At 33.8% G+C, this 288358-nt stretch overlaps 1 non-coding gene across 1 annotated transcript; it reads right to left on the bottom strand.

Moving 5' to 3' along the window:
• Positions 1 to 193736: 193736 nt before the first annotated feature.
• Positions 193737 to 193899, bottom strand: LOC149421530 (U1 spliceosomal RNA). The gene has a single exon (XR_016302557.1). It is a non-coding gene; the product is annotated as a U1 spliceosomal RNA (small nuclear RNA).
• Positions 193900 to 288358: the final 94459 nt, after the last annotated feature.

Raw genomic sequence — 288358 nt, 5'->3', positions numbered from 1 at the left:
TAACCGTGGGCGGCTTATTCCCACTGGCTTGGGTTAGTAGGGACTGTCACGTGGAGAAGTTTGACAAGAAATTTTCCTACCGCAATAGGTTTATCACGTAATGAGGGGCGATAGTAGATTATTTTTAAGAGAAAACTAGCAGAGATCCGTGAAGAATCACTAGATAGTTTGATTTCTTGAAAAATTAGTTCCAAACTAAAAGATGAAACATAAATTCAAAGTAATTTGAGTTCAATGAATCGCACAGACAACCGAAATTTTTGATGTCGACTGCTCAGAAAATTTATTTATTTATATCCCAAAAGGGCGTTCACTTGTTTGATATAAATATAATAATATTATTAATAAAGCGAAATGGAACTAAATGATTTGCTTAATAAACAATAAGATTGAGTAATAAGGCAGTAAAATTCTACGTTAATATTTATTGAAGAGTGGTATTTGAATTTTATATAAGCTTTATTGAATCTCTGTATTGTATGAATGAAAAACTAATAACCTATGGAAAAAGGCGTTAGATAATTGGAAGAATCTCTTGTTTTCTATTATATCTCTGCAGTTTTTTATACCAAAGAATGTGATGTATCTAGGGTTGAAAAAAAACCCTCGTTTTTTCGAAAATGATTTTTTATGTTTTTTTTGGGTTTTATCGTTTTATTCGGGCTTAAGGCGATGCGAAGCGAATTAATACAAAATGAAGCAATTACACTTGAGTTGGTTTGATCGCCCGCCTTTTTTAGTTTGGGAAAAATAAAAAATAAGTACAATATCCTATTGAAGATCCTCATTTATTATATGGTTTTATTATAATAGCCACCTCACTTTTATGTGTGTGTACGAGGCGTATCCAGAAAGTAAGTGTACTGAGGCTGTCACGACCGAATGAATTTTATTTTTGACATGTTGGCTACACTTACGTGTAGCCTGACTCTTCCCCTCCACAACGAGACCGGTCCAAGGTCAGTCCGTTGAGAAGTGTCGACGCGACAACACGTTTCGTGAAAAATGTCAATCCAATCTCCCGCCAAGTGCAAAATACGCGGCGTCATCCGTTATCTCGTTTGGAAGGGAAAACCTCCGTTTGAGGTTTATAATTTGGTGAAAACTGCATATGGTGATAAAGCTATGAATCGTACGAGTATGTACAAGTGGTATCGCGAGTTTAAAAATGGTTCTCACCTCTTCACCCTCCGCCAAAAAGTTCAAAACCACAATTTCAGCCAAGAAAATGATGGCATCCATGTTTTGGGACTGTCAAGGCATAATTTTGATTGAATATCTGCCTCAAGGGGAGACCATCAACTCTGCAAGATACTGTGAGACCCTAAAAAAATTGCGGAAGGCGATTCAAAACAAGAGGAGAGGCATGCTGACAAAGGGAGTCAGCCTGCTGCACGACAATGCCAGACAACACTCGGCCAACGCAACGAAGGAACTGCTTGCTTCGTTTAAATGGGATGTCCTAAACCACCCCGCGCATTGCCCTGACCTAGCACCTTCAGATTTTTATCTCTTTACCTTCCTAAAGCTGTACATGGATGGAAAAAGGTTTTCAACCGACGAGGAGGTAAAGGGGGAGGTGGAAAAGTGGACGAAGGGGTTGGCGGGAAACTACTTCAAGGAAGGCAACAAAAACTTGATACCCCGCTTCACCACCTGCATTGAGAGGAATGGCGACTATGTCGAAAAATAGCTTACATATGTACTACGGTAACTATGTAATTTTTATGTTTCAATAAAAAAAATTATAACCTACAAAAAATCAGTATACTTACTTTCTGGATACGCCTCGTACATCTAGTACTTAACTGATTAGACATTTAGTATTCAAATAAAATATTAAAAAAAAAAAAATTATTTTACTTGGTGAGTACCTAGCTACTATGTTTTTTTCTAAATCAACCCGTAAAAAGAAAAAGTTTTTCTATAATACACCTGTTTTCAATTTTCGACCTAGTTGCGCCATCTCTTGAGCCGGTTAGAAGCTAATTTCCAAGATATGTCTTTTGTTTGGTTTGACTGAGGATTGAACCTTCCTCTCCAGAAACTAGAGTTAACCATGATAAAAGCCCACCCAAATCCGATAGGGTATGACTGACATTTATTTCGTACATTAAGCGCTGTAATGTTATCCAATTTCAAATGTCCGCAAGTGTAAAACAAAAGTGAAATTCAAATAGATATATTTAAAAATTGGAATACTTTTCATATCCAGACAAGCAGCAGAGTATATTTATATATTTATTCCATGAGTATATTTTAGAATTTTTTTATTTCTATATTTGAAATGTGCGTACATATTATGGTTTACATTCTATCTCTGCCAGGCGATTTTTCACGTGTAACAACTAGTAATGCACAGTAATAATTTACTTAGCACTTACTGCATATTTACACATAGCAATATATCTCCCGCCAGTGTCATCTCGTATTTCCTATCCCATTTAATTATCGGGTACATTCTGCTGCAGCCGGGTTACACAATAATATATCACAAAGTTAGACTAGCAAGTGTTCCATGATGCGATGCAAATAATACATAGATAGGTACTCTTGGAGTAGGTACAGCAAACAGCGTGCATGCACGGAGTCCATTACGCAAATTATTATTGGGAACGAGAAGCGCGGCAAGGTTTATTGAATAAAAGGATCAGAGTCGAACTATTTATAAAAGACAAAATAAATATTACCTAGAATATTTCGCTGTACATATTTTACAGTACCTACCTACATTAAACTTGAGAGAGCATCTTTTTACTGTCTTGTGCAATTTAATGGTAGCACGTTCCCCAATGAAGACTCCATTGATATGCTTGGAGTAAGTACATCTGACCGGCTCAAGATTCGGTACTAGTAAATTTGGCTTTCAAGAAACAGGGGGTCTTGTATAGGGCTGGCAGATTCTTCAATATCTATAATCCGGGCCTCTTCAAGACCGGCATTAATAAATCTCTTCCAACAGCCCCTACCTTAACCCGCCTCTCAACGCTGCCCAAATGTGTAGCGAAGCGAAATAGTTACCCGTAGTCTTTGCACTTCATAAAAAGGCGTGTTCATATAAGGTGTCACATAAATAAATCTGAATCGAGATGTCGGCATAACTCAAAATGGCAAAAAATATATTCTCACAACATTCTAGAGCGGTAGGTAAATATTCTCAGTATTACCCTAGATTATTTATAAACCGCATTTACAGAATTAAAAGTTAAATATGTAACGCATTTTAATATGATAGCAGATACGAATCCGCTACCGGGTTTCTCCCAATTTAGTCAAGTTACCTGATAGTAGAGTTTTGCCCCTTTGTATGTACAACAGCAATTATTAGAATGTGCGCAAAAATATACTTGTCACATGGGTACCTATTGATTTTTCTTTCGAAATAAAAACATTTGCGAATGTACTTATGTTATATAACTTGGTTCACTTGAAATTCAATGGACGAATTAAAATTAATTTCTACTATGTCTGTTTTCCAACGGGTCGGTAAGCAATTGACATAAATCGGGTGCTGCAAGACCCTGCGCAGAAAATTAAGCTAAGTTAAGCTAAATTATTATTATTATTTTTTTTGTTTAAAGTCAGAGGTGGTTTACTTCCATTCCCCGCGAGCTTTTAGGCCATAGGCCCATTGTACTGTCTCCTATTTTACCTCATTCCCTTGCCAGTAACCCGGTCCCTTTTATGAAGTTCACCAGGGCTGTCATTGGATATGTGGCGATGTCTTCTGGTTCCACACTGTGTCTTCCCAGGTATCTGAGCCTTATTCCCAGCAGAGCGGGACATTGGCACCATAGGTGAATTGGAGTCTCTTCCTCCTCTTCACATTTCCTAAAGATGTTGGTGTTTTCCACTCCCAACAGTTGCATGTGTCTCCTGAGATGGCAGTGTCCCGTTAATAGTCCTACCAGTTCCCTCAGTGAGTTTCTGTCCATATCGAGTAGTTGCCTGGTTCGGTTAGGGTCCGGTCCGTTTATGAGTACTTTAGATTGCCTCATTCCGGGTGCCTTCTTCCATTCCTTCCAGTGTTGGGATTTGACCCCCGTCTTGATATGTAGTTTGTAAGCTAAATTAAGTAAGGTAACGGTCTGTAGCGCATTTCAGTGTGGAACTTTTCTGCGCAGTGTCTTACAGCATTAGGTTTATGCCGATTGCTTACCGAAATTATGCATTTTGACAGCAATTTTTAACAAAATCTATTTGTGAGCTCTTAAATTTTATTTACATGTAATACACAATTCGAGATACATGTTTTGTTCATAGCACAGCTCTGCTCTAATTTTCGAAAGGAATCGATTACAAAAATAGCTAGTTCCTTGGAAAAAGAATATCGGACGATCCAGTGGCAGCAATGCACCGGGCCAAAAAAAACGTGACAGGAATATCATCCTACATGAAGTTGGGTTCATAAGTTAGATTTCTTTCCAATACATGTTTTTGACATTTTCAATTTTGGTTTGGTCAGATGTTTTTCTTTTTTGATTTTGCTGTTCGATGTTTGTAAATTTTTAATGTTGAGATATTTTTGATCCTGGAAAACTTTATTTTTATGTACATCTAAATCTTCTGGAAAGTTGGTCGGAATATAGGTAGCTGAAAAATCGGTCGTGGAAAAAAAGACACCTTTTTAATAGGGTAAAGTTTGGAAATTTGAAAATTTGAAAATTTTTTTTTTTTTCATTTACATTTCTTAAACTTTAGCTAGGAAAATTTTAATCAAAACATTTATCTTTTTGAGATTATGTGAAGTTTGGAATTTTTCGTACTGGGAAATTTATATTTTTCTGAAAGAAATTCTTCTCGGAAAAAATGCTAATTGCAAAAATAGGTCGGAAAATTCATTGGAAAATTAGTCAATTTAATTAGGGAATTTAAGTATATTTTTTTAGCAGCATATATTAATTTTTTGAAAACCATTTCGGGTAAATTGAAAAATTATGTAAAAGTTTTTAAAACTGAGAAATTCCAAGTATTAGTATTCCAAGAATCATTGGAATAACTTATTTTAATAACTTCTGAAGTTATACCCATATATATGTAATATATCATTGAAGAAGAAGATAATTTAGTATTAATTAATTAATCTAAACGAAACATGAAACAGAAAAAAAGGTGACGCTCTCTTCTGGGAATCGAACCCAGGATTTCTGTCTTACCGGGACAACGCCTCTAACCACTCGGCCATTGTGGGACATAATTATTTTATGTCATTTTTGTTGATCTCAAAATTCAAATATACAACATTATATTGCTACTAATTTTTTCCCATATTTTTTGCAGCTATCTTTTTCTAAGAATTGGCTATCAACCTAGATAGTGTTTTATAAAAAACTCATCCACATCAATACATTGTTATTTTTAATTCATTTTTTTGGAGACCCGTGAAAAATCAAGCTATATATTCCGTGTTCCATGCTCATACCGCAAAACTTGAGGTGATAATTCAAGAAAACTTAAATATTATTGTTGCGGCGTGAATGGACTGTAATTGCGATATTTTGTGAATTTGTTTGATTTGACTTACCAATATCTCCAAGCTGTCGGCACCTTCCACTTTGCTCTGCGGTAATCACCGGTGGGGTAATTGTTAGTATTGGAAGAGAGGTCAGGAAAGGGAATGGTGATTAGTGAGCAATTATAATTATTTAAGATTTGAAATGTGAGTGTGGCCACTTTGTTATCCAAACACGAACATTGCTCGCAAAAGTAAAACTACTATTTCACTGAACAATTCTTAAAAACAATTTTATTATATTTTTTATACTTTGTTTAAAACCTTTATCACATTTTTTCATAGATTATCATTGAAATGATAATCTAAGATAATGATATGTGCGAAACCACCCCAAAGTTTCGCGGTATGACCGTGGAACACGGTGTATAACGGGTTTTGTATTATTGTGAAATTTTTTAAACTGAAAGAATTTACACACAATATTTGACAATAAGGCCGTGGTAAGAAACTTTCTTTTGCACAATAGCACAAGCACAATACAGGATTGACCCTTAAAAATTGATTTGCGAAAGCAAATAATGCAATGGATGATGAGAAGTAGGAGGGTGCTGCCAAAAAATGAATTTCCGAGGATGCTTGTGCGCTTTAGAATAAAAAAAACTCTAAGACACTTTAAATTTGGCAGCCAGGTTCAGAGCATTGGGAGTATTTCGCAGAAAGAGTTCTGCGGAAAATTCCGTACATCAAAGAAGACAACTCTGAAGCGAGTGGCATATAGACCAACCGTGGACAGCCTTCACATCTCTACTGGAGAAGACGCTAAATCTACTAAAAATTACGAATTTTGTAAAAGTTCTCAAAAATATAAATAAAAGAAATACCAATGTTAGATAAATAATGTCAACCTGTGTTGATGTCAACCGGTCGGTGGCCGAGTTGACATCTTGCTTGGGTCCCACTCAGGCGTGGTGTGTTCAATTCCTCGGCTGGCTAAGTCCTCCATCACAACTCAAACAACATTTTCAGCTTACTGTGGTGGTAGTAGGAGATTTTCAAATATTGTCAGGTTATTCGTAACCCGGGAATGTTTGTCTTTCTTTAAATTTTTTTTTTTTAATTATTGTAATGAATAATAAAACAATTTTCTTGTTGACGCAACTGTGTTAACATATGTTATGTTCTTCCACCCAATTACCTGTCCCTATTTGAAAGTGTGGAGTATATAAATACCTACATGAGTGATATTGCAACAATTTATCATACATGTCCAGTCTGTTAAGAAAACCGGTGCAGAACACACGTCACGTGTTCCTTTAGTGTGTTTTAATTCGAGTCCATTACGGAGTCGTGTGCTGTGATAACCAACAGTGTCCCTCAATGCTATAATGTCGATCTAAAATACCAAGTCAGAATCATTTTCCAATTTTAACTGTTAACCACAGCTACCCTAATAGTTGTGTCAAACATTAATTACAGTCTACAATAAACTACAAACTAATTCGCATACAACATTTGCGACTATATGTAGGCAGGTATCTATTTTATTAAATTATTATAAGCAATAATTAGTCGTCTGTAATATCAATACAAATTGAAAATATCTCTATAAGTAAAAATAAATGCCGCCGGCGAAAATTGAACCCGCGCCTTCTGATTTCCGTTCAGACCCTCTGGACCACTGACCTTATAATAATTTATTATACTTTGTGCTATGCATAAAAACCTTGTCTTATAAACATTAGTTTATTATTAAAAAAAACTATCTATTTTATTGCTTGTCTGAGCAATCAGTTCCAATTTTGAAAATTATATTTAAATTCAAATCAAATCCGTGTTCACAACCGAAATTAGTATTTTTGTTTTCCTCAGCGCCTAAATGAAACAACGAGTTATCTCTTCCAGTACAAACCAGTTACCTAACTCTTTCATTATCCAACTGACAACTAGACACGTCTGGATGATGAAGATACATCACGGTGATGAAGTGATGACGCACTGAGATCGCAACATCATCACTTGATGCGCGAGATGATGTCAAGGTCTCACTGGGGAAGTGAGGAGGAGGAGCGAGGGGGGGGGGAGTGATAACAAGATTAACAATGCATATACGTTAGAAGAAGAAATACTGCTCGTATAAGATAAGTGTAACGGGGAGAGATTGAAGGCCATCAACTTTTCGTCACAAATGTTTTTTTATCTATAACAATAATTATTAACATTAGAAATCCGCTGTGGAAAATTATGTTTGATAGCTCAAGTAAAACTCTACAAGCCACATTTTTTTGAAAAATTACTTTATATTTAATTGGCGGTGATTATTTTTTAATTAGTTGTTTCATATGGAACAGTTTCAAAGTACAACATGGTAAAGTAAATTTTGTTGATAAGTCGTATATTTTTTGAGGTTGTTTTGAGGAAACCATAGAAGAAATTACACACAAACCTCAAATTTATAATAACTTTAAATAGAATTACAATATATTACATGAAAAATTAGATACACAATTATTCATTTTCTTTCATAATGGTGATATTAATTTTTTTTTCCAACCACTGCTTTACTAAAGCTATACATTTGAAATTTACCACACATACACTATACAACAAGGGAAATCTTACGCATTGAGCAAAATAATTTTATATCTCTCGAAAAAAGAAGTTATGTTCGATTTAAGTCAAAAAACTTGAAAAATTATCAAATCTTTTTGTTTAAATTATTCATAACACACAGATGAAAGCAAGGAAGCATCGTAACAAGTGGTGTAAAGTCTAATATCGAATTCATTTCGGGTGTGAGAATGAAAAAATAACAAAAAGGTTCAAAGTTTCACCAAAAGAACTGGATTTGAGTGACACAGCTGCCCAAATCATACCTACTTCAACGCAGGTCATTAATGATTTACTTCATTACTGGCGCCTTTCGGACTGAGATAAGATAAATTTAATTTATTACATAATCCAAATATTATATTACATTCATTTATATTTCGGTTGTACATTACCATAGGACCGTTGCAGAGCTGAACACTCGTTTTTATTCAGTCGGTTTTTTTAATACATTTCATAGGAGTGTCCTCTGTTCGCACTCAGAATATGTAATTAGATGAAATGTCACAATTTTGATTTCTTGGTTAGGGATTTTGTGTTATCTTATTTAGGTGTTTCAAGGATACTCAAAGAGCAGTAGAAGAGGCGAAAAGAAGAATGAATATGTATATAGAAGAGGCAGGAAGACCATAAAGGTTGGTAAAAATTAAAAAGTTACGGAAAGAGCCATGAAGAAATGAGATGAACCAAAAAGGGGAAAGAAGATGCAAGAAACTGAGGCAAGAAAATCCATGGAGAGATAAGAAGGGTAAAAAAAAACTAGAAGAGCCAAGAAGAAACAAGACTGGCTAATAATGGACGAGAAGTTACAAGAAGAGGCAAGAAGATACAAGACTAGGCAAAAAGGGGCGAGAACTTGCAAGAAGACGTAAGAAGAGACTAGAAAAAACTACACTATACAAGAAGAGACAAGACAAGCCTAAAAAGGTCGAGAAGATATAATAAGACGCTTGAAGAATCAAAAAGAAAATAGAAGAGATACGATACGAAGAAATAACAAGAGGCATGAAGAGCCAAGATAAAAAAAGAAAAGACAAAAAGAAACAATAAGAGCCAAAAATATATAAATGAACCAGGAAGAGCCAAAAAGAGTCAAAAACGGGTAAGAACAGGCAAGAAGAAGGAAGAAATAAAGAAGAAGAAAAAAATAACGGTAAGTTAACTCCATTATTCATGCCCATTCTAAATTCTAATATCAGTTTATTAGATTTCTTGTATACAGTTTGATTAAACGATAACTTCTTTACAATCCTCAGATCACGTGTTCCAAGTCCTAAAAAATCAGTGTACCCTGGCGTACTGGGACAAGAGTTCTCCTGGCTGGGGTGGTATAATATTATTGTATCGTAAATAACGGATTTTTTTCTTGATACCCACAAAGGATGGCTTAAAATTGACACGATGGTAAAGGTTGGCTCATACAGACACTTTTCGAAAAAAAAACGTACAGTTGGAGTCCGGAAGGAACGATGTCTTTTCCTAAAACTTGTGTTTGCACATACGAGTAAAATTAAAGTAGATAAAATTTGGTTTTTTAACAGTAAAAATGTGGTAATCAATGGTGAATGGTAGAAAAGTAGGCCGCACGAGGAAGACATGGCGCAATCAAGTGAAACAAATACATACCTTTAATAAAACCTTTTCAATTCTTAACAATAATATTAGGTATTTCCACCTTAACTACACAGTTTTAATTCGGAATAATTATAACAAATAATTATAAGCAATAATTAATCATCCAAAATACTAATACAAATTGAAAATATCTCCTGAGTAAAAATAAATGCCGCCAACGGGAATTGAACCCGTGCCTTTTGATGTCCGGTCAGGTGCTCTGTATCCACTGAGCTATGTCGGCTTATTTCCAACCCGCCAAATGATTCAATATGTACTAGTACCTCAATCAACCATTACTGCTTATTATATTTTTTCACCTGAAGGAAATCTGTCTTTCAGAAGGAAAGCAAATGTGTTGAATTCAAAAGCTACATGAAGCCAGCGTAGTAAAAGCTTTGTATTTGGGAAATTTAGTGGCAAACTGCACCGCTTTACCCACCTAAATAAATCAAGACAAAAACTTCATTTTCGTAATGTTTAAGATAAGTCCGGAATTGTATAGATGTTACCCCTCGCCCAGGATATCCGTAGATAAGTCGGAAATTGAATTCGTAATTGTGTCAAAAGTTTTCGTAGGACCCAAATGTCAGGGCGATAATTTTATTAATGGACACAGTAAATTCTGCCGGGGATAAGATAGCGGATGACAGATGTTGATACTGCTAACTTTATTAATTAAATTACTTCGGTCCTCATTCATCCCGATGTTAGTATTATCTCTATAGGAATGAATATTTCCCAATATCGCAATTCAGTAAATTAGTTGCTTAAACTGCGAGACATAAGTTTACAAGTCTACTTAGACTCTATCTTATTAGAACAAAATATTAAATAATAATAAAAATACGAAATTTCAACAATAACAATATTACGCTTAAGTTCGCCTGAAGGATTTGTGTAGCGTTTTATATTTTGGATTCGAATAGGCGCGCAAGGTAAAATTACATAAAAGGAATGTAAACGAGGGAAAACAATTTTTTGTATTAAAATAATAACTAACCTATTTAAATTAATTATAACAATATTAATAATTATAGCTGATGTTCTACAAAGATGTCGTGAAAAGGATTTGAGTGAAAACTGTCAAGAAATAGATATTTTAGAAGGGAAAAATTACAAACCTAGTACAAGACTTTGAAGACAAACTAACCTAACCTAGTACAAAACTTGGTTAGGGAAAGGTAGGAACTGTATCAATGACATTCCATTAGGAACTATGCATATTATCATTTGAAAACCAAACAAGGGGTTTAATGAAAAAATACCATCTTTTTGATTATTCTATATGTTTGATTTTTACGTTTCACAGTTTTGTCATGATAATCATTATTTTCTTCTTGGCAGGCATTCAATTTATGTATACAAAAAATTTATTATTCTCGACATAAAATGCAGGTAGAGGGATTATTTACCCTATCGCGGCATCAACATCCCATAACGATGTCGTAAAGTTTCGACCTTAGCTGGTGTCACGATCAATCAAAAGTTGAGCAAGACCCACTTCCTGCGTCCTGTGACCCTCTGACCAGTGACCACGGCCACTTCCCGCCGCTAATGGTTCACTCGCTTCCTAATGGACCTCCGTGACCCTCACTCCTTATGGATTAGTACGCCTTATGAAAGGACCATGAGCACTTTCCAGGGACTTGGCCATTATGTAACGCCGGTAAACTAAAACATGAAGAAATTTGTAGATTATTATGTGAAGGCTACATCGATTTATAAAAATGTATACTGACAACTACCATGTACAAACGTGCCACACAACGCGCGACCACGCTTTCAACTAGCACATACATAATTCAGCAATCAAAGGGGTATAAAAGATTAAAGGTAATAAAGAGTATGATTTATAATTTGAATAATTTGAAAGTATGTTGCCTGTTGCATGCTGATGATGCGGTGCTGATTGCTAATAGTATAGATGATTTACAGTCTATCGTGTCTAGGATGAACGAAGTATACATGAAGAATGAGTTAATGATGAATGTAAGTATGTCTAAAGTAATGGTGTTTGAAAGAGAGAGTACGAAAACAGTGTGCAATATAATTTTGAATGAGGAATACTTGGAGCAGGTGGATGAGTTCGTGTATTTAGGAAGTATGTTTACGAGAGATGGGAAGACTGACAGAGATATTGAAAGAAGGGTAAATGCAGGTAATTCCGTTAATGGAGGACTGAACGCCGTTGACGCTAACAAAAAATTGTCCAAAGAAGCGAAGTTAGCAGTCCACAACGGAGTGCTGGTACCTACCTTGATGTATGAAAGAGAGGCATGGAACTGGCAAAGGAAGTATGAAAGTAGATTAAATGCTGTTGAAATGAGATCCCTGAGGCGTATGTGTGGTAAAACCATGTTTGATCGTGTGAGGAATGTGGAGATCCGTAAAGAGTGCAAGGCTGATGTAAGCGTAATGAATAAGATTAAGAAAGGGACGCTTAGATGGTTTGGGCATGTAGAGCGAATGACCGAAGATAGGAGTGTAAGGAGGATATATGATGCAAATTCGAATGGTAGCAGAAGTCGAGGACGCCCGAGGAAGACATGGCACGATCAAGTGAATCAGATACTAGAGTCGGGCCATGTCAAGAATCGGAATAATAGAAGAGTATGTATGAGACGATGTATGAATGTGAATGAGGCAAGAAGTGTGTGCCTAGACCGAGTTGTCTGGCGGTCTGTCCTCTCTGCCTACCCCTGCGGGAAAACGGCATGATGGTTAGTTAGTTAGGAAGTTAGTTAGTTAGTTAGTTAGTAAGTTAGTTAGTTAGTTAAGAGTATGAAATAAATTTTGACTACAGTACTGAACTCGGACCTTCCCGTCAATGTATTATTTATATTTGTATTGGTTTTAAATGTAAACACATATTGCCTATGTACTAATAAAATCCTTGTATGTGTTATATTTAAAAATAGATAATAATAATATTTGGATGATTTGCATATCGCCGTTATTGTGCAAAATCACCTCAAGGGTGTACCTACATTAATTACATATTTTCGTCATGTTAATTTAATTTTCTTTATATTTTCTTCTAATATAAATCTATCTGGTAATTTGCCAAATATCTTCAATGACTTTTGAACTCTGATTTTTTTTTCAAAGTGGAGTCTTATTTGGACGTGTGCATGTGCTGCAGGTTTTTAATTTTCCAACGTTCAAGTATTTATTCTTACTCGCCAGTTGGTAGCAGCTCACGTGCGTAACGCGACTTTTCGTAAAGCTTTAAGACGGTGGTAGACGTCTTCAGTTGAAAGATATTATTTTTATTTTCTATCATTAGATTATCAATAAAAGAAGAAAACATATTTTAACAGTAAATGCTTGGCAGAATAGATTGTTTTAATTATCAGAAAAATTGGTTTATAATAAAAAAAAATTAAATATATTTTAATTCCAATTTTAAAAAAGGCAATTAAAATAATTTCTGTTAAAATATTGTATGTACTATACCGCTTTGCAAAGATTTCTAATTTTCGAAATGACACTGAAATTCAAACAAATATCAGTTCTACAGTGCATTAAACCGGAGTTACGCACAGCAATGATAAAATCATATAAATTAATCGTCATAATGTGGGTGGTCAAACCACAGTTTCATAATGGCCCCGAACGCCGAAATAGCTGTCACAATAATAATAAGTAACAGACTTAAGACTGGTTGTTTCGGAGAATTTGAACAATTCATCAAATTTCAACGTTCATTTTCGGGTTCTGTGAAAGTCCTATTCAATTTCTGTTATTATATCATTATAGGCTAGTTGCTTTACAGAACTGAAATAAAACAGAACTTGAAAAAAATCTTTAAATAACAAAATTTGAAAAATTGTTCACAATCTCTGAAATGACACGTCCTTAAATATTTAGAAAATTAATGTAATTCTCTGAATCCAAAATATTAAACTATAAATATTTAAAAAAAAAAAAATTTTTCGTGTTTGTTATTTTCTACCTTCTTCAACTTTCTTCAACCCAACAACATCCCGCGTGTTATTTTTGTTTATTTTTTTAAATTATTTTTGTACTTTAGATTAATCATCCATTTACAAGGTTTCTTATTTTAACATTTATTTATTTATTAATTTTTGGGAAATCGACAGTTTACATTTAATTAGTTTGTACATAAGTATTATATAGCCAAAATAAAACCAATTATGGATTTCCTCCTTGTGACTTTACTTTTACTGAGACAGCATTATATGGAATAAGTAAATTAAATTTGTAAGAAAAGAATATGGATTAAAAAAAAATTATACTAAACAAAATATTTTATAAAACGAAAAATTTACAAAACAATACATTTATCAGCACATTTATAGCCATGGAGAGAGCTTGTAGATATAAATCAAATCATAATAGAGATATAAACAATAGACATAAACATTATTCATAAACCAGAGAAATATTTTTTTATGGACCTCTTGTATTTGGTAACTTCGCAACTGAAAATATCATCATTGGATAATACGTTATTGTAATTAATGCAAAGTCTGTTCAGGCAAGAATTCTGCTTAGAGTTAGTTTTGCATTGATCAACCCTGAACAGGACACAAGAGCATGTTGAACGCGCAGTTACAACACGCTTGGGGAGATGTATGGTGTACAAAAGGTGGTTATTTATTAATTTAAGGAACAATTAAAATCATTCAAATGCACCATTCCGTGTGTCACTAGAACTACTGTTATGCCATGTGGTATCTTGAACAAGTCATGGTAACGACGATGGCTGAAGTTTTCAGGCACGTACAATTTTCGTGCCTGGTTTCTAGGCTAAATCTATTGGTTGCCTCGTATATGTCCATATATGAACCTCAGGTGATTTACAGTTGAGTTTGAGGAAAATAACAACATTTAAAACTCTTTCCAGGGTGTTAGATGCTCTGAATATTTCCGTAAAAAGACAACCATTCAGAACCGAAAAGTTTCATGGAATGACAAAAGGTATATTTAGTGACAAGAGTTGAATTGCCAGGAACTTGAAACATTCTCGAGACGGCCGGCATAGTCCAGTGGTAACGCATTGGACTGCCATTCCGAAGGTCGCGGGTTCGAACCCGGCGTGCGCAAATAAATTTTATTTGATTAATTTGTGTTATTTCACAATTAATTAATTTAAATAATATATAGTATATTTGCGGCACGTTCCAGAGTGGAAGATACTACCAGTATCGCCCTGGTGTAAGACCACCATTCAGAATTGAAACGTTGCTCCAAATGGCTTTAGCCGTGTTTAGTGACTAGATCTGAATAGCCAGGTACTTCCCCACCTTCCTCTTTACCTTCCCCACTTACCTTCAGCCTCACAACATCCCCCAATTGGGGATGCCATAGTCTCACTGGCTCCAGACGGGAGCAGTTGGGACTCTTGTGAGGTATTCAAAATAAAAAAAAATAAAAAAAATCTCTTCCCAATGTTCTTCTTCTTACTTTCAGCCTTGCAATATACCTCAATTGGTAATGCAATGCTCACACTGGCTCTGGGTAAATGTATACACACACGTAAAAAAACAATCGACCAAATTAATTTATTTCCAGTACGACCCGATTTCGAATATTATTATATTCAAGGATTCCTGTAGAGTTAAAATTAATTATCCTATAAACTGTAATACCATTCCCGTAAGTACGTCGATCTCGAAAATGGGTAATTCTCCAGGTGATTACCCTATAAAATTACCTGATTTATGGCAAATTTCAGGGAGTAACGAGCGTAAAATGATTTTCTATATTCTTTACCTCTACACCAAAACTCAACGGACCAAACGTCTCATTCAATCCATAATTTATAAACTTCAATTTATACGCAAATAACGTAATATAGTCCATTTAAGGTAAACATAGATTAACCCAGTAATTAAGATGAGGGCTTCAAATTACGAAACAGAAATATTAATGTTTTGTATACCGTTTTTAATCTTCAGCATACCAAGATGCAAAAAAAAACTTGGGTTTGCGTGAGGGGTGACTCTGTTACCACACGCATTTTATCACTTTGTTGCCATCTATTTATACATTTTATTGTAAATTATTCTTACAACTTACACATTTAGTGAGTTTTGCTAAAATAGAAATCATAAAACAGTATATTTTATAAGAATTACTTCATTGATCAAAAAAACGTGGCCTCCAGCAAAATAACTGTTTTAATATTGTACTTTGGTTTTTAAATGTGAAACATCCGTTAGCGCGCAAAAGGGAGTAAAACCGATTTTTGCCTAGCAAAATTCTTTGCGGAGTAGGCCGATCCTTTGCGGGGTAGTCCGATTTTCTGCGGGGTAGGCCGATTCTCTGCAGGGTAGGCCGATCATCTGTGGGTAGGCCGATTCTCTGCGGGATTGGCTAATTCTCTGCGGGGTATGCCGATTTTTGTGTGGCTTGATAGAACGACGATTCATTTGGCCAGTTTTGTAACTCGTCGGCTCGAGTATCAGACGAGTATCTTTATGACGAGAGTTGACAATTGAAAACCAAAAAAAAAACATCTGAGAGATCATCTGCTATCACAACACATGATGACCATTTTAATAATTTCAACAGCTTCCCTGCCATACTACCTAACCAGCAAACAGTCTTATCGCGGTCGTTAATTTGATTCACTTTTGTTTGTTCTCGTCTCTTGTGTGTTTTACATTAACATCGTTTTGGATATATAAGTAGAAGGTATGTACTTAATTATAATATAATTGGTTTTAATATTATAATCGATATGTTAATATTTAAAGTCACATTTTTTTCAATGCTGGCAATGGCCTAAGACTTTTAATTAGTGGCTGTATAGTTGTTGGTCTAAGTCTTCTTCTTCTTTCGAATAGTGGGGGGGGGGGTCAGAGGGGGACATCTAGGTCTTCGAGCCAGTCTATGGCCTCAGGCGTCGCCATGTGGACCTCAAAAATCCCGCCGGGGAGTGAATGGAGCGGGCATTTGTTAACCACATGTTTGGTGGTCTGCACCGCACCACATTCACACATCGCCGACTCTTTAAGGCCCCATCTATGCATCATGTGGGCACAGCGGCTATGGGAGCACCTTAACCTATTGATGGCGGACCAGGTTTTGCGAGGCAATGAGAACCCAGGCTGTCTCTCGGTGGGGTTCTATATGAGATGTTCATTTCCCACGTTGGCCGTTTGCCACTCAAGTTTCCAGCTCTCTTCTGGGGTGAGAGATAATCGGAGGAGCCTCTCTCTTTGCGGGACGGGACTTCAAGCTGCATTCCGGGTGGGAGACGACATCTTTCGTTTGTCTTAGTACTAGTGGAACATTATTTTTTTTTTCATAAAATCATTTAAAAAAACACTTTTATGTGTTTATTAGTGAAAAAAATATAAAATCATGCCTCTAAAACTCACCCCATAGGTTTGGCTAACTTTCGACGTAAAATACTTCACAGTGCGCCGCCATGCCTCAGCTCGCTCCTCATTTTTTGTATATCTTCGATTTTAATAATAAAATAATTATTCTGTTTTCAAAAGTATAAAGATTAGTTTGCCTTCATTTTCACTTCCTTCATTATTAAATTATTCCGATGTTTCCCATCTCCGTCCAGTGACGGCTATTTTTATTATTTTAATGGTAGATTATAGGCTTTGCAGGGATGAAAAAAATATCGAAAATATTAATTCTGTACCTATTTAAAGTGAAAACTAGGTGGATCTTTTGGCTCTAAACCAAAATAAGCAATTCATATGCTTCTATATTATTTTTTTTAGGAAAAATATATATTAAATGATATGGTAAATGTGTATATTAACAGCCAATCGCTCGAGTGGTTAAGAACGATTCTATGCATTTTATGTCGTGAAAATGATATATCGCAATCTGTCCCCCTGCCTACAAGAATTACTTTTGAGACTTGAATCATCACACTCTTGCTTCAAATAAAAATTTATTTGAAGTTGCCCGATCTTAATACTATAAAAATTAACACTGTTTAATAAAAAAAATTCGCTGACCCCACATTTTTTTTCAATTTCTTTAAGTTATTAATTTTTTAATGTTAAGTATTGAGAGTAATAGGATAAAACTTTTTCCCTGTCAATTTTATACACCATTTACACATATTGCTAAACAAGTGTCAGAACTCCAAAAACAAAAACAATTAATTAACATAAAAGTTGATATAATTCTCGTGTTATTCTTTTGTTAAAGGTCGACCGGTCGGTAGCTGAGTTGACATCGCGTTTGGATCCCACCCAGGCGTAGTGTGTTCAATTTCTCGGCTGGCTAAGTCCTCCATCACAACACAAGCAATAGTTTCCGCTTACTGTGGTGGTAATAGGAGATTTTCAAATATTGTCAGGTTATTCGTAACCCGGGAATGTTTGTCTTTCTTTAAAAAAAAAATAAAAAAGTTAAAAACATTTTTTCTTAAAAATAATGGTTTAAAGTGGATTATAATAGATAGTAGATTATCACGTTTCCATTTTTATTACTGGTACAAATATATATATATATATTTTTTTTTAATTAATTTTTCTTTTAATCACTAATTGTATTATTTGTTTGCATTTTTATATTACTTTTGTTCTGCAACAATCATTTCGGGACTAGAACAAATGAACCTGTTTATTGCCTACTTACACTTGGAAACCAATTTACCTAAAGTATCAACATATTTAAAATAGTTTATTCGAAATTATATTTTTGGCGTAGCATATTTTAACACACTTTTTATTTATTTATCTTAATGCAAAAAAATGTTACTCTCTTTTCTTTCCTACTTTCTTTGTTATGTATTATGCACTTATATATCATGAACCTGTATTATATTATTTTTACGCAATCTGCAATTTGATTTTTTTTTACTAACATCCTAATAAAGGTATGATAAATTGTTGTCTGGCTTGCAAAGTGTTTGTTCGCATTAAAAATGTTTTATTTTTTCCCACTCGGTCAGCTGTTATTTTAAGATTTGAAATGTGATGGTGACCGCTTTGTTATCTAAACACGAGCATTACTCGCAAAAGTACGTAAGGCTATGATTACACTGGACAATTTTTATTACAATTCCTTAATTATTTTTGCGATATGAGCGTGAAACACGGGGTATTATATATTTATACATACTTACTTATTTTAACCTATATACCGTGTATTATGATTATTATTTAGTGTTTTGTTTGTTATTATCTAAATCATAAAACTTTTATTTGTACTAAAATGTAAAAATCACGTTAAAACTAATCAGGGCTTCGATAATCTTCGGTTTGATAATATGAAAAATTCAGCTTGCGTATGTTTGAGCTCTCAAAACTGAAAATTTAAAAGTATGTTCTTATTAGTGCCAAAAGTGTTTAGAAAGTGGTACAAATGGTATAAAAAGTAGAGGAATACTTAACTCAATATCTCTGCACTGGAATGAGATACGGAGTACAATGAAAGTTGATGTAATGTAGTTTTTTTAACAGGAACATTGTGGTATACAGTAGTGAATGGTGGAGACATCCAAGAAACATTGGCAATAGCAAAGCAATGCGGGGTCCACTAGTAAATATATATTTTTAAATCTAGTATAATTGAAAGAAATGGGAAAATTTAAATAACAAAAACCGTCGGAAACACAGACATATGAATATATAGACTAGAAATTAAAGATGAAGGGTAAAATCAACTGTTGAAGAACGAAGGGGGTAAAACTGATTGTGATTCGTCAATAAATCAAACTGACAGTATATAGGCATCTCGCATTATAATATCACCATTTAGTTCTTAAAAGTAAAATCTGCTTTTGAATGAATAGACATTTTTACATGGGAGCGCAAATTACTCGCCACGTTATGAACAAATTTGCGAAGTCCAAATTCGGCAAAATATTTCTTCTATTTTCAGAGTCGAATATTTCGTTTACGTATTTAGTTAAGACACTTTTATAAATGTTCATAATTTACTTCGCAGCAACCAACCAGCTTTGTGTTTCGCGTCCAGACGTATCTCGATGTGATAGTATATGTTTCTACAACTGATCCATATTATACGATGTGAATATGCTTAAAATAGAGTAAAATAATGCTTATATATGGAATTTAAAATGACAATTGGGTTTATTCTCTTTTTCACATCTATTTTTACAAGTTTTCATACCACAAGCCACCATTTTGCCGTGTTATTTCGTATAATGAACCGATGATGCCTCGACCATAGTTCGCACAAGAATGATGACGTCACGTTTTCTAAATTCATGGGAGGCCATACGCGAGCACAGCCGGCTCCAATGGAACCGGTATGGGGAGTGGGGAATAATACGCTTTTAATCACTTCTTCTTCTTCTTTCGTATGGTGGGGGGTCAGAGGGGGAGATCTAGATCTGCGAGCCATTTTAGGGCCTCAGGCGTCGCCATGTGGACCTCATCAATCCCGCCGGGGAATGAATGGAGCGGGCATTCGTTGACCACATGTTCGGGCACAGCGGCTATGGGAGCACCTTAGCCTATTGATGGCGGTCCAGGTTTTGCGTCACCAGGTCTTTTAATCACTTATGGCAGGTCTACTAATATTCATATGTCTATGGTCGGAAAAAATATTTTTATAGGATTATAGCAAAGGAATACATGATTAAAATGCTTGTATTGTTGGTTGTATGAAGGACGCGTCAGCATGTTTAAGTGAATGGATTGCAAATTCCTTCATGAGTGATCTTCAAGTTCCAGATAGGCGGGGATGATTAATGACAGACTCCGGGTGCGGAGACGAGCCAGGGCGGGGGCAGGTTGGGCGGCGGCAAGACGGGGAAGGGCGGGGGCTGGGGGTGGAGCGCCCTTGAACTATTCTCGCCCAAATCCGGGGAGGGTAAAGTAAAACGGCAGACCGCTGAATCCAACCAAGGTCGATCGATATTAATTTACGGCCTGAAAGGATCGTCGTGATTCGACATTTCTATTAAAAGTTATTCGATGTCGTTATATTATTAGAGAGGCGTTACGAACCAACATTATGTTATATTTTACTATGAAAAGATAATTGGGCAGCTGACGGAGTTTTCTATCTCACTATATTGGATACGATTTTAAAATCAATAATCAAAGACTATTTTGATCAATTTGAACTTTGAATATGTCATTTGTTTTAAAATAAACATGTCTGATCTATTTATATAACCTAAATGAACTGTCCATAACCAATACGATTGTGGCATCCTCGCTAGAGGTGTATTGTGAGAATGATGGATACTGGTAAGATGAAGGTCGCGAAATACCTCGCTATTCAGATCTAGTCACAAAAAATCTTCAATTAAAGTAGTTAAAAACTAATTGAGGCGTTAATTGGTTGAGTTTACATAGGTACATTTGTTTATCACTTTCCTGTTCTGATTCAAAGCGATGGCCGTTTTAACCCGTCTATCTAATTTACTGTGCCAAAATGCCACGGGAAACTTGTATTCCTGTCATCTCATTCTACACGGCAACACGGAGAAGCCCGTGACGTACCAACATTTGTTAAGGTGGTTCAAATCAGTTTTAGGATAATAAAAATAAAATTACAAGACAATGCTTATAACAAATTAAGGATAAGAAATTCATTGATTAATGAGCATTAATTTTGCCGCTCCTTAAAAGTACCGCCCGCGTGTGTTGCACTCCCTGCATGCCTGCTTACGGCGGACCTGACTATGGAAAAAGGAAGTCCCTGTACTTTATGGATTTGAAACCTATGTGTTTGGTAAGAGCGTTTTTCAGCAGACTGAAAATTTCCCCGATGATAGCTAACCTCCGATAGGCTAGTTAATCAGAAGAAAAAGGAGTAAAACTAATAAAGCAGCTATTGATCTTTGAAGCGTTCATATGTTAAGATAATAATGAAGAAAAGAATTACACAAGAAAGATTATTTTCAAAAAGAGTGATGAAATCTAAAACAGAAGAAATTAATTCCAAGTAGGAAGACAGATAGTTAAACTACAGCAATGTAAAATAATAAACATGAAATCAAAATTTGTTTATACATAAACGAATTGGGTAGTTTTATATATTTTTACACGTCAAATTTGTTTTTTTTTTCTTCGCAAATTCCTTTATAATATGATATTATTACTCTCGGATTTCTAAAGACTTGCCGTGTTTCTCGTAAAGTTTTGAAATGAAAAACATGTTTTCGTGTCTGAAAAAGACTACAAAAATGAAATTCTGACAAAGAGATGTAATAAAAATTCTCTAGACATTAAAATACACTTATGAAAATAATGTTTTTTTTTACAAAACGAACGATTAATTTAATGTTATCTTTTCTCATAACATAACATTTTATAAAAATTCGTAAGACGAAATAAGGTATTTGTTAATGTCAAAATAATGAAAGCAGTTCTTTTGTAAATTTGGGAAATATTTTCGTATTTCGGGCCGAGTGACTAAGTACCTTCTTTCGTTTTATTTCACGGCCCATTTACGTAATGGATAATACAATTCCACGTGTTTTCTGAAAAACTGAAAAGATTTTACTTCTCGAATATCAGAACAAAAAAACGGGTTCCAGCCATTGATATATTATTTTAGTCAATGGTTCCAGCATTCAATTAAAGTAATTTGCCTTTATATATAAATAACTTGAATCTTGTTGAAAAAGCAAATTATAAAAGCGATGTTTGAAAATTTGATAACTATGATGTTAAAAAATGAGTGTTTTGGCAATTTTTGAGAATATTTTCGAATCGTCGTTTAGAAGAATTGTGCCCTTTAGAAATACTTCTTTTGTCATATGTCATTGCAATACCCAGATTTGTTGATTATGGCCATTCTAAGCGAAAGGCAAAAATATCCGTGTGCTTATATTTCTATCTTTAGTTTGAGAACAAACCTTTCATCCCCCTATTTAAAGTCAATTGTTTTGTACCTTTAAAATCTCCAAATATCGCAAAATTACTGTAGCGTATTGCTATGTTATTTGAAGAATATTTCATTCATAGGGTCAAAGGATTCCCATACCAAAATAGAATTGATCATGAAATTCTGAGAAATCTAGAAAAAGCCTTCATTGGACGACCTCCCCGGCCCGATGTCGGCCGTCGACTGAAAGGCAGATAGAAACTACTGGCGTAACTTGACCTACATCCCGCGACGCTTGCGCAGTAGAAAGAGGTTCGATTTGAAATTCCAGAAGCTTCCCAAAGCTTTCTGTTCTATTTATGTACTCTTTTATTAGTTTTCTAGGTGTCTTTTCGGGTAGTTGCTGAGTTAAGTGGATTTGATGTTCAAAGTTAGGCAATGACAACAACATAATGAATACTTTTACAGTATCAGGTTGTTGACTGTCTCTGATTGATTGTCTTGTACACTTTCGTTCAATTTTTGTAAGCCATTTTTTCTTCTTTATTCCCATAGCGGATTTTGATGAATTTTGAGAGAATTCTTAATATTACTTAATATTATTATAAGAATATTTTCGATTCATTTTGCTGAAACATCAACGTCTCAACTTCTATTAAAAGATTATTCTCAGCCCGTTTCAGCTTCAAATCAAATTGTGACCTTCCGTCGGGTATTGCATCATAGCCGTTGTCTTGGCGGTTGATCAAAATTTGATCAAACACTCATACGGGCCGAATAACGACTCTTAACGGAGACATTTCAAATGTGAAGAAAAATTCAAAACTGTGCTAAGCGTCGAGTTAATTGTTAATCAAACAAAGACTTGTAAGTTTTCGTAATTAGGCACCCTTTTCCTTTTTTTTCTTTAAAATTCGACAAATCAAGTTGAAAACAAATACATTGGCCTTCCCGCGAGGGTCGCAAAGTTATCTTACCATATTAGAAACTTTGAGAAACTTTAGAAAAAATAACGTCAGACATTTATTCAATAGCAGATGTAAGTTACGCGACATGAACTTGACGCTTTGTTGGGGTGTGGCAAAGATTCAAAAATATTATCGCAAACAAGCATACTCTACGATGTTCCGAGCAAACATTCATTATACAAATGGCAAACATACATTACATCGGAATCGCAGTTAAATGATTTCATTCTATTAACAACGTCTTTATGAATGCTTAAAGCTGATGTATGCAAGTTACTTGACATGATCTTGAAGGTTTGTTGAGGTGTGGTAAGAGTTTAACAAGATCATCAAAAAATTTTACTAAACTATTATGCGGTTGGCAAACACACGTTACGTTGGAAACATAATGATGGATTCACGACGTATTCATGAATGATTTTAATAGCTTATTACGTAAGTTACGCGACATGAACGAAAAGCTGTGTTGTAAGAATTCAACAACATTTTTCTTAATTTTTATGCGGTTGGCAAACATACTTTACGTCGGAAACATAATGTTCGATATTCTATTACGTATTTATGTTTGCCTTCAAATAACATTTCACATATGTACGTGAGTTACTTGCGGTTTGAATAAATTTGAGGTTTTGTTAATGTGTGGAAAGAGTAAAACATTCTTTACTATCAGTTTTTACTGAAATCTTTTTGAACAAAGACAAAATATAATGGTAAAAATTGACGGCCTCCGTGGTCGAATGAAAGATAGCTTTACTAAAGAAACTAGCAAGCTGACTGTCGCGGGTTCTATCCCGGCGTGCGCAAGTAAATTTTATTTGATTAATTTGTGTTATTTCACAATTTGCTCCTTTAAAATAATGTATATTATATTTATTTAAAACACGCGCTAGTGGGCTTTTCTTTAAAAAATACAAGCATTTTGTATCAGAGTAAACACTTAAAAATTAATCAATAAAAAAGAATGTAAACAAAATGGCAAAATGAATCCTCAAGCATATAATTGAGTTTAAAAGATTCAACAAAACAAAATAGTAGAAGCGGAGAAGTTATATGGGTACATAGATCTATTTGTGTCTACTAACATTTAAACTGATTAGTTTTCAAATGAAATATATCACCCAGATCAGAATATTTGTTTCCGAGATCGTGAAGTCTCGGAATCGGAGCATTTTGGTAAGCTTGGGGTACAGATAGTTAATAATAGTAAAAACTGAACTGCTTGCAGAACTTCATAACCAGAATTGTTTATATAATTTAATAATATTATTAAATGGATTTTATTTTAAAATGTAAAAAATACAGAGTTACACAAACTAAACACGATAACGATAAGTAATACAAAAAGCGTTATTTTATAGGTTCAGCCAATCACCTAATAATGATGATCAATGATAATTATTATGTAAAGTTAATAAATAAACATTATAAGCTTTCCGTTTCGTAAAAGTTCTAAATTGTAAGTCATTGGACTATCATTGGGGTGAATAAATAGATTTATGTTTGTCAAATGTCCATATATTTTAATTTTATTATTTATTAACTCCTTTTTACAGCTTTCACATGTAATAAATCACATAATCAATACATATTAAAAACTTATACTATTAATTTATATGATTAATACATATAATAAAAAAAAACTAAAATGAAAGACGGTTATTGTACTATGAATCTGAGATGTTTTGTCATAAAAAATAAATAAATATAATACAACACACTTCCACGCCTGTATTTTTCTCTTTTATTCTCATTCATTTATTTGTATTTTCAAAGGTTATTTTATTTTTCTATTTATCTTTTTTTATTTATCCTTTCATTTATATCTCTGAATCCATGTAAATTATCATTACTTAAATTATATTAAACTCCCGCAACCCCGGAACAGGCTCAGCCTTGTGAGGTGGATTTTACAAAAATAAAAGTGTTTATCATTTTATTAGTAAGTAAATAATTTGAAATATATATTTATATTACTATTTTAAAGATAGAACATGATGGTCTACAGTCCGCACAGCAGAATACGAACATATTGCAGGGTAAAGGATCTTTGAAATGTTCACGACCTTAGTACGTAAAGTTCAGAGTTGGGATCCGATGTAAACGGAACCTAATGTAAACATGAGATATTTTCAACGTGTTTTTATTTTCTTTCTCGCTGCTATGCAACTTGTTATAGTAAAGAAGATTCTTTGTATTTCTATGTAAATTTCCCTTCCTCGTTTTCATAGTTTTTCGTACGTCAGCGTCTTGTTCGCTATGTAAATTTGAAGATTGTTTGTTTATTCGTACTGAGGAAGAATCATTGTTAAAATAAGCAAGGTATAAGTCCCTACTGCAAACTGTGGGTATCATCGTCAAGGATTTTTTTTAAATATTTACTTTATTTTTGGAGACGATGTAGCAGGTTGCCCCAAGAATGTATGGATATTATTAATATTATAGGGTATTTAGTGATACCGTGCACCGTGAAGGAGGGGTTCTCTCATCACTTGAGCAAAGATAAAGCCGATATAAAAAAATGAGAAAAAAACATACCTATTTTTTAAAAATGTAAATACCGCATGATATTGTATGTAACCAGTGAGGCTATGGCATCCCCAATTGAGGTATGTTCTGTCTAAAGACTAAGGTTTGGAAGTAATAAACAAATCTGAACATAAATCATAGAGATAACTTCAAAAGTACTTTTTTTCTCTTTTTAAAAGCGATTGAATATTTTCACATCTTATTGCTATAATTTACTGTAACCATGTAATTTATTTTGTGTTTCTGGGTGACGCATTTCTACCCAAGGCCTGGGATATCTTTGGCGTCCACCCACACACCGAATAATCGTGTTTTGTACTAATTATTTACATTAATTGCGTATTAATTAGATGGCTAAATTATAGTCTTGAGAGCTGCCGCAAGATGAAACAAGTCTCAAATGAGAAAAAAAAAATAGTAATTTGATACATTAAAAAATGTTGACTTCTCCACCTTCTGCCTAATTTTGACTGAAAACATCAATTAATTTAATAAGTAAGCTAATTTATTTGATCACTTTTGTAGCAGTATAAAAATTAGGTACCTAGATTTGTGCAAATAAAATCTCGTTAATTATTTTTTTTCTTCACACGTAAAAGAAGAAATCTTTTACTGTTGAAAGATAAAAATGTCATGTAATTACTATTGGAGGATTTAGGCATAGAAAACATGTCCTAATTGTACCTAGTTTTTCTGTCTTCTTTGGTTTTTTCCGTATGTCTCCAGAATGTCTCCATTTTCATATGTCTCCAGAATAAAAAACATATTAATAGTAGTAAACATAACTGTAACAAAGGAAACTTACAAATAAACGTCGTTTTAAAGTCGATGTAAAAATAAATAAAAGTTCGAACGTAATTCTAAGGTATACAAAACTACTTATGACTTTATTTATTAACTTAATTAAAAGGACAAATGACTTAATTTATTTTTTTGGAATAATTTTATTAAGTAATACCTCAAATTTTAATATTTAATTATTGAAGACAGTATAAGCAATTTCTAAACGAAAATCTGAAACAGAAAAGGATACGGTCACATCTAGGACTCGAACCCAGAACCCTTGCCTTGCCGGGGCACCGCTCTACCAAAATGTACGGTGAAAAAAATGAAGACAATGTTAGTAGTTCTTATTCGAAGTATGATACAGTTAAATGTGACCGAAGAAGATATGGTCCCACTAGCTCAATGGTAGAGCGGTGCCCCGGCAAGGCAAGGGTCCTGTTTTAGAGTCCTAGATGTGACCGTATCCTTTTCTGATTTTTCTGTTTCAGATTTACATTTAGAAATTGCTTATATTGTCTTCAATAATTAAAGACTTAATTTAATTTTATAAAGGAATTTCACTATTTCCTCTAACGTACACCACACTTTAACTACTATATAAATGGCATAGGTAAGATCTCATCTTGAATTTGCATCTGTCATATGGAATCCTCAATATCAAACTTATGTTAACCGAAATGAAAATATTAAAAGAAAAATTGAAACACCTGTTGTATTGCTTTGAAAATCATCAACGTAACCGTTACACTCTTTACAAACGAAGTAAAATTTTGACGTACTGATTCTTTATAAGATCGTGAACAACCTTATTTAATCACCAGCTCTATTAGAAAAGATTGCATTTCGTCGCCCTTAATGCAGTATAAGATCGAATACCTTATTTTACATACAACAATTCAAATCAAAATACGCCCAAAACTATTTACTAAGACGTGTCTGCAAAACCTACAATTCCCTAAGAGATACTGATATTTTCCGCTGTACCCTTAAAAATATTAAAATCAAATAATCTTACAATGTACTTAAACCAAAAAAATTATTTTTTATTATTCGCATATTATTTTTTATTATTTTCATAATTAAATATCTATTTTCTTCCTAACCTGTGACCAAAAAAAATGATTGTAAATGGAATTTTGTTGGTTTATTTTATACTCGACATCTTAAATACAAATTTAATTCACATGTATAACTGTATTTTTTTAAATATACTAAAAAAGGTAATAAACCTGATTCCTTATTTAAATTGGCTTACAAAAAAGCTTAGATGTTATATGCAAACAATGTTAAAAATGTTTTCAGAGTATTTTAAATCTACAAATTTATATATATATATATATTTTATATGACAGAATTTAAAAAAAACTTATTACTAGAATGGGTACCTAAATAAATACCTTACAATAAATATTACACTTTAATTATTTTGTTTATTTAATTTCAGAGAGATTTTTTTTAAATACCGGTGCTTATGTCTAATTTTTTCCTATCTAATATCGTGTGGAAGGTAATTACATAAATTGCTAATAATAATAATAATAATAATAATTGGATGACTTGTATAGCGCCGTTTTTGTGCAAAATCACCTCAAGGGCGCTGTCCTCGTAGCTAATGGATTGCTTGCTTGAAATGAATGTTATCACTTTGTGTGTATTGTGTGTGTGTGCGATTGTGACATTATAATTAATTCTGTGTTTGAATGTACTTATGAGTTTATTTTTTATGTTTTTTTATAAAAGATATCTTACATTCGATATTATTTTTTTGAAAATAGTTTTGTTTCAAGTATTAAATAAAAAAGATAACCAATTTTTTTCACATAAAAATTTAAATAAATCCACCGAATATATGAAATACGTCAGTTTTCTATCAAAAATAAGAACTAATAAGAAATAAAAGAAAAGCAGTGCTTTTCAAAACATTTTAAATACAATGAATAAGAGAAAACTGCTCCAATTAATTTACTAACCAATGGATTTAATACTGTTATCTCTATTTACTATTTGGTGCATCATCAAGTTGAAAAGTGTTCCACATTAGGGGAGGGTTTATCCGCTCCCCTAATCCGAGGCTGACTCGACGCCTTAAATAAGGGAACATTTCATCTCGGGGCGGATAATATATCTTCATACTTAAGGGTCTTAGGGCCAATCTGTAGAAGGATCGTAGGAGCCAAGTGAGGAAGCTAAGAAGCTAAAAGTGGCAGTTTCCCGGAGCTATTTTGAGACCCTAATATTATCTGCATTCTGATGCGTTTGCAAGACGAACTTTAAGGAATGTATTTGAATACTGAAGTCACCGAGTTGGTACAGCAATGTTTGATAAAAAAAAACACACTTTCACGGGTGTACAATACGATGATTTTAAATTCCGGAATTTTCTTCCCAATATATGTACTCGACCCGGTTTTGTCTGAGATTACAACAATATATTTTAATGAAATTTTAGTATTTTTTTACATAAGCTATACAAGGAGGCCTTGAGGAAAATAATTTATCTTAGGGCCTATTCTATTTTCAGGGATGATGTGTATTGGGTTTTTTTTAAAGGAACGCAAGGATACGAAGATCTGGGAAGGAAAAAGGCATGAGGGATGGGTAGAAATCCGGGGATCAGTGGGTCCAGGAGTGACGGACGTTTGATCCGTCTCCCACTGCTGTGCAAGTCGAAGGGTCGAGAGAGTCTTCCTGGAGAGGAGAGGAGTAGGTAAGCATACGCATTCGCCGCCAAGACCAATACAATCATCATCTGATGGACCCGGGTAAAGTCACCAAATGTAGCGAACTACTTGGGGTAACCTATGGCAGAGGTGTTGGTTATCCGATAAATGGTTCCCTAGGAGGCGGTACCTATACCCGCCACCCAATCTCCTTATTGGATTACTAAAATCTCGTTGTTTATTTTTTAAAGTTAACGTTTATAAATTTATTCTGTGGTAACTACCCTGCCTTGCAGGGGCACCATTCTACCTAAATGGAACCCTTTCCTTGTTCTTGTCCTTGTTTCTCGTTTAAAAATCTTCTTGAACTTCGTTTAGAAATCGCTAATATTGTCTTCAATAATTAAATATTAAAATTTGATACAGTTAAAAGGGGACCGAAGGGGATAGGGTTTCATTAACTTAGTGGTAGAGCGGTGCCCCGGCAAGGCAAGGGTCCTGGATTCAAATCCTAGATGTGACCGTATCCTTTTCTGATTTTTCTGTTTCAGATTTTCGTTTAGAAATCTCTTATATTGTCTTCAATAATAAAATATTAATGGTTTGATATTTAAACAAATTCTTTGACCGTTTAATTATTGTTAAAGCTTTCAAGATAATTACTTATCCACACGTTTTGAATGATTTAATTTCCATAAAAACGAAATTCGCGGTCTGGGAGGAAGATAGGGTGAGTTTTCACTACAAGATAAACAGATTCAACTTCCATCTTCTGGCGTTTGTACCAAGGCCAGTGTGTATTGGTTTAAAGTAACCCCACTAGTTTACAAAGGGACGCTTAATGGAGATAGTTTCACTATCCGCTTGATCACGTTTCAACTATAACTTTAAATGGGGCATACAAAATCACTATTGGATAGATGGCATAATAGGTGGTCACATACACTATATCGTAGCCAATAGAGGAATATCTGACCTAGTTTAAATTACTATTGATTATTTTATTACTACTGAACCATTTTTTAATTTATTATTTGATATTCGGGGTTACCACAATAATTTTGAAGCTAAATATTATTATAACATAAAATACATTAAGTTATGTATGTTTATTGTTTATTTCTCGAATCGTGGACCAGCTCATCGTTCATGAAATTTGCCCAACTTGTAATTACTACATTTATGTAATCATCAACAGCTTTGTACTCATGAGTATGGCATCTTTCAAAAATGGTCTAGGTTTTGGACATTTAAAAATTAAAACACATAAAATTAAAAGGCAATTGACTGATCTAACATGTTTTGATAAAATAATTCACGTCATTTTGATACTACATTATGTCTTAGAAATATTAAAATAAATGTTACCTATTCTCATTGTTTCGCCATGAACAAGACGCCATGGCATGTTTTAATTGAAAACATTTAAAAACAATATTGCCTATTTTAGCCTTCTAACCCAAATTTGTAGTAATAAGTGTGCTGAAGTAGACATTTTGTTAATACTAGGCCCTTTTTGGAATGCCAGCTGCGAGCCACTACGAGCGGATTGCAAGCGAACGGCGAGAAGGGGAAAGTATTTTTTGCCAGAAGCTGCATACGTTTCCGGCAAAGGGTCAATTACTACGCATGAGGTGATTCGTGACCGACTATATATTCTTCACGCTTTTTTTATAAATGTGCAAGTAATTGCTTGGCACAGGGAATATATTTTCTTAAAAACGCAGCTTGAATAACTAAACTCATATATAAAAGTAATAAGATGAAAATATGAAATACTGTGATGTCGTTCGAAAGGGTTACTTCTTTGATGGAAAGGCTCAAATTTACTAGTATACTAATAATTGATTTCATCCACTTTATTTTTCACCATTTGCAAGACGGAAGCTGTGAGGACGTATAGTCCAGTGCAATTAGCGATTCGCAATCGTAATTATTCCGGTGGTCCCAACTTTTTTATATGTTTTATAAACTGGTCTCCTGATTTTTGTTGTTTGTTTTTGGGGTGTTATGTTATCCGGTAGATCCGAAGATGTCCACATGTCCACATCTTCGGATCTACCGGATCTGCCCTGATGATGGACACTGCAACGCTGTCCGAAACGTCGGCTAAAGAAGGAGTTAGCGCAACACGGCATAACACCCCAAAAACAAACAACAAAAATGCTTTTGGCCGTGAGAATCTAAAAACTTACCTGGTCTCCTGATGTTAAATCTGAGTTTCCGACCTTGGCGCACCTGTGCTCGCTCCGCCATTTTGAAAAAACCGGCCAAAATCACGCCAAAATATAGTTTTTCCCAAATATCTCATTTCTAATGCACATTTCGGCTAAAGTAGCTTAACAAGTATAATAGAACATAAAATTACCTACAACGTTTGTAAGTCGTAAAGGTACATATATTTAAAAAAAAACAAGTTTTTTGCGCAACTAGGTTTGGTTTTTTGTAAGTACTTCGTTTCTAGTAAAATTTTTGTGAAAAATTTATTGATACTAATTTTGTAGAAAATAAAATTTCATAAAAAAATAGGTATCCCCCACCATACCGATTTGCCCTCTAGTAAATTTGTAAATGTATGTATTTAAAAATGCAAACAAAAATCTAATAACGTGATAATAAACCGTGATAGATTTTCTGTGCGTACATACGTAGATTTGTTTATACTTTATATTGGTAAAAAAAACTATATAAACACAAATATTGCACATATTTTTGAAAATTTTATGTTCTACATAATTGGTTTCAATAAAATTTTCATGAAATTCCACTGGAAGCGAGGTATTTACGAAAAGCCAAACTAGTTGCGCAAAAAACTTATTTTTTCATAAATATACGCACCTTTACGACTTTCTACTTCGGTACCTATTAGAGATAGAAGACAATTATTTTACAAACGTTGTAGGTAATTTTTGTTAAGCTGCTTTAGTCTAAATTGGTATTGGAAATGAGATATTTGGAAAAAACTATATTTTGGCGCGATTTCGGCTGGTTTTTTTCATAATGGCGGCGCCAGCATAGGTGCGCCAAGGTCGAAAACTTAGATTTTACATCAGGGGATCAGTTTATAAAACATATAAAAAAATGGGGACTACAGGAATAATTACGATCGCGACCCCCTTTTTGTGCTAATTGCACTGGCCTAGTAGCCAAATAAAGATACCTACAAACATGACGAAATACAAGGCAGTTAGGCAAAAAAAGAAGATTTTTAAATGTGTCTATTTGAATTTCACTTTTGTTCTCGAGAATAAAGAATGAATGCGAATCTTGGAAGCGAAAATTAACCCACTTCCCAACATCAGATCAAGCTGAAACTTGGCAGATATAGACTCTTTGTCGATGACAATACATTCTGTCTTGGTAGCAATCACGTACACATACGTGGAAATATACGAATTTCTCTAAAATCGAATGAAATTACAGCAGTTAATGAACCAAATAAATCTCAGTTCTACCCGATCTGCGTTTGGGGAGGTTTGGTAAAGTTGTCCAGTTCCTGGGTAGGAAAGTTTAGTCCTTAATCAAATCATAAAAAACAGGTAATGATTTTAAAGTCATTTTTAAAAAGGTATGATTTGAAATTCTCACGGCCAAAAGTATTAAAGTGATTTGATTTTGGGGTATTATGCGGTGTTGCGCTTCCTTCTTCTCTAGCCAAAGTTTCATACAGAATTGCAGTGTCCATCATTAGGGCAGATTTGTAATGATTAAACAATAAAATTTAAATAGATGTATTATAGTAACAAAACTTGGTTTTTACTGGTTGTTTTTGTTTTGTTTGTTTCTTTGGTAGTTTATTCATTAAATTGGAACCAGATGGCTGAGCACCATCTGATGTACCATATTAATTGGTACTGAACTCGTACTTTGGTCGACTGTTTATGTTTTACAATGGATTGCAATTCGCAATTAAGTGGATTGAATTGGCATCACTTCCCATTCACTGTGTTTAGACGATACTGACAATTGAATTTGGTTTACAGAATATTCCTGCAGATATTAGTGTAGGTTAGTTAATTAATTGAAAATAATATGCAGATAGTTTGATGTAATCATTTGCATTATAGTACACTGTATCCGCTGTATAAATAATATTATCATTAGGCAGACCGCTGATAGCTCCGTCGTAAACAGCTCCTCTTTATGTCGCCGCAGATCTCTACTAGCAATCCGAAGGTTTCTGGTTTGTACCATAATTTTATTTACAATAAAAGATATCAATTTTTTTTAGACCACTTTAATTTTCATTGCACTCTACCGGTTTCGGAGCACCTTTCCTTCGTCAGTTTTAATACTCTCCTGACGAAGGAAGGGTGCTTCCGAAACTGGTAGAGTGCAATTAAAATTAAAGTGGTCTAAAACAAATTTATATTTTTTATTATAGATTATGACGAGCCACAAAGTAAATTCTCATTGCAAAAATGCATAATTTTATTGATGAAATTGTGGAAATTTTAACAATTTATTGATTTTAAGTAATATTAAGTATATTTACGGCATATTCTGGAGTGGAAGGTACTACCTGGTTTAAGACCATCATTTTCAGAATTGAAACGTTTCTTGAAATGTCTTTGGTGACCAAATATGAATAGCCAGGTACAGGCCCACCTTCCTACTCCCCATCTCCTCCCCTTTCTCACTACATTCAGCCTCACAACATAAACTTATTGGGGATGCCATAGTCTCACTGACTCCAGAAATCGTTAAAAAAAAAAAAAAAAAATAAGATACAAAACATTGAACAATAAGTCTCTCTAATAAATAAAAATAATTCACATTTCAGTGTGACAGATATGCTAGTTCAAACATGTTTTGAAAATATGTACCTAAAAAAGCTTTTCAAAAATTTACTTCATTACTATGATTGATCTGCTATTTAGACGTATTCATTGAGAAAACCCATCAACAACTCAAGTAATGTGTTTGTGAAGCTGTAAGTAAATGGGTCGCCGTTTCAAAAACACATATTGATATTCTTCTCAGGCAAGGTTAAGATCACGATCTTTAAATTACCTTCCAGACTCTAATGATACTGTATACTGTTAATGGTGAGACATTATTTATGTCGAATGAGTTTTAAAAAAAAAAAAATTTAACACAATATTGCCAAGTTCAGTTGTAAGGCTGAAGATTGTTAAGGAAGGGAAGAAGATGAAGGAGAGGGAGGTGGAAAAGTACCTGACTGTTAAGATCTAATCACCAAACAAGGCTTATTCTCAATGGTGGTCTTACACCAGGGCGATACTGAGAGAATCTTCCACTCTGAAACGAGCTGCAAATATACTATATATTATTTGAAATGATTAAGTTGTGAAATAACACAAATTAATAAAAACATTGTTATTTTTGTGTTGATGTTTTAAAAATAAAACCTTCTGTTATCACTGTATTATGCAGTAAATTATGTAAATTATGTATAATGTAAAAGCCCATTAAGGCGTTTAAATTAATAAATAAAAATAAAAATACAATTTACTTACGCACACCGTGATTCAAACCCGCGACCGAGGCCTGAATGCTTTTTAAATAATCGGGTTTTGTGTCCAATTATTATTCAGCTTACCAAAAACCTACTTAGATCATCAAAAAATACATTACTACTTAATAAAATCTCTTATTACTTACGAAATCAAATAAATTATAAATCTTGTAATAATATAATATAAATGTATGTATTTCATGTTGTGTATCTCTCGGTCTTTGTCCACTTACTGCGCTTTATTAATAGACTTGGCATAGACCTACACAGAAATTTATTATGGTATGAGCTCTGTGTAACTGTCCATCGATAACACTTTGGCTTCATAAACAAAGTCACACATGGAAAATTTTTTTAACAACACGATCTCTGAAAAATTGCAAGACGAAAAACATTGCACTGAACTTTTAGAAAGAAAAAAAAAACCTTTATTTAAAATTTGTTAGTTTTTATTTATGAAGGAGGTTTTACATATGTGCTCACTTACACGAGAACAATCCAACCATCAAAACTCTGTTAATACATATAGGTATAAATACAAACATCTACTCAGACAGAGTTTGCGTAAATATTAATAAATATTTAGAAAAAAATAAAAAATAAATTAAAATACACAAACATAAATAGATTCTCACTCAAATGACAAATAATTCAATGAGAAGCAAGAGACAAAAGAGTTGCAATTAAATAGAGACAAGAGATAATCAGAAACACAAGTAATACACAATACAGGGGTCCGGGGGTAAAGTGAGCTAATTTCGGGGGGTGATTATACAAGATTTTCACTTTTCAATTTTTTCGAAATTTCAATGTTTTGATGTAGTTTTCAATTACATAAGTTGAATTTTTTGTATTTTTCAATTACATAAGTTGAATTTTTTGTATGGGAAAATAAACATTGGATTTTCGAAAAAACTTACTTCTACCGTCATCTAGAATTACCTCCTGAAGTTAACGCACTTTATCCCCAGACACCCTTTTTAATTATACAATCAGATGTTTTTTAGCAACAGTAGAACCTTTTTTCTATATCCGTCAATTATCAACGAAAATGTCTACTTCAGCACACTATTATTATTAATATTTTTATTTAATGTATTGAAGTGAAACTGCTATGGCAACTTAAACAATGGGAATTGGTAACATTTATTTCAATATTGCTAAGACATAATGTAGTATCAAAATGGCCGTAAATTATTTTTATAAACATAACATAAAAACATTTTATCAAAATTTTATGTGAATTGATCTTGAAGTATTCAAGATGTACTTAATACGGGTTATTTCGGAGAATTTGAACAATTTATCAAATTTTAACGTTCATTTTTGCGTTCTGTGAAAGTTCTGTTATTACATCATTATAGGCTAGTTGCTTTACAGAACTAAAAAACAGAACTTTAAAAAAATCTTTCACAGAACTTGAAAATTCATGTTGAAATTTTATGAATTGTTCAAATTCTCCGAAACAACCCGTCCAGAGTATTCTTTTACTTGTAATAATTGTACCGAAAAGCTAAAGGTACAAGGCCTAATCTTTCTCTTTTTCTCGTCCCTGAATTTGTTTTAGCATGTAAAATGTTGTCATTTTTGCTAAAATTATTATTTTATTAATGTTTTAGTTGCTGTTTTAATGAAGAGAATAATTCATTTAGGTACCCTAAAAGAACAGTAAATAGATGAATAAAATGAAGAGAATAATTCATTTAGGTACCCTAAGAGAACGGTAAATAGATAAATATAATGTGATGTATTTACATTACCCAACACTTTTACAACAGTGTGAGTTGAGTTTGATTGAAAATAATAAAAGTTTCATTTAGAGGTGAAATCAGATTATTATTACGAACTAACGAACACCGTTTCACTCCAGGCAGAGAGGACGGACCGCCAAACAACTGAGTCTTGGCACACACTCCTTGCCTCATTCACATTCATATATCGTCTCATACATACTCTTCTATTATTCTGACTCTTGACATGGCCCGACTCAAGTATCAGATTTACTTGATTGTGCCATCTCTTCTGCTACCTTTCACATTTGAGTCATATATTTTCCTTATGCTCCTTTTTTAGTTTATTCGTTCTATCTTAGTCATTACTTGCTTGACTGCTAGCTTCGCTTCTTTGAACAGTTTTTTTGTTAGCGCCAAATGCGTTCAGTCCTCCATTAATGAAGTTACCTACATTTTCCCTTTTTTCAATATCTCTATCAACTTCTCAACTATATTGCTACGACACGTTTTACAGTGAGTTAGGTATTTAAAATATCTAATTGGCTTATTCCCTGAAACCTCTCAAATAATGGATAAACATTGTTTGTTTTGTCAACGAAATAATTGTTCAGAAAACTCGATAAATAAATTATGACCGAAAAGAGATACTGCTCTTGAAATGTCATGAAATTTGTATTCAAATTGTGACGTGTGTCTGAAATGTGGTAAACTTCCCCGTGGATAATTTATAAAGCAAAGTAATGTTGCCAGTCGCCACAGAAACGTTTCCACGGTGCTTTATCTCGGCTTCTCTCGACTTCTGTCGGCTTTTTCTGACTTCTTCTGCTACTGCGAACAACGAACAACGAAACGGCGAACGAGGACATAAAGGAGGCGGAAGTTCGTTATTACTCCAAGGGGAGATTGGCCAGTGAACTGCGCGAACAAAGATTTTACAAGCTGAACAAAGTACCACAGGTGACATGAAAGAAGTTTTATGCATTTTGTTATTATATGATACATTTTTCTTGTGGTACCGGCTTTAAGTTGATAGTGGATAGAAAAATACATCAAAATAAACTGATCTGATTAAACGATGTTAACTTTCCTTTATGAAAATATTTCCTATGTAATACACGTGATCAAGTGGTAAGAACTTCGACTGCCAAACTGTAAGTCACACGTTCAAATCCCGGCATGCATATTTCACGGATTATTAAAATAATATAAAGTATGTTTGCGGTACGTTCCACAGGAGAAAATATTCTCAGTATCGACCTAGTGTAAGACCACCATTCAGTATATTGCTTGAAATGGTAGCTGTATTTGGTGAACATATCTGAATAGCCAGGTACATCCTCACCCTCCTATTCCCTACCTCCTTTCCACCAAACTCCCTTCAGCATCACAACATAACCCAATTGGGGATTCCATACTCTCTCTGACTTCAGGCAGTGGAACTCTTTTACGGTATTTAAATTATGAAATTTTATATAATTCAAAATAAATAAATATATGTATTACAAAACCACACTGTAAAAGGATAAAACCTAAGTAATATTATGATAAATAAAAAGAGATGGCACCACGGGATTTAACTTTCATTGTTTTGTGGGAGCAAAACATCCAGGGGCTGAGTTTTTACGGTAACTAACGTGACTAAAAGCAGTTAGGCGACGTTAAGCTCGACAGACTTTATATTGCCTTTGACTGTGGGGCAATATGAAAAACTTCAACCACAAGATTCGGGATACAATAGTTTGCTTTATTTAAGCTTTATTACATTTTTGACACTACAAATGATTGCTTGCTGAGTGAAAATTTGAATCAAATAATAAATAAAGTCCAACATTCCCGGGTTACGCATCTCACAAATTTTAAAAACTACTATTTTAAATACATTTTTTTTTTATTTTTTATTATTTTTTATTAATATAAATAGCAAAATTTGTACATTATGTAGGTTTAAAGTATAATATAAGTATATTTTTTGTATTTTTTTCACAGTCCTCCTCACTAGGGTTTCCTGTTTTTTTTTTCCTGTTTATCTCATTCACTGTACAACTTTGCTATAAACCAATCTACCTTATCTTAAGTTTTCCATCTGAGTAATTATTGTTCTGGTTGCAAGTTGCAATACGAATACGTTAAATCTTCCTTCAAAACGATTTTTCTTCTGAGTAATTATTTTTCTGGCCGCAAGTTGCAAAGGAATATGTTAAATCTTCCTTAACAAAGGTTTTTCTTCTGAGTAATTATTGTTCTTGTTGAAAGTTGCAATTCGAATATGTCAAATCTTCCTTCAAAACGATTTTTCTTCTGAGTAATTATTTTTCTGGTCGCAAGTTGCAAAGGAATATGTTAAATCTTCCTTCACAAAGATTTTCCTTCTGAGTAATTATTGTTCTAGTTGCAAGTTGCAATTCGAATATGTTAAATCTTCCTTCACAAAGATTTTCCTTCTGAGTAATTATTCTTCTGGTTGCTAGTTACAATACGCATTATGTTATATCTTCCCTCACAAAGATTTTCCTTCTCAGTAATTATTGTTCTGGTTGCTAGTTACAATACGCATATGTTATATCTTCCCTCACAAAGATTTTCTTTCTGAGTAGTTATTGTTCCGGTTGCAAGTTGCAATACGAATAAGTTAAATCTTCCTTCACAAGTAAATTAAATTCCCCGCTAAACCTCTGAGAACGTCTTGTAAATTAATAATAACAGAATATTAAAAAGTACGTCACATAAAATCCCTTCACGGTTATTAAAAACAAAATTTCTTCAGATATTGCTCTATTAAAATTCCTTTGTTCTCTTGGACAATAAAATCCCGGAGTTTTTGGGTGAATTATTCGGGACAAGGGAAGTAACAGAAGAATGTAAATATGCAGAATAAAGTAACAAGAACAATAGACTTTCTCAAGTATTCGGTGGCTTTAAGGGATTAATTTGTTGGTTTAAAGAATATATTCGGTTGTACAAAAAGCTCCTATTTAACTTCTGCTCCAGATTTTTTCAATTCGTAATGTCTTAAATGTCGAAATTTAATTAAAGCTACCACATATAATGAATTTGGTTAATTTTATGGAAAACTTTTAGTTTTGATTATCCGGCTTCACCCGAGGTTCAACACACTTTTTTCTTTTTGAAAAAAACATGATATTTTTTAGCAAATGGCCATTTTTATCAAAGTTTGTACACGTTTTTATCATTTTATTTATTGTTTTCAAGTTTAATTTGCAAAACTGTTGACAATACCTACAGGTTAATTGGTTCAAATCAGGTTTAATTTGTTTAGTTTCATAATGCCTTCAGAAGAAAAAACAGCTGTCGAGCGTATAAATAATTACACAGCAATACTTTTAAAACTATTTACAAAATATATAATTGAATAATTGAATTAATAAATAATAAAAAATAATTATTGAATAATGGAATTGCCTACATGACAGCTGACAGGCGCAAATCATCGACTTATCAACTAAAGTGGTGAAGCGAATAAAAAATAAACACAAAAAATACGAATTGTACAAAACCAATTATATAAAAAAAATCCAGTGTTCAAAAAATGAACCGTCCGAAAAAAAGACATCTGAACACAATGATGCCTCGGATTATTGGAGAAAATAGCGTCTCAATTGAGGATGCAAACGAAACCTCATCGATTGCGTCATCCAAAGGCTCGGATGATACCGAAGTAGGATATCCTATAGCGTATTTCCAACAGATGCAGACGCCACCAAGGATAGTGATGGTACCAAAAAAAATATCCAGGACGTGATTCGGCCATCTGAGCTAGGCGTTCGGGTCACGGGAATAAAAAAGATAAGAAATAAAGGTATCTTGATAAACACGGCAACCGCAGGCGAGTAACAAAAACTATTAAATGCACCCTGTTTCGACAAATCAAGCACAATTAAGGCCCGACTGCCGACCAAGCGATCTCCGAGACTAATATTTTTTGGGGTACCGCGGGACCTGACTGACGAAGAATTTTTAAGGATCGCCTTAACTGGGGTTCCCAACATTCAAGACATTGAGGTAACTATTGCGTGCTGTAAATTAAGTCACTTAGCTGGTGCTCGCACAGGAAACACTTGTCATCGTATTTATGAAATGCCAGCTATCGTGCGTAAATTACTTATTGAACAGGAGAAAGTATTTGTGAACTGGACTGTATGCCGTATCAGAGATTTTATTGGCCTTACTGTCTGCACTAAATGTCATATGATTGGACACTCATACAAATATTGCAGAGATACTAAACCTACATGTGGACACTGTGCACAAGAAAAACACACCCGTGAGTCGTGCCCAAATGCAGCCATCAAACCAGTTTGCGCGACATGCACCAGATTTGGTAAGCCTGCTGAACATTCAACCGGAGATAGGGACAACTGCCCAGCTTACATAGCTGCCCTCAAGAAGGACCTAGCTACAATAGACTATGGAGTGTAATATACAAGAACACAAGTGCCTAACTATCGATGACTATACTCCCATGAAGAACTGTCTGCGAATAATGTATATGAATGTGGTGGTAGTAGGAGATTTTCAAATATTGTCAGGTTATTCGTAACCCGGGAATGTTTGTCTTTTTTTTTTTTTAAATAAAATTAAAAAATTAAAATGAACGCCAGAAGTATACGAAACAAGTTTGACGAAATTGAGGAAAAGGTCAGAAGATTATGCGATATTGTTCATGTTCTTGTCATCACTGAAACGTGGCTTGATGTCGGAGAAGAAAAGTTCTTTTGCTTAAATGGTTTTAACAGTGCTTTTTCTTCTCGCCCAAATGAAGGAGGAGGAGGTGTGGCCATATATGTTCTGCATTCTATGAAATGCTCTATTATTGAAAATTTTTCCAACGAAAATTCATTTTTAGGTATTAGTGTTTGCAGCAGTAATAGGAAACCAGTCAACATTTATGCCATTTATCGAAAACCTAACCCAAACAACATGCACGATTTCCTAACACATTTTGAAAAAATACTGATCAAAAGCAGACAAGATACATTAATACTCGGAGATTTCAACATTGACACTTCCATAAATACACCTTCTTCTTTAAATTTTATCAACACCTTTTTAACATACAATTTCTCAATACAAAATAAATCATATCCCACGAGAGTCACTGATACAAGCAGCACTATTATAGATCACGTTATATCAAACAGACAAAACATTTTAACAACCATATCGAATATAGATGACCCGCTTAGTGACCACAATATACTAATTGTTGACTTTAAGAATAATTTAAAAAAATGGTTTAATAATAGAACTAAACCACGCTTTACTAAACCTATCATCAACAGTATGGCGGTAAAATCTTATATTGCGACTAACAAATTTGCTATCAACTCAACCAAACCTGAAGACGGTTACAAAGATTTAAATGATTATGTCAAAAATGCATATGAAGCAGGTCAAACTACACCAAACGTAAAAACAGGAAGGCGGCAACATCTAAATACACCTTGGTTTGATTCTTAACTGAATTTTCCAATCAAGGAACGAAACCAGCTTCACAAGCAGTGGAAACAAGACCCAGGTAATATTACTCTTGCAATACGTAAAAATAAACTTAGAAACATAATTACTAATTATAGGAGAAGTCTGAAAAACAAATATTACATCAATAGCTTTCAAAAAAGCCTAACTAACCCAAGAAAAACTTGGAAAACCATTAACTCAATTTTGTCTAACCGTGTACATAAACCCACCAACACAATTGAATCTCTCATCGTAAATAATTGTGAAATTAGGCAACCCCGTGAAATAGCGTTGGCTTTTAATGAGTTTTCCTGTCAGTTGGAGAAAAATTGGCAGCTGCCATTCCATCATTCCCGGATGACTGTAATACAATATATGTAGAACCAAAGGCACGACAATCCTTATATATGACAAGGACGAATAAGGATGAGGTAATAAAGGTCATCTCGAAACATAGGTCGAATGCAGCGGCAGAAATCGATGGAGTAACACCGTGCATTCTTAAAACCTGTAAAGAAGAACTAGCGGGGCATCTAACCCAACTTATCAACTTCTCCATAGGCTCGGGAATATTTCCAAACCAGTTAAAGCTAGCAAAAATTATACCAATTTTTAAAGAAGACTGCAAGAAGTGTATTTCTAACTATCGTCCAATATCGATTTTATCGGTATTTTCAAAGGTGTTGGAGTCAATTATCAAAGATAGACTAATAAAATACATATCTAGCAACGATATTCTAACACCACAGCAATATGGCTTTCGGAAAAACTCCAATACCCAATGTGCCACCTTCGATTTCATTTCTAACATTCAGCAGTACATAGACCAGGGCGAATATGTGGCAGCTATATTTATAGATCTGAAAAAAGTCTTTGATACGGTAGATCATGAAATACTTCCACAAAAAATGGAACATTTGGGAATAGTCGGGAAATCTTTAAGTTTGCTCTGAAGTTACCTAGCTGATAGATTTTGCCTTGTCGATAACGGAGGGAACCTAAGCGACGTTGGAAAAATCACATGTGGAGTGCCACAGGGCTCGATTCTTGGACCTCTACTTTTCTTACTATACATCAATGATATAACTAAATGTGGCATCTCGGAAAAACTTCAACTTTACGCTGATGATACTGTGATTTACTACCATTGTAAAAATCTGAAGGAACTTGAAGCTTTAATGAATAAAGATCTCGCAAAGCTGGCTAAATGGCTTCGATTAAACAAATTAAGCCTCAATGTTAAAAAAACCCATTACCTTACTTTCGGAAAAAAAGATAACATGGGCATGAATATCATTCTTGGAAATGAAAAGCTACAACATGTTCAAGTAACGAAATATTTGGGGTTACTCATAGACATGTTGAGAATGTAAAATCCAAAATTTCCCCAATAACCGGTGAACTTTATCGACTCCAAGGTGTGCTCCCCACATCTTTAGTGCGTGCAACATATTATGCCATGATACACTCCCACCTGAGTTATCTAGTTAGTATCTGGGGAACCATTACCAAAAAAAAAGTTCCGAAATACAAGTAATTCAAAATAGAGCCGTACGTAATATATATAATCTGCCATGGGATACACATGTCAAAGATATATACTCACAGACACAAATACTTCCTTTTACAGTCCTGCCAAAGTATAACATCACAACTGCCATTCTACAAATAATTCAACACTCCTCACACACCAACACTAAACCAGTCTTTAATTCTGACATACACCAGCACAAAACACGATCACAAAATCAAATACATTTATCGTCATCTACTTACACGACCAAATTTGGAATTAACTCCTTACAATACATTGCACATAAACAGTATAACCAGAGATGTGCAAAATGGGTACCCAAAACCATTTGAAATGCAAAATGGAAATGGGTCAAAACTTTTCCATTTGAAAATGCAAAATGCAAAATGGTTTTTAGAAAAGCATTTCAAATGCAAAATGCAAAATACCTATTTTCAAAATGCATTCAAAATGCAAAATAGTTTCTCAGGTCAAACAATCAAAATAATTATAGAATTTTTAAACAATGTTGTCATTTAATAATGGACATCAATGTAGAATAAACATATTACATGATGGTAAATCCAAAAAAATTTTTTTTTCATGTGACTACAGATTATGAAACCACAAAAAATTTGCGCAGGACTAATGTTGCCAAAGTAAAAACATAGAAACTGCTATCTAACATTTAATATTACAGCGTCATGGCCCCATGTTCAGTATTTGAATCAGTATTTTTTGTAATGGTATCACTCAATTGCCAGGGCTCCTACCAGGGAGCAACTTGACAAATGTAAATTATCTCTCATAGCGAGGTTGAGGACCGACTGATATTTGGGGCTTATGAAAAAAAGATGAGTGGAGATAGTAGGAAGAATGTTGCAAAAAGCATTTAAAATGGAAAATGCATTGAGAAAAGCATTTAAAATGCAAAATGGTTTTTAGAAAAGCATTTAAAATGCAAAATGGAAAATACCCATTTTGCATTTTGCATTTCCATTTGAAATAAAGCACATCTCTGAGTATAACGCATTAGTAATTTAAAACTTCCGGCAACTAACAAAAAAACATTGACTAAAGCTCTTAAAAGATATTTCCTTAGCAGTTTAATTAATGACTAACACAATCTTTCTCTGGTACTCCATAATAACATCTGCGTTTATTTATTTTAATGTATTTATTTTGATGTATTTTATTTATTTGCCTTTACCTTTCTAATGTTGTCTTTCCCGAAATGTGTTTTATAAACTCATTGGGAATAATACATTATTACTTTGTTATCATTTTGTAATGTATTATCTTGTAATAAAAAAATAAAAATAAATTGAATAATTGTTTTTAAACTATTTAAAAATGTCAATAATAATATTATTGAATAAATATTAATATGAGGTTTTTAAATTATTAAAAAAAATAATAATTTTTGTAATTTCCATTCCTTTCTTTTATGTTTTATTTTGAAGCTTCCAGTGCAGAAAATTTTTGACAAACTTTCATAATTGTGTACTTCACACTGACCAGAAAAAAATGGAGGGTTATAATGCGGAATCTTTTGTAAACAATTTTAATTTATCACTTAGTAAATAAAAAAAATTGTTGCTGGGGTAATTTCAGTTATCTACAAAAGAATAATTAAAAAAAACTGTATGAAAGCAATTTTTTTTATAATTTATAAACTATTCTTATGTAGAAGCCTAAAAGAGGGGGTTAAAAATAAATTAATTTGGTCGCGGAATTACACTTAAGTATTCTTTACAAAAGATTATAAAAAATGATAAAAATGCAATTTACAAGCTTTGGCTAAAATGAGAAAATAATGTAACAATTTGATTTTAAAATTGCACAGGAAATGAATATTAGTTATAGTATCAGCTCAAAGTGGAAATTACGCTGACGGTAAAAAAATAGGAGTACGCTGATCTAACGTTTCCAAACATAAAAATCCATTCACTTTTTAGGATGGGAGAGGTCCCCGTTTCCGAGTTTTTGCTGCACCAGTAAAACATTTTTTTCGCCGTTGGAGTTTTCGGTTATTTATATATAAACCCTTGAAATATTTTCTTTGATATGAGAAAATATTATGACACAGTGTTTATTTTTGACGATTATGTATGAATGGAATAAATTTAAAAAAATATATATTTATCGCCTTATTTAGTCTTATAATGACTAAAATTAAAAACTAATTAAAATGCAAATTAAAAAATTCAGTCTAAAGAAATATTGCTTCAAAATACCATCGAAAACATTGAAAAATAAAAGGTTTTGGTGAGTACCAATGTAAACATTGCTTTAAAGAATATGAGCCCTCAAGCATTTTCGTTCTAAAATAGTAGCCAGAAAGGAATGAGTGAAATATTCGGAATTAAGGAAAAAGTGGTAAAGTATTCATATTCGCCATCAAGGTATTTTTACTTTCGCATAAAAATATAACATTTTCCACATAATTTACATAAAGGCACTGCCTTCTAAAGGCTTATTCATATTTTAATATATTTTATGTAGAACAGGGACTTTTTATCAATTCTTTGAGTTCTACATGATTTTTTAATTTTTTTATTGTTCTTCGAAGTTTTTCACATCAAACTATAATTAAACAGTTTGTCAACAGGATGTATATGTTCAATTACAATATAAATACGTATACATAATATTATTACTAATTATAAATATACAGGGTTTTCAAAAAGAGGTGTTATTTTGATATTAAATCGTAAAAGATCAATGGTTTCGTTGCTTGTGAGGCACGTAGCGCTGTCTTGTTGAAAGTAAACGTTGTCCAAATCAATACCATTCAATTCCGGCCATAACAAATCATTAATAATCTCTCGATAGCGCAATCCATTCACCGTAACTGTTGCTCCAGCCACATTTTCGAAAAAGTAAGGTCCAATGACTCCGCCGGACCATAAACCGCACCAAACAGTCACACGTTGAGGATAAAAAGGCTTTTCAACAATAACTCCTGGGTTTTCCGAGCCCCAGATACGATAATTTTGCTTTTTGACGAAGCCACCGATGTGGAAATGGGCCTCATCACTCAAGATGATTTGCATTTGATTTACTCAAGTGAATTTTAATAATTTGAATGCATTGTTGAAGCGTGTATCGTTCCATTTTTTTTAATGACATAGTTTTTACTTGTCAAATGTCAAAAAATGACAGCTTCAAAAGTAACACCTACCGAAATAGCGGGCTATTGAAAATAACACCTCTTATTGGAAAATCCTGTACATAATATTGTTGCTACTAATAAGATAATCAGATTATTATTAATTTCACAAATAGTCTAAAATAAAACTAATCATCCACATGCTAATAAATAAAAACTATTGATTGATAGTGATGATTAGTATTTCTAATTATGAGTCCTGTTTTCAGCATATATCTGAATCTATTTGGGACTTTACAATTTTTTATATTATTTGGCAACATGTTGAATATTTTGGGCACGTTATTTATTTATTTATTAATTTTTGGGAAATCGACAGTTTAAATCAGTTTGTATATAAGTATTATACAGCCAAAATAAACCCATTATGGATTTGCTCCTTGTTACTTTACCTCTACTGAGACAGCATAATATGGAATAAGTAAGTTAAATTTGTAAAAAAAGGAATATGAATTAAAAATGTGTACAAAAAAAAAGATTATATAAAACGAAAAATTTACAAAACAATACATTTATAGCCATGGAGAGAGGTTGTAGATATAAATCAAATCATAATAAAGATATAAACACTAGATACATAAACATTATTAACAAATAATCAGAGAAATATTATTTTATGGACCTCTTGTATTTGGTAAGTTCGCAACTTAAAATATCAAAATTGGATAATACGCTATTGTAATTCTGCTTAGAGTTCGTTTTGCATTGATTAACCCCGTACAGGACACAAGAGCGTGTTGAACGCTCAGGTACATTGAATGGAATCTTGTTTAGCAACTCTGGGCATTGAATATTATTGTTTACTAATTTATACAGGAAATATTTATTGCTTTATTTTGGAACAAGAATGCCTTAATTATTTGTGAACCTAATGTTGTGTTCATGTTCCAATTTATTTTTATATTCAGAGTAAGATATATATGCTGAATCAATATTTTCCCATATTAAGGCCTGCACAGGAAAGATATTTAGGTTTCAATACAACAATGAAATGTTACATATTTAAGCATAGAGTTTTGTACTGATTGCAGATAATTTGAGTTAGTTTCACAAAAATGTCCTCAAGTCGTTATTCCATATAGAGTTGATTCTGCGAGTGATAGATACATGATTTTTTTTAAATATTCACAGGAGCGAAACACTTCAGTTGATATGATCTACCCACAATCCCTCTCCGTATTTTGCAAATATTGTTTATTTGAATGTCCCATTTAAAATAGCAATCAACAGTCACCCTCAAATAAACAGTTATTTGCCATTTCAATTTTATCGCATTTGCAGGGCTGCAAAATTTTTTGATGAATAAATGTAAAGTTTTGAGATATTATTTCAGGTGTAATCGAAACTTAAGCAGGTGGATCGTATGTAATATGAAACAATTATTTCTTTTACGTATGTAATAACGTCAATTTGTTTTCATCTTCACAGCAAAAAATTTCAAGTGAGATCCAACGTACTATAATAGGTACACATTAAGTCTGACGCGCACTTTAAAACTCTTCTTGAGACATCAGACCCAGAAATATAGCCGTATGGTTTTGTTTCATAATATTTTTTTATATAACCTAATCACCTAATCAAGAAAATCACCTAACACGTAAAAAATGGGTAAAAAAAGGAAAACATTCTCTACGGCTTTTAAAAAAATAAAACTTTTATAATTATTCACAAGGTAAGGAGAGGTGAGGTGAAGTGGTCCGTATTTCGTTAAATTATTCATATTATAGTTTATAAGTAAGTAACTTTTTAATTTTATTTGGTTGTAAGTGGTAACTACTAACGACTTGAAAAAGCGTGATTGTATTTTGAAATAATAATGCTCTAATATTTCTCTGACGAAACGATGTCTGTCTATGTCATAAGTAAAAATTCAAATAATGTGTACGCACTGTACGGGTATTGTTGTCAATATATTGTGTTGCGGGAAAGCAATAATCATTAGGGTGTATCGATTTTTAACTTTTTTTTGTTTTCAAATTCCAAGTTGAAATAAAGTTGCTACTAGGTACCACAACTTACCACAATTTTTTTTGGATTTTTAAAAAAATGTGTAGGTCTCCCGCACAAGGCGTAAAGTTTTAATTTTTTTCAAAAAATATAAATTTTTTTTTAAATTTAAAAAAATAAATTCATAACTTTTGTGTTAATTCCAAGTTAAAAAACAGTAATATTAGGGCATAAAAATAAGTAAGAAACGGTTTTTTTTATAAAATATGGTATTTTGGTCTCCCGCACAAGCCCTAAAGTTTGTTAATTTTGATGAAATTTTGTAATTTTGTGTACCTATATGAACCATATTTTTTTAAAGTTTAAGCCACCGGAATTAATTGTACTTTTCTTACAGAAGGCATAAAATGAGACAATATATATATATACATAATTCTTATATACATACACTAAAAATATATAGCACATATATACTATATATATATAATATGTTTTATACCTGAAAAAAGATAGTTGGACGGTGTAAATTGTATGAGAAAGGTTTTGAAAGAAACTGATGTTATTTGCTATTACTGTTGTTTATTACAAAAGTATAAAAGATTATAACATGTCATAAAATGTAGTATAAAAACTAAGTACAAAATGTTGCTGATTACTTTCCATACGACATAAGTGGCAGTTTTCTTGTTCTACTGCAAATTTACTGACTTGTTTAAGTATTCGTCCTTTCATCTTGGCTTCAAAACCTTAAATCAAAGTTATGTATAGTATTTACATAGGCCTAGTGAAAATTTTATAAATGTTATTACAGTTCCCAATGAAATTTCAATTTAATATGGAAGACAATTCTATTGCAGAAGAGTTGGCCAAACGAAACCCCGGCAACATCTCGCACGCCAGGTGGCTTACTCTGGCAAATCGAGTCCTTCGTTTGTATGTAGCCACCGATGATCCGACCCCTCAGCTAAGAAAGCTTGCAGAGTTCATGATGAAGGTCTACATACCATCATGGTTCTCAATTAAGTGCAATCCCCAAATCCCGAAACCTTCCATTCATTTTTTTAAAATGATTCTTTTCAGCAATTACTTGGTAGATGAGATAAGAAAAGTCGTCCATGCAACGTTACAGATAAATGCTTATGGCTCACCCAGAGCATGTTTTGATAGCTATGCTGTTCGATGAACGAAAACATATCAGAGCCTTGGCTTATAAGAGAATCCAGAAAGCTCGCTCAACCGTAAGGAAAGGGGTAAGGGTATTTAAACCCCCTCAGATCAATTTTGATGCCGAAGACTATATAGATATGATTGATTGGAAATCCACTTCAGTAACCGAACCCCCTCTTGTTACTGATATGAGCCTTGAAAAGTTGGAGTCAATTGCGGAAACTGGCAGAAGTGGAAGGGTTGAATTTAGAATTCCTTCTCACACTCAAGCGGTGGAACGAATTGTCAAGGAAGTCACAGAAGCTTTGAAGCGAGTATGTGGGCTAATCGAAAGAGATAGTTTTATCCGTGCCAGACTGGAAGACCGTAAAGAGTTACCTACGTTCGAGACCAAGAGCCAGTACAAAACCTCTGCAAAGGATTAGAATTTAAGTAAGTTTTTTTCGACTATTTTGTAGTTATAATGTTTCTAAATAACGTCTTTATCATACTGTCTTCCATATTAAATTGAAATTTTATTTGGGAACTGTAATAACATTTATAAAATTTTCACTAGGCCTATGTAAATACTATACATAATTTTGATTTAAGGTTTTGAAGCCAAGATGAAAGGACGAATACTTAAACAAGTCAGTAAATTTGGAGTAGAACAAGAAAACTGCCACTTATGTCGTATGGAAAGTAATCAGCAACATTTTGTACTTAGTTTTTATACTACATTTTATGACATGTTATAACCTTTTATACTTTTGTAATAAACAACAGTAATAGCAAATAACATCAGTTTCTTTCAACACCTTTCTCATACAATTTACACCGTCCAACTATCTTTTTTCAGGTATAAAACATATTATATATATATAGTATATATGTGCTATATATTTTTAGTGTATGTATATAAGAATTATGTATATATATATTGTCTCATTTTATGCCTTCTGTAAGAAAAGTACAATTAATTCCGGTGGCTTAAACTTTAAAAAAACATGGTTCATATATGTACACAAAATTACAAAATTTCATCAAAATTAACAAACTTTAGGGCTTGTGCGGGAGACCAAAATACCATATTTTATAAAAAAAAACCGTTTCTTACTTATTTTTATGCCCTAATATTACTGTTTTTTAACTTGGAATAAACACAAAAGTTATGAATTTATTTTTTTAAATTTAAAAAAAAATTGATATTTTTTGAAAAAAATTAAAACTTTAGGCCTTGTGCGGGAGACCTACACATTTTTTTAAAAATCCAAAAAAAATTGTGGTAAGTTGTGGTACCTAGTAGCAACTTTATTTCAACTTGGAATTTGAAAACAAAAAAAAAGTTAAAAATCGATACACCCTAATAATCATATTTGTATTTTTTTTTATTACTTTATCTCCAAACCACTGCACCTTGTAGGTACTTACTCCTTATTTTTCAAACACCAACAAAGTCGATGGGATGAGTTACGTTTCCCGGACCGACTTCTCGGAACTTCGTGAATTTAATTTTGTAGCTAAAACACATATTTACTTTCGATCGATATGGGCAAAGCCTCAAATACTTGAGTGGTTCAGAAGAAGGGTAATTTTTTCTCATTTTCAAAGGACGTGAATGTGAAATTGTGTGGTTTCAGTTAAGTTATTGTAGATTATTATTATAGACCTTGTAGTACGATAATAATCCTACTTTAATACTAATTTTAAAATACTGTATTTTTAACGATTACGTAAGTTATTTGCGGTTTGTATCACAAGTTACGACCGAAAAGTTATTATTTTTTTTTTTAAATTGATTCTTGATGAAGAATATTGCAAAGAGTTCTCGGGTATTAAAAACTAAGTATGTAAAAAAATGTACATTAGCCTTTTGTGTTTTTCAAAATTAGATGAGGACAGTAATTTATTTTCCACTTATTTTGAATTTCAAGTGCGCAAAATTTTATCAAGATGAATAAAAATTCTTTTTAACGGGTGGAAAAGAGGTATGACTTAGTTTTTCGTAAGTTTGTTTAAAAATTGACCTTTCTCATGTTTTGAAGTCACGTGTGCAAAATTCCATCCAAAAACCAAAGCCTAGTTGACCGCCCGCCCGCTACTGACAATCTTCTTTATTACAAAAAATATAATAAATAAATTTTAAATGTTTTATTAATTTTTGTTACAACAACAATCCAGACATGACTGAATCAATAGAATGAAGGGCGAATTCAAACATAATTCTTTCAAAATAATTGTTTTTATAAACAATAATTAACTAGGCTGAAGGTAATAACTAGGTAATAACTGAAGGTCAAACATAATTCTTTCAAAATAATTGTTTTTATAAACAATAATTAACTAGGCTGAAGGTATTAGGGAAGGGAGGGAGATGGGGAAGAGGAGGGTGGGGACTACATGGCTATTCATATCTGGTCGCTAAATGCGGCTAAATACTTCTCAAGGAACGTTTCAATTCTGAATGGTGATCTTAGACTAATATAGAGAGACTTAGCAAATATAAAATGAACTTAGAAAGAGGATCTAAAATGTGAATACAAACGACGTAATAATATCAAACTTAATTTAAAACTATTACATACTGAACTAGTGTATGAGTTGCACCCAGTCGAATGGGACTTATTTGACGACAAAGTGAGATACCTAGTGTCAGTTAAATCTTTTAATAAACTTAATACAGTAAATAAAAAACTCAAGAACTTGTGCCGTATAAATAATCCAGATATTAATATTAGTAACCCGGAGTCGGTCCATACATTTTTTGACCGTGTACAGAACCTGTCTTCTGTACATTTTCTTCCTGAGGAGATATCCCTATTGGCAAAGGGATTAAAATATAACCTTAAATACTCGAATAATAATTTTAATGCGGCAATAGAAGAGGTAGCAGTGGATATAGACACAGCTCTATGTGGTAAACCGAAAAAATTCTGTTACAAAAGTGCTGAAACTTTACAAAAAATAATACCTAAATTTAAACCTAACCCAAATCCTGAGTTGACTATAGTGAAGAATATTCGTGCCAAACTAACAGATGAAGATTTGATCCTCACGAAAGCGGACAAGGGGAATACAGTGATCATACTCCCTCGAAATGAATATAATTCTAAAGTGGCGGACTTCATTGACAGTGACAATTTCGCAATACTTGCGAAAGACCCAACCAATAAGTTCCAAGAAAATGTGAAACAAACACTTCAAGCATGTAAAACTAAAATATTCAAAGATGAATCATATCACAAAGTTAAATTTTTAACTAAAAATCCCAAAACTCCTAAATTATATGGGTTCCTTAAAATACACGAGAATAATTGCCCCGTCAGGCCAGTAGTTTCATGTTGTAACGCCCCAAATTTTAAAATATCATCCGTTATTACTAATGTGTTTCAAAATACCAATGTTTTTTCACCTAAACATACCCTTATAAACTCTTTTTCATTAGTAGAAGAATTGAAAGATATGATTCTCCCTAGTAATTCTACACTAATTTCTTTTGACGTTGTAAATTTGTTCCCCAATGTTCCCATAGAAGAGAGTAAATGTTTAATTTCTGATTTATTAAATAGTTCCGATCTCTCTATAGATTTTATAAAAGATTTAACTTCCTTGTTTAATATATGCCTGAATCAAAATTATTTTCAATTTAATAATGTTATATATCAGCAACGTGACGGCCTAGCTATGGGGAGCCCTACCAGTCCTCTGATTGCTGATATATTCATGGATAACTTAGAAAATAAAATTTTATCTAGTACCTCACATCTTATTAAAAATGTCTTGTACTGGAAAAGATACGTTGATGATGTTTTGTGTATATGGACAGGGACTAAGCGTCAACTGGATTCCTTCCTCAAACTTATAAACTCTTTTCATAATAAGATTAAATTCACATTAGAAATAGGCATAAATTCAACCTTAAATTTTTTAGACCTTACCTTATCGATCGTTAATAACAGAATTAATTTTAACATTTTTCGTAAACCCTCCTATACTGACGTTGTCATACACAGCACCTCCAATCACCCTATTTCACATAAGCACTCCGCATTCCATTCAATGGTCCATCGTTTAGTCACAATTCCAATGTCCGATAGTAATTTTGATAGTGAACTAAAACTAATTAAAAACATAGCAGTAAATAATGGCTATGAATCAAATTTTATAGATTTAATCTTAAATAAAAAGCTGAAACAAATAGCCATTAATCGCTTCCTCTTTGCTAGTCCTTGTCCTCAAATCAATGATAATAATATTAATTATCAATGGCGGCAAATTTTATTTATTAATCACTTTTCTACCTTAAGTGTAAAAAACCTTCCTTCTGAAGTCAAACCGGCCTTTTATACTAATAACAATATAGGTAAATTTCTAATTAATTCTAAAGATAAGGACGATAAATTAAGTCATTCGGGGATTTATAAATTAAATTGCAATAATTGTTCGGCTTTCTATATCGGTAAGACATCACGTAATGTTAATATTAGGATAAAGGAGCATCTTCGTTGCCTCAATAATAACGGGTTTTCCGAATTCACAAATCATTTGATCGATAAAGATCATACATTCTGTCATAGCACCGGTGCTAACATCTTACATAAAAACGGGCATGGTAACAGACTAAACAACTTAGAGGCACTAGAAATTAAAAAAGCTGTAAAAACCAAAAGTCAGATACTTAATAATCAATTAGACATATCAAGTAGTCCAATATTAGGTCTGTTTCCAATAAACCCATAAAAAAATCCCAGTTCTCCTTACCTCCTTACCACCATGCCAGTTGATGCTTTGTTTCTCCCGATTTATTGATAAAACCCATTAGTCTACATAATTATCTAGCGGTTTTTCCATTACTTGTGCACTTATGTTAATGTATTTTATGACCGTCTTTGTGTTGCTTATATTTGTATCATGTTGTCTCCCTCTATATTTTGTTATATATATACACACATTATGTACTTCTTGTTTAGTATTAATTTGTACCCTGATGATGCTTAAGTAAAGCGAAACCGGTCGGTTCTTAAATTAATAAATATCGTGGTTTTAAAACAAAAAAGTATTTTATTTTATTAAATATGTCAAACCACAAAGTGATTGCTTTCTACAATAATAAATAAATATAAAATGTATTATTTTTTGAATAACATAAATTCTTTCGAACTCCAGGATTTAAGCTCACGACTCTCGGATTGCTAGTCGACAGCCTTACCCCTTGGAACGATCACAACCCCCAAATTAAGAAATTTTTCATATCTGAAAAAATTGTGTGCTAAAAAACTTTCGCTAAGCTGTTTTCAAAAAATTTAAATCGACCCTTATACGAAAACATGTATTTTTTGAAAGATTCAAAAAAATTCTCGGACACCGAATCAAGAAAGTTACTGCTCTGTCACGAAAATCATCAATAACTACTTAGATACATTATAATCTGTCAACATTTTTAACGGAATCATGTTGATTACATCATACGAGTAGTTAAAATTAATAATAACCAATACATAACACAATTTTAAATAAACTTACGATCTGAGCTTACTTACTCAAGTCGTATTTAAGTCTTTACTTAACGAACGCTAACTGTTAGTTAGTAACTAACATGCTGTCAAGATTAAAATCTAAAATTCCTCACATTAGCATTAAAAAATGATTTATAATCCATTGTTCGTTAATTATATTCATGGGGCAGAGTCCGGTTAACACACTTAACAGTAGTAGTCCGTGAATGGGTTGCTGCTTCACCGATTTTTTTTTTTTTTTTTTTTTTTTTTTATGTAAATACCGCACAAGAGTCTTAAGCCAATGAGGCTATGGCATCCCAAATTTTGGTATGTTGTGAGGCTGAAGGTAGTGGGGAGGGGTATGAGATGGGAAGAGAAAGGTAGGAAAGTACCTGGCTATTCAGATTTTCAGAAACACGGCTAAAACCAATTCAAGCGATGTTTCAATTCTGAATGATGGTCTTACACCCCGGGGCAATACTGAGAGTATCGCCCGAGTAGAGTAGTTTCCTATTTGTCAATTATAAACCATAGAAGAAAACCTTTTAAAATCTTCAAATCAGGATTTTTTTTTGGAGTCGCTCGATTAATTTATTTGAAACCAATATTTACAAAACGTTTTGATAAAATATCCGGAAAAAAGCGGTTCATTACCCCAAAGCAATCAAAACTCAAGTAAACTAGTAATTCTGTACAGCGGCGACCTCGGCTCCAAAAAATATATATTTAAAATTTTCGCTCATTTAATGAATCAAAACCATTATTTCCATTCAAATCATATGATTTGTAAGTAGGTGTTTGAAAACCTACCTATTTAGTTATGAACCATGTATTTCGTTTAAATTTCTTTTGTATTTCAAATAAGGAATTATACGGTTTGTCCAATTAAACGTTACCATCTCAAGACAAATTTGCTATTCAAATTTTCTTCAGTCGGGTAGGTACCATGAGAAAGTCCAAATACATACGAACATTTCAGAATAGATAATAATAAATTCTCTGATCCATTAAAACGGCCACCATCTTGAGACGGAAACGGAACCTACATACTAATTTACAGACAGACGATATACAAGATAGTCGAATTAAAGAGACAAGAATAAGAATAAAGAAGGAGCGAGTGAGAAAAATTATTATTATTTGTTATAAAAACCATCACAATCTATGACGCCCGAACATCGTGTGACGTCACTGAAGCTTACAAGGGGTGGCGTGAAAATATTGAAGTGGGGTGCGGGGGCAGGAAACACGCAACGAAGCCTACTGCCTCACTGAAACAACTTCCTGAAAGTTCCTGCAAAATAACGGCACCGAGTCAAAAGTCGTTATATAATCTATGAATTTTGTTGCGATTCTTTCACATTTGTTATGGAGACTTTGGTGAGTGTTTTTATGCTTTATGCTTGATTTTTCTTTTGAGAAAGATCTATAATGTAGTTACGTAATAAAATTTTCGTTATTTCTTATGTTGAAACCTTTAATTCAAGGTGGAATTTTTCCTTTTAACACGCCTTTTTATTGATTAAAACATCTTTTTACCACTTTTAATTAATGACGTACCGATGCATTTTTGAATTTCGTTTGTCTGTAAATTTGTTTTTGCGTTCCGTGTCCGGTCAATCTGCTCAGGATGTTTCAGATGTGTCGCGTGTCCATGTTTGGTAGTATTTTTTTATTCTACTAGAGCGCATGAGCGTTGCATGTGTTTGAGCTGTGAACTACTAGTTTTAGTTAAGTATTTGTATAGATAGATTTTCATTTTACTTATTCATTAAATTTCGAGAAATCGACAATAAGGAAGTTGAGTCCATTTTTTTTATTTTTTTTTATCAATGTTCGCATTCAAACTTAAATACTGGTATTTTTTTTTTTTTTTTAAAGTTTGTTTTCATAGTTAAATTAATTCTCAAAGTTTAAATTTTATTAAGCCCGCCAAAACGAGCGGAATCCGAGCGGTAACAGGCGGGGTGTAGTGTGACGTCATTAGAACTGTGAAAACCACGTCGCTTAAGCATTATGTATGGAAAATTTTTTAATTCTTCAACAAGGAATTCCAGTAATTTTTTTACCAATGTTAACCGTCTATTATAATTGATGTTATTAAAAAAAAAAGAAAATTGATTAAGATTTGATAGTTAAATTAATATTTTAAGTTAGAATATTTGCTTTTCACGCCCGGTACGGTATTGCCGTCGCTACTTGTTGACGTTCCCCGCGCGAATTCAGGACCACCGCGCAGAAAAGTAGAGACCAAAAGTAAAATAACGGTTTACAGCCCAGTTCACTGTGAGACTTTTCTGAGCGGCCGGCGGCCTGAAGTGTATCACATGCTATGTGACATGTATAATAATAAAAACATCTAAGTTATGCAATAAACAACATATTATTATAAAGCACTATACGAATATGTATCTTTAGAAATCCATTTCATATAATAATAATAACAAATACGTACATATATTTGACAAACCCAAATAAACCTTTGGCCTATACACCTCTCTCATCTAAACCGACCATCTCTCATGTAATAGAAAGAGATGCACCATAGGTGTTCCGTTGTACGTACAAGTCACGACACATGTGACGACAGAATTCTTTCGACCAATCGTGGAGCGTATACAGTATATTGCTATTGAATGCTTTTTCAAGAACGTTTAACTAATTTTAAGAATAATAATATAGAAATATATTTATATATTTAGAATCGATATTTTTTGATCTACATGAACATATTTTTTATAAGTCAAAATATTTTTCACTCAACTTCCTTATTTACATTTATTTCAGTTTGTACATAAGTATTATTTAACCAAAATAAAACCAATTATGGATTTTCTCCTTGTGACTTTACCTCTACTGAGACTAGATTTACTAGTTTACATGACTTTCAGTGCTTATTTTCCCAGCGTTAGTTATTTTGTGAAACTCAAGCATAAGCTCTAGTTTTAACATAGTTAAAAGTAAGTACCGCTGGGGTACCCATGGATCAAGTGTAATTCCAAAGCTATGTGGATTCAGCACCTTCACTTCTATCAGCTATTACAGCCTTTCGAAAACTTTCAGTGTGCAAATGGGGTCTTATTTCCTTATAAAAAAACTGTAAATGCTTATCGAGATGTAGAAGAGCTTAGGGTTATTATTCATTCTTACTAAAACCTTGTTTGTACCTTTAATTGTTTTTTCAAATATAAACTATTAAAAATAATAGTTAGTTTATAGAAATAAAATATCATTTTTGCTAAATTTATAATTCCTTTATTTTGTTTAATTTACGGTGTCGTGATTATTACATTCTACGATTTTCAGAGCAGAATTAACAGGCGGGTCCTAAATATGTAGTCAAATAGTCGCGTCCAAAAAGTACGTATCTAATTAATTAATTAGTCAAAACCAAAATTTCCCATAGTCAGAAGATTTTTAAGCAGGTACATAAATACCGTATTATTTTAAGTAACAATTTGTTATTTAAAAGCCTTACATTTTATGTAATATTTAAAAAAAAAATAAAAACTGGAATTATTAAATTTTTCTAAAGGAACGTCACCACCTCAATAACATTTTTTTATAAACAAGATAGTCCAAGTAACACGGCGATTTCAAATTTGAAAAAGTAATCTCTAAAAACAAATTTAAACGGCCACCGTCTAAAAACGGAAACGGATCGTACAAACTAATTTATAGAGAGACAAATAGCAAAACTGTCAACTCAGTTAATTGATGTATGATTAAGTATCTGTAAAAATATGCCACTAATTATTTAGTATATTAGAGTAGGTATTTGTGACTTAAGTAAGCAGTTATTTTACCTACGGTTAAAAATGTTGATTCGAATTAATCCTTTAGCCTCTGACATTTTGTAATGCGCTTCTCTCAAGTGAACTTGTCAGAGTGCAGATCACGCGGATATTTTGTTCAAATTACATTTGATCTCAGATAAATTCACTGTTTTTTAGTGTATTTTAAAGTAATATACCATATTTAAAAGCGGATAAAAGACCCTTTCTCATTGTAGTATTCAAAATCGACATATGAAATTAAAAACATTTATTTATTTTTCGGAATAACTTTATTGAGTAAAACCTCAAATTGTAATATTTAAATACTGAAGACAATATTAGTGATTTCTAAACGAAAATCTGAAACTGAAAAATCAGAAAACGATACGGTCACATCTAGGACTCGAACCCAGGACCCTTGTCTTTCCGGGACACTTCTCTACCACTGAGCTAATGGGACCCTATCCCCCTCGGTCACTTTAACTGTATCATACTTCGAATAAGAACTACCAACATTGTCATCATTTTTTCACCGCACATTTTTATTGGCAACTATCTTTATGTATGATCAGTTCAGTGGTAGAGCAGTGTCCCGGAAAGACAAGGGTCCTGGGTTCGAGTCCTAGATGTGACCGTATCCTTTTCTGATTTTTCTGTTTCAGATTTTCGTTTAGAAATCACTAATATTGTCTTCAGTATTTAAAAATATTTAAATTTCGAACACCCAGTAAGTTTTTAAAATTGCATAAACAGATTTTTTACTGTGTAAACTGTAAATACCACTTTACACGAAAGTAAAAAACGAATTTAATCGGACAAATTTATTTTAAATTTTTTTTGGGGGAGACTATAGAAAACTTCTGTATGCAAATTGAAAGCGCAATATTTTTTCTTTCTAACACTCTTTAAAAATCATATATCTCACCATAATACAATAGCAGATAGCATAAAATTTATGAGAACTTATTAGGCTGATAGATATATCCCCCAAAAAGAAATCAACGGGTGTTTGTTGTCTGTTAATAATATCTCTCAAAATCAGCCAAGGGGTTAACTATTTAGTTATTTTCCCATGTAGTGTACAGTAATGGTTACCTAGGCTTATCTGAGTGACGTAACGGCGTCATGATGTTGCTCTTGTTGGCCAATTTGCGTTTCATTTATCTCCATAACTCATCTCTGTACTCTGTACAGTGGGGATTAGGCAGAAGACGTCACGCCTGCGACAATATTGGTACAGTTTCCAATTAATGTCGTAATTAAATTCCGATAAGTGGACTAACTAAGCTAACATTTATATTCAAAGTGTACACTGTACAGTACACGTATACCGTGGCTTGCAAAAAGGGGGCAAATTGATACAAATGAACCGAGAAATATAAAATGATGTTCGATTTCTAATTTATGTTTTATATTGAACAGAAAAAATAAATCTTAATCGATTTTAAAGAAAACGGATGTCGCCAGACCGGTGAATGAAATCATAAAAATAAATATCATTATTTTCCTGATGAAAGACCATCATTCCGAATCGTAAAAATCGTTTCATGCAGCGAAAATTTACTGATTTAAAATATTGGTAATTTGTTAAAAATATCCTCAAATTATTCGTTTTTTTTTATTTATTTTTTTTTTTATTTAAGAAAGACTAACATTCCCGGGTTACGAATAACCTGACAATATTTGAAAATCTCCTACTACCACCACAGTAAGCTGAAAATGTTGCTTGTGTTGTGATGGAGGACTTAGCCAGCCGAGAAATTGAACACACTACGTCTGGGTGGGATCCAAACGCGATGTCAACTCGGCCACCGACCGGTCAAATTTAAAGTCAGCATTTAAAGAAAGAATTGACTGATTTCCTAATAAACTATAAGTAAAACACGAATGTGAAAAAAATTAAAAAATTCTAACCTTTTCGCTTTTTATCAAATTTCGCATGTTGGACAAATGTAAGTGCATGGACACGTGTTCCGATATATTATGAATATACTTAAAGTTTATTAGGAAACGAAATGAAATCCCGTTTTAAACAGGATTTGAATAAATCAGCCATAATCATTTTTCTCCGTGTATCCAGTACTGTGAACAATATACCTGGCGTAATGTTGATCAGTCCGCTCATGCGAACTCTGTTGGAGTAAAGAGGTACCATCCAAGCTTTACATGATTAACTGGACACGAAACCCACAAACAAATTTACAGACAAACTAAAGTCAAATACAGCTTTCGTACTATCAGACCTAAGTGAAAATCAAATGAAATTACTTTAAAATTCATCTCACTTTCTATGTCTGAAATAAACAAAGCCAAAGTTTATTAAGATTAAACACAAACTTTGAATAGTTATTTGAATAATATTTTCTTATTGTTTGCTTTTCATATTAAGTTTATTATTTATGAGAGACAAATACGACAGATTTTAGAAAGCAAGTCAAATTGTTGATTGGTTAGTTTAAACAACAAGGCTTCAACTCCTATTCTTTATTTAAAATTGAACTTTTGTAATTAATCTCTTATTTCATACAGAACTTTGGAATTTGGCTAGCTTACCTTCCACTTTTTTGTTTTGGGTAATTATTGTTTACGCTCTAAATGTTTATTAATTTAGTCTGGTAGCTAGTAGCAAAAAAAACAAGATATAACGTAATTCATATTATTGCTTTATCATGTGGTGATAATCTGGCTTGTAAATAGCACAGATCATCAGGGAATATTTTAAATCCCTATGGAAAAAAAATGGATTGATCAATAAATTCACTCTGCAGGAGAAGACAACTCATAAACCAGCCACCAAAATACATATGAACAGAAAGACTCACCAGAAAATAGCACTTGCACTTGAGTTCTTCTCCTTGGTCTTCAGATTCGGTGGCAGACGGCAGATCAGCAAAAAATATATTTGAGTTCGCACTAGGAGATTACAATATGTCACCAGCTCTCAAGAGAGTAGAATTATTAATGATGGTGAATCAGCACATTGTAATAATAAGCACTGCACATTATTGTGACAAAAAAATCTTTCAATCATTTTTGTCTTAAATGACTCTTTTGACAAATGATACAAACCGGATGAATCCAACTGATCAATGCAAAAGGTGTCGGTAATCCGTTACCATTCACCTGCAGAGGAAAATCCATCCAAAAATGACCAGAGATGTCTCTTTTGTCCATTGTATATATTAAAAATTAATTAATTCATTTATGTATTTTAAAAATTAATTCACACTAATTTTAATTTAAATTTTAAATCGACTGCTTTTCCATCATGTTTTGCACGTTAGTAAAGATAAGACTGTAAAAAACAGCCCAGCAGAACACAATCGTACTACTGAACAAAAGTAATAATCTAATTTTTATATTCGTTTAAATTTTTGGCAGATGATTTTATAAAGTTTCCGAAATCCGTTATCAGAAATGGAAATTTCTCGCGTCATTTGTCAACAAAAAATATTATAGAATAAACAAATTCACGGGTCAGAGAGCGGGAGGGATATAGATTCATACGTTCGTCATTCGTGGACTCACAGACACCCAGATTCCTAATACCTTTTTCCTTCCCAAAACTTCCTCTCCTTCCTTCCCCCAAAAAGGCAAAATCAGCTTTAAGTAGGGGTAAAAATCACGGGATATTATAATTGTAGGATTGATAATTAAACGTTAGTAAAATCGCGAATTCTTTGCAAACCACGAAATCCAACTTTACTCATTCTGATTATCCCTAACGAGAAAAAAATACATAATATAATTTAGAAATTATTAATATAATACTTATTGTAGGTAAATTAAAGAAATTGAATAAAATTGTTCACGAGAAATCATATTAATAGGGGTTGGTAAACTCTTTATCCATTTATCGCTTTATTAAAATCAGTTCCAATTTTGGATATAACACTTAATTTCACAGCGAATTCGAGTTCTAGAGTTCATTGAACCATACTTACAGACAGACACAAAGCAGAAATTCGTATAATTGGTCGGGATACCTCAGCCACAGACTGTAGTCTTCCTAGCCATAGACCTAAACTACTAAATAGACAACCGATTCCTTACCGGAGGCCCTGAGGAAAATAATTTCCCTCGAGGCTTATGTCATATTTAGGGATGCTATGTGGAGGGTCTTATAAATGTTGTTCAGGGAAGGAAAAAGGTATGAGCGGTGGGTAGGAATTTGGTGTACAGTTTGTCCAGGAGTGACGGACGTATGAATCAATCCCTCCCACTGCGGTGCAAGCCGACGGGACGAGAGGATCCTGCTGAAGAGGTAAAATGGTATCCCTCAACCGGTCTCTCGCGATCCGGCCCAGCAAGCAGAAAGCTGGCAGACGCACCCGCCAAGACCTAGAAAACTTTACCCCTTGGCTAAATCCTCCATCACAATACAGTCAACATTGTTTTGCTTGCTGTGATGACAGAATGAAATTTTTAAATATTATCAGGTTATTCCTAACCCGAGAAGGTTTGTCTTTATATTGCGGAAGGGGCAGAGTAAGATCATATATTTTTATTAACTCGTCGGCATAGCCTAACCGCATTGGGGTGGCAGCAAATATTTTTCATATGCATATAGCACCCTACGCCACGTGCGATATATTGAAACTAACCTTGACATGACGATGGGTTAAATGCCACCAGAAAATCCCACCTTAACCACCCTCTATTCCTAAATCGCTGGTTTTTTCTGAGCATAATCCATAATATCTCAGCATCGACCTGAAAATTGTTGGTTGTATTTATAGCTTTGCGAATCACACCTTCCTAACAAGCACAGAGGTGTGAATCTATTGTCTGTGCGAAAGGAATTTCTTTTTAATACAAAAAGGGATTGATGATTCTGTAATAAGCAATCGGATTTATTATTATAATCTTAATAAATTCAGACGGTCTCCGTGATCGAAGGGTGAGAATCTCGACTAGCAAGCTGGAGGTCCCGGGTTCAAACCCTGGCGAGCGCAATTTAAATTTATTTCACAAATTACTCATTAAAAATAATATGTAGAATATTTCCAGAGTGGAAGATACTCCCAGTATCGCACTGATTTAAGACCACCTTTCAGAATTGAAACGTTGTTTGAAATGGTTTTGGTCGTGTTTGGTGAACAAATCTGAATAGCCAGGTACTTCCCCACCTTCCTCTTCCCTCACCGCTACGAAAATATTGGTTTTTCCTTTTAATAAATTAATAATAATACTCGTTACAGACATACAGGGAGTTAAATATACCGGACTTACTTAAAACTGGTGATTCCTGGGGTTATTTGTAGTTTACAATGTAGATGAAATTTTTGCCTCCCGTGACTTTTTTCCGTCGTTTTAACAGTTTTCACTTAGAGTGTGGGTAGGAGGTTAAGTTAGGTCCAAGTGACGACGCGTGAAAGATTTTTTTGTTTTTGTTTTTGAAAAAAGATTTCTAGGAAGAAAAAAACAACAACTTATATTTTATTTCCAATAATATCATTAATGGTTAATTTTATTGAGAAATATCAGTTTTATATGAGTGTTATTATATTCACGTGATAAAAATCAATAAAAAATTAATATGTCCTAGTAAAAATATATTGATTTATAGTAATATAATAGTGAGTTGGTCATTAAAATAGAAAATATGAACAAAAATATGATTTGAATCACACATCACAAATCAAATCCGTCTGACAATATGAAATGTTGCCAGTTTTTCAATGTATTTTTTATTAGTAATAATTCGAAATAAAAATTGTATAGTCTTTATCCAAAGTGTAACTAAAACACTGTTTAACTTTAAATATACAACAGATGCAATTAATGGGAACCAGTGTGAAGGTAATATACAAAAAAATAAATACCTACATGAGCTCTTCAATATACGACCAAAATTGGATATTTAAATTACTCAAATGCAATTCCGTCAGTTATGGAGTATCGTAGTTGTTGAACGAAGCCTGATATTTCGCTCAGCTGTGGATTTATTTAATGTTAAGTTCGATATAATGGTTGTGCGCATCAATCATGCCAGCTTCTACCCCATTAGGAGAGGGGAAGGAGATGTAGGATTGGTCAGGATTACGGCCTTTTTCCTGAAAACGAATCAATCTTACTTTTTCAAAATGGATTGTTATCTTACATTAAGAGAGGCTTGTATTATTTGTGACATTTAGAAATCGATTTCAATGGTCTGTAGTAAAAAACAGAGCGGAGTTGTGACTCAAGTAATTAAAATAATAGAATTTAGTGTTGTAGATTAATGCAATGAGATAGTAATTGTAGTTTATGTGTATTTTGTAGGCATTTGTTAGTTGTTCGGTGATGCTGAAATTATCATCAAAATTTGATTACATCACATACAACATAAATTGCGTACAATTATTATTTATGCCCTTTTCATTAAAAACTCAATTTACAATTTGGGAGACGGGTGCGGGTATCGTCCCGGGAACCATTTCTTGGGTTATCAAAACCCCTGCCTTAAGTCACCCGAAATGATTTGCTGGTGACTTAGATGTGGTGCCTGGGTTCGTGGGATGATGTTTGTCTGGGTCTTGGTGGCGGATGCAATCGCCCCGTTACTTCGTCAGCCGGGATCGGGAGTGACTGGTTGAGGGAGATCTTTCTCCTTGCATTGCAGTGGGAGCGATGGATTCATAAGTCCGTCACTCCTATACACGTTGACCCCCAGATTTCTACAAACCATTCTTACCTCTTCTTTCCCGTAACTTTCTTTCCTTTACATAATGTTTATATACACTCAGATAGTTCTCAGTATTTTTACCCAATTTGCAAAGATTCAAAAAATACAATTCATTAATCCAAAAATGCCATTTGTTATTCATTGTCACAATTTTATAATGTTAAATGACCGTTTCGCCCTCTGAAGGTAACAATATACTGTAAATGAATATCAGTTAATTCAAATGGCAAAACCAAAGTCAATGAAGAAATAATGAGAGGAAGGGGACAAACATGTTTTTTTTATGTTATGAAGAAACCCCTTCACACTTCAGTAACGAAATAACGTTAATTGTAATTTCCATTTCCAAAAAAATGAACTCTGTGCTAATATACGACCGTCACAGTACGGTTATGAACCTCGGCCATGAGACAAGCGATCACGGGTTCAAATTATTTGTGTTATTTCTCATGTAAGTAATTGAAATGCAAGCAACCTATATTTGCGGCCAGAGTGGTATATATTCTCAGTAGCGCTCTTATGAAATACTACAAGTAAATAAGAAAGTCCTCATCTGAATCATGAGGAGTCAGCCGCGTTTTTCAAGATTTCGTCACTAGAAAGTTGTAGAAACTCCGCAGATGTAATATTATTACAAAAAATAGCCACCTCCGTGATAGATTGCCCAGAATTACTTGAAATAATGCAATTAAGGGTTCCCACCAGACAAACCAGACAAAACCACATACAAATTCAAAACAAAATACATTCATTTACAGGGCTTCCCATACATTCAACAATTCGTAGGTACAACATATTTGACTTATTTAACACAACACCTCGCATTTTTAAATCTAAAATCATAAAATAACGTTTACATTAGCATGTTACTCATCACATAGACTAGATCCATCCCATACCCCTCCCTTCCTCCATCCCATCCGATCACCATAGGCCAATGTAACTTTTTTCAGAATTGAAACGTTTTTTTTTCAGAATTGAAACGTTGCTGTATGATTTAAGTAATGTTTAGTAACCAGATGAGAATAGCCAGATACCCAACAGTATGCCCCTAGTACACGCTAGCGTCAATGATCTTGGCGAATGGTGTATTTAAGTAATGTTTAGTAACCAGATGAGAATAGCCAGATACCCAACAGTATGCCCCTAGTACACGCTAGCGTCAATGATCTTGGCGAATGGTGTATTTAAGTAATGTTTAGTAACCAGATGAGAATAGCCAGATACCCAACATTATGCCCCTAGTACACGCTAGCGTCAATGATCTTGGCGAATGGTGTATTTAAGTAATGTTTAGTAACCAGATGAGAATAGCCAGATACCCAACAGTATGCCCCTAGTACACGCTAGCGTCAATGATCTTGGCGAATGGTGTATTTAAGTAATGTTTAGTAACCAGATGAGAATAGCCAGATACCCAACAGTATGCCCCTAGTACACGCTAGCGTCAATGATCTTGGCGAATGGTGTATTTAAGTAATGTTTAGTAACCAGATGAGAATAGCCAGATACCCAACAGTATGCCCCTAGTACACGCTAGCGTCAATGATCTTGGCGAATGGTGTATTTAAGTAATGTTTAGTAACCAGATGAGAATAGCCAGATACCCAACATTATGCCCCTAGTACACGCTAGCGTCAATGATCTTGGCGAATGGTGTATTTAAGTAATGTTTAGTAACCAGATGAGAATAGCCAGATACCCAACAGTATGCCCCTAGTACACGCTAGCGTCAATGATCTTGGCGAATGGTGTATTTAAGTAATGTTTAGTAACCAGATGAGAATAGCCAGATACCCAACAGTATGCCCCTAGTACACGCTAGCGTCAATGATCTTGGCGAATGGTGTATTTAAGTAATGTTTAGTAACCAGATGAGAATAGCCAGATACCCAACAGTATGCCCCTAGTACACGCTAGCGTCAATGATCTTGGCGAATGGTGTATTTAAGTAATGTTTAGTAACCAGATGAGAATAGCCAGATACCCAACAGTATGCCCCTAGTACACGCTAGCGTCAATGATCTTGGCGAATGGTGTATTTTTGCAAAGTAAGAATACCGTTAAAAATGTGTGGAAGATTTAAATTTTATTTTTCTGATTCATAATTATCGTACTAAAAATCTGTAATTTTTATTCATTATATTGCTGATTTCAAAAACGAATTAAAACTGCACATTCCGTAATGATTCCAATAAATTACAACGTCATTACGACCGTTGTAGCCAGAAGAAACCGCCACTGGTTGGTAGTCACGCCCGGCGTGACGTCAACACCACTGAATTCACAGATAAAAACGATCATGTCATTTAGTCAGTATATCGAAAATGGTAAATTGCGCCCTCCCTTAAGTAACTTATAAACACCAATTGCGGATGCTATAGGCTCAATGGCTCACAGTACCGAAACTGCAATATAGACTCAGAGTTATGGTAAAATGTTGCCCCCCAAAGAATGCGGCCCCAGGCAGCGACCTTGGTTCCTAGGTATAAATACAGCGCTGGCCAGGGCAGTTAAGATTCATGTTTAGTAATCAGTTTGATAAAAAATCTCTTATTATTGTTGACTGGCACAACTTATCATTGTGTCAGATGATTATTTGAAACTTCCCCTAGGTAGGTATATTACAACCGATATACGATTGTAATATAATATATATCGAAACTTAGAGGATTGCGTACCAAAATGCATGACTTTCTTAAGGCTGTTCTAAATAATGACTTCGATGTTTTCTATATTTCAGAAACTTGGCTTGTCGAAAATATTCGTGATCGGGAGATATTTGATGACAGATATAGTCAAGAATATATAAGAAACTATAAGATTAGATACCTGTAAGATTATAGAAACTATAATCACACAGGTCAAACATTTGGAGAGGTGTTCTTATTACCGTCCAGTCAAAAATAATGTAACCCATATTAGAATAAATAATCTTTGCTAATCTTACAATCCCTATGGCAATAATCATATTAAAAACCTTAACTTAACTAAGCCTGAACTTGAGAAGTCAATATATCTGGCTATAAGGAACTAAACAGGCTGAAATTTTGGAATAGTGATTACAAAATTTCAGCCTCATTTCCAAACATGGTCTAAAACGCAATCAGTTACAAAATCTGCATAAAGGTGCATTTCTGTCAATGTCTTCATTGCTATGGGCACTACGAAATCAGTCACAAAATCTGCAAGAGGATGCATTTCTGTGAAAGTCATTATTGCTATGGGCAATACTTTCAGACTTGGGTTTAAACTTGAAAAGCTGATAAATCTGAATCTATGGTACCAAACAGGCTGATATTTTGGAATCGTGATAAAAAATCATGGTCCAAAACGAATCCAAAGTCAGAATCAAGTCCAAAACAAAATCTGCATTAAGATGTATTTCTGGAAAATTCATGATTCCGATGAGCACTACTTTCAGATTTGGGTTCGAACTTGAAAAGACAATTAATCTGGCTTAACGGTACAAAACTGGCTGAAATTATGGAATCGTGGTAAGAACCACTGTCCAAAACGTAATAAGTCATAAAATATGCATAAAGATGCATTTCTGTTAAAGTCATCTTTCACATGGCCACTGTTTTCAGACTTGGGTTCGAACATAAAAAGCTATTTTTTCAGTCTCTAGGGTTCCAAACCTGCTGAAAATATGGAATCGTGATAAGAATCATGGTCCAAAACGAAATCAGTCACAAAATCTAAAAAAAGGTGAATTTCTGGAAAATTAATCATTCCTATGGGCACCACTTTCAGAATTGGGTTCGAAATTAAAAAGCAAATAAATCTGGCTCTATGGTAACAAAGAAAAAAAAAATTTAATCGTGATAATCCTGATCCAAAACGAAATCAGTCACAAAATCTGCATATGGATGTATTTCTGGAAAATTCAGGATTCCTACGGGCACTTCTTTAAGACTTGGGTTTGAACTTGAAAAGCCAATATATCTGGCTCTACGGTACCAAACAGGCTGAAACTTTGGAATCGTGATAAGAATCATAGTCCAAAACGAATCACACCATTTCTAAATAAATCATCTTTCCCATGGGCACTATTTTCAGACTTGGGTTCGAACATAAAAAGCCAATTTTTCAGTCTCTATGGTTCTAAACCTACCGAAAATATGGAATCGTGATAAGAATCATGGTCCAAAACGAAATCATTCACAAAATCTGCCTAAGGGTTCATTTCTGAATAATTCATCTTTCCCATGGGCACAGTTTTCAAACTTGGGTTCGAACATTAAAAGCCATTTTTTCAGTCTCTATGGTTCCAAACCTGCTGAAAACATGGAATCGTGATAAGAATCATGGTCCAAAACGAAATCAGTCACAAAATCTGCATTAAGATGCATTTCTGGAAAATTCATCATACTAATGGGCACTACTTTCAGACTTGGGTTCGAACATGAAAAGCCATTTTTTCAGTCTCTTTGGTTCCAAACCTGCTTAAAATATGAAATTGTGATAAGAATCATGGTCCAAAACGAAATCAGTCACAAAATCTGCATAAAAATGCATTTCTGAATAATTCATCTTTCCCCTGGACACTGATTTCAGACTTGGGTTCGAACATTAAAAGCCATATTTTCAGTCTCTTTGGTTCCAAACCTGCTTAAAATATGGAATTGTGATAAGAATCATGGTCCAAAACGAAATCAGTCACAAAATTTGCTAAAAGGTGCATTTCTGGAAAATTAATTTTTCCCATGGGCACTGTTTTCAGACATGGGTTCGAACTTGAAAAGCCAATTTATCTGGCTCTATGCTTCCAAAAAGGTTAAATCTTAGGAATCGTTTAAAGAATCATGTTATAAAACGAAATAAGTCCCAAAATCTTCATTAAGGTGCATTTCTGAATAATTCATCTTTCCCATGGACACGGTTTTAGACTTGGGATCGAATATTAAAGGCCATTTTTTCAGTCTCTATGGTTCTAAACCTTCTGAAAATATGGAATCGTGATAAGAATCATGGTGCAAAACGAAATCAGTCACAAAATCTGAATAAAGATGCATTTCTGTAAAAATCATGATTCCTATGGGCATTACTTTCAGACTTGGGTTGGAACTTAAAAAGCAAATAAATCTGGCTCCATGCTACCGAGCCTGCTGAAAATATGGAATCGTTTTAAGAATCATGGTATAAAACGAAATCAGTCCCAAAATATTCAAAAGGTGCATGTCTGCATAATTCAACTTTCCCATGGGCACTGTTTTCAGACTTGGGATCGGAAATTAAAAGCCATTTTTTCAGTCTCTATGGTTCCAAACCTACTGAAAATATGGAATCGTGATAAGAATCTTGGTCCAAAACGAAATCAGTCACAAAATCTGCGAAAAGGTGCATTTCTGGAAAATTCATCTGTGCTACGGACACTTCTTGCAGACTTGGGTTCGAACTTGAAAAGCCAATATATCTAGCTCTATGGTACCAAACAGTCTGAAATTCTGGAATCGTGATAAGAATCATGGTCCAAAACGTAATCTGTCACAAAATCTGCATAAAGATGCATTTCTGTAAAAATCATCATTGCTACGGGCACTTCTTTCAGTTTTGGGTTCGAACTTGAGAACCGATTAAATCTGGAAATATGGTATTGAACAGGCTAAAATTTTGGAATCGTGGTAAGAATAATGGTCCAAAACGAAATCATTCACAAAATCTGCAAAAAGGTGCATTTCTGGAAAATTTATCATACTTATGGGCATTACTTTCAGACTTGGGTTCGAACTTGAAAAGTCAATTAATCTGCTTTTTTGGTTCATAACAGGCTCAAATTTTCGAATCGTGATAAGAAACATTGTCCAAAACGTAATCATTTACAAAATATGCATAAAGATACACTTCTGTTAACACGTAATACCCGGAGGTTCAAAATAAACCCATGCGGCGATGGTGGGTCCAGGTTGACCCAGCTGAAATTATGAAATTAAAAGGCTTTTTATGCATTTTTCGTTCATATCCTTACTTTTAAATGATTTTATGTAAATCCTCATTAACTCATAACATATCTCTTGTGTTTCTTGTATGAAGATGGAAGTTTTAGAAATTAGTATTCCGTAAATTTTGCGGTTCGTCGATATACAGCAGCGCGGACATGCCGCGCAAAAGCTAACCAACGATTGAATCGAAGACGGCCCCGACGCACGGCCGGTGCGGGTGCCGGGTGATGGTCAGGGGAATGAGGAGGGCAGTGCGGGAGGGGGGAACAGGAAGCGATCGTCAGCGGAAACAAACATTTTTATTTCTATAATTATTAAAATTTTCGATGGTGTGCATTTACAAGAATATCGTGTATTATTTAAAATACCAGAAATAAAATCACTTATTTGATAACTTCCTTGTGGCTGTACCTCTAATAGAAAGATGTGTAAAGAGAAAATAAATTCAATTTATAGCCATATTAAACTATGATTGCTTATGCAAATATTAGAAAATATTATATAATGGCATTCTAATTCAGGTTGAGTATTTACTTTCCTCACACATTTATTTGTCACAATTAAAACCATTGAATGACACACATTATAAATACTAAAACTTTTATTTTTCAACAAAACAAATTTAAATTAACAATTTTCATTTAAAAAAACGGAATAAAAGCAATATTCTAAATACGAAAATACAAAAATGATTCGACGATTAATAAAATTTATATACATACACAAAACACCAAATGGATGTATTATTACAAATTCTGGATCTAATGTTTCGAATTCCAAGTCGCCATCATCACTGATCTCACTGTTCGAACTGTTAAGTAGCTTTTCGATCTCATTATCAGATAAATAATTTTGCCTTGCCATTGCGTTCGTACGGTACGAAAAAAAATCCTAAAACAAAGTCACAATGTGCCCGAATGGTTGACAACATCTGCGCGGGACTGTGAGAGACAAAGACGGAAGGACAGAGCAAGAGATATCCTGTTTCGTCGGCTGCTCGAATTCAACATGGAGTTTTTGCGTGTTTTTATACACAATTATTCTAATAACTTTTTTAAAAATGTGGGTTAATATTTGATAAAAGAAAAGACAAAACGAAATTAGCCTAAACGAGATATTTGCGGCAAAATATTTTATTTAAAAAACACTGGGTTGAATCAGACCCATCACCGGAGTCGAGGTGTTAAAGTCATCTTTCACATGACCACTGTTTACAGACTCGGGTTCGAACATTAAAAGCCATTTTTCAGTCTCTATGGTTTCAAACTTGCTGAAAATATGGAATTGTGATAAGAATCATGGTCCAAAACGAAATCAGTCACAAAATCTGCATAAATGTGAATTTCCGGAAAATTCATCATTCCTGTCGGCACTACTTTCAGACTTGGGTTATATCTTGAAAAGCTTTTATATCTGGTTCTATTTTACCAAATAGGCTGAAATTCTTGAATCGTGATAAGATCCATGGTCCAAAACGCAATCAGTTGCAAAATTTGCATAAAGTGTCATTACTGTTACAGTCATCATTGCCAATTCCTTTGTTTCAGCCACATTAGCATCGCTGGAAGGCTTCTAATTTCATTTGAAGAAACAATAATAGCGTTGTTGGGTGAGCACATTTTAGGCTAGCTCCTGAAACTACTTACAGGTCTCTTTAGTACAGCCTGACATTTTATAGTAGAGATAAATAGATGGCGCTGCGATCGTTAAAAAGGTTTTTAATTGCAACCCCAATATGGCACATAAGAAAATGGATTAAAATTATGTTTAAAAAAACACAATGGTCCAAGTGCTCATCTTAACCTTTTTTCGAAACAATTTTAAACTTTTTTCCAGTTATTTTATTTGTTTACCGTTGCCGGCTTTAGCTTACTATAGCCATCTATATATTAGTACAATTATTCCTTAAAATATGGTTTAAATCCACAATATTTAGAGGTGGAAATATTGTTTCATTACAATTACTTCAATAGCGTTATAAACAGTCTTTATACATTTATTTTTTACAGTGTTTAGAATTGTTTACATCATTGACCAATAAAATTACGACATAAGATATTTAAAGACAAAATTTAAAAAAAAATACAAATCAATATAATAAAATAATTAGCCATCCTTTACTCCCACTTTCACAACACATCACAACAACACACTCATTCTATCCATAACAAACTAAAATGTTTAACAATCATACCTACACACTCGCACATTCAGCATATTATCAAGCGTTACACTCGCCTAATGCTTATCCCAGTGGACTTGTGGCAGTCAACAATAATCCAGTAATTTACTTCGCTCTGAAATGTATAAAAAAAAATATATGTTTTTATCAAAACGCATGTGGCCTTTGGACTAAAACCAAAGAGTTTTATCACGATGTTTTGTCAAATGAATTCGATATAATTGTAATTATTGAAACATGGTTAGTAGACCGCATATCTGACAACGAGCTGTTTGACTCTAGGTATTATATTTACAGAAAAGACAGAGACACGCCTGTACCGGGTAAAACTAAAGGAGGCGGTGTCGTAATTGGTATAAAAAAATTAATTTACTGTAGACTCACGCGAGTCGTGGAGATCGGAAACTGAAGACATTTGGATTTCACTAGTATTAAGAGACCCAAAACGTCGTATATCTTATATTCACAACTGTTACTTACCCTGAGTTGGTCTAAAGCTATCAAATACTCAGCGTTTATCCTTTCTCAACAGTCATTCGTCTAGAAATTCCGATTTAACCACAAACTTTACAAACGATATCTTTCTATTAGTTGGCGATTACAACATGCCTAACATCAGCTGGAACACCAAATATCATCCCCGTGGTACTGATCTTTGCTCCACCACCCTCCTTAACTGTTTTTCTAATTCGTATTTAAAACAATATAACCACATTCCAAACAGGCGCGGTAGGACACTTGACCTAGTGCTCTGTAACAGCATAGTCTGCGTCTCTCCTGCATACTCTCCTCTGGTTCAGGAGGATGCACATCACACAATCTTAATAGTTGAATTCAATATTTACGCCCCCACAACCACTTCCTCACCCCAGACTATCAAGTTATTCAATAAACTCAACTTTGACCTAGTCAACGACGCTCTGGTAAAAACTGACTGGTCTTCTGTTTTAAACGCACAGGACGTAAACACGGCGATTATACACTTTTATCTAATCATTGACGCCTTAATGCTTAATAGATAACTTCTTTCCAAAGAAAGTTCTGAAACTAACCAACTTCCCTATGTGGTACTCATCGGCTCTTATTAATATTACAAAAGAAAAGCTTAAGTTCTTTTGAGCCTGGAAACGCCACAAGAACCCACTAATTACCAAACTTTTCAAGACAAAAGAAAATCGCTACTCTCACATAACAACAATTATATTTCACACCTAAAACATTCTATACAAAATAACACAAAAAATAATATTGAGCTTTGTCAAGCGCAAAGAAAATCTCCTTTCATGCCTGAACACCCAACATTCGGCTCAAAAATCGCACACGACAGAAAAGAGATCACTGACCTGATTGCTGACTATTTCTCTACCGTCTTCACTGATCATACCCCAAATTTAGCACCTGATATTTACAAATCTGATCCGCTAAATAATTTAGAAAAAACCTTAATTAAAATCAATGAAGACATCACCTACAAATATCTTTCATCCATTGACATTAACAAAGGACCTGGTTTAGATAGTTTGCCTGGTATACGTAACTGTAGTAAATATATCACTATTCGGGTCAGTGCAATTTTCAAAAAATCATTAAGTGAAGGAAAGTTTCCTCATAAGTGGAAATCTGCCGTAATAACTCCCATTTATAAAAAAAGCAACAAATATGACGTTACAAACTATAGACCTATCTATCAACTTCCTATCTTATGTAAAATTCTTGAAAAAATCGTTTACGACCAACATTACACGACTATCGCTATAGCAATTACTTAAATTCTTTTAAATAAACTTACTCGTCTTGGAATACACGGTGACTTGTTTAGATAGATTAAGTCATACATTAGTAATCGTAGTCGAGTTATCTCAATAAATGGCGTTTTATCCAGAATTATCAACGCAACCTCGGGCGTCTCTCAGGGTTCCCACCTTGGTACGCTTTTCTCTAATACATACTTAAACGACACAGGCTCATGTTTCCAACACTCAAAATTTATAATGTATACAGATGATACAAAAATTTATAAAACGGTCAGCTCTCTATCGGACTGTAGAGAGCTACAAAGCGACTTAGATAAGCTCTGCAACTATTGCACAGCTAATTACTTGGACCTGAATGTTTCTAAATGCCACACCATGTCCTATTATTTAGATATTTTAAAATCTTAGCTGACAACACATTTCTCCATAAAATAATACACAACAAAATAGATTGCCCAGAACTTCTATCAATAAATTTTAACATCCCATCTAAAAGAGCTCGCCACGCAAACCTTTTTTACGCCACTAGTAATAAAACAAACGCTGCAGCCAATTCCCCCATTTCTCGCATCCTTCAAACATTCAAATCAATTCAAACAAGCACAAAAACCGATATATTTTTTGGTTTTCTCCCTCTATTTAAGAAAAACATTTTTAGCACACTGAATTCGCACACATAATACACACATACACACACACAAACACTCATACACACCTCTCTCCTTCCCTAACGTACTAACTAACTTAACTTAAGTAAAATGTTTAATAAACCACAAATATATATATGTCAGCGTCATGTCATTGGTACCAATTATTGTATTACTTGTATAACATTGTAACTATTGTCCTCTATGTAATTATGAACTGTTTGTTTCTGCAATAAAAATAAAAATAAAATAAAAGTTCAAATAAAATGCAACTACTTAAATATACTCAAGTTGATTTCTTTTATAGGTTTACATTTATACATGGAGTGGATATGAATAATGGCAATGACAGAAAGTGACGTTATTCAATTAAAACTACTGTTACTCTGCTATATAAACTTTTTTCAATTCAAACTGAAAACAGAACAGGAACAAGAGGAATTATGAAATCAATAAAATAATATTCTTTCGGACATATTCGATCGAATGTTCAACAAATCGAGATTCAATCTCAAAAGTTACTAGTACGAAATGACTGCACAATTGGCATGCTGCTAAGAGCTCCATTGTAAACAATCTTTCTGTTAAATTAGCTTATTTGTAAAGTAAATTATTCTTGATAAAAATACGTATTCGTCTCAGCATATAACAAGGCCTTGTTATCGGAACCTTCTTTCTATGAGATATTGCGGCTTATGTCTGAAATAAAAAAAATAATTACGAATTATTGTTTCTGATATCCAGCTATCTACCAAACTAATTTATATTATATAATAAAAACACATAAATTTGTTTTTGACCACGATAGTTTTATTTTCACTCTACCGGTTTCGGAAGATCCCTTCCTTCGTCAGGAGAATATTTAAAACTAATCTACTACACAAAATATTGACACATAAATACAAAAATGTTAAGTGTTTGAGAGAGATGTCGACAAAGTGGAAGGGGTAATTACGGGAATTCCAGGAAGAACAGAGCGGTTAACTGGAAATATGTCAAGAATAGGACTATAAGACAGATTAATTTGGTTATTTATTATACTGGAGTTATTATTGATGGCTTTTCTGATTTCAAGTGCTTCTAAATTATCTAATTTTTTGCCTTTATTACTACGGTGAAGAATTTTAACCCCTGTATCTTTACTAAAAGTATGATCGGTGGAAATGAGATGATTGGCAAACTCCGAAAAATTATTGTTATTTAAACATCTTAAATGTTCGGTGATTCTAATATTTATATTTCTAGTTGTCTTACCTATGTAGAACGATTGACAATCATTGCAACATAGTTGGTAAATGCCTGAGTGGCTAAATTTGTGATCTTTATCTTTAGTATTTTTAAGTAATTTTCCCAAGTTAAAATTAACAGCTGATAGTGGGATTTTTACTAAGCGGTGTACCATTGAATGATAGGCAGAATGTTTGTGTGATATCGGGTGGTTTGACGTGTTATGTATAGTTATATCCGTGAATGTCGGTTTACGATAGATGTTAAATTCAATTGTATTATTTATTGAAGTTAGTGTTAATTTTCTAGATTTAATTTAATTTCGAAATTGAACTGTCAAAAATAAAACAAATTGCTCTAAATAATGGTTACTCGACACACTTAATTGATAAAATCCTGAATAAGAAACTTAAACTCATTTCGACGAATACATTTTTATTTGGTACACCTGAAACTAATAATAAAATCATAAATCCCTTTCAATGGCGTAAAATCTTATACATATCCAATTTTTCTTCACTTAGTACAAAAAATTTGCCTACCCACATTAAACCCGCGTTCTATACTGATAACAACTTGGGAAAATTACTTAAAAATACTAAAGATAAAGATCACAAATTTAGCCACTCAGGCATTTACCAACTATGTTGCAATGATTGTCAATCGTTCTACATAGGTAAGACAACTAGAAATATAAATATTAGAATCACCGAACATTTAAGATGTTTAAATAACAATAATTTTTCGGAGTTTGCCAATCATCTCATTTCCACCGATCATACTTTTAGTAAAGATACAGGGGTTAAAATTCTTCACCGTAGTAATAAAGGCAAAAAATTAGATAATTTAGAAGCACTTGAAATCAGAAAAGCCATCAATAATAACTCCAGTATAATAAATAACCAAATTAATCTGTCTTATAGTCCTATTCTTGACATATTTCCAGTTAACCGCTCTGTTCTTCCTGGAATTCCCGTAATTACCCCTTCCACTTTGTCGACATCTCTCTCAAACACTTAACATTTTTGTATTTATGTGTCAATATTTTGTGTAGTAGATTAGTTTTAAATATTCTCCTGACGAAGGAAGGGATCTTCCGAAACCGGTAGAGTGAAAATAAAACTATCGTGGTCAAAAACAAATTTATGTGTTTTTATTATAAATTATGATGAGCCACAAAGTGAATGCTTTTTACAATTACGTAATTTATATTATGTTTGGCAAGAAATTCTCTTACTATCAAAAAAATTTCCTGGTGACTACTCGAGATACGACCATAAGCCAAACCAGCTTAGGCGTTTTCAATAAAACTCCAAATTTTACTACTTTCTCTCTCAAAATGAACCTAAAAACTTGCATATTATTCACACGAAATAGAGAAATGACATAAATTTTGATGTGACATAAATATAAATAGATATATTGAGTGTCAAACAAACAATTTTTTTACTAATTTAATACCTTACTTTAAGGACAAACTATTTACAATAAAGACTTCGACACACACCATACAAGACAAACAAGAAAACATTAGATTTGAAAGAGTGAATGAATCAAAAACACAATTTTTTTACAATTTAAAGACATTCAAACGTATATTGTCGTGTATAGCAGTGAAATAAAGAAAGAACTACCAATAAAGAAATACGTTAAAAATGTGTATATTATGTATATTAGAAATGCATTACATAAAATTAAAATTAAAATATACACTTGTGTTTATATTAAGTCTAGACTAAATGTTTTCAAATAAAAAAAAAACGTTAAGTCACGGAAAACTAAAACGTTGCGGCCCTGCTCCAATGTTTAATGTTTGCACACACATTTGTGTTAATATTGTCGCTGGAGATGCAGCTTTAATAAAAAATAATGTAATATAATTAAAAGTATAATTCTCGTATAAAAAGCAATACGATAAAAAAAATCGCGAAAGCACTTTAAGTAGTCGTATTATTATTAGAGTATTCGCGAGACCCGTTTGCAATGTAGCCCCTCGTAACGTGACGCCCGCGCCACTGTCCCAGGTCGTGCCGCCATGACAGTATGACGTCAGAGGCGACGCTTTTGACGTCATCACCCCACCCGCGTCCTAGTTCCTACGCCATCCGGGGCTCTACTGACCCGAACAACATGTTAAATAATAGGTCTGCCTCGTGCCTCTGATGGGGAGCTTTCCACGGTGTAAATTGTTCCCTATACACAAAGGAAATATTATTTTTCCCGTTATGTTTTGTGAGATAACATTGTTCATTCATTGTTTTGTAAGAAATAGGGGGAAATTATGTCTTGCATGGAGATTCCTTTGTCTTTACCATATTATTAAAAAATCTATTCAAATTAAATGTTGCGGTTTGCAAGTGGTATAGGGATATCTGATTTTCGGTCTGCTTAGAAGTTTATTTAAACTATTTAAATTGTTTCACTGAATGTTTGTGTTATATGATAATGTGCATTTCTTCGAAGTAAACGTAAAGTCCTATAAATACAAAAATGATTTTTTTAAACAAACTAACTAACTAACCGAGATATTGATAGAAGGGTAAATGCAGGAAACTCGAAGATGCGAAGATAGCAGTCCACAATAGAGTGCTGGTACCTACCCTGATGTATGGCAGTGAGGCTTAGAAATGGCAGAGGAAGGCAGAAAGCAGACTGAATGCTGTAGAATTGAGACCCCTGAAGCGTAGATGTGGTAAAACAATGTATGATCGTTTGAAAATTGTGGATATTGGTAAAAAATGCAAGGCTGATGTAGGCGTAATGTTCATTCACGTTCATACATCGTCTTATACATACTCTTCTGTAATTCTGTCTCTTCGAATGGCCAGACAGAAGTATTTGGTTCACTTGATCGTGCTATATCCCTGCAGGGCTAGGCAATAAGAGTAGAAAGCAGCAAAATTGTGTCTTGTTGTAAATGTCATGCTTCATTCACTTATCGTCTCATACATACAATTTTGTTAAAACCGATAGAAATAAGTGAATCAAATGATGTTTATTCTTAAAACGAGTTCTTTTACATTAAAGTTAGCGCAAACCGGTGAAAAATCACGGGAAGTTATCGTAATTGTGGGATTTGTAAAACTGAAAGCATTTATACAATATTGACCTCACGATCATTGCCTACCAAAAACAAATATTGTCATTCTTTCTTTATAACACAATAATAGTTTGTTGAGAAATAATTAGAAAGACTACCAGAATTACCTTTCGAATAAAAACCTCTTATATAATATAAAATATTTTCTGAAATCTGTTAAACATTTCAACAAAAGAAATACACATTTTAAATAAATAATTATTAATTAATAAAATAATTTTTGTACCCGCATTAATACTCGTCTGATATGATTTTGTACTGATCTGTTCAAAATTTAAATTAAAAATATAATTAAACTGAAATAATTTTACGCATTACACAAATCACGCATGCACTCATGCACCGACGAACGAAAGTAGTAAGTTTAATAAATAGAGCCTAGAGCTTAAAGTCTATTCAAATAGGGGCGGGGTGTATGATATCTAAAATCAAAATATATTACCATTAACGGTTGTTATTATTTACAAAAATGTTGTTTTAATAAACCTTTTTCTGGAAGAAAAGTGCTTATGCATTTATAATTTAACGATAGTATTTGATTCTGTGTTGGTCATACAGAACGATCTTGCATAAATGATGAAAGGCTTAGGAAGAGATTTTGCTCTGGAAAAGCTCTTAAAGGCGTTTCTGAAAAATAAAATCAACATTCTTATTACCAACCTGCCTTGGTACAACCCTTCTATCTAATTAGGCCGAAAGGTATTATAATCCCAGGGAGATTAGGAACTTTTTGACTCGACAAGATAAAATATCATTAAATATTTGTTAAGACTGCTGGGATTATGAGAAAAGTTTTATTTTATCAAAATGGCAACCTTGAAATAAAGCGGTACCTTTTTTTTGCTTGATGAGCTGAATTCAATTCACTTACAGACTTTTGCTCAGTGGAATTTGTTACTAAAATATCTCAATTGCCGTTATATTATTATAACTATAGATATTGTGATCACAGTGCTAAAATGGCTACTAATTATCGTCCTCCGTGGTTGAGGGATTTTATTTGATGAAATAGTGCTATTTTACAAATTACTCATTAAAAAGAAAGCATAGTATAATTGCGACACTTTCCATCGTGAAAGATACTTTCAGTATCGCCCTAGTGTAAGGCCGTGTTTGGTGACCAGATCTGAAAAGCCAGGTGCTTCTACACCTTCCTCTTTCCAATCTCTTTACCCATCCCACGACTTTCTGTCTCACAACATACCCCAAATTGGAATGCCATTCTGATGCTTTGTGGCATTCGTGTAATTTTAATTCAAGTGGTTTTACTGGTTGCTCCTTCAGTCAATTGAACATGTTATATATTTATTTTTGCTTATATTAAGGGTAAGCGAGTTAATTTTCAGCAAATTTTGAAGTGTACTAAGTGTACCACATAAAATGTTTCCGTCCAGTTTTTTTCTTGAAATAATATAACGGTATCATCAGCAAAACTGATTATGTGTCCTTTTATGTTGTAAGTGATACCATTTATATAGATAATAAATAGAATCGGTCCCAGTACGCTTCCTTAAGGGACGCCATAGTTTAATGGCAATAGTTTACTCTTTTGTTTGCCAATCTGTACTTGTTCATCAACAGGTTCATTGTCGTTTTGGCCATTCCTATTTTTTTAGCTTAGACAGTAATATTTTATGGTCTATTGTGTCAAAAGCTTTCTGGAGATGAATAAAGCCAAAATTTTTTTCACATCTTCTATATTCCTTATGGCTATTTTTATTAAATTTTCTATGGCATCAGTTGTACTTTGATTTTCCCGAAATCCATATTTGGATGGTGATAATATTTTGTTTTTTTCCAGAAATTTAACAATTTGCTTTTTCATGACAGTTTCCAATATTTTTGAAAAGAAGCCGAAGGGATTTATAGGTCGGTAATTATAAATATCCCTTTTGTTTCCATTTTTGTGTATGGGTATTACTGTGGCTTTTTTAAAACAAGAAAATAAAACCCTTTATATAAAAAAGATTGATCAAGTATATCAACGGGAAGGTCAGTTCATTTTGCAATTGTTTTGTTTGAGATTATATCATTTACCGACGATTTATTGGCATCAAGAGTTGCAATTGTTGTCTGATTTCAGTGCTGGTCACTTCAGTGAATTTTAGTTCTTTATTCTGGTTCATATTTTCACTTTCTTCTGGTAAAATGATTTTTGTTAAATGTTGTTTGATTTTCTTTCTACCCCACATTAGTGAAACATTGGTTTATTTATTTTAGTACATGCTTTGTGAATGATATTTGAGTATTTTCAATTATTAATTCGTCTATTGTATTGTAATTAAGTGAAGATTTTGCATTTTTAATTATATAAACATCCATAATTTTATTCAATTATTCTTCTATTTTATTCTTATTATAGTTTTCTTTGCCATTACTTATTAAATAACTACTTCAGTCGCAAAGAGCTGTTTTATTACAAACACTAACAGTAGCCATGGTTCACAGCAATGACATTTTATTATATAAAGTTTAGAGTCTATAAAGGCTTCAGTTCTGTGACCCATAACCAAGATTCATAAATCACCACAATTTAACTATAACAATTATTAACGATCGTAAAAGCTCTGGCAGAACTATTTTATGAATAAATTTCTACTTAGATTCCTTAAGACGAGACAATACCCTAAAATAAACCCAAAATCTTAACGACGTAAGTGAAGTAGCCGTGCACAAAAATATGCGTTGCGTGGCCCTGTATATTGGAGAGACCTGTGGTTGAATTGGCTTCATCGAATTTATAAATTACAGTGGGAATCTCAACGACATAAGTGATCAACTCTTGTAAAAATAATATTCGACGCGCGGCCCACCGTACTGGATGGACCTACGGTCGATTTTGCCCTAGCAGGTACATAAAATCGATCGTTCCGTGGGGTTTATTTTAATTATTACTGATGAACGTATTATTAAAATCTCAAACGTCTCTAGAGGGATCCCTCGAGAAGTTACTAGTTCATCATCTAGAAAAATAAAATTTGGTGATTACTGTTTATTTTATAGTTGAAAAACTTATTACGTTACTTACGTTTTACATAAAATATTTTAATGGTAAAGTCCTGTTTTATTAATATCAAATATAAATAGGGTAGGGATCCCTCTAGGAAAAATTGAGATTTTAGTAATACGTTCATCAGAAATAATTAAAATGTGAGCGTCGAGCTTAACAAATAGATACATATTTTGACATTTACACTGATATTATAAACTGGTACCGCCCTGTGAAAAATTACGGGATAGTTGGACGTTCTTGAAAATATAGTTCAGATTTTGAAAATGACAAATAAAATAATTTTTTTGTTAAAAATACTATGTGAAAGCTTGGTATCGCTTGTCTGAATTTTTGGCCTCCGTGGTAGAGGGGTGATTCTTTTGAATACACAATCCGAAGGTCGCGGGTTCTAATCCCGGCGTACGCAAGTAAAGTTTATTTGATGAATTTGTGTTATTTCACAATGTATTCATTAGAAATAATATATAGTATACTTGCGACACGTTCCAGCATGGAAGATACTTTCATTGTCGCTCTGGTGTAACCACCATTCAGAATTAAAACGTTGCTTGAAATGGTTTTTGGCCGTATTTGGTGACCAGATCTGAATAGCCAGGTACTTCTCAACCTCCCTCTTCCCACGAACACGAAGCGTTCGACCGCTAGTCGAGCATCCTACCTAGCGGGATATCGATTAATAAAAACATGCAAAAACCCAAATACTTTCAGCATTCAGTTTTTAAGTTGTCACAAAATAAATTAAATTTATATGAGAGCTTTTTTCATTTAATTTGTCTCAGATTTACCTTTTGGCTTTTCCCTTTAAGTCAATTAACTTCAGATCAGGATAATCTCTCATGGACTAGATTACAGATTGACCTATTTACCGAACATCATCTACCGACCCATTAATGGGTCGCCTTATTCAAAAAGAAAGAAGTTTTCATTTGCCAGGGCTACCTATCACTAATACGTCAGCAAATGTGGAGTGTAGGCTGCTGCCTGCTCCCTGGGAGAGGCTAGAGGCGCCCTGGAGGGGGTGGAGGGTGAGCGGGATGTTTCTGATGGGGGTTGAGTTTGGGGAGAGGGGAGCGGCGCCCTGGTGACCCAGCCCCGTAGGGTACCTACCCCAGTTAACGGTTCTAACGGGGTGAACAAGATACATGCATCCTTTATTGTTTTATTATAATCGAATCTTAATTCGAATAAATTATACCCGCAGAAATATATTCACGGACTGCACTCTTGAATAGAGCAAACATTTATCAAAAGGTTATTTTATGCTAATAAATTTAATATTATTAGGGTGCATGGCGTCTTAACCCATTCATGACGAAGGTGCCATATGGACCTCGAAAAAGTGTTGGACCTCAATTAGTCACATCATGCCGATATATTAAAATGGCGATGCGAAATTCAGTTTTATGTAGTCTACAAGCATGTACGAACACGTTTGTCTTAGAGGCGCTCAGTTCGTTTGCATGTGCCGGCGTGGACAGACGTGTATAAACGGAGTTTGAAAAAAAGTGCAAATTTTTCAAAATGTCAAATCGAGTGAAGTAAGTAATCTAATAAACTTATGTGTAGATTTGATTTTTTTTTTCCAAAACCGTTTATGATCCGTAAAGAATGAAATTTACTAACTATTTATAGACATATTGTTACAAAAATAATCCTTATTGTATCAAAGAGAGTACTTTGAATTGAAGGTTTTGATTTTTGGCTCCATATGGACCTTTCGGCAGATCTCACTATACATAAATTGTAATTTTTCGCAGATTTCATTGTTTTTTCGTGTTTATTAGGGGTCTGACTGTTGAAGAAGTGATGTTACTGCTTGAAGAACAATCGGATACGAATTTGGAGGATGATGAGGTAGTGGATGTGGATGTGTATGTGGAGCCGCCAAATGAGAGTGATTTGTCCGGAGCACATTCAGCTGATGAAGATGACGGTGGAATAATTGCCAATATTTCTCGAGCGCAATTGTTTTCTAATTGCCAAATCGTAAATCGCCGTCGACACAAAAAGGGACAAGATACGCCCGATTATGATTCAGATCAAGAGAACCCTAATCTAGAGCATTTCGGAGACGAGCGTTTGGATTCAACTTTCAGTGGAGCCTAAATACACCCTCCGGTTACTTGATCAATTTTGAGATCTACCAAGGCAGCAATCCCCGGATTCCAAAGGAGTATGGTGTTGTAGGCTTGAATGCTTCACCACTACTTATATTGGTCGATCAATTGCCAGTGGAAAAGCGCGAATTGCCATATCACTTCTACTTTGATAATATTTTTATGGGTATGCCATTGCTGTACTATTTGCATTTTTATGGATACAATGGCACAGGTACAATTCGAGACAATCGGATTCCCAGTTCATCTCCTATCCCCAAGAAGAAGGCAACAATGTCAAAATACAACAAAGGTGTGCTTTCTCGAGGACATACTGAAAGTGCGCAGACATCATTTGGCAAGACCCCCATCTACGTTACTCAATGGGTTGATAACGCTGTTTGTTCTGTAGCTTCAACAAAATACGGAAAGAATCCATTGGATCTAGCAAGCCGTTACTCACGGAAGGAGCAAAAAAAGATCAGTATACAGAGGCCATATGCAATTCATCAATATAACACGAATATGGGCGGAACTGACAGAATGGACCAAAACGTTGCATGTTATCGCATTACTGTTCGCCAACAGAAATGGTGGTGGTCCATTTTTACCTGGGCCATTGATGTAACCATTCAGAATTGCTGGCTTCTGAAGCGCAAAGCCACGGGCAATTTTAAATCTCAGTTCATTCTTACGAAAATACCACACAAGAGTTTGACTGTCCGGAACATACAGCACTACGGCACTCAATCTAGTAACGTTGATGTGGTAGGATATCATAATGAAAGGAACTTTGGTGGAAGATTTTATTTTTATTCCTGTAAAGGTTCCAATCACCTGGAGCCAGTGTGGTTATGAAATACTCAATTGTATGTATGTTGTGAGGATGTAAGGAAAAGGAATATAAAGAGATGGTTATGGTTATCTTATAAAGATATTGCACGCTCCGTATATATTCAATATATTTCAAGAAAGTTCAACTTTTGACCATTTTGAATAAGTGGGTAGTTGCTTTCAAATTCTAGTTACATCAGGGATATATGTTTTTCCTTAAACGATCTTTCTGTTTGCCATAATCGAAGATTCCAAGTACTCGCCTTTACCATTGTAAACACGAATTTATTGCTAAACTATTCTGTCAGGCCATACCACTAAATTTCAAATGACCACAATGCGTTGCATAACTTATGCCGCCCTAAACCCAGGCGGGATTGCCACCCCATTCAAAGATTTTCCCACCCCAATAGTCCACCCCTCTTCTCCAGCACAACTTGACCTAGTTTCTGCAGCCTCTCATATGAATCTACCACCTGTAATAACCCCTTAATGTCCCCAAAAATCGCCAATAGAAAAAAATGTCATTTCTTCACTGGTTATCAAAAATACTTATTTTGGCTGTGTGTATGTCTGTAATTCTGGTTAAATGAAATTGAAAATGCTTTCAATTTAAGTGTCATTTTCAAAATTAATACCGATTGTGTAAATTCAGACAAACAATGGTATTTCCAGAGTAAAAGGTACTCTGATCTGATCTGAGCCGTGATCTGATTTGTTATCAAATCTGATAATAAGGTACTTTCCCACCTTCTTCATCCCCATCTACTTTAAGCCTGACAACATACCCCAATTGAGAATGCCATAGTCTCACTGGCTCCTAATTCTTGTGCGGTATTCACATTAAAAATAAAGATAATCTTTTGCCTACATTCGAAAGGTTGATTAGCTAAAAAAATCCTAAAATTTTATGTTCCCTTGATTTTCGCGAGTGTGTGCCAGCAATATACAATGTATATATATGATACACACGTGTATCCATTGTAGTGCCCTTGCGGCTACATTTCAAAGGAATTGCTCAATAAAAAAGTATTATTACATACCATCATGACTTATCATAGAAGAATTACTGTTATTACAGAATGGTAAAAGACGAATATCCTATAGATACAACAGGATTTCTTTTAAGTCCTGTTTTTTTACGTTGAGTTGGTGAGTACCGAAACTGTGCCAATGTTATTAAAATCATTTATTTTATTTTAAAAACATCAAAAAATAAACGCTGCAAAAGTGTTCCAATTTCCTCAAATTGCTCCTAATTCTCTGTAGCTATTGGGACTTAAGAATCCACAATAGGGTATATTCACTGTTTTTTTGTTGTTGTTAATTCTCCAAAGAACAAATTTACAATAACGACTAATAATGTGCTATTTTCGATTTGCCACCAAATCGACGTGTTGGTTTATAATCATTAATTCGAAGGCGTGACAACCGTATCATCAGAAATTGGCGTTTACTGTGTCATAATGACATTGTAGTCAGTTTTTGAAATCAATAATTATGAATGAAAAATATTTTTAGTACGTTAATCTTAATCAGAAAAATAAAGTCTACACCTTCGACAAATTTTAACGGTATACATAGTCTGTGAAAAAACCGCATTGGGGCAGGTATATTATAGGCTGAAGGGAATGGTAAAGGGAAGGAGATGGGTGAAGGAAGGTTGGGAAGTAATTGGCTATTCAGATTCACCTAACACAGCTCAAACCATTTCAATTACGAAGTGGTCTTTAACGTAGTAATAATATTTTGCAAATGGTATGCCGGGTTTTAGTTCATCATACTTTGAACGTAATGTTGTTTGCTGACTTACTATGACTAGTGTAGATGTTGTGGACTTTGTTATTTTCTCATAATGCCGCCTGCAAATCATGTCATGTCTAAAATGTATAAGGCGAAGCTTAGTGCTAAATCAATACCAAAAAATATACTTTAGATAAATTGAAACTTTTCCTATCGTTTCCCATGAGTTGAAAAAAGTAATATTAATTTGAAATTTAATTGTTAATTACTAAAAAATGTATTCGTTCAATAGAAATGTATGAACGCTTAAATGAAACAAATTTAAAAAAATACAATACTATGGCTAAGATTATCTGTGACAGTTTCCCTTGAGTAAGTTTTTTGCTGTATTACGAAAATGTCTAAAAAATAAATAAAAACCACTTTTGCCCTTGAAATCGAGCGTTTATTGACTACTTTTACTAGGAGATTTTAATGCTTTTTACCTATAAATGTTACGATAAAAGCATACCAAGAATATACACATTTCTGGCTTGTAGCTTCCTCTTAAGATCGATTATCTGACTATTGTGAGATTTACAGGTCTACACTGAGTAAATTTACATGACACCAGAGCTCACCGTACGAGAATTTTTGATACTTTAAAAATCATACACTTTCTCACTCTACTTTTCAAAGATGTTTTACGTAAAAATATCTAATTTTCAAATTTTAATACACGTTTTTAAGATTGATTCGAAATCCAATCCAAATTCAATCTGAAAATCCTAATTCCTACTTTAAGTAAGACGTGGCTTGAAGCGTGTCATGTCAAAGGAAAGAAAAATTCACCCACAATTAATTGTACCCACACACGAGAAGATTGTAAGGAAAGCGTATGATAATTATTTCTTTATTATACGCCCATACCGGCTTTTACAAACGGTGACCGGATAACTCATCACATCATTAAAAAGTTATATAAAGTCATGGAAAGTGATGTAACAAGAACTTTATTAACTGAGTTAAGTAGGTTAGCTTAGGTTAGGTTTAATTTTTTTTTCATCATTTCTAATGACTTTATACCACTTTTTAAAATTGGATACCATTCCTCAAAATATTACTATGTAATCATATCATATACAAAATACAATATTCTACAGCAGCACACATAAGCGTAACTACATAGCCCCCTCTCCGATACAACGACTTCATACCATGGGAAATCATTACTTGGGTGATGTTGACATATTCAATACCAACTTGGCAAGTTTTGTGGATCATTTAAAACATTTATTTCAACAATACTCCTAAACACATCATGTAAACCTACAAATAGATGTAATTTTCTGTTTTTGTTTCTTGTGTTTGTATGACTTGTTGCATAGCTTTTATCAAATGTAATTTTATTCTTATTCTTTATGTTTCAAAGTATTTGTAAAATTAAAATTATACTACGAACCATGTAAAAGCCCTCTGGGCGTTAAATAAATAAATAAATAAATATGAAACTGTTTACTGCTGTTTGTGATGAAAGGCTTTAAATCACAGTGAAAAAAAAAACAGATAAACCATAGCTGCAAGAAAATATGCAAATTATTTATGAAAACGGACATGCTAACGACATCTGGCGGAGAAAGAATTGATCCAGCTTGCTTGCAGTAGACACCTGTAATAGTTGAAATTAAATCAAGGTTCCGGGACGAAAGCAGAGAGGTCGTAAAATCGTCTAGGACGACTGGTACTTCCCCTTTCCTAGGCCTAAAAATAAATATTGAATTTTGTCAACCAATAGATCTGAACAAAGAGCTATAAAATTTTGAGTAACCAATCAGTGAACGGAGAGGCGTACACCAAATACAGACAAAGGAATGAACTGTGGATCGGGCAATAAAAAAGATAATTAACGACATTTCGATTCTCACAGAAATTAGAGGTGAACGCACTTTAGGGTCAACATCGACTTTCAAGGTGACAAACTCCTGGGAATGTTTACAATAACTGAGACATTTATGGGGTATCGAACCATTGAAATCGGGTGCTTGGAAGTTTTACAAGTTGTAAAGCGCACACACAAAAATGCAATGAAAAAAATTATAAACGTGATAGTATAAAAAAGGGACGGGAAAAGCGAAGGAAAGTTACTGGCGGAATTTCAACTGTAGTGCAATTATTTATGATAGAAGGAGGGTGTCATGTTCGATAAAAATCGTACTAAAGAGAGGAGTGAGTGTTGGAAACAATGGAAATTAATCGTTATCAATTTAAGATGAAACGGACATATTGGTAAATCAATCTTGAATGAAAATCTCGCAAAAAAAATACACATTTTAGAAAAGTGCGGCGATCGAATGGAAGGATAATACAGAGATTTTGGACTGCTACGAAGGTCCTAGGGACGTGAAAATCGAGTATCAGAAGAAGACAGTAAAACTAAACATATATCGATAGATTAGATTCAGGAAAAGTAGACATTTTACATGATTATTAGGTTAGATAGATATTAGAGTTACCCAATATTACGGAGGGATCGAAACAAGATAAAAGGTTGGCGGTCTCATGTATATTTTGAAGGATAAACAATCGGAATTTGAACATGATTTTTATTTACGTTAAGGTAATAAACGATTGGAGAGACGATTAACTTTAACGTGGACCTTATGGAATATTTAGATTAGGCAAAAGAGATTAAAATTAATAGGTTTGAAATTAAACTAAATTTACGAGTCTAGTACCAAAATTTTAAACGTAAACAGATGTCAATGCATATGTTTTATGTGAATCCTGGTATGAGAAAGATAGAAAATTGGGCGGAGATTGAATAAAACAATAAAAATGACAGATATCCCAGAGTCTAATTAGGTATATCTCCCATAGAAGTGTGGAAAATTATATATTAATTAATAATAGATGAAGTATGAAATTTTCCTGGAGACCACACACATCGGGAAAAGTGGAGAAAAGATAAAAGGAAGGGTAAAGAACGGAGATAAAGAATAATCCAAGTGGAGAAAAGCGATACAATTCGAATTTATCCGTGAAATTAATAAATACGACTTGGAAAATGAGTAATTATAAGAGTTATGAGAAATGACATAAGAATCAAGAAGAATTTGTGCAAGAAAACGTCGCGGATAAAAATAAAATTCAAAGATAAAGGAAAAACTCAAATCTGCGTCATGGAGATAGAAAGTACGGGTGGAAATGGAAAAGCTCATATAAGTAACAATAAAATTAAGTAGAATTTAAACAAATCGAAATTCAAAAATGCGTAGTAAAGATTTCGACATGGATTTAAACAATTTTCGCACGAGATGCATAAAATTGAGATCTGTATATATGTTATTGAGGACGGACCTATCGCGAATTGAGAAAAAAAAGGAACGCAAAATCATGAGATTTTAACTACATTTTTGTATGAACAGAGGACAAAGGGAGCTTGGGCGATTAACACAGACTTACCCGATTCGGACCCTATCGATTTAGATTTGTGAGATGGAAACTGACCACCGCCTTGAGCCGGAAAGCAGAACATCTTATGGAAGCACAATCGATATTGATGGGAGGGATGTTCGGATTTGCGAGTTGGTAAAAGATAGAATTGATTACCAAAGGAAATTCAGATACGTCTTTTGGAATCTGAGAAGGGTATAAAGTGACGGTACACACCAGTTTTGGGACAGTCGCGCCGAGGATTCGAAAAGTTGTTACGTGGCAGTACTACGTCTTTGGTAGGATTAACAGTGAAAAATCTTTAAGTGTTAAATTTTAAATAAGCCCCTGGACTTAGGAAAATTTTGTGAAAAGTACAAGTGCTAGAGTCAGTGAAATTTAATAAGTCAGTTAAATTAAATCAAACAGTGAAAATAAATACAGTTTAAACTCAGTGCTTTAAAAGTAAAGTGTGAAGTGCTTAAAAGTGTTAAAAGTGGATAGTGCAAAAAGTGTTAAAAGTGAATTATTAAAATTTAAAAATAATTATTTCATTCAAAGTGAAAACATTAGAATTTAGTGGAGAGTTTTATCGTTAATCTAGAGTGAACGGGTTCGCGGATTGATATTTAAAAATAGATTATAATTTTGCATCAATCAAACACAAAAAAAAAAAAGGATTCAATAATAATCGCTCAAACCTTTGTTCTAAAAGTAACAATTCGAAAAAAAAAAAATAATTGTAGATACTTTAAAATATTGGTGAAAACAGTGAAATTTAGAAGAAAGTTTTAAACAGATATTTAATTTATTCAGAATCGAAATATTTAAAAGTTTGCACAATTCGGAATAAATTTTCTTATCAATTTATATAAAAAGAAATTTAGAATTAATAAATTGTTCAATTAAAATCCATCGTGCGTATAGCGACAGTGTTAAAAGTGTTTGTCGTTCTAACCGGAATTTTAATCATCAGTCTATCATTTCGAAAAAGAATTTGAAACAGTTATCATCCAAAAGCCTAAACTAGAAAGGTGTTATTAAATCAACGGGTTTTCTGGATTAGGATTTCGTTCGGAAGAAAAATTAAATATCAGCTAATTTATATGATTCAAGCGAGAATAAAATATTATATAGGAATAAATAGTCGAAAAGATTTATTTTGAAATTAGTTGAAAAATACAATTAATTAGGTAGGATTTCTTCATCAAGGTTGTTGCGTACACCCAACCGGAAATACCTTGATTGGGGTAAGTTTTCCTTTTATAAATAATTTTCAGGTCCCAGGAGACACAGAAGGGATGTGAAGTGGAAGTATATCAATTGAATATTAAATTAAAACAACAAAACAAAGAATTACACATTGATATATATATGTATTGTGTATTTATATATATAAATATAAAATAATATATTGTATATAAGGAATATATATATGAGTAATGTAATTATATATATGTATTTTATTTATTAATCGAAGCATCGAAATGGTAGCGATTTTTAATACCTACCCGAGAACATATCTATATTATTGAAAAAGAAAATATGTATTTATTAATATTCCAGACTATGTAGAATCATATATTTTATATTTATTTATTAATATATGTACTCTTATTTAACATATTTTGACAATAGAGATATGTGTACTTAAATATATATTTATATTTATTCTTCATTTAACCTAGTAAATTTACTAAATTCGGAAAATGAAAAATAGTTTAACTTCAATAAAGGATTTAAAAATATTTAAATTAACAATGCACAATAAAAGTAAAGAGGCACATATGACTTCTAAGGAATTTTAAAATAAACAAATCTCACATTTAGGTTAGTGTGTCAGGAGATGGTTATATTATTTGTTTACAAATAAAGACGTACGGGGAACTGGGTCAACTGCATAGTTTGGAAACGACCTTGGCCGTAACTAGATAATTTATCAGAGTTATAAGGATAATCATCAGGATGTTATTGTGCAATGTGCAGAGATTTGGGTCATTCACAAATGCCTATCGTTCGCAAACGACAATTGAAAAATCACGGGTTAGCCAGATTTATATCAAAAAATTACATGAAACATTTAAATATCATTGATTAGATAGTCGCATAGATTTTTATTAATTACCTGAAACAGCTGGAAGATGCGTGCTCTCAAATACCTATCATTCACAATCGACAATTGAAAAATCACGGGTTAGTAGGATTATATCGAATAATTATACGAAACATTTGAATATTATTGATTGGGTGCTCATACAGAACCCCATCAGTTGCCTGAGACATTTGAGAGTCGAGTACTCTCTAATGTGGCAATCAACTACTTGAAACAATTGGAAAATCACGGGATAGGATGAACAAAAATTAATGTTGCACCCTGGAGGAAAAATTTAAAACAAATTCAGCTCATCAAACAGGAGGCAGTGGTCGCTCCTACAACAAGACCATTAACCAAACTAAATAGAGATGACGATTCTCTTAAATAAAAACGTCAAAACCAAACAAAAAGCCTGGAGTTCGATAGCTCTCCAAAACAAACTATCAAATAATATCTTATTCTACTAGTATTTATTAGTATAACCTTATTCTTACGTATATATTCGGTCACCAATCCTAGAGTTTCGCAGAACTCTTCGTGCGAGATCCGAGCTCGGAATGCGAGGTAGATAGCCTCGTATTGTGAGTTATAAACCTTTCCCAAACTGTATGTATACATATATTTATTCGTATGTACTGTTTACTGGAGAATGCGGACCTGCATACAGCTTGCATTTTAGGTCTTATAGACCACTCTCGCATTTTCTTTTAAACGTGGAATGAGGATTCACGACCCGTAAGTCCACACCAACCGTGAGTATATGATTGTATATAGGACGAAACCGGTTCGCCCTAAGTAAATTGTAGTCCAAGGAGGGGTCGGAATTTGGGGGTATCGGGACTCGAGGGGAAACTTGAAGGCAGTACATGATGACGTGGAAGGCTTTTTGGGACGCGATAACTTAGGTATCAATCAAAGAGCCGTGTCAAAGGATTGTGCAAATTTCTTGTTGACTCACGATCATCTCGTTTACTTGCAGGAGGATTTGGAGCCAAATTATGCCAGCAAATGGGCTATTCCGAGTTCGTCAAATATGCAATTAACTAATTACATTAACCTACTAAATCAATCTTTACATGTACCTTATAGCAGCAGAATCATAAAGGAGTGGCGCCAAACAGACCCAAGAGTTTACCAAAATCAAATTTACTAACAATTAACCATTTGAGTTATATTTAATTACCTGTCCAAATAAACATGTATAATATCTTTTATCAGCGTTTAACTACGATTTTGTTAGGGTGCAGGGAATCAGAATAATTACAATAGGAAAGTTAGCTCATCCAGAGAATTCATTTAAGTCTAGGTTTGCAATGGAACAATTAAATTGTGAAACTCAACACCTCGATCAGAACCAAGGGGGTTACCACAAAAATGAAGGTAATTAAAATCCTATATCATAAATCAAAAAAATTACACAACGTTTGATGGAATTTAATTACAATATAAATACGGAAATATTTGCGTTCAAGTTCGTAAATAACGTATTAATTAGTTGAGTACATATGTCTATGAAGATATATAGTACAAGAGAGCTTTAAGTAGCTTTCTGTAGATATCAAAGAAAAGGGTCCAATTTTCATGGAGGCTTATGTGTTGTAGGGGAGGAATTTTCCATCCCTGCGAACACATATGCAAAGCCTTAGAGAAAAAATTAAATATCGGTCATAGCCAAGAGAAAAGAAAATTTTATATTGTTTTAAACAAATAAAAATAAAAGAAAATGGTGAAAAGGCGAAAATATTACATGTTTAATGCCAATGATTCTACCTAGATTTCTCTTTTTATCGTTAATTTATATATTTTTAGATTCTATAAGTTTGGCACATTATGGCAATTGAACGCTCAACGCGTTCAAACTTGGCATAATATGCCAAAATTCGCTCAAGTGGATAATAGAGATATTTGTAGATAAAAAATATTATTTGTTGAGGAAATTTCTATGGTAAAGTATGTTGAGTTATTGCATATTTATTAAAAATCAGTACGAAACATTTTCTCCGTTGTTACCTGTTAACTTTTAAAATCGAACGAAACCAAAATGGCGGCATAAATCAATTGTAAAGTTAATTTCTCAGAATTCTGGGGGCCGGGGGGGTCGTCGATCAAATTCAATATTTCCTCATCCCCCCCAGCTCCCCTCCCACATAAAAAGTTCTCTCGAAACGTTACACAGGATAAACAGGCAACAATTTGGTTATAGATTTTCACATGGGTGGGTTTCAGGATGTAGAGAGTGCCGCAGATGGAAGATTGACGTTATAATAGCAGTATAATTGGTTGGTCTGACCGATGTTTCGCACGAACAAGCAAGATGGCTGTCTATCTTTTACATGGTATCAACATCCTCATACATACACAAACATGTATTAAACATCTCCGCATGTTTAATAGTTTAAGTACAGTTTTTTGAATAGGTACATAAATCAAAGTGTCGGAACTGAAGCCGGGATTTTTTTAAGGGCGGAATTTTACATATATGTAATTCATTCATAATCATCCTTTTTTAAATACATCTGTTTGAATTCACTTTTGTTTTCGTGATTAAATGCATGAATAAATGCAAATCTTGGAAGTGAATTAACCCACTTCTCGGTATGAGATCGATCTGAAACTCAACACATAGACTTGTTCTCGATAACAATGCATTCTCAAATATTTATGGTAATCACACATACACACGCAAACAAATACGCATTTCTCTTAAATTTGTTGGCCTACAGCAGTTAATGTACGAAATAAATGTCAGTCCTATTTAATCAGGATTAGTCGCAATTTTTAGCGCGGTTGACTCCGATCCTTGGGTAGGAAGATTTAATCCTCAGTCAAACCATTTTTTAATTTTTAAATGACTATTCAAAATAGTTGTATGTTTTCTAGAAGCATATTTTTTTCAAGCATTGAAGCATTGAAATCTATAGAACTCCCACATAAATAACATTACAAAGAAACTCACAAAGTTCATGTACTGCTGTTGAAACATATGGAATATACAGTAAAAATGATTTGTATAAAGTCTACTATGCTTTTTGCCAATCATGTATGGAACATGGATTTATTGGGTGGGGCTCTGGCTCAAACACCCACATAAAGCCGCTCGTTAAAAAATAAAAAGCAATAATAAAAATAATCCTGAAAGTACCCATAAGAACCGCAGCAAAATATATTTTTTAAATCCTTCAGGTTTTCTAGTATTATAAAAATCTAGGCAAAAAAGCGCTACTCAAATTTAAAGGGAAAAAATGAGTACGTTCCAACACATATACACTAAAAGGAAAAAAAAATACCAAAATAAGATACATCTTTTCACCAGAAAAAACATAATTTCCCAGCTACAAAACTGTAGAATGCCCTTCCAAATGAAACTATAAACACCATAGAAAAAAAGAATTTGAAACGACTTCAAAATATGGCTACCTCAACATGAATATGAGGAAATAATTAAAAACATTAAACCATTAAAAAATAATTATAACCAAATAATTAAACCATTTAACAACCTACAGTCTGCTTCAGAACAGGAATACCTGTTCTATAGTGAGAAGGACTGTGAATACGTTACTTTGTATGTCTTAAAATAGTTACTAATAAAAACATAAAAAAATATAATTTCGCAATATCCACCAAATCAATATTATTAATAAATATGTATCAAGTTGTTTAGAATCTCTGAATAGTAGAAAACTCGCTATCCGCGTCGGATTGTTTGTGCGCTTAATTCTTTTAAGTCAACGGATTTTGATAAGGTTTTCACATTCATTCATAGAATTTCTTCCGGAAGGTTCATATATATGAACCTCCGGTCAACTCTGTCAACTCGGTCGGTGGCCGAGTAGTCATCGCGCTTGGGTCCCAACCAGGCGTAGTGTGTTCAATTCCTCGACTGGCTAAGTCCTCCATCACAACACAAGCAACATTTTCCGCTTACTGTGGTGGTAGTAGGAGATTTTAAAATATTGTCAGGATATTCATAACCCGGGAATGTTTGTCTTTCTTTAAAAAAAACATATAAATATATATATATATATATATATATATATATATATATATATATTTAATATATACATTTATGCTTGTAGAGAGTAGAGTGACGCCGGGTATACATACGTCAGCTAGTCATTTATAAAGTAAATAAAAATTGTTTGCATATACGGCATTTGAAATTCGAATTGAAAATTCTCCTCCCAGACATAAAGGCTTTTAATTTTTTAGAACTCTTTCGGGAACAGGTAAAATTAACAAAACATTCTAATCACATTTATAATTTTTCTGTTTTGAAAATACATATTTTATTCATGTCTGAAAAAGTGTAATTATTTAAGTACCTACCAGAATTTGTGAATATTCGTAAATATAATATTATTTATTAAATTAAAAAACACACTTTGCAATACACCACTTTTTATTTGAATTAATAATGACAGCCAACCGGGTTTTGCTTATCTCAAGCTTCTTCAGGGCTTATTATATTAACTAAAGATGATTATACACAGGCACATATATAAATAAAAAATAAAACAGTGAGTGAAAGGGATACAAATAGGAAAAAACGCACCTTATTGGTGAGAGAAAAAGATAGAAAAAGAATAGAGAGAGACAAGAATATTAGAGAGGATGGAATAGAGGGAGACAAAATATTACAGGAAGGGTAGGTAGGGGTTGGGAGTATTACAAGGTGTTTTTTTTTCATTTAATATATAATGTCACAGCCCAAAGTGTTTGCTTCTTTCGAAAATATAATATTATTATCTTACACAACAAATTAAAATAACATTTATCATGACAATGGATAGGATAATGTGAGAGGGTAATTCCGAAGTAATAATTATAGCTCTTCAGGCTTTTAATTAACACAATTCTTAATAACATAAGTATTTTAAAATTTAAATAACGATATTATATTAATAGCAGGTTTATACCCTGCAATTGGAATGTTCCTTTCAATTTATCCACATTAGCACTGCAGCCAACAATAGAATATTGAAAAAATAATGCAAAAAATACAAATAAAATTTAGTATTCAATATTGAATTTAAAAAAAGTAAAGGGTAAAAATCATCATAAAAAGTGAAAAAAAATCAGATGTTTCCAATTTAATTTTCGTGTTATCGGGATTGATTAACCTGAAAATACAGCTTTTAAAATGAAACGGAACATTCGAAATACTTGTAGCAGGTTCTACTTTGAAGGTCGCAAAATTTTAATTGAAATTTAAGGATTCCGTTCTAAGAATACACAATTTCACAATTTTTAGTAAAATTGTAATTTTAAATTTTAAGACAAAAATATATATTTTACGTGTGCTCTTATCTCGAACTATCAAGGTTCTATTACGAAAATACAAAACAACGTAATTTGGCATTAGAGCATATAACGTACAAATATGTCTCAACGATTCTTGCAACCTTATTATCACTTGACGTGATAATTAATGGTTTGTCACGTTTATCGCAATGTCGTAAAAGTATATGATAATAAATTCTACCTTGAAAGCGTCTAGGCGCGCTAAGCATCATATAATTAAGGTACAAACACCAATTTTACGTAGACACTTTTTTGTATATAAAAGCTACAATATAGATAACTTCTCATCTAAAAAAACGAGTACTAAATTTCTAAACTGATAGGTCATACATAAAGTACTAAACTAATTGATACTAAAAAGTGATGCATCAAAAAACAAACAGCTTGTAATCATCGCATATTGTTCTAAATAAATAAATAAATAAAAATAATAACGTTTATACAACCATTGAAAATAATCCCGACAAAATAATTTAAAATCTGCTGCATCCAATTTATTAAACCTAAAAACCTTAAATTTTACTTTGATGGATTACTTTGACTGTGTGGCTAACTTCGATGTCTATAATATTATGGTAGGTACCTGTCTGAAGAAATTTTAGAAAAATATTTGTCTTTGGATCAATCTATAATTCCATTTTGAAATAAATAAAATACTAGGTAGGGTTAAAATAACTAATAACGTAGGTAGTTATTTAGTAACTTTTTAAAAATCGTATGATTTCAGAGAAAATTTTCGTTTTGATTTGTTAAATACGACAGATCAGAATATACTTCATTAGATGCGAGGTTAGGCTGTTCACAGAACCAATAGTAAATAACTATCCTTCCAATATTTGGGAATCCCAACATTAGGAAGTTGTTGAAATTATGACGTTTGAAGCCGTCAAAACGTCATAATCAAAATGATGTTTGAACTTATAAAGATTTTTCAGACATCATTTTAAGTATGACGTTACCAAAGCAAGTATGTATTCATAGACTATGTTGCGTTGTGTTGAATTAGATTAGTATGTTATTACTGATATTATCAATTTATCAGCAAATTTTCTTCAACGGCGTTGTGCGTTAAGGATATCTAGATGTTATTTTCAACGGCTAGTTTTATTTGAATATTGTACTAACTACCTTACTACGTACCTTTCCTCGAACTAGCCCACGGTAAACAAAACCAAGTTAATTCGCAAATGGCATACTTAAATAGAGGTTTAATGTATCAAGTAAGCTGAAATTTAAAACACTTTAGTAATATAAAAATATTTTTGTAGGGTAGGGGGTACTTAAAATTACGTAGAATTGTTGAACAAAGCAAATAATAAACGTGAAAATGGTTTGTAATCTATAAAGTAGTCCAATTTATATTATTGTTAGTTGAACTCAAAACTCGCAAACGGAACACTTTAGCTGTAAGCATGTTTTTTCAGAACGCTAAAAAATACCTAATTTATTCCGCAAACAATTTTCACGCTGTAACTTTGAGTGACGGTTCAATAAAGTTTTTATTAAAAACGATATTTGCACATTTTTTTAAAATAAGGAAATTAAATTGGAACAAACTGAGATAATAGCTTCAGTATTACACAGCACAAAAGTCCCAACTGCTCCCAACCGTCTGGAGCCAGAGACTATGGCATCCCCAATCGTGGTATATTATGAGGCTAAATATAGTGGGGATGGGAAGAATATAGGGAATAAGTAGGTGGAGAAGTACTTTATCTGGTTATCGTACACGGCTAACGCCATTTCAAGCAACGTTTTAATTCTGAACGGTGGTCTTACACCAGGGCGACAGTGAGAGTATCTTCCTCATGCCGCAAATACGAGTAGACTATATATATATATTTTTTTAATAATAAAATTTACTTGCGCACGCCGGAATTCGAACTTGAGAAATCCATATTGCGAGTCGAGAGCCTTAACCCTCGACCACGGAGGCCGTTATATATAGTAAAGATATTCGAAACAGAAATACTGAAAATTATTATTTTTTTGGTAAACTAATGTTTAAGACAAGATTTTTTATGCATAGCACAAAGGGTAACAATTATTTTATAAGCAATAATTATTAGCCTGAAACACTCATCCACATGACGGGGTTCAAGTCCCGTTGGCGTCATGTATCTTTTATCAGGAGATTTTTCAATGTGGATGAGTGTTTCAGGCTAATAATTATTGCTTATAAAATAATAGAAATACTGTAGTTGTAGTTTTATGTAGGTTGTAGATGTCTGGCATTGCTTGATTAAATAAATGTCCTTTTATGCAAAGCAGTTTATTTTGACATACAAATCCGGAATTCCTCTCATTACAAAATAACATCTGTATTGAGCAACCAACTTAAATTGAACGTAGGACTTACACATAATATCACACTGTGCTGATGATCGGTGAACGATTTTTTTAATTAGCGTGTATTTTGTGTGAATAAAGTGTCAGAATATTGCTTAGAATGCACTATTGATATACATATTACAATCTTTCACTAGACTGTGAACGGTGACACGCGTACAAAAAGTGTTCGCCTAATTTTCTCGTATTTAATAAATCTAAGCTGAGATTTCCAATGAAATCTTAAGATTTATAAGTAGGTACCTACTTAAATACCTACCTACTTAATTATAAACTATGTATTTTGTGTAACATTTTTTAAAATTTCTAATAAGGAATTACAATGACGGCCTCCGTGTAAGGCCTCGGGGTGAAGCAATTCCGGGGTCGCGAATTCGAATCAAGCGTTTATTTTGATTGACTTGTGTTATTTCACAGTGTATTCATTAAAAATTATATAAGGTATATTTTCGGCACGTTCCAGAGTGAAAGATACTCTCAGTGCTACCTTAGTTTTTAACACCACCTTTTAGAATTAAAAAGTTTCTTAAAATGGCTTTAGCCATGTTTGATGACCAGATCTGAATAGCCAGGTAGTTACCCACCTTTTCACCATCTCCTTCACCTCTCCAATACCTTCAGCATTACAATATACTCCGATTGGGAATGCCGTAGACTCACTGGCTCCAGGCTGTTGGGAGCAGTTAGTACTCGTGGGTGGTACTCACATAACAAAATACAATTTGTCCAAATAAACTTCACTATTTCGTTGACAATTCTTTTTTCAAGCTTTCTTTCTTTGAAAAAAATAGTATTTTCTGAAACATTAAAACGGCCACCATCTTGAACCAGAAACGGAAAGTACAAACAAATCGATGTCGTTTTGCAAGTGAGAATTTCTCAGTTTAGTGCTAAACTTATTGATGATTCGATAGTTTAGGTTTTCGAAGAAGTTAGCGATGAACATTATTTATATAGTCATATATGCAGATAAATCCGCGATTGGTTTAAATGAAATTTTTATCCTACTACTAATATTAACAGATTTGTATTGTTGGACGTACGAGAATATCAAACTGCATTTAGCAAATTATGTATTGAGGCTTAAGGCTGGGCGCGCACTAGTTCACTAGTCAGGCTGCCGCAGCTAGATTGCGCAGCCAACATGATTTTCAAATTTGTATGAAAATATATTCAAGCGAGCACACTAAGCATTAGGCAGCCAAAAATCACCGGCCGCGGGAAGCAGTCGAAAGATTGTTGTTTCACAAACAGTCGTGGCTGCGAGCTGGCAGTACGACTAGCAAAATGCAGGTAGATGCCTCATTCGTAGGTCAAATGCACTTGTCCCATGCAGTTTTTATTGTTCTGTGACAAATTTTACAATGTATGTAACTACCCACCTTTACACACTTACCCAGAGAATTTGATAAAAGAAGAGGAAAATCAAAGAGCACGAGATATATATTCCGATGACTATAGTCATCGAGACCTCAAGAAAGGGAACTCTCGCAACTTAATTTCGTGTTGTTAGGTATCATATTAATTCGAGCATGCAAAAGACCGTGAAAGAATGTAAATATTAGATTTTTTAAAGTATTATCGCGGGAAAATACTAAACTGGCCACAAGCATTGGTTCCTCCAAATTCTGGCTGCGGTAGCCATAATTTGCTGCCTAGTGCGTGCCCAGCCTTACTCATAGCCAGGTAAAGTAGCCACTTAATACAATTTAATACGACAGTACGAACCAACCAAACCTTTTTTTCAATATCAGCTGCTTATTTAAAATATGAAAGAAGTTGTTCAATCTGAAAGCCGTGAATACATTTTATCCTTCCCGAAAAAGTTGCTGAAAAGTCTTTTCAAAATGAAAAGAAACCATGGAAATAAAATGAATACAAATGTCAACCTTTATGAAGATATATAGGTAGCTATGTGGTATGTTTTATTCATATTTTTTGTTCCGGAACCTTCCTTAAGGCTTTCCATCTCCACAATCATTGAAATGTTTCATTATTTGAAAGGTTGGGTAAAATATTATTTTTAGGATTCACCTCAATATTTGATTTTCGTGAACCAGAAAATCTTAACGGCTAGTGACACAGTGGTTTTAATAGTTTCAAATCACTTTTAAATGTATTTATGTCATAGCAGAATGATAATATTTTGTAGGATCATAACGTTTCGAGATTTATTCGCAACCTAGTTACCTTACTTCTTGTACTCTTCTTGAGTGAATTTAAGTTTCAACAATGCTCCCCGGGATATAAATTAAAATATTCTAAACTATGCATTTCCATAGAAACCTTTTATCTTGGATGTACATAATTAGAAAACCTTACCGTCTTACGTAGATCGCATACATGGTTAAAATGTTTTATACTATGTGGATTGTTTTAAGTCATCAAAAGAAGACTGTCTAAAAAGATTTTTTTTTTTAATATGCAGAAACCTTTTTATGCAAATTATATTTTGTTTTATGAGATTTTTTTGCTGTATTAATTCTTTTTAGCCGAATTTTCTATTTCTGCCTCATATGATGTATGTGGAAGTCTTCATTCTAATGTTGTTTGTTTCTAAAGTAATTTGGAGGTAAATAATTAAAAAACTTTACAGTAAAAAATTACAGCGATATTTCTTTGCTTTACACTATTTAGTAACTAAATAAGGACTTCCTAACTATGTAAGTTATATTGTTGATTGTCTCAGCATAACGAGGTTGTCTCCTAAATACGTTTTTATATAAAGAGTGTATGTTAAAGTAAAACAGTTTATCGATATCTATAAAAAAGTCATCCGTGAAAAACAAAGTTTTATTTTTATTTTTTAATGATAAATAATTTATAACACAAGGTTGGCAACGGCGGCATTTATTTTTACTCGAGAGATATTTTCAATTTGTATTGATATTTCAGGCGACTAATAATTGCTTATAATTATTTTTTTTTTATTATAACACATCTATTTTTATTGAAACATGCACATATTTAGTTTGACTGACGATTTAACCATCCTCTCCAAGAACTGGCTCTTAATTGCTGTGAACTTTTAAAATGTCTTTATTTTTTTTCACAACTTTTCCAAATCCCGTCTGGGTAAGACCAGCATTTATTTCATATATTAACTGCTGTAATGCCATCCAATTTCAGAGAAATGCATATACATATGTCTTGTGTGTATACGCGATTGCCACTAAAAATTGATAGAATGCATTGTCAGCGATTTTCATCTCACTTTTTTTTCATTCATTCAACAAAACAAAATAGAAAGTATAAAAAGTTGTTTACATATCTGGGACCGAAATTATAATATAATAAAATCACCCAAGAATGAAATATTAAAACATGCAAAATGTCCTTCATCGTTTCAATAATAACTAAATGTTTATTTTTCGGAATAACTTTATTGAGTAAAACCTCAAATTGTAATATTTAAATATTGAAGACAATATTAGTGATTTCTAAACGAAAATCTGAAACAGAAAAATCAGAAAAGGAAACGGTCACATCTGGGACTCGTGCGGTGAAAAAATGAAGACAATGTTAGTGGTTCTTATTCGAAGTATGATACAGTTAAAAGTGACCGAGGGGAATAGGGTCCCATTAGCTCAGTCGGTAGAGCACTGTCCCGGAAAGACAAGGGTCCTGGGTTCGAGTCCCAGATGTGACCGTTTCCTTTTCTGATTTTTCTGTTTCAGATTTTCGTTTAGAAATCACTAATATTGTCTTCAATATTTAAAAATAACTAAATGGTTGATTAGCTTGGGGAGGGTGGAGTCTGAAAAACTATTAAATAATGTCACTTAAAATTTTACATAGTATATGGTTACCTATTAATTTTTTTTTTTTTTTTTTATGTATATTTTATTTAGTTATAAGAGTTTACATCTTATACCTAATATATTATTTTCTAATACTACTACAATATTATTTACTTCTTACATACTAAAATTTAGATTTCACAACATTGAGACATAATCCACGAAAAACTGCAAGACTTTTAGCTTCCTTAACAATTACCGGGAGTTCATTGAACATTTTAAAACCTTTATAATAAATATTGTTTTGTGTTAATCAATGGCTCATTTAGTAAAAACTTGATATGTATTCAATTTTGATTTGAAAAAAAAAATTTAAAAAAAAAAACAATAATTTTACAGAATAAATTTTTCTTTTTTTTTTCTTTTTAGCAACGGAAATATGCCTAGCTAGGAACAAATACCGACCTATAATTCATAATATCACTTGTACCTACTTATTTTAATTTACTTATACAGTTATTGCAATATTATTAAATTGTCATTTTTGCTATTTACATGTATCTAATGTAATGTAATAAATAAATAAAATAGTTGTATTTAAAAATGACGAAGTTGCGAGCTTTCAAAGTGAACATTGGTGAAATGTATGCAATAGTATCCAGCGAAGTTACACACATTACAATTTATAGGCCGAATGTTCCACCTACAGTGCCGTCGCGCATGTCCAGTCACTTCACACATTTTTTTGTCGGCCGCAAATATCAATTTTTTGTCGGCATATTTCTTCAGTGCTATTGGGTATTTTCAAAAAATTAAAAAACTTTTGTTCTCGACACACTTCATCAACCGTCTTTTAATTTCACCACTCTTTCCCAGAAGAATATTTAAGTTTGAAATTGTTTGGATATCAAACAGAAATATTCTATGTTATCCTGAAGATATTAAAATGAAACTCGTCATCGTTAGGTTAATTATAATAACACGAAATAACTAAATAAAACACCAAAGAGCATGCGCTTATGGTAAACCCTTTACCGCACATTCTCAGCAATAATACATCTCCCCCATTTCAACAAGATTCTAATAAAGGGTGTTTGCTCGAGGCTCTTATTTTAATTAATTCCGACGAATTCGTAGCAGAAATGTATACATTTTTAGAGCAATCCTTGCGGATGTAAGTTATTTATATTTACGATTAAAAAACATTACCTTACCAATAAAATATTTTATGTAAATCTTTTTGAAAATTTTATAAACCGTTTTTCAACTATAAAATTAGCGGTAAATACCAGCTTTTATTTTTCAAGACGGTAAATAAGTAACTTTCCGAGGGATTCTTTGAGAAACATTTGAGATTTTGTAGGTAAGTTTTTTAGATTTATTATTTGAGATTTTAGTCGTTAGTTGATCAGAAATAATTAAAATAAACCTCACGGAAAGATCAATTTTCCAGGCCTGTTTGGGAAAATTCGATCGTAAGTCCCTCCATTGCGCCAGGCCACGCACCGAATATTGTTTTTACTCTACTTCACTTATATCACTTATGTCGTTAAGATACCCATTTGATTTTACCCATGATTTGCTAAAGTAATTTTAACCGCAGGTCTGTCCAGTACACCAGAGCCACGCGTCGCATATTTTCATACATGATTCCGACTTTATTTTAGAGTATTGTCTCTTCTTAACAGAACCATCTCCAATAGTAATAATAATATTTTCGTTATTGGAGTTTATAAATTCTCTCGAAATTTCTCATTTCTATTCCCGGGCTCCGCTCGATTCCTGGTTAGGGGTGGGTGGTACAACACGCCATAGGCGAGATTTGCAACGGCACTATTACGTAGAGGAGGGAGATGGAATGCACCCTGGACGGGAGTGGGGATGATGCAGCAGGCTGTAGCTGAAGCTGGGTGACCTTGACCTAGTTGCCCGGGAGCGAAGCTTCCGCTGTGACCCGGATTATTCAAGAACCCTCCTTTAACGGTACAAATGCGCCCCTCTGCCTTTGTGAGCATACACCTTCTAGACAAAAGATCTTTGGAATATGAGATTTTTGAGCTTTTGTACTTTTTTGTAAACTTTTTTATGCAAAATAGAAAATTCTCTCTTTTTGAGAATTTGGCTTATTACAAAGTTTTCTGCGAGTAATTAAAAAAAACAGTTTTCACAATTCTGAAAGTACTCACATGATAATATAACTAGCGGACACATGTGAAAAATTGCGTGATATTATAATTGTAGAATTTGAAAAAACCTGGTATTTTTTTTTCTGATATTTGTCTTAGGATCATTGACTTCAAAAATCAAACGTGTGAATTTTAGAGACTATCAGAAATTAAAGTTTCGAACGAACACTAAAATTTTAAGAAAAGAAATAGAACTTAAAAATATAATATCATTAATATTTTTTTTTAATTATTCATCGCCACCTTATTTATTGCTTCCTGAATTGTTCCCAAAATCAGTTCCAATTGTGAAAATTATACTAAAATTCAAAGCATATCCAAGTTCTAAAATTCATTGAACCGGAGTTACAGACAGAATAACAACTAAAATTGTCAGGAAAAAGTATACGTTGAAAGATATTTTCGTCTTCTTCCAGAGCCTTCTCTTATCGAAAGTTGGCTATCATCAGGCAATGGGACGTGGTTGAACAAAACTTAAGTAAGGTAATATCAACCATTAATAAGCTACAATACAATTCTGAATTACCAAAAATAACGAGAAAAAAATTTTTTGACAGATAAAATTTAAAAAATAATAACTTTTTTGAATAACTTAAAAGTACCCAGAAATGTAATATTTAGTCATTGAAAAATAACAAAATATTAATATATCTAAATGAAACATGAAACAGAAAATGAAAATATATCGTTCGCAACAGGGAAACGAACCCAGAACCGAACTCGGCCATTGTGAATGATTTTTTAACATTTTTGTCGACCTCATATTTTAACCTCAAAATTAACAATAGTATTGTCCACAAATTTTCTCACATTTTTTGTCTGCTATCGTTTTACATGATAACAAAGTTCTACGTGATGTTTTTAGTAACATAGATAGTGTCTCGGATACACCTATCGCCAAAGTTCCATATTTATCGATGTTATCTTCTTTAATTATTAGATAATATTTAAGTTCATGAGGACTCTCTGTTTATTATTTAAAATTTGCATTTATCCCATCGCTTCATTTAACATTTAGTAGATTTTTTATCATTCCCAGAACAGCGCCCTCAGCAGACGTGATTATGTTTAAGCTGGATGTATTTTTCTTCGTGACCCGGCAGCCATTCTCGGTCATGATAGCGCTGGGTCGCCCTGGGTCGCAGATATTTATAGTTTGTAGAAGGCATGGCATAGTTCCTGGAAAGTGCAAGCGGGATGAGTGGGACGTCCTGGGGTTATTATAAAACGCCATTCTGTTAAACTGTTGCCATGCAGGAATGCAATCGAATTAGTACGAAAAATATTACATATATGTACATATATATAATGATATTTTCCTTGTGATTTGAACGACACAGTCAATTAAAACACAATTGAGTTTCTCTGTAAGGAAAGAAGAGGTTTATTTTGTTAATATCACAAGATTTACATAAAGAAAAGCATTCAGTAACAAAACATTACCTGTAAGGAAAGAAACGACATTTAATGTTATTAATTATTATGTCAATTCCTTAATCACAATCACGATAGCAATTACCAATCATTGAAATTATTCCCATGAATCTGCCTTGTCACAATCCATAGATTATTTTTACTATGTCTTAAACCATAGATTACGAAATATCGAGTCGACTGTGTAGGTACTGTGGCGCACATCCAGCCAGTGACAGTCCACGACACACACAGCCACAATGACGAGACAAGCTCGGCATTGCCTTGAATTAAAGAAAATTATATTTTTCTTTACATATATATATTTTTTATTAAAAGAAAAACTAACATTCCCGGGTTGCGAATGACCTGACAATGTTTAAAAATCTCCTACTACCGCCACAGTAAGTAGCTTGAATAAGCCGAGAAAAAAAATGTATCGGGCCTCTAAAAACTGATTTAATGTTCAAAAATTTTTTGATGACCTTTTTGTTTTTTTGTCGGTCGTGTTCTGTAAACCACTTTGTAAACACTACTGGTACTAATAAAAACCAACTTTGAATTTTTCATCACATTCGGATACATGGTATAGGAAAGCGTATGGGCCAAACAAAGAAACATTGATTTTCATATATTATTTTTTTTAAATAATATTTTTAAAAGTTAACTTTATACAAGTATTTGTTTCACTTGATCGTACCACTTCTTCCTTGTGCGTGCCCGACTTCCACCATTCTCCGTATACCACATTTTTTCTACAAAAAAAACTACATTATATCGACTTTTAGCCTTCCTCGGACGTCCCCGACTTTTTCTACCATTTAAACCACTCTCTAAATACTAATAAGAACAAAAATTAAATTTTCATCACAATCGAATGAATAACAAAGGAAATATCAAATGGAAGCTTCGTTAAAACATTGTTTTTTTTTGTAAAAATAAAGAAATTTCGATAATTTTTAATAATGGAATATCCTTTATTTTAACAAAGGAACAGAATAACATTATATCACACCAGTAAAGTTTTAAAAAATAAGTTTTATATATAACTGTGATTGATTCATTGAGTATGTAGGTAGTGGATGGGTGGATAAACAAGATTCGATGTGGAGTGATGTTTAATTAAACCTCCGCATTCCATAGCAATCAATTTTTTTTATTGCTTGTCTGACAGATGAACGGATATTCTTTTGGCATTTATCTACGATTGCTTTTTTGTTTAAAGCAATTTTTTTATTTATCACACGTATAAAATTTATTGATTTATAAAACAATATATATTAAAAGTTGTAAATGATTTGAAAACGAAAAGGTGAAGTTTTCTTTATCAATTAAGGACGTGTTGTTTCAAAGAATTTGTATAATTCATCATATTTCAAAGGTGATATTCAAATTCCATACAAGTCCCATTCAAGTTCTGTCACTGTCCAATAACTTTGAAACAACCGGCCCATGGTGAAACAATAACAGAACTTGAATAGGACTTTCACAGAATTTGAATAATAATTTTTAAATTTGATGAATTATTCAAATTCTCTGAAACAACCCGTCTAAGACAATTTGAAACAAAGGATCGCAATTTAAACTTAAAAAAAAAAAGGAATTAAAATCCTCATTTTTATCACAAATGTAAAGATGTTACCCATTAGCAATATTTCAAAAATAGCTTTTTTGTCCTTCCTTCATAAGGAAACCAAATTATGGAAGTGACGTAAATCCACATCTTAACACAATATCTAAACAGAGTGGTAGATACTTTACTCTCAGTATCGTCCTGTTGAAAGACAATTTTTCAGAATCGAAACTTGCTGCACGTTGCTTGAAATGGAAATAGCCATGTTTGGTGACCTAGCCTCCTAGCCTTTCTCTTCCTCATCTCGCTTCCGTCCCCACTCCTTTCAACGTAACAACATAAATAAATTGGGGATGCCATAGTCCCACTGGCTTTAGGTATTTACACATATATACAGGGTGTATCGGCACGTACCCGACAAACTTTAACCAGCTATTCCTTATAGTCCAGTCAGTGGGGGATAAAAAAGGGCTCCACCTTGCAAAAGGTTAGGTAGTAGCGATTTTCACATATGTTGTTAAGATTGGGACTCTAAAGAAAAAAAAAAGTTTTCGACCTTGGGGGGGTCGAGCTCGATCCGCCATCTTGGATTGAAGGTGCCAAAATTTGGTTTTTTCAAAATATTTATGAAGTGGTTGATTTTACAACCAAATTGTTGAAAGCAAACTTAAAGACAACTAAATTACCTACATTTTTATTGAAATTTTGTAAGTCTAATAGGTAACGAGTTACAGCGGTTGAAAGAAGAAAATTTTGACAAAAAATTGTAAAACTCCAGTTTTCTTGATAAATTTTGTACGAACATATTACACAATATCATTTTAACGTATTTCTACGTTACAATATACTCATATAGCATCATCCGTGTGCTCGATGACGTTGATTTGTTATAGTGGGATCCTAGTCTACAGCTGACTTGGCAACACTGATTGAGTCCTGGTTACAAGACGTTGCCTGGATGCTCGGTCACTCCCCGTATCACTCGAGACGATCAAGACTTGAAAAAGCTGTTCGATTGGTTTTCTTAGCATTGTCTCTTCCCCGAAATCAATTCACTTCTTTCTATCAGTACTGGAATTGTCGGGGATGAAAAGATTAATTGTCATTTATCCAGAGAAATAGGTACCGAGAGGATGTCGAACATGGTTACCACGTCTGAAATTTTTGAATCTATAAAATTTAAACGTAAGGACAAAGTTATTCCATTAGTAGCAGTCAACAGCAGTATCAAGGTCGGCGAAACAACTATTTCCATCAACCCGCTTATGTTTTTCCAGAGAATGTGTAATGTGAAGAAATCCGACGAAGAATTGAAGGATATCCTTAAATTCGAACTCGCCCCATTTCCTTTGTCGCTTTTCACTGAAGAAGGAATGTGCAAAGGTACGAAATCATCATTTTATGGTGTTTTCGAACAACTTCCAGAAGGCGTGCAACTTGAGGTAGCAAAATTAATGTTGTGGATGGAGGATATCTTTTACATAAAGTTATATGGAATCGGAATGATTATTTTGGGTCAATTTGCGAGAAGTACGTTCACTATGTAAGAAATCACTATGGATCACATGCAGTCATTGTTTTCGATTGATATCCGCTTGATGATGGTGAAAAAAATACGAAAACCGAAGAAAGACTTCGCCGATCGAAGAAGCACATGTCTGCAGATGTTCTTTTCGATGAAACAATGCCAGTTCAAGTTTCACAAGAACGATTTTTAGCCAATGAAAATAACAAAGTCCGTCTGATTTCGATGCTTACAAAGCAATTTATACAGGATGATTTTACAGTTAAGCAGGCTGAAGAAGATGCTGATGAGTTGATTGTCAATACTGCGATTTCCTTGTGTTCATCATATGACGCTGTTTCTTATTATTGGCCAAAAACGTTGATCTCCTAATTCTGCTGACAGCATTAGCACCACCCAAAAGTAGTATATATCCACAAACCCGGGAGAGGCAAAACTTTTGAAAGACTGTATTCCGCGAATAGTGTGAAATAAAAAGAGGCGGCTGAGAATATTCTGTTTATTCATGCCTTAAGCGGCTGCGATACAACATCGTCCTTCTTCAACCAAGGAAAAATAAAATTTTGTTCGCTTGTGCAAAACGACACAAGACTCAATGCCATGATAGGAATCTTCAAACAACATGATGCAACACCAGAAGACATAGCAGTTGCAGGAACACGCTTTCTTGTTGCTTTGTACGGGGGTGACATGGATAAGGAAACCTTGGAAGAAGTCCGCTACAAACGTTTCGCAAAGTCGACAGCAAAAAGCAAATTCAATCTTGCCTCTTTGCCACCAACGAACGACGCTGCACGGTACCATGCATTTAGAACGTACCATCAAGTCCAAAAATGGTATGGAATCCAAAAAAATCCAGAAAACTGGGGCTGGAAACGTGACACCAACGGGCTTGTTCCAGTAAGAATGACAAAGAAACCAGCACCCGAGACTTTATTAAAATTTATTTCATGCAATAGTAAAAAAGGATGCGGCGTTGCATGTAGCTGCAGGAAAGCTAGATTGAAGTGTTCTATTGTATGTGGGTGCTGTAATGGTCAAACATGCCGAAATTCGCCAGAGGTTCACATCGATGTCGAGGACGAAGAAGAAGAGATTTTGTCAATGGAAGCCCAGAATCTCAGTATCACAGGCAATGAGTTAGATGATGACATTGATGACGAAGACTGTTATTAAGTGACATAATTTATAGTAACATAATTCATAGTAATGTAACATAATTTCGAAATCTTCCATCGCTGGTATATCTGTGGAGAAGACCTACTGGGGATACCACAATAAAAAAATGCGCCATGTTCTCTACCTCATGTCGGTGAAAATTATTATAATTATGTAATGAATAACCCGAAAAAATTACAAAGTTGGGAATTTCATCATTTTTTAGAAAAATATTCACATTTCCGCCACTGTAACTCGTTACCTACTAGACTTACAAAAAAAAATTCTCAACAAAAAATGTAGGTAATTTAGTTTTCTTTAAGTTTGTCTTCAACAATTTGGTTGTAAAAACGACCACTTCACAATTATTTTAAAATAAACAAATTTTGGCACCTTCAATCCAAGATGGCGGGTCGAGCTCGACCCTCCCAAGGTCGAAAACTTTTTTTTTTCCTTAGAGTCCCAATCTTAACAACATATATCAAAATCGCTACTACCTAACCTTTTGCAAGGTAAAACTCCCCACTGACTGGACTATTAGCACATTTGGAGTAAAAAATGTTATGGGCACTTTGCTGTCCGGTAATATTTTTTTTAATAAAAAATTTATTATTCTTATTTTCACCACATGTCACCAATGTTTTATCCTTTGTCAAAGTTTGAAAACTCGTCTGGCAATATTTTGTTCGAGTTTCGTTGAATAATGTACGTACGTACCTACGTTGAAATGGCACGGCACTATTCGTCTCATTTTTAACTATTATTATTTAGTGTGTACGAAAGAGCGAGGACACTTTTTGACACACTTGCTCATAACAGCTGTTGAACACGAAAAACAATTCAAATGACAGTGACGGAGTGTGGATTTTTTTATTTATTTTTTGTTTTAATGGAAAAAAAATGTCACCGGACAGCAAAGCGCCCATTAATTTTTTTTACTCCAAATGTGCTGAGGAATAGCTGGTTAAAGTTTGTCGGGTACTTGCCGATACACCCTGTAAATATATATATACAAACCTAAGCCTACATAAGCCAAGTTCCTTCTTGAAACAGATGGAGTTTGTAAACATAGTTGTTTCGGATGCGACAAGGTTTATGTAGACCAGATAGAAGGGATGATCCCCAAAAGAATATCAGAACACTTTCGATCATGTAAACTCGGCCACCCTGACAAATCGGCAATTGCCGAGTATTTAATTGAAACCGGCCAATACTTTGGATTTGTACTTGAAATCCTGGAAAGAGATAAAACACACATTACGGAGGCAATTGAAATTCGTACAAATACCATAAATATCAATGAAGACGACGGGACTAAGTTCAATAGATCTCGGTATCCAATAATTGACGGTTACACTAAAAATAAACGCAAAAAACCATCGTAAATATGAAGTGTTGCCAGTTCTTAGCGGATTGGAGTTGGAGACACGGTATCACATCTGCATACATAAGCACACACTTTACAACAATCTTTACACATGGATAGAGATATTGAGATAGAGAGAGGAGAGGATAGATAGTTTTTGTGGTTTGTGACACAACCACAGAAGCGTTTTTGTCTGGCTTGTGTACTCAGCCAGGCCCCGCTACTTTTGCCGGCCGAAGGAATCCCGCCGGCCCACTGAGCAGGCGCTCGCGCCCCCAACTGCCTTTCTTAAGGCAAAGCTTTTTTAGCGCAAATACTCAAAACAACACAGATTTACGCTGGCCCCCACAAACCGCCCGCAAGCTCCCGAGACGTGCTCCCTCTTTAAGAGGAGGCACCGACTTCCACAAGTCAAGATGTTCCCGACGAGGATGCTCCCCGCTGACCACGAGGACTCCCCGGTCGTGGTACCACCCGGCGCTCACTAAATTGCGCTTCGCAGGAAGACCGGGACCGTGCGCCTTACGGTCCCCGCATCACAGCCCCGCCCCGAGGACCCAAGGACCCGGAGACCATCCACCACCACGGCTCCCACGACGCCCGACGCCACCAAGATGACGGAGCCCGTAGCAGGCCCCTCTTGGGCAGCAGGACCCAGTCCTGCCCCCAGGCGCCCCCCGATAGGCCCAGCGTCGGCCTACGTGGCGCCCCCGAGACCGCAGCAGCCGATGGAGACGGCTGCCCCCCAGGATGGAGGCTGGACGAGGCCGTCCAACCCCGTGAAGAGGCCCATGTCCCCACGGGGACCACAACCGCTCCAGTGTGGCAACCGATTTGAAGAGTTGCCCGAGGTAAGCGAAGGCGCTGGCGCGCCGCGTAATAAGCGTGCCAATACTAATACATCTTTCTCCCCCGCAGGTACCGGCAGGAGAGACCGCGTTCCCCCGGTTGTGATGACCCTGGGGAACATGACACACGCGCAGATCACAGCTGCGGTGCAAGGACATCTGGGGGCTGGTAAGCTCTTCACTTTTAAGTACAACAGGGGCGGCACGGCCAACATCTTCGTGCGCACGATGGAGGACCATCGCGCCCTCACCAATGGACTGCAAGCGGAGGCTCGCGGCTTCCACACATTCACGGCCGAAGCCGAAAAAATGAAAAAGGCCGTGATCAAGGACCTGCCGCTCGTAGAAGTGGAAGACATCGCGGCGGATCTGGAATCGCAGGGATTCCCAGCTGTGAAGGTGGTCAAGATGACAGCCTCAATCGAGTATCCCTTATACTTAGCACACTTCAATAAGGAAGTCAACATGGGACAGCTGCGCGCGGCCGTCAAATACCTGTGCCACTGCCGAATTCGACTCCAGAAGCACAGGAGCAATCACCTTCAGCACGGCACCCAGTGCTACAGATGTCAAGACTTCGGGCATGGGTCCCGAAACTGCTCGCACACAGCAAGATGCGTAAAATGCTTACTGGAGCATGCTTCGGCAGAATGCCCCAAGAAGACGAGAAATGAGCCCGCCGCATGCTGCAACTGCTCAGGCCCGCATCCCGCCAATTACCGAGGCTGCCCCAAGCGGGTAGCGTACGTCGCCTCAATACAGCAGCGACCTGCCAGAAGGGCCCAACGCCCGCCGGCAGAACAGAACCCGAGCAGGCCACCTCCTCAGCCGAGGACGGATGGACGCACATGGGCCAACGTAGCCGGAGGCACCGCCCCCGCCCAAGAGCAGCGCAAGACCGCGCCGCCCCCACAGCCCCGCCCCCAGCCCCGCTCACAGCAGGAGCCCGTGCGCGCGCCCACCTCCCCAGAGGACAACCTGGATTTGATGGCCCTGCTCCAAGGCCTCCTGAGGATGCGATCACAACTCGCCCGCTGCACATCAAGAGCAGACAAGCTCGTCATCCTGATAGAGCTCCTAGACACCCTCGATGCCTAATACCGAGACGGTGAAAGTCCTCGTATGGAACGCATTTAGCGTGCGCAACAAGACAGACGAACTGCTCGCTTTGGCAAACGAATTACACACCGACATTATTCTCCTATCAGAATCTCACTTGAATCCAAGCGTACCGCTGAGAGTGCAAGGTTTCGAGATTTATCGTGACAACCGACAAGGAAGATCAGGCGGAGGAACCGCAATATTCGTTCGGCAATCTATGACGTCCACAAGAATCCCCACTCCGAAGTTGAAGTACGCCGAAGCCACGATTATCGAAGTCACCATAGAGGGTAGAGCGCACACCATCATCTCCGTATACTGCACCCAACGTAACCTAGTGAGAGAAGATCTCAATAAATTGCTCAATCTGGGACCGATTGTTGTGATGGGAGGCGATTTGAACGCCAAACACAACTATTGGAATAACTACAGAGGAAATGCGAACGGAAATACGCTCTTTACACACATGCAGACAAATACCTATTCGATAATGGCGCCCGACAGACCTACGTACTACTCGCAACTATCTAGATATCCGAGTACACTGGATATAGTACTCGAGAAAAATGTCAAGACAATATCTCCACTGCGCACATTAGACGAACTGTCATCGGACCACCTACCCGTGAGCTTTACTATAGGCGGCACAACTTCAAGGATCCCCAGAAAACAGCGCAATTACAAGGATGCGAACTGGGAAGGATTCAAAAAAGAAGTCAACGAACGAATTCATCTCACTTCGGGAACTCTGCGCTCGCCACAAGAGATCGACGCAGCTACAAGCACTCTCACAGAGATTCTTCAAACAGCACAAGATACACACATTCCTCTAAAAGAAATACACCCATACACGATCAAGCTTCCCGAGTACGTTCTATCGCTCATCAAGGAGAAAAATCGCCTGCGACGCATGTTTCACCGCACACGGGACGAATATTTCAAGACAGCGTATAACTGCCTGCAGAGGGAAATCAAGACCAAAATCGCAGAACTCAAGCGCGAACTTCGGGACAAAAAAGTCGCATCACTCACGCCGAAGGATAATTCCCTATGGAAAATGGCCAGCGCGCTTAGACATAAAGATTTCACAATCCCCCCGCTACAGAAACTGAACGGCCCCGGGACGGCGCTTTCGCTACAAGAAAAAGCTGAAACACTCGCCGACGGGTTCGAGAGAGCCTACGCCGCTACAGACGGCCTTTCCGACCCGGCTACAGACCGGATCGTAGCTGACTCTCTACGAGACTTGAGGGAAGCGGAGCAGACAAACGCTGAAAATATTCACTTTGCTACGCCAAGCGAGATTGCTGTCACAATCAGGCGATTGAGAACAAACAAGGCGCCGGGAAGCGATCAAATTCACAACATTTTACTCAAACATCTCCATCAAAAAGCCATCATCTACACAACAAAATTGTTCAATGCCTGCCTCATGACCGGGCATTTCCCCCAGATTTGGAAATCGGCGACCGTGCTGCCTTTCGCAAAGCCGAATAAAGATAGAACGCAGCCGACAAGTTACCGGCCGATTAGCCTATTATCTACGCTGAGCAAGGTATTTGAACAAATTATACTCAACAGGCTTGTACCACACCACGACGACAACAAAACGTTGCCAGACGAGCAGTTCGGCTTCAGAAAGAGGCACTCCACGACCCATCAACTCACCAGAGTAGCGGAATACATCGCAAGAAAATTTAACGAACATCGCTTCACCGCTGCTGCGCTCATCGACCTAGAGAAGGCATTCGACACCGTATGGATAGACGGGCTCGTGCATAAGCTGCACCGCACTAACACGCCCATATACCTAACGAGACTGATACAGGAATACCTAAAGAATAGATCGTTCAGAGTGTTCATAAGGAACGTGCTATCTTCAATGCGTGAGATTCCAAAAGGCGTGCCGCAAGGAAGTTTACTCGGACCATTTCTCTTCATTCTGTTCACCTTCGACATCCCCCGAGACGAGAGATGCAATCTGTCTATCTACGCAGATGACGTCAAACTATACGTTTCCTCGCTGAAAGCGAATATGGCCGCTATTTACCTACAGAGGGCGCTCGACGCGCTCGTAGAATACTACAAAAAATGGCGCCTGAAACTGAACGAGGCGAAAACTGAAGCCATCATGTTCACGAGAAAACGTGTAAACAGAACACCTGACTTTAACATCGAAATGGGAGGACACAGCATAGAATGGAAAGATGAAGTGACATATCTGGGCCTGACCATGGACTCCCGCCTCAACTGGAAATCTCACCAAGCGAAGATGCACACGCGCACGCGACAAGCGATCGGCATGATGAAGCCAATTTTCAATAGACGGAGTCCGCTACTTCCCAAAACCAAACTCCTCGTCTACTACTCGCTCATTCGTCCAGTACTCTCCTATGCGATTCCCGTATGGAGCAGCATCTCACACACAGACCACAAGAATCTACAGACACTTCAAAATCTCTGCATTAAAATCACATACAACACGAGACTCAGAACAAACTTGAAGAGATTACACGAACGAGAACAAATTCCAACTCTATACGAATTCACACACAGACTGACTGAACGCTTTTACAAATCACTCACACTTAGTAAAAATCAACTAATACGAGACATAGGACAATACAATGCTCCGAGTGACCTGACATTCAGATACACACATAGACTACCTAAACACATCCTCATGGACCATGACCACATATGGCACATACCAGAATTAGACGCGGACGAATAGCGAGCAGTAGGTATTTCCTAAACTCCCGACTTTCTTCCCAAATATATAATGTTTATATATCTATTTATATATTTATATAATATTTTATAATTTGTATGTATATGTATGTTTATTTTCTATCTTCCCATAAGTATATATTAACATAAAAACAGACACACACACACACATCTCAAAAATGCAGGACATCATATACCGATGTTACTGAAGGCCGCAAACGTTTCAAGTTGACGTTCGGCCGCTCCTTCCTGGGTAAGGTTTTCTGCGATTTTCCTTACTCCCAACGGCAAATGCGGAAGTACTCCAACAAAAGGGCGCAGCCGAAATTTCCTCCCCCCATTCCCAACACAACACAAACAGACACGTATGTAGTATATGGCCGCTGTAGGTCGCCGCTGGTGCTGATGCTGGATGATGATACATGCAATTTTAGTAGGGTTTTTAGGTAACAAATTTTTTCCCTACCGAGAAAATACAAGGCCTCTAAGTCTATAAAAGCCAGGTAATATTTGAATAAACCCATATGAGGTAAAAATTGTGAGGCTCATATGACGCCGTTCTATTTGTATAAAGAACATTAACTTTAAATTCAGTAAATTTAAATGATTCACCACTTCATGGAATATAAGAATCTAGAAAATGAAAAAAAAAAAAAAAGAATTATCTTTACACATCTGTCTTGATGATTCTATCCAAAACGTTGGATAAAGAAGTAGGAAGCGCCACACGACATAATACACCAAAAAAAATCACTGTATGGCCGTGAAAATCTCCAATCATATAGAACTAAGCATCGTTAATACCGTCCTAATAACTAATGTATATTGATTTTTCCTTCAGTTTTTTAGTATTTGTTTTTGTATTAGTGAGCTAATTAGTTTCCTGTTTCTCGTGATTATTTTGAGAAAGACCAGTGATTCGGAATGTAATTGACTCTAAGAAAATAAAACACTAATTAAGCGTCAGAATGATTTATTAGTTTAATTCAGTTCTATTTCGGTAAAATTGTATCGATGAGTTGATGAACACGACTACAATAAATTATATTTTCTTTGCAGCTTAAGTAAATATATAAGAAGTTATTTTATTTTAATACTAAAACAAAGTGTCAAAAGATTTTTGCCTCTGTGAGGATTACAAATAAAAACGAACTCCGTGGCCGAACGATGGGCTCATTATCTTCGGACGCACATTATGACCCGGGTTCGAACCCTAATATACGCAAATATTAATATTTTGATAAATTTGTTGAAGCGGGGACATTACCCTAAAATGAATTCGGAGTCTTAACGACGTAAGTGAATAAGCCATGTACAAAAATAAGCAACGAGCGCCCCTGCTTTATTGGACAGACAAACGGTTGAATTTAGCAAAACTAAAATGGAAATCTTAACGACATAAGCGAAGAATTCGTATAGAAAATAATGAATGGACATACGGCCGAACTTGCCCACAGGCCTAGAAAAGTGATCTTTTTATGGGGAATATTTTAATTATTTCTAATGAACGTACTGCTAAAATCTCAGATGTTTCTAAACGAATATCTCGGAAAGTAACTAATTCATCATCCAGAAAAATAAAATCTGGTGCTTACCGCTAATTTCATAGATGCAAAACGTTTTATAAATTTTTCAAACCATTTTACACAAAATATTTTTGTCCTGTAGTTAAATAGTTTTGACATAATATGATTTCTTATAAAACTCACTGAGAATTTAAAATACATAAATTAATGACATAATATGATTCCTTGCAAAACTCACTGCAAATTTAAAATGCATAGATACCGAGTGTTAAATTTGTGACAAAACATGATTCGTTGTAAAACTCACTGCGAATTTGAAATACGTTATTATTTTTACCGAGTGTTAAATTTTTGACATAATATGATTCGTTGTAAAACTCACTGCGAATTTAACGCAGATAATAATATTTAAACAGGAACGTGAAAGATCGGAAGTGGCAGATGAAAGTGATAGGTACTAGTGGGATATTTTTAGTAATTCTTTGAACTTTTATATTTTCCGAATCCCGAAAAGGTCGGAAATAAGTCGCAATCCAACCCTCGTCTGATGCCACGTAAAATATGAAAAATGTTACATGTATATATGTAATAAAACCTAGTTTTACTTAGATGTTTTATTGATAACCGACAGTATTTCATATTTCAAAGAATGGGATATTTATTAAAATACAACCCTTCTATGTTTTTGATGTCTGAAAATGGGAAAAACGATATTTCAACTGTAAGATATATTTTTGAAGATATGCGTCACATAGATATAAAATGTATATAGATATAAAATATATATATAAATAATAATTTTCAGTGATGGGTGGGTAGTAATCTGGGTTTCAGTGTATACAGGAGTGTCAGACGTATCAGTCCATCTGGTGATGATCTGGCTTGTTAGCCACACAGACCATGAGGGAATAATTAATTCCCTATAAAAAAATGGGTTGGTTACAAAAATTCACTCTACAGGCCGCGTAAAAAATTATAATCCAGCCACCAAATACATAAAAACAGAGGACTCACCGAATATATCACTCGCATTGAGTTTGGCAGCGATTCCTTAATCTCCAAATTCGGCAGCGGACGGCAATCAGCACAATAACACTTGCATTCGCACCATGAAATTATGATCTGTCATGACAAGCTCTCAAGAGAGTAGAATTTTGAATAATGTTGAATTAGCACATTGTAATTCTAAAAGTACTGTCACTCACTTGTGACAAAAATATTTGAAATCAGAAGATGACAATCAGGACTAATGGTGCCCTCTCTTGTCAAACAATATAATTCGGATGAATCCAGATGCTTAATGCATAGATGACTGTAATTCATTATCACTTACCTGACTGACTGACTGATCACAAAACTGACCAGAGATGTCTATTCTGTCCACTATTTTTAATTTAAATTATATTTCAAACTAATTTCAAGTCTACTGCTTCTCCACCATCCCTCCTACTGCGGTGCAATACGATTTGTCGAGAGAATCCTTCTAGGGAGGTGAAAGAGAATTCCTCAACCGACCTGTACTAATCCATCCTCACTACGCAGATATTTGATGGTGGAAAACCTGAATAAACCTCACTCCATGAACCCGGGCACCCCTGCTAAGTCACCAAAGTGGTGAACTACTTGAGTGACCAATATAAAAAGAGTAGGTTGTCCAATGAAATGGTTCCCGGGCGGCGATCACCCGTCTGCCTCCAAAATGATGTTGTAAACAGTTGAGTAGTTTCATGTTTGAGTTTAGACATTTTGTGTTCAAAAGTTCTATAAAACATTGCAGATTAGTTTTTCATTTTCCAACACGCGCTTTACTCTTATTAGGCCTGTAATGACTTCATAATTTGTCTTCTTTCAAGGCCTTCAAGATTTACTGTGATTTAAAATTACTTTCATAATAGTTTTAATACAAAGAGATACATAAGTGTCTCGATGTCCCTTTGTAATATTTCTGATTATTACTTCTTTTTAAAACTTTTTCTTGGTTTGATTTATCACCGAATGAAAAGCATCGCTTTCTCGTTGTATCGGTTGTTCTATGAAAAAGAAGGCTTTCCGCTTAAAGCTTTTATTGTACTATGATTAATTTCTTCTCAGCCTCCAAAGTATAGAGTCTAGACAAAAGGAATAGACTTTTTTGAATTTGTCTTTAGAATAATCGTTGAGAAAACAATATTGCGTTTTTATTAGTGATTGGACGATGTCCACTTTGACGATTGGTTGACTGTTTGAGAATTAAGCGATTACCAAAAAATATTGATATTTTTGGCACCCATTTGTGGAGTAAAAAGAAAAATTGTTCGTGGTGCGGTTGAGAATTAACCAACGTACAAATGTATACCGAGGTTATATTGTTTTAAAAAATACACGATATTAAAAATTTCGATAACATTTTACCTGCTGGAAATCGATTTCGATGTCGCTAGAAATTAATGTAATGTCGTGATCAAGGACAATGTTCGAGACGCACGACGAGTGCAGTTGTTTTCTGTGATGACCATAAAATTTTATTTTAACGTGAAATCGCACAAGAGTTCCTATTGCTCCCAACCGTATAGCATCACCAATCGGGGTTGATTGTGAGACTTAAGGTAGTAAGGTTGGGAAGATGATGGGAAGAGAAAGGTGGGGAATTACCTGGCTATTCAGATCCGGTCACCAAACACAAACGGAAAAAGCCATTTCAAGTCAAGTTTCAATTATAAATGGTGGTCTTACACCAGAGCGATACTCTAGAGAATGTTCCACTCTGGAATGTTCCGCGAATATAAAATTTACTTGCGCACGCCGGGATATGGACCCGCGACATCCAGCTTGCTAGTCGAAAGCTTTACCCCAAGGAGGACAAAAACGTTGTTTTTAATCGGTTTCTAAAGAATTTTACATACTCAAATGTTTTTTTTTTAATTGCTTTATCTAGCCAAAGTATCACCATAACTAAAAAAGTAACAGTTGATCATTTAGTTTTTCTTTAAATTTTGCTTTGAAATTCGTTATACATTATAATTAAATTTCATCACGGTGAATTCTCGTAAAAATGCAAATTTCATTGTGTTCACGGTAGCTAATTAGCGAAATATGTTGATTAAATTTCCTATGTGCCGTACCTACGCCATGATTGGACCCGCAATGCCAAAAATATTCAATCGGTGCACTCCCGGATAAGTGTATTAATAATACATGCATACGTGATGCTTAATATTACAGGGCTTTTGTTGTATGTACCAATACGTGGTAATTGAAAAAATAACACGTTTTAACAAACAGTAATATCATATTATTATTTTCAATTTGAGAGGCGGGTATTGATACTGCCGCCCGTGGAACCATTTATTGGATAACCAACACGTCTGCCATAAGTCACCCCAAGTGGTTCGCTACGTTTGGTGACTTAGCAGAGGTGCCCGGGTGTGTTCAGGAAGCGCCTGCCCACCAAGTGGGTGGCGTGCCAGATCGAGAGAGGCCAGTTTGGGGTGATCCTTTGACCTCTCCAACTAGTCTCTCGACCCATCGCCTTGCGCCGTACTGTTAATATATTCTCTTCTTCCTTTCCTTATAAAAGATTCTCCATACAGCATCTCAAAAGATGGCATAGGCCCTGAGAGTTATTTTTTTACTCAGGGCCTCCTGGATGGAGTTAAAATAAAAAAAATTACACCTCTCCCTTTTATAAATGTAGCGCCATGAAAATTATGATGGTTTTAGTGTAATATATTTTATTTATGTTTTATTTTATTTGATTAACTGTTTTAAAGCAGTATTATATTTTCACAAAATTAAGCGTCGTTCTGTATTCACAAATTACCTCAATATCTGTTTTCATCAAGCAGAAAAAAACTCTCCAACGCTAAACTATGCCATCATGAATATGTAACAACCTTTTGTGTATTATATGTCATCAAAGATTCAATGTGTTACTAATGAAATAAATTAAATCACGGCACGATCGAGTATACCGAATACCTACTTTAATAGGTTCATGACCATTCCAGATCACATGAACCCGAGGATTAATATGACAGAAGACGAGTTAGGTTTGGGCAGATATAATAATATAATTAAGGTAGAAGCAAGCTGTGTGGCATATGTATAAACATTTCTGCCTACCCCTGTAGAGAAATTGCACTACAGTTAGTTAGTTAGTTGGGAATCTTATACATCTTCATATCCCTCCATCTAAATAACCAACCTACTCTCAAGTCCCAAACCATATTTACATTACACGTAATGTACTCGTACATACAAGTGAGTTTATAACGTCTAATCGTGAATGTATATTTATATATTTTTTTGTGCATGACAGACTTTTTGTCCATTTAAAATACACTTATTAAAAAAACATAAACTTTATTATTAAAAAAAAATTTAAAAAAACATAAAATACATATTAGTAATGGGTAATGAATGTCATTTACATGCCCCTTGAATCCTTCAAGGCTACTGTGAAAAATGTCAAAAGTCTTTATTTTCTAGCGCTATATACCATACATACTATAACCGAGCCAGAACGTTTGTTCTGCTATGTGGGATACATAGCAGAGCATGGTGTCGTCCCTGGCTGTAGTTGTTTGGTACTAATAACTTTCCATAATAGCATTCCATGAGGTATGTGCTATCTAATAAATTATTCATAATTTTATACGTCATTACTGCCAGGGCCCCACTCCTTCTCGACTGGAGACTGGTAGCGCGTTATATCGAGCAAATTTCCGTGATGCATGAATCGCGGGTACTCTCCATGCATTCTCATTAACATGAATCGCGGGTCCTCTCCATGCATTCTCATTAACATGAATCGCGGGTACTCTCCATGCATTCTCATTAACATGAATCGTGGGTACTCTCCATGCATTCTCATTAACATGAATCGCGGGTAATGTCCATGCATTCTCATTTACATGAATCGCGGGTCCTCTCCATGCATTCTCATTAACATGAATCGCGGGTACTCTCCATGCATTCTCATTAACATGAATCGCGGGTACTCTCCATGCATTCTCATTAACATGAATCGCGGGTACTCTCCATGCATTCTCATTAACATGAATCGCGGGTACTCACCATGCATTCTCATTAACATGAATCGCGGGTAATCTCCATGCATTCTCATTAACATGAATCGCGGGTACTCTCCATGCATTCTCATTAACATGAATCGCGGGAACTCTCCATGCATTCTCATTAACATGAATTGCGGGTACTATCCGTGCATTTTCATTAACATGAATCGCTGGTAGTCTCCATGTATTCTCATTTACATGAATCGCTGGTACTTTCCATACATTCTCATTAACATGAATCGCGGGTACTTTCCATGCATTCTCATTAGAATTTATCTAAGGAACTTTTTTGAATCTGTTCTAATTTATGTTTTTTTTTAATATAATACTGTGTGTATTATGTTAAGACATAGCTGTGTGTTGTATTCCATATTTTGCATTTTTCGTGAATCCATTTTCCATCATGTTTCTTGATATTGTGTTCCTGTCCTCTATATTTAAATTGCATGTCCTGTTCGCACACCCTGTATGTTCAAGCAGTAACAGTACTCTGTACATGGTGTACGGCATAGTGTATGGAGTAGATGTATAGAATGTGTGGTTGTATGTTTTGATGGAGCCTACAGAGTGTGCGCAGAACTGCCTGGTTGCAGTTTGCTGGTAGAGCAAACGCCGACTGCAGTTGTGTATGTTATATTAGGTGTTTTGAGTGGTAAGCAACCATTTTGATTTAAATTAATATATTTTATTACGATGCGTGGTTTGTTGCGACTAAAACAACCATGGCAAGGGTGAGGCCGTCACTCAATAGTGAATCGAGGACAAATGATAAAAAAACGTTCGGCAAATATGTTAGAAAATTTCGTATTTTGCTGGTGTATATTAGAAGTTAAGCCACTTTTAGTTTCAGAAATTCTGAGCTTAAAAGCTTTTCCAATCTACTAAATCAATACAATACAAATAATTTATTGGTGCGTAACCATTTTATGGAGAACATTAATAAATACATTTAAAAATTAAAAGGATTAATTCACTCTATTTCTCCAACTCAAAAGATTCAATTTCTTCGGAGAATTCATTACCTGATTTAATGAATTGTACTTGTTTATTCAGTTACGCACTCACCAGTAAAATAACGTGTTTAAGGGGCTCTATAAAATGACTCAGTGTATCGTTCGGTATTTTAACCATATCTAATAAACACTGAAATTTACAAAAACCCCTATGCTCCGTGTGGGTTAATTTTTTATTTCGTATTAATATATGTAGTGTTTAGTATTGAAACAGTTTTTTTAATATTACCTACCATTTTTCCCATCATTTGAGAAATTATGAAGATTTATGTCAGTCGAATTCGTGTCGTATAACAAGAAGGTGCCACCTTAGTTTTCGTCGCTGTATTATTCACATGCAAATATCAAAATTCTCTCGTTTTTTCGTTTATCTCATTGTAGAGGAAATTTCACCTAGTGCAAGTGCATCTAGAGCCCTTATTGCCCGGATTCATGGGAATTCAAGTAGGCTGTTTCCTTCATTCCACTTTTCCCGTGATTTATTCAGAACTAATTGAATGAGCTCTCTACTGTCGTTTTTTAATAAAAAAATAATTTACAGTTCACTTTAATGTGTAATAGAACGCGTTACATGTAGCGTTCATCGTACATGGAGGAAAATGAGCATTGTTAATTTATTAAGAAAACGTGGTCGAACACGTGCTCCGACATCGTGATAATTTATTCGAAGTGTACTAAAAGTTTACAGGAAAACATTTTAAATCATTCGTTAAAGGCCTGCTATCCCGTTTTTAACAGATTATTATTATTTGGAGAGATGCTTATAATAATAATAAAAATTCTGTAATACCTGTACATTTTTCTTCGTCTAAAAGTAATTGGAATGCGGCATGCTATTGCACGAACTGCAAATGTTACCAAATGTTCAATATTTTATATTAATATACAATAAGTGAGGGGTACAATGTTCCTCGTCCCTGATATTGGCGTGCAGTTAAAGCCAACGAGCGCAGTTATAACAAGGCCGCCCGGGACATCCCGGGATCCCAGGCCAGGATCCCCCTACCACCCACCAACCCCATACCACCCACCCCACCCCGGGATAAATTGGTAGCAGCCCCGTCCTCACCTTGAGCCCCACTGCCATTTCAAAATCAACATCAAAATACTGACGACACTAAACAACCCCGATGGAGCGGTGGTAATTATGTTGTGGGAAATTGAATCAGGTCTTTGTTGTGACACCTGTTAAGGTTTCCACGCTTTAGCAGTCATCACTAAGGACGGGTTGTTTCGGAGAATTTGAACAATTCATCAAATTTCAACGTTCATTTTCAAGTTCTGTGAAAGATTTTTTCAAATTCTGTTTTTATTTCAGTTTTGTCAAGCAACTAGCCTACAATGATATAGTAACAGAACTTGAATAGGATTTTCACAGAACCCGAAAATGAACGTTGAAATTTGATGAATTGTTCAAATTCTCCGAAACAACCCGTCCTTAGTCATCAACGTTCCTTACAAAAGCTAAAAAGCTATTTTTCTAGGCTTAATTCTAAAACATTATTTTAGATTTCCTCTGAAAATTCTTGAATTTCGGACCCATAGAGCTGAATTCAAGGACGAACCTTACCTAACCTCATCTATGTCTGCTAAATTCATGCAGTTTATGTATAATTATATATTAATTTTGGTAATATTAGTTATATTAACCCCCGTCACATTTGATTGACGATCAATTGAAAACGATTATTTGATCACTCAATGAAACGGCCTGATTTATGGGAAGTATTCAAATGCTACAGATTCAAAATGGCACTAACCGTCGATTGAAAGTGACGAAGGTTTATTCAACTGATAAAACGGGAGGGGGGGTAGGAACGGGTTAGTAGAAAACGTTACTCATAATACAACCATTACCAGAAAAGGATTATAAATGCTTGAATTTATTCCCGTGATCGCAAAAGACTTTAATTACATAAAATTGAGGTTAGAAGTCAATTAGAACATAATGCATTTGGTCTCCTCATTTTAACTCTCATTGCTTACAAAATAAATAAAATAAAAATTTCTCTCTTCATTAATTTTAAAATTGGTATTCCTGTAAATGAAATCAATTATCGGTATTTACCAAGTATACTCAATTTATCGAAATTATTCGAAAGATCGAAAATTTGATCTTCTTTTACTGTAAAAAATTATTAATTCTTGATTGGACTGCCCTGACGCTATTAATTTTTTATAGTAGTTTCACAACAATAACTTTGTGTTGAAATCTGCCATGGAGAGGATTCACAAATTTGGCAATGAACTTTTTTTCGTTTTAAATTTAGATAAATTCGGAACAAAATTAATTCATCGCTTTTTAGTGAATGGAAAAACGACATTATCATAATCCAAGCATTTGCTTAAGTATTCTTAATATCTTATTGTATTTTTTTTCAAGGGTTCTTCAGTTCGCATGTTATTAACTTACCAAGTGTATCGTTTTTCATGATTTATTCTTTTATTTATGTTTTTTTTTTTAAACTTAATTGTATTTCATAGTTTTTTCCCGACTGGGGTAAATTGCTGTTGTTATTTTATTTACTATTTTTAAGTTTAAGGTAATGTTGTTTTTAATTTAATTTATAATTTTATTGTATCAGCTCAATAAAGCATTAATAAATAAATAAATAATCACTCGCTTGCGTACACCGACAGTAATACGGCAGTATTAGTAGTTGAAAGAAAACGCCCGGCCCCAAGAAACTGTAAGTTAGCAAAAAAACGCGAAATTCGAAAATTACCATGTTTTTGAGGTTTGGAATAAAGTGGTGCCAGTATAAAAAAAAAACTTGCATAAATATTATTTTGAGTTAATATTTTAACCCGAGAAGTTTACGGCCCTCTCCACGTATAGCTGCTATATCAACGCTGCAGCGGCGTATTATAGAATCCTTATAAAGTAAGACTGCTGTGGTTTAGTATTCGTTCTATAATATGTCCATAATATTATGTGATATTTAAAAACATCATATTTGTAACAACAGCGGGAATTCACGACCTCTGAACTCAAAGTAAAATCAATACTATAATCATTTATTCTACTAAACGAGATTTTGCAAAGCACCCATATCCTAGCGCACTTTTAACAGTAGCTTTTAAAAGCACTTTTCAAATGATAGGAACACGATATAATATCGAGTAAACAAATTTTCCACCTTCCTTTTACTCTACATAACAAGTCATTGAAAACATTATCCAAACCATCATAATACCATTTCCCCATCAAAATATTGATTACCAAAAAAAATTCTAAAGGTCAGAATTTGAACGTGACGAAATTATAAATACCCGTAGAGTAAGTAGAAGTTTATCGACCAAGTTACATCAACATACAGTAATAATTGACTTTGCGTGTAGTACCTAAACGATGCGTGAAGTTTTACTGTACTTATTTTTGTCAATAAAAATCGGTATTTTTTATTTTGCTACCGTGCGCCGATAGATTCAAAACACTGATATGTGAAGATTACCTTCTGAATATATTTATATGGTCGCGTGTCGTATCAGATAGGTTCAGACATGCGAGATTTTGAAACCACGACAGTATAGCTTAGCCTAATGACGCGAAAATCAATAAGTAACTGCTAATAATGAGAACATAAAAATTTCGCTCACATTCAAGGATTGTTTAGTATTTTTTGGGTGAGTTTGAAAACTTCTGTCGCAGTCGGGTCTGTTCTACCCTTTTTTTCAGAAATCATTTCCTTAACTTTGGTTGAGCTGTTTAAGAAGCCGAATCTCTTTCCCTTTAACTTTTTTGGAAAAAAAACACCTTGACGTCCATTGAAAATTTTATTGATTTTATCCATAAGTTGAAATGATTATTTTAGACGGCCTCCGTGGTTGAGAGGTAAGGCTCTCTCGACTAGCAAGCTGAAGTTCGCGGGATCAAATCCCGGCGTGTGCGAGAAAATTTTATTAGATTAATTTGAGTTATTTCACAATTTATTCATTTAAATTAACATATAATATGCTTGCAACACGTTTTAGAATGGAAGATACTCTCAGTATTGCAATATTTCTACATTTTATTTGATTTATTTATTTTATTCACAAAATAATCGTTATAAATAATGGTTCCATGATAACTCAACACAGTAACAATTCAACACACTTTTAAAAAGTGATATAAAGTCATTAGAGGCGAAGAAAAAAAATTCTTTTCACCTAACCTAACCTACTTTCCAGTTAATAAAGTTTTTGTGACATAATTTTCCATGACTTTGATGATCATTTCCATGACATGATCATTGTGATGATTTATCCGGTCACCATAAATAATACATGGTATATTTGTGGCACGTTCCAGAGTGGAAGATACTCCCAGAAAAATGTTACATTTCGTCTTGTGTTCCTAGTCGGTACACCGAATTGAATAGTGGTAACGATGGCAGGACTGCAAATAAAGTTGTTAATAACTCTGTATAACACCATTCAGAATTGAAACGTTGCTTGAAATGGCGTGTTTAATGACCATATCTAATTAGCCAGGTACTCTCCTACCTTCCTCTTCCACATCTCCTTCCCCTCCCCACTACCTTCAGCTTCACAACATAGGCCAATTGGGGATGCAATAGTCTCACTGGATTCAAACGGTTGGGAGCCGTTGGAACGCTTGTGCGGTATTCAAATAAACAATAAAAAAAATAAACGAGCAAGGAAAATCATCATAATATTTATATTAAAGGTAATTAGATGATACGATATTGATTTTATAAATTTATTTATATGCGGTTTTTGTTTTATTTTCAGCAGTTGACTGATTGAATTATGGGAATTGTGGGAAGCGGATACAGTCTGAGTTATTCATAACGTGATTTATTGTTGTTTTGTTTTATTCATGAACATCATAGTATTAAGTACATATAACCAAAACTACACGAAAGCAATAGGAGGGTTGTTTTATAAAATGGTAAACTTGGCAACCTTGGCTATTTTCTTTGCAATAAAATCTGCGTTGTCTTCCAGAGACATCTTTGGGTTATTTACAAGTTGTTTTTAAATTTTGTTAAAAATTGACGTCAGATGTTTTTTAATGTCTATGTGATGAACCTTTTCCAAGTTTTCATAGTGCATTCTGAAATTATTTTCTTTCAACTTTCATTTCAACCAAAAAATGCGATATAAAAATACAGATGTCGATCAACCTGAAAACACATGAAAAATCTTTCAAGCATGATAGTAAACATCGTAAAAATGGAATCGTTACATTCTTGTAGTTTTATTTTATTTTGTTTTATTTTATTTTATTTCACACCCAGCCGGGCTTTTACATGGATTTTAAGAACAGAACATAAAATAATATATAAACTAGAACAATACTACATAGCGTCATACGAAGTAAGCTGGAGTATGCTAGTGGTGTGTGGACTCCGCACCAAACTAAGTATATTAATATGCTGGAACAAATCCAGAAAAAATTTCTCAGGTATGTCTATATGCGGATGCGTGGAACTTATCCAAGGTTCATGCACCATGTGGACTTACTTGAGGCAACAAATAGATTTAGCTTGGAAACTAGACGTCATGCAAATCTTGCAATACTTAGTTTTAACATAATCCATAACTATATTGATAGCCCGTTCCTCTTGGAATGCTATGGTTTATACGTGCCCGAAAACTTCAGCCGTAGTCGTCGACACGACTTATTCAAAATACCATACGGCAGAACAGATATTCTAGCACAACATAGAATGACAAGAGGAATGGTGCTATTGAATGAAATCTCAGAAGCACTAGATATATATAATTCTTCTTTAAATAGCGTTAAGTTTTTTTTGTATAATAATTATCTTCATAGGTGTTAAGATTGTCAAATTGAGAATTGTACAGTAATTGGATAATCTATCTGTTGTGCAATAAAAAAAAATAATAAAAAAAAAAAAAAATATATGAAAGACAAATTACTAAAACTACATTACCAACGCTACTATAGTTTGTAGGATTTAAAAAAGTGCTGGTTTATATTTTGTGTAGTTCTATAAATGAATTCAATAAATATATCAATAGTACCCCCAAACTAGTTGCCCAGATCTTGCATCCTATTGGAAACGAATTTATCTAATAGTTAGTTGTGTATATATTGCAGAAAAATGTTACATTTTGTCTTGTGTTCCTAGTCGGAACCTACATGGAATAAATAGTGGCAAGTTGTTAAAGACTCTGTGTAACAGAACAAGGTCTGATATAATTCTTAAAAATATTATTTTGATATTACTCTTACAAAAATCTTTAAAACATGATAGTAAACACCGTAAAAATGGAATTTTTACATTCTTGTAATGCTTCCAAGAAATTGGGCGCCTTGTATAGGGCTAACAGCAGTTAGCAGCTGCTAATCCTATCCAAATCTCAAGTACGCCCAACAATTGAATATGGGAGCCCCACAATACTCGATTAAAACTTATTTGATTCTGTGCAAAGGAGGGCGATCCGTCTGATTGACACTCCAATGTTAAAATATTATTTGCCATATATACTGCACAGACGCAATGTTGGCTTTCTGAGTCTGTTTTACAGGTATTTTAATGGAGGCCTGCTCTAAGGAGCTCTCAGAAACTTGACGGGCACGAGCCGAACCCCCGGTAACAGTTCTTCCAGTTCAGTTATACCCATTCAGTTTTTCCTCCTTCATATAATCCAGGCATCTTCAAAGCCCGCTTTAATAAATCGCTTTCTACATCCCTACCTTAACCAGCTTCACAACGCTGCCCAACCTAGTGGTAACATAGTTCCCCTGCTTTTACACTTTACAGACAGTTTGTCACATAAAAAATGGTGTTATTCTTATAAAAATCTTTAAAACATGATAGTAAACACTGTTTAAATGGAATTGTTATCTCCCTTTGGTCAATAGATTGATCACGAATAGAATTAAAATAAGCCATTGTTCGAAGCATAAGTCACAACTTTAAAGAATATCTACATTAGATACGTCAGAAAGCATCTAACTGAATTTCGTAAGAACCGAATTCATCATCCTAAGTTTGTGAAATTTTTAAATAACAAAACATTGTCATTCAAAAACGTTTGTATAAACATCAACAAGAATAATGCTATAGATATCTTACTGTAGCAAGTTATGTATATAAGATACTCATTCAAAGCACAGTAACTCAACGAGTTAAAGGACCCGAGTAAATTTATTGTTTACCTCGTTAGTGAGAAAAGGTTTTATTTTCTGGTTTACGGTAGACGGGGTCAGTTCGGTAGAATGCATTCATAGCGGGAAAGGTAAATAAATTGTAAGTGGGTAAAGTAGGTTGAAGAAGATAACGAGGGTCGCATTGTTTTTAAGAGAGGATTTTCTGTTTTCTCCCCTGGGGAATGGATATTAAAGTTAATAGCCGGAGAGATTTGATGACGGAATAATGGTGAAAGTTGTGATTCGGGATTTATTGTGGAGTGATTAGATGTTGATTTTAAACGTTTTGAAATGCTTTAGCCGTCAAAGGGGAAAAATTAATTGTTATTTTTATCCTTTTCAGCAAATAATGATGTTCATAGAATACATACATTTCTGTTTATGTTAACTAAATCGGCGATGCCGAGGTTTTTTTATTTTTTTTTTACCATAAAGTTTTTTTACAGGTGTTTTTCGATATCTGTCTCACCAGGATATACCTGTTTACGAGTATATACAGATAGACAGACGTATTGGATACAAAAATGAGTATTTACGTATTATTTGATACATGCATAACTTTAACTAAAATATAAATTATAAAGTTGTTTTAAACCATTTTAAACCGTGAAGACAAAATAGAAAGTGTAGTTTATCATGCAGGGATAACATCATTACAAATTTATGTGGAGAAGTTAAGATAAAATAGTTAATGAAGTAATAAATAGAAGTTAATATACGCAGTATAATCTAAGATAACATATTTCATTTCATTAAACGACAGAGGTCAATCAGCATCTAGTTATAATACATACTTGTAAACTTAAACTTATAAAGTTTATAAACTTTCCATTTGTGTGTCAAAGTGTACAATGTGTAGGTAGGTAAATCAAAACATTTTTTTATTTTCTTGTGTAAATTTATTCAACAGCGGGCTATGACATGTTTAGCAAGATGATTCATAAATTTTAATTTCATAAAATTTATCATGAAAAATTCTAGAAAAGGTGTTGTTCGTGATCAAAATGGCAAAAAATTTACTTTTGCTAGATTTTTTTCTTCAATGATGTCACTTCCGCAATCTTCAACATAGAAAAATGTTTTCTGTACTTTACAAAACCACTTTTTTCACCAAAAATGATCCTTATGTGACACGCTTTTGATTGGTTTGTCATCCCCGTTCTACATGCTTTCTGAATAATTTAGAGACGTTATTCCATAATTTTAGTTAACGAGAATAATGAAATTATGCAATAACAATAAATTAAGTAAATTTCACAAAATTAATTCTCGAAAAAATTTTGAATTTTGAAATAACCGACCCTTTTTTACAATTGAATTCGAAGTTTCTACTTCCCGCTTCTATCATAATTGTGGAACGATTAATATTCCCTATCGGCTTCAATAATGTTGAAACTTTCAACAGCTCTCATCCTGTTAACGAATCCTTCCAAACTTTCCAGAAGTAATACCTCTATTTAGAGAGCAGGCTTTCAGGAAATTAGAATCCTGCAGAGATTTGTATAACTATCCAGGTATAAAAAAATTAATAACCCTGTTCTACGGAAATTCTCCAGTACTTGTAGAAAACGTGATAATAATAATGTTAACGGATTCGTCTTTATGATAGCGATTGGTATGACTCATTTTATTAAGTGCAGAAGTACGGTATCAGTTCAATATTTTTTTACGGTTCAAAGAGTTGACTCAATTGAACGACGGCTCAAATAAACGGGAGCCCTAAGCTCAGAGCTTATGAGCTCGCCAATACGGCTTTTCGCTTCCGTCTCCCCCTGTACGGCTCCCCAGCTACGGCTCCTCGATACGGATCCCCTGGCCCCCCCGATACGGCTCCCCCTATACGATCGTACGACTCTTGGTATCGATACGCCGCCTCTTACCATGGGAAAAATCAGATGCTATGTAGTAAGTAGATGTAGGTACCCATGTCCAAGTCCAGATATCGGACTGTCAGACGCCGTTCACGTCTTTGAGCACGTAATAGCAACTAATGTGCGGATAATTTTAATTTTTAATAATTTTAAATATCTCCTGATGAAAAGGAGTAACCGTTCAATTGAGCCGTGGTAAGATTTACCGAGAGTCGTACGAATAAGTCTTATCTAAAAGAACTAGCTCAATTGTACGGCTCGTTTATGAACGACTCATTGATACTTCATGAAACAAACATTGTTTTAAAACTATTGTTAGTTAAAAAAATATAAGGGTTTGCAAACTTAGCTCTTACCGCGTTCCCGTACTATAATAAAACATATAAAAAGGCTTGTATTTTGTAACCATCAAATGCTCTATTTTATTTTAGCCGCTCGAATTTTCAAGCAAGTATATAAATCACAAATTCCGTGAATTTTGACAAACAAAAGTCATAAATTCTCCAAGATTTTTAGGCAGTCCTTGAAACAAAAACTAAAGGCCAGTAGAATTTTGTTCGCATGAAGTAATCGTTGTGTTAGATATATTATATCATGTCCACAGTAGGTACTGTCTTTTAATCAATGTGGTTACTTTAAAGAAAATGGTTGAAACTGGTTAAGCCATAAAACGGATTTTATAAATATGGATTGAAAACCTATTTAAAACATCTTGGATATTGTCATATTCACTCGCATCTTGCAACTGTTTTATGACATCAAGTATTGCTTTAGTGTCATTACGTTTATTTGTGTTGGATTTTATCAAGTTAATAAAATTATTGGAAAACAAAACGAATGTTTGTAAATAAGTAACCTGAAACTAGGTTAGTGGGCCACATTTCGTTAAATTGTTTAAGCTGGAGCGGAGAACCCAATTTCTTTAGCGATTAGGGTATTCATTATTGATTAAAACATTGAAGGACGAGGAAAGGATGTAAGTACATGCTTGGATTATGTTACTTTCCTACATATTATGTATGATAGCTAAGAAACTCGTACTTTTGAAACTTTCCTGCACAGGTAGGAAAGTAATCCGATCATTTTAAAGGATTAGTGATAAATTGAGTCCCTTGTTTTATTTTTTTTATAAAAATTTAAACTTTTCCCAAAAAAGTTGCAAATTTTGTATTTATTCTTCCAGTTTTTACATTTATAATAGTAATAATATTCAAGTAATTATCTTCCCTCGGCATCTTTCACTTTTACCAAAAGTTGTTGAGTTAAAATTTCACCATTCTTACTCAAAATATTATACGAGATAGTATATGATTTTTTAAAAATATTTACTCACAAAAAATAATGTTACATATAGTTTTCCGACTTTAGATTCTTTAAGGTTAAACGCAACGCTCGTTGTATTCTACGTGTTCACAGATGGCGTTAATTAATTAATTTTGTTTAAATACGCTTTTGCAAAGGTATTGCTTTACAGTATTAAGACAAATTATTTGTTTGCGCCCTCATATACGCAATATGAATATGAATAAATAGTTTTGTCCATATAAAACTCAATTCTATCGAGAAAGGCATACAAATACAATATTGGATTGAATCATCGGTAAAATATTGTATTTGTGTGCCTTTCTCGAAAGAATTAAGTCTTTAAACGAACAAAACTATTGATTCATATTCATATTGCGTATATACGGGCGCAAACAAATGATTTGTCTTAATATTGTAAAGCAATACCTTGCAAAAGCGTATTTAAACAAAATTAATTAATTAACGCCATCTGTGAACACGTAGAATACAACGAGCGTTGCGTTTAACCTTAAATAGAAGTTCTTTAAATTCTATGTTATGTTATGATTATTTTTGTTCTGTATTACACGGAGAAAAATGAGTATTTATTTATATAGTAAGTCCTGTTAAATCTCTAATAAAATATTAGTACATTCAGAATACATCGAAACACGTGTTTGTACTGCTGTGATTATCCTGATAAATTTAATGGCAAAATGCGAAAGCATTAGAATTTTTATGATTATTGTGCCGACACCCTCATAACAGATTCGTGTTCTACTGATAGTTAGCAAGGAAATCTGTCAATTCATTCGGTAAAGACCTGCAGTCATTTAATAAATTAGTGATATTTTATAAAGGTAAGTTTTCTTACACAAATGAAAGAATATCTTTGTTTTAAACCACTTTATTCTAAGTGGTTTAAAACAAAGGTAAGTAAGGTAAGTTTTCTTTTTGTATTGCAAAGCTTATAACTTAACTAATAATTTTGCTGATGACTATTTAAATGCAAAGCATGATATTTTATTGAAAGTCCTCATTAGGGATTTTTGTGTTACGTCGTGATTTCCTCATCTTCATTTTTGTTGACTTTAACATCTTCATTTTTTTGTGTTTTCCCCATCTTCATGTTTTAGTTGGCAGTAGGTTGTGTTGTGGTTACTTCATATTTTTTTATGATTTCCTCATCTTCACGTTTACTTAGCCATATGTTGATTTTTTTTCCGCGTTTTTTTTTAATTCAATTGGATTTCATTATTTTACTTAAGATCCTTATTTTTGAGAAAATAGAGAAAATCAAAATCTATAGTCCATCGTGATTTACTGCTTCGTTTCATCTGATTTCGCAGATTAAACTTAACAATACCCGAATCAGAAACTTTACCCTTGCATGGGTGTATAATCTATCTGAAATCTCTTGGGCATTCTCATACGATTTATTTGTTAATAATACATTACTCGTTAATCCGAGCCAGAATATGGATAAAGGTCAATAGGGGTGACCTTTGGCGACTTTAAACTCTATTCTCGGATCGTTAAATTTTCCAACTTATCTGCGATATGATCTTCTGCCGAATAAATTTTATAAAAACTTCAAAAATGGAAAATCGTATAATTGGAATGTGAAATAATGAATCTTACATACCTAACAATTTAAAATATAATTTTATACGCTTTCCTTGAAAATGTAAAAGAGGTGGGTTTTTAAGATATCATACAACTGCTAACTCAGGGTTTTCCAACTCTACTGGGACTCTGAAGTCCCTCTCCTTAAAGACCACATCTTAAGTCTTGCGGCATCTTTTTATTCGGGCATTCCAACCCATAAAAACGCGTCCATCAATTGTCTCGCCCAGTACGATGTAAACGCAAAAACCAAATATAAAAATCCAAAACAAATCCTACGTAAATTACCCCCCTAACTGCAGCAATATACCATTGCAAATAAATATTCACAAAAACTACATCTATTTTCCAACAACCATAACATAAACAATAATATATAACATATAATATAACATAAACCATACATTACATATATAATATTAACATAACGGACTGTAATTTAATTCGGTTGCCATCAAATGTAAAATACTGACTTTAAATTTTTGATTTTGTAAACAACAGAGTTTTTGACTTTTTGACATAGTGGCATACAGAGCTCCGGGCCAAAAAGGCTCCTTTTTCTTTCATCATGAGTTTATGTTATGGTTGTTGGAAAATAGATGTAGTTTTTGTGAAAATTTATATATATGCATCTCCCTTTAAAATATGTTCCTGATTTTTTCCATCTATCCATATCTGACAGTGTGGAGTGCCCACATTCGTACATCAGTATCATTGGAAAAATGTATTATATAGTCCGTTTATAAAATATGTGCTATGAACATATTCCTTAAGTGCATTCAATGATGTACATCTTCCTTCAAAATACTCGTATGTTACTGCTGTTCTCCAACTGATTACATGTTACTTATCCAAGCCAATTACCTATCTTTATTTGGCAGTGTGGAGTACGTACATTCGTACATCGGTGACATTGGAAAATGTATTATATAGTCTGTTTATAAAATATGTGCTGTGAACATATTCCTTAAGTGCATTCAATGATGTACATCTTCCTTCAAAATATGTTACTGCTGTTCTCCGACTGATTACATGTTACTTATCCAAGCCAATTACCTATCTTTATCTGGCAGTGTTGAGTACTTACATTCGTACATCGGTGACATTGGAAAATGTATTATAAAGTCTGTTTATAAAATATGTGTTGTGAACATATTCCTTAAGTGCATTCAATGATGTACATCTTCCTTCAAAATATGTTACTGCTGTTCTCCGACTGATTACATGTTACTTATCCAAGCCAATTACCTATCTTTATCTGGCAGTGTTGAGTACGTACATTCGTACATCGGTGACATTGGAAAATGTATTATAAAATCTGTTTATAAAATATGTGCTGTGAACATATTCCTTAAGTGCATTCAATGATGTACATCTTCCTTCAAAATATGTTACTGCTGTTCTCCGACTGATTACATGTTACTTATCCAAGCCAATTACCTATCTTTATCTGGCAGTGTTGAGTACGTACATTCGTACATCGGTGACATTGGAAAAATGTATCATATAGTCTGTTTATAAAACATGTGCTGTGAACATGTTCCTTCAGTACATTTAATTCTAAACTATTACGGAAGCTTGTGCTGTGATTACCCACAGTGTTCTTCAAGGCCATAATAATCGATCAAGGACCGGGGGTAAATCAGAATCCTTTCCAATTCTATCTGTTAACCACAGCTACCACAAAAGTTGTGTCAAATATTATTTGCAGTCCACAATAAAACCACAAATTGACTCACAGACAAGATTTGAGACTCCAATAGCCGTATTAACGACTAACAAACCTCTAGAAATTATTCAGAAGTCTATCATTAAGATAATGCACCAGAAGACCAAGACATATCCCACCGATAAATTGTTTAAGGAAACTGACATTATGGAACTAAGGCAGATCTACTGTGTCCAATGTCTTAAATTTATATACACTCGTCCTTATAATTTCTGTAAAAATCCAAATCGTTCTAGCCAGAGACACAACATATGCATGTACACAGTGCCTCACTGCAAAACTAGGCTAGCCCAAAGACACATTAACTATATTGGCCCAAAATTGTTTGATTCCTTGCCGAGTTCCATCAAGATGTGCCAAAACCTAAACTCGTATAAAATAAATGTCAAAAGCTGGGTAAAAAAGTATCTGGAAGTGAGAGAATTTTTTTTTTTAAGTTATACGAATATGACACCTATATATGATAATATGTTACCATCTAAATAAAAAAAATAAAAAAAGTTTAACTTCTTTTAAACTGTTTTTTTATTAAAATAACCAAATAAACTAAATGATTTATTTTTTATTCTTTATTCATATCTCTTTTTTCATTTAAACCATAGATAATATAACCACCACTATTTTGATTTTCACCTTATAATGCCCACGCAGAGGCTTCGCTTTTGTGGGATTTTTTTGTTACTCTTTATATTTTGTATAATTATATATATATATATATATATATATATATACCTGTATGTATCAAAAAAATTGACAATAAATAAAAAAAAAAAAAAAAAAAAAAACAAGCCCGATAAATGCACCTAAGTCATTAATTATATTATAATTGTTTTTTAAAAAAGAAAGAAAAAATTCCGGAGGGACGTTTCCGGTCCTACTTAAGAATAAAGAGTTTGTCATTAACCTTAAAACTAACCTTTTTTCGCTGACCGACATTACAGTTCTCTATTCCTATCCTCTCGGAATCGCCCCTAGCTAACGAAATAAGTTATTTCAATGTTAAGGAGAATTCTCTACCCCTAAGTAGAGCCGGAATCGCTCCTCTCGAATTTAAATAACCTGAAAATATCTCTAGTAAATTAATATTTTAAGCGAGAAAAGTTGCTGGTGTCGTGATGTATGACTTGAGTGGAGGTATAGAACTCATAACGCAACGCGACTCCTGGTTAGGAGCCATATGCGATGCCAATTCAGCCCCTGACCGGTTGATATACATATATATATTTATATGTATATATACAGGGTGTTAAGGGCCGAACTTCACTTAATCGGTGATTCCCGACATTATTTGGAGTAAGACATGTTAATTAAATTTTGCAATCCAGTGATATTTTTGAAGTTAAAACATTAAAAAATCAGCAGTTATTGGACAGTTAGAATTGGTTGATGTGGAGCAATTTTTTTGCATTGTTTTGAAAAAAAAAACATTAAAAAATCAGCGGATTCAAAAATTTCAATTGCATTTTTTACTTCAAATAATGTCAGGAATCCCTGGTTAAAGTAAGTCAAGTACGTCCATTAACACCCTTTATATACACATAAAGGAATAATCGTAGCCACAATTCTTTATTTTACTGTTTGCTGGATAAAAGCTGAATTATGTTCATTATGGCGACTCATCAAAATGATAATTCAACACACCTATGAAAAGTGATAAAAAGTCATGAAAAGTGATGAAACAAAAGCTAGATTAAATAGGTTACGTAGGTAAACTAGTTTTCGTTAGACTGCTTTTAATGATTATAAATTACTTTTTAAAGGTGTGTTGAATTGTCATTGTGTTGAGTTATCACGAAACCGCTAATTACTATTAAATTTTTTTTTAATCTAAAACAAATTACAGTTGTGAAATTATCTATGAATTAAAAAACTGTTACTTTGAATTTAAATTTTCAAAATTGGAAGTGTAAGTTTGGAGAATGCGGACAAGCGATACAGTACCATTCATCTGTTTATAATATTCATTGAAGTTTTCAAAATTGGGGAGGATGTTCCAAAACATTACTTGACCCACTGGCAAAAGCACAAAAATCACTTCTAAGGGTCATTCTTAAGAAACCATCTAGGTATCCCAGTGATCTATTATTTGAAGAGGTACGAATTCTTGATGTGCGGCAACTGTATGAAAGAAAAATTATTTTGCATGCACAAAAACATCGACACCACTATTCATCCATTTATCATCTCCACAACACCCGTCATGCAAGGAGGAATCCAGTAGTTCCACCCACTACAAACACATCACATGCACAAAGACAATACTCCTACTTAGGGCCTAAAGTGTTCAACCTCATTCCCGAAGCATGGAAATTGAAAAGTGCTAGCGCGTTGCAAAAATGGGTTAGCAATTGGCTTCTGGACATGGGGAGAGTCGAGAGCGAACTCATGCTAACACAAACTCACATATCTAATATGAACTGATAAGTGTTTAATTCAAAAAATATGTTAATTAATTTTTTTTGTTTAAGTACTTATTTAAGTACTTAGATAGAAAAAAAAATATAATAGCGTTGATAATATTATGTTAAATTTTATTTTTTATCTTCCAAAAGGCTATTTTATACTTAAGAGAGATAAGGATCTAAAGTCAATTTTTATTTCAAGTTTAAAAATGGTTATTTTTATTCCTAATAACTTGATCTGCATTGTTGTTATTATTTAAATTCAAATTATACGAATCTTTTGCGCGGTTTTATTTCGATTGATGTATAATAATGACTAGCCATTTAATAAATAAAGATTCGAAATTTTAAAATTGGAAATTCACATGTCATACGGCATATATTCTGGTCTAGTATGTGTAATTTCTATCGCCTGAGAAATTCTAAAAATATAGTACTATAGGATAATGTTCTCCAAAATGCCCTGGAAAGAATCTCAGACTTGTGAAGTCCCGAAAAAAACCATTCATCTGTTCTGAATGCAATTACTTATGTTATCCAAATTGACCCTGGTAATAAATTACATCTTTGGGATTCTTTCAATGATAAAGAAACCATCCTGTCACTTCTAATGCAATCAACAATGTTCTCAAAATTTGTCTTGACAGCATCGCCATTCCATTGTAAGAATATTATGTACTAAGTACACAATTCGGCTGTCCTGAAACGGGAATCCTTCCCAGTTGGACAGACAAAGGTTCATTTTGTTTTTTATTGTTTGTAATTTATATATATATTTATAAAAAATATATATATTTATATAATTATTACATTATAGTGAATTTATGCTGCCATTTTTACAATAGTTAGTGGTGTAGTGGTCAGCATAGGTGCCTTTATTATTTTAAAATATAAATCAATGTTTATGTGTATAAAATATACATATTAATAAAGATGTACTGGTGTGCAATAATAATAAAATACATTTTTACATTATTGATGAGTTCAGAAGGTAAAATCTATTGAAGATTCCATCCCTCCCCGTGATCCGAAAGATCTCAGCTTTGACGAAAGATGTAGGTTCCCTTTACTAACGATGTAGCAATATTATCTTCTAAAGCCTTGAATTACCATCTTCATCTCTTAACAGAGCCCTCCCTTAACGCTTCGATTCCCGTCCTATTCATCTTCCCCCAAGTTGTGGCCGAACCCTAGCAAAGTTACATCACAATGCTGGTAGCAATATTCAGAGTCAATATACTTAAAAGCAGATTAGGAATAAGATTATCACTCGATATTAATTAAATAAAAATAAATAGTATTAAGTAAATAGTACTTAGTTAATTAAATTTTTAGTAAAATTAAATAGTGCCATCACAAAGTGATATCGATTGAAGAAACTTTTCTTAAATAAATATTTTGACACGAACTTACACAGGTCATATTATAATTATTACGATACAGCATTAAATGTATTTCTTAACCATTTTCCTACTAAATATATTGTGGGTTTTTCTGATTATATTGTTATTTGTGTGTAGAAATCCAACATAATTAAATGTGTCAATTCCAAGTTTTTTTAATGCAATACAATTCTTTGTTTTTCTGCTAAGCATAAGCATTAAATGTTTATGATCTATGATCATTACCAATGATTATGATGATGCTTTCATGGACTTGAAAAATAAAATATTTTTTAAATTTCGTTAAGTTTTTCGCTCAGTGCTTCAGGAGTTTTAGTACGGGTAAGACGTAAAAGACAGTGCGGCGGTAGAACGTTTTTCATAATGGTAGATAAAATTAAATATATACCTTAGTGTAAGTATAAACACAGCAATGTATACGTAGGACTGTGTCTTTACTTACAAAACAGACAAAACCCCAATTTCACTAATAAATTGCGATAACATCAATATATATTTTTTTAGTACGAACAACGCTAAAATTAAGTTATGTATTATGTACGACTAGAAATTTTTTACTTGGTAGCATATCATAATACATTTTTGCTGTGTTTTTACTCACCACGGCAGGAAGGAAAGAAACAACTTAATCTCTTTAGATTCACAACATTAAAAAAAATGAAACCTTACTTTTCTAGTTCTAGTAAATTACAGTTCCCGTAGACTACTTACTTAGTTACCAGTGCCTTCTCCTTGGGGAAAACTGCTTCAATAATTAATGTAGGCAAGCAGCACATACTAAGAACTGATAAATCGAGGTCCTTAAGAAAATGTCCCCAGAACGGAAGTTTACTTAAAGTGAAGCATGCGTACAGCGGACACGGATATAGGCCTGACGACTCTCTTCCATTAATGGGTAGGTGAGTACTGCCTCCTAAACTTGCTAGGCTTCCAAGACACAATTGATTAAAGCAACCCAACTCTCAAAATAGAAAACCTTACAGTGCTGTGGGAGAGTAATGGTGTCAATATCGGAAATATACCCAAATAATGCGTTTGAATGGAAAGAAAGTTGTCCAAAAAATTTCTGAAAGAATCAATGTTTTATATGCTTTATTAAAGTATTAGGTACATCACCTCTTTAAAAAAAAAAATTATCTCATACGTAAAGCATCCGTCTACGAATCCTATCTGTGTTAAATTTTTAGCTTTAGTATGTACATTTACTCCTGAAAAAACTAACATTGTTGAACACGAAGCTCTCTCGAAGATCGTGCAAATAAATAGTACTAAGTTAATTATTTTTTTAACAAGACTTTTTATAAGCACAGAAAAAAATAAAGGATGAGACTCATAAAAACTGCTTCAAAGTTAAAAATTTTCTACCTACGAACCTTTTTTCGGTTATGATTTTATTGTTCAATGTGGCGAATTAAGTTCTTTAAAAAATGAATGAAATTGTTTTAGTGTGTGTATCTGAACATAATTAAAATAAAACGATAATTTAAACCTTATCGCCATTTGAGTAAAGAGTGTTATTGTTAGCGGGCCGTTTCCACAAGTCACACGACGCTTCAATGTGCATCGACTTAAAGGAGACTGGTAGGAACCTAAGAGAAGTATTGAATGTATTTTATTTATTTAGTTCTATATTTATTTAATTATTGAAGATCATTTTAGCGATTTTTAAACGAAAATTTGAAACAGAAAAAGATACGGTCGCATCTAGTACTTGAACCCAGAACCCCTCGTCTTGCCGGGACACCGCTCTACCAACTGAGCTAATGGGACCCTTTCTCCTTCGGTCATATTTAACTGAATCATACTTCGAATACGAACTAAAAATGTCATCTTCATTTTTTCACCGAACATTTTTATTGGCTGCTATCTTTATGTATGATCGCAAGATTCAACTCGAACTAAATGCATTCTAGACAGTGTCTTGGATAAAAAATATCCAATTTTTATTTTAATGTGCAACAACAACTATTGACTTTTCAGCAAGTCTAGGATGAAAATTTATTTTTGTACGAACTTGATGAGTATAACTTCAAATTGTAATATTTGATTGTTGAAAACAAATTTTATCTTAAACGAAAATTTTAAACAGAAAAATCCCATTAGGTTAGTTGGTAGAGTGGCGCCCTGGAAAGGTGAGGATCCTGTGTTCAAGTCCTAGCTGCGACCGTGTCTTTTTCTAATTTTTCTTTTTCAAATTTTCGTTTCATGTACTAATTTGCTAACATTTTCTTCTAATTTAATTTCCTCTGATAATTCGCCATAATTGAATGGATGAATTGGAGGTGACAGCCATAAAATTTTCGATTCTCAAATTTTTTTAAATATAATCAGATGAAAAATCAGGACGTTATGGAGACAAAATTATTCCGAGAAATGTGTGCTTAGTGTCCTTCAAGTATACATATTTTGTATAAATTATGTTTACTGTATTAACAAACGTTATTAAATAACAAATTTCTTATTTTTCACTATAACCTCCGCCATGGTTTTTTCTGATTTACATAAAATTCGAGTGACTTTAGCTTCAATGTGAAGTGATGTCACTGGCCACTCTATAAAAAATAATAATTTAAAATAACTCAAAAGCAAACCTTTTTGTTTTTTTCAAGGATCCCAAGTTATAAGTTATGCAAGCATTTCTGAAAGCTAACCACTCCAGTAACCAAGCTTTTTCTCCGAAAGGTCTTCCATTACTGCCAGATGCTTGCAGACAGTAGTTTTTTTGCGAAACTTTTCCGAAAAGAGAAAATATTTCTAGGGTAAATTTAAAAAGGCATTTTCAAGACGTTTTAAAGTTTAATGTAATCATTTTAAAATACTTGTTTTAATACAACTACAAAGCAAAACATTAATTCGTTTGATTTGATTTGAGATTTTCACTGCCAAAAGAACTATCGTAAATTATTTTTTATGTTACGCCGTGTTTTGATATTGTCTTTTTTAGTCAACGTTCCAGTTAGTTTAACAGTGTTGCTCATGTGTAATTTACGCATTTTACACATCTTCCCTGATAATGAACACTGTATCGCTGTCCAAAACGTTGACTAAGTTGTGCAACATGACACAAGACCAAAGAAAAAAAGCATTATTGTAAATTTGTTTGTTCGAAGCAACAAAAGCCCTCGAACGGTGATCTTACACAACTTTTCCTGTCTGAAATTTCTTTTCCATTATGAGCTATGGAGCTTTTAATTCATTTTGGTTACGGTATAAGACACATTTCATAACTAAATTTATGAAGATAAAATTTTTGCAAGAAATAGGCAGGCATTTAAATAAAATCCTAAAGTATTTTTGAAGGAAATTTGATTTGATTTTTCCTTAAGAAATCAATTATCTGTTTCTAAATCGCTAACCAGAAAACCCAAGAAGTACCATATTTACCTATTTAACAAAACAACACCAATCAATGAAATTAATACTCTGTTCAAGAAAGAACTTCCATATTTGAAAAAGTCTGATATTTTACATCCGAAGTAAGAGAAATTCACCTTACTTAAGGGCTCAGCTTAAAAAATAACGATCATTCTAGGGTGAAAAAAAGGCTACACCCACAAAATTTTAATATGGAGGTGATATATGTACTCCAAATAATGTCAGGAATCACTGATTCAATTAAGTCAAGTACGTCCTTTAACACCCTGTATATTTACTGCTAGTACTCGTACATTGAAGGCAAGACGTACTTTTTATATTATTATGTGTATATGAGCCACAAATGACGGGAAAAGGTACGAAGCAATCGCAAATAGCACGAAACGCCGCTTGCGGTTGCTTCGTTCCTTTCGCATAATTCGCATTTTTTCGTGTGTGTATGCAGCACGCCCCTTTTCATAAAAATGTGAGATTGACGTTCTTGACCGTGCATTTACGAATAAATGGAAGTCATTCATTTTATTAGATCGGCTAAAGTTTCTACTTCTACTTATAATTTCTTTCACGTGTTTTCAAAAGGCAGGCATGTTTTTGAGATGAATAGAGACGGAATGATGAATGCCATGATTCTGTAGGACCGGGTGGTTTTGTTCTGAACCCTTGAAACCAGCATTCATCCAAACAGAAATAGGTACATAGCTCTCAGGATGGGGCGGTTACCATCTGATAAATAGAAATAATCATTTATAATGTAAGTACATTCAGAGGTGCTGAGTTCTAAGAAGAGGTTAAATACAAATTATCCCCTATCAAAGGTTTCAGAATATCAATTAATTACTTTCATTTTAATTGCATTTCAAATTGCCTTATTCTACAAATATTATTTTGCTGTCAAATTGTTTTTAATAGTACGCGCTTGACATGAAGGACAGTAAAATTATGCAATAGTATATCTACTAATTGTTGGTGCCATCTATACGTAGTGTATTGATTATTCAAATATTGAAAAGATGGTTTTGCTGAAATACCAACCATTAACAAAATAACAACCTAAAGATGAAATAAATTTTCAGTATTGCTAATAATAAATAATAGGTTTTTGTAAAAAAAAATCGATGAGTCGATAGTTAAGACGAGACAATACCCTAAAATAACGTCGGAATCTTAACGATGTAAATGAAGGAAGTTTTAATATTCTTCTGACGAAGGAAGGGTGCTTCCGAAACCGGTAGAGTGCAATTAAAATAAAAGTGGTCTAAAACAAATTTATTTCTTTTATTGTGAATTTTTTTTTTTATTATTTTATTTTATAAAATACTTTAATACATTATTTGATCATGTTGAGCATCACTGGGTACTTTACCCGTGCTGAAGACTCTATTTTAGAGTTTAAAAGTTAATTCATAAAAGGATCATGTGTAATGAAATAATAAATTGATAATCAAGGTGGCAATGAAGATAAACAAAGAATAAATTAAACAATCTGTAATTATCTACCTTCTTATCGTACCTTCTTTGAGGTGTACGTAATGACGTGTGCATTTTGGTGGTGTTGTTTTGCAAAAAAATGTTTTAATGGTAAGGCACTGTTTTTATTAATTTTAAATATGAATAACTAGAAAATATAAAAATTATTGAATTAGTGAAAATGTCAACCCCGAGCAAAACTCCGTTATTGGAGTCTTTGTCGCCTTAAGTTTTCGGTTTTTGTTTGCATTATCTATTTGGCATTATCACGAAGACTTGACTTACACAAGTATCAATTTTCCTTTGAAAAAATAAATTAATTTGTAAATCACGACTAAAACGATGATGTTAACGTATTTTTAAGCAATCGTTGACTGAAGTCAGAGCCAGTTCAAGGCTATGTTGGAACAGTTCTAGGATGTAGGAAACGTTTAGGACCTACATTATTTAATTGGGAAAAAATATGAACCCTCTCACAAAATTTTAATTATTATTTTTTTTTTAATATTAGTTCTACACAGGCCTATATCATCTTTGGGGATGCTGTGTGCAGAATTTTTTTTTTTTAAATAAAGGTAGGAAAGGAAGGCGAGGAAAATCTGGGAAGGAAAAAGGTATGAGGGGTGGGTAGGAATCTGAGGTCAGTGTGTCCAGGAGTGACGAACGTTTCAATTCATTCATTCAAAGTCATCTCTCCCATTGTAGTGCAAGGCAAGAGAGTTCTGCTGGAGAAGAAAAATATCTCAAATCCGACCCGCAACACAATGGGTGAGCAGACGCTTCCGCCTCAAAGACCAAGACAATCTTTGCCAATCGGGCACCCCTGCTAAGTTGCCAAACGTAGCGAAATACTTAATGTGAGCTATGGCAGAGGTGTTGGTTATAAATCCTGTAAAATACAATTTACGGAAGACAGATAAGAAACCCTTTAAGAACTTAGAAACATATATAGAACAGAAATAAAACGTTCCAAAAATTCTTATACAGGGTTTTCCAATAAGAGGTGTTATTTTGATATTCAATCGTAAAAGATCAATGGTTTCGTTGCTTGTGTGGCACGTAGCGCCGAAACCCTTGTGAGAAGGACTGCGAAAAAAAAGAATTTATACTTATATTATGTTTTATACCTACAGCATGTACAAACTTAAACTAAAAACCTGTTACGTTTATATAAAAACTGAGACGAAAATTATAAAAATAGTATTTTAATACTTACATTAGTGGCGTTCTCGTTGAGAAATCACACGGCGGGTGCTAAATCAATCACATATAAATAAATTTAATATAGAATTAACGAGAAAAACTGCTTTTGCTGGAGCCGGGATATAAACTTGGAACCGTCGTTCGAATTCAAATTCAGCGTTCAGGATCCACCCAAATAACTGAGAGATTACTTCCTCTGTGTGGCAAAAGTTTTTGTTCGTATCATTTTCTTATTTATGACTTCTAAATATAACATATCAAATGCAACTAGAAAAACCAGTTAATGTTCCCACTTTAATGCTAGGTTAGTCAGTGAAAATTTTATTTTTTTTATTTTATTTGGTTCAGGATATATACATTTGGAAAATGATTTGACTGTCCAATTCTGGAATTCCCGTTTTAGGACACGCACAATTTTAATAAATGAGTATTCTATTTTGAACAACAATTAATGTAAAACATTAATAGAAGGGTGATAAAGAATAAATATAAAAAATAGTTCAAAACATAAAGTTAGTTTGCTATCATACTTATTAAAATGAAAATAATAATAAATTAAGCAATACATTTACTAATAAACGATTAAAACATAAAGATTGGTAACTGGTGGTAGCATCGCATATTGTACACTTATATACATATTTTGTAGAACAAAAGAACAACACAAAAAGCAAAATTAGTCTTGCATTCACATTTTGTAAAAATAAACAAATTGACATCAAAATTGAAGTTTTTTTTTGTATTGCGCTTTGTATATAAAATATGCGGTTTGGACTAACGCACCAGTTTACGGTTATATTATATATTGTGTTACAATAGTCTAAGCCTCACAACAAACCCCGATCGGTATTCCATAGTTTCACTACCTCCGTGCAGTTGGGACTTGTCTACGATATTCTCGTCATTTTTATTTAAAATCATATATAACACTTTCTGTCAGTACACCCACGAAATAATGTTTTTTGTACTGTGGATTCGTATACGTACGAGAGTAAGTTGTATTCTCGAACCAAATGAGAAATGTGAAGAGTTTTAGATATATTTTATTTTACATACATATTATATTATTTCATGTACTCCAAAATAATCAAATCAAAACTTCCGAGAGCACCTTCTTCTCTGGAATTTTTTAAAGGCATTTTTATATTGACAGGTGGAAATATTTCGAAAGCTTTCTACGCTAATTTGTATTTCAGTCACTCGGGGTTTTTGGTTCCCGTTCCTTCTCATCTTTTTTTGCCTTTACAAATTTTATTTTATTACATCTTCGAGAAGCCTCCTATGTAGATGAAGGCATGTTTAAAATGTAAGGTAGACTACATCTGTGCGGTAGATTAAAGCGAGTACACATTTTGTAATGTAATAATTGTCAAAGCTTGTAGATTTACTTAAAGCCCCCTTGTGGTGATGTTTTCTTTAAAATGACGTTGGATAAATTATCCAAATACCACTTATACTTTTGGTGTAGGTATATATTGTTTATTGTTTTCAAACAAAGGGGTTAATATACACATATCTACAATTTATTTGATTTTTAGAATAGACACCATATACGTAGTATTATAAAACGATACCCACTTGTAATCATTATCATATGTGCCCAGTAGTTACAAAAACTAATCTATGATTTTAAAGGTACACCAGAAGTTGATCTTTATTTAATTTTATTAATAACTTTTTTTACTTCAATATTTGATTTACGTAATCACACTGATCCACATTCCTACACCCTGCACTCTGCACCCTCCACCCTGTGATACAATATTCCTTATCTATGAATATAAATACAGTAGTTACGACTCCGCTGTGTTCTTAGTCTTAGCTGTCTTTTAGACGGTTCAGACGTACCTATCAGTATAAGTACACTTGTTTAGAGGTGTTAATAAATAAATCTATTCTTTCTGTATAATGTCATTTTGGTCACCTATTTATTTGACACTCATAAACCTGATTACAATGGACAGTATTCTGGGAACACAGAATACGGGAAAACATGCATGCAGATAGAAAGCAATTTAAATAAGTTCTCTTGAGGGTCAATCACCAAACTGTTGCCCCCTTGATTGGCGCAACTCTTAGTGGCCATCATAAACAAAAACCAGGAACCAAAGGGAGCATGCACCTGAAAATCGACATATTTGATGGAATCTCGGACCAGCTTCCAAATAGTCCCAGTGGCCCCCTAACAGTATGTCAAAGTGTAACGTGAAAGACACGCGAGCAGGTATATTTATATTTTTAATTTGAGTCCCTACTGCCCGAGGCCAATCCAAAATCGGGATACATGTAAGGCTGAAGGAAATAGGGAGGGGCAAGTTTGGTAATGGAAGTTATGTGCCTGAAAACATCAGCCATAGTCGTAGCCACGGCTTGTTCAAGATACCACATGGAAAAACAGATGTTTTAGCACAGCATTGATTGACAAATTAGATTGGTTCTTTTAATGATATTTCTAATAGAGTTATCATTCGTCATTCTACCGTGGTAGTGTGTAGACGTGTTTATAGAAAGACAATACATTATTAGAGAATTGTCACATTTATCTAAGTTTTGCCGGGAGCGAGGTGTTCCGCGAGGCGGTCACAAGCTTAACCCATTATGGACGTGCTGTCGATAATAGAAAACATAAAATTAGAAATTTCAAATATTTCTACGGTAAAGGACTCGAAAGCTAAAAATAATCTGGAATTAAATATAAAACTATTAGAAGAAAAATGGACTCAGGAAAAAATATCTTTTCAAAACGAGATTGTTTGTCTCCAGTCAAAACTAATTGAAAAATTAGAAAAAAAAATCGAGAATACGAGCAATTTTGAAAAAAAAACATACGCAAGTTGTCTCAAAGTAATCCCGGAATCCAAATTCTCATTGATCATCAAAGGTGAAGATTCGAACATGACATCGGATGCTATTAAAGAACAAATCGTAAAGAAAATTAAAATAGCAAACTTGGGTATCGCAGTGAACGGAATACGAAAAGCCTCGCAAAATAAATTAATTATATCTTGTCCTTCAAAAGAACATGCAGAGAAATTGACAGATGAAATCAATAAAACCCTTAAAAAAAACATGGTTGCAGAGGAATTAAGAAAGAAAAATCCAAAAATATTCATAAGAAATCTTCAAGTAGATTTAACTGAAGAGGACATAATTGAGGCAATAAAAACACAAAACGATGGAATAAAAGATATCATGAATAGCGATACTAAAAACACGATTAAACTAATAAAAATGTTTAAACCAAAAAACCAAAATGGACTCACTAATTATATATTTGAAACCAGCGGAGCAGTAAGGTCTTACCTTATGGAAAAGGAAAAAATTAACATTGGTTTTAGCAGAGTACGAGTGGAAGATGCCAGCCCCTTGACGCAATGCTACCATTGTCTCAAATTTGGTCACACTGCATTAAAATGTTTTAATAAGGACAAACGTGCGACGTGTTTACATTGCGCAAAAGATCACGAATGGAAGGAATGCCCTAACAAAAACACTGAAGAAAAATGTAGTAACTGTGCACATCAGAACACCTTATTCAAGATGACCCTAAATACCAATCACAAAGCTAATAATACTAATTGTTCTTACTACAAAAAGATGATGCATATCGCTCAAAGTCGTATAGACTATGATTAGGTATGTATTATAATTCTAAAAAACAATTACAATGCTAATCACAATTTTTTCATTTTTTAACTTCATATTATCACTTTCATTTATGCATCGTAATGTATATAATTTATTGAGACATAAATATTTCATATCCTTGCCGAAAATTTTTGCCATTTATGTTACAATGCATTATCCCATTGCCACAGTGTTAAACGCTAGTATACTGAAATCTATGATTATATTGATGTTCGCGCACTCTTCGTGTATTCGTATGTGTAGAAAAAGTTCAATATGTAATTATTGGTGCCAATTAGTAAACCTACCTTGTTCTGTACAAAACTATAATCTAACCTGGAACATATCGGAAATACTTACTGCTATATTGTTATGTATCTATCGTATTTATATTTATAAATCCCAATACATGTTTATATATTATTGCTGCCAATTAAAATATTATTCTATATGGGTGACTTGAACTGTGATTTTGATACAGCAGAAATAGATTATGAACGCACGTCAATTTTTGAAAACTGGGCTACAAAAAAACATGTGTTAGGAAATAATAAAATAACTGCCCTCAACTTAAATATACGATCTTTATCTAAATATTGGGACACTTTACTATTAATTGTTTCTAGCTCTTTGAGAAACATCGACTTAATTTCGCTATGCGAAACGTCTATTAATGAAAATAATATAAATCTTTATAAATTACCGGGATTTAATTCGTACCATTTTTGTCGAACAAAAAGATCGGGTGGCGGTATTATTGTGTACGTGAAAGATCACCTTACATTTGAAAAAATAAATATTATGACTAATAATTTTGAATGCGTTTACGGAACCATTTCAGTAAACAAACATATTCGCTTACATCTTTTAGCAATATATAGACCGCCTAATACAAAAAATTTTTATTTCTTGATGAGCTGGAGACAATATTGGGAAATATTGATATAAAAGAATCCGTATTGGTTCTAGGTGATACGAATATTAACTTATTAAACGTACACGGACCCATAACTATGCAATATGAAAACCTCATGTCTCATTTTGGAATGACCAGATGTATAAATGATGTGACTAGAGAAGCGATATTGACTAACTATGTAACGGCTTCATGTTTAGACCATATCTATGTAAGAGTGAAGGAGACGACCGAAATCAGTTCATGCGTATGCGATTCAATAATAGCTGACCACTACCTAACTGCAGCTAGTATTAACTTCTGTTACTATGATAAATGTACCGTCGACAAATCGCACCAAGAGTATTACACTGCACTATCGGACAAAAGGATTGATTTATTGATCGAAATCACCGATTGGAATGCAATGTTAACATTGTCTGAACCAAACATTATTTATGCAGAGTTAAAATCGATTTTTAAAAATATTTATGAAAAAAGTACCTTTACAAAATTAAAAACAAAAAAATTTCGAAATAACCAAAAAACTTGGATGAATGACAGTCTCGCTGAAAGTATTCTAATACGAGATGCCATGTGGAAAAAGTGGAAAAACACGCCTAATAATAAAAAATATGAAATCTCTTTCAAAAAATATAGAAATAAACTTAATAAACAAATATTAAACACAAAAAAGGCATACTATAATAACAAATTTAATCACTGTTTCAAGGACATTAAAAAAACATGGAATGAAATTAATACAATTTTGGGTAGGAAAAATAAATCTGGTTGCGATGAAGTCTTATCTAAATATTTCCTAAAGTCACAGTGGCAGAAAATTTTGCTAACTTTTTTGATGAAGGAGTTAATAAGTTGTTACATGAATGTGATTTCCGAGCGTCTAATCACTTGCAAGAATCCCTACCGCATTCAATGTACTTACCTAGAGCTAATGCTAAGCAAATTGAATATATTATCGGAGGTATGAAAAATTCAAAGTCACCGGGCATAGATCTAATTCGTATGTTTGATTTAAAAAAACATGTCAAATTACTTAGCCCTGTTATTGCTCACTTTATCAACAGAATAATCGATACCAGCCTCATCCCCGATGAATTAAAAAATAGCATTGTAAGACCTATTTTCAAAAATGGAGATCACTCCGAAATTAACAATTACAGGCCAATTTCTATTCTCCCGGCACTAGAAAAAATTTTAGAAAAATATATTTCGATAAATTTAGATAAATATTTGAATAATTTGAATATTATAGATGAATGCCAGTACGGGTTCCAGAAAAAAAAAAGTTGTGATAAATTGCTGGAAAAATTTTCTGATTTTATAAATTCTCAACTTAATTCTAAAAAACATGTACTGGTGCTTTTTATTGACTACTCAAAAGCTTTTGACACTCTCAGCCATATACAATTAATTAAGGTTCTTGAAAACATTGGAATCCGGGGTAAGCTCCTCTCATTCTTTAAAAACTACTTAACTAATAGAAAAATGAAAGATTTTAAATGATATGAGTAAAGGAAGTACATATTAAATCAGGAGTACCGCAAGGATCAATTTTAGGTCCAAAATTGTACATTATATATGTTATTGTTATGTCAAAACTCTTTAAAAAGGCCTTTAGATTCATTTTTGCTGACGATACTGCACTTGTAGTATCCAATGAAAATCCTATCATAGCTATTCAACAATTGCAAAGTGACTTTAACGAGCTACTTAAATGGGCTCATGATGTTGGTTTAATTATTAATGTTAAAAAAACAAAATGTATGTATGTAAAATCACCAAGCCTGGGAATATGGAATATACCCAAAATAATTGCTCATAATTCTGAATGTATTCATAGAAAAATTGAAAATATTTGCCACTGTGAAACAATTGACTTTACTAACGAATATACTTATCTGGGACTAATAGTAGACAATAAATTTAAATGGGATAAACAAGTGGCTAAAATCTGTAACCAGCTCCGATCTTTTGCAAGTAATTTTTATAAACTGAAATTTGTTTTGCCTCATTGTACTCTTAAAATAATTTATTTTTCTATGGTCGAATCCATACTCAGATATGGCATACGAACTTGGGGGCACTCAAGCAATATTTATATTAAATATATACAAAACTTACAAATTGCTATAATAAAAAAAATAGTACCACCGAATATCTACAGACAAAGAAGTAATCTAAAACTACTGTATGGTTCTGAGGGCCTACTTCCAATAAAGGGTCTTCTTTGGTACATTATTATAATGGATAATGAGGGAGATAGCAAATATAAAAAGCAACCGGTGCATAATCACACAACAAGATTCACTGAAAATAAGGGCCTCATTATTCCGAGAGTAACAAATAAGTATGGAAGCCGAACACTTAAATATTTAATACCAGAGATTTTCAATAAATTTAATAATTATTTTAAACCTCAGAATAATGAGAGACCCTGCCCCAAAAACACTAAGCGTTGGCTAATAAGCGACGAATCAATGTATCTCTGAACATTATTATTGATGTATTCCTGAACATCTCAACGTACCTGCCTAAATAATTTGTATATAGGTAGGTACTTTGATATATATTATTTTGTGATATTGTTTATTGTATAATTTTGTGTCATACATGTATTAAAAATTAAAAATGTTTTTACATATTATTTGTAGAACCTACAGACAAGCCGTCATGTGTGACAGCTTTGTGGGACTGCATATACCTGTATCTTTAAAAATTTATAATAAATAATAAAAAAAAATAAATAAAAAAATGTATTAAATTACTAAATGAAAAAAACATTTGGTTTAAACCACTTTATTGAGTTATATAGTTTGAGTTGCAGTCAACCTTCTTCATGACAATGGAAATATAAACATTAATTTTATTTGCATTTATATAATGTCAAGCCACAAAGTGTTTGCTTGCTTCGATAATTTATTAAATTACTCTTTAAATAACCTTTTAACTTTTTCTAGTGGTACCTATGTTACCGAATGTTAAAATAAGAAATATTTTATTTATAATAAAAAAATATTAACCTGTTCCTAAATAAGTTAGATATAATTTTAAAATGTTTATCTGTAATAATATCATTTCTGCATATATTTTAAGTATCAAAACCTTTTTTTTATTTTTTAAACGCTTTTCGTAAATTTATTTTTAAACTTTCCTTCTCGATAAACAGAACACAACAAGTGATATAAATGGAATTTGAAGAGATATCAGGTTATGTCTTAGCCATATCAAGATATTTCAAAAGCCTCAAAAATACACGAGCCGTGAACAATAAAACAATAGACGAAAATAGTTAAACAATAGACACCGCATTACCGTTATAAAATATTTTATCGTAAGCTTGTATCAAAAATATCTTCAGCTCAATTTTCGAGTGACATCTAAATCTATTGAGAAATTTTAAAGCTTCAATTCTCGTCAAAGAACAATAGAAACAAACACTTGTTTTTAAACACCTATTTTTAGGTAGGCAAACGATGTGATAAAAGTTTTTAATGAACTCCAGTAAATTTTCATATGGTAAGGTTTAACATTTTTAGGTAGGCAAACGATGTGATAAAAGTTTTTAATGAACTCCAGTAAATTTTCATTTAGGGATGACCTTTAATTAATGTAAATAATTCTATCTAGTGTAATGAAGCCTTTCAAATGATCCTGAACTTGCAATAGAGCTGGACCATCTCAAAAGTTAAAAGCATCATTATTGTTTATTAAATCGATATATTCTTGGAATATGCGTTCAACAGGGACCGTTCAAAGGTCAACAACTCAAATTGGCGCTGGTAGTCGTTTTAAATTGTCAATCAAAAGTGAAAAATTTTGAAACACATCAACCTTTGCAATTCTTCATAGAATAAACGAGACTTTGTGAATTGGGCAGTAATTAGTAGGTATTTAGTATTTTCAGTTTTACTGTTATCGCGGGACTTTAGCATGGGTAACACGTTTGGTGTTTAAATCTTCAGGAATATACTGTCAGAATGTCGGAGTATTACCGCTTTGCAATCAAATGTGAATAAACTGAATATTTATGAACGTATCCAAAAACTGAAAACGTTTTTGATAGATGCTAAAAAAATACGCTTTCATGTTTTGTTAGTATATTCATATATTTTTTTAAATAATAAAATTTTCTAGGCAAATATAAAAATAAAATGAAACGGCCCACTTTACGTTTTTTGTAACTAAAAATATATAAAAACACAATTATTATATATTATATAGAACAAATTTGCCGGAAGAGTAAACAGTAAGGGAGACACGAGGATTTCTGTGAGACAAATTGATTTGTTCCCAAAAGCGAACAAATTAGCCGGAAGGGTTAACAGTCGGGAAGACAAGACGATTTCTGTTAGACCATTTGAGGTGTTCCGAAAAGCGAACAAATCAGCCGGAAGGGTTAACAGTACGGGAGACACGACGATTTCTTGGAGACCATTTGAGTTTGTCCCAAAAGCGAACAAATTAGCCGGAAAGGTTAACAGTAAGGAAGACACGACGATTTTTGTGAGACCACTTGAGTTGTTCCCAAAAGCGAACAAATTAACTGGAAGGGTTAAGCTATCTAAAATATTGAAAAAAATATTTGCTAAGCAATGTGAAAAACTGTTTGAAAGAGTGTTTAATCAATCCAAAAAGAGAACCCATTGAATTTTTTACCACTGTAATTTAAATTTGTTTGCTTTGGTAGACAATAATAATTACATCAAATGAAAGAGAACACAAAAATTAATGATATTACATGATTTCCGCATAATTCTCAATTTTACGCTTACCAAAGTTGACATACGTTGACCAAACACCACAGAAATATTTTATACTGCTTTGAAAAAATATGGTTCTAAATTCGATTGTTTATTTATGGAAGAGACTTTATGAAGAGGTGAGTTTTCATTTTCGCATTGGTTTCTGTCGAATCTATGTACTAATTATTTATAGGTCTCACGTTTTTCTCTAAAGGTCAAAATATATTTACAAATCTGAACCTACGGCAGTTAAATAAACATTTAGCCAGTCGGAAGAGAACTTATGCAAAGGTCACCGGGCGAGCGAAGGAAGACAAATTATCAAGAGAACATAAATAGAAGGGGGAAATTCTTTACTACTGCGGAAACCACCTTCCTTTCATGAAGAAAGAGCGAGAGATCTAAATATAAATGTCATTCAAAAGAGTGGGATGAATATAGCTCATTGCGCGTGGGAGTAGCTGCATCGATCGTCAACGGCCTGTATGAGGATAGTCTATGGCGGTAGTGGTAGTTTGTCGATCGGCCGCTGGGTGGCGGTGGCGAGGAGGGGGTGGGGTGGAGTAACGTTCGAATATAGAAGCGGTATAAAGTTGGGATGTAGGGTGAGTGTTTACACTGGATGTGGCGACCCAGTGTTCACTACGCCAGCCACGGCTGGCTCGGCCGACTTCGGAACCTGTCGGAGCTTTCTATACTTTATACAGTGTACATTTACTCAGTCGTTATCGATGCCAACAGATGATCGCCCAGCTGAAGTTTGAGCTGTTGAGTTAATACAAGTTTGATGAAATTTCAAACTCTTAACTCAATTGTGCTTTTGTGGTCACAACACATATGCGGAATCACATATTGAAGTCAAACTAACTTTTTTAATGTTTTTATTAGTTTCTCTATCAAAGTTTGGGCATGTAGAGCGAATGAGCGAAGAAAGGAGTGTAAGGAGAATATACGATGCAAATGTGAATGGTAGCAGAAGTCGGGGACGCCCGAGGAAGACATGGCACCATCAATTCAATCAGATACTCGAGTCGGGCCATGTCAAGAGTCAGAACAATAGAAGAGTATGTATGAGACGATGTATGAATGTGAATGAGGCAAGGAGTGTGTGCCAAGACCGAGTTGTTTGGCAGTCCGTCCTCTCTGCCTACCCCTGCGGGGAAACGGCGTGATGGTTAGTTAGTTAGTTAGTTAGTTTTCACAATTCTGCCTGGTCTGAGGCGGCCTCTAGTTTTTATTTTTTATATGTTTGTATTTAGTTTCGAGTAGTCTGTCTCTACATTGTCTTCGTAGTATTATCAAGTTGATTGTAACTCTGTAATGCGTTTAGTTAAGTTAAAAATAAATTCATTTCTATTTGATTTTCAAGAGATAAAACTTGATATTTCTCTCTCTCCAAAAGATTTATTCAAATTGGATATAACCAGTAGGTATATTTTGATGTATTGCCCTTATGTTGAGCAGTGGAGTATTCAGAAATATAGTATAAAGCTTGAATATAACTTTTTTTAATCAAATTTTTGGACTTAAAAAATTATATATTTCGCTCGTCAGAGTTCCAACCGGAACTTTCGAGTCGCTCTGTGTGAGTGCAGACCCACGTCCAGTTACGCCACACTCCATTTGGGACTGACACAAGGAACAATATACATTTCTTAATGTTAATTACGTTGTTAACAAAATTTGGCAGGCACCCCTACCGGCAGAGAGAATTAAAAGCCACATAACGTCATATTGAATGTCTTTGCACACATTTATAATCGTTTACATATATCATATCTTGTTCTTTGGACTTGTAACATATCCAATTCAATTTACCATCCATCAGGTGCTATAATTTAGATTTTTTTTTAATAATTTAGAAATTTAAATTTTTTTTTATGATCATACGAGTCCCAGCTGCCCAAAGCCAGTGTACGGAACCCTCAATATGGGTATTGTGTGGGCTGTGAAGTTATTTAACATATTCTGTACAGCAACAATTTACGAAATAGCAAATGGCAGATTGAAAGCCTTAGATTTAACGGGCCAAATTATCTTGCGTTTCCAATGTCCAAACCCGTGATACACGACAGTTGATTCTGTACAATGTTGCTAGCGCCTACATATCCAAATAATTATACCGAAAATACGCATAATCAAAGGCTACGCAGACTTGGTTACAAGTATAATAGCGACGGCCTCCGTGGTCGAGGGGTAAAGCTCTTGACTAGCAAGCCGAAGGTTGTGGGTTAATATCCCGTTATATCACAAATTATTCAATTAAAATAATACATAGTATACTTGCGGCACGTTCCATAGTGGAAGGTACACTCACTATCGCCCTGGTGTAAGACCATCATTCAGAATTGAAACGCTCTATGAAATGGCTCTAGCCGTGTTTGGTAACCAGATCTGAATAGCCAAGTACTCCCCCAACTCCCTCTTCCAAATCTCCTTCCTCTACTCACTACCTTCAGCCTTACAACATACCCCAATTGAGGATGCTATAGTACCACTGGCTGGGAGCAGTTGAGACCCTTGTGCAGTATTCACATTAAAAAAAGTATTGTGCAATTTATGTTTTCCGTTACGACTCTTTGTCCAACAAATCAGCACATGGAATGTTTTGAAGAGAATATATTTTTTGCGCACCTTTTTATCGTTGTATTACGCATATTGTTCTGCACAGCATCCAATTGGACCTAATAAATGTTTGCTATAATATGAACGTATTTTACAAGAAAGTGTTCACGTTTTACAGCATGATAAAATTAAATCTACTATCTACTCCTTACGCTGTAACTATTTTTTGTACTAACTTATTACTAAAATCCTTTTATCAACTTACTGATAATGTAGTAAAAAGCAATTACTCATTGAAACGTGAGTACATCCTTTTGTTGTACTTACTTACTAACTTAATAGTCTTATTATATTATTTACCATCTTATTCATCGTTCATGATAATGAAACTACGTGTAAAAAAATCCTTCAAAATTTCAATATTTTCCTAATTTTATAGAATCAATCATGTCAGAGAAGCAATATCTTTGATGGATAAAGATTTTGTTACTAAACTCATTTTAATTAATTCATACCTCTTCAATGTTAAGCCTATTGAAAAGGACGAAGACTAAATGATTTAAAGTTGTAAAACAATTTTCGTAAAATTAATTAATTTTAGCGCCTCCAGAAATTGTTCGTAAATATCATCAGCAGGCAACAATGGGTAGCCATTCTCATGATAAACAAGCGAACGGAGAGATTCCTGAAAATTAAATAAAGCTAAGTGTTTTGTGTTAAATCTTCTGCTTCCGATATTTAACTTTTAGATAAACTACTAAATATAAAATTTTAATCTTTATAGTTCGAGTACAAATATGGATTATTTAAAAATATATATTTATTGAAATTGAGGTAGGTACCTACCTCATATACCTTTTCTATATTGCCTTTGGGGGGGCATAGTTTCACTCATAGACATTCAAATTGATAGAACAGTCAATCCGGGAAACGGGAATAAACAAAGTTGCGAGTCAAAGTTTCCCTTTCTGCGATCTGTCAATAAATGATTCTTATAGTATACAGGCAACTCGCATTGTAATATCGCTATTCAGACCTCCTTTATTTACTTTAATGAATAGTCCTTCGAATATCGCGCAAATTACTGAGTGCTTAAAAAACTTAACTATAAATTCCAAATCAGATAAACAAAATTGCGAGCTTGTTTCCAAAATAAAATATTTGGTTACACTATTTAGAAAAGTCTTACAGTGAACTGCGCGGCAAACCTTTTGCCTTACTTTCGCGAACTTTGCTTTTCTGTCATGGTCTGTTTATTTCAAAGTGCGTTCTTCGGCGGTCAATATACGACTGATGTCGTAGTTTTTTCAAAGTATTCAAGAATCCTTTTGACGATAAAAATATGTGGTTTGCTTCCAGCTCGTTGAAATGATAACCAGATTTCATGTTAGGGTAAGTCTATCAATTTATAGTGGCTATGGACTCAATCAAAAAAATTATATTAAATTTTTTTAATTTATTAGTAGGAAAAAAATTGTTTACCGTTTTAGGTACCTGCTGAATAATGTTACAAAAGGGGTAACATACAAAGTTTTGAACTTTTTGAAAGAAAACAGTTAGAATAAAAAATAGTAAGAAAATAATAATTGTACCTACATGAAATTAAAAAATTGCTTCATCTTAATTTTAAATTATATTGAAGTTTACTGAATCATCAAACTTAAGAATTTAAGAAAAAATTTAAAATTTCAAAATAAAATTTGCTTTCAATTTAAGAGCCAAATTAAAACTTGAAGCTTCCAAGTATGAAAATGATTTAGACAAACAATAGAGTAGATACCTACAAATTATTTGTTATCCGATGTAAAACGGGATTGCAGGCCGTTTCGTGATTAACTTTTAGTAAATTCCTTATACACGGAACACGTGTTCATGCGCCTGCATTTGCCTTGGTACAATGACGAAATGCGAACATATTAAGATTTTTACCGACATCGCATAATATATTCGTATTTTACTAAAAAAACTATCAGGAAATCTATGAATCCATTTGTTAAGGGCCTGCAATAACATTTTTAACATTACTTAATTTCTCGTGCATCATTTTAACATGAAATTACTGCCCTTGAAGTTTAATTTCCAAATTGCAAATTAATTTTTGAAGAACGATTCAGACAAGCGATAGAGTAAATATCTACCTGTAACATAAAATTTTAACAGTAAATTATTTAATTGACATTTTCAAAATTTGAATCATAATATCACGTGATCTCTCACGATCTGCGCTAGTAATGTGCTAAAATTGAATAAAAAAATTCTATGTACGTAAGGTGAGTATGCAAGGTGTGCATATGTTTTGGAGGTGTTAATTATTGTTACTAGTTAAACGTTGGTACATAGCATCTAAGTTCATTGAATTATCACCAAAATCTAAGCAATCATTCTATGGTATCATCTTGCATAAAATTCAAATTCGATTTTCCACATACAAGACGGCATGCAAATTAGTTTTCCGTCAACGCAATTATTTTCTGCTCTTAGCGTCATTGACAATTGGGTCGTAGTTTCTAAATATACTTTTAGCAGTCAAAAACAAGAGAGACCTCTCATTGTTCGTACTATATTATCTAATCGTTCAATAAAAACTGTGTAGGAACCGTGATAAATTGATTCGTTCCGGTTGACTTTGCTGACGGAAAAAGGTAAAACTAACGAACGAACTTCGAAGTGTTGTATAAGAATCACCCTAGCAACGACCGCCATTTAGAATCGAAATGTTGCATGAAATGGCATTAGCGGTGGTTGATGAGTAGATCTGAATGGACAAGTACTTTTCAAACTTCATTTCCGTCATCTCATTCCCTTTCACAATTCATTTAGTCACACAACATACCCCAATTGGAGATGTGATTGTCCCACTGGGTCGGAAAAGTGGGTAGCACTTGGGACTCTTCTGCGTATTCAAATTTTAAAAAATTTTTCAAAAATTGTTATTTTAAATTTATTTTAGTTATTTGTATATTTAAGTTTACAAAATGCCAATCTTAACCCTTCAGGATTTAAAATATTTTTACCACAAAGTCCCATAGATATGGTGAAATTTCTTGGAATTTTGGAATGCCCCAAGGTATATAAAATGTGCTACATATTTTTTATTTTTGAAGTTGTCGTAAAAAAATACCATTTTTGAAACTAGATAAAATTGCATTTTGTATTTGAAATAAACAGTAATATTTCTAAAAAATATAATTTTAATATCAAACATGAAAATGTTAACAAAAACTTACTGGAACATTTTGACTCACAACGTTCATAATTTAGTAATGATTTTAAATTTAGAAAACATATTCTTTTTGTGTAGGAAATTAGTAAGAAAACTGTCACTTCAATTTTTATACCGTTAATAAGATAAAAAAATATATAAATATTGTTTTAACTTTCTACTGTAAATGACAAAATAAATTTGTAATCATGCGCTTTGATTGGATTTTATCCATGTAATCATGTATAAATATTTGAGACAAACTAAGAATAGTAATTATTTATCTTTCCAACGATGAGTAAATCACATATATGGAAAAAAAATAATAAATACTTTTATAACGCATTGACGGCCTGGTCAGATCTGACCTTCTGAGCCTCTATTGGAATATGATGCTTGTGGCTAATAATGTCCCTCCGAGGCTTAAAGGGTTAAAAAAAGTATTTTGGTAACAGGTATTTTATTATTTTATGCATTCATTTCATCGTGTTTAAATTCAGCATATTTTTCGTTGCTAGCCAATTTAGCTTCTTTAACGTTTTATTTACTTTTGAAAATCTATTATTTAGTTCTAATAAATCTAAAATGAATAACCAAATCACGAGCAAAGCCGGTATACAAACGAACATTTGTAAAAAAAATCCAACTAGTATCACAATGAGTCTGAATAATAAGCGATCAAAGATTCTGGTCAAATGGAAAATGTCGGAAATTTTATTTAACAATACGCTTAAATTTAAAATGTCGTCATTCGGTCCGGTACTTAAATGTTAAAAGGTGTTATTGTTGAGTTAGCAGATTACGAAAATGGCTTTAAGTTGTTGTGGTGAAGAAGCAGTAAAAAGGCAAGATTAAATATGAACGCCCCGGGTCTATGGATGCCATCGCGTTTTATCTTTACGGGCAAATTTAAGTATCTCGTGTCATTTGAGAGAATAGTTTAAGGCAATAATTTAGTCAGGAGGTCTGAGAAGTGTTCCATGAAATGACTTTTTAAATAACAAGAGAGGAAATAAATCTTTCCCTAATTTTAAATTATTCATATATTTTTATATGAAAAACATTATTACAATTTTAAGGAACAACGTTTTGACTATAATACTTCTAGGAAAAGTTTTACAGATTTTGAACAGTAAAATAGACAGATTAAAGAAACAAACCACTCGCAAACGGAGCTAAAAATGTTTACGTACAAAGTAGCAAATTAATATTAGTAGGTTATTTTAATATAATGCATCTATTTTCAATTTTTGGACCATCTTTTGGGCCGGTTAGTATCCATTTTTTAAGAAACGCGTGTGTTTGCGTATGTATGCGTGTGTGCCACCAAAATTTAATAGAACGCATTGTCATCAATCGATTTTATTTTTAATTTTCAAAAAAAACAGTTCATAAATAAAATTATTGGAAAACAGTTTACAAGGTTTAATAAATAATTACAAGGTTCTGTACCAATGTCTATCAATCTGGATTGATTACATTATACGTTTTTCAGGGCGGGGTTAGTTCATACATATATTTATAAAAATAAGTGGTCAATACATATGTAAACATGTACGTTTAACTAGTGTTAAGAAATGGAGCATTGTAAGTGCTTAATTGTCATGCCCTTTAAACCCTTTAAACCATTAATGTTTTTCTTAAATGACGGCAGGGAGAAAAATATGTCGAGTGTTGGAGTTGGATCAAAGATTATTGAATGTTTGGATAATCTGGAAAATTGGTGAGTTTGTTGCAGCGCTTGTTTTGTTGTTTAATATGTAAAATAGTTTGGTGTGGCAGATACGTTTAGATGATATATTAAGGTGGCTGCCCTTGTGTACGGATATAGCTTTACCAACCGGTTTCGGAAGAGATATTTTTACATTTCAAAAAAAGCATTTTTTGACGAAGTGTAATGATATAACATATATTTCTTGGTGTTAATTAGTACCTCCCAAACCGAGAATACATCAGATTTAATAATGGAGTATTATCGTGAGTTGTATACATTTAATAATTTAGAGAACACTACCATGGCCATACACGTTCAAAAACATATTATAATCATTCACTAAAATATACAGAAAATTTAAAATATAAATTACGTGAAGATTTCAATACTGTTTTCTTATCTCTAACAATAATTGAATAACATGGAAGAAACAATATGGCGTCTATATCCGTATGTCATGAAAAATACATACGTGTTGGAGTTGGATCAAAGATTATTGAATGTTTGGATAATCTGGAAAATTGGTGAGTTTGTTGCAGCGCTTGTTTTGTTGTTTAATATGTAAAATAGTTTGGTGTGGCAGATACGTTTAGATGATATATTAAGGTGGCTGCCCTTGTGTACGGATATAGCTTTACCAACCGGTTTCGGAAGAGATATTTTTACATTTCAAAAAAAGCATTTTTTGACGAAGTGTAATGATATAACATATATTTCTTGGTGTTAATTAGTACCTCCCAAACCGAGAATACATCAGATTTAATAATGGAGTATTATCGTGAGTTGTATACATTTAATAATTTAGAGAACACTACCATGGCCATACACGTTCAAAAACATATTATAATCATTCACTAAAATATACAGAAAATTTAAAATATAAATTACGTGAAGATTTCAATACTGTTTTCTTATCTCTAACAATAATTGAATAACATGGAAGAAACAATATGGCGTCTATATCCGTATGTCATGAAAAATACATACCCGCTTGCAACACCATTTTCATCACGAGCTTTAAAATGTTAACGTCAGTGTCAAAATATATTCGTAGGACAAGATATGATATAGTAAGCACCTTTTTGTTCAATTGGAAAAAAGTTAAATTGCGAGCTAAGCCGTAAGAAAAACTTATAGGTGGGTAATATTATAAAAAAGTACTTATAGCATTCATCAATAAAAATAATTGTAATTGTAAAAAGCATTCACTTTGTGGCTCATCATAATTTACAATAAAAACATATAAATTTGTTTTTGACCACTATAGTTTTATTTTCACTCTACCGGTTTCGGAAGAACCCTTCCTTCGTCAGGAGAATATTAAAAACTGATCTACTACACAAAATATCTTAGAGTAATAATTATTACTCTAAGCAAAATATTGACATATATACACAAAAATGTTAAGGGTTAAAATTCTTCACCGTAGTAATAAAGGCAAAAAATTAGATAATTTAGAAGCACTTGAAATCAGAAAATCCCTCAATAATAACTCAAGTATAATAAATAACCAAATTAATCTGTCTTATAGTCCTATTCTTGACATATTTCCAGTTAACCGCTCTGTTCTTCCTGGAATTCCCGTAATTACCCCTTCCACTTTGTCCACCCCTCCCTCAAACACTTAACATTTTTGTATATATATGTCAATATTTTGTGTAGTAGATCAGTTTTTAATATTCTCCTGACGAAGAAAGGGTTCTTCCGAAACCGGTAGAGTGAAAATAAAACTATAGTGGTCTAAAACAAATTTATGTGTTTTTATTGTAAAAATAATTGTATTGAATTACAATCGCTAGTACTTAATAATTCATGACCATTATTGATGTTTTCTATGTAAGGACATCAAAGTATACGCACTTAAATATGCGTTTGTGTTGAAATAGCCTGCCAAAACTGAAACTGTTTAAACTCGTGCGTATGTGCGTTATTTATATGAATTCAAGTTTATTACATCCACCTGAAAATATTTTACGAGGGAAGCAGAACCTTCTTCAAGGGATGAAGGGAGAATGAAGTGAGTGAACTAATAAATTATATTCAGACTGTATGAATAATAATCCCAGCTTTGTTACCTTATTGTGTCCCTTCGGGGAAAAGGCTCTCTCTTTCACTTGCCCGCAAAACCTATTCATAAGGGAAGCCTAGGGTAGGTGGGGGTGGGAAAGGACCCAAGTCTCAAAGGTGTAACCTTACCTGCTCCATTATTAAAATAGAAGACAAGCTATAACTTATGCATTCAAATTTTTGAAGCGCTTCATTACAACATGGCGGAATTTTTAATTAATTATCTAAAATCCTAATGATTATATAAATTTTACTGAATTACGAAACCATTGTGAAGAATTATTATCAATAAAATTCTATCCTTATTATGTAAACCTAATAGAAAAAGAGATACACCAAAATGTTAAAAAAAATATGGATCTTTTCTAAATCTCAACAAAAAAAGCAGAAATATGTACTTTGAAGAAAAATGTGTCTACAGTATGGAAGGTATAGTAAATCTTTTTGCTGATTCATTTAAAAATTTTACGACTCAGATATTCCTGTCAATACCTACTGTTCCAGATATTTCAGTGAAAGAGTCATTAAATCTAAGTCAATGAATGGTTCATCAAAATGATGCCAAAGACAAAAGCATAAAATAATTAGATAGTTATAAATCTGCAGGACCGGATGGTATTGCTACAATATTTTTAATAAATTGTGAACTAACAATAAGTCTGATATATTATACAAGTCTTTATCTTTAAGGTGTTTTCCGGCTAATTCATCAAATAGGCGATAAAAGCGATATATCAAACTACAGACCAATTTGTATAATGTTTTCTTTGCCGTAACTTTTTGAGAAATTAGCGCTATATACAGGGTGTCCGGAAACTCGTAGTACAAGCGGGAAACTGGTGAATCTACATCACATTTGGAGTCGATTTTGTAGTATTTTTTTTTATTTGAGCTTTCGTTATCGAGTAAATCGACTTTGAAGTTGATTTTTTTTTTTTTTTTTTTTAATCAAATTCTTAAAAACTTTATGTTTTTTTGGGTTCCCCATGTGGTGTAGATTCTCCAGTTTCCCGCTTGTACTACGAGTTTCCGGACACCGTGTATAATTGTAAAACCTATCAACATTATTGTTGCTAACCAACTTCGTCAGAGGTCACCTTAAGTATTTTTATATAGACATAAAAAAATCATTTCAAAAATAAACGCTACAGTTATTAAAATTACAGCCAAGCAGTATGTTTAAATGTATTATCATTTATTTAATATGATCGTAAAGGTGACATCTCGACACAGGAATTCCCTAGTGAGATGACCGGCTTACGGCTTGATTTTATTGTAATATCCTATTTTTTTAAATAAATTTTGTTCACTAGATTAAGTGTACGGGTATTTTAATAAAGAATATTTATTTAATATAATTGTAAAGCTTCTCATCTCGACACAGGAATTCCCAAGTGAGTGGCTTACGGCTTGATTTTATTGTTACTATTTTTTATTTTATTGTTACTATTTGTTACTATTTGTTACTATTTTTTAAATAGTCAAATAATTTTTATTCACTCGATCAAGACAAGATTTCTGAGACATCACTGACTGACTGACTGCTCCTTCCACTTTTATTTTCGGTATAAAAAGTCTTTATACATACATATTTGACAGAGTTAGGAAGGTTATCACTGAGAAATAAAATAAATACATTTAAATGTATGTTTGTTCCTGCCTCCGGCGGTATGCAGTAAATGTCCAAACCACCTAAATCACAGATTCCCAACTAATGGGTTTTCTATGCGGTCGCCGCAGGAACATTCAAAAATCTTTTTGAAATAATATTTATTTTTAATCAGAGTGAATTCCTTAGCTCGTAACATTTGTTGAATAAATGCTGTCAATTATTCTGGTGCGCTTTGTATCAGCAATATCCAAAAAGTCACCAAGCTGGCTTTTATAATTTTACTATCATTCGCTTCTGCGTATCTTTATTAGGACGGGTTGTCACAGAATTTGATTAATTCATCAAATTTCAAAGTTGATTTTGTTGAAGTTCTGTGAAGGTTCTATTCAACTTCTGTTATTATTTCAGTTCTGTTAAACAACTGCCCAATCATGATATAATAGCAGAATATTAATAGAACCTTCACAGAACCTGAAAAACAACTCTGATATTTGATGAATTATTCAAACTTTTTGAAACAACCCATCCTAAGTGTGTTTTGTGAATTTAACCTAAAACAGGAAACAAATTGACTGTTAAGAAAGACGTAAGGTTGGCGGGTCGCGGTAACTGAGCTTTTGTAAGTTCGTGAAAAAAGTTGTGAACCCCTGATTTAAACGTCACTTTCTTTAACTTGTTTAGTATGCTAACATCGGCGTTGAATTATCTTCGAATTTCTACAATAGAGGGTCGAACAAGATTTAAGACGGTCAAATGAAAAATGTTATAGAGTAGGAAGATAAGACAAATGCGAAGGAGGAAGAGAGAGGTCGGAATTAGAGGATTACAGCTAAAACCAATTTTAAAAAGTAATTCTGATTGTTCAGAGATAATAAGAAAAAACACATAATTTTTTTCTTACAACTAATGACAATTTTATGTAGGTACCAACTTTTTCTAAATAAAACTTAATAGTTATAAATTGGTATTCTCATGTTCTATTATTGATATTGCTCACAACATCAATGCCAGTTCCCCGTAAACCGAGGAAATAATTCAGTAGCTTACAATATACGTTAATAATCACGGTGGGGTTTTAGCTTGTGTTCAATAGAAATATCAACTAAATATTCAACCTGGTAACTTAGTTCATCAAACACGAACCATGTGAACCTAGGAGTAGGTCTAACATGTTTGTATTGATTTTAGTAATAATTCGCTTTCTGACGTCAAATAATATCATGTTCGTGAATCCATCGTAGTTTTATATTTCAAGGTTTGACGAATAATGCCTCAGTGAATATTTATAAATCTACACATTTGATTTGTTTACCAAATTCATAATGTGAAGGTTGCAATGCCTTTTTACTTATGAAATCAATAAGTAAAATAAACACCGACAAAACAAGCCGACACGCGTTGCTTCATAAGTATGTATAAAGTTTTATATCATGATTTCAATCAATCAATCAACTATGTACAGGGTTTTCCAATAAGAGGTGTTATTTTAAATAGCCCGCTATTTCGGTAGATGTTACTTTTGAGGCTGTTATTTTTTGACATTTGACAAGTAAAAACTACGCCATTAATAAAAATGGAGCAATACACGCTTCAACTACGCATTGAAATTATTAAAATTCACTTGAACGAATCAAATGCAAATCATCTTGAGTGATGAGGCCCATTTTCACCTCGGTGGCTTCGTCAAAAAGCAAAATTGTCGCATCTGGGGCGCGGAAAACCAAAGAGTTATTGTTGAAAAGCCTTTCTATCTTCCACGTGTGACTGTTTGGTGCGGTTTATGGTTCGGCGGAGTCATTGGACCTTACTTTTTTAAAAATGTGGCTGGAGCAACAGTTACGGTGAATGGATTGCGCTATCGAGAAATGAATAATATTTTTTTATGGCCGGAATTGGATGGTATTGATTTGGATAACGTTTACTTTCAACAAAACGGCGCTACGTGCCACACAAGCAACGAAACCATTGATCTCTTAGGATGGAATATCAAAATAACACCTCTTATTGGAAAACCTGTATATTACTGATCGAGTGCGTGTCTACCTAATCTACGATGGCCAAAAATACGTATTTATTTTCTAAACTGATTTTTACCGGTTAGAATAGAAGGCATTATTGAAAGAATGCATTGTCATTTAGCACATTTTGTGAACTATGCATGAAGTTATAGAAAATTTGGTTTGTCTGAATTACATAATTGAATTTATTAAAGAATGTTGTATTTAAGGTGAACGTAACGTATTATATAATCTACGCGTTTATAGATGGCTCAATATTGGATTGAATCGAGTTTTTATACGGACACAACTAATTATTTATATTCATATTAAATATGTGCGATCTCAGTCTTAATATTTTAAAGCATAACTTGCAAAAAGTGTGTATTTTAATAAAATAATTAAATTAACGCCATCTATGAACGCGTAGATTATAATATACGTTGCATTAAACCTTAAAGATTTATTCAAAACATTGATATTACGACAAGAAGGATAATTTATTATAAGTACCTAGTAATTAATCACTAGCGCAGACGTGTGAAAAATTACTGGATTTTATAATTGTGGGATTGATAATCGTATGTTAGCTAAAAGACGAAAAACCACAAAATCTGTGTTAGACTTTGCTTAGCCGTAATAAATTCAAACAAATTAAACACACTTTTCAAATTTAGAATTAAAATAGTTTTCTGGGAAAAAAAGTTTTGTTTTATAGATAAGTACTTTATCACTTGCCTGAATTCTTGAAGCCTCAGTTCCAATTTTCAAACTGATTATTAAATTCATAACAAATCCGAGTTCATTGAGCCAGAGTTATAATCACTTTTTTTTGATAACTAGGTTTTTAAATATATTGCTGTATCTTTCAGTATTATTTTGACAGCTATGATGTGCACGCAATCACACTTTCACATCATACTAATTCTACATACATTTCACAATGACTAACAGTAGTTTGAAGGGATTTTTTTAATATTACATAAAGAATTTATTACATGGTGTGTGGATTCTTCTATTTAATTTTTATTTAAGGTTTCGGTGTGTGGCACCTCTAGCATTTACTAATCAAACAATGCGCATTGGTTGTATGGCCAACCCAGGAATTTTAACACACTTCGATTACCACACCTGCGCTCGGAACCAAAACCTCAGCAGTTAAAAATCAAGGTAATGGTATTCCTTTTGGCTGCTGACCGATGAGTCAGGCTGGCAAATCTAATCAGTATTTTTAAAACTGTAGACTTCATCCTGGGAGATTGGAAATCGGAAGACATCTGCTCATCTGGCATTTGACATGGATTGAGCTGATGACAAGACTCCCCGCCCTATCGAAGGAGGAATATTTTTGGGAAATCCTGGCTCCGCTACCGAATTCTGCATGCCATGGGGTTTGATTTCAACATTACCACGAAACTGCACGGTATCGCATTAAAATTAAACAAGCCCTTTTGCCAGACAGACTTGTAATGCAAATGTTTTTTAATATATTTTTTTAAATATTTACACTTTCGTTTCAGAGCAAGGTGAAGAATTTTATAAATCAATTTATTTAATACATCGCCATCTAATCCCGCGGTGACAACGGATTACCCACCCGTCGAAGACATAATTCAAGGCTTTAATCTAACAGCTGGGACAAATGTAATTGAATTGTCAATATGTATATAATTATTCAAATTTAGATTCGCGTTGCAGTCCACTCTAACCTTTCCAGTGATCTTTGGCATTTGCGATAATCGCTCTATCCCGGGCACTAGATGCACCGAGCGTTACCTGCAGCGCCCCCCACACTACCCTCACAACCCACTCTTAACTACCAACCCCACCCCATCCCCGCCTGCTCGCCGTCAGGGGAACCAACTAGGGGTAGGCCACGCTGGGTCAGGGTCACGGCTCGCGCGGATCGATGTAGCGTGCGGCCCACAGTTGACTACCCCTCGCCCATTCTTCTACCCCCACTTCTCAACCCCAGCAACCACCCCCTGCGCTCTCCTAGCCAACAGTAAACAGCTAACAGATAGACGGGTATGGGTTCTTATAGTGCCTACACGGAACATAAAAGGATTCAGGGTCGTGTTTATGTATAAACATTTCCAGTGTTGAACCGAGTGGATTTTAATTATTTCCAGCTGAGACGGTTTTAGAATTTATTCAATCTTTAAAGTAATTAATGGTTTTTATGAATGAACTTCATATTATTATCTGGTAATCGACCACCTTTTTGATATCTTTTTCACGATTCTACAAGGAGAAAACTTACTGAAATGAATGAAATATTTTAATTTATTAAAAATATGTTCAAATTATTCGTTTTCCTGTTAAAAACGGGACTAAAGGACCATAACGAATAATTTGACAAACTATCAGTAAAGCACAAATTCGAATATGAGGAAGTCAGAACATGCGTTCTTCAAAATGATAATATTTTTGCATCTCCTTCATTTATCTCGTTCATGATGACGTGTTCAGATATATTCTGATTGACTAATATTTTATTAGGAAATGGTCATGTTGTCACATTTTTAACAATATCTCGATAAAAAGCGGTACTCATTTTTCTCAGTGTACAATTTATAGAACTCACATTATAAAATAGGTTTTTTTTTTGTTAAAAAGGATTATATATATATTATTTACAAATTTAAAAAAATTAAAGAATATTATAAAATAGATTTTACATCACGACTTTGAATATGAGGTTTTAATACAACTCTTCTATTAAAGAGTTTGCTTGTGATTGGAAGAAGAGAGTAGGTACATTTTTGCAGTACTTTATCAGTTATTCATAATATAAGTATATATGGATATTTGTGTATATGCTGTAGTAAGTAAATTGCAGTTTGAAATAAAGAGTAAGTATATTATGTTGGTACGATATGGAAGACTTACCAAATTAAATTAAATTAAATAATAAATATAACAGCATAGAACCCTCTAAGTAAAAAAAAAACAAAAAATAACGATAAATTTAATAATTAATTGTCTATACTAAACGTAATTTAAGCTGTATTTATTCAAAAAAAAATATTCTTATCTATTGCTTATTTCGAAACAAGACATGTTTAATCTGTAGTCGATAATAATCTCATTCCATGAGAGTATGGAATGTATCGGGAGCATCTCCTATCCTCTTCCTATTTTCCTCTTCCTCTCCCCTTCCTTACCAAATTAATTTTAAGATATTAAAACTTCATTTCCAATGAACTTTAACATAAGAAACTTCTGTGGCTTGACTTCAGTTAACTTGTATATTTATATCCATCATTGTATATTATATAAAAGCTGTTTGTTTCTTACAAAAATAAATAAATAATAATTTTTGTAAATGAGATAAAATTTTAAGAAGAAATTATTATTTATGGAATATAAAATTTGTACAAGATATTTAGTTTTGATTAAATAGTATGTAAAATATTTCTTGACAGAATTATACAAAAGTTATAGCTCCCGATTTGATTGACGTTGCGAGCTGAAAAGAATTAGGAAGACTTGATCAAATTTCAAGAGGGTAGAGCTCACAGCTAGAAAGTTCACTGATACGAAGAAATAAATATTCAACAATTATCGAATTACTCGAAGATTTTGAAATCATTCATTTCTGATTAATCAAACGTTTTTATAGTAAATCCTGATTAAATTATTATAAGCAAAAAAAAACTGCAGAAATATTATTGATATTATATATACACACATACAGGGTGAAGGGACGTACTTGATTTACTTTAACCAGTGATTCCTGACATTATTTGATAAATTAATAAATTAAAATACTTTTATTTTATTCGATTTTTTTGTTGTGAAAATTACATTATTATCACCCGTAGTGAATAGTATAGCTATGCGAAAAGTTGTATTTTTTCTATTTGTTTTTAATTTTATGTATTTCTTTATCATGTTTAATAGTATAGCTATGCGAAAAGTCGTATTTTTTCTATTTGTTTTTAATTTTATGTATTTCTTTATTATGTTTATATTTTTGCCATTTAATATGTTGTGTAGGTAAAAAATACTAAATCAACATTTAACTCAATGGAACTTAATTGGTCTAGATTATATGAATGTTTATTGTTATATTTTTTTACTGTACGACTGCTTGCTTCCTAAATAAAAAGAAATAAATAAAAAAAAAGTAAAAAATGAAACGAAAAATGAATTTTTGTTCAACTAAAAACATTGAAAATCACTAGGTTGAGTTGAATTGAACTTGGCTGAGGGACCAATGCCGATATGCGGAAGAATGTTTTATTAAATTGTTTTTGAAAAAAAATAATTTTATAAATATTTATTTTATAATATTAAAAACATCAATAAGTCACATGAGGCCAAACTTTAATTTTTTGACATTTTGATTCCGAATAATATCAGGAATTATTGATTTAAGTCAGTTTTATTAATTATTGATTTAAGTACGTTCCTCAACACCCTGTACCTACTTAAATTTTTGTCGTATATTTACTGCATGTATACTTATATAAGCATATGTATATATTTACTTATATAAGTATACATATATATATGTATATATTTAAGATAAATGTATGTACACTTGTGATAAATTCACGTACACTAATGATGACTTTATGTACACTTGTGATAAATGTATGTACAATTACGATAAATTTCACAACAAAGCCAGCTAAAACTGAAAATCCACCAGAAAAGGATTAATTATAAATATTTTGACAATATCGTTTCGTTTCAATTTATAATTAGCGTGCTAAAAATATTACCATTTCGGATGAAACGAATTTTATATCTGAACTTTTAGTTGTATCTTTTATTTAAACTTTTATCCCACATTGACTATTAATATGCGCGATACAAAACTTAACGAAATCAAGCCTCTCTTTTTATACCTCTCCAAAGCAACATAATAACCTTTCATGATATATTTAACAATACATTAGAGTGATGCAGATACACTGTGTGAACTAACTCTACCTCAAATTACTACCAAAATAAAAGCTCAAATTTTTGCCACTTACGCAAAAATCCATTTTCGAAAATTCCTTAAATTATATTTTTGTTTAAAATGTTTTATTTTTTTAACCGGGTGGTTTTATTTTACTTGTGAGTTTATATTTTACTGAGGCGGTGGGCGCCGACAGTTAGGAAGACCATTTTACGGGGTTTTTATTATGATAGCAATAATAACAATAAAATAAGGCAATTCTGAAGAATTTATACGAAAGCCTCTGCTGAAGGGGTGAGATAAATATTTGTCGAATGTCGTAGACCTTTTTAGAATCATCCCCTCCAATTGAAAAGATCAAAACACTTCGGAATGTTTTTATTTTATTTTCAAATCTCATTCATTCTGTAAAGGTCGTCTGTTTTTGTTAGTCTTGTTTTAGGCACTCCTAAAATATATATATATACGTATATTATGTAATATAATCCATTTACTTACACAAAATACTTAATTTTGACTTCGGCAAAATATTACATCTTCTAACTTAAGAAAATTATTGTTAAATATGTAAAAAAATATTTGGTCGAATAGCATTCTAAAATATTAGGTACTGTTATAATCGCATATATTTTATATTCTTTACAAAAGTTTTATATCAGTAATATAACAAAAAAGTTGATAATATTTTGTTTCCAATTTTAAATATTGAAAGTAAGTCATGGTGTTTGAAAGAGAGAATACGAAAACAGTGTGCAATATAGTTGTGAATGAGGAATACTAGGAGCAGTTTGTGTATTTAGGGAGTATGTTTACGAGAGATGGGAAGGATGACAGAGATATTGAACGAAGGGTAAATGCAGGTAACTCCATTAATGGAGGACTAAACGCAGTTGGCGCTAACAAAAAATTGTCCAAAGAAGCGAAGCTAGCAGTCCACAGTGGAGTGCTGGTACCTACCCTGATGTACGGAAGTGAGGCATGGAACTGGCAGAAAAATGATGAAAGTAAACTGAATGCTCTAGAAATGAGATCCCTGAGGCGTATGTGTGGTAAAACCATGTATGATCGTGTGAGAAATGTGGAGATCCGCAAAGAGTGCAAGGCTGATGTAAGCGTAATGAGTAAGATCAAGAAAGGCACGCTTAGATGGTTTGGGTATATAGAGCGAATGAGCGAAGAAAGGAGTGTAAGGAGAATATACGACGCAAATGTGAATGGTAGCAGAAGTCGGGGACGCCCGAGGAAGACATGGCACGACCAATTGAATCAGATACTTGAGTCGGGCCATGTCAAGAGTCAGAATAGTAGAAGAGTATGTATGTGACGATGGATGAATGTGAATGAGGCAAGCAGTATGTACCAAGACTGAGTTGTTTGGCGGTCCGTCCTCTCTGCCTACCTGTGCGGGGAAACGGCGTGATGATATATAGTTAGTTAGTACGAAGTTCTACAAATTAGCATAAAAAACGATAAAATTGGTAAAAAAATCTATAATATATATATTTTTTTTAATCGTGCGCGCTACCCTACTATTAGTAATGTAATAGACAGATAGAATTAGTAATGTAATTTAATAGACAATGTCTGTTCTGAGCCAGGTAGCAGTATCATTGCATATATTTTGTAAATAAATCAGGGCTTAATAAAAATTACAAAAGAATACATAAAATAATCTTGATTTAAAATATTACAAAAATTTAACAAAGTGTGAGAGTTCTTATTGAAATGCAGTACCCCATAAAAACTTATCATATGAATAGGTAAAGTTGTATTTAAAAATAAAAAAGTAGCAAAAATTAGAATTATTTGAGGGATTCATAAAAATATCATGCATTTTGTTGAAGAAAATAAATGTTCTGGCAAAAATTTAATTACAGGAGTTATATATTTTTTTAAATAATCGGGAGCTATATGGAAGTTGCACGATTTCCGTATAAGAAATTGGGAATATCACTAAAATATTGTAAATTACAGAAGATTCCTTTGTTGATATAAGTGTAAGTTAATATTTACTTTTACGAGTAGAAACAGTTTCCCGTATACCCATACTTCCACAGCTTCGTTTAGTATTGTTTAAGACAAGGGATACTATCTGTCTCCAAGTTTACAGTTTAGATTGTTTATTCAAAGGGCTTAAATAGAAATTCAGATTCTGCGTATCTTAGATTTCCTGAAATTTATACCTTCTCTCGTTGTTTTGTATTACCTGAAATTTACCTTCATTAGTTCGATATCAAGCCAAACTTTGTGTTTTCCAAATACGCAGTAAAATGTGAACCTGGTTTATTTCACAAGCGTTGAAACATATTTGATTAATTCTATGTTAAACTTTTAACAAAGCGTATTAAGTACACTTTATCATAATTGAATATCAGGTAAGACGTTGTTTACACGGTAACGTAGTTGATTTTGTAGAAAGGGTATGAAATCGTAAAACTTAAGTAGTCTAGAACTGAGAAATTAATTCTGTCTAAATACTTGTAACTTAACGTATTTTCATTATTATTTCACTGACACGAAAACTGTAACATAACATGAAGAACCGGTTCAAAAGAACTTAATTATCTGATAGTATTATTGTCCCAGCGTCTGGACGATGTAGGCCCTCTGATTGGTCGAATTCATATTATGTGATTCGGATAAATTCTGCATTGGGGGTCTGCAGGCAAAAATACCAATCTGTCCCTTAATTTTAAGCAACCGTAAGGTTCATTTCGGTTTGCAGGCGACTGGATACAAAAAAATAAGACATTCAAAATTAAGACACGATTTCATACTGAAAAAGAATCGCCACATGTAATACGATATTTCTTCAAAAATATCGTTTCTCCTCATATAATTTTTGGATAATATCGAAGAAAATATGTTTTAGAAAGTTTATAATCCATTGGATTAATTAAATTACAGTGAAAATTATCCACAATTACGTGATTACGTTTGAAGTTTGACGAAAAAAGCACGCGTTCATTCAATATGGCCGGCAATAGCTGGCCGACACAGAGCGCACCTCTGGCGGTGTAAAAACTAACCAAATAACTGGCGCGAATATTTAAATATGCAAAATTACTTCACCATTAAGCGTTTCATAAGAAGATTTCTTCTGGAAGTTTATTTAAACTTTGCAATGGCATTTTTCATTATTATTTATAATTTTTTTTGCTTATTAATTATATCTGATTTTATATTGACATGTTTTATAATTTCTAAAATTTAAAAATTATTTATTTGCGATGCTTTAATCCTGATTGTTTATTTATATCTTAAGAATGAGGTTAAAAATACCGTTTGAAGAGAATATGTTTAATTTTTTTATTTAGTATTTCAACTTTCAATTTATTAGAATAACCGTTATTAAATGTTATTTGTCTTATGAATATATTGTTTTATGGTTTTATGCAATTTTTTTTTTCAGGTCTTAAAATACTTTACACAGGATATAAAGCATCACAAATAAATAATTTCGAAATTTTAGAAATAAGAGAACATGTTTATAAAAGTAGATATAATTAACAAGTTTTTTTTTTTATAAACTCTCTTTTAAATATTTTCCCACTTAACTGGTCTTTCATATTGTATTCCTAATTCTTATAAACCCAGCCTACTCTTACCCCTCCCCCCTCCTTCCACTTCTTTTTTCCAATTGTAATCTATATTTAATTTTTGACTTCGGTGTATACTTCGTTCATGAAACATGTATTGGTTGTATATAATAAAGTGATGTTATAAAAGTTATTTGTTTTTTAAAAAAATAAAGTTTAATAGGATAACATTATTTTATGTATTTCCATTGTATATCAATGCATACGTACATAATAAAATGTAAACATTATATTTATTTATTAATTGGACAATTTGCATAGCGCCGCTTTTGTGAGATATCACCTCAGGGGCGCTATATTGTAATAATCTACCTTTATATATAGATTTTTACTCTCCTGATGAAGGTGTATATATATTCTAACTTTAAACTTTATTAGATACAGTAACAGTTTTAGGTAAAGAATTACCACCAGTTGGAGTAAAATTTACACCTTTTAATTAAACCGACTGTTAATCTCATCGCACAATTACCCTCCTTTTATCCATAAACACGGGTACAATTAATCAATATGTAATAATCTATTATTTCAGTCAACTTTGTTATAACTATCTTCAATTGTTGTGACAAACTATAACGATATTGATTCAACTTATAGACATTGACGGTTGTAACACATATTTAAGCACTGCAAGTCTCCTATGAGCAAATTATATTAGGTACCATAACAGTTAATATCAGTGCCGTGCAAGAAGTGCCGCCCGCAGGGCCTAGCAGCAAAAACCCGCGGAGCGGGTTTTTAACTGCTAGTCTTATAATAATATCTTAATGCCGTTCGCGGAAATCTTCAGCAATTTACTCATTACTCATTATAAATATAACGTTTATAAAGCAATCGATTTTATTTGGACAATACTGGCAAGTCTAAATATTTTAAGCGATTTGTTTTATTTATTTATTATATATGCGGAATATTCGCCGCCGTAGAGGTCAAGGAAGCCAAGCCAAAGCTGAGAAAACGGCAGACAAACATTTTTGTTCACAATTTTTTTTTTGTTTTTGTTTTTAAAGACAGAACAGTAAAACTTTGAACATAGATACTTTGTGGTGTTATCTTTTTTATTATTATAGTTGAATATTTATATATATATATTTTTTTCTTTATTCATAAAATATATTTGTTTAAAGTTTTTTACATGCTTTTCGACTACAACACTAGACACATATCTGTATTATGGTAGTCGACAAATAGTATCTGGGATATAATGTTTGTTAATATCTCTTGGCCACTGAATACTGAAATGAATAGATAGCAAGGATAGCACACTGCTGTGATAGTCACAAGAGTTAGATTAGGTTAATATCTCTTGACCACTGAATACTGAAATGTATAGATAGCAAAGATAGCACACTGCTGTGATAGTCACAAGAGTTAGATTAGGTTAATATCTCTTGACAACTGAATACTGAAATGTATAGATAGCAAAGATAGCACACTGCTGTGATAGTCACAAGAGTTAGATTAGGTTAATATCTCTTGACAACTGAATACTGAAATGTATAGATAGCAAAGATAGCACACTGCTGTGATAGTCACAAGAGTTAGATTAGGTTAATATCTCTTGACCACTGAATACTGAAATGTATAGATAGCAAAGATAGCACACTGCTGTGATAGTCACAAGAGTTAGATTAGGTTAATATCTCTTGACAACTGAATACTGAAATGTATAGATAGCAAAGATAGCACACTGCTGTGATAGTCACAAGAGTTAGATTAGGTTAATATCTCTTGACAACTGAATACTGAAATGTATAGATAGCAAAGATAGCACACTGCTGTGATAGTCACAAGAGTTAGATTAGGTTAATATCTCTTGACAACTGAATACTGAAATGTATAGATAGCAAAGATAGCACACTGCTGTGATAGTCACAAGAGTTAGATTAGGTTAATATCTCTTGACCACTGAATACTGAAATGTATAGATAGCAAAGATAGCACACTGCTGTGATAGTCACAAGAGTTAGATTAGGTTAATATCTCTTGACAACTGAATACTGAAATGTATAGATAGCAAAGATAGCACACTGCTGTGATAGTCACAAGAGTTAGATTAGGTTAATATCTCTTGACAACTGAATACTGAAATGTATAGATAGCAAAGATAGCACACTGCTGTGATAGTCACAAGAGTTAGATTAGGTTAATATCTCTTGACCACTGAATACTGAAATGTATAGATAGCAAAGATAGCACACTGCTGTGATAGTCACAAGAGTTAGATTAGGTTAATATCTCTTGACAACTGAATACTGAAATGTATAGATAGCAAAGATAGCACACTGCTGTGATAGTCACAAGAGTTAGATTAGGTTAATATCTCTTGACAACTGAATACTGAAATGTATAGATAGCAAAGATAGCACACTGCTGTGATAGTCACAAGAGTTAGATTAGGTTAATATCTCTTGACAACTGAATACTGAAATGTATAGATAGCAAAGATAGCACACTGCTGTGATAGTCACAAGAGTTAGATTAGGTTAATATCTCTTGACAACTGAATACTGAAATGAATAGATGGCAAGAAAAGCACACTGGTGTGATAGTCAAAAGAGTTAGGTAAGGTTAGGTTAGGTTAATATTTCTTGACCACTGAATAGTGAATATTAACTCATTATCCCCATACTTGTGGCTTGGCTCCCTTGACATCTACGGCCAGGATTTATTTTAACCCCTATATAAATCCCGTTCAAATATATAGTTCATTTAATCATATCATTCATATCTTAACAAATCGAATGCGAAAAATCGTTCCATTGTCTGTAGTTCACGAAAAAATAAACCATTATTCTAAAATAAATAGCGTGGCGTATTTACACAATAATTATTATTTCTATTCAAGTAAACAGCATTGTATATTATACAGTAGCAAAACGTAAATAAAACTAATGGATTCCTAGCACGATTTGTCATGTTGTAAAAAAGGTGTTTTAAAAATAAATCGCTCTCTCCGAAATGATAATGATGAATTTCTGCTTGAATATATTCAGCTTGAAGGTAAAAACTTTACAAGTAAACTCCGCTGTTTTTGGTATTTTTCGTTTAAAGTTCGCCCCGTTCCCCATTAGTATTCACGTTAGACCTCCCTACACTTTAACATGATCATCGTAAAACATGCAAACCATCGCGCCGTATAGTCAACAGGGTAAGCAGGTAGTGTAAAGCCTCGAACGGAGTACGGGTTAATCTCTATCTTTAAAATATACATACGCAACTGAAACGAAATTGACGATAAAACATCCATGAATATTTCAAATCACGTATTGTTACCTGCTACTATTATATAATGGAAATTTTCAGTAATGTCACAATTTTTTTAGGGTGGACACACAAAATTTTAATAAAGCAATCAGTGGAGTAAGTTTCAACGCCTGAACAGCTGGGGCAACTGCCTGGGGCTCGTGCAAGAGCATTCAAATGCATTGTAATTCATGTCGTAAAATATTCTAAATTTTCACCGTTGGTGCTTATTCTACTGTACACTACATTTGGTTCTAATGTTGTTTTTTACTAACGAAAACAACCGACAATTTAAGATTTCGATGCTGAGCTGAAACATATATAAAAATACATAAGGAATTCATTAATATTAAGTTGTAGAGAAGGAAGAGCTTATGTATTTTTCCTCGAGTTTTGTTGGGAAACTAGTGGAGATGTACAATATTCAGAGATGGAAAAAACATTTTGGATGCTAATCCAAAGTTAAGGATCTCACTGAAATAAATTGCTAATTTTTCATTAGTTTGTATTGTTTACCTACCACCAATGAATAATATTATGAATGTTCGCTAAAAATAAACCTCAACATGATAAAAGTTTTTTATAGGATCAGGAGGAGTAGCACGGAGATCTATAAAGCCCTATGTCAATGCGATATTGACTAAATTCGTGATCTATGGTCAGTTAGCAACCTTCCCTAGCACGGTCAACGATTGAAAAAAATCCCATCAAATCTCCTTGGCTGAAATTCCGGTGACTGTTGATGTACGCAACTTTTTTTTAAATAATATCGTTCTTTATACGAAATTACTGGTTCAATAATGAACGGAGACAGATTAAAGAAGCTAGTAGGATCGAAAGACGTCATTTATGCGATCAATTAAACCGTTTGAACTTGGAGAGACTTTCAGACACTTGTTTCGTATATCTCGTATTATGGCTAAAGATCTCATTGACCAATTAACTCAGTTGTGAATAAACACCTCACTAACCAAAACTACCTTTTTAATACCAAAAAGTAAATACGGACTGCCAATGCATATGTAGGTAAGTATTTCAATAAAAAATTTCAAATTTATTAATAGTTTACGTAATTATGTGACGTTTGATGATTTGGAATGTCAAATTAGTCTAGTGTTGCCAGTACATATCAATAACTTTAAAATATCGAAACGAAAGGTGGAACTACCGACGAATTTGTAGCGATTTAGCTAGCACGGTCGAACTATTGATACGCCAAACGATATCGATAATGCAAATCGATATAGGCTGGCAATAATGGCAGTTGGAAATTGAACTTAAGTCAGACAGCTACGTAAAAGTAAAAAAAAATTAAATTGACAACTTCGAATTGCAATAATAACTTTAATACACATTGGCAGTCCGCGTGTACTTTATGACACTAATAAGGGAATTAACTAGTGCATGAGGTCTTTAGTTATGACTTACAATTTGTATTCCGCCAAGTTGGAATAGAATCAATTGATCGCGCTTCGATCGTCCATGGATCGGGTATACGATTTCTTTCAACTTAAAGGCTTAGTTAGTTCACCTCCATTCATTAATTAGCCAGTTATTTTTCATAACGAATGACATCATCCAAATATCGTGCATATTGACAGCCTATCCGACACCTTGGAATCCTCGCTAAAAGCAGAGGCTTTTGTCCATTTTTGTCTGAATCATATTTTGCCCGAGATCGCGAACTTCGCAAACTGACCATAGGAGACGGATTTTGTCAATATCGTATAGACATGAGGCTTTTTGGATCGGCATAAAATCTTCGGTAGTAACGCCTATTGATCCGACATTGTAAAGTTATTGATTTCACTGTACTAGACACCGGATCCCGAAAATTTTCAAGAATCACCTAAAATTATCTTTATTATTATTATTATTTTTCATAGTGGTCGGAGTGGACCGCGTTTCCATTTTTTTATATTCTAAGCAATTCCAAGATCAAAGCAAACATTTTTTAATATTTTTAGAATGTAATTCTCCAAATATCAGAAAAATCCTTCTCCTGTAGTTTCCATAGCTTCCACCTTGCCATGGAGTCAAATAAATCTGATCGCATTTCCAAAGAGGTTTGTGGCATTTTTCGCCATTCTCTTTACCTTTTTACATTCTTTCTTTGACGGATATCGCAGAAGGGGGAGGCAGGGAATGAAATATAAGTGTCTGAAGTTCCTCACGTGACCCAGAGGATGGCTGTGAGCATGCGAAAAATAATAATTCCCACGCCCCTTCTCATATTTATTTAATATCCTCTGGTGTGGGATTTCACATGCAAATGGAAGCTTTAAGCTCCCTCTGACAAACAACAAGTGAATTTTATAGGCGTTATAAAAATAACACCCATAATCTGGACTTGAAGACTGTAGGCCTAGTATAAATTTTAACGTGTTTCTTTTAAATTTCCTTTCAACAGCATCGTAGTTTTGTATCATCTGAGTGACCTTCGGCTAGTTAAAATCTAGCAATTACAGAAATGGAAATAATAGCCCTCTTCCTCTCTTGGTGGTTCAATCATTTTTCGTCGACTATTAAATATTTTACGTGTACGAGGAATCTAGTTTATACCATTTTAGGAACATGTTTAATCAAAACGATTTCTATTGCCTTGTGCGGCATCTGTCGTTGAATACAGTTGTACGTAGTCATTAACAGGTTAGTGTAAATGAAATACACAAGGTTCACCTTACTTATATAAATGTTTTAAAAAATAAATATGTAAACTAGATTATTTTTCTTACTCCTAGTGCCTAACGATGCTAGACTAGAGTGGGCACTCTTGCCTAGTCTTTATTACAGAGCTAAGGTAGATTGCAGCCTGGTTGGCGGACTTCAATCTTGGCCTGTCTTTTGTTTCAGCGACAATCGTAAACAGTAACTTAACTTTTCACGTAATATAGATACAGTCCATTTTTAGAATAATATATTGAACTTCCTGTCGATGAGTGTATAAAATTAAATTTACAACGTTTAAAAATGTAAGATTTATAATATATATCAGAGTACCACACAATTTGGGAAGTGGTTTTGGTTACCGCTGCCCCGGGAACCATTTATTGGATAACCGACACTTCTACCATAGGTCACCCCAAGCGGTTCGCTACGTTTGGTATTTAACAGAGGTGCTCGGTTTCATCCGGTGAGGTGTGTTCAGGATGCGCATGCCCGTCAACTGCGTGGCGTGCCAGATCGGGAGAGGCTGGTTTGCGAAGACCCTTTGATCTCTCCAACTGGTCTCTCGACACATCGCCTTGAGCCGCAGTAGAAGGGATAAATTCACATGTCCGTCACTCCTAGACACACTGATCCCTAGACTCTTACACAACCCTCACGCCATTTACATTCCCAGAACTTCGTATCCTTCATTTATAAAAAAATAACCCTCCACACAGCATCCCAAAAAACGACAGAGGCTCTGAAGGAAATTAGGAAATTTTCAGGGCCTCCTGTGTGGGGTTAAAATAATGGATCTCTCCTATTCCTTTGGACAAGAGTTATATGATTTTAAACAGTCTCGGATCGTGACTTTTAGGTGTACTATCCTAATGTTAATGGCATTATTGATTTTGTGGTAGCCGAAAACGTTTTGTTTTTAGATAATTCTTTTTTTTGTATGAACATTTTCAGGAAATCAGGGCAGTGCCAAACTGAAATATTCTGATAATCTTTAAGGCGATGCCATATGTAGTAATGCAAAATTATGTGTTTTTGGTTTGAAAATTTGGTCGTCTAGAAATGTTTCAGATGTTTTAATTAAATACTGCAAGTAGAATACATCTTGGCCTTTGGAATAATCGAGTATTTTTTAGATAAGTCTTTTTATAAGCCCAGAAAAAAATAATGTAAAGGCCTATGAAAACTGCTTTAAAGTTCAAAATCTCCTACTTACGAACCCATTTTCGGTTATGATTTTATTGTATAATGTGTCAAATTAAGTTATTTATAAAATGATCGAAAATTTTTTACATATTTATGCCTGAACATCCACAAAATAAAATAAAAGGCACTTTTGGGCCATGTTTTTTTCTTGCATAAATCAAAACAGGTGGATAGTGTTAAGCGGGAATATAAACCTTATCGTCATCTACGTAAGGGTTGTTATTGATAGCGGCTCAATTTAAAATATTACACGACGTAGTTCATCGCCTTAAGCAAAAAACTCAATTTTCAAAACAAAAATAGAAAATCGTTTTGGATTAAACCATCATAATAATGTAGAATTTTTCGAGCTTAGAACTATATCAACAAAAACCCCCCATCTCTGTACATGCTAGATGTGTAAAAGATGAGTGACGATGAGCACACACATTCATCTTTAGACAAACAATGATACTGCTCTACACATTATATGCATTACATAGTTAGTTGGAAGTAACTGGTTACCTTTGTGCATGATTTGCAAACAAAGTAAGTTTTTTATTGCCAAGAAACCACCTTTTTTACTATGTCGATGGATGTAACCTTTGGAATTCTTATTTTTTATCCCTACCTATAAATTCTGTTCAATCATTCAATATACTTCAATCAATCGTTCTTTGATAAACGGCAAAGACCCGATGAAATGGCGAAGGTCAAACACGACATGATTAGTGATTAAAGGAGGAAATAAATTGAATGTGAAACCTTCAGTTGGAGAATAAATCTTACTTTTCCTTTAAGACCTTACACGTGATTACTCTATTCAGGGAAAATCTAGCGAATTACATAATTTATCAGAGGCAGAATCTCAGGTAATTTTCCATCAATTATTATTGGAGGCTTCTACATAGTTGCTTAGTTACCTTTACTAAACGTTTTTAATTGAGTTTATTCAGCGTATTTTTTATTAAGCAATCTTCTTAAATTTAAATCTTAGAAATAAAGCAGAGTTCGAACTACAAAAATGTTGAATTAATGTAAAATATTTTTTTACAAAAATGTATTCTGAAATCCATTTTTCACTTATCGCTTGGTATAATTAATTAATAATTTATGTATTTTTAAGTCAAAACTTTTCCTTAAATTAGACAGTAACATTTTATCCACAAAATATGAATATTTTATTCCGAAAGAGACATCCATATGTAAAATTTTCTACGTAAAGGCAAGTAATGCCGACATGAGCGGCAGTTTCAGCTAAAATAATACATTTTAAACCGACGATATTATACGTCTTTTCCTTTGTTCTGTCTTTGATTTAGTACCCATTTGAACTTTGACATTTTCTGCTGGGCGTTCCCTATAATAAAGCTCTGTTGATTCGCATAGGGTCACGTGGTACTTTGAAGCTTCATATTTACGACAAAACTATAGGACAGTTAAAATATTTTTTTATATTTGATAACAAAACTTGCTCAGATGGATAAGATCAATGAATAGGTAAATACTCTTGCCTTGCGGAGAGTGGACTGCAAAAGCAATATAAAATGGTAAAAACGAAACGGGATGGAAAGTAATAAATTAGGGATTTACTCATTCATTTGTTCATAGTCTGCAGTGATCCATGTTATTCTCTTAATATAACTAGGATTTAAATAATGATGTATAGATATCGAAACGTATAGATATAATGTAGCAGAACAGTAAAAATGTTACAGGGGAACGACGCGCGGTGGGTAAACCAAAAAAATGCATTGACAGGAAAATACGAATAGGTGGAGAGACAAAACCATGGGTAATACTTGTTTCGATGCCATTAGCTGTTCTTCTTGATCAAAAGTCGTTTTAGAAAACAAACATGTGGGACAGCCACCAAAGACTGGATCTTCTTGATATCGATCTTGGCAGGGACTTCTATAAAACCAGACATCCCCTCCTGGAAAAGCCAAACCTCGGGATGGAAGTCAAAAGCCAAGAAAGCCTTTTTTATCGATTTAAAAAAGATGGGCACCATTATTTTGTTGTCTTTCATTAATTGGTATTATGTTGATATTACGTTAAAACGAGACTCCTAACACCTAAAATAAATTCGGAATCATAACGACGTAAGTAAAGAAGCCGTGCACAAAAATATGCGACGCTCGGCCCTGCGTGTTGGACAGAGCTACGGTTGAATTTGTCTTTTCAAATCTCTAAAATAAAGTGGTAATCTTAACGAAATAAGTTATGAAGTCGTTTAAAAACAATATTTGACGCGAGGCCCGGCGTAATGGAACGGCGTATGGTCGAATTTGCCCTAGCAGGCCTAGAAAATTGATCTTTCCTTGGGGTTTATTTCAATTGTTTCTGATGAACGTGCTACTAAAATCTTAGACCTTTCTAGTGGAACCCTTGGTAAGCTACTAATTCATCGTCTAAAAATATAGTTGAAAAACTTTTATAAAAATTTTTAACCGTTTTAAATATAAATAACTAACATTTGTAGGGATCGCTCTAAAATATATATTTTGTCGTTACGAATTCGTAGGAGTTAATTAAAATTTGAGCCTCGAGTGAACTCCCGTCAGTAGAGTCTTTTGTCGCCTTAAGTATTTATTTTTTAAGCATACTCAAAATTTCTATATATCGCATTATATAGTGTATATGTGTACCTATATGTAATGTTATAATAATGTATGTTTCGCTTTTGTACGCTCAAATGAGCTCTTTGATAACGTTGTATTTTGTGGAGAAAACTGTTCTTCAAAAAAGTATTTTCAAAAGATTATTTTATAATATGTATTGAAGCAATTTGCGTGTAAAATATTGAATGGTTAACATGTTTTTTTTCATTACATAGGATATGTAGATTAGAATTTGCTTATTAGAATTTAATATGCTTAGGTAGCACAACGCTATATATGTTAATGTCGTAGGTGCGTACGTCGTACATGCAGTGACAGCCTATTGTTTTCAGTCTATTATTTTCATTTATTTATATATTACACGCCCCAGTGGACTTTTCTTAAAAAAATTAAAAGCTATTTGTATCAAAGTAAACACTTAAAAATTAATACATTAAAGAAAAATGTAAAGATAATGACCAAAAAGGTTGCAAAAAAAAAAAAAAATTCTTTGAAGTATTTTGTAGCTGGTACTCACTGTACCCAGAAACTAAAAGTACTCACAGGACCGACCTCTAATATCTCCCCCCCCCCCCCCCCCCTTCACGATTTGTTTGCCTTTGAAGAACCGGTTTGCCGTGTTCCGGGTAGGTCTCAGCTCTGATAACTCGAACTGCGGTGAAAACTGACAACACCAAGAGCCGATTTTAAACCATCTCCAGCTTGGAAGCACCACAAACTTTTACTAGAGATGGTCGACATTCTTGTCCGGGTTCTTTTGCTGGAACTCCCGATAGTCCCGATTGGACCAATAATTTTTGGGTCCGGTCCCTTTTGGAATATTTAATATAGGAGAGGCGCATTTATCGTACTTAGTAAAAGTATCGGGTATTTTCATGCGATACTTTGTGCTTGTGACAAATCTCCAAACTACCTACTTCCAAAATATCATAAGTATTTTATACTGGGGCTGAGTAATTATCACTTTCTATCCGCAGATACTATAATGCTCAGGTCGGTATAAAATACTTTTGAGTATTTTATCTCCGGTATTTTTACCGGGTATTTCTTTGTACACGTACTCATTGTACCCAGTAGAGGAGAGGCGTATTTATCGTACCCAGTAAAAGTACCGGGTATATTCATGCCGTACTTTGTACTTGTGACAAATCTCCAAAATACCTGGTTCCAAAATACTTGGTTTAATATTTTTATCACAGGTCTTGAAGTACTTCGTACTTTAAAATATTACTGACTTCTCACTCTCGTCGGTTAGAAAGTTATATGAAAAAAAGGGACAAAGAAATATTTTTGCTTTCGTCACTGTAAAATACAGATGCCTTTTCGCTCTTTCCTATTAGAAAGGTGTACGAGGAAAAAGGACAGTTATGAGTATTTAGCCACGGTAATCTCCATTGTCTGATGGTGAATGTCTATGGTTAAACTGTTGACAGCTGAGTGTTTAATGTCTATGGTAAAACTGTTGACAGCTGAGTGTCTAATGTCTATGGCATGGTGTTTGATAGAATGGTTTATTTATGTTGTTTGACATCTTCACATCCTGAACTTTGTGTACTTACTGCGCCGTTGTAGAGATTTTAATAAATTGTTTATCCGATATTAGCGAGATGGCTTTATACCACTGGGATCTTCCACATCCGCTACAAGATAGTGGAGGGTGGCCGAACTCCACTATTGAAAAATACTTCGCATTGCGCATTCGAAGATAAAGTCACGAAACAGTTGACTTTTAATGAACCTTCCGTAGAATTCCAGAAATAATACGGCGGTAGAGGTGACGGAAAGGCCCCTGCATTGAATTTATCAGGTAAAAAATCAACATAAACATTCAATAACAAGAATCTTATGTCTTGAAAATAAAATACAGATCTTTGTGAGGTTATGATGTGTTAAAAAATTCTGGTAATTTCCTAGGTATTGCTGACTACTTGTGCGCACTTATTCTGATCAAATCCCACACCAGGGTCTACCATCTTTACAAAGATGTATTCAGGGCAACGCAAAATGGTTAGTTATTTTACATGTAATTCATCAAAAATGTCACCGGCCAAATGAACGTGTTGAAAAAGTGTCATATTCATATCGATCAATTGAAACGAAAACATTGGCAAAACCAATAAATATATTAATCCACTGCTTTAATGATTTCAGGAAGAATAGGAATGAGTATTAGCGTTGATTGGAATGAACCAGAAAATCCAAATTCTGCTGCCGATGTCGAGGCGTTTTAAACAGGTTTTGAGTTAACAGTAAGTTACCTGTAGAGATGATATTACAGACAGCAATGTAGGAAAATAGTGTTAATTTAATTTCATGACCATATAATATATGTTTTTTTAAAATGATGTTACTGTTTCATGCTTAATAAATAATTTCTAGGCAGTGTAATACGCCTTACAACATTACGCTACGAATGTACAAAAAATAAAAATCATAAAAAAAACTTTCAAACATTATTTATTTTTAACACCTGTAAGTAATATTATTCCTTCTTGTTCATCCCCTCCCTACCCCTCAACTTACCTTCTCAGTGCCCAGCACGCCTAAGGTCCCCGTGAATCGCCGTCCCCAGATACCCATGGTGGCCATGGTAGGTATAAATATTTAAGAATATTTTGTACCTCCGCACGCCTCGGGTCCCCGTCACTCTCCGTCCCCAGTACCCAGATACAAGTAGGTATAAAATATTTGGAAGTGTTTTGTACCGGGTATTTTTTTGTACGTGTACTCATTGTACCCATTATCGGAAAGTACTCACAGGACTCACCTCTCTTTTCGGTCCCAGGTCCCAGTAACGAAAAGTACCTTTTAGGACCCGCCTCTAATTTCGAAACAACACAACATTAGGGGCGGGAGCAGCGCGTACGCAGTCCCGACTACCAAAAATTACGCGCCCGAGTTATCCGCATTAGGGATAATCGCAAGGGTCAGCCCAACCGAAGTGCAATGGAAGAGCCTCGCCCTGGGGGTACCGCCTTAGTGATCACGGTGTCCCCTACGCCAGGTAAGTATACCGATACTTATGGGTCTGGGATTTCTATACAGCTGCGGAATGCATCCGTACACGAACTCCAAGTGAAAGTGGTGACATCTCTACACAGTCAAACTAACAAATAGAAACAGTAGCGTACAGACGACGCGATAGTTTGTTCAATTTCGTCAATTGCTCCTCTGGAGAATTCACGTAACATGCCTACAGGTTAAATAAAAAATGTGATCGCTATAGTAATCTAGCAACATCGTCAACATCTTAAAATGTTTTACTTAATTTAATAAAATAAATTAAAATAACTTTTTTGGAGGATCTCATACAAGTTAGGAGGCTGTTTTGAATAATTGTCCCGGCCATGTGATCTAGGAGGTTTTGATTTAACTGACTCCCATATTTCATTTATTCCGTTACCCTCTTCTGAAACTGTTTTCCTCTCCCATTAACTCTCCTTCTATAATATTTTCCCTCCCTCTTTACTATTTCTTTGGCCGATATCAAGAGTCACGATAATAGAATATGAATGTGAATGAGGCAAGGAGTGTGTGCCATGACCGTTTTTTAGGCGGTCCGTCCTCGTCCCTCGATACGGCGTGACGGTTTGTTATTTACCCAAAGGTGATACAACCTGAACGAACAACCCACGAAATTTTTTGATTATTATTAGATATTTCATAGGGTACTAGACTTAATTTTGACATAACATATTTTTGAAGCTGCTGTTGATGCCATTGCATTAATATTAAGATTGAAAATAAATATTCTAAAATCTTTTAGATACCCATTCAATATAATGAATACAGGGTGTATCGGCACTAACCCGAAAAACTTTAACCAGCTATTCCTTAGCACATTTGGAGTAAAAAATGTTATGGGCACTTTGCTGTCCGGTAGCATTTTTTTTTCAATTAAAAACAAAAAAAAAAAAAAAATTCCACGCTACATCACTGTCATTGGCATTGCTTTTCGTGTTCAACAGATGTTATAAGCAAGTATGTCGAAAAGCGTCTTCGCTCTTTCGCACACACTAAATAATAATAGTTAAAAATGAGACGAATGGTGCCATGCCATTTCGTTGTGATTGTAAAAGTGCGCCAATATAGGTACACACGTGCATTATTCAACGGAATTCGAATAAAATATTGCCAGATGGGTTTTCAAACTTTGACAAAGAATAAAACAGTGGTGGCATGTTATGAAAATATGAATAGTAAATTTTTTATTAAAAAAAACGTTACCGGACAGCAAAGTGCACATAAGATTTTTTACTCCAAATATGCTAAGGAACAGCTGGTTAAAGTTTGTCGGGTACGTGCCGATACACCCTGTATAATGGAAATTTATCAACTAAAATATTAAATTTATTGTTTTTAAATAAATTAACGTAACTGTGAAATAAATGAAAATAAATATATTCATATCTCAACTGCTAAACTATATGTGTAATCTACGTTTATCCCGTTCAAATTTTTTTACCTCTTCTCTTAAAATCCCATTTGAGGGACTCTCACAAAACTGCGATTCTTAGTATGTAATATTTGTTATTGTCGCTTAACATATTTAAATTTAAATAACTTATTTTAGATACCCATGGAAAGTGTAAAAGATAAGTGTGACTAGTAAAAACATCTACATATATATAATAATTGTATCAAAATACTGTTAAATCCTTCGACCGTAATTAATGATTTAATTTGGGTAAAATAAAGCACCATAGACAAAACTATTCAAATATCCAGTAAATTGTTAAATACTCAATATTCTAAAAGTCTATTTGTAACCGCAGCCGATAAATCGCTACAAGTATTAATTTCAAAGAACATCGTTCGGTTTTGAAAACTATTGCGTGGGACCGTAACCTTTAATTTAAGGGCATTAGAATTCTAAAATAACACTTAAGTTATATTAATTGTTCAATATTGACTACTAGCTCAAAACATTTTGGGATAATATGTAATAATAATAACAATATCAGAAACAAAACCGATAGAAATATGTTGGGGGCGTATCCATTTAGCCATAGAAAGCTCGCTTTTATCTCACTTTCGCCGAAATTGATATTTAAATATTTAAAAAAAATCTAATTTATTTCTTTAGTAGATAATCAATTTCATCGGGCTGCCTGGCGACTAGGAGTCGAAAGGTATTACTTAAATTGGCAACAAAAGTTTTCTTTACAATGGATCACACTTCTAGAGATTTTCTGTTCAGTGAATTTCATCATTATTTGGATTGGTAATATCTACTTACTGAGGAGCATTCGACAATCAAATATTTGCTGAATGAATTTACTCAACGAATGTAATATTATTAACAATGTATTCTGCCTCTGATAATATTATTAATCGAATCGAATAATATTCTGTACAAAGAGCAAATATTTCATAGAAATTGGTAAATATTGTATGTTCTTGCTTTGTATTCAGAACTAATTGACAGTCTTCTATTAAATAAACCATTTTGAATTTCGTCTTTTTGTTTTTTGTACGTTCCGTTTTCGTTTCAATATGATAGCCGTTTAAATCGTTCAAAAAAGATAATTTTTCAAATATGAAATTGTCGTATTTATTTGAAGTTTCTTATTCGCATTTGTTCAATATTATGGTACCTACCTGCATAAAAAATGTTTTGAAAAAGAATTCTCATTGATAGTGACTTTTCTTTGGATAATTTAATAATTCCATTTTAAATTTTTTAAGTGTTTCATAAAAATATACAGTTTATAATTAAGTAGGTAGGTATTTAAGTACTTATTTACAAATCTTATGATTTCAGCAGAAATTTTGACTTTGATTTATTAAATAAGGGAAAATAATAAACGTACTTTTTGGACACAAGGTCTACTAACTGCTGGCAGATCTACTAGTTATAGATATAAAAATTAAAAAAATATTTTTTGTACAAAAATACAGAGTACAAAGGGTATAGCTTATAGGTTACATCCTATTTCTTCTAGCGAACCCAACAAATACAAATTATTACAAAACCCAACAATTAACAAATATATGTAAATAATATATAAAAAACAGAGGTATTTAATTTATGTAAGGTATTCATTTAAGGTGTAGTGACATTTCTTTAAAATAAATGTTTTAGTGATGATTTAAATTTAAGAATGTCGGTTATTTGTTTGATGCTACGTGGAAGGTTGTTATATACTTTAATGACCATGTAGTGTGGTCCTTGTTGAAATATAGTTTTGTTTGCTTTTGAGATTAATAAGTTTTCTGTGAACCTTAAATATTTATATTTATTATTTAAATATTTCTTAATACCTTCTTCATAAGGTAGGTAATAAGAATTACATTTGACATTAAGGTTAAATAATATATGATTGCATCATATTATTCAATCTGTAGACGGATGTACGCAAGTATTGAAAAGTGTGGGCTTTTTTACATTAACTCCACACAGGAGGCCCTGAGGAAGATAATTTCTTGGGCTTGGGTGCGAAATTGAGCAATCTGAAAGTATGTTGCTTGTTTTATGCTAATGTTGCGGTGTTAGGAATAAAAGGTCTACAGTCTCTCATGTCCAAGATGAAAGAAGTTTTTATACATAATGATTTAATAATGAATGTAAGTAAGTTCAAATATTCGAGAGGTGGTAGAATTAAAAAAAATATATATATTTCTTTATCACAACTTGTTTGGTGTGTTTTATAACTGCCGATACACACCTACAAATTTACTAGGTTGCATAATAAATTATCCCTATAACAAGCTGGTTGGTGGATTCACCAACTTACAGGTAACACCGACGATTACTATAGTGACGCCCCCGACTGCACAGTTAAGTAGTATCTTATCGGGTGATATAGGTACTGTTTAATTACCGGTTTTTGCTTTCAATACTTCGGTGATATTATGTTTGAAGTTAATTTTGTGGACCATATTAAATAATTAATCTTAACTAATTAATAAAACTTCAGTTTTTTTTTTTTGTAAACCAATATGTTAAATTTGTTTTTTTTATTGTTGTATGCTTTATTCAATGTAATTTAATTGTAATTATTCATTTTTATAATTATTATTTCTCATATAGTTACTGTTTATAGATACTATACTACACTACATTTGAATTAATATAGATAACACAGTATCACATTTGGGGTCGATTTTGTTGGATTTTTTTATATTTATTTGACCATTCGTTTTCAAGTCAATTGAGTACAAAGTTATAAGAATAAAATCGTTCGCCAGGGGTCGTTAATATAATTCATATCTTTATTTTTATTTAAATACGTTAAACTCAGCTTCAAAATTTTTAGTTAACCCTTTAATTGCCAAAAAAGATAAAAATCGGAATGCTTGAAAATTGTGTTTTTCATAGACACACAGACTTACATGAAATCTAGGTATCATTTCGACGAGATGGAGGCAAACCACATGACCATATTCTCAGAACCAAGAGGATTCGAGAATGCTTTGAATAAGCTAAGATATCAATCGTACATTGACCGCCGAAAAGCGCACATTGAATTAACCCTACGCAGAAAAATAAAGTTCGCTAAAGTAAGGCACTGTTTGCAGCGTAGTACACTGTGGGACCTTTCTACGCAGGATCCGAATATTCGTTTTTAAACGAACCGCCTAAAACGAGTGAGTATGGTGAATTTTAACACATTGTTTGTAAAAGTGTCTAACTAAATAGTATAAAAAAATATTCAATTTTGAAAAAAAGATCGAACTTTTGATTACTATATTATATACCCGATTTGCGATGTGCAGTTAAGTTTTTCGCGCTGCCAACAATTTGTAAAAAGGAGTAGTGATTCGTAAGCTGATTTTATTTTCTAGAACAGAATAGTGATTTTACAATGTGAGTTGCCTGTATACTGCCAGATTCATTTATTGACAAATCAAGGAAAGGGAGACTATCACACCGCCTCCTGCGCTTTGGCAACTTGGTTTGTTCCCCTTTAACTGATTTGCTGGTCTATCAATTATGAATACCTAAGATATTTTGTGTTATTTTTTATGTAGATTCTCCAATTTTCTGCTTGAACTAATTAAAAGTATACATGCATATATAAAAGCCCCCGTTAAATAAAATCAATTCCCTCTAGTAATGATTCTTTATTCTCGTTCAAACATTTTATAATTTAAGACTTGTAACCACAGAGCCATGAAATTCAATAAATTAGAACTGTCTACTAGATACTATATTTTAGAAACTTTTCTAGAAAAGAATGGGTCAGTTTACATCACTGGTTAATAATACTAACTATACAAAGAAGAAAAACAAATTTAATATTCAATAAATTTTTTAACTTATCTTAACGTCCAACGCCCCACGAGCAATTATTATTACTGTTATTTAACACCATCTAATAAAACTTTTTGAAACTCATCGCCATTAAAAATAATCTCGGTTCTGATCTTGGAGAAGTTATTAACGAACGATAAATTTTGAAATGTTTTTTTTTTGCTGGCCTATCCAGATATATAGTATAATAATTATAATTATTATGAAGGCGCAATCAATTGGCTACAGCTAAAATAGATTGCGTTTTAAATGTGACCCTCGGATAATTTAACAGTTATTTCGAATAAAGAATAGTAAGTTAATCTTGGCTAAATACTAATGTTTTCTAATTTCAATTTATTTAATATCGAATTTAAATTTTATAAATTTCAAAATTAGAAAACTTTTTTTTTCATGTTTGTAGTTTATAGAGTCGCAGTTTTGCAGGAAATGCTTTTAAAACTTTCCGCCTTACTTTACGAAGCATGATTTATAAATAAGTAGCCGACAAGTACCCTGCGTTGCTAGGGGTAAAGTTTTGAGATTGTAAATTTTAGAGTACCTACCTGTCAACTGAGTGCATTTTTAAGGTGGAAATAATATTATTTTGTTGTATTAAGTATTTTTTTCACTAGATTGTGCGATTACTTCCTCGGGTGTCCTGGACCTCTATTTACAAATATTACAAGTCATACAATCTCCTTACACCTTACACTGTCTTCATTACATCTCGTTTTATCACGAATAATTATTTAATTCATGCCTTCCTTGGGCATCCCCGACTATTTCTACCATGACTTCATGTAATATCATTAAATCCACATTCGCCCCTGAGGTGATAAATCACAAAAGCGGCGATATAAAAATTGTCCAATATTTTTCCGACTTTATTTCCGGGTTAAATCTTTCCCATAGGAAAAACTAAACCCTTCCACACACTTTTCCACAAATGATCATCTAGTCAATCAATATTATGCAAGTGCATTATATAAGCAAAATAAATACAAAACAATACAAGAACAACACGTCAACTCACCTGAGATCAAATGGGAAAATAATTCACCGACTCCAGATATTTTCATATCAGAGGGTTCGGCTCGGTAGAACTCCTAAAGCAGGGTACTCACCAAGAGTGTAGCATGTAACGTATCTGATACTGTATCAATCTGCAAGTGGATACGGCTCGTCCACGGTAACCGCGTATCCAGCTACGAGCTCCCGGATCCGCCTTTAGTGCTCGCAGTGTGCTCGCAGTGAAACCGCCGTCGGCGGGTCGCTGCGAGCACACTGCGCTCCACCTCGGCTCGCAGTAGGCTCGCGCCTACGTACTCACTTGATACAGTATCAGATACGTTACACGGTTAGGTGAGTACCCTGCTTAACAGGGCCTATAAATCCTACTGATCCCTCAACATAAATATTTAAAAAATCTTTTGTTATCCTACGTGTATTCAAAATGACCGACTTTTGCATCTTTATATATAAATTTTTTGATTGATCTAATACGCCTAAATTTTTAATGAGAGAGCTAGGTATAATGCCAGTAGCCGAAATAACAAATGGTTATATTTTTAAAGTCTGAGAATGCCAAATTCTTTTTATCTCATTTCCTAAATCTGTGTATTTTCTTAAAATTATTATTATTGTTACTGTTAAAAAACTACATTATGTTGACATTCGATTCCGTATGTCATTCCAGTGCAGAGACAATGCGTTAAGTCTTTTTCGAGTATCTACGACTTTTTAGGCCATCCAAACTACTCTCTTAATACCCCTGGTACTAATAGAAACAAACTTAGAAAATTTCAGTAAAATTGGATGAATGGTATAAGACACTTTTTAATTAATTTGTAAGGCCTGCAATCCCGTTTGAATAATTTGAAGAGATTGCCGATGGTTATTTTTCTTCGTGAATGCTTTCATGCGTAAAAATAACCACTTAAGCTTAAAAATCGTATGGATTTATAGAAATGTTTTAAAATTACAAAAAATTATAAACACAAAACCGATAAATTAACGTGTTTGGTAGGGAACAAATACCGAGGGTTAAATGCCCTATAATAACAATATTAATTATTACTTCCCTTCCCCTCGATTTGCTAATTTATAAAATAATTCTACGCAATGCTTCCATTATGTGGGTTCTTTATTAATTATCCTGGGCTATCCTTGAATTTCATTCGAGTTCCTTAATGAACAAAAGTAAACCGTAATTACTATCGAGGTCCCTTAAAATTTATTCCATTTTTGGCAGCGATCGTTAAGAGCCGAGCATTTCACATCTTGGCGTCAATTAAGTTTACAAGTCATTTGTGGAACCTTAAGGCTTAGTGGGCATTTTATAATGGAAAATGCCTATTTCTTATTCCATGAGGTGGTGTAACCCTTTGAATAACAAAGTTAAGTAAATCCATTCACAACCGTAACATTCGATTAAAATGGTTACATTGTATATCAGCCTTACTAAAAAACGCGGTGAAATTTTTTTCAATTGATAACGACCGTGTATGTGAAAACCTCACTAATTGAACGGATAATTAAAACAGTTCATGAAAAGATATATACATTGATTATCCAGCCAAAGAGTATTGTTTATCTTTCTATGAACTAAATAAAAAGTTGAAAAAAAAATTGTCGCAAACATTTTTAATCAAAACCTCAAAAGCACAATCCTTTAATTTAAGGAATTTGTTTTTTTCTTTTACAACTTTTCACCTGGTTCATATAATTAAATATGATTAAAAATTATAATAATAAATTCCTGAGAATAACCAAAAAAATTTGACATTTTGAATATTTTTTTCACAAAGCGTTTATTTTGTGGATTTAAATTTACTTAGACATGCATAAGACATTTATGTTATAAAAAAACATCACTTTCATGGAATTCTTATAAACTTCAAGCGGTAACAGTCAATTTTAATAATCTTTCCGATATAGCCTCGCTTTTTAGATAACACGAAACTATAAACACAATATGACATTATTAATAAATTAAAAGTGACGAAAAATAACGCAAATAATAATAAATATATTGAATTATTCTAACATAATAATTGGTCAATAAAATAGAAATTATGAACAAAACAAAATTTGAATCACAATTTATAAATAACAAATCAAAACTATGATTTTGCGGAAAACTGACGTGCATGGAGCATGCGTAAAAGTAGCGCATGTGCATACAAGTAAGTCTGCCAAAATACAATGTTGTCAGTTCATTCGTAGAGCAGTTAGAAACATTTTTACTAGTAATAATTCGAAATAGAAATTGTACAGTCTTTGTACAATGTGTAACAGAAACACTGTTTAACGGTTGTGAAGTGATTTTTATAAGTAAGGCTTTTTTATTCTTATTGTTTATTAGATATATTTTGATCAGTATCGGTCCAAATACCAAGTGAATCAAATACTTGAGCCTTGTTTTTAGTTACCTCGTTAGACACTATAATATCATTTTATTATAGAAGATAGAGTTTGATATCAAAATCAAGGCGCATGGTCAATTTTTATGTCAAATTATGGTTTTAAATAAACACATCAAAATTAACCTCGAACTTATTTGAAACATCATATTTTTTTATTTTTTCATTTCAACTTCAATTTCAGTGCCGGCAACCCGGGCGTTTATTTATTATTAGTTATGTACATACATGAAAACAGCTCTGTGTTAAAGTGATTATTTTTTATTGTTTGATTCAACAGAACAGAGCAGCGCGTGTGCACTATACATCGCTCCCTTCGTACACAAAGATACTTACAAGTTACGTGACTGATGCAACCGCAAGTCGCCTGCTGATATGCTACTCTTCAAAGCTGGATTTCGTACACGGCGCTACCCGAATTATACTGAACTCGGTCATTTGTTCATATGCAGTTTCAACTACATGGAAATGATGATGAAATTACTTTTTTCTAACCTCAATCCATACCTTCTCCGCTAAATCTTTTCTTGCGTATTCCAGTTAGTAATAGTTATATAAACAAGGATATTTACCTAATCCAGAATAAATTTAACATTCAAACCATGCTCCGATATCATTTCCATCAAACGAGTAGCAGGTGCGTATGAAACTAGCGTATCGTGCTACCATCAGTGTTTGACATCAGTAGCGTACAACTGTACGTAAGTAAGTAAGTTGTACGCTACTGATGTCAAACTCGTTGACGACGCGTCCGTTGCGCACGAACCCTAGCAAAATAGTATGGCGGATACTCACGAGCGACGCGTACGCTACGCGCACAAAACTGGAGTCGCTTGTAAATATTTCCGTGTACGAACGGCCTGTAAATGACATTACTAAAATAGATGTGTTGTTCCGATTATATCCATCATTAGGTAATTGACACATAGCCTGTTACAAAGGAAATCACTGCAAAGAAACTTCAGCCATTATCAAAGACAAATTCCAAACGTATTTAAATTTGGGAGGCGGTTTTGGGTACGACCGCCCCGGGAATTATTTAATGGATAACCAAAACTTATGCTGTAGGTCACTCCAAGTGGTTCGCTACGTTTAGTGATTTAGCAGGGGTTTCCGGGTTCATCGGGTGAAGTGTGTTCACGATGCCCTTGCCCAATAGCTGCGTGGGGTACCAGATCGAGAGAGGCTGGTTTGGGGAGACCCTTTGACCTCTCTAACTGGTCTCTCAACTCATCGCCTTGCGCCGCAGCGGTAGGGGTAGAATCATAAGTTCCTTACTCCTAGACACACTGATACGAAGATTCTTACCCACCCATCATACCTTTTTCCTTCCCAGAACTTCCTCGACTTTCTTTCCATATAAAGACCCTCTACACGTTACATCATCCTCAAAGATGACATAGGCTCTAAGGTAAATTATTTTCCTCAGTACCTCAACCCTACATAGGAGGCATATAGGGTTAACGTAAAAATTAACCTTTATCTACTGATTCTCCATTTGAAGTGAAACAAGACCATATTTACAAACAAATATTATTCCAAACTACATCACCTAAACGAGGTTGGTTAATGTAAAGTTATGACAATATACTGATACGGTACGCACGTCTTACTGTCGCGCTGTCATTAAAAAAAAAAAATTTTCGCGAATTTTGTTCACTGCTGGATCGAATAATGAGTGACGTCGTGCTCCTAGAGCTGAAGAGCATCATTCTCGAACAAAGTAGAACGATTAACGAGTTGTTGGACCGTGTAAAGGCCGTGGAAGCGACATTAAATCGGCAGGTAACAAGCAAAAGTGACAACAAAAATGCACTACCTACAAATCCCGCGACTCAGCGCTGGGCTGACGTAGCGGCCCCCGCTGCACCGCACACCGCGCCCGCTACCCTGTCAGCAGTAACGCAAACCAAGGAAAGGATGAGAACTAGAGCGGCCACCAAAGCAAAAAATGACGCCGGTCAATTTGAAACCGCATCTTTTAGCGGCGCGATCCCCAAAACGCACGCCACGGAACCACACGTTCCAATTTCCGAGCCGGAATCAAAAACCGCTCCTAATACGGAAGATTGGATAAAAATTAAACGCAGACAACGCACAGTGAAGAATTTAATTATCGGTAACTCCGATAAGTCTTCGAGTATAAAATCATATCCAAGAATAAAGAATATTATCGTGTCTAGATTACATAAGGACACAACAGTAGAAGAGATCCGGGCACATCTGGAGAAAAACGAAATAACAAAAAGTGAAATAGAAAAATTCATCGCACATTCTCAAGAATACGCAGCTTTCCGTATAGGTGTAACGGAGGATCTATACGAAAAACTTTTACGGGAAGATTTATGGCCTCGAGGAGTACCGGTAAGACATTATCGGTACTTAAAACCAAAACAAAATCCTATTGATGATAATCAAAACCGGACCAAAGTGAATGAAAATGCCGCCGCGAAATGACTAGAGAACCCCCTAAAAGTGAATTCCCTCCCTTGCACAATTTTTCACCAAAATGTACGGGGATTAAGATCCAAAACCGATGATTTCCTACAAAGTGTAATAATACAGAACAACGATCTTATATTACTATCAGAGACATGGCTTAACGACAGCATTTACAATAGTCAACTCTTCGATCAACGGTATGACGTGTTCAGAAAGGACAGAACCTCGGGACATTCAAGGGGAGGAGGAGTACTGCTAGCCGCGAGACGTGACCGTGCAACCCAAACCCAGAGACTTACCTATCTGGAAAGTAAAGACGAGAATATGTGGATAAAGACATGCCTAAATGATTTTGGTGTTATTTACATATGTGTTGTGTACATTCCACCGGCATCGCCAAATAAAACATATACCGATTTTTTTGATAAGGTTACTGAGAATTTTAATTTTTTAATCAATAAAAAGATTATTATAATAGGCGACTTCAATCTAAAATCTAGTAACAAAGGCACCGAAATGGATCTCATATATTTTATGAATCTTTTCCAAATGGAACAAAGCAACTCTATTACAAATGTGAAGGGAAGCACGCTGGACATTGTTATCAGCAACATTGATTTAAAAGTATATAAATCCTTATACTCACTAGTTAAAGAAGACGCTTATCATCCATCGTTGTGTATAGAGATTTCGCCGAACAAAAACACAACCAATTGTCAAACACGAAACTTGTGGAATAATATTGATAATAGTGTTAGGCGAGGATGGAACTTCGAACATGGCGATTTTAAAGCTCTTTATTGCCATTTACAATCTCATGACTGGCAACCTTTGAAGGACATAAATGATGTTAATTTAGCGACACACTTTTTCTATTCCATAATTTATAACTATTTTGATATGTGTTTCAAAATTAAGCGCACTCCGAGGAATGGTAGAAAATATCCTAAATGGTTTTCTAGTGAGATTGTTAGCGACATAAAACTCAAATTCAAACATTACAAAAAATGGAAGAAAACTGGAATGGTGAGTGACCGGGAAATGTTTTGTCTACTTAGAACAAAAATAAAACGCAGTATTCGATTAGCACATGTGCAATATATTAATTCTATTGAAAAAAATATCAAATGCGATCCCAAATCTTTCTGGAAGTATATCTCGTCCAGAAGAAGTGATGGCGGGTTTGTTGACCATGTTACTTGGAATAATCAGTCTTTCTCAGGAGCAGATATTCCAGAAGCATTTGCAGACTATTTTAAATCAACTTATAGTAAGGAAGCTGCGGACTTGAAATCTTTTATACCTGGAAAAAATACGCCAACAAAAGCACAGAATGTTGATATTCAAAATATTACAAACACTGACATCACCGCTGCTGTTAAAAAATTAAAATCCAAAACTTCTTTTGGACCGGATCTTATTCCGTCATTCGTGTTAAAGGGATGCTTTGAGCCCTTATTAACACCTCTCGCGTATATTTATAATCTCTCACTTAACTCCGGAATATTCCCAGACCTGTGGAAAATCTCTAAAGTTACACCGTTACATAAAACTGGTGATAAGGCTTCAGTCTCTAATTATAGACCAGTGGCGATCCTATCCTCTCCAGCCAAGTTGTTTGAACTAATAATTCATAAATGCATTTATACCCAAGTTGAACCCTTTATAATTGACCAGCAACACGGTTTTAGGTCTGGCAGATCTACTGTGTCTAATCTAATGGTTTTTACGGAGTACATATCTCAAGCTCTTGATAGTAACAATCAAGTAGATGTATCATACAATGACTTCGCAAAAGCCTTTGACTCAGTAGATCCGCTTATTCTCCTAAATAAACTCGACCAATTTGGATTTTCAGCGAAACTTCTATGTCTATTTGTAAGTTATTTCTCAAATAGACAACAATACGTAACTTATGGTATTTTCCACTCTTCCAACTTCATCACAAACTCTGGAGTTCCACAGGGGTCGAATCTTGGACCCTTACTTTTCTCGCTATTTATCAATGACATTTACCATTGCATAAAATTTCCAAGTTTCTCTTATTCGCGGATGACATGAAACTATTCCTTTTAATAAAATCTTTGGAAAATTGCTTGCAGCTACAAAGTGATATAAATTCTATCGTCGAATGGAGTCATAACAATAAATTAGGGTTTAATATTAAGAAATGCTCCATTATGTGCTACACCAAGGCAAACAAAACGATTTACTATAACTACAAAATGTCTTATTCATCTCTTCAGCACATTGTTATTTCAAGAGATTTGGGAATCGCATTTGATACGCACTTAACATTTCACGTCCACATAGAAACGATATGCAACAAAGCTTTAAGAATGCTAGGATTTGTGCTAAGCAACTCCAGACATTTTTGCAGCTCGGCCGCGATTCGTGTGCTATACTATAGTTTAGTACGTAGCATTTTGGAAAGTGGTTCTGTAATATGGGGACCAATGGTAGAGAAATGATAGAGAAAGTACAAAAGAAGTTTCTAAGATATTTATATCTTAGAGACTTCGGATATTATCCCTGGTTATATCCATCAGCCTTTTTGTCCGGCATGCTGGGTATTAATAGCCTCACCGATAGAAGGAAAACTGCTTTGCTGATAACAGCATATAAACTTCTAAATGGTAACGTCTGTATTCCCGATATTATAGAAAAATTTGAGTTTTATGTCCCCGACAATTATACAAGAGCGCGCAGGCACAGAACCTTTGTCGTTCCAAAATGCAGAACCAACTTACCATTAGTAATGCCGCTCGGAAAAATGATTATGTTACTAAATTACCTGTCCCCTGATATAGATATTTTCCAACTTAATATTCACCAGTTCAAAAACGCTATTATTACTTAATAAATTAAAATAAAATGTATGTTTATTATTGGTTATGTATAACTGTAAATGTGCATTTAAAATAAAATAAATAAATAAATGACTCAAATAAAAGTATATTGGCAAAATGTGTGGCGGAACGGTTTATGAAAACAATAAGGTTTTTCATCCCTCGATTGTACTGGTTTATATTTCCCATAAGTTGCCCGGGACTGAGCGGCCGGAGCAAAAAAACCTACAGCCCAGAGGAAGTATTGTTCCATAAAGTATAAGTTTTGTGTGTCGGGGACAAACTACTGTAACCATACTCTTAAAATAACGTGGCATTTAGGTTTATTTTATTATAGGCAATGTGCTTTAAAATTATTTCGTTACCGTAATAATAATAATATAATAATGTATAATATTAACACAGATTTAGGAGAGATTAGAAGAATTTGGCATTCTCAAACTATTAAAAGTTTAACCATTGTTATTTTGGCTACTGGTATTACCTATACATAGCTCTCTCATTAAAAATTTAGGCTCATTAGATCTGTCAATGAATTTATAGAAAAAATACAAAATTCAGTCACTATACAAATACATGTAGGATTACGAAAGATTTTTAAATATTTATACTGAGGGATCAGTAGGATTTAAAGGTCCAGTTAGGAGTTTTACCGAACCGAACCCTATGATATGAAAATATCTGGAGTCGGTGAATTATTTTCCCATTTGATCTCTGGTGATTTGACGTGTTGTTCTTGTATTGTTTTGTATTTATTATGCTTATATAATGCACTTGCGTAATGTGGATTGACTAGATAATCATTTGTGGAAAAGTGTGTGGAAGGGTTTAGTTTTTCCTGTGGGGATAATTTAACCCGGACATAAATGCGGAAAAAAATAAAAATTAATTAATTAATTACTTTATTGTACAATTTTTATAGCGCCGCTTTTGTGAGTTATTACCTAAGGGGCGATTAGGGTTGAAATTGAAGTAATTCACCTAAAATATTATTATTATAATATAAAGGTTTAGTTAGGGCAAAATATATTTTTTATATATTTTATTTGGCTATAATTTTTTTAATTTTTTTTTATCTAGTACATATATGATTGTATGATGATGATATGTGGCGGTTCCAACTTAAAATTTGTATTTTACTGAGTAGGAACCGCCGCATAGTCGGATCATCATACAATATATATGATCGTATGATGACTATGCGGCGGTTCCTACTTAAAAATTGTATTTTACTGAGTAGGAACCGCCGCATTGTCATCATACAATCATATATTTTGTATGATGACTATGCGGCGATTCCTACTCAGTAAAATACTATTTTTAATTTATTGGAACAACAAAGGTTTTACGTTATACCCATAAATGTATTGATTAAACATTGAAGAAGAAGATAATATTAATAAATATAAACGAAACATGAAACAGAACAAATAAGAATCATCAGGTCACAAAGGCCAAGTGGCTTAAGGTATTGTCCCGGTAAGATAGATGTCCTGAGTTCGATTCCCAGTTGCAACCGTAAACTTTTTTTTTTTTAAGTGTCTTGTTTTATTTCATACTTTATTAAGAATTACTATTATTATCTTATTTTTAAATGATAAAATACAATAATTTATGAGCACTAGCATCATCAAATCAGCCCACACATTGTCAGGTTGCTGTTTCCCAGACCATTCTCTGCTTATTTGGTTCCAAACGTCGTTCAAGCCATTGCATTGCCAGCCTTCTGATAATCGTTAAATTCTAAATAAATATTTTCTACCTTCGCATTGAAAACATACAATCTTTATTAAGACTTGAAATTAGCATTGCTATTCTGGCTAAAATATTCATCGTTGGTTTGTAATTCATCCATATTTTGTTAAGTAGGAAAAGCTTAGTTTTTTAATCAAATAGTTTTGAAACAGTTTACACATGATCATCTGATAGTATTATTGTCCCAGCGTCTGGACGATGTAGGCCCTCTGATTGGTCAAATTAAAATTGTCTGTTTCGGGTAACTTGAATATTAAGACACGATTCCATACTAAAATAGGATCGCCTCATAATAATACGAGATTTCTTCAAAAGCATCGTTTCTGCTCATATAATTTTTGGATAATATCGAAGAAAATATGTTTTAGAAAGTTCGTAATCCATTGGATTAATTACATTACAATGAAAATTCTCCACAGTTACGTGATTATGTTTGACGTTTATAAAAATTCACGCGTTTCTTCAAGATGGCCGACAGAGCGCACCTCTGGCGGTTTAAAAACGAACCAAATGCCTGGCGCGAATATTTAAATATGCAGCTCACAATACTTGACTACTTACCATTAACAAGCGTTTTATAAGAAGATTTCTTCTGGAAGCTTATCACTTTGTAATGGCATTTATCATTATTATTTATATATTTTTTTCTTATTAATTATATCTGATTTTATATTGGCATGTTTTCTAATTTCTAAAATTTCAAAATTATTTATTTACAATGCTTTATATCCTGAGTGAAGTATTTTAAGACCTGAATTTTTATCGAAAGTGTGATCATTATACAAAAGATTATTTGCAAAATCAGATTCACTATTTCCATTTATAGTCCTGCGATATTCTTTAGTTCTGACTTCAAAGTTTCTATTGGTTCTACCTTTGTAAAAGAAATTAAAATCATCTCAATTGAGTTTTTAAACTCCTGATTTTTTTGTTTGAATTTTGCTATCTTTATTATTAAGAATATATTTCTTCATTGTTATTAGTGTAAAACGCCAGTTGAATGGTACCAGGATTGTTTATATATATAATTTTAGAAGTATCGTTATCCACAAACAGAATTCTACGCCATTGTTTATTTCTATCTTTAGAAAGACCGTTTGAAGAGAATGTGTTTAATTTTTTCATTTAGTATTTCAACTATCAATTTATTAGAATAACCGTTATTAAATGCTATTTGTCTTATGAATATATTGTTTTATGGTTATATGCTATTTGTTTTTTTCAGGTCTTAAAATACTTCACTATAAATAATTTTGAAATTTTAGAAATGAGGAAACATATTAATATAAAAGCAGATATAATTAACAAGAATTTTTTTTATAAACTCTCTTTTAAATATTTTCCCACTCAACTGGTCTTTCCCGTCTAACGATATTGTAATTCCTAATTATTATAAACCCAGCCTACTCTTACCCCTCCCCCCTCCTTCCACTTCTTCTTTCCCAATTGCAATCTATATTTAATTTTTGACTTCGGTGTATACACAATAAAATGTAAACATTATATTTGTTTATTTATTGGACAATTTGCATAGCGCCGCTTTTGTGAAATATCACCTCAGGGGCGCTATATTGTAATAATCTACCTTTATATATAGATTTTTACTCTCCTGATGAAGGTGTATATATAATCTAGCTTTAAACTTTATTTGATACAGTAACAGTTGTAGGTAAAGAATTACCACCAGTTGGAGTAAAATTAACACATTTTAATTAAACCGACTGCTAATGTCATCGCACAATTACCCTGCTTTTATTCATAAACACGGGTACAATTAATCAATATGTAATAATCTATTATTTAAGTCAACTTTGTTAAAACTATCTTTAATTGTGACAAACTAAACGATATTGATTCAACTTATAGACATTGACGGTTGTAACACATATTCAAGCACTGCAAGTCTCCTATGAGCTAATTATATTAGGTACGATAACAGTTAATATCAGTTGTAGACATGTAGTCAATAATAGTGTTTCATTTGAAATAATCCATCACAAATACGTAAAATTTCATTTATTCAAACAACTGTCATTCTTATTATGCGTAAATTTAGCATGTTATTATTAATTAACTCCTTCCTGTTCCGTGTTTTAACAACATATATACCTACTCACCCTCTCTCTGTGAATGTTCTAATATATATCTATTAAATGTAACTGTTGTTAATATCACTTAAAATGGGCGAAGCGCAACTAAGAACCGCCCGCAGGGCCTAGCAGAAAAAAACCCGCGGAGCGGGTTTTTAACTGCTAGTTAATATATAATATATACATGATCATTAGTATATAATATTTATACATGATCATTAATAATAATAATAATATATATCAATCAATAAATTTAAATCAGAACCAGAGTTAAACATTATAATACACCAACGCACATGTGGCAGAACTAACTGCAATCAAACTTGTCCTATCCATAGTCCAACATCCAAAATCAAATATCTTGGTGTATATATAGATCAATATTTTAAATGGAAAACACATATTTGTGAACTCGTCAAAAGGATTAGGAAATGTATTTATATATTTATAAGACTTAGAAATATTCTTAGACTAGAAAACCTAAAAAGAGTGTACTATGCGAATGTTCATTACAACACGGTATTATTGGTTGGGGAAAACATATAATAAAATTTTGAACCCACTTGAAGTAGTTCAAAGATTGGCAATCAAAGTAATTTTGAAAAAACCGTCAAAATTTTCTACCGAAATTCTTTTTTCAATTTTTAAAGTACCTACAGTAGACAAAATGTATGAAAAATATTCAATACTTCAAATTTACAAAGAAATACAGTCAAATACTCATAACTTGCAATTCAATACATCAGCAAGATACCAGAAAACTATTAAAATCCCAAAATTTAACACTAAGCTCATTCAAAATACCTATCTTTATCTAGGCATAATTTATTTTAATAACCTTCCATTAAATTTAAAAAATATCGAAAATATTCAAGAATTTCACCTTAAATAAAAAAAAAATACCTTAAATTATTATAAGTCCAAAATACGTTCACTACTTACATCTAGAAGTAATATTGTTTAAATCTTGTGTTGTTTCTTAATAATTTATTTACCTTAATACTAACATGTACATAATTGAACAAGAATTCCCTCACCAAACACAAGAGCATTGTCTCTTTATGGTGAGGAAAGGCTACTTTAATTTCTATTGTTTTATATCTTGTTTATATCCTGTATACTTATCTATATAAAAAAATATTTTTTTCAAATATTAAATTTAAAAAAAATCTTACATTTAATTAAAGTTTTATTAATTACACAGTAGTTATAACAGCCGAAAAATATTATTATGGTAATTACAATTTTAATTTTGTTTAACACATGTGTTGTTACGATTTTATACAAAAACTGTATGAGACGTGTTTCTAAAGAGTTTAAAGTGTTTTTTTAAATGATGTTATATCGGCCAAAAATTCAAATTTTATGTCTTTAATTTTTTCAGCAAGGTTTTTAAATAATGTTGAAAGAAATACAAAGCCTTGTAATATTCTATTACAATTACCTGCTCACACTTTTATTTACTATGCGCAAATCACTCAAGTAATACAAGTTTGTTCAGTATCTTACAGAAAAAAAAACATATTTTACTACTGGTGGCTGATATCTCCTCTGGAGAGATTTTTTTCTCTCTTCCTGTGACATCAACGCGGATATCCTACACTAAACATATTTAAGTGCTTAATGCCTAAGTCGGGGAAGACCAAGGACGATTCTAAGCCTCAAGAACTTTAAGGATTTTTCTGGAAGGAATCCAACAACATATCCTGAAGATAAGTTGCGAGTGGAAAAATCCCAATGATGGCCCATAACCCATGTTGTTTTTCTCCTTGGTAATGGCGGCTGGTCCGAATGTCAACAAATAATAAATAAAGAGAGAAGAAAAAATAAGAGAATTTCAGAAGTATGGCGCTCGCTTTCTGCGGATTGGGTAATACAAGCTTTTTGGGCAAGTGTGACATCAAAGATTCAGAATGACCTTCCGCATTTTGGCAATTTTTCTGCTCTTGCTGCTCTGCTCTGCTCTGTGGAATGCTCTGCCAAAGACAAAAGTCTTACCAGTGCCACCATTTACTATTTTAACAAAAATAATAAGAAAAACGTCTAAAATGTAGGGGTTTTGTATGACTTGTGGTTTTTTCAGGATTACAAGGAATCTGGACTTTCTCTACGTTAGTAATTATGGCACTGGGTTAGTTTAGGGTAAGTTCAATTGTGTTAATTTAAGGTTAGGGGGCCAGGTAAATTCAGATATAGACACTTTAATTAGAATGCAAGCTTGGAGAATATACGACTTTGCACGCAGAGGATACTATTTTAAAAACACTATTTGTTACATTATTTACAATTGCTTGTTTATTCTCTATTGATATTTTGGTATGTATTACATCTCTCTAATTTAACAACAAAAATGTAATTACATTATAAAGAAAATTGACAAACATTTGTTTTTGAAAGGCAGTGATATTCACAAACCCCACAATTATAATATCCCATAATTTTTCCCGGATCTGTGCCAGTTGAATTTTAATTTCCAAAATAGACAACTTCTTGCTTAACAATGCAAATTTTTTAGCAAAACTGCAGTAAAATTTATTTACTGAAGATTGTTAAAAACCTAATATGACTCAATACAAAAAAAATTAATTAGGTGCTAAAGTGACAAAAATCTCGTTAGCTTTCGATCTATGTAACATTATAGAATAAAATAACCTACATAAATACAATTTTGAACAATTTATTATAATATCTACCTAATACGTAATTTTTTTACCATTATCGAATATCGTTTATTCCAAACCAACCCACACAATACGAATATGTATTCAGAAGAAACTTGACCTTTTTTCTTTTGCTTACTTTCCAATGTTTTCAATCTGAGAGTAATGTCAGGGCACGCGTGACGGCGCGTAAAGTTTTTTCTCGATTATCCGCCATCTCACTGAAAAGATAAAACTACAGAGGTGTTCTGTGGCGCCTCGTGTGCCTGAAGTAAGGTTAATTTTTCTTAACTTATTGAAAAAAAAATCTAAGATTAAAATTCTTTTCGGAACACACAATAAATTTCGTCGACCTGTCCGAGGACAAATGATTCTCAGTCTGATTACTCAGTATAGCAATGGTGAAAGACCACCGTTAGAAAAAAAGTTGCATGAAATGCTTTGGCCGCATCCAGATCAGAACAGATCTGAATAGTGAGGTATTTACAAACTCTTCCCCACCTCCATCCTTTTCCTACACCTTTTCCAATAAACCCCAATTGGGGACGTCTTAGTCCCATTGGTTCTAGACGGAGGGGACCATAGAAGAAATAAGAAGACAAGATATGCCGTGTGGGCGTGTTTCGTGATCAAAATATTAGGCCAATCGGACCTAACATTTCCAGTACAAAACCATAATTACGAAATTCAAATGGAATGGAGATTCACAATGTCAGGCAAGTGTAAATGAGACTAGAACTAAAATGTACTTAGTCAGAGGCGACATTTTTATCCATTATTTTCTTCTAGTTTTCTTATTAATTCCATAGTTGTGACTCTAGTGCAGATTTCACACAAAAATAAAAATTATGTTTTATTTTAAAAATCAGTAGAGATCACATTTCCAGGGATTATTTGTTCAGTGCGCACGCCCTATGTGTTTTTAAGTGGCGGTGAATGTTAGGCAATGGCTCAGGGGAGAAAAGGGAGCGTAGAATGGAACCATTACCGACACAAAAGAAGGGCAGAATAAATTGTACATAATTGCCCCACTTGGGCCGGTAGGGCCAGTAGGGCCAATAGACCAGGTAGGGCCGATACCAGGCTGCGATAACACGTGTCAGATGAAACAAAATACTACTGCTTCTTGGCGCTAAGGTCAAAGTTAACGCCAACAACCTTCATATCACAGAAAATTATTGTTCCATCATGTTTGCGACAGGATTGGTTGTAATATTGATAAAAATTATTAATACCTACTTTGTCTGAGTTGTTTATTTGGGATCAGACCAGTTAAATCTTCCAATAGACACCGTCAGAATAGTATATCATGCGTATATAAAAAATCAGTAGGAATTGGACAGCTAGGGTTGATGTAAGGGTTTGGGCGGTTACTCAGCCGAGTAACCGCTAAATATTTGAAAAAAAAACATCAAAAAAGTCATCGGAGAACAAATATTTTTTACTCCAAATAATGTCAGGAATCACAGGTTAAAGAAAGTACAATGGTAAAAACACTTGTCATTTTTCATATGTATTTGAATATATAATATATCGAGGGAGATCCCATGCACTCTTATATGCTCCGAAAGCGAGGACTTCTGCCTATCAGAACGCGCCAATAAACAGAGCGACTCAACTGCTTAACAATTCTGCATTAGCCATCGACATTTTCAATGTCACCTACAGACAATTCAGTAACTATCTTTTAACACATGTCACAAAATGGTAAAACTGCCTCTGTAAACTTTTTAATTTGTAATCTTCTCCATGATATATTGGTGTATAACCGTTTTATGGAGAACATGAAAAAATAAATAAATAATATTTTCTTAGTCCTCCTCTCTTGGGGTTACTGTGCTTAGGCGGACTGTCTTTTGTGTTTGTTTCAGATCCAATGATATTTTTGTTTTTGAAAATATTGTACAAAGTGCGTTTTATGTTCCAGGTCGATTTTGTTTAGCCGCCATTTTGGTTTGGATGATATTTGTCAGTTGGCATTTGACAGTTGTAGAGAGTGGTCAATAACAATTTATTGTGGAGCATCAAATACCGCAACAACGTGTTGAAATCATTTTAACATTTTATTTAAATAATTGTTCAATTGTGAACGTAGAGAAAATTGCGTGACTAACCGAATGATTTCAAAAGTGGTGATATCGACTGACCCCCACGATCCTCTGATTTGATCCCCCCCCACTACCCCCGATTTCTTCCTATGCGTGAAAGCGTGTTTGATTCCTAATATCATTCTTGTTAGCTCTTATGTTGTAAAAGTGCATTTTCCTTGATTTTTCAAAAAGGTTTGATGTAAAATTCTAAGCATAGATATTTTTAAACGTTTGGACAGCAAAATATTTGAGAAGTTCATTTGTGTGCAAACTTTTGTGAGCTTTTAGAATAGTCTTTATGATAGCCTTTTGGGGTTTAACATTAAATTTTTGTCATCAAATCCATTTTTGTTTAATCATTTTAAATTTCCTAGTTTTGAATTATGTATTTTATATCACCTGTTTAAATAAATATTAAAATCTGCGGCAGTATGGTAGCTCAATTTGGTTTTATTTTAATATATTCTCGATGAAAAGATTTGAAAATTTATTTTATAGATATATTCAAAACTTGAAAACGCCATGGTACAACAGGTACAACTTAATAATATGTATGAGAGCTTCCTTTGGGAGAGTGAGACTAATTTATATAACTGGTTCAAGCTCATGACAGTAGTCCAAGCACACTAGAACACAACAAACTAATATCCTAGGCGGTTGTTCAGTAGCTTGGAAAGTTAACCGAGAGCAGTTGTTTTCTGTCATACTTTAAAATTATTATTTTGAGGTGGAATTTCATTTCATTCCAATTAATACGTTTAAACCCCCAAGAGGTTCGCTACGTTTAGTGAATTAGTAGGGGGGCCCGGGTTCATGAGGCGAAGTTTTCCAAGTCTTGCGGTGGTATGCCCACTAACGAGGCCAGTTAAGGGAGACCTTTTGATCTCTCTAGCCGGACTCTTTCGACCCAACGCCTTATACTGCACGCTTTGTAGTGAAAGAGATGAATTCATGCGTGCGAACTGTATCTAAACTTTTCTAATAAACAGTGTTAATCTCAAATGACCTCTCAGGTAAGTATCGTCCCGTATGTTATCTGACTAAACAAAATATAAATAAATAATAATATATGTACATTCCAGCATAGCGTTCATTAATCAAACCATTGCACATAAAGTTTTGTATTAGTTATCGATAAACTGGTGGATGCAATCTGTTTATGTAAGTTGATAATAGTTTGACTAGTCTATGGTTAGTAATAAGATAGCTCACTGGAGAAATATATTATATATTGGTACATCGCCCTCTAGGTGATTTTTGATTGAGGTTTTTGTGTTTGGAGTAAAGCTGGGTGGTTCAATGATAACTCAACCCAATGACATTTGAAAACACCAAAGTGATTTAAAGCGGTTAAAAAAACCTATAAACCTAACCTATTTAACAGCTTTGTATCACTTTTTAATTGTTGAATTGTCATTTTGATGAGTTATCCGGTAACCTCTTTTTTAAAGATTGATTGATTATGTGCTAGAAATAATTTAATTTAAGATCAAAGTTTGGCAAAGCGCACTTAAAGTTAATTTTTACATAGCTTAAATACAGATTACATTAAGAGTCAGGGCATTTAAAACTATCACAAATTAAACAGTAAGTTAACCTTTTAGTTACTTATGAACGCGGTGTGAAAATAATGTGGTGCGTAATGTGGGAATAGTGTAAAACTTGGCTTACTACCACGGTTTTGTAGGGGTAAAAACGGTCTTAAGCCAGGCTCAAGGCCGGCTTTACCATACGGACGTTTAACAGGCCACTCATACGAATCTAATTAATGAGAAGGCTAGTTTTAAACATCTCGACTGATGCAATATTTTGTTCAGATCAGAAACAACAAAAAACCGCGCGTGGAATGAGCTAAATTAGCTAATAAATTATTTGAGTTTTCAGTGGGAAAAACGTATCCAATATAATTAAACACAAAAAAAAACAAGAGAAGTATTTTATTGTTAAAAATATTTGGAAGATCAGTGTATAATTTACTTGCATACATATAATATCGTGTATACGTATTCCGAGTTGTTTTCAGAAATGTTTAAGCAGGCATCGTTTGGCAGATAAAAGCAAATTTGACAACCCAAAATGATTAATGGACAACACCATTTCAGCCCAATAAATAATGCTTGTCACCATCTAGGTAGATGATTTTATTATGAAATATCTTACTCTGCGTGGTTAGATTAAAAAAGAACATTCACGCAAAAATTCTGAATTTTTATGTTTGAAAACATTCTGTGAACTGATGTATTTTGAAGGTAAACTAATATAATATAACAAAAAGTGACTTTTTACCTTTTATAATTTTAATTTACCTATTTCCGCTTGTGTCATAATGCGTGTTCATTCCTGAATGAATGATACAATACCTATTGCAAATAATGTTGTGCCTCCAACCGGCTGGTGCTGGTCCCCGCCTTACTTCCGCAGTTAGATGTCGTATTTGATTGTCGTCTCAATTCCATGATGCCTGTGTTCTCAATCCGGATTGAAGGACCAATTTTTCTACTATCGTGGTAATAGAATACCCAATGAAAGTCAGGAAATCTTCACATCAATTTATTATAATAAAATACATTCAGCAAAAGGGTCTGATTTTCCTTATCCTAACTACCTAAAAGCTAACCAGACTACTCTTCTGAATTCTGTGATCTTCCACGATTACAGAATTCAGATTACAGGTCTAATTTCCCTTAATCTATAGGTACTTATATACCTATCAATCCTCACGATACTGTCAGACTAAGGGTCTAATTTCCCTTAATCTATAGGTACTTATATACATATCAATCCTCACGACACTGTCAGATTAAGGGTCTAAATTCTCTTAATCTATAGGTACTCATATACCTATCAATCCTCACGACACTGTCAGATTAAGGGTCTAATTTCTCTTAATCTAAAGGTACTTATATACCTATCGATCCTCACGACACTGTCAGATTAAGGGTCTAATTTCTCTTAATCTATAGGTACTTATATACCTATCGATCCTCACGATACTGCCAGATTAAGGGTCTAATTTCTCTTAATCTATAGGTACTTATATACCTATCGATCCTCACGATACTGCCAGATTAAGGGTCTAATTTCTCTTAATCTATAGGTACTTATATACCTATCGATCCTCACGATACTGCCAGATTAAGGGTCTAATTTCTCTTAATCTATAGGTACTTATATACCTATCGATCCTCACGATACTGCCAGATTAAGGGTCTAATTTCGCTTAATCTATAAGTACTCAACTACCTATCACCCCAGCCAAGAATACTACTGATCTTCGGGCTCTCCTCATTAAAATAATGTTGTATCATTATTTGTATCTAAACTATGCAAATAATGATATAACGACAATTAAAATAATTGGGAGGTAAAAATATTATATTATAGCTACGTTTTATCACTTGTCTGAATTCTTCAGACAATTTGTTCCAATTTTATAAATCACAGATGTGAGTTTTTGATTATTTCGAACACATTTATTACGATAAACAAAAACTCTATCAGAAACCATAAAAACTTTTAATTTTTAAAATATATTTTTGTTAAATTACGCTGTTGGAAAATATAAAAACTCAATTTTTGAATAGTTAATTATTTTCATAGATGTCATAAATGTTACGTGTGTTTTCCCATATTTTTAGGGTGATAATTTTGAAAAATGCACTGTTTCAGGTACTTTATACGTTATACTTAATTAATCTAATTACAAAACAGCAGCATGATAGTTCAGGAATTATTTAAGAGATAACTAATAGTGCAAAATAGATGTTTGTTTTCTAAGCGAATTATATAAATTCAAAACCAAAAACTTACATTATTATTTATCATCGACCTAATTCGTATTATGATGAAAAATCACGTCAAAACACAGACCTTTCCATGTACGTTTCCTTTCAAATATGCATACTAATATAATGTTATTTCTCACACAATGACAAACCATTACTCAATTTACACTTAATTATAACATTAGCTGTCAACGTTCGCCCATATATTTCATGGTAGGACCCCAGGAAATTAATTAATGTTTCGAACATATTATACACACGTAAATTTCACTTAATATCGTCCGTGATAATACAAAATCTACGGCAAATTATTTATTATAATATGGGTATGTAACGAAGATACTGTTTAGCGATATTTTAATTGAAACATCTTAACTTTGTCACTTCTCGAGAGCTTTTAGTTTAAAAAATTATCTTTCTTTTCGATGGAATTAGAACCCTTTAAAGTTTGCGGAACGACAAAGGAAAGCTCTACTTTGAGGAAGGCTTTTAAAATGCTCATTAATTCAATGAAAATTTTTCTTCAGTTAAATTGAACCAATCTCAAGAATAAATATTTTTTAAAGAATTTTATTAAAAAATTTATTACGAAATTTATGAAACACTGCGGGTATTCCTAGAACATTGAAATAAATTATATAAGATGATTAATAGTAAAGATAAACCTTACTGCTGATTTGGGTAACTATTTCTTGAAATGGATATTTCAATGTCAGTTCACGTATATGATAAACTCCCCTTTGTAAACGACCTTTTGTAAACCATAAAAATATGTACATCGCGTGGCAATACTGGGATTACAGGTAATTCAATGGATGGCACTAAGAATAACTAGAACCAGTAATCGTTTCAGCATCCAGCATTTACTAATAAGTCATTTTGCGGAAAGACTTGTTGATTTTGTGTTTCTTCTCTTGAATAAAACTATTATTTTCAAGTCCCAGGTACAATCCGTCTTTTTCTTAAATTTATTCTCGAAACGTCCCCAAATATTACATACACCCGAAAGGTAATCTCAAAGTCTACATTGTCTATTAATTTTCATTTTGTCCAATTACCTAGCTTTTATTGCTTTTGGATTAATTGATGCTGTTGGTACCTAGCATCCTTATGCCTTATACCTTTCCTTTTGATTTCTTTGATTAATGTTATTGTTGTCCACCTACCTAATTCCTACCTCTCTATGCCTACTACAAAGTGGTGTAGTTCAGTTGAAAATCGCAAGTCATCCTGTCAACATATAAATTGTGTCTGATTACGGATCCCCCCCTTGTTCGACCGTGTCGAAACTGTAAAACTGTGTACACATTGTGACATTTTTCACATGAGAACGGGTCGCTTCTACGATTCGTTCTTAAGTTCAACAGCTCGGCTGTGGAACGAACTGCCGGCCTCTGTGTTTCCTCCCTCCTACAACATGGGACTCTTCAAGACCCATGTTCACTCCTTCCTCTCCACAAAAAACCCTCCACACAGCATCCCCAAAGATGACATAGGCCCTGTGGGAAATTATTTTCTTCAGGGCCTCCTGTGTGGAGATAATATAAAAAAAAAAAAAAAAAAAAAAAATATATCAAAATGTTTGCTTTTTTGTTTGTCCCATAAGCGTTCCTATACCATTCATCCGATTTCGCTGTAAATTTCATAGTTTGTTCTTATTAGTGCCAGAAGTGTTTAGAGATTGGTTTTAATGGTAAGAGAAGTCAAGACAATGAGATACGGAGTCAAATTAAAGTTGAAAATGTAGTTTTAAACAGTTTTTTTTTTGTTCTATAAGTGACATTTTAAATAATTGAAACGAAAACACTAAGATAATAATTTAATAAAAGTCCTGATTATGGTAAGGAGGTACCGAAACCGGTAGACGTGAATGGTAAAAAATGTTGGGATTGCCGATGGAAGACATGAATAAAATGAGACACAAGGGATGAACGAAGAAAGAGGTGGAAGGAGAATGTATGACTTGGAAGTGAATGATTGAAGAGGTCGAGGACACTTGAGAAAGGCATGGCACGATCGAGTTTAACAAATACTGTATTACAATTCAATAATTTTATATCTACCTCAAAAATGGACTCCGTTTTCAGGTACTCTAAAATTGAAAACCTCAACACTTTATTCCACACCATGTATTATTGTAAGTCCCCTAGCAACGCAAGGTACACGTCAGCTAGTACAAAATATATCATACCCACTTTCCGGTATTAAATTGTTTTTTTTAAACAAAGCAGTGATAATATGAAATTCGGAACATACCGCTTAATTAAGTGGAAAATTTCATCGAAGTTGGAATGAATTTAATTTGAAATTAATTAAGGCTTGCCGAAATCGACAAAAATTCGTTCAAACAATGCCATTAATTAAAACATCTAAGGACGACTGGGGAATAATTTTCCAGCAAATTCAGCCATGCAAATTGATTGAACGAATTTAAAGAATGATCAGAAAATGTAATTCCGTGACTATTAATTGCCTTGCTTTTAATTATTTACCTTTAGTAACTGACATCTTTTTCATTTTATCAGAAACAATGTTACGCCAAGTTATTTCACTATGGCCTGCTTTTGGACAATGCATATAATTATGCAGTCAAGGATAGTTCCCATTACTTATTCTACATCGTTACACCAGTTATGCAAGATCGACCTCGAAATGGTCAGATTTGCGATGAAATATTAAACATTCAAACGTTGGCACTCCGTGGCATAGCGATAAGATCTCCGACTCTAGGCCAGAAACATCGGGGACAAAATACAACGAAAAACAAACTAACACACATTTATATCGCTTTTTTCACACTTTAATATCGCTTTTTTTTTCACCGAAACAAATATTTAAATAAGTGTTTCCTTGTGAATTTTGAGAGAGAGAGAGAGTTGTCAGAGTTTATTCTAATAATCTAATCTGCATTTGGTGATTAGATCTGCATGCAAGGTCGTAGATTATGCGTCCATTTAGGTACATCCTTGCTCCTTACATTTCCGCATTTTGTAATATATATGGTGCAATGACTAAAGAAAATAGATAGGGTGTATCTGAACGTACCAGTCAGACTTTAATTAGCGATTTCTGAGCTTATTTTGAGTAAAAAATGTAAATTTCGTTTTGGCTTCGTTAACATTTTTTTCCATGTTGCACAGTTCCTTACTGTCGAATTCTATGGGGACGGGACAGAAAAAGACGATACATATCACGTGTTATAAGCATGCTGGCATTAGAGTCTTGTCAGCGGCGACACATTAAAGACATAAAAAATATACATTTGTATATTTAAAAAAAATTCCGAATCATATTAATGAACAAGTCAAATTTTATAATATTTTAACGATTAAAATTGAACTTTTAGTAAGCTCAATTACTCTTCGTACTTAAGACCTGTTCTTCTTAATATGTGACTTTATATAACTCTAGGTGCTGTGCGACGATAGATTGGGCTTGCAATGGATAGAATTCGCTGAAGTAACTCCTAAAGACGCCCTGTCGAAGCGGTGATGAATAGATAATATGAGATGGGATCATTATTTTTACCAGAAGCCGCAGATTTAAAAAATGTATAAGAGACATATAATCTATCTTCAGAACATGTTTGAAGCCACGCTTTGTTACAAATATTAATTTTATATCTTTAGTTTTTGTCCAAAACAACAAAATACAATACAAACAACACACTATACATAATACCTACCCATAAATAAAGCACTCACACCCATGCCAAAAACAGCTTCTTTGAACTACTTTGGTAAAACCGCCTTTAGACAAAGACATTTTAAATACATACCATGAAAATTATACACTACGCTACCAGCTACGGTTAGACAAATAGAAATACTGACTGAATTCAAACACGAAATCGATGACATTACGACACAAATAGACACGTTATTGTCTCACAAAATAAACCCAAAATGTTGAAAACATCATTTATGTTTCCAGTAAATTCATAATTCTAACGTTGTATATGTATGGCAAAGATATACATTCACGGAATATTTTTGTATGTATAATATACATATAGGACCGGGCAGCGGTTAAGTACTTAAAATTTGCGATGAATTACTACTGAGGTGACAAGATATGCGTAATCGCTTACATTAAGAAATACGGAACGTTGCATGAGACGACCTACGGCCAGTAGGTTGTCCTTATATTTATGTTTTACCACGTTAGCTATATCGACATTTACCGTTCTCGGGTAGCTAAAAGCCTCATCGATAATTGTATTTATTAAAATAATAAGTGATTTTTTTGTAGAGCCACGTGTTTGTGACAGCTTCTCTGACAAACGAACTTATGTTCGATATTAAATGCGGAAAATCTCAAGTATGTTCACTGGACCTAGTTAATAGAAGCCACAGGTGTTGTATCAGTTACCTATATTCACTTTTTGATTCATCTTGCACAAAATAAAGAGATTGTATTTTTAAAAATAGATCGTCCTATTATTGCAAACTACTGTGAAACATATGTAGACGTTACAATTAGTTTACATACAACCCAACACCTATAATAGTTATACACCTAATAATATAAGAAAAACAACTTCCATGCTACCATATCTATTTTATTTCATTTTTTCTTTATATATTTTTTGTAATATTATTCTCATTTGTGGGATTAAACTACATTTCTTATTTCTTGTCAAACAACCTTAAAGAAATTATGTATAAGTGTATTTAACTTAAGTATTTATATATGGATGTGTGTATTTGTATGCCGCCTACGCAGGGTTGCCAATTCGTGAAGAACTTCCCAAATTACGGGGGAATTTTTAAAGTTTATCAATAATGGGCGTATTTTCACAAACTACGAATAATGTTAAACACGCGTGGAAGATTTATAGTTTATTTTTCTGATAGTGATTATCTTCGTAATTATTATTTCAAAAATATTCTACAACCGCACATTCCGAAACGGTTCCAACTGGAAACAAAATCATTATGATATAGAAACCGCCACTGCCTGGTATGATGGCTGTCAGGCAGGTTGCCCAGCATGACGTCAACGACGCCGAATTCGCGAATAAAAACGAACATGTCGTTCTGGTGGCAAATCTTAAATGGCGCATTTTAAATCGTTATAGAAAATGTATTCGTCAACATAAACTATAAATAATAATACCTTCATTTTTTCAATTTATTTCTCCGTTTTATTTTCGATAATCAAAACAATGAAAATACCTTATTGGGTATTTTTTGGGGGATTTTTTTGTGTGGAAAATGCTGGGATTCTGGAAATTTCTTGGTTATCCAACCATACCAATAATATTTACAATATTTATCAAAATGTCGTATAATTTCGTTTTCTTCCGCAGCAATGCCAGCTATTTAAAAAATTAACGAATGAGAAAATTCTAAAATGTCTTAAAAAAATATTAAAAAATGCTAATTTCAATAGAACTTTGTTCCATTTTGGAGGTAAAGAAAATTGCGGGGAATTCAAAAATCCATTATGAGTATTAATTCGTGCATTGACAACCCTGCTCCTAGGTCTGTCTCGATAGAGCTATATTCTAGTGAGACAGGCACCAAAAAATCATATTTTATATAGATAAATAATATGTTTTATTGAAAATAATACTACGGAGGAAAGTAAAATATGATTACATAAACGTAAAGAATAAAAGTTTCATTTGTCTAATCCTCCTCCATCTCTTCTTCTACGTGTTCATATTCTTCCTCTTCGACTGCATCTTCTATTAGTTCAAGTCTGAAAACAAAAACAAGTTTATAATATTTAAATCTGCTATACTCGTAGGTAAGGTACATACCCGGTGATCTCTTAAGTATTATAGCGTGCCCTAATACTGAGAATGTTGTGAAGCCAATTAATATACTCCAGTCACAAACCAAAGCTTAAATGGAACGGGCTGTAAGGGCTGCAATAATTCATGTTCGATGTTAAGAGTAAGGACGAGTTGTTTCATAGAATTTGAATAATTCATAAAATTTCAAAGTTTATTTTCAAGTTCTGTGAAGGTTCCATTCAAGTTATGTTATTAATTCAGTTTTGTGAAACAACTGGTCTATCATGACATCATAACAGAACTTTAAAATCAACATTGAAATTTGATGAATTATTCAAATTTTTTGAAATAACTAAAATTTTATAAAATTAAAACTCGTAACAGTTTCAATTGCCACCCCAGAAATCTAAAGTTGACTCATCAGTAAGTAGGAACTGATGTTGTTTTTCAATTGACCGCCTAACCTCTCAGGTTAGCGACTACTTGCGGAGAACGAGCAAATATGGAGCAAATGAGTGTTCAACGGGAAGCCAACGGAACCGGTCTACTGAGAGATTTGATGGGTGAAACTCTGGACGATATGTGGGACTAGTTAGCTAGCTTGATGTTACTGAACATCGTTTTCTAAATTTGTATTATATTTTGTGAGATCAATCCTTGACTTGATCAATATAGCACAAAAATATGTAACAAGGTCAGTTCTTATGGTTTATTTAATGTCACATTAACTAAGGACGGGTTGTTTCGGAGAATTTGAACAATTCACCAAATTTCAACGTTCATTTTCAAGTTCTGTGAAAGATTCTGTTTTTATTTCAGTTTTGTAAAGCAACTAGCCTACAATGATATAATAACAGAACTTGAATAGGACTTTCACAGAACCCGAAAATGAACGTTGAAATTTGATGAATTGTTCAAATTCTCCGAAACAACCCGTCCTAAGTAATGTTTTGCAATAATTCCAATCCGCAGGTACTTTCGGTGGAACCTTGCACGCGATCTGAGATATTATTCAGTCCTAATTATGGAGTTTTGGGCTTTGTTACGTACAGGGTGCGGCAGAGAGGACGGACGTTTTTGAGATGGGTAGTACTCTCCCCCTCCGTCTACGAGAAAGGTGAGGGGGGTGCCGCTTGACTCGTTAGTTCCTAGCATTGTTTTACCAGTTGTCGTCATGGAGCCGTGGACGGTGGAGCACCGCGTTTTCGCCTATGATTGTTTCGTTCGAAATAATGAGAAAGTCACCGTCGTACAGCGTGAGTTTCGTCGCCACTTGAACATTCATCGGAATAGAGCTGTTCCCTCTCGAAACACTATCCTTCGTTGGGTTGAATCACTTCGCAGGCGTGGTGAACTGATCAACAGAAGACTAAGAGGAGCTCCGCGAACAGTTCAAACTCCTGAAAATGTTGAACGCGTTCGACAAACCTTTCTTCGCAGTCTCAATCTCCCCGGAAACATTCTGCTGCACTTCGCCTCAGTGATCGTTCGGTAAGGCGAATTTTGCATATGGATCTCCGTTTTCACCCCTATAAATTGGCCACTGTGCAACAGTTATGCACAACGAATGAATTTCGTACGTGAGATGGAAGCACTGATCGATCAAAATGAGAACCTCATTTTGTTCATGAGTGACGAAGTCCACTTTCACCTAAACAACACGGTTACCAAGCAGAATTTACGTTATTGGGCTAATGAAAATCCGCAACAGTTACACGAAAGACCGCTGCACAGCCCAAAAGTAACGGTTTGGTGCGCTGTATCGCAAACTTGCATCATTGGCCCTTACTTCTTCGAAGACAGTAATGGTCGTGATGTTACCGTGAACTAAGAGCGCTACGTCGAAATGATCACAAACTTCTTTTTCCCTGAATTACGACGGCGACGTGTTCCAATCCGACGTGTGTGGTTCCAGTAAGATAGGGCGACCGCACACACAGCCAGAGCATCAATGGACGTTATTCGCCCTCTCTTCCCTGGTCGCCTTATTTCCAGGTTTGGCGATGTTCATTGGCCTCCTCGGTCCCCAGATTTATCCATATGCGATTTTTTTCTTATGGGGACACCTCAAGGCTAGAGTATACGAGAACAAGCCCCGAACTCTGGACAAATCGAAGGAGACGCAATTCGCGTGGAAGTCGCCCAAGTTGAGAGAGCGATGTTGGAGAGAGTCTACGCGAACTTCCAAGAACGCCTCCAGCACTGCATCAGCGATTTCGGCCACCACATGCCTGATGTGATTTTTCACACTTGACTTTTGATTTTTTATGATTTTTTTAAAACCGTCCATCCTCTCTGCCGCACCCTGTATTACATATTTAATTTCTTAATTCACGTAAATTTTTACAATTACAAATAAATGTAATAATTTGACATCGTCTATTTTATTTTAAATTCTACCCCACATATGAGTAATTAAGATATTGATGAAATGGTACAAATTTTACTAAATAGAAATATCACAAATATTACAAACTCACGTAACAAACTCCATCGGGCAGTGCAGCTCCGACAAAAAGACGGCGGGGTAGGAACCCGCCCAAGCGACGCGCGCCCCGCGTGACGTGCCGCTCGTGATAGTCCCCGGTTGGGTCCAGCTGTTCAATAGCCGGCCGGTGACTACGTCAAACGCTTCCATGTGCTTGGCGCCGGATCCGCCGCATATTGCGTAGCGGCCGTCGGGGTTGTGCTAAGTAGAAAAAAAAAGTATTAATGTCATCATTACGTTTTGCCGTATCAACAATAATTAATCGGATGCATTAAATTATAATTTAATGCATCCGTAAGCTTCTTTGGCCGTATTCGAAATTAACGAAATTATTGTATTAAGCAATTAGAAGTGTACGTGAAGTGGTATGAGTATTTTTTATTCACTTTGCGGTTTTTTGAAAATCCAAATGGAATTTTTTTATATTTTTTAAGAATAAAGAATGAACATAATGCTTTATTAATTACCTATTTATTATATATTATGGTTACTATTTAATGAAAATAATAATATTTAAGAATTTCAAGTAAACTTTTTTTTTTACAGTCTAAAAATATTTTTTTATAATGTGAACCATTTTAAGTCAGTGAGATTATGGCATACCCTGAATGGTGGTCTTACACCAGGGCGATGCTGACAGTATCTTCCACCCTGGAACGTGCCGCAAATATACTATATATTATTTAAATTATTAAATAGTGAAATAACACATATCAATCAAATAAAATTTACTTGCGCACGCCGGGATTCGAACCCGCGACATTCGGATTGAACAAAGATCGAAAACTATAATTTGTTATTTACTCTAGCCGGCGTTGCTCAGGCTTTACGCAGCAAAACAGTGACCCTCCTCTTGTTTTGAAAGACAAGTGTGCAAAATTTCATCAATCTCGTAATAAAACTGTAGATTTGCTTAAAAATGAAATGCCGCCGCCTTTATATAAATGCTAAGATTGAAGCAGTAGTTGCAAATTTATTTTTGTACCCCTTACATCACATATTTTTTAATTTTTTTAATATTTTTTTTTTATTTTATAAAATACAGTATAATGTTTAAATTTACATAGTAAGAACATATTTCAATAAAAATTAACATGTTTACCTTTACAAGAGTCTAAAACTCGTGTTTAAAGGGAAAATAATAAAAACTTAACATACATATGTAAATAGAAGAAAAAAAGAATCATAAAAACATATAAAGTGAAGAGATTTTAGTTTTTTTATACAATAATTTATAAAATAATATAGTGAGATATCATCGTCATTCTAATTCGTTAAATTATTTATTGTAGTGAAGTTAATTTTATTTTTAAATTTATTAAAGTCCGGTTCTAATCTCATCTCAGTCGTTAATTTATTAAACCCCACCACTCCAGTGTACGTGTAATAGTGTTGTGCAAAACTGGTATGCATTAATGGAGTCCATAAGCGACCCATTGTATTTTGCCTATTGCTCTCGACACGAACCATGGCATGGTGTGACTTCTTATACAGATCTTTGTGGATTTGAAGTAGCGTATTTTTCGTATATGTATTTTTTAGTGATGGGACTTGAAAATCTTGGAAAAGTTGTAAGGTTGGGTAGTCTGATGGTTTTTTTATTAAAATTTTTATTAACAGCCTTTGAGTGATTTCCAGCGGTAAAAGTGATGATTTGTAAGCTCCCCCCCACGCAACGATACCATACTGTATTATTGAATGGGCTAGAGCGTAGTAAATATTTTTAAGAATTTTTAAGTTAAGTATATTTCTTAGACTAATAAATATGTAAATGAGTTTTCTTAATCTATTTATAATATTGTTTATGTGAGTTTTCCACTTAAGTTGACTATCTATTATTACACCTAAATATTTAATTTCATTTTTATTTCCTATGGATAAACAGTCATTATTTTGGCAAGTAGATTTTTTTGATATGCATTTTTTTGAATGTATTTTAATATTTAATGTAATAAAAGGGTTTATTTTGTTTATACTAAAAATTATATAATATGTTTTTTCAATATTTAATGTTAATAAGTTTTTATCAAACCATTCTTTTAACGTATTGATATCATTGTTAGCAATTATTTCAAGTTCATTCAATGAATTCGCTTGAAATATAATTGCAGTATCATCTGCATATGAAATGAGTTTTTCTGCTAATGGTAATTTAAAGATATTATTAACATATAATATGAATAGAAGAGGGCCCAATATGGTGCCTTGTGGTATTCCAAAGTCACTTGTTTTCGGTTCACTGAGAGTGTTATTTATTTTTACATATTGACTTCTAGAGTTCAGGAAACTTTCTATCCACATTTTGGCATTATCTATAATTCCTGTTTTGTTAAGCTTGTAGAGTAATTTTTTGTGACTTATGCTGTCGAAGGCTTTCTTTAGGTCTATGAATATTGCAAGAGATTTTTTGCCTTTGTCTAGTGCTTGATGTATTTTTGTTGTTAAATCTATGATTGCGTCCTGTGTGCTTATTTTTTCGCGAAATCCAAATTGTTGGTCACTCAATATATTATTAGTTTCAATAAATTTTAGCAGTTGCTTTTTTGCTACCTTTTCAAAATTTTTTGAGATATTTGATAATACTGATATAGGTCGGTAGTTATTAATTTCTTTAGTATCACCTGATTTAAAAATCGGTGAAATAATAGTTTTTTTGTAAATAGATGGAAAGATTCCTTTTTTAAGACTATTATTTATGATATGTGTAATAGGTTTTTTCAAAAAGTTAAGATTTTTTTTCAGAATTTCAACGGTTATCCCATCAAAACCTGGTGCGGACTCAGTTTTTAGGTTTTGTATTATAACAACAGTTTCTTGTTCGGTTATCGTTTCGAATGTTTTTACCGTTTTATTTAATGAAGCTACTAGAATTCCTGATGTGGTGGTATTATCTATGTTGTTAGTTATTTCGTTTGCGAGATTTTTTCCGACATTTGAAAAAAAATTATTGAAAGCATTCGCACATAGTTTTGGGTTATCAGAAACTTGCATCATATTATTGTTAATGTGCAGCTTTAAAATGTCACTTGTCTTTCTTTTTTTATCAATTATTTCATTTATTGTTTTCCAAAATTTTTTACCACTGTTACCTGAATTTAACATCTTTTGTTTGTAGAATTCTTCTTTGGTCATTTTAATTAGTGCCGTTAGTTTATTTCTGTATTTTTTAAAGTGTAAAATAATCGAATTATTTAGTGGGAATTTTTTTGTAAGTTTAAATAATTTTTCTTTTTCTCTAATGGAAACCACTAGACCATGGGTAATCCATGGTTTAATTTTTTTGAATTTTTTTTTATATATTTTTTTGTGTATTTCACAGCTTGAATCTTTTATATGCTTTTGTAAGGTGTCATGAAATTTTAAAGCACTATTATTTACATCTTCTGTGCAGAGTATAGATTCCCATGTTTCGTGAGACAGTTTTTCATGAAGTATTTGTTGGTTTATCGATATTTTAGGCATGTTAGATTTATTACTATTATTAATGTTTTGTTTTTCTATGTTAAGGTTAAGAATACATGTATGATGGTCCGTTATGTTGTTTCTCCATATTATTGTTTGAAGATTATCAATGTAGTTGGAATTACACCATATGTGATCAATACATGATGGTATTTGATTATTAAATTCTCTAGTATATTTATTAATACAGGGTTTAAAATTTAAAGCGGTCATCATGTTAATATAATTGTCCTTTTCAATAGTGTGATTATTTTCAGCAATGTTAATATTAATATCGCCAATTAGAAAATTATTTGTACATTTATTATTTAAAATAATATTATTCAATTCTCCAATAAAACTGGATATAACAGCAGAGTGTGTCCTGTATATTGATATTATTTGTATAGATAGTTTATTATTAATGCTCAGTCTTATAATAATACAGTTTGCATTAGTCATATTCGTTTCAGTAAAGAGTACGTCTTTAAATATCGTCTTCGTGTATATAACAATACCACTATTTTTGTTAATATAGAATCACTCCCGTCACTAGAGCTGAAATAGGTGCTATAATTAAGGGTTGTAATGATCTGCCCTTTCTCGGGGCTGTCAATCCACCCAAGTTCCAAACTCGACTGTCGCTCCGGTCTCTCCTTTCCCGTGGGAATCTGTTTACTCCAGGCCTGTCTGTCCATAAATCTCCTCATATTCTAAACAAAAAAATTTTTGGAGTATGTTTGTCTCGTTTATTTTATGTGAGTATCCAAACATCACAGCCTCCCTTTAGTTCTAAGCCCAGCGGGTAATCTCGCTTCCTCGTGTTAGTCGATGGGATTAGAAATAACTATAGGTAATTTACGTTTCTCGAATACCTCTGTATTTATTTTTTATTTTTATTTTAAATTTTATTTTAATTCTTCCAAAATGTTGAGCGCCCCTGTTCTTCGGTTTTTTCTTCGCAACCTACCATCTGTTTATTTTTTGGTTTCCGTGATTATCGGCTTGTTCTACTGGTGAGTTTTTTTCCGCCCTCAGCTTTTTCAAGTGTTTCGTGTCGCTATGGGTAGAAATTCAATATGTCATGTCACACTTGTTTATTTTAGAATTTTAAACTCCGAGTTTTGTTTATTACATAACAGTACTTGACTTAACTTTGTGTTTTTTTCATCTCAATGCGTTATTTGTATTATGTTCGAGTGTTATTTATTTTCATGTTGATTTATTTTGTGTCCTCGGCTGTGATCCGATGGTTTTTTGTCCGTCTGTGTTATTTATGACTTAAACATTCTCTGCCTTTTAGATCTGGAATAAACAATAATTGTTTACAGTTATTCTAATATCAACGGTATAAAATATGCCATATACTTCACGATATCCGATGCAATGTTTATTTTAGATTTGTCCCAGCTATCTTATTCTTGTGTTATAATTAATCCGATTTCGATGTTTGTTTATCCTTTGGCTTCGTTGTTTATGAACATTTTAGATGTTTTTTGTCGTCACAATGAATTCAATGTTTTCCGGGTCTGTCTGTTTATTCTATTTTGACTTTGAAGTACGATGTCTCTGTTATCATTTTTGACGATAGGTACCATTTCTTTTGCTGTTAATGTGAATTAATAAGGTTTATGAAATCCATTTTTTTTTTTTTTCAACAACAGTAATGAATTCAAACCAGCTTGTATATCTATCTCTCCTGGTTTGCGGCATCAGATGTAATGATCTGCCCTTTCTACTTCAAACTTTTCCTTCTCTTCTTTCTACGATACATTTTCCCAAAGTCCCGTAGGTAACTTTTCCATAAGGCTTTGGTTATATATATATCCGGGGTAGGAAGGTCCTCCCTGCCGTCTTTTCTTTATTACACACCCCTTCAAGTGTGTACATCCTAGTTTGTCTACGTGACGTACGACCTTGAACGTACTCATTTCACGTGACGGTTCAGTATAAAAAGGCTTCACCGAACGTTGTGTTGGGTTTTTGTTTCTCGGTTTAGAAACCTAGTTATTTATGTTTTGTGTGGTATCCCTTGGTTCTTTTGAGATAGAGTGAGTTGAATCCATTACCGCTGTTTTTCAAAACCATTTTATAAACCTTATCTTCTAAGTCGCCTGCTCACCCCCCCCTAGCTACTCGATTCTACCTATCGTAGGGTAATGTGAATATAATAAAGTGTTAGATTTTATATATGTGATATACATACGATAAATTTATGGTGTTAGTTGTCGGCGCCATCCATGTATATATTTTGGGAGGGGAAGGAGAGGAAAGGAAATGAATTTTTTTCAAGTTAAGATTGGCTCCTCCGCTTACCAAACAAAACTGATGGATGATAATTTGAGCAAGGCGATCGATATCTGCGTGTCTGGATATCACAACCGGCCGGGTCTCCCCTTGTTCCAAATCGGCAACCTTCACGCCAGAATAAAGAAAACCAGGTCTCATCACCAATTTCAGAATTGCCCCAATCTCAAACACCTCCAGGATAACCTAATTTACTGAGTGTAGAAGGGGAAAGCCATGACATCCCTTGTCACGAATCTAGTCGCGAAAGTGTGACACGTAAGGTCCTAAGTTACGAGCCACCTCTAGAAAACATTGTAACTCCCACGTCGTCGGGGATTTACATCCCTTTCTAGGTCAATACATATATAACACACGACGATCTTGTCGACATTTTGCCCGCTTATTAACGATAGGTTGTGTGCCTACCCATTCAGCCAATTATCATGTGAGATATATGTAAGGTCTACTCGATATGCCAAATTTGGGATGAGGACTGTCTGTATTTTAATATTTGGTTCCAGTATTTATTTTATGAGGTTACTAGCATCCTCGTGTATTAGGTATGGGTAACTCCTACTGAATACCTATCCTCTCAGGTAAGGTATAAACGGATAATTGGTTTGATTTTTGCATTTAATTTAAAGAGGCTGCCTACCTCTCGAAAGGTACCTGTTGAGAAAAGTTGTTCGGTTGGTAGTTTTATTTCGGAGATTACCATCTCCCTCTTCCGACTTTAGATTTGTTTTTGTGCATCCCAATTCGTAACTTAGAAAGTCAAACAATAGATGAAAAGTATTAAATTAGAAAAGTCAAATAACAGAAGAAAAGTTTTCATTTTGTTCCGTCTGGTTGCATCCGAACGCTTTCAATTTGGGACGGCATACGCTAGCAAAACTTCCCCTTTGACTGACTGTACTCCGCGCCTCTCGGCCTATATATGAAAAGTCATTGGCCTGTCTCTCACTCACAGCTGATTGACAATCCGTCTAGGGTATTCCTTTTAATGATAACATTATTTGGGCGGCAGGTGTCGTAAACTTAGTTGTATCCGTCTTTTAAAGGGGGTCCTCTGGAATTTAATAAATAATATAAAAAACTCACCCAGTTAGGCACCTCTCATTCTCAGCGTGAAGCTTACCTGGTTACACTATATAGCTAAATCACTTTAATTTTCGACCTCCTCCCTACGCTTATAAAAGGGTAATTAAATATTCCTGTAAATAAAATTGTACCTCCCTAATCTGTTAGGATTCGAACCCACAGTTAATAATCTATTTGATTCTCTGGTTTTTCGGTCTCCGTGGATAGAATGCCATCTCGCCAAATCAATAACCTAGCCCGATTAAAACTTGCTGCCTTTATATACGGTCACTCTGTTTTAAAAACGCGATCATTATTATTATTATTTTCATGTTTTTAAGACAAGTAATTTAGTTTGAACTACACATTTAAATCAACACAACTTTATAACACAATCGCGATTGCACAACACCTGGCGCCCCTGAGGTGGGTTTTTACAAAACGGCGCTCTACAAATTATCCAATTATTATTATTGTCATTATTATTAATTGTTTTCCCACTGAGTCGAATCACTTTCACTTCACACAAACACCGGATCAATAATCTTTCACTTTAATTCAATATTCCGCAATATTCTCTAATACCATTTGAATTCAATAATTAACTGCAATTTCAAACAACACTTCTGATTTGTATCCCTTTCTCGGGGCTGTCAATCCACCCAAGTTCCAAACTCGACTGTCGCTCCGGTCTCTCCTTTCCCGTGGGAATCTGTTTACTCCAGGCCTGTCTGTCCATAAATCTCCTCATATTCTAAACAAAAAAATTTTTGGAGTATGTTTGTCTCGTTTATTTTATGTGAGTATCCAAACATCACAGGGTTTGGGTCCAAAGAAGGCACCAGGGCATGACAGACTCAACGGCGAAATAGTGAAGCATGTCTGGGTCCACGCTAAAGAGGAGCTCTTTCAAGTGATGAAATCGTGCCTGAGAAGAGGAATTTTCCCTTCTGAATGGAAGAGGGGCGTGCTCAGGATTATACCTAAAGGGAACGGCAAACCACTCACCGATGTAAAGGCTTATCGCCCGATAACCTTGCTCCCAGTCCTCGGTAAGATCCTGGAATTACTTATTCGGCAGCGTCTTCGCAGTACACTATCACCGCCCAGTGAACTTCAATTTGGTTTCGTCGCGGGTAAATCCACTGTGCACGCCATTTCGTTTGCGCTTAACTAGGTGAAGGTCTGCACAAAGAGGTATGTTGTAGCAATCTTCTTAGATATAACTGGTGCCTTCGACTTCGCGTGGTGGGACATGATACGCACAAAGGTTAAAAGTAGTAATTGTCCAAAACGCCTGTTTAAATCGGTTGACAACTACCTATCGGGACGAACTGTCTCGATATCCCATGGTGATTTTACTATAGAACACGAAGTAAATATGGGCTGTCCCCAGGGCTCCGTTCTGGGACCTGAATTTTGGAATATTGACTTTGACGACTCCTTTAGGTTACCCTTGCCTGAAGGATGTATCATGATCGACTACGCGGATGATAAGATGTATCTTGTCTCGGGGAACAGCAGAAAGGAAATTGAAGAAAAGGCTGGTGAAGGTTTGAACACCCTCCTTAAATGGGGGGAGAGGAACAAGATGACCTTCGCTCCCCACAAGACAATGGGTCTCCTGATGAAGGGCTCTCTCAGTAAAAAAAGAAACCCTACCATCCGGATGGGAGACACCAACATCAAATTTGCAGACACGGTCAAGTACCTAGGTGTAACACTCGATCGATCGTCCTCATTTCTGGCTCATGTTAAAGATGTTTCAAGCAAGGCTCAGGCGCTGTTCCTAAAGCTGAGGAGACTCTCCACCGCTGAATGGGGACTACACAGTCCGGCACTACGTGCTCTGTACAGGGGCGTATACGTTGCGCAAGTTTCGTATGCTGCCTCTGTTTGGGAGCACCGCCTGGATAACTGCCTTATACTCCTCGCTCTTACTAGGGGCCAGCGAACTTCTTTGCTGGCACTATCTGGCGCATACCGTACTGTTGCTTCGGACGCTTTGCCAGTTTTGGCCGGCATTTTGCCAATCGATCTGGAGATTAGGGAAGTCTTAACCAAGCAGAGACTTTCCAGAGGATCCCCGGCAACCCATCTTGGTGTCGTTCTGACACCAGGTGGACCGGAAACTCTCCCTGGACTACTTCGGACGATGAGGGACCTTTCGCTTAAAGAGTGGCAGATCCGTTGGGATAGGTCGAGCATGGGAAGATGGACCTTTTCCTTCTTCCCATCAGTTAAACTCAGAATGGAAGGGGCCTTCCTCAAACTGGACCATCACATGACGCAGCTCCTCTCAGGACATGGGGAATTCAGGGGGAGGCTTCACAGCCTTGCCCTGTCTACCCATCCCAATTGCGCTTGTGGCAATACTTACCAGTCGGCCGAGCACATTCTGTGGCACTGTGAGATCTTGAAGGATGCCAGAGACGAAATGATAGACGGTCTGAATGTCCCCATTAGACCGGTGTGGAACACCGATCTTGTTTCTAACAGAGTTAATTTCGAATGTCTGAGGAGGTTTACTAGGATCTGGGTTGAGAGATGGTCTGAGCTTAGAGTCGCTGACTAGCGTGATAACTGAGAACCCCTGGTGTATTGCTCCTGCTCCATGACTAATTCTTTTACAATTCTCCGATTATTGTTTATGCTATTCTGTTCTTCTTATTTTTATTATTTTTCTTTCCTTACTGTACCAGCTGCTGCAGATGATTTTATTTCGCTTACATTTCTTTTAAATAACTTGTCTCTTATTTTTCTTCTTATTTTCAGTTTTCTTTTCTTATGTTTTACTTTTTTGTTATCTTATACTTCACATGCTGTCCTCTTTACAGACTATGCAGATTTTATTTTTACACTTTCTACTTTGTTTTACTTAATCTACCGATGTCCTTAAGTGGCATTTGTGGATTGTTTATTGTTTTCCTTTTCTCTTCTTTTATATGTATTTTTTTTTCTTTTTTTTTTCTTTTTTCAGTAACGGCAACGAGTTTACAGGCTAGAACTGAACTCCGTTGTTTGTCTTGTATTGTTTACTTCTCCCCAATAGGGGTTGGACAACGGGCCTCGTCCCCGCATACTTTGCTGGAGCTTCTTTTATTTCCTTGTTTTTACCGGGGGACTCCGCCAATCACCTGCGCCACCCCTGAGGAGCGTTGTTGGTCAAAAGGGTGACTGTGCGGATTGGGGTAACCTCCACCCTGCCTCCGACCTCCTGACGCTTCTTTCCCCTAGGTTCTTTAGGGTTTATCCCTCTTTTTCCCATACTTATCTTCAGGGCTCCACCGGGTGGTCGGCTAAGGGGTGTGGAAGTCCTGACCTGCACCAGTCGCCCCAACCACCACCAATCTCTCAACAGGACTGCCAGTCGTGGTTCGGCGAAACTCCCCCGTCACTCTATTATGTAACTTATTTCTTCGTGTTTACAGGTACTGGAGTGTGGGTTCCCTCCACCAACTATTTGCCTGACACTTGTTACCTGATTGTTTGATGCTTATTGTTCTGTGTTGTTCTTAGACTAGTACCTGTAAGCGCTCGCATAACCGCTTCCTAACACCGTATGCTTGGACATTGAAGGTCTAGCTTCATTTTTATACTTTGCAGAGCCGTTTATTCAAAAAAATTAGATTCATGCGAGAGCTCCGAAGGGGTGACCATAAGTCACCTATACCGGGGTGGGACAGGGTGGGTGTAACCTTCAATGTACCCCTTACAAATAGGTTAATTGTTTATTTTTTTACAGTAGGTCGTGAACCTTCATTCGTATAACCGCATTTATTTTAGTGAGTATGAAATACCCACCGAGTTTTTCGAGTTGCTGTGGTACGCGTCAGTGGTCTCTCGTCAATATGTTGATCCGCCACTGATTGGGGCACACCCGAGTGAAGGAAGCACAGCAGGAGTGGGGGTGGCATGGCTACGCTCGCATCTTTGTTGTGGGCTCTTATTTAAGCCTGTGACAGACCACGCCAAAAGCGCGTCATATTTTATACATTCGCGTTAGTAGTGTATGGCGAGCCATACGCTGAAATAGGCCAAGCCATGGTGCGTATAGCGTAACGTGTCGCTTACCTCAAGAAGTGACTTATTTTTTTACTCACTAGAACACCCTTCTAGCGTTAATATAGGGAAATTAGTTATCTGTCTCTAATTTTCTAGTATCACCTATTAAAAAATACTCATGAAAATGTGGAATCAATTTTTTTTTTATGTGACACCTCACAAGAGCGTCCCTGCCTGTGCAGTGTACAGACAGGGGAACTATGTCACCACCCGGTTGGGCGGCGTTGTGAGGCGGAATAAGGTAGGGGCTGTAGGAAGGGGTTTGTTAATGCGGGCCTTGAAGAGGCTCGGATTATAGGAGGAAGGAAAAACAGATGCCGGTACCTCGTTCCACATACGAGCCGACTTACACAAAAACGAGTCGTAAAAACGGCCCGTTCTCATGAAGCCAACGTCAACCGTGAACGGGTGTTCAGCTCGTGTCCGTCGAGTTTCGCGCACGTGCACCGGTGCATCAGGAATCAATGCTGCTAGCTCCTTGGAGCAGGGTCCATTGAAATACCTGTAGAACAGACACAGCATGCCTACATTACGTCTATGCATTAGAGAAGGCAATCGGCCTGTTAACAACGGATTGTCAATCAGACGGATCGCTCTCCTTTGCACAGATTCAAGCAGGTTTATTAATTATTTTGGGGCACCAGCCCAAAGGTGGCTCCCAAATTCAATAGTTGGGCGGACTTGAGAGACTTTATTGGGGAGAGTGCTCCCATCAAATTGCACCAGACAGTCATTGATCTCCCTCTTTGCCGAAATCAGATACGCTTGGGTTTTTGAGACGTTGAAACTGACAAAATTGGCCTTACCCCAGGCACGAATCATCTCGAGGTGGTGGTCAATTTTTTGATTCAAAACTTCCCGAGCTGTTCGGACATCATAGGTGGAAGGGGGCCTGTCAAAGAGATAACCCTCGTGAACGGTGCTGTCATCAGCGTAGCAGTGAATTGGTGCAATTATAAATAGTTTCCCTAATTTTATACTCCTTGATTTGAACTAACCAGTAATTTGTTTTATTTTATTTCCAATCGGCTTCGCTTAACTCAAGTTTTTGGCACGATAATTTAAAAATAACCGGAATTAAAGGTTTAATTTTAAATTAATCTGTCAAAGCTTGAGCTAAGCGAAATCAGTTGGTGATTAAAGAAAATAAACAAAGTGTTTTTTTCACTAACTACATATTGTAATTTAAATTAAGTTATTTGTTCAAAATTAGAAATCAATTTTATATCGTTCGTCCACAAAGTTCCAGTAGTTTTAGGTAATATGGTTTTTCGAGGGAAAATAAGGATTTAGTGGAAAACCAAGCTTAACTACAACGTTTTTGGTTATTTTTAAATTTTAATTATCTCACATATAACTTAACTAAATCTCTAAAGATTCAAAACATTTTGTTTTTAATAAAAGGAAATCTGAAAGAGCCAACCATTTTCAAGAAAGAAATTTACCTTTTTCAGTTTTTCCACGATAAAGTTTAAGAAAATACAAGAAATCATAAATAATCTCAACACTTCTACTATAATTTGACTTTGACAGAATTTGTAGCCGAGAGTAATATCTTATGAAACTCACCAATTATTAAAAGCGTTTCATTTCAACATTTCAAAATAAAACGATAAAGGCTTGATGAATCTGTGTCAAGTATTTTAACATTAATTCTGAGGATTTTCCCCAAACAAATAAAATGCCCATTTGGTCTACAGAGAGTCGAATTTGCCCAAGATTGGGTACTATACATTACTATAAGAATTTCGTAAGAAACCTTGACACATTGAAATGAAAAACAAAAGATTTCCCTTGACTTTTTCTCAAGAGAGACGAAAAAGGGTGAAAAAAACTGTTCCATCATAAATCACTTCCAGCCTTTCATATAATTCTGGATCCTGACATAGATAATTGTTTAAAAAACACGTATTTGCACGAAATTTAATCGATTTAGTCGACGTCATGCTCTATCCACTTACTTAGCGTGTGAATTAAAGATTGTTTATCAGTTGTGTAAAATTTATAACACGTTAATTAGTGAGCGAAAAATAGCTTTCGTTCCAACGCTCTAACCCAATCTACCTAATCCGGTTTACGCGCACCGCTTATCGCGTTCTAATAGTGGAACAAGTTACAACAAGATATTAGTATGCAGTAGCGTATGCGCCTCTAATTGTAGCTCTATGTGTACAGTCCAACAGAAATTTTTGCATAAGTTCACCATGCCTATTGAGACAGTGCTTTATCGAGGGCCTAGGTTTTTAGAAAATCTCAGAACTCCTGGCGGAAAACTTTCATATGCAATAACCGATCATTTAAAAAAAAACGGATATTGTGCGTTCCGATAGTCGGTTGACAGTCAGATTAATAACATTTGAAACATGGACCTTATCTTCTTGGGCGTGCAGAACTCTTGCAGAAGTTTCTGTTGCCTTTTGTACTGTGCCTACAATACTTAACAGCAAACCATTGCTCTGCAAACTGGCTCACAGAAACAATCATTACATTGGAGGGGACTCACCCTTTCCCAACGGCTGTGTGAGGAAACTGATTGTTTAACCTCCTTAGCTGCACACGTCAGGACTCGTTTTTGTAAAAAGAAGCTAAATTTATTTTAAAACGATTCTAGACCCTCCAATGTCCCTGCATGCATGATTGTTAGTACGAAATAATGTATGCATACTTTCATTAATAGTAACACAAAATAAGAACACATCTGAAATGTGTTCGCCTGGTGGTTTGGCATCTAAAATTAAATAATAAATAAGGAGAACAATATTTACAAGTGGAAGTACGATTGAAACATAAAAATATACAAGCCGCGTATCGAGGGCAGTTTACCCCACTATCACGGGGCAGTCCCGGCAAGAATGAACAATCATTACAGACCATCATGCGACCTCTAACAAGTTCAAACTTGCATTGAAGGCACATCAGGTTGGCCTGCCTCCCCCACCCCCTAGTATTGAAAGCCATCATTGTTGCCAATTGAAAATGGTATGCTACCTATCTCATTACTTTATTTGTAAAATTGTGAGCTGAATTAGTTGCGTTGGCTTAGAAAGTCTGGACAGAAAAATCTTTTGAGTCTCATCAGTCAAATTTTTGCTGATTCAAATGGGTTAATTAATTTTAAATGATGGCCAAGAACACCCTTGAAGGGCGAAAGCCAGAAATAATGGAAAAAATGGGTTAATTAAAAATTAATGAATCTGATAATCTGTAAATAGTGAAACCAAATTTAACCACGTGTCTATTTCACAAAATTACAACTAAAATGGATTTATATCTTACAAAAGGGAGTAAAAGGTATTTATTTCAATATCTTTCATACTACATCATTATCTCGTCTAGTGAATTCTATATCAGTGGCTTGAAATTTGATCTGTGTGTTTGTTTCACCCTCGAGACTCGGCCTGCCACGGTTTATTAAAATGGTGAAATGTGTAATTTTGAATTCACGCTAAAAACAACGCGTATTTTCTACCGATGCAAACTTGGTCTAAATTCACTCGTTGTAAAGCTTCGTACGGTATTTAAATTTTAGCTTGTGAATTACTCATCTAAAACTTGAGCATAAATTGTAATAAAGTTCTTGGTGTAGAAACAAGATATATTGAATATTTCCAGCTTCATTTTAAATATTTATGTACGAAATACCAACATTCTTAAATCGACTGAATAACATTTTCGTACTTTTATAATTTTTATTTTATACTAGATCTATTCTACCTTGCTAGGAGCATCTGCGTAAAAGTATAAAGTCGATCTTTCTGAAAATGCCCATAGAATTTCAGACAGTACAATTTTGTAGAAAACTATCAAATGAAATTAATTAAAACATTTTTCGTTCATTACAGACAGTGTGTCCATTTACAATACCCGTGTAACATAAACTACATATTTTAAGATGTATTTAAAAACAAAAGAAACATATGATACATAAGATATTATAGCGGGTAACTTGTGCCAATAATAATATTAAAATGCCCTTGAAATCTTTAAGGGTACTCTTGAAAATGTCAATAATCTTAGAAACGTTATTTAACAGCGCCATATCCCGTGTCGTGTTATGTCGAGCCAGTACGTCCATTCTGCTATGTAGGAAACATTTATGCAGTTTATGGTGCCATCAAAGGCTGTAGTTGTTCGGTGCAAACAACTTATGGAGGAGATATGGGCTAAATATTAAATTATTTTTATTTTTATACTCCGTTACAGCGACTCTTCGACTGGAAACTTTGGTATCGCGTTTCAGCGAACAAATCTTCGTGAATCCCATACATCCTCAAGTTTTTTTTAATCTGTTCTAATTTCTTAATGTTTTTTCTGGTATGGGGCCCATACAGCTAAAGCGTACCTAATTTTAGACCTTAGCATTACACATAGCCATCGGGTTACATATAGCTTCAAATTTAAAACACTGTTTGCAAGATCTTATTACAAACTCTAGAAACGCTATGATGATGTCAACTGCAATATATGGTCCAAACACGTAAGTTTGGGATAGAAAACTACCCCTAGGTCCTTAATGGATTTGACTGGTGGCACTTTTAATACATTAATCAAATTGGATGTGGTTTTTCAAACGTGTATATGACATAGTGAAACATTTTTGGGGTTAAAAAATAATTAATTTTCATCAGCCCGTGATGAAATTGTATCTAAATCGGTTTTTTTATTTGACACTTGCCCGTGACAAAATCTCATTTAAGACAATTTTATTTGATTTATTTATTTAATCTCAAGACATTTGAGATCATCAGCAAAACGCAGGCAAGTGGCATTCTTGAATGTCATCAAATAACATTATAAATAGTAGAGGCCCTAGGTTGGACCCTTGTGGTACCCCAGAGAATGCAGACTGTTATAATAGACTATTTTTTATTCATCAGACGTGGCAAAAAAATTAGAAGATGCTTGTCGAAGTCATTTTTGTACGTCGTGATCAACTTGGTCGAACTCCTTTGCAAAGTCGGTGTAGATCACATCGGTTTGATAATGCGTATCTAATCCTCTTGCCATTCGCTTTGAGAGTTCGTGAAGTAGAAGAGTTCTTTGGTAAAAATCAATGTTGATTTCCCCAAAGAATGGGTTGCATTTGATGGTTTATCGTTTATATTTCACTAATTAATAGTTCAAATATGTTTGGAATTGTCGACCATATAGCTATTGGTCTGTAGTTCTGGATATCCACTTTACTCTTATTTATAGATCGGGCCTACCTTAGTAGGTTTCCAGAATTGAGGAAAAATTGAAGTGGAAATACTTCAAAAATAAACACCTACATTCTTTTCCACAGAAGTCAAATTACTATCGGATGCCTTATTAAATTTATTTTTCTCCAGTTCTACTGGCTCAAGCAGTAACATAGGGTTTCTACTAAAAAATACCTTGTTGCAAGATTAGATCGGGTCCGACCTTTTAAGTAGATCTAACTCTGGTAAGTGTGGCCGTGAGGCAACTGCCAAAGTATTTGATGGTTAGACTCTACTAAAAAGGTCTTTATACAGTTTCTTGAAATAGTGGGCAATGGACATTTATGTTTTTAAGTACAATTTCTTTATAAAAAAAATAGCATACCTACATATATTATATAATATAAACAAAATACCTCAGACCGCCAAAACTTTGCAGTGTATAAAAAATCTTCCCCTGCATCCGATATTCTGTTGATTATTTCCACATTTCGTATTTCCTTTCCTGATTGAAGATCCCAAATTGCAAGTCCATTATTCAACTGCCACGCACCTACCAAAACCCTGGTTCCCTGAAAGAACAAATAATGGACATGAAAAAAGCGAGAAGTCGTTCCATTTCCCACTATTGCTCTCAAATGGGGTTCGCCAAGGGTTAAATATTTTTTTAATCACAACTCGATATTTTGGAACATTTCACGGACTTGAAATAAATGAAAATAAAACACTAATTTTATATTCTTCTGTTGCCCCCTTCATTTCACTCTACTTACCTGAATTCGAGTAAATTGTGTAGTAAATAAAATCACGAAAGAGCAATATTACCTAAAATACATTTCTACTACCAATGAACATAATTAACGTTTACCTATTTTAGTGGGATAGAATTTTCACTATGGAGATTTATATTGATATTTAGCTAATATAACAGAAGTAGCAAATATTTTTTATTTAGCTTTTCTAATAGAAAACGCATATATTTTTAATTGCACTGAAAAAACTTATAAAAAAGCATGTCACAAATTTTTTGCTAAAAGATATTAGTTTACATTTTGTTTTCCATAGCCTCATCGTAAATTTTAGTAGTTTTAAATTCCATCAACCGCGCTTTCAACAATTTTCCCATTTCTCTGAAAAGGAAATTTCCTCAATTATTCGAATAAGGATTGGACATTGTTCCGTTCCTTCTCACCTTTTTAAAATTCACTTGCTTGACTCCTCAGATTGTACGGGAACTTTAGATAACATATTTTTTGGATGTCCCTCTCTAAACAAATATCCTCTCTTCTATAGAGCCTTATCTAAAATTGCCTCTCCTCCATTCATCATCTCATCTCTTCTAAGTCTGAATTCGACCCCAATCTTTCATATAATTTTGAAATTTACCAATTTAAACAAAATCAATATATAAATTCACCTGCCCTCTCTACATAATTTGAAATGGTGTCCTAGAACACCCTTGAAGGGTAAAAGATAGGAAAATTTGAAAAAAATATAACTTTTGTATGTTGACACTATTTATAAATATTATATGATATATTTTTTTAATGTAATTGAAAGTACCCTTGTTCCGTAAATAAATAATTTAAATCACAGAAATTGATAGAAAATTATGTGTATGTTGGGATTGGCAGGGATGCATATCAGATTGGCAAGGTTGCATATCAGATTGACAGGGTTGCATATCAGATTGACAGGGTTGCATGTCCGATTTTTCAGAAATTTATGGCTTAAATCTTTGACAAAAGCTTTTATTACACAATGCTCCGTCTGTAAAAAGAACCATTAAAAAATTTCAGTTTCTTACATGAATATCTACGCAGTCTCCACATATATTTGGTCCTTTAATCATCATCACTGCTCCTTTAGGGACTCTTTTATCCCAAAGCTGAAAGAAAAACAAATAAAACATGTTAAATATTTCATTGTCTCGGAGTCAAGTAGCATCCTATTATTGTTGTTGATATTTTAGTCTCAACACGTAACATAAGTAATTTGACCCTATTTTATCGGCCTTAGCCAAGTGACATTACGATAAAATAAGATGATTGAATACGCGAACAAAATGCGAATACCATAATATTATGTAAATACCCAAACAAAGGGATAATTTATGCGTCTATATTCAATGTGTGTTTTCTACATAATCCCAAACAAACAACACACAATCACGAATAAAATAATGAAGCATCTGAATGAATAATATTTCTTTGTTTTCAATTAAACAAAAAATGGGTAAAACTATTTTAAGGGCAGAATACCTTACATTATAAAAAAATGATATACTATATATTTTTTTTAAGTAATAACGAGCTTTTATACCCAGCTTTGATGGAGTTCTCAGTCATTTGGAAACACTTTTTTATACGTTTAGTTCTTTAAAAATATGCAATAACAATATGGCGATATGTGTGCTTTTATATATTACTAGCTAACGTGGACCCAGCGTCGCTCGTGGACTTATAAATGGTTTAGAGTAAGTTTTTGAAGCTGGGAATTCTTATTCAATTATTGAGTACCTGACAACTGGGTGCATTTGTAAGGTGGAAAAAATATTATTTTATTGCACGTATTGTAAGTATTTGTTTCATTTCATCGTGCCACGTCTTCCTTGTTACAACCATTCACTTACAAGTCATTCTTCTTTCTTCGTTCATCACTTACGTCTCATTTCATTTAATTATTTGATTCATGTCTTTTTTGGGCATCCCCGACTTTTTCTACAATTCATGTATTATAATGAAACCCACATTCGTTAAACACTCCTGGCACTAATAAAAACAAACTTTGAAATTTTCAGTGAAATTGGATGAATAGTATAGGAACGCGTACGGGACAAACAAAGAAACATTCATTTTTATATGAATAGATTTTTATAGACAATTTTTTTTTTATACATAGATTTTTATGTACATAGATTTTTATATACATAAATTTTTATATTTACATAGATTTTTAAATACATGGATATTTATATATACGTAGATTTTTATATACATAGATTTTTTGAAAAAGCCCGTAATTCTTAATTCTCGTGCTAAAAAGCTCTGAAAAGCCAGTTAAGGTTAGAATGTATGAACACACGTCACATTTGATTTGATATGAATTTTGATCGGTTTTTTGAACGATTCACGGTAACCGTTGACTTTCGGCCCGTTTCATCGTTTGATCAGTAATTTAGAACAAGGGTAAAGCTTGACGGTTCACCGAAATTTCTTAAAAAAAAGTATAACGGGCTGAGAAAAGGTATTTAAGGAGACCGTTCATATGTCATGAGTAAGAAGGTTTGGGCATGAAGAGCGAACGAAAGAATAAAAGATTGTAAGTGGAATATATGACGCGAATTTGAATGGTAGAAGGAGTCAGGGATGTCCCAGGAATACGTGGTCCGATCAAGTAAATCAGATACTTGGGTCTTGAGTCAAGAGTCGGAATAATAGAAGAGATTCGTCGGATTCCACAACGTAATACTAGAATTCAGGACTTATTTCAATGCAGAAATTCTGGGACTAACTACCATATGTATTCCTCTTTGCCCAGAATACTAATGGAGGGAAACAATTGCACCAAGTCAGTGGACATCTTCAATTTATCTTTAAACAAATATAAAATGTTGTTAATGAAGCAATTCAGTTACATACATATGTACAATAAATAATGTATATTTCTTAATATTCTTTTGTAAAAGCCCCGATAAAGGGGGTTAATTAATAAACAAATAAGTATGTATGAGACGATGTATGAATGTGAATGAGGCAAGGAGTGTGTACTAAGACTGAGTTGTTTGGCGGCCCGTCCTCTCTGTTTACCCCTGCCGGGAAACGGCGTGATTGTTAGTTAGTTCATACGTTATTCATTCAAAAGTCTTCAATCAATTGACACGGAGTTAAGACAACCCAACATATGTTGTCACGAATGACATAAGGCACCCAATTATATCATTTGTTCAATACAAAAGAATGTTGAAACTACGAATGGCGAAATCAGGTAGTACCTAACTATGATTATAGTATTAAAATAAGGTTTTATAAATTCACACAAATATTTAACAGTAAATAAAGAAAATGTGTTCTATAGCAGAACTGTAAAATCATTATTTTTATCATAACCACCCGTTTGAATATTAAAAGGAAGAAATAGGAGAGTGGGGTTTCAGTGGTATTGTGAGCCTGGTTTTGGGTCACCAAATGGGGATAGTGGGGTACGAGGACGCAATTGAAACGTTTTGATCCCGGGGCTGGTAGGCGCGTCCCTGGGGATTAATCGCCTTGTGGTAGGCCGATGTACAGTCACACCCCGGCCTCCCGCTCGCCTCCACCTCCCCCGAGCGTGCACTCGATTTTCGGTCTGATTAAATATTTTTATTGGCCCTGTACAGAATTTGAAATGAGCAATTTGTGTGACCGTTCAATTTTACGCTGCTACATTATTTTCTCTACTGACGGAACATTTACGTACGAAATAATCAATATTTTAATGCTACAAATAAATTGTATTTCATCTAACATGAACCAATATTGGATATACCGACGTTATCGTGAGTTCTCTGAGACGTATGTGTGTATAACCATGTATGACCGAATTGGGCGGTTTAATTGCGGTTGGTCAAATGTGGGTAGAGAATTTTCCCCGTGGTGGATTGTGGTTGGTAAATTATAGTCTGTGGGATTAGGAAGTGGCTAAATTTGTTTATCGGTAGTGGTAGAGTGATACGGTAATAGATGAGCCATTATACAGGGTGTATCGGCACGTACCCGACAAACTTTAACCAGCTATTCCTTAGCACATTTGGAGTAAAAAATGTTATGGGCACTTTGCTGTCCGGTAACATTTTTTTTTATAAAAAATTTACTATTCATATTTTCACCACATGTCACCAATGTTTTATCCTTTGTCAAAGTTTGAAAACCCGTCTGGCAATATTTTTTTCGAGTTTCGTTGAATAATGTACGTACGTACCTACGTTGGCGCGCTTTTACAATCACAACGAAATGGCACGGCACCATTCGTCTCATTTTTAACTATTATTATTTAGTTTTTACGAAAGAGCAAGGACACTTTTTGACACACTTGCTAATAACAGCTGTTTAACACGAGAAACAATTCCAATGACAGTGACGGAGTGTGGATTTTTTTATTTATTTTTTGTTTTTAATTGAAAAAAAAATGTTACCGTACAGCAAAGTGCCTCTAACATTTTTCACTCCAAATGTGCTAAGGAATAGCTGGTTAAAGTTTGTCGGGTAGGTGCCGATACATCCTGTATACAGTAGTGCATTTTTACTTAGCTTCTTTTCTACCCAGATCTTTGTCCAAGATATACGTTATTTCGACATACTAGTTATTACGATCTTTGTTATCATTTAACTACATAAAGAATAACAGAAGTATATACTAAATAACCTACCTTATTTTAAACATTTATGTAAGAAGGAACCTTCGAATCTGTGGCTCTCCATTTTTATCCGAGAAAAGATGTTTTACATGTAAAAACTGTAAGGAGATTTCTTTTATCGGATCTCTAGCAGACAATAGATAATAAAAAACATCGAAAATTCTTTTCGGACATTAAAAATCCATCAAGAGCTTATTGTTTTGGAAATTCGCGAAAAAGCGTCGCTGCTGGGACCTTAGTAAAGGCATTACACTAGTAATATGCGTTGCAACCTCTCACTCTTTATCATAACAATGCTTGCAAAAGAAAGAGAGCTTACAGCGGTAGGAATATAATATATAATACAATTCGCACACTGAGTCGCAAACCATTAGTAAATGTTAAAGTAAAAATAAAATGTTTGGGATCTGGTGGCCCTGGAGGGTGTTACTAGTAGATACTCTTTTTAACCTTTCCTTATCTGTGGTGTGTATTTACTACACATTGCTTCTAATAACTTCAATAACTCAAAAAATATAATAAATTCTGGGTTAAGATTTAAGGTATTCCTCCGCTTTACATTTATGCATTCAAATTCAATTAAAAATCAGAGATTTTTGTTAAAAATCGGAAACAAATACACCGATACAATCAACCGTGTGACAATGCTACGCGAAGAGTGTGCGAGGAAATGACATTATTGATGTCCCGCTTAACATGAAAAATCCACAAGTCCGCAGTTTTATTTTTATTTAGACCATCGATACCTACGACCGCATAGCTGTGTGTGTGCAAGTACTGCTAGCCGCCCGCCGGTCGCGGAACGTCGTTTTTAGAATCTGCCGATAGTTTTTTCATGTTTTTAGCAATTAAATTACAATTATTATCACTTTTTATATAAAATATAATAAACATAAGCCATTAGCTATGAATATTCATATTTTTCTGATATTAAATCGCTTATTTTGAGATGTGTATTGACTACACAGCACCGGAACGCGTTGATTTTTTTAGCACAGTAAGGGAAAGGTTAACAGCTTTCGTGGTCCGACTAGCGAGCTGGAGGTGGCAGGTTCAAAACTGTGCACAAATAAATATTATTGTTAATTTTTGGTATTTCAAAATTCAAAATAATATATGGTTCCAGAGTGGAAGATACCTACTCTCAGTATCGCCCTGGTGTAAGACCACCATTCAGAATAAGGAAGTTGAGTAAAAAATATTTTGACTTATAAAAAATATGTTCATGTAGATCAAAAAATATCGATTCTAAATATATAAATATATTTCTATATTATTATTCTTAGAATTAGTTAAACGTTCTTGAAAAAGCATTGAATAGCAATTGACTATATACGCTCCACGATTGGTCGAAAGAATTCTGACGTCACATGTGTCGTGATTGTACGTACAACAGATCACCTATGGTGCATCTCTTTCTATTACATGAGAGATGGTCGGTTTAGATTAGAGAGGTGTATAGGCCAAAGATTTATTTGGGTTTGTCAAATATATGTACGTATTTGTTGTTATTATTATATGAAATGGATTTCTAAAGATACATATTCGTATAGTGCTTTATAATAATATGTTGTTTATTGCATAACTTAGAAGTTTTTATTATTATACATGTCACATAGCATGTGATACACTTCAGGCCGCCGGCCGCCCAGAAAAGTCAAACAGTGAACTGGGCTGTAAACCGTTATTTTACTATTGGTCTTTACTTTTCTGCGCGGTGGTCCTGAATTCGCGCGGGGAACGTCAACAAGTAGCGACGGCAATACCGTACAAGTACCGTACTGGGCGAGAAAAGCAAATATTCTAACTTAAAATATTAATTTAACTATGAAATCTTAATCAATTTTCTTTTTTTTTTAATAACATCAATTCTAATAGACGGTTAACATTGGTAAAAAAATTACTGGAATTCCTTGTTGAAGAATTACAAATTTTTCGATACAAAATGCTTATGCGACGTGGTTTTCACAGTTCTAATGACGTCACACCACACCCCGCCTCTTACCGCTCGGATTCCGCTCGTTTTGGCATTTAAGTTTGAATGCGAACATTGATAAAAAAAAATAAAAAAAAATGGACTCAACTTCCTTATTGAAATGTTGCTTGAAATGGCTTTGGCCGTGTTTGGTGACCAGATCTGAAGAGCCAAGCACTTTCCCACCTTCCTCTCCTCGTCTCCTTCATTTCCCACTGCCTTCAGCCTTACAACATACCCTTATTGGGGATGCCATAGTCTCACTGGCTCCGATTGGGACCAGTTGTGACTTTTGTGCGGTATTCACATAAAAAATTTAAAACGTTTTTATGTTTATTGATTATTAAAATTATGTTTTTCATATATTACGGTTATTTAATCAGAGCCGGCCCTGCACATGTGCAATTGGAGCAGTCCACCAGTCGCCTTCACGATAAATAAGCCTTATTAACAAAACATCAATTTAAGAAAGTTTTATAGATTTGCCTTGTTGATATATTACGACGATACGAAGAATTTTCGTTGTTATCCAAAAATAATCGAATTTTCATGAACAAGTGTTCCGACATCATGATAATATATTTGTAATACAACTTTTTTTATCATTCGTAAGGCCTGCAATCCCGCTTGTTATCAGAATTATCGACAATTTTAGCAAATTCTAAATAAATTAGCAATTGTCATTTTTCTTCGTGCAGAGCGGAAATAGATAAAAAACGCTATTCGTTAACAGTGAAGTTGTTTGTTATAAATTATTTGTGCTAACCGAGGAAATCCAATTTTTTTTTCATTTTTGTTCTTTTAAATTATGGCATAATATCGCACCTCCGGTGCTAAACTGTCACTTATGCAAGTTTTGTCAAAATTGATCTGAGTATGAGAAAAAATAACTAATGTACCTCTTTACTTGGTGTATCATCGTCGCTTGTGTAGTGCGTATAATTTCCGCGTGAGGGCAGTTATGTCGTTATGGTTTTGGTGCAAATCTAACCTCCACTGGGAGAAACAACGTTTGATTGGTTAGTTGCGCGCGGCACCCCGCATGAATAGCAGTCTCCTGGAGCTACAACGCCACTAAGGTAATTGTGACAATTCATTTTTATGATTTTGCAGCAATAACAACACTTAAGTTTGTTGTGACATTTTTTTCTTGAAATAATAAAGATACTTGTGTACGTAGTGACATTGTTTCCCCAATCCTTATGTTTTATGGTACAAAGTTTTCGTTCGATTAACAATTGTGACAATGTTACATGACAGGTTCAAGTTACATCAGGAAGAAAAAAATTTAAGTAGACATGAAAAAGACAGGGATATGAAAAAGTGTCATGAACCTGACACCAACACAATTGTTTTCATCTATGACTTACAAGCAGTGTTACCCTGTCCTGTTGGCAAATCAAGCTTTTTATTACAAATCGAGACTAAATTGTTATAATTTAATAATTTCTAATGCAAAAAAGAAAGAAACAACCTGTTATTTTTGGCACGAAGGCTTGGGCAATAGAGGAGCCATAGAAATAGGATCGTGTGTGTATAAATACCTGGAGCAGATTGCACTTGAAAGTCATGGCTGCGATATAATTATTTACTCCTACAATTGCTGTGGCCAACAAAAGAACAGGTTTGTGTTTGCGATGTACTATTATGCAGTCAGTAAATTTGACATTAATTCCATTCAACATAACTTTTTGATTCGAGGTCATACGCAAAACGAAGGCGACGTAGCGCATTCGGTTATTGAAAAAACTGTAACAAGAGCAAAAAATGCTGGATCTATTTATGTACCCGACCAATACATATCACTGATTCGTGGGGCGAAGAAGACTGGTAAACCATTTGTGGTAAAAGAAATGAATTACGATGATTTCTTTGATTTGAAGTCACTCGAGGAAAACATGAAGTTCAATATAGCAAAAAATTTAAACGGAGATGTAATCAAAACTGGTGATATTAAATGCATTAAATTCACAAAGAATTGTGAAAATTACCAATATCGAACAACTTACAAAACTGAAAACTGGGAGGAAGCAAAAGCTATAATTCAACCAAGAGGAAAAAATTTACGCGGAAGTAGAGGCAACGCCCAAAGAATAGATGAAATTCCCTTCAAGCAAGCATATTTTTTATTTTTATTTATTTTTTATTTATAGAATACATGATAATACAATAATACATTTTCTTACATGTGATACATTAAATCACCACACTAGGCGACTGCCTGTCTCGTGGCGGCCAATGGTATATAGTTAGTATGTGAGGTCTAGTGTTAACATATGAATTAAATATTTATACATGTTTAAAGTATGAAAGATTATATTAGAATGAATTATAATGGAAATAGAAAATATAAAAATGTTAAAGTAGAAAGCAGAAGACAAAAAAAAAGGAAAATAAAAAGAATAAAGAAGAAATAAAAATAAAAGAAAAACAAAAATATAAAAAATTTAGAAGTCTAAGACATGCTATTATGCAGGAAAAGATCAAATACATAACTCTCTTTTCTGGTTGTGTAAGTGTACATGCATGTATGAGCGCGTAAATACGCGTGTACACGCATACATCCACACACACACTTATTCATATTTATAGATGCATACATATTCATACAAAGATATAGAAATATATACAAATATATATGTATACATACATACATACACATATATATATGTATGCATACATACATACACACATATACACATGCCTACTTGTACATAGTTGTTTATTCCCTATATCACTCATTTTTTATGATAAAAATTGTTTTCTTATTTTTTTGTATGGTGATAATATTGAGCAATACAATATGAAATAAGACATTTTTTAAGGTTATTATGATAGAAGCAGAGGAATCTAGTTCGGAGTGTAAGAATTTATATTGAGTACACATATAATTATTATTGCTATGACTCATATAAAAAGTTGCCAGGAAAGTAGTGATAATTAGATTATATACTTGATTCTCAAAAGATATTAAAAGACTTGAGATTGGAATAAGGATGGTATTAATTGTGTGTGTTTCAGAATGGTTTAGCTGTAAGATAAGATATTTAATACATATTTTAGTTGTTTTTATGATAGAGCTAGGAGAGCAATAATTAGAATAGTTAGTATATTGATGGAAATAGTTAAAGTAAATATACTTCAATTTCTTTTTGTTAAAAGTTACAAAAAAAAAAAAAAATTGTTGGTGATAAGTAGAGCACTACTGATGTTATATATACTAATTACAACATAAATAAGCTGGATGATAATATGTTTTATATTGGTTAGATATAGTTTTTCTGCAAGAATGGGATTACATAATATAAACTCACTAATTGTGTTAAAAATGGATGAGCTTGATAGATTAAAGAAAAATCCATTATATCTCATGTAGGGTATCCTGGTGGTGGTGTGATTCATAAAAGAAAAACAAAAAACAATCGATTTAAATAATAATAATACTAAGAAGAAGGAGAGTACACTATTTTGAGAATGTGTTAGTTTGTCGAAATTCGTGGTATGGCTCATGGAAGAATCAGAGAAAAAAGTTATGTTTACAGAATTAACAATATTAAAATATATATAAACAATATACTGAATAATAGTAAGGTAAATATTTTTGTTTTTGTTGGACCTAGTTTGGTGAGGAAAATAATTTATCATCGAGGATGCAACTAAATTAACAAGCGAAACATACCACAATGCGAATGAAAAGATGCATATGATTTTGCAATAAGATTGTTTATGAGTTTTAAATGCTATTGGAATGTCTTTATGTATTTTCGCAATAGATGAGATATATATGTTCGAAAGCAATGTAATATAATATTAGAAGACATACCAATAGCCATTAGGGAAAGTAAGAATACACATTGAGTATAATAGAATATCGGGTAGAAGCATTTTATAATACAATCATGAATGTCTAGTATAATGGAGTGATATAGCAGCATAGTACCTTGTATCGTCAGTCACAGTAATTGACGTTTAACACGGTCCAGATCAGCAATATTATTTATAGAAATTATCTTGGAAGTATCCGTTTGTCTCAAAAGAATGCGCCCTTCGGTGGACCAAGAGTGTTTGTAATTATTGTCTCTGGCAAAATTTTTTGTTTGAGATAGCAAAAATTTTCCTTTTTGAGTTAATTGATCGGATACATAGATGTGTTTGGCGGCTTGTGATAATCCTAGATCCCTTGTATTTATTTTATTTGTCATAGTGGTTGTGGATTTTTTGTAAGTTTTGAATTTGGATAGGAAGTCATCCCGCGATGTTGTGGTGTTGAACGTCGCTACGATAGGTCTTGGATTTTTGTCGGAGAACTTCGGTCCCAGCCTGTAGATTTTTCGTAGTTGATAATTTTAGAAATTTTTTTGAGTACTTCTGCATTATTTTCAATGTCGGACTCCGGAACACCTCTTATCTCGATATTACAGATTTGGCTTAAATACTCCAATTTATCGATTTTTTCATCTTGTTTAGAGATAGTACTTAGTAGCATATTATTATGATTTTTTTGTGTAATTAATTCCTCATTGGCTATTTCTTGAGTTTTTTCGATAACATTTATACGTTTTCTTAGGTCATCTTGCTGATCTGACATAAATTGGATAGATTTTATTATTTCGTTATTTTGTGAGATGAGAGCTTCATATTTGCGTACATATGAATCAAATTTGTCTTCCACGAATTTCATAATGGATGTTTTGAAATCAGTCAGCTCTTTAATAAACAGTTGAGAAGTTAAAGGACCATTAGCGCCATCTATATTTGTGGTTGTTAAGTTGTCCGTGTCGTTTGGTTGGTTTGCAGATTTCGGCAGTTGAGTAGACTGTTTTGCTTGTTTGATGATAGATGGCGGTTCTTGCTCGTTGTTCAATAGTATGTCGTTATTAGTCTGTTTTGGTTTGGTATTTTTAGCATTTTTACTATTACATTTCTTGCATTTCCATTGTAAACTTCTTGCACTACGGCGTGTGGTTTCAGTAATATCCGCACAGCCAAGATGGTAGTTCATTTCACAGACACTACAGCATATAAAATCTGACGGAGTGTCAATGTTTTTTTCACATACAATGCACTTTGTATTCATGATTATGTTATTTTATGCGATCTTTACGTACAAAGAGTTATTTTTAAGTGGATAAGATAGTAATCGGTAATCACTATTGCGTCACGTGAAGCGGAATAAGAGAAAAATAATGTTGCTTTTTTTTCCAGTAGGTAGAGTTTGACACTTCGTGGCAGTTTTGGAAAGTAGGTAAAAAAAAAAAACACTAAAACAAGCCACTCCACTTAATAAAAATTAGCTGGTTAAACGCGCGGTCTACGATTTAGAAGAAAAGAGCACTTTAAACTTAGTTTACTATTGTTTTGTTAGGTAATTTTTAATAATTTTATGTAGACATAGAAATACGTCAACACTAGACTTGTTGGTAATGTTGTATTCTATATACTTCAAAAATACCAATTACAGAACGCAAAAAGCGTGATTTATTGCAATTAGTGGAGGCAAATATCATACCAAGATACTATGAAAGTTTCTACAATGATCTCATTTCATTTTTTGTACTTCTAACATTCTATAAAGTCACATTTCCACTTGCAAGGAAAACAAGTTTATTGAAACCGCAGTGTTAAAGACTCCCTGATTTTCCTGGGAATGTGACAATAAATTAAAGGTTTTTGATTTTTTAAGAGTACCCAATTAGTACAAAATTAATGCTAATTAAAAAAATAATAATAAGTAAAAGAAATTGTATTTGTTTGATACTGTTGTTGATTCCGTAATTATAGTATTTAAATAGGTACCATACGTGACCAATGACTGATTTAATATGAAACGTCGCTGAAAACAGTTCGTAAAATGGTAAGAAGACTGAGATTAAAAAGTCTGATTAATAGTAAAGTTCTATATGTAGAATTAAGAAAGTTTGTTATACTGCTTTGATTTTATAATTAATAAAACTTTAGAAAAGTATGATATCGTGTTTTGATTGTTATGACATAATTGCCTGGTAAATTGTTTTCTAGTGCCATAACGTCACTTGGGGGAGGGTTGTAAATTTAAAATGTTTATATTTTTTTATTACAAAGTTGTGAGACGTTTGCTTTTACTTTGATATGAAGTTTAAAGTTGTAGTTTAAATAATTACCAGTTCATTTTTTAGACAAGAAGAACTATACATCATAATAGGCTGTCGAATTTTCAAACGCTTCTCCTGAAAAATTACATTATTTGCATAAGTGACAGTTTAGCACCGGAGGTGCGGTTGTATATGTATATTTTTTCATCCTTTTCATTTTTTAATGTAATTTTTTTTTCTTTCTTCTCTCCTTTTTAAAATAATAGTCTAATCATATATTTTTTGCAATTAAATATCAATGTATATCATGGTCACCCTACATGTTTTCTACATTATTCTGTAATGAATTGGCTGGAATTATATTAATAGGTACCACGTAGGTACCCAATTCGTAGAAACGTTAAAGTAACAATATTGTTCTCTTAATTTATAATATTTGTGTTATTTTTATTATTTTGTAAAATTATTAACAGAGGCTTGTCCTAGTGAGGTTAAAAATTCTAACGTAAAGATACAATGTGAAGAAACAATCCCAAAAATTTCAAACAAAACTCTTTTTCATAACAGTTCACCATTTCTTAAATTACTTTGGCATTTCCAAATGAAATCACCGTTGTTTTTATAACTCCTTCGCAATAGAAATTGGTGCTTAAAGTTCAGGTCAATACGTCAAAAGAACTACGCGTAAAGTTTTGTTTGGCATCGGTTTTTCATGCTCAAAACCTTGAGACCACCTCTGACGAAAACGATGCCATGTAATACGAAGTTCTTCTCGGAGTGCGGGTATTATTCTTATACCTATTTTTTTATTCTTCTTTTTCCTCCGTTGCTCATTTTACTAGAGAATTCCTGTGTCAAGATGAGCTGCTTTACAATTATATTCAATCAAATAAGTAAATCACATAACACAAACATCACATCGAATATGGGACTCATAAGGTGATTTATGACAGAAGCCACGACATGGGCAATCCAAAATCACCACTCTCAGTCAGTACGGATTTTTTAACCATTTTCTTGAATAGATTAAACGAACCTATAGTTTTTTTTATATTTTCAACGAGAATATTATAAAGCAACGGAGCTTTGTTAAAAAAAACTCTTTTGTCCAAAGGATGTTCTGGTATTCACCGGCTGATACATTAAAGTTGAACCCAATCTAGTGTTGTGCACTTATTGTGATCAATGTTGTTAAAAAATATACAGAAAACCTGTATTATATACATGTACAACTGCCTTATTGCATTAATTTTACATTCACTATATAATAACTGTGACGATTGAATGAATGAATTAATAATTAATGTTTATTTTACGAATGTTTCGATTAGAACTATCTTTACGGTTTCAATTTTGAAAAAGGCCTTTGGTGTGTAAAACTTTATGAGTGTAAAAAATGTTTCTCGAAGGACCTTGTATTTATTGTAATTACCACTGCACGTGAGACAATATGTTGCATGGAAGGAAGGACTCACCATTAGAAAAAGGGGCACTCGATCTTCCTGTTTGTTCTTTTCACAGATCACGGCGGTGGTACTGAATACGCAACTGTCACACGATATCGGCCCGGATGAAAGATATAATAAAAGCGAGATACGATCTCGCGCTGATGCTGTTTTTAAAGTGAGTTATGTGGGATATTGAAACAGACTTCTCGAGTTATTGTAACACACTGAATGCAAAGTGCACATAAATGTGGAGGAATGGCAGGAAGGTAGGACCAAAGGACTACAATACTCCCTCAGTACAGTGGTCACATGTATGTTTATATATGTGTGAGATGTATGTGTAAATTGATGTATATTGGCGTAACCAGCATTGATATTATTATCTGGTTATTCTAATTTAAATTATCCAAGTTATTTAATGTGAGCAAATTAACCCCTCGGGTTCTCGACAAAATAATATAATTTCATCAAATTTAACTTGACATTAAATTTAAAATAGGTTCGCTTTTTTTGAATGTATTCGAAAATAAAATACTATTTTTGAAAGAAAGTATTTGAAAAATTCATTCAGATTTTAGTCTTTTTTTTCGTCGCTTACAGATGGTTTTTATCTAGTAAATTGTAATTACCACTTTACACCAAACTAAAAAAACGTATTTAATTGGACAAAGATGTTAAGAGAGTTATTACATCACTTTTTATTTTTATTTTTAATATAAACGTTTTGCAATTCTTGACAAATAAAAAAATTTTGAATGACAAATGTTGTTTCACAGAATTATTTCAATTTTTTCGGTGATAATTAATTAAAATAATTAGCGTAACAAAACTGCCTCCTAAATATGCCTCTGGGCCCCGACTTGCAAAGGCTCCGAGGATCCACGGAGCTAAGGCGCTGATAATACACAGATAACCTAACACGTAACTCGGCGCCTTTGAGGTTTTTACTAGGGCAAGGCGCCGTTTGGCCCAAGGACGGCACTGCAGGGTTAATTTATAATTATTCCTATAAATTGCTCACACAGTCGTGCTTACGCGGTACAAAAAATTCAACTTACAACTATGTTATTAATATTGATATTCATCGTCATAAATAATACGAATGCTTGTGAATGTTGAAGCTATAGCAATTAAATTCCAATATACTAACGTGGAATAGCGTTGGCTGGCAAAACCCATTGCCATATTTTATCAAAAATTGTAGGATTACTTAAAAAAAATTTAAAACATTAAACCAAAAAGGTGATTATTGTTGAAAAGGTTAATTAATGATGAAGTAGCTCCACGTTTAAATCGAGTTTTCAAAAAAATAAATTTTTGTTGTTGGTTTTTTTTCAACGATAATTTGCAGTCTTACAAAACTAAGTTTCATTCAGTTTGATTGTAAGAAAACTCTCTCATTTAAGTTTGAAAACTTTACAACAAAAATATGGTGACTTGTCTTCTTTTAATGTCAGTTTAATAAATACATGAAATACAATGTTCATGAATTAACGTGACGTTGCGAGCTCAAAGTAGTCAAGGCAGAATTTCATGACAGAAAATGTGAAAAAAAATTGACCTCAGAGCTCGCCGTTTCAAAATTCCGATTTTCAATCCCAATTTTTTATCTCTAATATAAATTAAAATCATACGAAGATTTTGGCAGAAGGTTTAAATTGGTCGGGTCGAAAATTTGTAATACAAAAAAAAAAGGATTATATTTAAATAATATGTTTATGCATTTACGAAACATTATAAAATAAATCAGAAGAGAGCATATCTTGTGCCTAATAAGATTATTTTTTAACTATAATATCTTCATATAAAAATTCTGCCTTCGTATGTTTGTAATTGCAAAATTCGAAAAGTAGTTAGCTGATAACGCTGAAAATTTCAAACTTTGTTCTTATTAGTGCCAGGAGTATTTAAAGAGTGGTTTGCATCGTTAAAGAAGTCGGGGATGCCCGAGGAATATTTAACGCAATATCCCTGCACTGAATCGAGATACGGAGTCGAATTAAAATTGTCGTAATGTATTTTTTTAGCAGTAATATTGTGGTATATAGTAGTGAATGGTAGAAAAATTCGGAGACACCCGAGAAAGATATTAGCAATAGCGAACATTGATGTATTACACTAGATTAGCCCTGTCTAGTTAAATTCATTTTACAAATAACGCCACGTAGCGTACGTCACAAATATGGAGATGAACTTAACAAACCAACTCTGTTTAAACTCCTTGTACAAGCGTTCAAACTCGTAAGCGAAACAATGGAGAATTTGTTGTCAGAGGTGTTGTAATATGGACATAATTCAAATTTAAATATTTGGAACTGGGTTATTTTTGTGATTGAAAAAATCAACCTGCCCCAGCATAGCTGAAAAGCAAAATAGCTTACTCTAGACCAACAAAAAGTAAAACGCAATGCATAGTGCCCATTTCGCATTGCGACACAGTGCGTGGGCCTTTTCATAAATGTGCACGTGAACCAAACCAAAATTGTGTTGGGGTTATTTTTAAATGAATATGCCGTGTCTAGTCTAATTTAGTCTATGATAGCGAAGCATTGCGGGATCCACTAGTTTTAAATACAGGTTTTTCCAATAAGTGATGTTATTTTGAATAGCCCGCTATTTCGGTAGATGTTACTTTTGAAGCTGTCATTTTTTGAAATTTGACAAGAAGAAACTACGTAATTAATAAAAATGGAACGATACACGCTTCAACAACGCATTAAAATTATTATAATTCAGTTGAGTGAATCAAATGCAAATCATCTTGAGTGATGAGGCCCATTTCCACCTCGGTGGTTTGGTCAACAAGCAAAATTGTCGCATCTGGAGCTCGGAAAACCCAAGAATTATTGTTGAAAAGCCTCTTTATCCTCAACGTGTGACTGTTTGTTGGGGTTTATGGTCCAGCGGAGTCATTGGACCTTACTTTTTCGAAAATGAGGCTGGAGCAACAGTTACGGTGAATGGATTGCGCTATTCAGAGATGATTAATGATTTTTTTATGGCCGAAATTGGATGGTATTGATTTGGACAACGTTTACTTTCAACAAGACGGCGCTACGTGCCACACAAGCAACGAAACCATTGATCTTTTACGATTGAATATCACAATAACACCTTTTATTGGAAAAGCCTGAATTTCAAAACGATTCACGTGGGAGATGGGAGGGGTGCTTAGTTATCTAAATAATTAAATTCAATAAATTCTCCGTCACACTTAACATCACGAATTGCCTAATTTACAAAAGAGATGATTTTACAGAAAATATTTTGATTGAAAGGAACTTATTTTTTTGCTTAAGGTATCCGCCATACGCCCAGATAATATACCTAATTAAAAAAAATAATTTTAAAAGGTTAGGCACATAAAAACTAGATGTCTTTAATCATAAACATCAAAAGATGTCGCTCAAATTTTGTATTAGGGAAACCTAAAAATTTTCCATCCTTTCAAAATTTGGCTCTTTGTATATTTTTTTTCAATTTATAATTATTATTCAAACATTTAATCTTCAGAGGTGGAGGTGAAGATTAAGGAGAACGTGAAGCCCTCAGTAGGTTGACCATCTATCATATTTTAATGGTCCATGTAATCTCGGTTACCGAAATTAATTTTCTTTATGCTTTTTTCTTCTGAAAATAAAACCTTAATGTTGCGGTATTTACCTACTTGGTTCATTTTATTATTAGTTGACCCTAAACATTAAAGAATTATAATTTTCACAGTAATTCTAAAAGTACTTACTAGCGCGAACCCGTGAAAAATCACGGAATGGTATAAATTAAAGGATTTTTGAAGCTTTGAGCTTTTACCATATTTTTAGATTCATTTTATTGTTATGTGAATAACGCACAAGAGTCCCAATTGCTCCCAATAAAATGGAGCCAGTGTGACTATGGCATCCCCAACTCGGGTATGATGTGTAGTTGAAGGTAGGGGGAAGGGGGAAGAGATGGGGAAGAGGAAGGTAGAGGAGTACCTGTCAGATATGGTCTCCAAACATGACTGTAGCCACTTCAAGTGACGTTTCAATTTAAATTAATGAATTAATTTTCAATCTACTTTCCCAACAAATTTGCTTTTTAAATTGTTTCCAGAACCCAATATTGATGATATATTTAAGCAAACTTCCATTATAAAAATGTGTAAAGAAAAAAATAACACAGAATATCAAGAATTTTACAAACTGATGAGAAATGGAAATCAATTTATTACGCCAATCTTTAAAACAACTCAAATGCAAAACCATTATATTTACCAAGCCATAAAAAACTACAATAATCTCCCTTCCAAATTGCGCTGTATTACGAACCAACAAGAACAAATAAATAAAATTAAACTTTTTTTCCAAAATAACTTATATTAAAAAAATAAATATATATATATATATAAATAAATTATATATTTTACACATAACATAATATTATAACATTGAATCTAAGTAAGAATCGTGGCTCCCTTATCGCACAAGAGCTTCTCTTTTCTGATAAGGTATACATGACCAATTATGAACCTTAAAAACAAAACAAAAAAATTCTTACACCCGAACGATAATTGAACAGAACGGAGTATTTTCCACTCTGGAACGTGCCGCAAGTATCCTATATATTATTTTAATTGAATGATTTGTGAAATAATGGGATATGAACCCGCAACCTTCCGCTTGCTAGTTAAGAGCTTTACCCCTCAAACACGGAGGCCTTTAATTTAAATTGATAAACATATAACACAGCAATTGCTCGATAAATCAATAAATATTCAATAAGCTCAAATAATACACAACCTTTTCAGTTATTTTCTTAATTTTAACGAGTGTCCACAACAGATACAATTAATAATTTGGATACATTGTAAATGTTAAGACAGATAAGCCCTTACATGGGTAAATTAATAACACGAGAGTTAGAAATACGCTGTCTCCTAAAATTATTTTTCGACCACACAGCAAAGCTTTAATAAATTTACTTCGATGCCTCATTTTGTTCTGTTCCGTTGCAGACATTCATAGTGAATATTTAATTTTCCTACTGAAATTACGACCCACCGTAAAGAAAAAAGTGTACTTGTTAGCCTTGGGAAAACTTAAAGAACTAAGAAATGTTTTGTAGCTAATTAAATGCCGACATGTATAATAAAACCATTATAACAATTCTCACAAAATGGTTGACCTCAAGCAATCCAACTTTGTTGAACCATCAATTGCAGACAATTTGAGTTTTCAGACCTTTGTTAGAAGATTGCATAACTTTTATTGAAAATCTTCCCCGTTGTTGGAATAAATAACTTGTTCAGAACAAAAACATGGTTTTGAGTTATCGTGAAAGTTTCACAGGTTTATCTTTTCAGATTACTTCACACCAAGGGAAGAACTTGCGTTAATGTCCATTTTAAGGATTTTGTATCAACATATTTGTTGCTTTTTGAGATTTACTTTTTCTACTAAGGGTGTATTTCACCATCCTCCCGATAACTATCCATTATTAGTAAATAAATCTGTGGAACAGGTAAAAAAAACTCGATAACTTATTCGATACTAGCTTTACCCCGCCACGCGTTGCTGTAGCTCAGACTCTCTGTGCAGATTGTGAAACATTAGCGCGTATTGATTTTATGTCCAAGAGATGGCGCTGTTTAAAAAAAAACATGTTTTTACCTATCACAGGTGACAACTATATAATATAGGTATATAAAAACACACGCGTATTCGAATGTAACTTTGTGTTGAAATTTCAAAGCAATCGGTAAAGAACTATCGGAGATTTAAGATTTTGAACAAACGAACATTTACATTTGTATTTATATTCGATATTTATATATACATATGCTGCCGCAGTTACTAAAAAACACAGTTGAGAGTCGCAAGGATGATACTGTGTTTTTATTTACCAATGCAGTATAGATAGCCACTAATAATAAGTAGTACCGAATAGTAAACTTGGACTTAAGAGAACTTACTTGGAGAAATAAATGAATTATTGAATCGAAAATAATACGTTATCTTATGGATAGTCTTATCGAGGGGATGGTGAAATATCTCCTAACACCATTTTTGTTTACTCACACACACACACGTTTTATGAAATATCATCATAACTACTCGATTTTTTTTTTGCTGCGGACGATTAATATTGACGGATAATAATGAAGTCTAACATATTTATAATAATTTATTCTTAATACACATATTTTTTATCATTGTAGTAAATCATTATTCAGGGCGACACTCCTGTCACGAGTAAATATTTAATAATAGCAAAGATTTTATTCCCCGGTGTTATATAAATACCAAGTCATTCAATTCCGCACTTCAAATATCATTCAGAAAGAATGGATTCACAAATAGGGAACGGAACTTTCACGAATGTTACGATTATGGAGCATGAAACACGAACGTTGTTACTTTTGAAAATGATATGTTTCATATAATACGTAGGTAAAACTAATGCACAGAATTCACACATGGACCTGCTCGGCGTTCGTCGCGGACAGATCCGGCCGCGTATTCCTGCGACGCGACGGACAGATCGACTCGGTTCGTTGTTTCGCTGTCCATCTCTCCGTCACCGGACAATCCGTGTGGGAAATATACACAACGGATCGGCTCGCCAAACATGACCCCATTTGCAGTTTTTCTTGCAGAGTGATTGCGTTTTAAAAAACTCCTATATTTCAGATCGAAATTTCCTTTTTACATAGTTTTAGATCCTTGAGAATTTCAAAGTTTACAGAAATTTCACAAGATTGACTTTAGAATTTCGACTACAAAACTAAAATTTGAAAAGATTTTTTTTTCCCATCATTGTAAAAGTTTTTTTCCCTACACATACAATCACTGCATGAGATGCTCGCCGCTCGAATGTCCGAATGTGTGTGTTTCCCTCGGCGGATCTGCCGAGCAATTCCGAGTGTGAATTCTGCGCTTTAATGAATTAAATTATTTTTTAATTATTGAAGTCAATATTAGCAATTTCTAAACGAAAATCTGAAACAGAAAAATCAGAAAAGGATACGGTTACATCTAGGATTCGAATCCAGAACCCTTGCCTTGCCCGGGCACCGCACCTTTCGATTTTCGTTTAGAAATCGCTAATATTGTCTTCAATAATTAAATATTACAATTTGAGGTTTTACTCAATAAATTTATTCCAAAAGATAAATAAATTATTATTATTTAGACAAATAATTCATCATTATTCACACTGATTTTCGGATTTCAAACAGGCCAACTTGTAGCACATCATAAATGTACATGTGTTCTGCTACATAATATCATTATGAGTGTGAGAGATTCCCATGCTAGAAAATAATTCAAAAAGGTAATATAACAATGCTTAGCAACATTTGGCTAGTACACCGAGAGTACTAGTTTTCTGCCTTGTTTAGAAATACATCTTTTGAATTACTTGAAAGAAATCTAAATATGTAATTAATCAATTAACTTAATAAGCGTGCGTAGGTAACCTACGACCATAAATTATTAACCTGTCGGCTTTATTATGAAATTTCAATATTAATTTGAAGCTTGGTGTTCCTATTAATGGAGTCCCATCCATCACAGTTTTCGCTTATTAAAAAGGGGAAGAAGTAGGGAAGTTTGTAGAACGCAGACGTTGAGAGGAGAAAGTGGGAAGATCCAAGTTCCCTGGATAATCATGTTAATTAGTGTGAGATCGTGTCCCGTGCTACGCTTTGAGAACTCCGCTTTTGCATTCCTCACCTTTCTTGTATTTTTGTCTCCTTGCACTTAATTCTTCACACTTTTCGAAAGGTGGGTGGAAATAATATCTTTAAGATTCAAATTGTTGATATTTGAACCTGATTCAACCTGAAGATGCGATGGTAAAGTTGTAGACGTGAGATTCGTACTTGAGAGAACTGCTTTACTTTTTAAACTATTGATAGAATACACTCTTAGATTTGTATTCAATGTCGATTTATTCAGTACAAACAAATTGAGATATTTTTTCAGCGATCTTTGATAAGTATTTTCTTTTTCACAATCTTGATAATGCTGCCAAAACATGTTTGCTGAAATTACATAAAACACAACCTTAACAAACACAAAACAAATACATTTTATGGTTTTCATAATGTCACCCTTATGAAAGATATTAATTTTACCTGCTTATCTGAAGGTTGTTTTTCGCTTTCATAGTGAACTTTTTTGTTTTCAATATGGTTGACGGGTATGGGTATCACCGACCAGGGAACCCCATTCAATGGATAACCAACATCCCTACTATAGTTCGCTTCAAGTGGATTGCTAACTTTGGTGACTTGGCGGAGATGCCAGGATGAGTTTTTTTTTAGGTGATTCCAACACTTTCCTTACGGCGTTAAAAGGAAGCTTATCGTTTTCTCCTTCACCACATACCGGCGGTCAGTCAGATCGCAAATGAGACCCGGTTTCCGCGCCTCTTAGCCAGATTCCCGATTTACCTTCAACGAACTTTAGTGGAAAAGAGGGGTAAGATGCCCGAAGACCTAAGAAAATAGTGAGCATCGGGTCACCAGAGGCAGAGTGGAGAGGCACTGAGGCCGCGCGGGTATCTCGTGGCGACAGGGGAAATTTGTGTCTGCCCACCATTATCACCGGATAACAAAATGACTTTTATTCAAGTTAATTAAAAGTGTATTTATTCCAAATAATCACACTTTTCTTCATAGTTTAAGAACGCTACTCGGAATGAACTACCCTCTGATATGCCTTATTATTTGCCCCACTTCATCCTCAACTAAATTAAATTATTTAGATACGTTTAAAATTATTTGGATGCTTTACGACAACAACCTGCCCACCGCTGAAGTTTGTAAAAACTTGAAGTGTCAATAAAAAAATAAATGGTTTTAGAAAAAGGAAAATCTTGATTTCCTTGTTTCAACAATAAACTGTCTTATATCGGCCATCCAATGACGTCTTTCAGCAAATAAGTGCGCACATCCCTGACCTAATGTGTTTTTCCGCTACCCCTGAAACCTGCATAGGTCGTAACCCGCCCCCTGTCAGCCAGTGACATCTTTATTTTAAGCGACCCCTTTGTTAGGAAAACAGACGTAGGCGCTTTATTGCGAGTTTCCTTATAAATGACGCAGACCTTTAGGCATTTGTATAACTAACTGTCTTTGAAGTAATTTTCAAACCAAACCAAGGAAAAATCCTATAAACAAACAAGGCTGGAGTGAAACACACACAAACACTTTTGTTTACGCCAAATAATGGCTAATTGTCGTGTCATTGCGAATTGTTTATGGCAATGAATTTTGTTCCTGAACCCCGTTTCCTCTCCTTCATACCTCTCCTCTTTGTCCGGGAATCAGTCAGTGCAAAACCAACCGCCGTGACGCGAAGGGAACATCATTACCCATAACGTATCTTATCGCAAGAAACAATCAAAATCATCTTAACGCATCGCAATAAATAATATTTCGCTAAAACCAAAATTACAGTGGAATCCAAGTGAATCAGTGAATCCCAACAAGTGAATGTTCCTCTACATCCGTAAGTACCCTTATACCCTTATAAATTCATTGCCAAAAGAATAATTGATTGTGTTATAAAAGGTCCACAGCTAAAACATTTGGTCAATTCGAGCCACATACATTATTATGTAGAGATATGAACCAGCGCATCTCGTAATTATAATACGTATTTACGCATTTATCCACGATATTGTGTTTCATCGTTAAATACGTGTCGAATTATTTATGTGGGTAGGGTATATAGTTTTGTACAGTAAGATCTCGCATTATTTATTTTAATTAAACGATTTATTGTTATTATATTATTTATCATAAAAATGACTAACGAAACGTCAAATGTAGAAATTAATAGAGAAATTAAGTTATTGGAAGCTCGTCAAAATTCATTCTTTTCAAGAGCTCAGAGAATATTTGATAGCATGAAAAATTTGAAGACGACATCGTCAAAAAACACTTTTTGCGCAAACGCCACATTATTACCAGAGATTAGGAAGGAATTTTCAGAAATGGTTAATAAAATAAACACGCTCAATCTTAAAATAAATCCGGAATATATTCCCAATTTTCAAATGGAACAATCATTTGACGAAATTTACGCCATTATTCAACTAACCGCCCGGCAAATGAATAGTGAAAATATGAATCAGTCGTCATCTACTACCCAACCAAAACATAATCTAAAGTTACCAAAGTTAACGCTACCCGGCTTTAATGGGAATTTAATGAACTGGAAAATTTATTATGAAACGTTTAAAAATATTATTCACGAAAACACAGATCTCTCTAACGCAGAAAAAGTACAATATTTGGTCGGTTCATTGTCTGATAAAGCATTAAATATTTGTGTTGGGATTCCAACAACAGCTGATAATTATGAAATTATTTGGAATGCTTTATTAGAGAAATATGAAGATAATCGAGCACACGCAGCGTATTATTTCGATCAAATTTTAAACATTAAACAAATAACTATTCCAACAGCATCCAATTTAGAAGCGTTTATAGACCAGTTTCATGCGTCAATTTCGGCGTTACAACAATTAAAAATTCCGAATTTATTACAATATTTCTTCCTTTATATAGGAACTCAAAAATTAGATAAGGAAACAGCTATGGCATTCGAATCGTCAGTAAGGAGATCTGAGACACCTTCATATGAAGAGTTCGTGATTTTTTTGCGTGAGCACGCAAAAATATTACAGCGAACATCTGCATTACCGGAATGTAAATCGCAACAGCGCATGGAGAAAAACTCACTTAAGAAGCAATATAGCCAAGCATTTGTTAGTGTAACAAACAGTAAAATAAAACAATACGAGTGCGCTGTATGTAACCTATCAGATCATACATCAATTTATAAATGCCCAACATTTTTAAAAGCGTCTCCTAAGAATAGATTTGATATTGCTCAAAAACAAAATCTATGCAGAAATTGTCTTAGTAAAATGCACTTTGCTAATAAATGTAAATCGGAAAACCGATGCAAATATTGTAATCAAAATCATCACTCTCTATTACATTTTAATACAACAGCATCCGACTCTTCTCACTCTAATGAGCAAGATTTAGCGGAAAATTCCGAGCGTGAATCTGAAAATCTATCCGATAATGTCACATTATGCACTCTGAATAATGGAGATGCAAACGTTTTTTCTCCGAATCAAACCATACTATTAGGGACCGCATCCATTAATGTTCTTGATTTTAGGAATAATTATCAGAAAATACGTGTTCTAATCGATAGCGCATCGCAAAAAGATTTCATTACAACGGAATGTTGCCAACGCCTTGGCTTACATTTATTCCCAAATCGCAATCACGCCACGATTAGAGGAATAGGGGATTTTGCTCAACGCGTTAAAGGAGTCACTAATTTGAGGTTTGAGTCTCGTTACAACAATAAAGTATCTTTCTCCATTCGACCTTTGGTCGTAGATCGCATCACAACTCAGCTGCCAGCATCATCGCTAAATCTAAACGCTTTATCTTATTTAAATGAATTACCACTTGCCGATGACGAATTCCACACCCCAGGGGTCATAGATGCAATCATCGGAGCCAATTTATTTGGCCAAATAATACTACCCGGTAAGGTAAAAGGCACACGGTTATTACCAAGTGCCATTGAGACCAGCTTAGGATATATAATAATAGGAAATGCACCTACTATCGAAAGTTCTTATTCCCTTGGTAACTCATTTTGCACAACGACAGAACCATCGGTTGAAGAACTTATTGCAAAATTCTGTCAATTGGAAAAGGTCACAGAGTGTGAATCACAATCGCCGGAAGAAAATGTCCATGATGCAATTTATGTTCAATCTACCATCAGAGTTCCGTCAGGTAGATGTATAGTTAACATCCCATTTAAGGATCCTCCAGAAATGCAAGGAGAATCTTATCAAGTAGCTTTACGTCATCTTTTAATACTAGAAAAAGGATCACATCGCACCGCGTCGCATCGCATCGCAACAACATGCATAACATCGCACCGCATCGCATCGCATCGCATCAACATTAATCACATCGCACCGCATCGCATCGCTTCGCATCAACAAGCATCACATCGCACCGCATCGCATCGCATCGCATCAACACGCATCATATCGCACCGCAACGCAACGCAACGCAACGCATCGCATCGCATCACATCGCATAGCAGCGCACCGCAACGTAACGCAATGAAACGCAACGCAACGCAACGAAACGCAACGCAACTCATCGTATCTCATAACAAAAAACTCAAAATATCATCAAATCATTTAGAAGTTGCTGAGAGGGCCATACTATGTGATGTACAAGTAGTTCATTTCGAGAATGACCTAAAGAATTTACAAAAGCAACGTTACTTAGCCCCTGCATTAAGAAAATTAAGACTATTTTTAGACATTATTCTTATTAGTGTTGGAGGCAGATTGAAAAATTCTGATCTGAACTACAATTCTCAACATCCGATCTTGTTGCCAAGTAAGGAACACGTCACGACCATCCTCATCGATTATCACCATGATAAATATCTACATGCTGGACCACAGCTTTTAATATCTTTGCTACGTCAAAAATATTGGATACTTTCCGCTAGAAACTTGATTAGAAAACGTGTACACCTGTGCAACACCTGCTTCAAAACCAACCCAAAAGCCAATTTTCCGATTATGGGAGACTTGCCTGAGTGCCGGGTGAAACAATCAAAATCATTTTTACATACGGGCGTAGACCATACAGCACCTATTGCAATCACAATGAATCAACAAAGAGGAACTCGTCGCTTAAAGGCTTACATGGGTTTATTCATATGTCCCGTCACTAAAGCCGTGCATATTGAACTTGTTTCTGATCTCAGCACAGATTGCTTTCTAAACGCCTTTAAACGTTTTATTTTACGACGAAGACCTTGCAGTACATTATATTCGGATAATGGAATTGCTTTCATCGGTGCCAAATCATATTTAGATGATTTGTATCATTTACTGAGTTCTGAACAATTTAAAGACGCATTTTCACATACCCTATCAGAATATCGAGTCCACTGGAAATTAAACCCACCTAGTGCCCCTCATTTCGGTGGTAGTTGGGAAGCCAATGTCCGAAGTGTGAAAACACACTTATACCGAGTAATAGGAGAGCAGCTCCTTATCTACGAAGAATTGTCCACTATCTTAGCTCAGATTGAAGCTTTATTAAACTTTCGTCCTCTGTCTCAATTGAGTTCTGTTCCATTGGAACCGTTGGCACTTACCCCAGCGCATTTCCTCATATTAACCTATTTAACTGCATTGCCTTCTGCAGACGTGTCCCAAGAACCAGTCGGATTACTTAAAAGAAAATCTATGTTAGATCACATGGTTCAGAACTATTGGAGACGTTGGAAGATAGAGTACTTGAATTCTTTACAAACTAGGTTAAAATGGAACACTCCAGTTAATCCTGTACAAAAGGGTACGCTATTAAAGGCTGACAACGCACCACCTCTGCACTGGCCATTAGGTATTATAGATGAAGTTTATCCAGGCAAGGATGGTATTGTTCGAGTGGTACTTGTCCGAACCAAGGCAGGATCTTACAAGCGTCCTGTGGTAAAGGTTCGCCCTTTACCAAATCAATAAGCCTTTATTTTTCATTAGTTAGCCTAGTTATTTTAGAAGTATGCACACATACATCTGATTGTTATTTTTCTAATTACTTTATTTCTTATTTTTTTACATTATTATATATTTTTTAATCGCAATAGACACACGTCTTGAACAGTGAAACACCATGTTCTATAGCAGTTATTTATTTTGTTTTTGTTATCGTATGTTGGTTTGTTTTGACCATTCTGTCAAGGCGGGGAGCATGTTTACGCCAAATAATGGCTAATTGTCGTGTCATTGCGAATTGTTTATGGCAATGAATTTTGTTCCTGAACCCCGTTTCCTCTCCTTCATACCTCTCCTCTTTGTCCGGGAATCAGTCAGTGCAAAACCAACCGCCGTGACGCGAAGGGAACATCATTACCCATAACGTATCTTATCGCAAGAAACAATCAAAATCATCTTAACGCATCGCAATAAATAATATTTCGCTAAAACCAAAATTACAGTGGAATCCAAGTGAATCAGTGAATCCCAACAAGTGAATGTTCCTCTACATCCGTAAGTACCCTTATACCCTTATAAATTCATTGCCAAAAGAATAATTGATTGTGTTATAAAAGGTCCACAGCTAAAACACTTTACATATCACAAAAATGAATATTTTAAAAAATCTATTTAAACTATAATAAACGTCATATTCATCAGAACTTCTATTTAAAGAATTTAAAGTCAGAAAACTGAACTCATTATTACTATAATTCTACCAGGCAAAATGAAAATTTACAAAGATAATATTATAATTAAAACTGCGCTATTTAAAAATAAGAGAAAACTCAAACCAAAATCAAATGTCCCAACACCAAAAAGTAAAAACAAACAAAGTTTTAAAATTTTATCTCAAAAGCACACTTTTTTAGGTTGGAATTGGTTAATAAATTGGACAGTATATTTCTACATTCGGGTACAAGTACATTTGGATATAAATATTGTAATTTTTTTTCCAAATGTACGTCTACCCGAATTTAGACATATATTGTCCAATTTATTAACCAATTACAAAAAATATATAATATTAAAATTCGCAGCACACCTAATAGATAATGATCACTCTTAATCACTCTAAATCCTCGGGTATAGGATGTGCTGTAAATGGGATAGGTTTACGTTTGAACGAGCTAGACGCTCTAGAACTAAAAATACCCTAAAAATAAATAAAATCAATTAACTAAATAAATAATTAATTTGTCAAATATCCATTTAAAACATGTTCCCCTCCTCTCCACCTACTTTCACACCTAACCCTCCTCCCCCTCTCATCATCCTACCAAAGTTGATGTTCTCTCTCCTTCTTCTATTTTACCTATAAACACAGAAACTCTGATATGTTTTTTTTATATAACCCTGACGAAGTTTCAGGGTGAATCGAAACTCGAAATGGTTTTATATGTTAAAAATGTATCCAATAAAGTTTTATTAAAAATAACCGTATTTTATTCTAAATATTATAACGATTTATGTATTGTTTTCATATTATTTTTAATTGGAGTATTAACCATATTTATATATTAAGTACCTTTTTCAATGAAGTTTTTGAGCGATCAAAATTGGTACCATTTTTAACAAGGAGACCATATTTTTAATATTTATATCAGAAAATGATGCATCTCTGAATAATCATCTTCATATTTCTGACCGGTATGTCAGAAATGGATATTTATCATAATTTTATGGGTTGTAATTCTAACGTACATATGTTAAATATTAGTGATTTACTTGAGGAATTAACTTAAAAAATACGCAAGAGTCCTTAGAAAAGGCGCTTAGTGAAATTTAAAATAGAGTTAGCGTAGGAATGTGGTATTCCTAGAACAACACTTTAAAAAAATATATATTATCAATATAAAGTTGTTTTAAGGGTGTTTTCGATATATGTCTCACTAAGATATACCTGTATCGAGATAGACGTATTGGGTACATAAATGAGTATTTACATATTATTTGATACATGCATAACTATAACTAAAATATAAATTACAAAGTTGTATACATTTTAAACCGCGAAGACATAATAGAAAGTGTAGGTTATCCTACAGGAATAATAATATTATAAATTTATATAGAAAAGTTAAGATAAAATAGTTGATAAAATAATAAATGGAAGTTTATATTAGCAGTATAACCTAAGATAACATATATTTCATTACATTGACAGAGGTCAATCAGCATCTAGTTGGAGTACATAATTATAAAGGTTTTTTTTTAAATGTTTGATCTTAGATTTGTCTTGGCTGATGATTCAAGACTTGGTGTCTGTTTTATATTTTAAAAAATTGTGTTTAGTCTAATGGCTAGTGGAAGAGCATTGTATAGTCTTCTTGCAAAATATCTAAAATTTCTCTGGCCAAAATTTGTTTTAGCTAAAGGGATAAGTAAGAGATTATGTCCTTTTGTTCTAGTATCATGAGCAGTTTGGACATTGTCAAAAGCATGTCTTATTGTCAACTAATCTATTTATAAAAGGAAGAGTATCTGTGGCGGGCGGGCGGCGTAACCGCGTGGCTTTGATTTGTATTATCTACAGTTTAATTCCGAGGTTAATGAAATTTTGTGCACTTGACCTTCACAATAAGAGAAAAGAAGTAGAACAGGAAAAGTTCCATCCGAAAAAGAAGAGAATAGGATTGATCATTCGAATCAATTACAGAAAAAAATCCGCAACTGGCATCCAGCATTTTTAACTAAAGAAATGTTATAACGACTTTCACTTGAATATTTACTATTTAAATGGTGTTATTTACTATATAAATGATGTTACTTACTATATAAATGATGTTATTTATTATGTAAATTATATTATTAATTGAGATCTTGGAATTATTTTGGACGAAAAACTAAGTTTCACCAATCATATTCATCAAATTGTGAACAAAGGTATGAAAACACTAGGCTTCTTATTAAGAACAACTAAAAACTTTAATTCTTTACAAGCCATTAAACTATTATACGTATCTCTAGTAAGAAGTCTAATTGAATATAACTCAGTAGTTTGGTCTCCATCTTATAAAATTCACATTAACAACATTGAGCGAATACAAAAAAAATTTCTACGTTTTATAAATTTTAAATTAAATATCCCTGTCGAAGACTTAAAATACAATTTCTTATTAAATACTCTAAAAATACATACATTAGAAGATAGACGTAAAATAAACGATTTAACGTTCTTATTCAAAATACTTAACTCTAAATTCGACTGTTGTGAACTCCTGCAACTTATAAACATACATACACCCACAGTAACAACACGACAAAATACAATATTCTACAGCAGCACACATAAGCGTAACTACATTGCCCACTCTCCGATACAACGACTTCACACCATGGGAAATCATTACTTGGGTGATGTTGACATATTCAATACCAACTTGGCAAGTTTTGTGGATCATTTAAAACATTTATTTCAACAATACTCCTAAACACATCATGTAAACCAACAAATAGCTGTAATTTTCTGTTTTTGTTTCTTGTGTTTGTATGACTTGTTGCATAGCTTTTATCAAATGTAATTTTATTCTTATTTTTTATGTTTGAAAGTATTTGTCAAATTAAAATTATACTACCAACCATGTAAAAGCCCTCTGGGCGTTAAATAAATAAAAATAAATAATAAAAATAAAATATAAATATATAAATGATAATATTTTTCATATAAATAATGTTTTCCCAAAACGCCGAAGTACATGTAGGTATATTTAATTTTCGTATCAACAACATTAAAAGCAAATTTAAAAAAAAAAATGACAAAAAAGTAATTAATAAAGGTGTCCGAAATATGGTGTTTTACCTTACCATTCAAATATCTCTTAAAAATTAATTAATTAAATTAATCACCCAGTGAGGCCTACATTACTGGAAAACCTGAATTGTAAAAAATATTGTACCTAATAAAATAAATAAATAAATGTCACCAAATTTTGATTACCACGAGACAGAAGTGTGCCTAGTGTGGTAATCGAAAATCATGTAAAAAAACTTTGCATGTAAACTAACATGAATAAAGAAAAGAAAACAAAAAACCCTTATTTCTTAAAGATAAACAAACATTCCTAGATAAAAAATAACAATATTTGAAAACTTTCTATTAGCATCATCAAAGGGTCAATATAAAGTTAAGTGTGCAATGGCAAAGATTTAGCCGAGATAATAATTGTGATTGCACGCCTGGATCAATTTTTATTTCATAAAGAAAGACATTCTCGGGTTACGAATAACGTGGCAATATTTGAAAAACTCCTGCTAACACCATAGTAAGCAGAAAATGTTTCTTGTGTTGTGATGGAGGACCTAGTCAGCCGAGGAACTGAACACACCACGCCAGGGTGAGACCCAAACGCGAAATATAGTACATACATTATATATATCGAGTATTTGAACAATAATAAGTGTTTTATTATCTTTTTTTTGTGTAACAAATAGATATAATGATATCCTCACTGGGATCTCCCGTGCTGAGGATTTCATTTATAAGATATGTATAATTTAATTATAAGAAAATTAATATTACATCAAAGTTACAAATAAATTTAATTATGAACATATATCATGCAATATAATTTATTTTTTTTATTAATTTTAATATAAGTAAGATGTTTTTTTCATATATATGTATATATATATATATATATATATATATATATATATATATATATATATATATATATATATATATATATATATATATATATATATATGTGGGAAGCATAGAATGAGGACAGTTTTTCGAGCGCGCCCATACTTCGGGGACATTTGTATAGTTTGGGGACAGGCCCAAAGTATCTGTCCCCAAACTAACACTTTGCATTATATACGCAACGCATAGATTGAAGCCAATTTTAAAATTATGCAGAAGGCATGCTTTGAGCCATACATTACTAAAATATCCATAGATGCCACTATCGTATCGTTCTCAGATTTTTGAAATTTTGAATTTTGAATTTTCGAATTAGCAAAGGCTCGGTACCTATTTACCTAATTTATGTTTGTATTCTTTTTCGCTTGCTTTTGTCAGAGAATGTCGTATTTTTAAACCCGGTGTCCGCAAATATTTTTTTTATTAAATTGTTTGTATTATTTTTTCTCATTAGATAGTAATAAAATTAACATGCTTATAATATATGCTCGTACATAATATGATGGTGTATTAAAAACTGATTTTAAAATAATCTAATAAAATAATTACACATATAACGTTTGTGTAAACATTAAAAAAATACTTTCATAATTTTTAATCATATTACAGATACATGTATTTTCAAAATAAATTTATTTTCATACTTTGACAATGTCGGCTTCACTACCCATAATGAGTTTTATACTTTTTATTTTTATGGTTTTTTTTCTTGTTACCTATTCAAAAGTATAAATGTATGTAAAATAATAATGAGAAGTACATACTTCCTACTCTCATGTAACGTGAATAATGCAATAATAATAAATATAACTATAAAAAATAATTCAGAAATCGCGGGTTCAAATTACGCCGTGCAATTTGCATAATTTCACAATATTTATTTGTTTAAATAATACGTTAGTGCCTATATGGTATATTTGCGGCAAGTTCAAGAATGGTAGATAGGTACTTTCAGTATCGCCATGTTACGTGAATAATGCAAAATTTTAAAAAACTACAAAATAATTGTTCATTGTTTCGCCGTTGAGATTGAGATTACGATCCTTGACTACGAATTAGGAGGTCGCGGGTTCAAATTAGGGCGTGCGCAAGTAAATTTTATTTGATAAATTTCTATAATTTCACAATATTTATTAGTTTTAAATAATTCGTTAGTACCTACCTATATGGTATATTTGCGGCAAGTTCAAGAATGGTAGATAGGTACTTTCAGTATCGCCATGTTACGTGAATAATGCAATATTTTAAATAACTACAAAATAGTTGTTCATTGTTTCGCCGTTGAGATTGAGATTACGATCCTTGGCTACGAATTCGGAGGTCGCGGGTTCAAATTAGGGCGTGCGCAAGTAAATTTTATTTGATAAATTTCTATAATTTCACAATATTTATTAGTTTTGAATAATTCGTTAGTACCTACCTATATGGTATATTTGCGGCAAGTTCAAGAATGGTAGATAGGTACTTTCAGTATCGCCATGTTACGTGAATAATGCAAAATTTTAAAAAACTACAAAATAATTGTTCATTGTTTCGCCGTTGAGATTGAGATTACGATCCTTGACTACGAATTAGGAGGTCGCGGGTTCAAATTAGGGCGTGCGCAAGTAAATTTTATTTGATAAATTTCTATAATTTCACAATATTTATTAGTTTTAAATAATTCGTTAGTACCTACCTATATGGTATATTTGCGGCAAGTTCAAGAATGGTAGATAGGTACTTTCAGTATCGCCATGTTACGTGAATAATGCAATATTTTAAATAACTACAAAATAGTTGTTCATTGTTTCGCCGTTGAGATTGAGATTACGATCCTTGGCTACGAATTCGGAGGTCGCGGGTTCAAATTAGGGCGTGCGCAAGTAAATTTTATTTAATAAATTTCTATAATTTCACAATATTTATTAGTTTTAAATAATTCGTTAGTACCTATATGGTATATTTGCGGCAAGTTCAAGAATGGTAGATAGGTACTTTCAGTATCGCCATGTTACGTGAAAAATGCAATATTTTAAATAACTTTTTTCGCCGCTGAGATTGAGATTACGATCCTTGACTACGAATTAGGAGGTCGCGGGTTCAAATTAGGGCGTGCGCAAGTAAATTTTATTTGATAAATTTCTATAATTTCACAATATTTATTAGTTTTAAATAATTCGTTAGTACCTACCTATATGGTATATTTGCGGCAAGTTCAAGAATGGTAGATAGGTACTTTCAGTATCGCCATGTTACGTGAAAAATGCAATATTTTAAATAACTTTTTTCGCCGCTGAGATTGAGATTACGATCCTTGACTACGAATTAGGAGGTCGCGGGTTCAAATTAGGGCGTGCGCAAGTAAATTTTATTTGATAAATTTCTATAATTTCACAATATTTATTAGTTTTAAATAATTCGTTAGTACCTACCTATATGGTATATTTGCGGCAAGTTCAAGAATGGTAGATAGGTACTTTCAGTATCGCCATGTTACGTGAAAAATGCAATATTTTAAATAACTTTTTTCGCCGCTGAGATTGAGATTGCGATCCTTGACTACGAATTAGGAGGTCGCGGGTTCAAATTAGGGCGTGCGCAAGTAAATTTTATTTGATAAATTTCTATAATTTCACAATATTTATTAGTTTTAAATAATTCGTTAGTACCTATATGGTATATTTGCGGCACGTTCATGAATGGTAGATAGGTACTTTCAGTATCATAATGTTACGTGAATAATGCAATATTTTAAATAACTACAAAATAATTGTTCATTGTTTCGCCGTTGAGATTGAGATTACGATCCTTGGCTACGAATTCGGAGGTCGCGGGTTCAAATTACGGCGTGCGCAAGATAAAAATATTTGGTAAATAGGTGTAATTAACAGTTTATTAAGTTGACTTAATACGTTGGTACATATACTATAGTATATTTCCGGCACTTTCACTTTGCACAGGCACTTTCGGAACATTTGTAAATGTGTACTTTCAGTGTCGCCAGGCGGTTAGGAGCAGACTCTTGAGTGATTTTTTTGAATACCGCCTATCTTTCACAAAAACAGCGCAATATAAATAAAATGATCCATATTTTATTACTATGATGCGCTCCGCTCAGACTTGTTTTTAACATTAATATCACATAGGAGGCCCCGAGGAAAATATTTTCTCTCATGGTTTATGACATCTTTGGGGATACTGTATGAAGGGTCTTTTGGATGAGAGGAAGGATTGAACAAGGCACTGGAAGAGACCCATGTTGTAGGAGGGAGGAAACACAGAGGCCGGCAAATCGTCCCAAAGCCGAGCTGTTGAACTCAAGAACCAGTCGTAGGTACCGAAGAGATCAATGATGCTGGTTCTTCAGAGCATCTTTCATTGTAATACCGGTAGATCAATAAGAGCACACATACTTCACGGCTGTTCTCTAAAGATAGTTTTCTGCACAGGGAAAAAGGTCTTTTCAATTATTTTAAGGCTCTTGGCTATTTGGCTAGCGATTTGTACAACAGTGGGGCCCACGTAATATTTTTTTAAACAGAGACAAACATACCCAGGTGACCAATAACCTGACAATCTTTAAATATATCCCACTACTATCACAGTAAGCGGAAAATGTTGCTTGTGTCATGATGGAGGACTTAGCCAGCCGAGGAATTGAATTCACTAAGCCTGGGTGGGACTCAGACCTAAAGGGTAATTATTACATATATAGATAGATCTATTTTAATAAGAAGCATATACTTTGTGTTTTGACATTATAATTAAAAATATAATAGTGCTAGATCTGAATAGTCAGGTACTTCTTTACCTTCCTCTTTCTCATCCCCTTCCCCTCCCCGTACCAGGTACTAGTAAACGTTTGTAACATAACTACATTCCTACAAATTGTCGTAAAATATATAATCTAAATCATGAAACCATCGGACCATGAGATAATATGCACCTATCAATAGGTACCTACTTATGGTAATATAATATTATCATTTCTATAATTTGGTAAAAATGTCCGTTCCCGAATTTGTTTAGCATGAACTTGTAACTACATGTCTCAACCAAATATGTAGGTACATGTAGATAGGTACTTACAGCCAGCCGTAGCGATCACGCGCCGAAGACGTGATAATTTTTTTGTGAAACCAACTGACACGCAAAATACGCGTGATTATTTTTTGCTACAGAATGCGCTCACGGGCGCACAGTGATTTTATTTTGAAAATTACTGGCCTATACTTTCATGTCTTCATTTTTATGGTTAGTATTATTATTGTTAACACGCAAATAAAATAAAATAAAAATGATTTGACAGACAAGAAAATATTTTTTATCTCATTTTAAATAAATAAAAAATATCGAATTTTGTATAAGTAGGTTTACAAAGAGTAATTAATGAAAATATTTGAATAGGAAGCAGATACTTTGTGATGTGACATCATAATTCAAAATATCTATAACACTACAAACTCATTATTTAGTGGTAATTATTACAATAAGAGTCGTATAGTTCCTAATAATTTATTCGCCAGTGAATACAGAGCCGCTCTGTGATTCAATCACCTCAATGGCACTTACAGTATTATTTATTGGTAGCCTCTTCTAGTACTTTTATTATCTTTTTCAAACCAGATGGCTTCTGAACTTTCCAGAGTGGAAAATACTCTCAGTATCACCCTTGTGTAAGACCACCAGTCTTGAAACGTGGCTTGAAATGGCTTTAACTGTGTTTGGTTACCCTCCCCACTATTATCAGCTTCGCAACATACCCCGATTGGGGATTTCATAGTCTCACTGGCTAACGATGGTTTGGAGCAGTTGGGGCTCTTATGCGGGTTAATATTAACATAAATAAAAAATAGATTAAATGGCAGGTCATTTCAAGAATTTGAAAAACGTTAAAAATTAATGAAAAAATTATTTAAATTACACCAATAAAAAATGTTTCGATCTGCAGTTTACAGAAGTAAGTGGTAATTACTGCAAAAGATAAATTTAAAAAAATGCTTGGAAGCTAATGCTGCTGCAACAGAAATCAGTTTGTGTGGTAAAACCATGAATACTCGTGTGAGAAATGTGGAGATCCGCAAATAGTGTAAAGCTGATGTAAGTGTAATGAGTAAAATCAAGAAATGGACGCTTAGATGGTTTGGGCATTAGAGCGAATGAGCGAAGATAGGAGTGTAAGGAGAATATATTATGATACAAATGTGAATGGTAGCAGAAGTCGGGGACGCCGGAGGAAGATGTGGCACGATCGAGTGAATCAGATACTAGAGTCGGGCCATGTAAAGATTCAAAATAATAGAAGAGTATGTGTGAATGTGAATGAGGCAAGAAGTGTGTGCCAAGACCGAGTTGTTTTGCGGTCCGTCCTCTCTGCCTACCCCTGCGGTGAAACGGCGAGATGGTTGGTAAGTTAGTTTAGCAATAGAAAAGCAAAACATCAAAATATAAATACTAAACATTTTATACATTGCTTATATGTTTCCAAGCAAGGTGCTTTTCGGTTCTGGAAAGTATAGTTGATTCTTCAAAAAATTGCCTGGAATGGACGCTAAAAATATTTTCGTTCTTACCTCTTCCGTATTTTTTTGATATAGTGACATACGAGCTTCTGTTTCCATGCGTATGGTTTGTCTAGTCTGCGCGGGGCAAGTCATTTTAAAATAATGGAGTACTCATCTGCAATAAGTAAAAAGCGCCAGGCGGGATCTCCCGTCGAACACTAACTGAAACTAACTCTTTTTAATAGGTGGACTTTTTAACTACCGGTGGTTTTTGACAACTCGCGGTCGAGAACGCGTCTACTTTTAACTGCCGATAATTCTCCAACTTTAAGGATTACTGATTAATATTTTTTTTTTATAAAATTAAATTTTTGTAATTTATTTTAATACGGAAAACCAACATTTATTATATTTTACAATGTATAGTAAAAGGGTGCGTATAAACAGGCAAAGCGAGTCGAACCACGAATTAGGGAAAGGAACGAAAATACCGCAATTGGCATCAATCTTATAATAGCTTTTTTTTATCTTATCTTCGGATATATATTATGTTTTCTAAATTTTTGAAATAATCTCTTATCTTTTTGAACTATACAACGGTTACAATTTTATTTATTTATGTTTAATTTAAAAGAAAGACGAACACCAAATACGAATAACCTGACAATGTTTTATATTCTCCCACTACCCCCGTAGTAAGCAACAATAATTCAAAATCAACCCGTAAAAAGTTCGTCTACTAAATATATGAAACATCTGTATTTATCAAAAGATGTATTTGAAAATATATTTTTTGGTTTGATTAAGGATTGAATCTTCCTCTCCAAGGACTGGAATCAACCGCGCCAACTAAATGAACTAAATCCCGATTTGGTATGACCGGCATTTATTTTTTATATTAACTGCTGTAATGTCATTCAATTTCAGAGAAATGCAAATATGTCCGCGTGTATTCACGTGATTGCCGCCAGTTCATTGTAATCAACAACGAGTCTATCTGCCAAATTTCAGCTTTATTGGATGTTGGAAAATGGGTGAATATCCACTTCATTCATACATTCATTTAAGAAAACGCATGTGAAATTCAAGAAGGTGTATTTAAAAGTATAAAAAAATAATATTTAAAAAAAATACACGAACATATCTTCACAGTTTGAGAACTAATAATAATTGTATACAAAAAATGTCAACAACGAAAAAAACAGTAAATAAAACATCTGCACATCCGGTCGTCGCGCATCGGCCCATGTAGTGCCCAGCCAGCCTCATATACCTACTATCATATTATTATTCAAAAAGTAATATTTACAATAATTATCTAATTTGGGTTTCTTTTGCGGCAATTTTTTGAAACAAATGTCTATTATTAAAGCCCGAACGAAACAGAAAATACAAAAATGACTGTTACCAGTTTCTACTTTGAGATTGAGATAACAATCCTTGGCTATGAATTCGGAGGTCGCGGGTTCAAATTACGACGTGCGAATGTGAATTTTAATTGATAAATTTGTATAATTTCACAATATTTATTAGTTTAAAATAATACGTTAATAACTATATCGTATATTTGCGGCATGTTGAAGAATGAAAATAGGTACTTTCAGTATCGCCATGTTAAATTAATAATGCAATATTTTAAAAACTACAAAATAGTTGTTAATAGTATGAGGTTGAGATTACGATCCTTGGCTACGCATTTTGAGGTCGCGGATTCGAATTCCGGCGTGCGCAAGTAAATTTGATTTGATAAAATCGTTCCACAGCCGAGCTGTTGAACTCAAGAACCAGTGTTAAAAACGAAACGACAAGGTGCCGAAGGGATCAATGATGCTGGTTCCTCAGCGCATCTTTATAAGAAAGACAAAAAGTTAATTTTTGTCACAGATAATCTTAGCCATAATTCTGTGTGTTTTTAAGTACCTAGTTACTCATGTGCGTTCTTATGATAAAATACAGTTTTTAGTATTTTACAATTATATTTTAAAATTATACAATGATACAAAGTAATTGAACAAATATATGTTAATTCCACTCAAGCAAAAGGATGGGAAAAACTTTATCAAAAGCATATTTATTGGTGTTCACCTTGTAAACCGAGTCGAATAATAGAGATACTTACATAAATGATTCGTAGTAAAGATACATTTACAGATGGTCGCTATGGTAGAACGATGGTATAATAGTAATTTATGTGAATACATCACAAGAGTCCCGAGTGCTCCCAACCGCCTGGAGCCAGTCAGATTGCAGTGAGGGCATCCCAAATAATTGGGGTATGTTTTTATATACATATATGTAACACCTCACAAGAGCGTCCCTGCCTGTGCAGTGTACAGACAGGGAAACTATGTCACCACCCGGTTGGGCGGCGTTGTGAGGCGGAATAAGGTAGGGGCTGCAGGAAGGGATTTGTTATTGCGGGCCTTGAAGAGGCTCGGATTATAGGATGGAGGAAAAACAGATGCCGGTAGCTCGAAATTGCTTGTTGATAAGCTAAAAGTATTGGAGAGAGGAAGGAGATGTGGAAGAGAAAGGTGGGGAAGTACCTGGTCACCAAACACGGCTAAAGCCATTTCAATCAAATTTTCAATTCTGAATGATGGTATTACACCAGGGCAATACTGAGAGTACCCTCCAATCTGGAACGTATCGCAAATATACCTTTTATTATTTATAAAGATAAATTGTGAAAAAATACAATGCCATATCTGCTTTGTTACTTTTATCTATGGGTAAAACCATCTAGGTGCCTACCTAACACAAAAGTTAAATTGTGTAACGGAACAAGGAAGATAGGCCATTAATCGTTGTTAGTTTGTGTGTAGTGTCGCCAACATCATATAACCTAACAATGCCCTGCGTCTACACTCCTACATAGTCACCAAACGTACAACCCGTGCAGTATGGTCTAAGCTCGATGACAGTTGGCAAACTTCCATGCCATATCCGCTTTGTTTCTATTATATATGGATAAAACCATCTAGGTGCCTACCTAACACAAAAGTTAAAATGTGTAACGGAACAAGGAAGATAGGCCATTGATTGTTGTTAGTTTGTGTGTAGTGTCGTCAACATCATATAACCTAACAATGCCCTGCATCTACACTCCTACATAGTCACCAAACGTACAACCCGTGCAGTATGGTCTAAGCTCGATGACAGTTGGCAAACTTCCATGCCATATCCGCTTTGTTTCTATTATCTATGGATAAAACCATCTAGGTGCCTACCTAACACAAAAGTTAAAATGTGTAACGGAACAAGGAAGATAGGCCATTGATTGTTGTTACTTTGTGTGTAGTGTCGCCAACATCATATAACCTAACAATGCCCTGCATCTACACTCCTACATATTCACCAAACGTACAACCCGTGCAGTATGGTCTAAGCTCGATGACAGTTGGCAAACTTCCATGCCATACCCGCTTTGTTTCTATTATCTATGGATAAAACCATCTAGGTGCCTACCTAACACAAAAGTTAAAATGTGTAACGGAACAAGGAAGATAGGCCATTAATCGTTGTTAGTTTGTGTGTAGTGTCGCCAACATCATATAACCTAACAATGCCCTGCATCTACACTCCTACATAGTCACCAAACGTACAACCCGTGCAGTATGGTCTAAGCTCGATGAAAGTTGGCAAACTTCCATGCCATATCTGCTTTGTTTCTATTATATATGGATAAAACCATCTAGGTGCCTACCTAACACAAAAGTTAAAATGTGTAACGGAACAAGGAAGATAGGCCATTAATCGTTGTTAGTTTGTGTGTAGTGTCGCCAACATCATATAACCTAACAATGCCCTGCATCTACACTCCTACATAGTCACCAAACGTACAACCCGTGCAGTATGGTCTAAGCTCGATGAAAGTTGGCAAGCTTCCATGCCATATCCGCTTTGTTTCTATTATCTATGGATAAAACCATCTAGGTGCCTACCTAACACAAAAGTTAAAATGTGTAACGGAACAAGGAAGATAGGCCATTAATCGTTGTTAGTTTGTGTGTAGTGTCGCCAACATCATATAACTTAACAATACCCTGCATCTACACTCCTACATAGTCACCAAACGTACAACCAGTGCAGTATGGTCTAAGCTCGATGACAGTTGGCAAGCTTCCATGCCATATCTGCTTTGTTTCTATTATCTATGGGTAAAGCCATTTAGGTACCTACCTAACAGATAAGTCAAAATTTGTAACGGAACAGGGAAGATAGGCCATTAATCGTTGATAGTTTGTGTGTAGTGTCGCCAACATCATATAACTTAACAATACCCTGCATCTACACTCCTACATAGTCACCAAACGTACAACCCGTGCAGTATGGTCTAAGCTCGATGACAGTTGGCACGCTTCCATGCCATATCCGCTTTGTTTCTATTATCTATGGGTAAAAGTTTGTTGGTACCCATAAAAAAGCTAAAATTAACAATAAGTATTGAAAATTATTTTTTTCGAGATGGATGAAATTTTTCACTCTTTTATCTTTCGAAAAACTCAGCGAATAAGTTTCATAAAGGATTTGACTTGAAGACGAAACATTACTTTATCATAATGTACCAAATTCACAGCGCGTAAATATCTACATATTTGATATTATTATTTGTGCCATCTGGCGTCAAGAATATTAATAATTACACATTATTCCAATGGAAGTTTCCTACTTACCATAGGTCGAAAGTATGCTATATGTACACGAAACACCTCTCTGTGAAAAGCATTGTTTGAGACCACGACGGGAAATTATATATAACGCATACATTGAGGACTGTCTTCAAACTATCGTCTGTACAGAATAAAAATATGTCTTCAAAGTATGCTCTAGATGTATGTATCGATATATATTTTAAACGGTACATCATAGACGTATATAGCTGTGAGGGGGTAGTTTTTAAGGGTTGATTAAACAAAATGGCATTAAAAAAAAAGTGTATATAATGTGGCTCAAAGTATGCTTTATACAAATATATATATATATATATATATATATATATATATATATATATATATATATATATATATATATATATATATATATATATTGGTATAGTTCAGTGTTTTTTGGTATAGTTCAGTTGATTCTGTTTTAGTCTGTGTTTGATTTCAGTAAATTTTCTATTTCAGATCTCCCTATGTTAAGTATCCAGCTTTTTATTTCAGATTTAAATGTTAAAGTGTTGAAGTTTTTGAGTGTGAGTGGTATTTTATTGTAGAGTTTAATAC

Source organism: Hesperophylax consimilis, chromosome 8, assembly GCF_061612785.1.
Source record: "Hesperophylax consimilis isolate HC1 chromosome 8, BYU_Hcon_1.0, whole genome shotgun sequence".
NCBI lineage: Eukaryota > Metazoa > Arthropoda > Insecta > Trichoptera > Limnephilidae > Hesperophylax > Hesperophylax consimilis.
This window is presented reverse-complemented; position numbering and strand designations above follow the sequence as displayed.